This window comes from Drosophila takahashii, chromosome 3R (genome assembly GCF_030179915.1).
Source record: "Drosophila takahashii strain IR98-3 E-12201 chromosome 3R, DtakHiC1v2, whole genome shotgun sequence".
NCBI classification, from domain to species: Eukaryota; Metazoa; Arthropoda; class Insecta; order Diptera; family Drosophilidae; genus Drosophila; species Drosophila takahashii.
In genome coordinates this window covers 10719811-11004559 of record NC_091681.1, presented here as the reverse complement: position 1 = coordinate 11004559, position 284749 = coordinate 10719811, and the positions used below count along the sequence as shown (strand labels likewise).

At 39.8% G+C, this 284749-nt stretch overlaps 25 protein-coding genes and 2 long non-coding RNA genes across 41 annotated transcripts; 16 read left to right on the top strand and 11 right to left on the bottom strand.

Moving 5' to 3' along the window:
* Positions 1–6130: 6130 nt before the first annotated feature.
* On the bottom strand, positions 6131–19882 carry Dfd (homeotic protein deformed). The gene is made up of 5 exons (XM_017150358.3): positions 18560–19882; positions 17407–17507; positions 17163–17340; positions 8847–9223; positions 6131–6943 (listed from the first exon to the last, which is right to left on the bottom strand). Exons 1-5 carry the CDS (start codon positions 19353–19355, stop codon positions 6638–6640), a joined length of 1758 nt encoding a protein of 585 aa, XP_017005847.2. The 5' UTR covers positions 19356–19882; the 3' UTR covers positions 6131–6637.
* A 43468-nt stretch (positions 19883–63350) lies between these two features.
* Positions 63351–73296, bottom strand: LOC138913534 (uncharacterized). Of its 2 annotated transcripts, XR_011419305.1 has the most exons (5): positions 73085–73296; positions 66019–66128; positions 63853–64167; positions 63558–63779; positions 63351–63491 (listed from the first exon to the last, which is right to left on the bottom strand). It is a non-coding gene; the product is annotated as an uncharacterized lncRNA (long non-coding RNA). The 2 variants fall into 2 exon arrangements; XR_011419304.1 differs by having other exon boundaries at positions 63558–64167.
* An 8362-nt stretch (positions 73297–81658) lies between these two features.
* Positions 81659–83456, bottom strand: Ama (Amalgam). Its single transcript, XM_017137786.2, has 2 exons — positions 83347–83456; positions 81659–82956 (listed from the first exon to the last, which is right to left on the bottom strand). The coding sequence occupies exon 2, from the start codon at positions 82947–82949 to the stop codon at positions 81942–81944; it is 1008 nt and encodes a 335-aa protein (XP_016993275.2). The 5' UTR covers positions 82950–82956; positions 83347–83456; the 3' UTR covers positions 81659–81941.
* A 3923-nt stretch (positions 83457–87379) lies between these two features.
* bcd (bicoid) lies at positions 87380–91492 on the top strand. Of its 4 annotated transcripts, none has more exons than XM_017137791.3 (4): positions 87380–87716; positions 88370–88445; positions 88501–89438; positions 90403–91492. In XM_017137791.3, exons 1-4 carry the CDS (start codon positions 87564–87566, stop codon positions 90688–90690), a joined length of 1455 nt encoding a protein of 484 aa, XP_016993280.2. In that variant the 5' UTR covers positions 87380–87563; the 3' UTR covers positions 90691–91492. The 4 variants fall into 4 exon arrangements, with proteins under 4 accessions (XP_016993280.2, XP_016993279.2, XP_070073579.1 ...); XM_017137790.3 differs by having other exon boundaries at positions 87381–87716; positions 88486–89438; XM_070217478.1 differs by having other exon boundaries at positions 87592–87716; positions 88348–88445.
* A 1860-nt stretch (positions 91493–93352) lies between these two features.
* On the top strand, positions 93353–94480 carry zen (zerknullt). The gene is made up of 2 exons (XM_017137788.2): positions 93353–93439; positions 93503–94480. Exons 1-2 carry the CDS (start codon positions 93353–93355, stop codon positions 94478–94480), a joined length of 1065 nt encoding a protein of 354 aa, XP_016993277.2.
* A 5617-nt stretch (positions 94481–100097) lies between these two features.
* LOC108054726 (tetratricopeptide repeat protein 12) lies at positions 100098–101061 on the top strand. The gene is made up of 4 exons (XM_017137789.3): positions 100098–100285; positions 100338–100610; positions 100664–100786; positions 100854–101061. Exons 1-4 carry the CDS (start codon positions 100182–100184, stop codon positions 101059–101061), a joined length of 708 nt encoding a protein of 235 aa, XP_016993278.2. The 5' UTR covers positions 100098–100181.
* Positions 101062–105173: 4112 nt separating this feature from the next.
* zen2 (zerknullt-related) lies at positions 105174–105991 on the top strand. Its single transcript, XM_017137787.3, has 2 exons — positions 105174–105242; positions 105305–105991. The coding sequence occupies exons 1-2, from the start codon at positions 105183–105185 to the stop codon at positions 105989–105991; spliced, it is 747 nt and encodes a 248-aa protein (XP_016993276.2). The 5' UTR covers positions 105174–105182.
* A 6224-nt stretch (positions 105992–112215) lies between these two features.
* pb (homeobox proposcipedia) lies at positions 112216–147827 on the top strand. 2 transcript variants are annotated; one of them, XM_044396265.2, is made up of 9 exons: positions 112216–112762; positions 124986–125000; positions 142347–142489; positions 142655–142769; positions 143579–143710; positions 143770–143942; positions 145125–145511; positions 145851–146203; positions 146724–147827. In XM_044396265.2, exons 1-9 carry the CDS (start codon positions 112222–112224, stop codon positions 147178–147180), a joined length of 2316 nt encoding a protein of 771 aa, XP_044252200.1. In that variant the 5' UTR covers positions 112216–112221; the 3' UTR covers positions 147181–147827. The 2 variants fall into 2 exon arrangements, with proteins under 2 accessions (XP_044252200.1, XP_044252199.1); XM_044396264.2 differs by having other exon boundaries at positions 142332–142489.
* Positions 147828–169028: 21201 nt separating this feature from the next.
* Positions 169029–169860, bottom strand: LOC108057690 (larval cuticle protein A3A-like). Its single transcript, XM_017142082.3, has 2 exons — positions 169794–169860; positions 169029–169730 (listed from the first exon to the last, which is right to left on the bottom strand). The coding sequence occupies exons 1-2, from the start codon at positions 169803–169805 to the stop codon at positions 169071–169073; spliced, it is 672 nt and encodes a 223-aa protein (XP_016997571.1). The 5' UTR covers positions 169806–169860; the 3' UTR covers positions 169029–169070.
* Positions 169861–170645: 785 nt separating this feature from the next.
* Positions 170646–172223, top strand: Ccp84Ab. Its single transcript, XM_017142080.3, has 2 exons — positions 170646–171360; positions 171443–172223. Exons 1-2 carry the CDS (start codon positions 171349–171351, stop codon positions 172118–172120), a joined length of 690 nt encoding a protein of 229 aa, XP_016997569.2. The 5' UTR covers positions 170646–171348; the 3' UTR covers positions 172121–172223.
* A 2000-nt stretch (positions 172224–174223) lies between these two features.
* Positions 174224–223571, top strand: lab (labial). 3 transcript variants are annotated; one of them, XM_070217079.1, is made up of 3 exons: positions 174230–174533; positions 221465–221889; positions 222643–223571. In XM_070217079.1, exons 1-3 carry the CDS (start codon positions 174365–174367, stop codon positions 222895–222897), a joined length of 849 nt encoding a protein of 282 aa, XP_070073180.1. In that variant the 5' UTR covers positions 174230–174364; the 3' UTR covers positions 222898–223571. The 3 variants fall into 3 exon arrangements, 2 of the variants coding, with proteins under 2 accessions (XP_070073180.1, XP_016997566.2); XM_017142077.3 differs by lacking the exon at positions 174230–174533 and adding an exon at positions 205799–207245; XR_011419138.1 differs by lacking the exons at positions 221465–221889; positions 222643–223571 and adding an exon at positions 174633–175661 and having other exon boundaries at positions 174224–174533.
* On the top strand, positions 178246–179239 carry Ccp84Ac. Its single transcript, XM_070217290.1, has 2 exons — positions 178246–178384; positions 178453–179239. The coding sequence occupies exons 1-2, from the start codon at positions 178265–178267 to the stop codon at positions 179110–179112; spliced, it is 780 nt and encodes a 259-aa protein (XP_070073391.1). The 5' UTR covers positions 178246–178264; the 3' UTR covers positions 179113–179239.
* On the bottom strand, positions 182986–183792 carry Ccp84Ad. Its single transcript, XM_017142083.3, has 2 exons — positions 183730–183792; positions 182986–183664 (listed from the first exon to the last, which is right to left on the bottom strand). Exons 1-2 carry the CDS (start codon positions 183739–183741, stop codon positions 183029–183031), a joined length of 648 nt encoding a protein of 215 aa, XP_016997572.3. The 5' UTR covers positions 183742–183792; the 3' UTR covers positions 182986–183028.
* Ccp84Ae lies at positions 184556–185690 on the top strand. The gene is made up of 2 exons (XM_070217080.1): positions 184556–184867; positions 185006–185690. Exons 1-2 carry the CDS (start codon positions 184856–184858, stop codon positions 185612–185614), a joined length of 621 nt encoding a protein of 206 aa, XP_070073181.1. The 5' UTR covers positions 184556–184855; the 3' UTR covers positions 185615–185690.
* Ccp84Af lies at positions 186789–187434 on the top strand. The gene is made up of 2 exons (XM_017141975.2): positions 186789–186855; positions 186923–187434. The coding sequence occupies exons 1-2, from the start codon at positions 186844–186846 to the stop codon at positions 187370–187372; spliced, it is 462 nt and encodes a 153-aa protein (XP_016997464.1). The 5' UTR covers positions 186789–186843; the 3' UTR covers positions 187373–187434.
* Positions 190069–190857, bottom strand: Ccp84Ag. Its single transcript, XM_070216948.1, has 2 exons — positions 190831–190857; positions 190069–190690 (listed from the first exon to the last, which is right to left on the bottom strand). The coding sequence occupies exons 1-2, from the start codon at positions 190840–190842 to the stop codon at positions 190130–190132; spliced, it is 573 nt and encodes a 190-aa protein (XP_070073049.1). The 5' UTR covers positions 190843–190857; the 3' UTR covers positions 190069–190129.
* Edg84A (Ecdysone-dependent gene 84A) lies at positions 191956–192625 on the bottom strand. Its single transcript, XM_017141968.3, has 2 exons — positions 192580–192625; positions 191956–192515 (listed from the first exon to the last, which is right to left on the bottom strand). The coding sequence occupies exons 1-2, from the start codon at positions 192589–192591 to the stop codon at positions 191976–191978; spliced, it is 552 nt and encodes a 183-aa protein (XP_016997457.1). The 5' UTR covers positions 192592–192625; the 3' UTR covers positions 191956–191975.
* Positions 223572–225682: 2111 nt separating the features above from the next.
* Positions 225683–226377, top strand: agt (O-6-alkylguanine-DNA alkyltransferase). The gene has a single exon (XM_017142100.3). It carries the CDS (start codon positions 225759–225761, stop codon positions 226344–226346), a length of 588 nt encoding a protein of 195 aa, XP_016997589.2. The 5' UTR covers positions 225683–225758; the 3' UTR covers positions 226347–226377.
* On the bottom strand, positions 226343–228485 carry twr (signal peptidase complex catalytic subunit SEC11 homolog C twr). Its single transcript, XM_017142101.3, has 4 exons — positions 228305–228485; positions 227975–228234; positions 226608–226785; positions 226343–226543 (listed from the first exon to the last, which is right to left on the bottom strand). The coding sequence occupies exons 1-4, from the start codon at positions 228371–228373 to the stop codon at positions 226493–226495; spliced, it is 558 nt and encodes a 185-aa protein (XP_016997590.1). The 5' UTR covers positions 228374–228485; the 3' UTR covers positions 226343–226492.
* Positions 227299–228436, top strand: LOC138913416 (uncharacterized). The gene is made up of 3 exons (XR_011419155.1): positions 227299–227715; positions 227775–227876; positions 227934–228436. It is a non-coding gene; the product is annotated as an uncharacterized lncRNA (long non-coding RNA).
* Positions 228486–229387: 902 nt separating the features above from the next.
* On the top strand, positions 229388–232244 carry LOC108057637 (probable peptidyl-tRNA hydrolase 2). Its single transcript, XM_017141969.3, has 2 exons — positions 229388–229673; positions 231615–232244. Exons 1-2 carry the CDS (start codon positions 229482–229484, stop codon positions 231984–231986), a joined length of 564 nt encoding a protein of 187 aa, XP_016997458.1. The 5' UTR covers positions 229388–229481; the 3' UTR covers positions 231987–232244.
* Positions 232245–232335: 91 nt separating this feature from the next.
* Taf1 (TATA-box binding protein associated factor 1) lies at positions 232336–242252 on the bottom strand. 7 transcript variants are annotated; one of them, XM_017142027.3, is made up of 16 exons: positions 241977–242252; positions 241525–241832; positions 240846–241004; positions 240575–240786; positions 239883–240514; positions 239445–239825; positions 238671–239388; positions 238341–238613; positions 238062–238283; positions 236100–237987; positions 235886–236028; positions 235498–235828; positions 234514–234612; positions 233970–234164; positions 233522–233617; positions 232336–233383 (listed from the first exon to the last, which is right to left on the bottom strand). In XM_017142027.3, the coding sequence occupies exons 1-16, from the start codon at positions 242162–242164 to the stop codon at positions 232767–232769; spliced, it is 6462 nt and encodes a 2153-aa protein (XP_016997516.2). In that variant the 5' UTR covers positions 242165–242252; the 3' UTR covers positions 232336–232766. The 7 variants fall into 7 exon arrangements, with proteins under 7 accessions (XP_016997516.2, XP_016997517.2, XP_016997518.2 ...); XM_017142028.3 differs by having other exon boundaries at positions 240846–240980; XM_017142029.3 differs by lacking the exon at positions 233522–233617.
* A 1834-nt stretch (positions 242253–244086) lies between these two features.
* Ass (argininosuccinate synthase) lies at positions 244087–246256 on the top strand. Its single transcript, XM_017141966.3, has 3 exons — positions 244087–244276; positions 244405–244650; positions 245312–246256. Exons 1-3 carry the CDS (start codon positions 244106–244108, stop codon positions 246155–246157), a joined length of 1263 nt encoding a protein of 420 aa, XP_016997455.2. The 5' UTR covers positions 244087–244105; the 3' UTR covers positions 246158–246256.
* Positions 246257–246692: 436 nt separating this feature from the next.
* LOC108057648 (Golgi-associated plant pathogenesis-related protein 1) lies at positions 246693–247798 on the bottom strand. Its single transcript, XM_017141982.3, has 5 exons — positions 247644–247798; positions 247450–247587; positions 247175–247395; positions 246946–247080; positions 246693–246879 (listed from the first exon to the last, which is right to left on the bottom strand). The coding sequence occupies exons 1-5, from the start codon at positions 247689–247691 to the stop codon at positions 246801–246803; spliced, it is 621 nt and encodes a 206-aa protein (XP_016997471.2). The 5' UTR covers positions 247692–247798; the 3' UTR covers positions 246693–246800.
* Positions 247799–259575: 11777 nt separating this feature from the next.
* On the bottom strand, positions 259576–261458 carry sunz (sungrazer). 2 transcript variants are annotated; one of them, XM_017141976.3, is made up of 3 exons: positions 260983–261457; positions 259850–259957; positions 259576–259799 (listed from the first exon to the last, which is right to left on the bottom strand). In XM_017141976.3, the coding sequence occupies exons 1-3, from the start codon at positions 261334–261336 to the stop codon at positions 259599–259601; spliced, it is 663 nt and encodes a 220-aa protein (XP_016997465.2). In that variant the 5' UTR covers positions 261337–261457; the 3' UTR covers positions 259576–259598. The 2 variants fall into 2 exon arrangements, with proteins under 2 accessions (XP_016997465.2, XP_016997466.1); XM_017141977.3 differs by lacking the exons at positions 259576–259799; positions 259850–259957 and adding an exon at positions 260867–260891 and having other exon boundaries at positions 260960–261458.
* Positions 261459–262262: 804 nt separating this feature from the next.
* On the top strand, positions 262263–263246 carry LOC108057646 (calaxin). The gene is made up of 3 exons (XM_070217363.1): positions 262263–262776; positions 262836–262946; positions 263004–263246. Exons 1-3 carry the CDS (start codon positions 262417–262419, stop codon positions 263205–263207), a joined length of 675 nt encoding a protein of 224 aa, XP_070073464.1. The 5' UTR covers positions 262263–262416; the 3' UTR covers positions 263208–263246.
* A 1398-nt stretch (positions 263247–264644) lies between these two features.
* On the top strand, positions 264645–266177 carry sowi (solwind). The gene is made up of 3 exons (XM_044394758.2): positions 264645–265117; positions 265181–265288; positions 265910–266177. The coding sequence occupies exons 1-3, from the start codon at positions 264758–264760 to the stop codon at positions 266093–266095; spliced, it is 654 nt and encodes a 217-aa protein (XP_044250693.1). The 5' UTR covers positions 264645–264757; the 3' UTR covers positions 266096–266177.
* The last annotated feature ends 18572 nt before the right edge of the window (positions 266178–284749 follow it).

The following is a 284749-nucleotide window of genomic DNA, read 5'->3' as shown; positions in this document are numbered from 1 at the left end:
TATGACTATTTTTAAATATTTCCGAATTTCGATTTTAGTTTTAAAAAGAATTAACTACTATATTATAAAGCTGCCATAAAAACGATCGAAGAATTAATGTGAAATAATAGTAAATTTAACATTTTCGTGATTTGTAAATTAACTGAATGATATGCAAGGGTATATAAGCTTCGGCTTGCCAAAGCTAGCTCCCTTTCTGGTTTTTCTTACTATTAACAAAATTTAAAAATTATAAATGATGATATAATTTTTCTTGAATTCGATTCCCTTTGTTATTAAATTCCACTCAACCAGAATAAATTTACCTACAGTGCAATAGCACAATCATTTTAAAAGTTATGAGTACCTAAACTATCTAAAAAGGCTTTGTCGTCGTTGGTGTGTTGCGCACCAATAGTAATTGTGTCTAAAAATTCGTCTGCAGAGCCACTTTTTTAAATTGAAAAAACCGGGCTTTCATCGCCAAACAAGGCAAAATAATGTTGCAAATGTGAGGGTGTATCTATTTTTTCCCGGATTCTGAGACAGAGGCACGTCAACGAAATAATCAACAAAAGGACATAAAAAAGGCAAGAACTAAACGAGCGGCAGAAATGACATTGACGGCTATGTGAACGGAATAAAATTTCATCAAAAATGCCACTGTCACAGACACACTCACTGCGCAGCGAGGGAAAGAATTGCAAATGGTTGGAACTGCTACTTTCATCTGGGTCCTTTTTGGATTCTGTTCATGGGGAACTTTCACTCTGTCGCCGGGTTGGTATAGAGTCAGAGGGAGAGGGTGAGGTTGAGGGTGGCTGACGTGCAAGTGAGTGAGGATGTGAGAAATGAGGGTGGGAGCACACATCATATATGAGGATTTGCGGACCCTTCAGGTCTTCTCCAGCTGCCATGGCCTTGTCAAGGGGGCTGTCAGTAGCAAAAACAAAGCCTTCAGATGGCAGCCATGATACATATCAACACAGTAAAAACGTCTTTAAAATAAGGATATATTTAAGAAATGTAACTTAGCTCAAAAATCATCAATAAACCTGTTTACTTTGTTGGGATAAATCTTAAAATGTAAATAAATTATAAAATTGTTTAATTTTGCTTTTGCTATCTTTTATAATCTACCACTTGTATAGTACCCTTTTCCCAGTGTACGAAATGGGGATTCCTCCGCAAGGAGGGGGTTTAATTTTCTACACTCTTGGTTTTATAAAATCGTGTTGACGTCTATTCCGCTGGCTAAACATTATCTTTCTTTAAGCGCAAATACAAATTTCTAAACCAAACGAATGGAATCGGACTGAAATGAATCGAAACAAGAGAGAACGCTATAGTCGGGTTGGTGTCCCGACTATCTTATACCCGTCACTCAGCTAAAGGGAGTGCGAACGCTGTGTCGGGTTGGTGTCCCGACTAATAATCGTAACTCAGCTAAAGGGAGTGCGAGGGAGATAGATATATGTTAACAATTTATAAAGCGTATAACTTTTTAATGAATGGTCCGATTTAAAATATGTCTTTTACATTTCGATAGGTATAAATATACACAACAAAATTGCATTTATACTTCTCGGAAATCTTTAAAGATGTGGGCGCAGGACCCATTTTAAAATCGTTAGTGGGCGATTGTGGGCGTTAGAGGGGGCGTGGCACTCGGCTAAAATAAACTTCCGCTGCGTAGGAAGCCAAAGAATATGTGTGGGAAATCTCAACCTTCTAGCTTTTGTAGTTTCTGAGATCTCAGCGTTCATACAGACGGACAGACGGACATGGCTAGATCGACTCGGCTAGTGACCCTGATCAAGAATATATATACTTTATGGGGTCGGAAACGCTTCCTTCTAGCTGTTACATACTTTTGCACGAATCTAGTATACCCTTTTACTCTACGAGTAACGGGTATAAAAAGCATGCTGCAGCATTGTGCAGTTTGATTAATGATCGAATGTCAATTACCGCAGATACTTTTGCTGCTCGGCATCAAAAAAGAACTCGCAAAATGAAATGGAATGAGTTTTGGACACATTATATTTAAAAACAAGAAAGGAAGCTACCTTCGGCCAGCCGAAGCTTATATACCCTTGTAGATAAAAGAATACTCACTCGGTGCAGTTCCAGGGATTCCAGATTCAGCGTTTCGATTTATTTCAATTTTGTTTTTAAGTAGTCAAGAATCAAAACGCCTACTTCCTACAAAGTTACAATGAATTTTCTTATATTTGTTTGGGAGCCTTAAGATATAGTGGTCCGATCCGGCTCGCTACGACATATGTACTACCTGCAATAGAAAGAAGACCTTCGGGAAAGTTTCATCGCGATAGCTTTAAAACTGAGAGACTAGTTCGCATAGAAACGGACAGACGGACAGACGGACATGGCTAGATAGACTCGGCTATTGGTGCTGATCAAGAATATATATACTTTATGTGGTCGGAAACGTCTCCTTCACTGCGTTGCAAACATCTGTCTGAAATTATAATACCCTCTACAAGGGTATAATAACAGAAAGTGAGATAAAAATGGTTTAAGTTATTGAATGAGTCCTAAAATGTGCAATTTTACAATACCGTAGAAACCGTTTTGTTTTTTCAATACTTTGAGTTAGTTTTCGAACCGTTCAATTCCTCTAACTTTTGACTTTTCGCAGCGGCATTCAAGGCATCTTTTTCTTCCGGCTAATCCAGTCTCATCCTCTTTCATCCCGGATTATCCCAACAGAAGTCAAGGGACACGGCTCGGCCCACTGTCTCAACCCTTTGATTATAGCCACATTTTTCGTGAGACCCTGGCAGGCAGAAAGGGTCAAAACAAAGCGGAACAATTAACTGCGTCTACTGTTGCTAATTTCGTTGGACGGACAAACCTTTTTGCATACGGACAAAGCGACACGCCCCCCGAAAACGCCCACGCGCCGTCGGGCGGCACAAGTGAAGGGATTAGAACGGTAAAGGATTCGCAGCTCTCGTGCTGGGAAATGGGATATGGGACTCGGCGACTCCAGTGTGACTTCTGTCCATAGACTGTTTGATGAATGCCGCAGGACATTTCTGGCTCTTGCTGGCTACCGTTTTTGCCTCGGGGCTAGTCGACTATTCCAAGAAATGTCAACTAATTGTTTTCACCTTGCCAATTAGTAGGCCATTTAATGCCAAAACAACCCGAAGCCAAAACAAACAACGAGCGGCTTCAAAAAGCTGAGGAGGCATCAATTCTCATTAAGTTTGAATTGGAAACAAATTCCATGGGACAAAGGAGAGCGGCCGCATAAATAAATCAATGTGCAGCCAAGGCCAGAGCCACAATTATGTGCAACAATGCACCTCAAGTGTGGCCCTCGGCAGGAATCAATCAAGTCTCATCACTCAAGTCGCAACTCCAGTCCTCCCTCCCTTTTTCTTGTGTGTTCCCTCTCCTTTCCGATTTAATTAATGCTCGGCCATTTATTAAATTGGCAGCTTAGTCTTGTTCCACATACACCACGGGTCAGTATTATAGCAATAGAAGTTGCTCTTACAAATAGCTAATAAATACTCAGAACTAAGAGTATACATTTAAGCCATATTTATAGATATATAAGCAACTAATGAAACCTTGGTCTGCCTCTGTTTAATTGATTTGCAAATATTTACATACGTATGTATTTAATTTAATTTTCAATCTTTACTTCGGTTTTTTATCTTTTAATATTTTTTGAAAATAAAATATATCTTAGTAGCACTACTTTTTCAACCCAAGTTGTGTTCCCACTACTCCTGCAAGGATGCCTGCGGTTGGTCCAGCTTGTCACTCCCCTCCACTTGCGTGTTGGCTGCCTGCAACCGATCCAGCCTAATTTGTAACCATTAACCCATGTATTATGTTAGGCATGCGAGTGGCCAGGCGATGGATTGGCTCTTTGAAGCCGGACTGGGATATAAATGGCCACACGAATGGCTGCGCTGAGTTTTGTCTATTAAAAATCATTTAGAACAAATGGTTTCAGGATTGGTGGTCTCCTCCAATTGTTGCCAGAAGGTGTGAGACTGTTTCGTGGGGGTTAATGGATTAACGAAATATACCAGAATCCTATAAATCTCGTTTGATTTTACTTGAATATATTTGAGGGGAATATATTTATATATATCATTGTTCTTAAGTCCCATATATCTTAGGCCTATATAAAAATACATTAATATCAGTCAAATATATGTTAAATTATTTAACGAACACTTTTAAAAAGTATTACTTGAATGCAACACATCATGCTCTACAGAGAGAAAATTATTTCGTAAAATTCGTTCTTTTAGTTAGTTTTCAAATAATAATTAAAATAAAATTGGTATGAAGCATTTTACTTTTAAAAAGTTCCACTCCTTTTTTTGCACCTAAAACGGCAGCTAAAAAATCGTAGTTTCTCTGTGTTGTCGAGTGCTCTGACAGTGATATACCCTGCACAAGAAAATATTATTTAAATAATGCTTTAAAAAGTGTACTGTAAATAAAAATGTATCAAGAAAACTAGCGGATACAAACAAATTTTTTGTTACATATTTTTTGAATGTCACATTTCCTTGTATTTTATACCTTCCATATCCCCCCGTGGATCCGGGCAATGGCTCAGATATTCGCGCCTTGGGCTAAATTTGGTCTAACTAGTTGTTCTGATTTCGATCAAAAATATAGCCTAAGAGGCGCTACCCTAGCTTAGTAACTGCTAACCATGTCAGAATACGACTAATTCCACTCAATTATTATCTGAGGATCTATAATATTCAATAAGGAGTGCAATGCATAATTGTGATTAAACTCTTAAACATTGTTCATTTTGTAGAATTCGATATTTAAACAACTTTATATTTTAAAACCAAGTTGGTTTTAATAATTTCAGCAATAAAACCTGTTTTTATAAATCCAGCTTTCATAAGACAGTTCGCGGCGGGTCCTTTGCCATGGGCAAGTGACAAGTGAAGCTACCGTTGGTCATAATTACGAGATATTTTTTCAGTCCTTTTCTCCCTCTTCGAAGGACCCTGAAGTCGCTGTCAAAGTGTTAAATTATTTCCCTAACACGTGCTCATGCTCTCGTAATCACTTAGAGCTGCTAATTTCGACTTCGTTCCCGTCCTCGACGTAATCTCTCAGTTTTTTAGCCAGCTCCCTGGACGAGTTCTTGAGTCGTTCCGGTCTATAAGTAGGTCTTAATCCTTTTATCGCTGGGGACGAGTGCGCGCAATTTCCAGTTTCGGGGGCCCAGTCCCAAGAAGCACTGCTGATCATTTCGCAATGATAAATTAAGCGCTAAGAGTGTTTCCATGTACCCGCCCGACAATCCACTGTCAGGGATCGGGGGTAGATTGATTATGTCCCCGTGTCGGTGGACACTCTCCCGGCGACTCGGGCCTCGGGTCATTGTCAACGGAGGCCGCGCCTGACTAACCATCCTCATCCACATCCACAATTCGCAATAGGAACTCGACTCGAGCCGATTCGAGCCGATTCGGGGGAAGTGGCCTAAGACCAGTTTATCGCACACACTCCATCTGCGGAGGATCCGATCCCCACTCTCGGAGAGGATTTCTTGTTCAACATATTTCCAGAAGCCAACAGGTGCCAATGGGCTGTGATCAATCATTGGCGAATCGATTTTTAATTAAGAACTCTTGTTAGCATTTGGCGACCCCAGCTCCTCTCCTGTGGCCAAGTTGATTGCCAACAAAGGCCTGTTGAATTCTTTAGCGCGAAAGCCCCAACAAAAGGAGCTCAGCTCCAATCGACTCCGAATTCGGCTACCCAGCCGCGCTTGGGCCATGATGTTTAAATTTGTCCTAATTAGTTGACAATGAGCGATGATGAATCAGCGGATTATAGGCGAGCACACAAGTGTGCACGTCTTCTACAGGGACTCGTGTAGGCGGGTTGAGAAACTTATCTTCGGGGCTATCAATCAAAGGGGTTGTTTAACTCATTCAGGAATCCCAATTCGCGAAGGTTTTTTTAAACATTTCAAAAGATAAAAGTTTTGGACTTTTAGCAGCTAAGTGCAGCAATCCTTATACAAATTAATTTTAAATGTAAAATCTTTTCAATGTTTTCCGCAACATTTTTAATATCAATCTCTTTACCAATCCCATATAAACAAATTTTTTATAATAAAATATTTATACTTATTTTCCTTTTCATATACAATATATTCTCTTTATTTTGATATACTTTTCGTTTTTCGGTTTTAATTGTATCAATAAAATAAGTACGAACTTACATACATCTAGATACGCACAACAGATGCCAACTACACTCGTTAATTATATTTATAGTTACCATAATTGTACAAATAAGCATTTCTAGTGCTAAGTGTTTGCCACTTAATAGCTATGACGAATCGTTCTAGGCTTTATACAAACTCTTAAACCTCAATCCTAGGGTGCTTAACTAAAACTCATATACAACATTTGTGGGGAATCGGAATTACAACTTTATAAAATGAGGGTCGTCTACCTAATGGTCTGTCCTTAACTAACTACGTTCACTGTATACTCCGATTTGTCTTTAACCTTGCTTCGAGTTCAAGGTTATTGATTCGAAATGGAAAACAAAATTCTGCAAAGAATGATAGGGATAGCTAATTTACAATGCTGAAGTCATCTTGAAGATCTCCCTGCTAATTCTACAGGGCCGTCAGATCGTAGTCCTGCTTGATGTGCAGCTGAAGATTGGTCATGAGATCGGATTGCTGCTGTTGATGGTGTCCATGCAGGTTCGTGTGGCCCATTTGATTGTTATTGTTATTGAGGTTGCTGTTGTTGTTGTTATTGTTATTGCCGCTGCCATTGTTGTTGTTGTTGTTATTGCCGTGGTGCTGCTGAGATCCCGCATACGAATTGGCCGTCTCAGGTGCCGCTGGTATATAAGGCGGATTGCCCAGGGACGAGCTGACGTCACCGATGCTTTCCAAACTATCCGAGCGAATGCACTGAAAGGAGATAAAAAGAAGAAATTGATCAGCATTGTTATCAGTTGGAATGTTAACAATTTGCTATAAACTCAGAGAGGCTTTTATATTAAAAAAATTTAAGTAAATTACGGTCCACAAAGATCACTATTTTCATTAAATTGAAGCCTAAATTCCTTCACCTTAGGGTTGTTAAAAAATCGATAGTGGACACCATCGATGTTTTTGGCTATCGATGGTGGTCACTATCGATACTATCGATACTATCAACAATTAAAGAAAATAAAAAACAAATTGTTAAAATAAAGGAAAATTATGAAAAACAAATTATGGAAAATGTGTGATTGACTTATATAAATAAGGGGGAAATAAACGGTCTAACTTATACAGCGATTAAAGTGAAACAAAATTCGATGTTGAGCCTTAAAAAATAAAATACCGTCGTGTTCTTAAGTATATACTTTAAAATACTTTTTATACCCGTTACTCGTAGAGTAAAAGGGTATATTGTATTCGTGCAAAAGTATGTAACAGGTAGAAGGAAGCGTTTCCGACCCCATAAAGTATATATATTCTTGATCAGGATCACTAGCCGAGTCGATCTAGCCATGTCCGTCTGTCCGTCTGTCCGTCTGTCCGTCTGTCTGTCTGTCTGTCTGTCTGTCCGTCTGTCCGTATGAACGCTGAGATCTCGGAAACTATAAAAGCTAGAAGATTGGCATTTTGCATGCAGATTCTGGGAGTTCCTACGCAGCGCAAGTTTATTTCAAAAAGGTGCCACGCCCCCTCTAACGCCCACTAGCCCTCTCTATCGCCCACAGTTTTGAAGCTATTATGAAAATAGTAACTGATATGTATTTGTTTCGTCAATACATATCGATTGGCCAAGTAAAAGTTTGCCACGCCCACTCTAACGCCCGCAAAACCCATTTAACGCTTAAACCTGTCTAGCGCCTACATTTCCGCCTTTCATGGCCAGTAGTACCAATATCTTGGGGTAGATGGCTCAATTCAATATACAATAGCGCCATCTATTCAGATGGTTAATTTGAACTTTTTGTCCTTTTTTTCTGTGGTCACACTAATTCACAATATGTTATTGCAAATTTTAAATTATTTGAAAAGGGCGCGCATTTTGTCTCTTTTTGCTCGTATTCGTTTTTCACAAGTGCATTCACCTGCGCTAGAGAGAGACGGAAGATGTGCTAGGCAGAATTGAAAGTTTTAGAAGGCCTCCACGTGGAGTTCCCTGGGTAAAAAACGGGAGCTAATTCCAGCTTCGAAAAACAAAAAAGGAGGCATATTTCTATTAAGTTGTTTAGCTGAGTAACGGGTATCTAATAGTCGAGGCACTCGATTATAGCGTTCTCTCTTGTTTTTTCTTAAAATATACCAAAAGTTGCATGTAAAATTCAATTATTTTTTTGGAGCGATAGTATCGATTGTGGGTTCAAACCATCGATGTTTCCTAAATATTAAAACCATCGATAGTATCGATAGTGCTATTGATCTTTTTAACAACCCTACTTACCCTAATGTTTAATTTTCTAAAAATAATTACAATCACATATTCTTCTAAGACTTGGTTTTTGGATACCAATTTTCATAAAAACTAATATTTTGAGTACCTATCCAACTGTAAAACTGTTTAAAAGCAAAATTCGGAAAATACATGTATAACATGTATAACGTTCTAGGACCTCCAAAATAAGCTTATCTTGGTTAGTATTTCAGTACTTAGCTTTAAAGATACTAATTAGTTTTGTATTCATAAATAATTTAATCTTGTTCTAAACCATATCGAGTTAAATTTGCTTTAATCAACTACTATTTTTCTTATAAATGAACACACCAGAATGCCAATTGAGTGGAGTGGATGGCTCTAAGTGCCTGTTCCTGTTGACTTTCAACACGCCCTACTCACCTCATTCATCACCGGAGTCTGCTGCGTCTGCTGTTGCTGCGACTGCTGCTGTTGCGATTGTTGCTGCTTCTTGGAGGCGGCCCGCTTGGTGGGCTTCTTGGCTACCGGTGTTGGGTTGCCGTTGGCGTCCACCGTCTTCTTGCGCACGTTCTTGGTGTTGGGCAGCTTGTTGTCCTTCTTCCACTTCATGCGCCGGTTCTGGAACCAGATCTTGATCTGCCGCTCCGACAGGACCAGGGTATGGGCGATCTCGATGCGTCGCCGACGCGTCAGGTAGCGGTTGTAGTGGAACTCCTTCTCCAGCTCCAGGATCTGGTGGCGTGTGTAGGCGGTGCGTTGGCGTTTCGGCTCCATTCCCGGCTGATACGACCCATTTGCTGCACGGAGAAAGAATGAAAAAATGTTTTTGTAAAGGATGTTGGAATATTTAGCAAAAAATATATTTTACGTCTGCTATCGTTTCGATTAAAATGTTTGTAAAATGTAATAGACTTCAATTTTTATTTTACATTTTCTTTAAAAAACTCCATAGTTTATATTGAATATATTAAAAATTAATAACTGCCGAATAATGGTTTTCGTGGTTTTAATAGTTTAACCCAATTTAACCAACCTTATTGGTAAATTAAAACTAAAATACTGTAATGTCTTTAAAGAATTTCCTGTTCTCTCTGTGTAAGATGCAAGGAGAGGACGCAGGATTTCAATAATTAATGATCCAAGAGTATAAACAATATAGAGGGGTGGGGGTGGGGCACCACAATTAATACACTTCAAATTGCGTTTCATAACAGGCCAAGTTCTCAATAAATCTCCCAGATAAGTTGACAACCCTTAAAAAGACCCGCCAAAGTTTTTCTCGCTTTCACCTTGGAACTGGACAGGCCGAGGGGGAGGGGATTTGCCTCAAGGGGAGGGGGCGGGTCAGAGGGTTAGCTTGCGGGCACAAGAAAGAGCTTGTCAGTTGGGCCCAGCATAATTAATCAAAATCAAATGGCGCGCAACTGCCAGGATGTCAGGGCTTGTCCTTGGGCCTCCCGAAAAATTACGCGGCCGCAGTTAGTTTTTCCGGCTGGAAAATTAAACACGTCTGAGGGTTGCATCCTTCCGCCTTCCCCCTCCACTTTCTTACTCCGTTTTCTTTTATTTTTATCGCCGCCAGATAAATGCCTCGCACCTGCCGCCCGTCGGAGATGGACATCCAAATTTAAACACGCTCCATCAATTTCAATTTGCTGCCATCTCCGCTGATGTTTCCATCAGAGCCACAGTCTACAGTCCCTCGCACTTCCCGTCCGGGAGTTGTGCATTTATAAAAATTTCATTGCTCTGTGACAGACAGCTTTCGATTTGATAGAAATATTTCAATCCCAGCTCGGCCGGCCCGAAACTTAGATTAATGATATATGTCCAGCCAACCGTTGACAGGCCCCCAAATAGGGGAGGGGCGTCCATTGGGCTGGGTGGTCCATCACAAAAAATGGACTAACATGGGTCGGGTCACTGCAGAACTACAGAACTACAGAAGGGATCGGAACAGATGCGCTTAAGAGCTGCCGACAAGTTTTTATTTTTATTTTCTTATGTCGAGGTGACAGGTCAGACAGTGTTAAAAGTTTCTTTTTTAGAAGGTCAAGAAAAGAACACAAGGAGTTTTTGGAAAACGCACAGAGATGGTCATCTTTATTTTACTAAGCTGTGAGATCTAAAGAGTTTTTCGCACAAGATTTCTTTTACAAAGGAATGAGCATAACCAACTTTGATCATTGCTTGGTTTATGTTAAAAATTCATAATATTGATGGTTATCAAGACTTTTACTTTTAAGTGTCATCAAATATTTTTCCAAATCTCTGTTTTATTTACCTTCAACACTTTATATTTAATCAATGAAATTCCGCTTAAGACTAACATGTTAAGCTAATCCATCAATTATGGATTTGGATTACAAGCAAAAACCCAAAACAAACCATGATTCGAAAATTAAAAGAGAACCGAAGAGGGACGGCAGTGAAACCGAGGCGAGCCCAACTGCAATATCAATTACAAAACCCCAAAGGAGCAGGGAAATATAACAGATAACGAAACAACACACCGATTTCAATGTCAGCTGCTCGAAAAACGCGGCGCTGGCGTTGGCGGCATGCTGCGTTAATTCGTTTTTAATAAGTGCGTATCATTTCATTTCAACATTTCAACGAAACTGCCGGGGCCCGCGAAGCGGAAGAACTTCAGTCCAGGCAGACCAAAGGAAATCGCAGTGTCATGGCTTAAGGCGAAAAACGAAAACGAGAAAGAGTGCCAATTGCATTTAAAACTGGCAAGAATGGCAGCCAATTTACGAAAATGCCAAATCATACAAGGCCAAGGAAATCAAGATTGCACAAGCCCTGGGGGAGACGTTCCTCAGAGGGAATGTTAGGTGGAAAAGTGCTAAAGAGCTGTGAAGAAGAATTGGCGCCCGCGGGTGGACCCAGTGCGTAGGCAGCAGCAGCTGTCCCTTTCGATCCCACACTTTCGTTCTGGGCCCTGAGTCAGGCTGTCGGCATGTTTGTCCCATCCAAAATTTCATATGATTTATCATGCGTTTGTGACTCTACAATTTCATCCAGCCAGAGCAAGGGAGAGGGAGAGCGGATGAAAACTATGTCAGACATTATTTCATAATCTGTTGTTGTCTGGCGGCCTCATTTGTGGGCTTAAACCAACCCGATTTTGAGGTGCGGTGGCAACCAGCCAACTTCCGGGCTTCGATTCCTTTACTTTATTCACTTTGCATTCGATTCGAGAAGATGGCTGAATATAAATGATTAATTGCCAACCCGATAAGCAGAGAGTGTGTAAATGTCTGTGATTAATCCGAAAAAGAAATTTGACTCGTGCCAACCCGAAAACAACAAACATCAAAAATCAAAAATTGTAATGTAAAAACGTTAAAGAAATCAACCGAAAATATTTAACGGCTGTCATAATTCATTTATATAAACATTCATCAAAAGCATTTATAGCCAGCGTGGAATAAACGACAAAACCTGTTCACCTATTAGAGGAAATCGCATTTCGAATGCAGCTAACAAATGGCAAGAAATTAATTTTCGGTCTGCACTAATGAATGCCCGAACGGAGATTGCGCATACGCCGCGTTATCCAGCTGGGTTCTAAGTTTAAAACTTTACTCGCAGCTCGGTGTTTTTTGTTCGATTTTTCTTTATATTAAAGTGTGTGAGCTCATGGCAACAACAACAACGAGAAGAAGAAAAAAGGCAAGTCAACATTTCAACAACAGCGGGAGCTGCATCAGCAGCTTGTCAAGTGACTTGCAATTTGTGGCAGGCAAATAATAAAAATAAACATGAGCTCATGCTACTTACACATGTACGGGCAGAACACCCAAACCCTCATATATATATATATATATACCATACCATATACATATATGTTTACATATGTGTAGATTCGTTTACCCAAAGTAAAGTACCCGCAGCACTTGAACTGGTTGCCGCGCTGTGGGAGAATCGTTCTCCAACTCGAATTTTGTTAATTTAAACGCAAATACTTTGGGCGCTTTTCAATGGCTTTAAGCCAAGTGCACAACTAAATGGAAAAATATGTTAATTTAAGTAGAGTTGGAAAAGTTGCAGAAAAAAAGATTATTCGGATATACTAAGCGAAACTAATTACAAAAGAGGAGACGAGTTTTCCCAGTTCCTGCTTTTTATTTAGCCTGTTAGTAGAGCGTTAAAAATTAATTTAAAATTCAAAATACTGTTCAACGTTCATAACTCGATACTCCATTAGCCAAGTTAAAAATTCGAGATACAAAAAAATATTTTAATATTTTAATATGTATTTACATTAAAAACAACGCCCTTTTGCTGAGCTTTGCCAAATTTGAAAACCTACCATTAATAATAATTACTTGAATTGTCCGACTCTCAAAATCTCCCAATTACTACTATAAATATCGAATCATTTTAATAAACCAAACAACTTTTAGCCATTCATAAAAATTTAAATAAACCTATACCGTTTTGGCGCTTAAATAAAGTTGTTTGCTAAAAATATTCGACAACAAGTTGATATAATTTATAGAGAAATTCGAAACTCTTCGGCCAGAGATTTTATTTTGGGTTTTTAAGATATTAAAGATAATTATTTTAAATATTTTAATATATTTTTGTATAATTAGTCAAAAAATAAAATTAATTAAAATTATTACAAACTAACACTCATTAAAACCAGAGAAGAAAAACCACTATTTTTATTTTTCATCTATGTAAAATGTACAAACCTTACTCAAACCCGAACTAATTAACTGTAGTCAATCGTTTTCCCATTTTTAAAAAGTATTCGTTTCACTTTCGATTCTGGCACTTAACAATAAAAGAAGCCAATCGAATGACCATCAACAATGTTATTCAACTAAGCTGAAAAATTCAGCACTTGTCCCAAGTCGGAGTCGTTTTTTTTTGTTGTGCTAACGAAATGGAAATAGAATGGATTCGTAAAATGAAGCGAAACCGAAACTGAAAAGACACCAAAGTGCAGAGTACCAGAAGAAAGACAAGCCGAACTAAGAAGCTCACGACTCAAACGCAAAGACCGGCGAACAATGGAGAACGCGTAAGACGACCTTGGAGAATCGTTGCTTTCGAGACAAGAACCCACAAAAACCCCACCAAGTTTATATATATTTGATACATTTTATACTTATATCCAGCTGGACAATGGGCAGAGTGTGGCAGCAGCAATAAAAGCTCCGCTAATTAAAGCCAATTTCAATAATTTGCACAGCTCCAGAGAACTTTATTGGCGTAAATTGCCGAACCAAAACAGAGACGGCAATAAAGTGATTGAAAGAGAGGAGGAGAAAGAGGGAGAGCTAGAGCCACAGGGATCGCTAATTATGCTTTGTGAAGAATCCAGCTGAGACTCAGCTGTTCGTGCCCCATCTGTCATAAAGGCGAACTTCTTAATTTTTACTGCGTCATTTTCATCATTGTCATGGGCCGCCGGTGATTACTCCCCTGATTCCTCGCTTCATACCACCCCCTTGCCCGTCGATTTGCACTTTTGCAAAAGGCGCAATTCCAGCTGAGTTTTTACAGCATCTGCGTCTGGGCCTCGTGTATCTGAGTCCGAATCTGTATCTGTATCCGCGGCTTGCACTTTTTTTGCCCGCCTCAGAGGCTTTTCCGCAAGTCATCGGGTAACTGTGACTCTGAGGCAAACTCTGCCTCATGGTGGAAACTTAATCGTGGACTTGCCATTGAAATTCAGTTACAAGGCTGTTCACGTTCCACTGTTCATTGAAAGCGGCTACACCGTATCTATAGCTGTGTGTATCCCCCTGTATAAACACGAAACTTGTACGGGTTTTTAGCCGCTTCATCTTGAACCGACTTCGTGCATGAAATCAATATTGTTCAGTCAAATCTTCTCACAGAATTTATATAGTTTGTGGAATTTATCAGCTATTATTATCTTAAAGTAATGTATACAATTTAAGTAATTTTATAAATTTCTGTATCTATTAAATACATTTTATTCCAAGTAATAAGTCGCTTCCAAAGCTAATTTTCCTTTTTTTTAACGAATAAAAAATAAGATATAATATTTATTGGCATGTTGAGTCCTATTTCAGTACAAAAGTTTCCTTCTTGAAATAAACAATTTAAAAAAATATATTAAATATAATCAGTTTTAAATCAAATCTAAACCATTGAATCTTATTTAAACTTTCTATTAAAATTTGTATTCTGATTCTATCGCATTTAACTTCGTAACTTGAAGATTAAATGAAGCCAGACTCCATTAACTTTTCATTACCTTTCAACACTTTTAATGACAACTATTAAATAATCCACAAATTGCTCTCCAAATTCGTTTCACACCTAGCCTCGCTCTTTTATCCGACCGGAGGCACAAGTTTTGAACAAGTTTTGGGCTCGCCTTAGGGCAAAAAACAAAATAAATTGAGCAAGAGACCACACGCCACTTCGGAGGCACACATAGTTCGGGCCTTAGTTTCGGGCAAGTGCTAAGCGAGTGTAAGTCATTTGTAAAGGGAACAACATGACACCGAAGGGGACTCGGGGTCACAGGTTTTGGGGCATAACGAGACGGATGCCAAGACGCTGGCTGAGATGATGCACTAGCGATAATCAAGTTTCGTCTTGTTCTCGTGGTCGTGCGCTCATGATAAATGTCACAACATTAACATCAAATGACACGGACCATCCGTCACTCAGTCGGAGTTTTACCTCGGCGGTGTGGAGGGGGGTGTGGAATCGGAATCTGAATCTGAGTCCGAATTCGAAACGGAGTCGGTATAGTATACCTTGCGACTTTGTCAAAAATGCCCCTGAGCGATCGTTTGCCTGTCTGTCCCAGTGTCCGCCGCACTACTTCGATTTTTCGTTTTGATGTTTGATTTTTGACACTCGGAAAAAATCTTTGCCCAAAATAAAAGAATAACATATTATCATCATACTAAATATTTAGCAGCATGTTGGAATAAAAATTTGGTTTCCCGAAAAGAAAATATATTTGTTTTATTCAAATAAAAATGTAACTGAACAAAAATTGATTTATAAAATTCAAAGATCAAAAGTAAATAATAATTACTTTTGTTAACATACACTCAAAAAAAAATTTTAGAAAATCGCCTATGGATTTGCTTTACTGGCGATTTTTTTCTATATTTCTGGAATATTTCTTGAATTTAATGAATTTTGATTAATTGGAAGAAAATTTTCTTTACCAGTAGAAAATTTTTTTATTTTAAAGAAAAAAATCGCCAGTGAAGCAAATCCATAGGCGATTTTCTAAAATTCAGGGCGATTCATTTTCTGAGTGTAGAGCCTATCTTAATATTCAGATTGCTTTCTTAAAAATTAACATAGTTTTGTTTGGGTCAAATTCTTTATTTTTTTTTACAGTGAATCGAAAAATCCCCAATGGGACTAAAATCTGGAATGGGTACTGGGAAACGATGAACCGATGAGGCATTTGACAATTAACCAGTCAGAGTGGCGTTAAGCGAAACGATATAATTACCCATTTGGGTCAAGGCTATGGTCGAACTGGAGTACTGCGACGCTGTGCTAATTAAAAAGCAATCTATCAGTTTTTTGTACCACCTACCGATCCTCTAGTAAATGCATTCGTCACCTACTTGCTGCCCCGAGGCATCCCCATTTCGGCATTATTAAAACAATAAGCGGCGACAATCGCCAGTTGGCCAGTGGATATTGTTGGTAACACACTCGACACATGGCTGAATGAATTCCCCGTTTTGGGCGCTACAATTAAGGGTAATTATCTCTGCCAGGCCAACACTGTCAACTCAACTCAACGGAACCCATTCAGTCGGTCTCTGGATCTGGTGAATGGAAATGGAACCAAGTGGAAACCTGTTCTCCACGTCCGAGTTTACTCGATGGTGCATTCTGTTTTTGTGCTAAGAATAATGCGGCACCGTATTCATAAAAGCTCTGACTGTTGGGCTTAAGGAATGAATGTGAGTGAGTCAGATTGCTTGGGAATTGTGTTGTTAGGGTTAAGCAAGAAATGAAAATGTTATAAATATGTTCGAAAAGATATTTAAAATTGGACTTTTTGTTTAAAAAAAGAATACTTAAAAAATACTTGCAAAGGATAATTTTTCCACAAAATAAGTTATCATGATAATATATTAAGGAAACCTTAATAGTGGATTTAAGATTATTTCCGTGGAAAAACAAGGAACTAAACGGCCATTTTTCATCCCAGTTCCATTTAATTCAATATAGTTTTATATATGAGGCTCAAGGCGTTTTCCAGGTTTCTCTATAGGATGTATCAATTGACACCGTACCATTCAGCAGTCAAAGCTGACTCTAAGTCGGCTCAAGTGCTGAAAGAACTACTGAAGAGGCCTTATTACCAGGAGCTGCTTGAAGTGCTGGTTGCAAGCGAATGGAACACACTTAACGATATGTGCATTATGTTATATAGGAGCAGTATGTACAGGAACTTGTCATTTGGTGAACACGGTTCGCCCCTCGACAGAAGGCGTGGCACTCTTGATTTTGATTAATGAGCTTCAAGTCGCAGTTTTCTTTTTTCTGCTACCCGGTTGGCTGGTGTCTTTGGCTTTTATTTTGTTTATTTTCATTTTTTTTTCGCCAAAGAACGAACATTACAGGGGCCTGTCAGTGGATCAAGTGGGTGTTGGCAGCTAAGTAATTTAATTAGCATACCCCGAAAAATGGGCCACAACATGGGGGCGCAACACAGAGAAGATGGAGGGAGGAAAAAAGAAACTTTCAACTTACCCACTCCCGCCACATGGATCTTCTTCATCCAGGGGTAGATGATCCGTTCGCCATCGGTCGTCTCCGCCATCAGATCATCATCGCTGTCTGAGTCCCCGAGATCATCGTCGTTGTCGTTGGAGAGCAATTCGTCTGGCGAACGATCCAGCATGAGCCGATCCTCCTCTGACATGTCGTCCTAAACAAGTCAATCAAAACTTTAATTATGCTTTCTCTTTTGAAATATCTCTCCCAGGGTATTTACATTTTCCGATCCCATATCATCACAGCGCAATCGCATCCCCAGCTCTTGCAGTTGTTGTCCAGCAGGTACAGCTTCTTCAATGCGTTTCTCTAGTTTTAAACCTGCAGGAAACGGACATCGATTTATTTTCGTAAAGAAGGGATATAATATATATTCAAGAATTCGAATTGGTTGGTGTATACTTTTTATACCCTTGTAGAGGGTATTATAATTTCAGTCAGATGTTTGCAACGCAGTGAAGGAGACGTTTCCGACCACATAAAGTATATATATTCTTGATCAGCACCAATAGCCCAGTATAGACTAGCCATGTCCGTCTGTCCGTCTGTCCGTTTCTATGCGAACTAGTCTCTCAGTTTTAAAGCTATCGCGATGAAACTTTCCCGAAAGTCTTCTTTCTATTGCAGGTAGTACATATGTCGGAGCGAGCCGGATCGGACCACTATATCTTAAGGCTCCCATAGGAAAATTCAAACAAATATAAGAAAATTCATTGTAACTTTGTAGGAAGTAGGCGTTTTGATTCTTGACTACTTAAAAACAAAATTGGAATTCCTGGAACTGCACCGAGTAAGCATTACTTTATCTACAAGGGTATAAAAGCTTCGGCTGGCCGAAGGTAGCTTCCTTTCTTGTTTAATATCAAATTTCTTTGTACTTTTCACCCGATTGGATACCGTGCATCCGCGCATGGGTTTGCTATTAGCTTCGATTAAGTTTACCTAAAGACGTACGTTTTAATACCAAAGTTGGTTACTGAAACTAATAAACACCTCTATCATATTCTCAATGGAAAAATGAATGTGATGAAACATAAATCAATAACCAATAACATAAATCAATAAACACGTTTTGAGATGAAATTATAATATTAGTTCGATACATGTCCAAGATAAACCCCAGTAACATTTTTTATTTATTTTAAATTTTTGTACCTTTCAGAGAAAGTTGACTGGTAAGATCAATGGGGATTGTTTTAAAAAAAAGATAAGAACATTTCTACTAAGAATTCTACGTTTAATGGATTCTAAGAAAATGACGCCGTGAGTATCCGGCTCGTAGGACCATTCATTCGTTTATTAGAGTCAACGAGCGAACAAAAAGGCGGTTTCCAAAGAACAAAAGATGGATCTCTGATTATAAATAGACTCACCTAACTCCTGCAGTCCCAGCGCCGTATTAGTCGGTGGTTCCGTGGAGCTGCACTGCAGAGGCAGATCCATCATTTGTGAGTGCGGTGAATGTCCTTGGGAGTGGGTGCTGCCTACGCTACCGTTCGCCGCCCCATAGCCCCCGCCGTATCCGCCGTAGTATCCATTTGCCGATCCGCCCACTGCTCCACCTCCGACCACTCCTCCGCTTCCTCCACCACCGCTCCCGTTGCTCGAATTTGGGACATTTACCGCCGGACCGTACCCGTTCGTGGGATCGGAATGCACCGCTCCCGCGGATATGAACTCGGGGGCGTGGTGCACGTAGTAGCCGAGGCTCTGGTGCGGATGTGCGTGCGGATGCGAGTGCGGATGTGAGGGCGGAGTGGCGGTGGTGTAATTGGAACTATAGCCGCCGGCGGATGGCTGGTGGTGTCCGGATAACGCACTATTGCTGTGGTGGTGCGGCAGTGAGTGGGTGTGCGAATGGGAGTGGCTGTGCGGATTGTGGTGGTGCGCCATATAGTCGCTGACCATGTCCGCCGGATGCATGGCATGCGGATGCCCCGACATCCCACCTGCTCCACCGCCACCCACTGACCCACCCACACCTGTCACTGCACCGCCGCCGACGGCACCGCTCATGTGACCCGTGGAAGCGGTCATCGAGTAGTGTCCGTTGTAGTGGTGATAGTCATCGGCCACCGGCGGGAACTTTGGGTCCAAGCCATTGCCCATGGACATGGGGCTCTGGACATGATGTGGAGCATGCGGATAGCCCATGAGAAAAGAGCTCATGTCGCAAAATCTGTGGTGTCGAGGTTTTCCAGATGGAATTCGCTAGGGTTTTTTTATTTTTATACGTTTTATTGGTCACTTTCACTCGGTTTGCACATATTCTGTAGCTTTTGCTTTTTGTATTGTAATTATTGGTTAGATCCACCACTTTTTATCTGTAGTGGTTTCTTGTAAGATTATATTGGTGCTAAGAAATGAAAACTTGTTTCCCAAAATTTCATTTGTTCTAAGATTTTAACCACATTTGGAGGAATTATTTCTGGTGATGTACAACCAATATCACTGTTTTTTCACTTTTATTGTTTTCAAAACTTCTTAACTTGATTTGGAATTACTTTTTGGCACTTTGAAAGCCCCTATACCTTCTGATTCTTAGAAGCTTGATTATGGCGCTGTTTTCCGGTTATAAAAAAAGTTTTTTTTTTAAATTTAAAACACACACTGGGAGAAAACTCGGACGCTTCGGTTTTACGAGTGCGCTGCGAACACGAACCGTTCCATTCGAGCCGATTTTTTGTTATGCTCGCTGGCGATAACTCTCCGCGCGAGCGAACCTGTTTCGCCACTCTTCGCTCGTTCGTTCGCTCTCTCGCTCGCTCTCTCCCACCGCCATTGCCATCAAAACGGGTTTTCACTGCAGCAACAAAACAATCGAAGGACGGCCCACACACACACACGCAGCGTGATGAAAGGAGAGCCATGCATAAACCGCAGCCATGCTGCTCGCTCTTTTCTCACCCTCCTCCTCGGGCGCCATTTTCCACCACCGAACGGCGATTTCTCTCTCGTGTGCGACAGAGAGGAAACACAGGGGCCAGAGCGAGATGGCGGGATCTTTGGTCACACCCATTCGCAGTCGCTGGTACAGTGAGGGCATAAAATATTGGTGAGGGCATAATATAGTTAAAATATAGAAAAATAATTTAGCGGGGAGTTGTTTTAAAATTAAATATATACTCATCTTATTTCTAAAAGTCTTAAAAAAGTATTTTTATCCCCTGAGTTTAATATTAATCAACATATTAAATGTTACCTAAAAATAATTGTACGGTAATTTTAATTAATGAGAAAGTAAAAGCTAGGCTTGGAATTTGTTTTGCAAACAAATTTTATAAAAATAAAAATAATTAAATATTTCTTCAAAAGTGACTGTAAATTTATACAAAAGTTCACTATTCACGCAGTGCGGATATCCTCATTGGTATTCGATTTTCGATACCTACAGAACATGATTTAGCACAAAAATAAACTCGTGACCTTCACTGTAGCTCATTGGTGTGCCTATTTAGCCAGTCTTGACTGTACGACCCCACACAAATATAACATTTTGGTTGTCTTTTTTGCTGTGAGTGTGTTGGTACCCCGGCAGTCATGGCGCACACTCCAAAACTGAAGTCGTCAAAAAAGTCGTCTGGGTCCAAGAAGCACCGCCCATTTTCAGAGGCTTTCATCGATCCCGGACAAGACACAAGTGTGGATATGGACCAGACCATTTATTTTCCACTTTCAGAAATGGGTTCCTATAGGAACGAGCTGAGATGCAGCGAAGTCTTGGATAACAAAAGTATTGATCTTGAAGAGGGGAAAGAAACTATTGGATGCTGATTTCTCCGACTGAAATCAGCTACCGAGTTGGAGAGTCTGGGCTGACTTGCAATAATTTCAATTGAACAACCAACGAATATCACTTTGGCATAATGTTCTTCTATGTGATTATTGTTGTGGTCTCGCTCGTGTTAGGGCTGTTATTGTTGTTATCATTACTACCGTGATTTTTTCTCCGATGCTTTTGTTATTGCGATGACGGGCATATATTCAAATAAAGCAAGCAAAACATGGAAAATCGATAGAATGATTGTTGTATAATGCACGCCGAGAAGGTCGGACATTTAACGCTTTAATATTGTTTTTAGTAAATATTTAGACTGACTCATAAGAAGCCTCAAGAAATAGTCGAGTTGTGGTGTTATACCTTTTTTGATTTTCTTAAGACCAGTGGCGGATCTAGGATTTTGTTGTGGGGGGTGATATCAGAACAAATTTTTTGTTGCATACTTTTTGAATACCAAAATTTCTTTAATTTTTCAGCCGAGTGGGGTGATATATCACCACCCATATAACCCCCCGTGGATCCGGGCATGCTTAAGACTCATATCGTCCGAAGTTATTTGGATTCTCCGCTTTATTATATGATGTTCTTTAAATTATTTTTTATTCAATTAAGAATATATATATTCAAGAGTTTAATTCTAAGGGGGTGCTATAACACTTTCTATATAAAAGAAAAAGGAACATAAATACGTGTCACACTTTTGGAGTGCTTTTCTTAATGTGACTCTGGCTAATTGCCGAATAATTAAACCGCCCATCAGCCCACCAAAAATATCTTAACCCCCTTACAATTGGGTCCACGTGCCACCTCCGCCGTCAATTCCATATGTTAACGGGAGGAAGGTGATATAGAAGGTAGGGCCACTAATTAATCGACTTCCAACTGATTCGATTTTGATGGTCACCATCAAAACGTCATTAGGCCAGTTAAGTGTATAAAACTTAAATTTAGTCTGCGGTTCGTCAGCCAAGCTCATAGGTGTAAATGTTGGTTAGGTCTTTATTCCACATTAAAGTGTTCGAATTAATTGACTAGCGAATGTTAGCTAATGGGAGTTGTATGTTAACTTATATTATTGCGTGGTTCATTACGGTTCGCTTTGTTTACAAATAGTTCCCATCCCGCTCAAATATCATTAAATATGTACTTTCGGTTTCTATAAATTTTAAAAATTTTTAACTACTAATTGTTTGGAGCGCACTTAAATTGAATTACTTGTTTTAGTGGACTTTCAAATACAAAAGTTATTTCAATACAAGCGGTATTGGTGTTAGGTATATATATTTTAACTGCAAATTTGTATAGTTTGTTAAAATAATTTACACTACACTAATAACATCTAAAAACTCCTAAGTGCCTTTATTTGTATGGGCAAGAAAAACGAAAAAGATTAAAACCATTTATAATATAAAAAACATTTTCTTTAAAAAATATTATCTTTTGCAATAAATGAAATTAAACATTTTTAAGAAAATACATTTAATGTGATAGGGGTTTTATTTAAAGATCATGCGCGGATCCACGGGGGGTGATATGGGTGATACTCGTGTGAAAAATTTAAGGAATTTTGGCATTCAAAAAGTATGTCAAAAAAAAATTATGAAAACCTGTTCTTAAAGTAAGACACAAATTGTTCTTGATTTAAGAAAAATGTGTTTAATGTTAAGACACATTCCTATGAACAAACGTTTTTAACTTAAGAACATTTTTCACAACTTTAGACTGATTTGTTTCTCTGTGTACATTTTATAGAGTCGGAAAGTCCACTGCTTCAGGACGAGAACCTTTGTAATGCGATTGAATTCGCGGCTCTTATTAATTAACAACGGCAGAATCAGACGTTTTCATTGGTCCAAACAAAACATGAAATAATAAGATAAAAAAGGTTATAAATTAAAAAAATTAAATGTAAAAATTATTGTTCTATTGAACTATTGTTCCTGGAGAAGCTACATATATGCGCGAATCCACAAGAGGTTATATATCATCCTCCACTCGGGTAAAAATTAAGGGAATTTTGGTATTCAAAAAGTATGCAAGAAAATAGTTGTTTTAATATCACCCTCCACAACAAAATCCTAGATCAGCTACTGTTTAATATATATTTTTAGACTTACTTCCAACTAAAGAATTTTCTTTAATACTTCGCCTTGCATCCTTAGCGTGTTATATTCCTCCTTGGACGTTGCTCAAGAAACTTTTATACTCACTCGCATTAGTGGCTGCTACATTGAATTTTCTCAGCTCTGACACAGCTCCTTAGGTGGATGGAATCTCGAGGTGGGTGGTTAGGTTGCCCTTCCCGGAATCAGTAGGATGAGGGCTCGCTGAGAGCTTTACGTCAGCAGGGGGATGGGATGTGGTACAAAAAGGATGCCTCCGATGGGGGGATGTGTGTTGGTTGCTATTGCTTGCTCTTTGTCCGGGGCATTTGAGTCCGAAATCCCAATTCAGATCCAGCAATCAGTTGCGACTGTCAGGCGGCGGCAGAAGGAAGTTCACTTGCTGCACGAGGCAACACACTGAAACGTGATTAATGATGTCGCATCCACATCCACAGAGGCACATTACGACCACCAATGCGAATGTAGAGAACACCATGCCTTGAGCATGGGATTTTCTTTGTTTTCAGCTCGCTTCTTTAAGCCAGCCATCAAAACTTTGTGATATAAAATTAAGAAGCCCGAGAGTGTGCGATCGAATAATATTATGCAAAATTGGTGGTATCCACAGCCACTGATTAGTTGACTAATATTGGGAATTAGAAATATGCTAATCATGGGAATGGACAGGCAAAATGTTTTTGTGATTTTCCAGATTTTTAATATTAAGGTAATTTTAAGAGAACTTTAATACCCGGAAAATATCTATTAATTGTTTAGGTTTTATATTGCTACTAAATCATAAACTAATAAATTTTCCTTAAGTAAAATTCTTAAGTCTAGAATCTAGAAATTCGATAGTGAGTACATTTTTAAGTTGTGATCCACAAATCCATATTTATCAACTTATTATTTCGAATAAACCATTAAATGTTAAACTTGAATTCACAACTTCAGTCCACTCTACCCAAGACCGACCCTACAAAAATATTGGGAGCAGGCCTTTTTGATTTCGTATAACAACTTTTGTAATTAGTAATTTATTTTATGGTTTTGCGTGTAAAGTAGGTTTATTTGGAGGAGAAACTTTCCTGAGTTTCAGGCAATATCAAAATAACTTGTGAATATTTTTCTGTTGATTTACATAAATGTGTGCTATTTTTTAAGCCAACCCTTATATTTGGCCTGACCGCCATTATAAACACATAAGCTCGAACAATATTTACTTTAAAATGATTTTTATATTGAGAAAATTAATTTTGCGCTTCTTCTCATCCCACTTTCACCCACCCTCTTTCACCACGTAGACAGCCTTCAGTTGGAGACTGGAATTCCAATCAATCTGGTATGGAAATTGTGTTAACGACATGTTGACAAGTCAACGTAGATTCCGCCTAACCAGGGGAACTCTGGGGATAAGGAACGGGAATGGGGGAATCAGGGATGTTGATTAGCTGGAGACCCCAGCGAAAAGATGGAGGTTCTTCCAGCGAAAACAACAGGACAATGAAGGCTGCCAGGAATCGTTTGCCAAATGATTGATTGAGTGATTAATGACTGACTGACTAGCTTTCCGAACGCCTCTCGAGTGTGTGGCTCTCAGAATTAAAGCCAGTCTTGACTTTTATAGTCATTAAAGTCATATTTACAATACCAATCGAAAGTTTGCACATACCTTCTCACTTCCCCCGAGACCTGAAACAATTAAATGTGGTTCAAAATACCACTGGCCATTTATCACCGGCCTCAACTGTTTACCTGTCATATTATGCCCAAATCGGGCCTAGATGAACCCCAAGTCCCGAGCGGAGATGAATGTTTAACGAAATTTACACTGCGGCTGTTTAAAATAATTACACGAATCACTTAAATGAGTCGAAGCCGATCGCTTTGGGGCCTTTGGGCCATTCGAAAGAGCGGAGACTGGAGCTGGACAGGCACCCATTACCATGACAGATTATCTCTGATTGATTTAATTTTGCTGCACAACTCACATAATGAAGCCTCCGACGGGGACTCGGATATCTGCAGCATGTGGACCAGACTAGAGCTTCGGGCCAAAAGCAGACCATCGATCGCTTTTTGCCGCCAATTGGTTGGAAAAAATGAAACCTTAATTGCCTCGCATTAGCTCCGAAAACTTAAGAAATCTCATCCAAATTATGCTTAATGATGCTAGCTGTTTACGATTTTTTTTATACTGTGTCTCATAGTTCTGGCAAGAAAGTGAAAAGATCGCTGGGTTTTGGGAAGCTGCCTGATCGAACCCATCATCAAAATATTCACATATCACTATAAATTTGTCATTCCCAATGTCGTAATTAAGACATCAAATTAGCAACAATAAAAGGATAATTGTTTTTAAGAACCCCATCTTTCATAAGCTCTTGGCAATTATCCATAATTTTGTAAATGACTGTAATAAAATTTCAACAAAACCAAAATGAAAATCATCTAATGATAGAATTGATTGAGGAAATTGAATTGAATTGATTGAAGCATTCTATAGGTTGAATGCAATATTAATCACTAAGTTTTTTTAATAAATGGTAATTAACTGATGAATATTACAATTAAAATTCTGAACTTTTTTTTAAGTTTTTAAATTTTATTTATGCCCTTAAAAACATGTATGCTGACAATATTCTATTATTTCCTAAAAGTTATTGAAAGTCTAGTACTATAAACGTCATGTGCATAAAACCCCTCTGTTGTTTTTAGAGCTTCCTAATACCACAAATTTCCATTGATTGACCCAAATACCATGGTCCAGGAAGCTACTAAACTTTCTTTAAATCTTTTTCACACCAATCTTGAGATATCCCCCCAAAACTTGCGCTTATCCATCAAAGAAAGTTTTTCTTTTCGGCTACACACAAAAAAAAGACTTGGTAAAATCAACTGTAATAATTGTCAAACAGGCCCCAACCAGCAAAATTGTCAATTCTACTAAGTAAATTGTCATTTCACAACAACAAAATACACACAATTAGCAAAGACGCAAACCCAAAGCAAAAACAAAATACACGTAACTATTTTAATAGTTACGTACAAAGCATGCAAATAACTGTTAACCGTTTTTTTCCTTACGCTCTACTCCCGAGAACAACCGAAAAATAGCATGCCCCTCGTTCTCTCTCTGCGCAGCACACTTCGTTTCCTTTCGTTTTGGTTTTCGGTTGAGCCTTTTACGTTGAGCTGTTCGTGAGACGCTCTGTTACGAACCTCGTTCAATGAGAGATACGAATGTCGCTCGCACAGGGAGACTTATTAAAAGACCGATTGACTGAAAAAGTCATCGCAAAAAGTCTTTTCACTAATACAACTATACAATGTATTCCCTTTGAAAGTACGTGCGAGTGAAAGGGAGAGCAATATCGCCCAAGCACGTTAGCGTTAACACATGCGCAAAAGACTTTTTGAAACGTCGTTCAGGAGCAATCGGTCTGTAATCGAGCCGAGCAAAAGAAAGCCGAAAAAACTGCTCGTCGGCTGAGTGCGAGCAAAATTTCTGTACGAACAATTCAATCGGTTGCTCTCTGATTGTTTGCTCGAAGTCTCAGAGAAAAACAGTTATTTGGGGACCGCACGAATCGGTCAACAGTTATTTGCGAGCTATGGTTACGTAACTATCTTTGTTGGTCAATTTTACCAAGCAAATTTTTTTGTGTGTAGTTTAAGCCAAAAACCTTTAATTTAGTGAAACTTTTTGAAGACTGCCGAAGTCGATGCCGAAATGCCAGAAGTGGATGAGATGAAAGCGGTAGGGCCGAAGAGCTTTGCTCAAATTTCCAATTACGTCTGTGTCAATCATAATTAGTAACAACGGCGATTTTTCATTAAAGGGCCAGGGAAATATCGAACGGCAGCTCCGGAGCAGAAACCGGAGAATTCAGTTTCTCACACGTATCTCCCCGTGGATCGGAGAATCTAGTAAAATCTGAGGGAAAAAGGGGAGGAGCATAAACATGGCTAAAAGCGAGGCTCGGTTTGTTGTAACATGTAATTTGGTACGGCTCGCTGGCTGGCGGTCTGTTATGAATGTGACTAATTAAATTTAAAGATATCCCAGAGATTATCAATCTTTGAAGCGCATCGAAGATGGCCAGCGAAAGGGAGGAGCTGCAGGAGGGGATTGTGGATGCGGGACTGGCAGAACAGCAACAAAATTTCACAAGATACAACACAACGGGAACAACAACAAGCATCAGCACCAAGCGAGCACATTTGTTTCATGATTGAAATAATGATTAATGAACGCGCCGCCAAAATTCAATTCGAATTTACTATGTATATGGCCCGGGAGGGACTGGAACCTGGGACTCGCCGAAAAAAACGAGCCCACACTCGAAGAACAAGATCGAAGTAAAAGTCCTTTTTCGATTCATCCATTTTTCTTCTATTTACGAATACTCATAGATATAGAGCAAACAATATTAATATTTTTGGTTGAACTTTGAATTGAAAACCAATCGTTTGATTAAATATTTTATTATTCTAACGCGTAATAATAACTATTTCTTAATCTACTTAAAGATTAATTTTCTAAAACTTTTCCATTTTTATAAGTTTGTGCTTTCAGTTAACTAAATTACTTATTTTAGTTTGTTATTTATGTCTACCAATATGAGTAATGCTAGATTTACAAATAGAGTACACACTTGACTTTTTTTGAGTGTAAAGCAACCCAGACGGGACGCCGACCGAGTTCCATGCGTGAAATTCAGCCAGGAGTGGGACGGCGATACGCCCAGAAAGAGAGACGGCGACTGCAAATGCATGTGGGCTCCATGCTGGTCGAAAGCAACAACTGCACTCGCCGTCCTGGCCAAGACCATCAATTACCGCTTTTTTCCGGACCCACAGACACAGAGACACTCTCGGTCGCTGTTGCTGACCCCTCGATCCCCCGAATGTCCCGAACTGCCGGCCCGACTCACGAACACCTTTTGAGAACGATTTCATTTTCTGAAATAGCCAAATGGCTTTGTTAACAGCTTTTGTGCAGTGGCTCGGTTAATAAATGTTTATTTAATTGACTGCATATGTTCACGACGCGACTCTCGCAGCGCTCCTCTCTAAAAATCCGATCAAGTTCAGGCTCGGTTCAAGCACTCGTAATTATCATCGCGCCTCGCAATTGAGCAATTCATTTGGCCCGTCATAGCGATAAGTACTTGTCTGTAATGTGCAGATTAGAAGCCGCAACAGCACTTGCCATTGCGATTCGGAGCTCGCCGCCTTAATTAATGAACAAAGCCTAATTGTCGGATGCTCAGGTTGCACTTTTTTGATTCGCTTTTCCAAGTCACGCAGCTCAAATGTTTTCCACGGTTTCCACTCCCCGATTGAAAGTGCAATCTGTGGAGTGCCAAAACATCAAGAAACAGTTTATCAGAACTGCGAAATTGTTGCATAATCATTTTAAACTTTTAAGCTATTGTTTAATTTCATAACTTATCAAAGATTACCTAAATTATAGCAGCTTTTTGTTAAGTAAAGAATATATGTACACACAAAAAAATTTGCTTGGTAAAATTAACCAACAAAGATAGTTACGTAACTATTAAAATAGCTACGTGTATTTTGTTTTTGCTTTGGGTTTGTGTCTTTGCTAATTGTGTGTATTTTGTTGTTGTGAAATGACAATTTACTTAGTAGAATTGACAATTTTGCTGGTTGGGGCCTGTTTGACAATTATTACAGTTGATTTTACCAAGTTTTTTTTTTGTGTGTATATATATATTTTTATACCCGTTACTCGTAGAGTAAAAGGGTATATTGTATTCGTGCAAAAGTATGTAACAGGTAGAAGGAAGCGTTTCCGACCCCATAAAGTATATATATTCTTGATCAGGATCACTAGCCGAGTCGATCTAGCCATGTCCGTCTGTCCGTCTGTCCGTCTGTCTGTCTGTCTGTCTGTCTGTCCGTCTGTCCGTATGAACGCTGAGATCTCGGAAACTATAAAAGCTAGAAGATTGGCATTTTGCATGCAGATTCTGGGAGTTCCTACGCAGCGCAAGTTTATTTCAAAAAGGTGCCACGCCCCCTCTAACGCCCACTAGCCCTCTCTATCGCCCACAGTTTTGAAGCTATTATGAAAATAGTAACTGATATGTATTTGTTTCGTCAATACATATCGATTGGCCAAGTAAAAGTTTGCCACGCCCACTCTAACGCCCGCAAAACCCATTTAACGCTTAAACCTGTCTAGCGCCTACATTTCCGCCTTTCATGGCCAGTAGTACCAATATCTTGGGGTAGATGGCTCAATTCAATATACAATAGCGCCATCTATTCAGATGGTTAATTTGAACTTTTTGTCCTTTTTTTCTGTGGTCACACTAATTCACAATATGTTATTGCAAATTTTAAATTATTTGAAAAGGGCGCGCATTTTGTCTCTTTTTGCTCGTATTCGTTTTTCACAAGTGCATTCACCTGCGCTAGAGAGAGACGGAAGATGTGCTAGGCAGAATTGAAAGTTTTAGAAGGCCTCCACGTGGAGTTCCCTGGGTAAAAAACGGGAGCTAATTCCAGCTTCGAAAAACAAAAAAGGAGGCATATTTCTATTAAGTTGTTTAGCTGAGTAACGGGTATCTAATAGTCGAGGCACTCGATTATAGCGTTCTCTCTTGTTTTTGGTAGGTTTTAATTATTTTGCATAAATGGCCTACTAATACTAATACATGAGTATTTTCGCATAAACTAAAACCTTTTACTTTATTGATTTAGATTTATTTACATAGTATTTTTTTGTGTGAACGTACCTTATAAAATTCTTGAAGGAATCCCTAAAAAAAAGGGAACCCGGCTTAAAATAATGCACTGACATTATAAGAGATCAATAACTACTAGTATAATATTACTTTAATATTATATTCCAACATTTACATGTTCATTGTTTTAATTTTCAACAGACATAAGTCTACAAATAATGAGCTTAACAAGTACTGGCTGCTGGGGCCTTACTTACTCTACTTAGTTTTTTATTTTAGGTGATTTGGTTGTCTTGGTAAACTAAAAGTAGGTCTTACGTACTGAATGTCTTATAGAAATGCCATTAAAAACAGCTCAATTTACGAAAAACTCTCAGCAGAGCCCTAATAAAGTCCTAGCACCAAATCCAATTGATCTCCCTCGGCTAAATGCACTCTGTATTTTCCATCTCGGGAGGAGTAACTTTTGTAAGTGCTTGTCCAAAGGTCCAGGCATGTGTCGCCAGGGAAACAAATGATCTCGACTGGTAAGAGGAACCCAAGCGGGTGAAATTCTTTTATTTTTGTTGGGCAGAAATCCACAGGAAGAGCGGCCGAAGAGCGAACAACGAAGAACTTTTCAATACCAAAAAATGTCAGATAAATCGGCTCAGCGGCAAACACAGGCCCAGGGGCATAATTAATGATGTGCTCCATATTCACGCATTGGTGTAGGTCCCATGTCTCCCTCCCCGAAACTTGGACCGCCTGCATGTCCATCGTCTGTTTGATTTTGGAATTCACCATCTTTCTTTTTTCCAGCTCCTGGCGAACTGTCACTTTTCTGTATCCGTATCTCTTCTCCGGCGACAAACGTGACGTGCGTACGTCAGAGACACGTGAGAGAAAGACTTTTCCCGCACCCCGAAGATCAAGGTTCCGATTCCGTTTCTATTTTCATTTCCCAGATGCATCTGCTGGCGACTGCATCCGAGCAGATGCCTGGCATATCTTTTATCTGTCTGGAAAGCGGAGAAGCCCGCTCCCCAAACCATCACTCATCCGCCCCACCGAAGCCAAAAACTCCCCCATTTCCCCACCCGAAATTTAAGACACAAGGTTGACAGACAGGTGAAGCTTAGTTTGGAGGTTTCCGTTTCACTTTCTGTACACTTTTTATGGTTATCTTGGTTTCGTGAGAGATTACGGTTACACTCATAAAAATAATTTTCTACATTTTAGAAAATCGCCCTAAAAAATTTTTCGCCTTTGAACTGAGAAAAATTTTCTATTTTCACGACAAATTTGCCATAAATTTAAGGCAGGTGACCATAAAAAAATATTTTTAGGGTTAATTTTTCTATTTTTCTAATATTTAGGGCGATTTTTTTCGATTTGCTTCGTTTTGACCTTTTCTAAATCCAACGGCGAATTGCCCTAATTTTTTTTCTAAAATTTTTCTAAATACAAGGGCGATTTGCCTTAAAAATCACTCCAACAGTGTGAAATTCGGTAGCCCAGCGGTCTAATCACTTGCGCTTTCAACTTTGCTATATGAGGACTAAGGTCGTGGGGTTGTGGGTTCGAACCCTGTGTGATTCAACTTGATTTTTATGTTTTTTTTTTTTTTTGTAAACATTATAATACTGAGGACATTTTTTCGTCCGAATTTTAAATTAAAGTAGTCTTTAAACCTTAAAAACGTATGGGAGTTCTGAGTTAAAAGCATACTTTGTGTTTGCGGGCAAGAAAACGGGACTAATTGTCACAGTCGTCAGGAAAAAAATATACGGTTTAGTTGCCTTTAGTCATATTATAACGTAGACCTCAAGAAAATAAGATGTGTGCAGAGTTTGTTCGTCGTCTTGCGCGATGGGTCTGTGGTGCAGCGGTAGGACGTTAGATTCTAAACCGAGATGTCGTGGGTTCGATTCTCGCCATGGCCAAAAAAAGTAAGTTGTTTTTTCTCCTCATATTTATTTCCCTAATTCATTTACAAACATGATTTTTCAGTTCTAACGGCTGTGCTGTATAGATCGGGCCCCCCTCTTAACCCGGCTCCCATATAAACTACACACCAATACAATAATATGAAACGGCGTCCTCCGCCGGTGTTGTTTAATTAAAGCAGTCCCAGTTCCCAGAATATAGACGATTAAAAAAAAACATGCTTCCCAAATTCAGTTAAGCATGCTCAAACACGATTTTTTTTAATTTGTCTAATTTTTTAGGGCATTTGCCTATAAAAACAGAAAATTCGCCCTTAATTTTAGAAAAATACACCTTAAAATTAGGGCAAATCACCCTAAAAACAGGAAAATATTTCTTATTTCAAGAAAAATCACCCTAAATTAAACCAAATTTCCATCGGGATTTTTTAGAAAATTTTTCTAAATACACGGGCGAATCGCCAGCGGATACGATTTATGGGCGATTTTCTAAATCCACGGGCGAAAAGTCAGTTTTTTAGGGCGATTTAGGGTAAAAATTTCTATGAGTGTAGTTAAAGATGCTCGAGGAACAGAATGCATTTTTACAAACTTCTAGAGTTGGAATGGGAACTTTATAAAGAAAAATCGTGGTTTTATTTTTACATTTAATCTTTTATCTAAGTTCGATTATAATACGTTTATGCTTACAATCCCGACGGATCTACAGCAAACCTTTTTATTTGTAAAAGTTTTTATGAAATATTTTGATTTATTATACATAATAATAAATTGTCAGATATCCAATACATGTAACTATACACCAAAATTTTACACAAAAAATGTAGTTTATTAATATTAGTTATAAGCCAATATTGTTTAATCCTACACACAAAAAAAAAACTTGGTAAAATCAACTGTAATAATTGTCAAACAGGCCCCAACCAGCAAAATTGTCAATTCTACTAAGTAAATTGTCATTTCACAACAACAAAATACGAAGACACAAACCCAAAGCAAAAACAAAATACACGTAACTATTTTAATAGTTACTTAACTATCTTTGTTGGTCAATTTTACCAAGCAAATTTTTTGTGTGTAATTTACTCGGGCGGAGGTAGGAGTTAGGTTTATATTGACAGATATTTGCTAATTTTTTTGGAAATAAAAAATAATAATAAATAAAATGTTCAATGCACAGTAAACTGTGAATTAATAATAAGTATTTGCTTGTAGCTCTTGGAGAAAATATTATATTAATATAAAATATTTATAATTCATATTTCCTTTGTAGGGGCTTTAAATTTCGTTCTCTTCAATTAAATATTCGTCCCTTTTCCTTTTATCACTTTAATTTCATTTCTTATCGCTAGATTGTGGCGTGGTCTAAAAGGCTTTGGGTGGCATATTTAGGGGGACCTTGCCACCCGCACTCAGCTAATCAACGCGACCTCAAAATGTAAATAAGCCTGAAACCATCGTCGAGGGCTCGGTTCTGGGCAAACAGTGTCGCCATTTTCTTGATACTTTCTTTTTTTTCGGGTTTCCCTCTTACCCAACCCTGATCCCTTATATCCTGTTCATCCACTTGGACCTCGCTGCCTGCGTAGCTGTCAGTCAAAGCCATGCAAAAAGATACTTTTCTTTTCTTTCTCCCTCTGGCTCGCTCTCATTTCGCTTTCTCTGCCGCCTTTCGTTTCCCCCACTTTTTTTGTAATTTTATTTCTTTCTCTCACTCGTTGTTTTTTCTTTTTTTTTGACACATAAAAGGACACGCACCGCGTCACATCATGAAAGGATTGATTAATGGTTCGTTGATTTTCGCCCTTATTCTCTTTAGTTACACTTGGGCACATAATCCGCCTCGTCTTCATCGCTTCCATTCTATTTTTGCGGCAGCCAGCAGGAGTTTTCATGGTTCGGGGGTGAGGACCAGGCTGCTAGTCCACTTTTGCGTAAAGTGAGTTTTTAAGAGGAAATAATGCATTACCAAATTTTACATGTGTGATTTTTGAGAGAAAGAAATCTAAATCCACGATTATAGTTAATATACATTAATTAACAATTTCTATCCACAATAAAAAATTATATTATAATTATACCCGTTACTCGTAGAGTAAAAGGGTATATTAGATTCGTGCAAAAGTATGTAACAGCTAGAAGGAAGCGTTTTCGACCCTATAAACTATATATATTCTTGATCAGGATCACCAGCCGAGTCGATCTAGCCATGTCCGTCTGTCCGTCTGTCCGTCTGTCCGTCTGTCTGTCTGTATGAACGCTGAGATCTCAGCAACTACAAAAGCTAGAAGGTTGAGATTTCCCACACATATTCTTTGGCTTCCTACGCAGCGCAAGTTTATTTTAGCCGAGCGCCACGCCCCCTCTAACGCCCACAATCGCCCACTAACGATTTTAAAATGGGTCCTGCGGTCACATCTTTAAAGATTTCCGAAAAGTAAAAATGCAATTTTGTTGTGTATATTTATACCTACACCCAAAAAAAAATCCGAAAGTTTACAGTTAATACGCGTTGTATTAAAAGTATACTACAGCTAGTATCAAACTGTCAGTATTAATTTAAAACTAAATAATGTAAGGAGCAGACTCAATAGTGTTAAGTTAAGACTAAATAGTGTTAAGTTTATGTCCTGAGTTTAATTTCTATACCGAAGTTTTCGGTTTTCGTTCCTGGTGTGAAGCCAGGATGCTCTGGTTTGGAACCTGGACATTTCGAACAGAAAAAGTGTTACCGCTTTTTAATGCTATTCGGACGCGTTAGTATTTTAAGGGTTTTACATTAGTGTATTTTGTAAACGACGCTGCGGTCTGTTTAAGGTTTGTTTGTGAAAATTACTTGTGAAAATTTTAATATTTGCTTATTTTGGGCTTATTTGAAATGTAAGTACATTTAAATTGTGTCTTAGTGCATAACTAATGAGTAAATTCTTTTCTTTTTACGGACACCACCTTGAGTTGCGCTCCAGATGCCGGGAAACTAAGGATCTTGCAATTGGCTTGCATTTTTTCTGACCGCGGCCAGCGCAATGTTAACTTCAATATCAGCGTCCTCGACCAAGATTTGTTATTCATCTGGACGGCGTTCACTCTGGAGATGATCAGCGACATAAGCGGTAAAACGGCATTTGCCCAAATATGCATACATACGTACATATTTTGTACATGTATTGTATTTATATTTGTTAAATTAAAAATTACCTTCAGTAATTTATAAAAATGTAAAAAATATGTTTTATAATATATGAAAAGTACAAAACAACATTTTTTAAATTTTGTCTCTTTAATACGGGGGGTATAATATTTATACTGGCATTAACTAAATAGTATACAAAATAAACTAGCAGCCTGAATTTCAGTACACTGAGTCAGTATAAACTGTATACTCGTTAGTTTAAACTTGACAACTTCGAAAGTTTCATTTTTATACTTTCGAAGTCCATTAGTTTAATACTCAGAGTATCGAGAAATTTTTGACACTCAATAGTTTACTTTTAATGTAGAAATAGTTTACTTTCTATGATCATTTTTTTTTGGGTGTATCGAAATGTAGAAGACATTTTTCAAATCGGACCATTCATTAAAAAGTTATACGCAATCAAAATATCTATACATATCTGTCTCCCTCGCACTCCCTTTAGCTGAGCTACGATTATAGTAGGGACACCAACCCGAGTACAGCGTTCGCACTCCCTTTAGCTGAGTAACGGGTATTAGATAGTCGGGACACCAACCCGACTATAGCGTTCTCTCTTGTTTTTAAATAAAGAACACATTTTTAAACTTGAATTAGGGAGACTAAGAACAAATGCATTTGGGCAAATAAATAGTTAAAGATGGCTTTTTATCAACGATCCTTAATTATATTTTTAAAGAGAATAAAACCCTTCTTAACATTCAAAAGTTAACATACAAAAGAAAATGCAAAAGGAAATTATTTAAGATTTGGGTTGTTTTCGAATTTTAGATTCTATAAGTTATTTTTTCCTTTATTTCCGCGCACATTAGTAAACCAAATTTAGGTTACTCAGCTGCTTAGCTTTGCGACTTCTTAAAGAATAGACCATTAAACGAAAACAAATTTCAGCTAAGTGCTGCTCATGAATAAAACAAGAGAAGGAAAGTAATTATCATCGGCCTTTTCACACGTGTAAGCCACCCACCCTACCTACATTGAATCCTAACGTTCAGTATAGTGACAATTAAAAAAGGGAAGATGGAATTGGTCTGCAGGGAGGGGTGGGCTAATGGCCACCCTATTCGAAAGGCCGCCCACCCACGGACACCTTAATGAATAAGACACTTTGACAAAGTGTTGATATTCCAAGTAATTAAAAGGGACTTGGGGAAAAGGACACCCAATTTCTGGCCACTGTCCATTCGTTATTAGCAGCTTAGACAGCTGTTGAGAGCTTTTCTAGGAGGATTCTATATGAGCAAGGATTAGGGATGGTTTCCGACGTGACACATGTCCTCTATGGCCGGGGAGAATCGGTCAAGTAAATCAGATTGGCATTCCACAAATTCAGCAGACTTTGGACAGCGGCCATTGCTTTGGAAATGACCCAAACTCACATGCACACTGTAAGGGAAAACAAAGATAAACTATTTTAATTTCAAAAAATATAAAAAGTTTTGACTTTTTTTAAAGAATGTATTTCATATCAAATATCAATGCCTAGTAAAGAAGTAATGAGATTCAAATATGGTTCTGTGACACTTTAAATCAGTTATACAAATACGAATTTTTAGATGTTGTTTCTACGTTATTTTTGGTTCTGGAAAATTAGAAAGACACTTTGGTTTATTTTATTTTTTTCAGTGCGTGTCCTTTTTTGGCCAGCCATTTCCCTATTTTCAGGGGCGGAACTTGGTGTTTAAAGTGTCGAGTTTAGCGTCTTAAAACTAGAAAAATGACTCGACTCTGTGGTCCCTTTCTCTACCTATCGGCAATTTTAAAACTCTCTTTTTTGGGTCCGTGAAGCGCAGGAGGATGGCCCAAAACGGCGGACAGCGTGGGCACCAGCATAACGAAATAAGTCCAGAAGGGGAAGAACAGAAACATTTAAAAGGCGAGCTGCGTAGAAACCTTTATCAAATTTGACTGACAGGTTTTCAAGATGTTCGCACTACCCAACCAAATGGTTCCACTGCCATCCTGTTTAGGGATGCATAAGGAAGGCATAAAATGGCCTATGAAAGAAAGTTGTCTTTATTTCCTAAAAGTCCATAATTATTTATGAGTTAATACTTTATATTTACAGCAATATTTTATTTAATTAGGCTAAAATCCCTTGTTATTATTAAAAATTGAGGAAATTAAATTAATTTCATATGTAAAATAAAAGAGGAATGAAGTATCCCTTTTTTCACCTTAATATATATATAAGTAAACAAATATTATCCTTGAAATTAGGTCCTTTACATGACTTCTCCTGTAGTATAAGCACCGATCCGATGGCCATCATTACCTACAGTTCCAAGTCGTAGTTTCGGGAAAAACATGTTTAAAATGCGTTGTGTCAGCCAAAGCGACCTGAAGAATAAAGCTTTATACAATTTTTTGATCGATCGAATTTAAACTAAATTAAATAAATCATTAAAAACGTTGATTCATTATTTTTGAAAAGTGATAAAAATACATTTTTTAGTTCTTAGTCTATAATAAAAAGCACCATCTGCTGGAAAAAATCTAAGTTGTTCGAATTTGCTCAGCGTTTTTTACTTCCCTAATTTTCATATTCTCTTATAAAATGTAAAATGTGAAGTCTCAAATGTTACCAACTTTACACGCGGTAACATGGCTGCCATAGATGGCGTGTTAGTGAAATGGTATGTAACAGAAATGTTAGGATAGAACATTTTGTAGAATTTTAATGAATCAGAGTACGGTCCTATGCAAATGTTAGAAATCGAGCAGGGTGGCATTCCTGGCAAATTCGCTTCTTTCTTAGGCTTTTGGGAAATCAGCTGTCATTCGATTACGTTTTGATTGCACTTCACGTTTTGATAGCACTTCACGTTGTTTCGTTACGCTTTGATTGCAAGCGGGAAAAGTGTTGAAAACTGGAAAAATTCCATTTGTATTTTTGGATATTTTAGTGATTTTTCCAAACATTTGGTAATACAATTTCAGCTGTCATTCTATCGAGACGAAAACGCATAACAGGGACTCCGAGTCCCTGTCAAAGATAGCCATTGGTGCTCGAGAAAGCCAAAATGCCTTAGCAGGGACTTTATCTGTTCGAGAAATGTTAGCCGGCACTCGAGAAACCGGCCCTTAAGGGGTTTAATCATTAGAGGATGAACTAACATCAATGCTCCAACAAACACTTCCATCATTTCAAGCCCGCCAACACCAGAATACGCAGCAGAATCCAACCTATTTAGTTTTTTACAAACCAAACAATCTCAAAAAATTCAAAGCGGCCGCGTGGATTCCATTTTGTCTTTGCGGCATTACTTAAATACGGATAATTTGGAGCCTGCCCAAAACCCGTTGGACTACTGGAAGTTAAAAAAATAACAATTATCTAAGCTTATTAAACTTATAAATCCAATTTCTTCTTTCCACAGATTTCAAATGATGCGGCATTTAAAACGCGTTCTTAAATATTTCTGCGTACCGGCTACCTCAATGGAAAGTGAAAGAATGTTCAGCAAAGCCGGACCATGGTTGAAATAATAAGGTGCTCTCGACGAGAGCATATTGGAAATTTGGTCATCGTCAAGGGTATTATGGTTCGTTCTCAGTATAAGACCATATTTGAACATAATTTGAAGGCACCTGTGGACAAATAATGCCTCGGGACCATCTCGATCCACCAACAGGATAATGATCCTAAGCATACGGCGCATATCCTTAAGAATTGGCTGCTGTTTTATGCTTTCCGGCAGTTGTTTTCACCACCATAAGGCCTGGGCAAATTACAAATTATAGAGCAGGTTTGGGTAATTTTGCAGCGAAAATTTTGAAAGTTCTATGTAAAAAATCGTCCGTAGACTTTTGTCAATGCCATTTTTAAGTTTTTCGTCTGTAACTTTTAAAGTTTTTTATGAATTTTAAAAAATTGTTGGTTTTTATATATTAATAACATTAAGAACAAAACTGCATCATTACTTTTCCCGTAAAAGCAATAGGAGTGGGTGAACTCCCAAAAAAGGGGGTCGTCCGTTGACTTTTGTCCGCCACTGTATTTATTTTGTGCGTGTGTGTACATAGCAGAGCAAATCATTGTTTTTTTTTGTTTTTTACAAATCCAAAGTTTGTCGATAACTCAACCTTTGAAAACTAATAAAAAGTTTGCTGATCGGGCTTTTGCATTTTAAAAAACAAAAGCAATTTTAAGGAAAATTTCGACTAAAATTCAGCTTAATGGGATTTCTGTAAGGTCTACCGATATTTTAAAATGTAACGTTTACTTAAGAAAAAGGCGCAAAGAAAAGATTTGCGATATAATCGATTTATTAACCACGCATTTTAAATGTGGTATTTTCATTTGCCCCTTGCGCGTTCACACTTAAAGTGCGACAGCAGGCAACATACAAAACATACATACATACAAAACATATATACATAATATTGGGGACTTGGTTAACGATGCTGAATCTCCAAAAAATTTAAATGCAGTTATTTGCGGGTATGCCTTAAGATTATGAACATCAACTTTTTTAACCATTGTCAAAAGAAAGTATTAAAAAAAAAAAAAAACGGATTTTAGGGCACTTTGCGGTTGTTTTTTGATTTACAAAGTACCTCTTATGCGCCTCCTAATTATTTCAGTAATTAATGTTATTTTTTTTTAGATTTGTTTGTCAATACGTTAAAGACAAATATTGATTTAGATGAGAAAGTGGGCTACAATTTAAATCGCCCGAGATCAAGAAAATTCAAGATATTCGATTGGAGCATATCGGAAAACTTTATTGTCGCTGGAATTGTTGTTATCGTCAGCAGGTTCTGGCTGCGCTACTGGTAGATGACGCACCTCCTTTGGCTTGAAAATCTTCAGCGAATGAGTATTTTTTTTAAATAAGCTTGCTATCAGGTGTATTAGTGTGGATGTAACGTGTTGCTAAATATTATGCTACCTTTAAGTGTTCTTCTTTAGAACTGAACATAAATTCGGTTTGAACAACATTTTTTTTTGCCCATTTAAACAAAGATCCGACACTCAAATGGTCTTACTGCCTGTAGACTTGCCCGAGCCGCTTGCCTTTTTAAACTACCTCCAATGCCATCACATGCACCTTTTCCATGAGCAGTCCCAAACAAGTTCCATTCAGCTTGAATTTCAAAGTCTTCATCATGTTAGCATGCTATGTGCTAGCTGTGCTAAGTGTGCGTTAGCAGAGCACACTGATCATTGGTCCAATGAAAAGATTGCACTGCATTTTGCATTTTCACATTGTAAGATTAACTCTTCCTCTTCAAGAGTTCGTTTTGAATGTTGAAAGTACTCGCCTTGCTATTTCGCTGTAAACGCATGAGTTTTGAGCTTGATAATTTTTTCGCAAAAATCATCAGTGAACTCTTCACTCGGCAGTACATTGACTTTCATCTTAGCTGTGTCCATTTCTGTCCAACTATAAAATTCTATCCGATCAATTTCATGAACATCAAATACTTCCTGAATTTGATTGGAAAGCGCTTTGGTTCCAGGACAATTTTGGCCCGAGAAACCAAATTTATCTCTTAACTGTGCAAGCATTTCTCAGCCGGCTTTTCGTAAAATCGGGTATCTTCCTCCACTTTGATCCGTTTTGCAGATGACATTTCATAAAATTCTTCACCTTCACTGTGGCTATATATATCCAGGTCAGGCCTTATCCACTTCAACTCTTCATCAGGTAATTTGCATATTATCTTCCTACACGAATCGCACATTTTCGTTCCTGCCAATGCAGAAACCTTTGCGCTTAGTGCATTGGAAATAATGCGAGTACTACCCCTCTTATGGTTTTATTTTGTTGGACGGATTGATGCAGCGATTTTAAAATATTTTCATTTTTTTCAGTTTTTGCAAATTACATCCGATTGTTCCTATGAGAGCTATAGGATATAGACGTCCGATCGGGTCGATTTTCAACTTGATCTGCGTACACATGTTTTAGGATGACTGTGAAAGTTTTAAGTCGCTAGCTTTTAAACTGCAGTTTAAAGCTCATGAGCTTAGATACTTTCCAACGAATACCCCCCAATTTTCCGAAATCAAAATACAACCTTTGATTGATATTTTATTTAGTTATATATATGTATATTATTATTTGAGGAGCAGCCTGTCCCAGTCGAGACTCGAAATAGTCCTGGTTTTAAGGAGGAGACTGTCCTAGGCGAAATTCAAAATCGTCCTGGTTTTCCTCGTCCAAGGTGCCATCCTGGGCCAGGTTGACGGCGCCAACGTCCACGATGTCTCGGGCAGTTGCCCCCTGGCTGCTTTGGTGGGCTAGCCTATTATTTAAGACCGTACGGGTCACATTTTCGCCGAACGACGCCGCGCGTTGCCCAAGACGTTCCAACGCTCGCTCATATTGTTGGCGAGTCCGGTTAAGCTGCTCCCGGAGCACGTCGTTCTCGGAAATCCTCTTTTGCTCCTCCATAGAGTAATAATGTATAGAGACGCCATTGCCACCTTGGTGAAAAACGAAAATTTCCCTAATTTTTAATGTGTTCGATTCAAACGTGCATTTTGGGATTTATGGGATTTTATATATCTGCACCGCTCGCACTCAGTGCTTTGTTTTTGTATGTGGACTCTCACCACTATTGCTGTTGCTTCGCACATGTCGGATGCGGTGAGAAATCGATGTTTGCTTTGAACTTATCTTGAATTGCCTCTCAGCAGAGCTGGAGCAGAGGTTAGGGCAGAGAAAATGGTGAACCTACATACAGTGAGTCCCATTAATATTCTGTTTTTTTTTGCAACTTCAAACGTGAATAAAAGGTATGAAACTAATGAAATCAAAAAATTTAATAATGCAGGATTAAAGCTTCTTTTATTACTTTTTCATAAATATATATATGTTATTACTTTTTTAAAATTTAACTGAGAAACATGCACAAACGAAAAAAAAGCCGAAAATTAGGGTAACATTAATATTTGGTTTTTCCATTTTGTACTAAAATTCGCAAAATTGATTAAGGAAATAAACTTAATTTGACATTTTAAATGCTATCCATTATGGTCTATCGTGTCCTTGAAATATTTTGGCATACTTCGAATTTTTTTTTTGCATATTCTGACCCAGTTTTACTTACTTAAAAAAAGGATGGGCAGGATAAAGTCAAAAAAGTTTGCAAGGGTACACCAAATTCTCGATTTTTTTTGTAGAATGGACGGCTAAACCCTTAGCCTGCCACTAGAAATCCGTTTCAGCACAATCCTATCATCCTGCCAACAAAAATGGATGGGTAGAAAAACAAATATATTGATCTTTATTACACCCGTCTGCTAAGTGCTTGACTAGGCCATCCCTAGGGGTGGCCCGGCCGTCCCCGCACTGGTTATATATTTTGGCTCTCTGATAATAGGCCTGTTTCATAATTATCTTGAACGGCGTTTAATGCAGCTTCTTCAACCTCATAACCATCAAAACATTTTGATGTTAGTGGTCGCTGCCATAGGCCAAAAATAAAAAAATTGATTTTGTGATATTCCAGCGAAAACCGGTTCTACGATCAGCTAATTGTCCAAGCTTTATGATACAATAGTTTTTTTTTGGAATTTCTAACGGGATTTTCCAACACTGAAATGCAAAGTGCGAGAACGTGCTTACTTACTTTCAATTTGTCAACAGTGCAGTGCAACGAAGTGAATTTTAAAAATTCTAATAAATTATAAAGCACGGTTTAACCCCATTCAAATAAAATGGACATTGTTAATAACAGTATATACTTTGTTTATACATTTACATGTATAAATAACTTGCGAGGTGTTTTCTGTAAAAAAGTGGTAAAACGTGCGTCTTATTTAGTTCGTAAATGTTGTGCATTACAATGTTTTAGGAAAAGTTTTAAGTGCTTTTCCCCGATTTTCCTCCAATGATGTTTATATCCTGTTTTTTTATTAATATTTCAAGATTATAAAAATGTTTTGTCCAGCTGCCGAATGGTGCCGATGCCCTTGTGGCATTAAAAAATGCAACCTAACCTCATTTATTTTAGAACCTTTTTCTAGGAGGAAGATCTTTTTTGTTATGTGTGTGCTGTTGTTGTAGCTTGTTTTTGCTGTTTCTTTTGTAGCTTTTTGGTTGGTTTTTGATTGGAAAGCTTTTTAAAGAAGCCGCTGAATCAAAAATTAAGGATATTTAATAATTCGACTGCAAATATAGATTTATTTAAAAGATTGCTTTTAAGTTCTGATCCATTTATTAATTGACAAAAAAAACTTAGGGATAAACTTCCGTTTAGCTCCTACCCCCAATTTTTTTCAAACTTTCCATATTGACGTGTTTTTGGGTCCCGATTACGGGAAAAATAGCCAAAGCTGGCGCAAATAACGAGATCTTGAAAAATAACGGTAAAAATCGTAAAATTTTCGGTTTCTTGCAGTTTTTTCGGAAAATATACGGAAAATCAAAAAATGTTTTAGACAAAAACAGAAGATATTTATAAAACGGATCTTTTGTGTATTAATCATTTTCTTCGTAAACATAAAGGTTTTCGAGGAAAAACTAAAATAAGTATTTTAAATTGGGTGTGAACATTTCAAAATACTGCAATATCCCGCCATAAAAATGGCGACAGATGTATCGTGTTCATGTTCTTCGAAAAAGGAAATGGAACGGATAATAGAAGTATTTATGGCCGCGGCTCCATACAAGCCCGACCACTGTGCCTTGCAGAGGGTATTATGATTTTAGTCAGAAGTTGGCAACGCAGTGAAGGGACTTTTCCGACCCGATAATGTATTTTTACTCTTGATCAGCATCACTAGACAAGTCGATCTGGCCATGCCCGTCTGTCGGTCTGTCCGTCAGGTTAAAAAAAAATCTAGCTTCGATGTTTTTTAAAATATTACCTTCAACTCTTGGGGATGTTATTTTTTAAAAATTTCTGAATTTCGTATTAAATATTTAAAAAATCGGACGACTATATCATATAGCTGCCATAGGAACAATCGGAAAATTAATGGAAAAGTAATAGGAAATAAATTCTAGCTTCTTTGCTTTTTATTGTATTCTCTTCTACTCTAGGATATGACTCTTTTTAAATATTTCTGAATTTCAATTTTAATTTAATTAAAATCAGACGAATATATCATAAAGCTGCCTTAGGAACCATGGTATATGCATATACTGTTCTGCATCGAATTGCATTTCGGATCGAGATCTAGTACAGGCTCTACAGTACTTAAGAGCATTAAATAACGGCACGTAGCCTAACGCGCTATTGAGACCTAAATTGTCGCCTACTCAAGCCCAATACAAAATGGACCATGCGTTGTGTACGTCCAGTATTTACAATTATACCTTTTTGTAATTCGTTCAGCATTTCTATGAAATAAAAAGAGGACTTTTCATAGCCAAGATGTTTTAAATCTTTTGTCTGAATGAAAGCAGCGGAAAACATTTATTCTAATTTCGAAAGTAAATACTGTGGCATAGTTGGAAAACTAATATAAACACCACATATGGAAGTTTTGTGGCTTCCTAGTGGATTGTTGATTTGAAAATCATCTAAATATAAGATAAACGGAATAATCAATTCCGACCTGAGCTCTTGAACTTTTTTTTAAACAACTCTCCACTGGCAAAGTTATTAATGGTTCTGCTTTTCAAGTACATTTCGGTTTTTTCAAAGTTGTGTTTAAAATTTCTGGAATTTCTAATATTGATTTAAGCATAAACTTAAGTGGCATTATGCAAATGGTGGCCGATTTTGAAGATAAAGTAGGATTACCCTTATGAACTTTTTCAGCAATTGTGGTAGAAATAATCTTGTCGATTGGTTCCTCGTAAAAATTGAGTTCTTTTAACGCTTTAAACAGCTTATATTCCGTTTTAATTTCAATAAAAGGGTTTTTGCAAAAATTAAGAACACTATTTAAGTCTTCATTCATTTGATTTTTCTTTAATGTGTTTTCGATTGCAGTAGATGCTGATAAAAATAAAGTTGTAATCATATTCTGAATTTTAATAATCTGCTGCCTTGGCAGAGAACTATCTTCATATAAGCTTAGAGATAAATGTAACGCTTGTTTTTTTTAAAGTTAGATAGTACTAGAAATATTTGTATTTGTTAATTCAAAATTTGTCAAGGTTTTTGGATCTAATTGATCTAAGCTATCTTGCTCTAACAAATATGTTTGAAAGGAAGAAATTGGGGTTTCATTGGGGTTTTGCATCGGTGCATTTTCTCAAGGTGCACTCTGAAGTTTCTTAAATTCGTAATGTTTTGTTTACATTTTTCTTTCTCACACTCTAACTTAAAAAAACTTGTGGGTAAAACGTGGTCACATTTCAAGTGCCGTATTAATAAAGTGGGAGATGCAAAATCTTTAGGACACTTAAAACAAAAATACATTTTGATGACTACACACAAAAAAAAAACTTGGTAAAATCAACTGTAATAATTTCATAACAACAAAATACACACAATTAGCAAAGACACAAACCCAAAGCCAAATACACGTAATTCTTTTAATAGTTACGTAACTATCTTTGTTGGTCAATTTCACCAAGCATATTTTTTGTGTGTATATCTGAATGTCGTTCAAAGCTTCCCACCGGGAAAATTCCTCTGGAAAATAACATATTTTCAAGAGGTTTCTCCATAGAAGCGGAAGGAACAAAACCTCATTCACCCCTTACATTTCTTCCATCTCTGGTTTCAAAATACACGGGGGTGACACAAAAAGTAAGGGGGAAATGAGGTTTCTATCTGGATCTCTGGCAGAAGAATGCAGGACAAAATCCACTGGTTTTTCGACTTCCCGCATTATAGATTTTCCACACGTACCCAGTTATGGTTTTCCTCCACTTGCAATGTCTGCTTTTCCGCACCCTCTCAGTTTTTGTTTTTCCAGACCCTCGCAGTATTGGTTTTGCACTGCTTTGCAGTATCTGATTTTCCACAATAAAAATCATGTTTTTTGTAATATTTGTTTGTGTATTTATTAATAATATTTACAATCGAAGCATTGGAATTAAAAATGTTTAATGCCTGAAGCATTCCCGGGTTTTGCTTGGCCGAATGCAGTTCTTAGGTATCCATGTCTTGTCTGTCTTCTGAAAATATCAAAAATAATTAAGATGTGAATGTAAGACCAGGAATAATAATAAGAGTAATTACCATTATTACGTCTCCGCACAAAATTAAAGGATCTGGTTTGCCAAGACCGATCATTTACCCTCTGTTCAGCTGTTTTATGTCGGGTATCTATATCAAAAACTATGAGAAGAAAAAATAAAATATGACAAACGCAGGCGCAACACTTCTGGTCCCAAGAAGTCTCAGTCGGCCTGGCTGAAATAAATGAAATATTTTGATTAAGTTAAACAACTAAGTTAGTACTGAAGTACTATTTATACAACCATTTAATGAACACCTCACACCGTTTACCACTGGTAAAGATTAAAAACATTTCAAGAGTCACTGAAATGCAGAATTTGTGTTGAAGATAGCATCCGGAGGCGTATATTTATTAATGGCGAAAATATCTGTGATACTAACCTTTGTAACGCTGAAATAAAGTTTATAAATAGACAAAATTTATTTTATCACTCACCTTTTTATTGTTTTTTAGATTAAAATCAACTATTTTCACTTTTTTTCACTTTTTTCAACAAATTTAAAAATGATGTGACCCTGCATTATATTCTTGATAATACCAAAAGAAATACCAGATACATTTGGTGTAAATTTCGTTGTAAAGTTCGGTCACACTTTGGCGCCGAATTAGTATTTCGTTTAAACAATACTTTTCAGGGACCGTAATCATTAAAGGTTACGTATATTATAGGTATATTAGGCATTTTTCGTGTTATTAATACTACCAACACGAATTCTTATTTTTTAACAACACTTAAAAATGGCTTAGGCCACGATCTGACGATCAAATTATTTTATTTCACAGAAAATATTTAAAAATGTATAAAACAATAATAGTTTTCTTTTTTTTTTAATCCCACATTCATTCTTATTTTTATTTGTAAAAATTTTGAGTAAAATAAATTAAAATCATCAATAAATATTATGATTATAGACATTTTGATTATAATTATTTAAATTAATTTATTTGATTAAAAATTAATAATATTTTTTCTACGAATTTTAAAATTACTAAAAATTTAAGATAAATGTGAGAACAAGATTTTTGGTTTTGGTGTAAATCATAGGGTTTTTTAATATTATAAGTTGGTGATTTTTTTTGTTAAAAGAATTATAATCGTAGTGCCATAGAATTCACACAGCGCATAAGTGGCCTGATAGCGATGCTACTCAGAAACCCACCCCCATTTAACGCTCAGAAATTATCTATCCCCACACCGCCGCCTGCAAAAAGGAACAGGATTTCAAGAACACAAAAACCAACTTCTTACTTTCCCGCTGGGATTTAATTAGGCTGATTACATTGGCTGATGTTTTGTCATGTTTAGTGGTAATTTCATAAAAAAAGGTTTAAAAAAACAACCAGACATTGTAACAAGCCTGTGGATATTGTAGCTCTAAGACCTGAAAGATTTTAAAACATACGTCTAGACTTTCTATAAAAGACCCACATTTTAGCAAGACTTTGTTGAAGCTGATTTAAAATCCCCGTATTTCACCCGGAGATAATCCTTCCACGATGATGAATACTTTGACCAGCGTTGTAATATTTGTTGATCACTGCATCCATTTGCCTCTGGTAGTCATTTAGTGTTGGCAAACATAAAACCAGACTCTCGTCGGCGTCGAGAATGGTAGCTTTCTTATTCTTTTTTCCCGAATCGGATGGAAATCGTGTCGTCGAAGGCAAAATGGCGATCAGCAGAATGGCGTAAATATAGTCCTGAGCATCTGTAACATTAATCTGAAATACACCTAAACCAAATAGAATTATGTATTTTGACCTACCAATATTTTCAGTTGACGAGCCACGAAGGAAAAGATTTTTACAGTGGGCATTGATAATGTTTTTAAAGTGAGTTTCGATGTGTTTTTTGAAAAATAACCACTTTGCGAATAGTAGTGAAGGGTAGAGAATATCAAAATCAATTTTTATGTGAATTTATAATAATAAAATAATAAAAATAAAAAGCATATCAAAACGTAATGTAAAAATATATTACCAGTTCTTCTGCTTTTGAATAGGAACATTTTCGCCACTCTTTTAAAAATTCCAAACTCCCCAGTAACTTTAAGTCCTTCTGATGAGCGTGATAAGTCTTTCGCCACTTATCAGTCACTTCAGCCCAATCGCCTCCGTCTCGATTAAGAGCGGCCTTGTAAGCAGCAGTAATGATTGGATCTACCTCAACAAGTAAATCCAAATCAACAACGCAGGGCGTTGCAGATCTGGATGGAGACGCTGCAGCCTGAAGCTTACGTTTCTTGTAGCACTTGCTTTTGTACCGGGAAAACAACTTTTCAGCAGCGTTGTTTTTGCTCTTCCTTGGAATGTAATAAAAATCCTGAGAAATAAACCGTACACTCAAAAAAAAACGGCGTGCTAAATTCAAATTTTTTATTCTTGATTTTAATTTATTCCGAGATCAAAAATTTCAATCCCGTTTTGGATAAAAAAGGCTTAATTTTGTATGTTTGGGATTACTTTAAGCCCGAGAAATTTATGTTAAAAAGCTACGATAGACGGGTTATTTCTATCGAAAATCGATTGTTCGCTCGGCACATTGTTTGTGTTTCTGGTGAGTGTTAAAGTTTGCAAAGAAAGTGCTAAAATGGAAAACAAACTGGATATTAACGTTTTTACGTGCGAGTATGATGGTAAGTATTAAATGGAAGATCATTTTACATTAATCCAAGTAAAATATAGTGTGATTTATCAAGGGAACGAGGAAGCTTGCAGTGAAATAACCGGCGACGACGCTCAGCTGTTAACGTTTTTGAAGAAGCATCAGATTATGCAAGTGTATTTTAAATTGTAACAGTTCGGGGATCAAGAAGAACCCATATTGGAAAAAGTACAAAATTTGTCCTTCACAACAAAATTTAGAAACCTTCCCAAGTCAAAAGTTCTTAGTAAGGTAAATTACAACAACTTTTTACCGAATATCAAATTCATTTTAAGTTTTTTTAGGACTTAGTCTTATTATTAGAAGAAACGGCAAAAGCAGAGCTTGCAAGGTTCGGTCAACCTTTTCAAAGTGTTAGGAAAAAACCTGTCACAAAAAACCCTATGACAACTGGGTGTGAGCTAACCCCTTAAAAGGGTTTTTGCTTAACAGATGTTACGCTCAGAGCAAAACCCTTTTTTTCAGAGTTATTTCGGTTTCGGTTTCTACTGACTACTTTGCTCGGTCTGTTAAGGAAAACGGTCTTTTGTGAATGTATGAGTGTGTATGTGTGACCTGTTCAGTGATGCTTCAGTCGTAACATTGCTTTTTGATTATTAAAATTCAAAAGGGTAAGGGAAAATACGTAATGTGTATTTTCTAAAGCTTAATCTGTAAGATTAGCCCATTTACCATTAAATTCCAATATTCTACATATTTTAAATAATTTACGATTCCAAAACTCCACTTTTGGCATATCTTTCTTATGTAGTAATTAATAACCAAATCCACGTAATAAGAAGCGAATCTTTTAAGCTGCAAGAAAAATTAGAGCTTTTTAACAGGTTAAACCTTCTTTAGCAGTTTCAAATTTCGTTTATGTAGCTTTAAATCAATTCCTAACTATTTAAGAATATCTTCACAACATTATTCAGTTTTATTCAAAATATTTCGAAAGATTTGAAGGAACGCGCGATCCATTTTGTAGGAATAGACTTAGTTGGAATACTTTGAGCCAGTTTTTATCTTAAGACTTATGGTAGTTCTCATTTATTCTTATGGTATAGCTCATTTGAAAGGTAATTCGTTTCTTTATGGCATTTCTTATCAAAGATAGTTCCTTATATAGTCAATTAATATATTGAAGCAAACAAAAAAATAGCAGCTAACCTATATTCAGAATACAATTTTATATACATTTATATGTACAATGCAATTTTAGAATTATCTTGATTTCCTATGTAAAATTTATTCACATATCACAGCAGGCCTATACTTTTTCCTTTCTAGAGAAAACCCATTTTTTTGACTTTTATTTAACAGTAGTCTTTCAGAAACCCTTTTAGGTGACTTTTAACTTAAAAGGGTCTCACCGAGTGGTTATTGAAAGACCGATTGCTTTGTTCGGTTGAGCCGAACGGTCGGACCGAAACCGACAAGCAAAACTAAAAAAGGGTTCCGCTCAGAGAGAGAGTTTGTGAGCAACATTTTTTTCGGTTTTGTCGAGATTAAACTGCCTCAGGAAAATCGGTTGACAGTTATTTGCAAGCTCTGGGCAAAAGGAAATTCGATTATTGACCATTATAATAAAAATAAGAAATTAACTGATTTCCAAAGACATGCCTTGACTGACATTATTAAAGAAGATGTCTTATTCTCTCAGACAGTTCTTAAAGATTTGCAATTTATCCAAATTTTCCGAGAAATTTGTGAGTCATTTCTATCCGAAGATCAACTAAAGGTAATTCTAAACGTTATATTTATAACTTACGTATATTAACTAGCTCTATAACTATCGTATATTAAAAAATGTACACTGAAAAAAAATTCAAGTCAAACGGGATGGCAGCCGGGTCAAAAAATAGCTGAATCAGATATTTAAAAGCTAGAAAATTATAAAAATGAATTTAATTTTTAAAAATTCCTTTAAAAAAATATAAATTATATAAAATTAACGCAAGCAATTTTATATCTTTTAAAGAATTTTTAAAAATTAAATTCATTTTTATAATTTTCTAGCTTTTAAATATCTGATTTAGCTATTTTTTGACCCGGCTGCCATCACCACTCATTTTTGTTTACGTGTCGCCGCCTAGTATAAAACTAAAATTTGAACTTTGCCAACCGAAAAAAGTTGAAAAATCCGAACTTTAAAAATCCACCATAAATCCAAATAAATCCGGTGGGATGTAAACTTTAAGTTTGTACCCATTATAATTTTTCAACGGATTTATTTCGAGTTTTTACGATACATACAGCCGACCTACAGGGGACCAAAAAACACATTTTTCATCTTTGTCGAGCTGCTGCGCTGCCATTACTTATCCAATCATATTGATCTGTATGGCAAAGTTAAGCTCTGATCTATTGACTTTATAATGAAACAAAAACTGGCCCAATTGGGTGGATATTTGCCAAGATATAGGAAGAAATTCGAAAAAAGTCCGATTTTTAACATTTTGAACTTTAAAAAATCTTAAAAAAAAAACTGTGCCATCGAAAAAAAAATTAGTGGTATTTTCGTGATTTGGGGGTCGAACACTAACAGAATTTGCCATCAATTGCTTTGGAGCTCTCCAAGAATATTATTTTGTAAACTAGTGTTATTTTTCATTCCATTATTTTTTCACAAGAGTGAGGCGCAATTTATCCCTTAGGACCTTAACTTGGATTTGCACATGTTAGTCAGCATTTTCAAAATTAAATCTTGACAATCTATTTATAAACGAAAATAAAAAATTAGAGTCAAAAAATGGTTTTAATTTTACAAAACAACGCCTTTACATGTTAAACAGCTTTGCCCATGAAAATGTGTATACTTTACCTCACAAACACTGTAATGCTTCTTCTGCCAATAAAGCTATTAATGTTGTATCGTCTTCGTTTTCCAGTTCATCAAAACTTAGCTTGGCCTCACTATTACCGGATCACTTTCCACACAGTGAACTGACTCTCGGACACACTGAATTCAAATAGAACTGATTTATTAAACGTTTTGAATTATTGACGTATAAGTCAAAGCAGTCTACACGAGAAGTTACCAGTTTGGTTCGATTAGTGTTGGTATGAGTTGGGGGTCTTTAATTATCGGAAAATTAAAGTTTTGACTAAGGTTTTCCAATTTACACATTTTCACATTTAGATGGAGCTACCTTATTAGTTAGTTTTTATACCCGTTACTCGTAGAGTTCGAGTTCGTGCAAAAGTATGTAACAGCTAGAAGGAAGCGTTTCCGACCCCATAAAGTACCCTGCAGGAAAAATGCGAACTAGTCTGAAAAACAACTAGTTATACAACAAATATAAAGCAACCGGAATTTGTCTGAATGCATTTGGACTACACGGGGTCTAGAAAATTTGTGCTAGTCGAAAAAATGATTAATACAAAACTAGTAAAAAAGAAACTAGTCTCGGACTAGTACCTTTCTGACAAAAAAAACCTTAAAAATATTTAACTGGTAGAACAAATACATGTTAGGGTCTAGTTAAAAGGCAACTGGAATTTAACTAGTTGCAAATGAAACACATATGATCCAAAAATATAGCCTAGGGTGTAAATGTCTTGGGAAATTTAACACTAAACAAATCAAACACTTGAGGTCCTCGGTTCAATCCCCGGTCTCTCTACATTTTTTGTTGCTTTTTGTTTGGTAGGTGATGCTTAAGTTTTATTTTAAACTTTGTTTAATCTGTCCGAGGCAATATATTTGTGAAAAATCACTGTTTTTGAATTATGTTACACTAAAATTCATAAACCTTGTTAGGGCATTACAAAATGTGATGCGTGTATGGCTCAATCAGTTAGTGTGTCTACAAATCCAAAGGTCCCGGGTTCAAGTCCTAGAGAGGGCGACTTGCCTCAAAAAAAGTAAGTTTGTTTTAATTCCATTTAATTATCATTTACTGTATTTGATTACATAATAATTATCAGAAATTCTCTAAGGACCGCGCCTATTAGTTGGATACTAAATTAGGAGAGCGTCAAGTTAGGCATCGTCAAGTACTAGTGAAATCCAATCACTTGATGGTTTAGAGATTAATTTTTAGTTTTTTCGTGAAAATATTTTTTTTAGTGTAGTTTAACAGCTGTAATCGTAAATTGGTTAACAGTCACTAGTGCAAAACTAGTAGCAAATGGACTAGTTGTTTCCGACGACAAGCATATGAAAAATGGACCACTTCGTTACAAGGAAATGGACATAACTTGAACTAGTTAACCTTCTTGACCCAACTAGTATTTTAATAGTCCAAAACTGATTCCGTTTCCTGCAGGGTATATATATTCTTGAACAGGGGCACTAGCCGAGTCGATCTAGCCATGTCCGTCTGTCCGTCTGTCCGTCAGTATGAACGCTGAGATCTCAGAAACTACAAAAGCTAGAAGGTTGAGATTTTCCAAACATATTCTTTGGCTTCCTACGCAGCGCAAGTTTATTTTAACCGAGCGCCACGCCCCCTCTAACGCCCACAATCGCCCAATAACGATTTTAAAATGGGTCTTGCGCCCACATCTTTAAAGATTTCCGAGAAGTATAAATGCAATTTTGTTGTGTATATTTATACCTATCGAAATGTAGAAGACATTTTTCAAATCAGACCATTCATTCAACATTAAACGTGGTAGTAGTGTTTTGTAAATCATTTGGTTTATAAAAAAAAACAGGTTCCACTTTTATGAACAGAAGGTTTTGTTTTTACGACTGGCGTTCTAGATTTGAGAACAAACGTTCAAAATGTGAGAACAAAAAAGGAGAACGGATTGTTTGCAAATCATGAAAAATGTTCTTGATTTTTTCGTTCTTTTTTTTCTGGGTGTAATTACAATTTTGGAACAAATGAGATGGCGACAGCAAGCTATGCGTTTTCTCAAAAACTGAAGACTTTTCGTAAATTAGTACAATAGTACACTGAGGGAAAAAACCCAGTCTAAATTTAAGAACAAAGTTCTTAATTTAAGAAATTTTGGTTCTTAAATTTTGTTCTTACAATAAAAACAATTCTTCTTAAAATAAAAGCAAACATTCCTAAAAAAAAGACAATTTTATTCTTAAATTAAGAAAATGTTGTTCTAAAACTACAAAATATATATTGTATTTATGAACTACAAAAAATTTCAATTTTTGTCCAATAATCTACGAGAAAAAATAATACAAAAAAAACCAATTTAATATAATAAAAATTATTAAACACGTAACATTTATTTAGACAAAAAATCATTGTTTATAATAATCTATTATATTATATAATTGTATACAATTATAATTAATAAAATATTTCAAGGAGAAGATAAATTACAACAATAAACTTTAAAAAACGAAGGGCGGTTTTATGGCTCTGTTTTCTTTTGTTTTCTTCTCCCTTAATAAAAACGTCAAAATCAAACCAAGAATCTGTTGGCCTGTAATACCCCCGAAAAGTTCAAAATTTAGAGAATTTTTAAACTATCTCAAAAATTTGGCGTGGGGGAACATTTTGGAGAGCTCAGTTTAATTTGGTAATTCGTAACGAGTTCAAATTAGCGCATCCAGCGAGGTAAATTTAAAAAGCAAAAATTTTGTAACATAGATTAATTGATGAATATCAGACATAAATCAGAAAATGTAAATGCTATTCATAAATTCTATCACTGTGAACGACAATACACGTAGTGACGAATCGCACCGGGAGAGTGCGCTAAGAGACCACTAAGGCTTTTCAGAAGTCTATTGGTTCAGGAGAAATTTGAGCTAGGGAAACTGGAGAAGCAAAACGTACCCACCTTTTACTTTTTGTATATTCTTTACCAAAATACGCGTCTTTTGGTACCCATAACATTGCAATACGATTATCCGTTTAGTGCTATTTAGGTGAATTTAAAGACATTGAGTACATTTTAGATATTTTATATATTTAATCGAATGTTAAACTTTTGTATGTTGAAGTTGAATCGTTTTTTTATACCCGTTACTCGTAGAGTAAAAGGGTATATTGTATTCGTGCAAAAGTATGTAACAGGTAGAAGGAAGCGTTTCCGACCCCATAAAGTATATATATTCTTGATCAGGATCACTAGCCGAGTCGATCTAGCCATGTCCGTCTGTCCGTCTGTCCGTCTGTCCGTCTGTCTGTCTGTCTGTCTGTCTGTCCGTCTGTCCGTATGAACGCTGAGATCTCGGAAACTATAAAAGCTAGAAGATTGGCATTTTGCATGCAGATTCTGGGAGTTCCTACGCAGCGCAAGTTTATTTCAAAAAGGTGCCACGCCCCCTCTAACGCCCACTAGCCCTCTCTATCGCCCACAGTTTTGAAGCTATTATGAAAATAGTAACTGATATGTATTTGTTTCGTCAATACATATCGATTGGCCAAGTAAAAGTTTGCCACGCCCACTCTAACGCCCGCAAAACCCATTTAACGCTTAAACCTGTCTAGCGCCTACATTTCCGCCTTTCATGGCCAGTAGTACCAATATCTTGGGGTAGATGGCTCAATTCAATATACAATAGCGCCATCTATTCAGATGGTTAATTTGAACTTTTTGTCCTTTTTTTCTGTGGTCACACTAATTCACAATATGTTATTGCAAATTTTAAATTATTTGAAAAGGGCGCGCATTTTGTCTCTTTTTGCTCGTATTCGTTTTTCACAAGTGCATTCACCTGCGCTAGAGAGAGACGGAAGATGTGCTAGGCAGAATTGAAAGTTTTAGAAGGCCTCCACGTGGAGTTCCCTGGGTAAAAAACGGGAGCTAATTCCAGCTTCGAAAAACAAAAAAGGAGGCATATTTCTATTAAGTTGTTTAGCTGAGTAACGGGTATCTAATAGTCGAGGCACTCGATTATAGCGTTCTCTCTTGTTTTTTTGTTTGATTTATGATAAACTGTGATTTAATGTTATAGCACAATTTCCAAGTTCACTAGGTCTGACCCAAACAATGATCTTGACCAGATGCGTCCGAACTGGAAACTGAAGGCGATTCTGAAGTCATAAATCCAGGCATTTAGTTTATGTTAATCCAATATATATTTTCAACTCCGCCCATGCTGCTGCGGGTAATCAATTTTATTTGCAAAACAATTTGTATTTATTTGACTGGCTATCGTCCTGGATGGTGGTCCTGCTCAGTCGCAGATCCCTTTCCCTTATGTTGTTGCTGTGGCTGGTCCATCCTGGGACAAATTTAAAAGCTCAATTTGTCCATTTATGTCAACTTGTCACGCGAAGCAAAATAAAACGAATTAATAAAAGAGACAGCTCCGAAGCAGAGGAAGAAGGAAAGGACAACCTTAAGGAGGGGTACTACACACATAAAAATTTGCTTGGTAAAATTGACCAACAAAGATAGTTACGTAACTATTAAAATAGTTACGTGTATTTTTTTTTTTGCTTTGGGTGTGTGTCTTTGCTAATTGTGTGTATTTTGTTGTTGTGAAATGACTATTTACTTAGTAGAATTGACAATTTTGCTGGTTGGGGCCTATTTGACAATTATTACAGTTGATTTTACTAAGTTTATTTTTTGTGTGTAGGGATGCACCTAGAAAAATATGAAGTTTGATAAGACAAAAAAAAATTTTTGTGTTGCTGTGAATGTTTATACCCGTCCCACCGGGAAAGTGAGAAGTAGTTCTTTGTGTGCTGAAAATCGTGTTCCTTTTAGCAGAAAGTGTTGGAAATCCTGTATCTTTCAGCGGGCGACGTAAATTCCCTAGAAAAACCACATATTTTCCAGAGGAATGTTCCCGCTGGGGTTACTCGTAGAGTAGGAGGGTATATTGTATTCGTGCAAAAGTATGTAACAGGGAGAAAGAAGCGTTTCCGACCCTATAAAGTATATATATTCTTGATCAGGGCCATGTCTGTCTGTCTGTCTGTCTGTCTGTCTGTCTGTCTGTCTGTCTGTCTGTCTGTCTGTCTGTCTGTCTGTCTGTCTGTCTGTCTGTCTGTCTGTCTGTCTGTCTGTCTGTCTGTCTGTCTGTCTGTCTGTCTGTCTGTCTGTCTGTCTGTCTGTCTGTCTGTCTGTCTGTCTGTCTGTCTGTCTGTCTGTCTGTCTGTCTGTCTGTCTGTCTGTCTGTCTGTCTGTCTGTCTGTCTGTCTGTCTGTCTGTCTGTCTGTCTGTCTGTCTGTCTGTCTGTCTGTCTGTCTGTCTGTCTGTCTGTCTGTCTGTCTGTCTGTCTGTCTGTCTGTCTGTCTGTCTGTCTGTCTGTCTGTCTGTCTGTCTGTCTGTCTGTCTGTCTGTCTGTCTGTCTGTCTGTCTGTCTGTCTGTCTGTCTGTCTGTCTGTCTGTCTGTCTGTCTGTCTGTCTGTCTGTCTGTCTGTCTGTCTGTCTGTCTGTCTGTCTGTCTGTCTGTCTGTCTGTCTGTCTGTCTGTCTGTCTGTCTGTCTGTCTGTCTGTCTGTCTGTCTGTCTGTCTGTCTGTCTGTCTGTCTGTCTGTCTGTCTGTCTGTCTGTCTGTCTGTCTGTCTGTCTGTCTGTCTGTCTGTCTGTCTGTCTGTCTGTCTGTCTGTCTGTCTGTCTGTCTGTCTGTCTGTCTGTCTGTCTGTCTGTCTGTCTGTCTGTCTGTCTGTCTGTCTGTCTGTCTGTCTGTCTGTCTGTCTGTCTGTCTGTCTGTCTGTCTGTCTGTCTGTCTGTCTGTCTGTCTGTCTGTCTGTCTGTCTGTCTGTCTGTCTGTCTGTCTGTCTGTCTGTCTGTCTGTCTGTCTGTCTGTCTGTCTGTCTGTCTGTCTGTCTGTCTGTCTGTCTGTCTGTCTGTCTGTCTGTCTGTCTGTCTGTCTGTCTGTCTGTCTGTCTGTCTGTCTGTCTGTCTGTCTGTCTGTCTGTCTGTCTGTCTGTCTGTCTGTCTGTCTGTCTGTCTGTCTGTCTGTCTGTCTGTCTGTCTGTCTGTCTGTCTGTCTGTCTGTCTGTCTGTCTGTCTGTCTGTCTGTCTGTCTGTCTGTCTGTCTGTCTGTCTGTCTGTCTGTCTGTCTGTCTGTCTGTCTGTCTGTCTGTCTGTCTGTCTGTCTGTCTGTCTGTCTGTCTGTCTGTCTGTCTGTCTGTCTGTCTGTCTGTCTGTCTGTCTGTCTGTCTGTCTGTCTGTCTGTCTGTCTGTCTGTCTGTCTGTCTGTCTGTCTGTCTGTCTGTCTGTCTGTCTGTCTGTCTGTCTGTCTGTCTGTCTGTCTGTCTGTCTGTCTGTCTGTCTGTCTGTCTGTCTGTCTGTCTGTCTGTCTGTCTGTCTGTCTGTCTGTCTGTCTGTCTGTCTGTCTGTCTGTCTGTCTGTCTGTCTGTCTGTCTGTCTGTCTGTCTGTCTGTCTGTCTGTCTGTCTGTCTGTCTGTCTGTCTGTCTGTCTGTCTGTCTGTCTGTCTGTCTGTCTGTCTGTCTGTCTGTCTGTCTGTCTGTCTGTCTGTCTGTCTGTCTGTCTGTCTGTCTGTCTGTCTGTCTGTCTGTCTGTCTGTCTGTCTGTCTGTCTGTCTGTCTGTCTGTCTGTCTGTCTGTCTGTCTGTCTGTCTGTCTGTCTGTCTGTCTGTCTGTCTGTCTGTCTGTCTGTCTGTCTGTCTGTCTGTCTGTCTGTCTGTCTGTCTGTCTGTCTGTCTGTCTGTCTGTCTGTCTGTCTGTCTGTCTGTCTGTCTGTCTGTCTGTCTGTCTGTCTGTCTGTCTGTCTGTCTGTCTGTCTGTCTGTCTGTCTGTCTGTCTGTCTGTCTGTCTGTCTGTCTGTCTGTCTGTCTGTCTGTCTGTCTGTCTGTCTGTCTGTCTGTCTGTCTGTCTGTCTGTCTGTCTGTCTGTCTGTCTGTCTGTCTGTCTGTCTGTCTGTCTGTCTGTCTGTCTGTCTGTCTGTCTGTCTGTCTGTCTGTCTGTCTGTCTGTCTGTCTGTCTGTCTGTCTGTCTGTCTGTCTGTCTGTCTGTCTGTCTGTCTGTCTGTCTGTCTGTCTGTCTGTCTGTCTGTCTGTCTGTCTGTCTGTCTGTCTGTCTGTCTGTCTGTCTGTCTGTCTGTCTGTCTGTCTGTCTGTCTGTCTGTCTGTCTGTCTGTCTGTCTGTCTGTCTGTCTGTCTGTCTGTCTGTCTGTCTGTCTGTCTGTCTGTCTGTCTGTCTGTCTGTCTGTCTGTCTGTCTGTCTGTCTGTCTGTCTGTCTGTCTGTCTGTCTGTCTGTCTGTCTGTCTGTCTGTCTGTCTGTCTGTCTGTCTGTCTGTCTGTCTGTCTGTCTGTCTGTCTGTCTGTCTGTCTGTCTGTCTGTCTGTCTGTCTGTCTGTCTGTCTGTCTGTCTGTCTGTCTGTCTGTCTGTCTGTCTGTCTGTCTGTCTGTCTGTCTGTCTGTCTGTCTGTCTGTCTGTCTGTCTGTCTGTCTGTCTGTCTGTCTGTCTGTCTGTCTGTCTGTCTGTCTGTCTGTCTGTCTGTCTGTCTGTCTGTCTGTCTGTCTGTCTGTCTGTCTGTCTGTCTGTCTGTCTGTCTGTCTGTCTGTCTGTCTGTCTGTCTGTCTGTCTGTCTGTCTGTCTGTCTGTCTGTCTGTCTGTTAGCTGAAAAACTACTCAAGGAATAAATGTTTTATATGAATAATTTATTGAGCTACTCACAATAACCTTGCCAATTTTTGGTAGTAAAGCCGTTTTCTCAAGTGACTTAAAAAGGTATGAGAATTCGGAGTTTAAAGACAACTCTAAATTTAACATTCGAACGAGAAAACGTTATTGAGTAAAATTTTTCCCTAAGGTTTTTTTTTCTGTGCATGGAAAGCTGGGAAGGAAACTAAACGCGTAAAATATATTCAGCAATTGTTTGTCACAAAGATACAAAGATACTTCAGCGAAAAGATACGGATACACCATCATTCATCGCTTATGTTCACTGGCCCGCCCCTTTAAGTCCCCGTCCCCATTGCTTTCCCTCGTTTTACCATCTGAATTTTCCTGCCTCCCCCTGCTTTTGCCCTTCGCCTCCTGGCATTGCAAACAAATGGCAAAAACTGTCGCTCATTCGCATAAATCCTGACGAATGATTTCAACGCGCTGGTAAAATGGCTGTGGGTGTTCTGCGGGGCAGGGGCAGGGAATAGGGAATATGGCAACGTGAGGAGTGCCACAACAAAAGCAATTATATGTGCGAATCACTTTACGAGGATCCCACTTTCACCACCCACTTTTCCCCTTTTCCCCCAACGACAATGTGCTGAGAGCTGCAGCGGAAAACTCAACAAACACGAAAAAACAAAGGACATCGCAAAGCGGGTAAAACAACGAATGACAACAAGCGTACAACAACAGTTGAAATGACAAAGAAATAGCCAACTCAATAAAAGCAACAAGAGCTGGGGGACAGAAAAAACAGAAACCATCCGCATTTTCCAACCCATCCACACCCCAGATCGTAAAAGGGAAAAACGCAGCGAAAATCAAACGATTGTCAATGCGAAAATAAATCGCATTCTTTCATTTTCGTTATTTTGCCAGCACTCGAGCACTGGCATCCCTCCCCAAGGACAACAGCTGCCATAAAACCAACTTTCATCCCTGGCATCCTTGATGAAACGTGAGGCAGTTTTATATCGCTTTGTCTTTGGCGTTTGGCCAAGTTGATTCGATTTAAGTTCAAGCTTTAAGTCCACCCGAACGGAAGCCATCAATAAAGCGAAATTCGAATTTATAAAGCCACTGTTCATATAAAAACATTAAATCAAGTACTTAATTTTCTGGTATTATCTGATTATATAACACATATTCGTGACATTTAAAATTTAGTCTCCAAAATGACGAAAGTCAATTCATGATTTTGCCCATCTTTGCAAAATTTTTAAAATAAATAAACCCAGCTTATTTGTCTGAGCCGGTTAGCCATTTAAAAGGTTTTATTTTCCAAATCAATATTTGTCTTTAAAAAATAAGTTTTGTTTATCAAGCTATTGCTTTAATATTTGGTTTTTATACATTTTTAAAGCTCCTAAGATGACCTTCCAAGTTTCAAATGATTTAAAGCACTATTTGATATAGCTGCCATATAACCGATCTGGCCGACATGCAAATAAGATCCATTAAACAATTTTATTTTTTATTTTCTTTATATTTAATGAAAAACAAGAAAGGAAGCTACCTTCGGCCAGCCGAAGCTTATATACCCTTGTAGATAAAGTAATCCTCACTCGATGCAGTTCCAGGGATTCCAGATTCAGCGTTTCTATTTTAATTTTGTTTATACATAAGTAGTCAAGAATCAAAACGCCTACTTCCTACAAAGTTACAATGAATTTTCTTATATTTGTTTGAATATTCCTATGGGAGCCTTAAGATATAGTGGTCCGATCCGGCTCGCTCCGACATATGTACTACCTGCAATAGAAAGAAGACTTTCGGGAAAGTTTCATCGCGATGGCTTTAAAACTGAGGGACTAGTTCGCATAGAAACGGACAGAGGGACAGAGGGACAGAGGGACAGACGGACAGACGGACAGACGGACAGACGGACATGGCTAGATAGACTCGGCTATTGGTGCTGATCAAGAATATATATACTTTATTGGGTCGGAAACGTCTCCTTCACTGCGTTGCAAACTTCTGACTGAAATCATAATACCCTCTGCAAGGGTATAACAAGAGAGAACGCTATAGTCGGGTTGGTGTCCCGACTATCTAATACCCGTCACTCAGCTAAAGGGCTTCCGAACGCTGTACTCGGGTTGGTGTCCCGACTAATAATCGTAACTCAGCTAAAGGGAGTGCGAGGGAGATAGATATATTTTTTTGATTGCGTATAACTTTTTAATGAATGGTCCGATTTGAAAAATGTCTTCTACATTTCGATAGGTATAAATATACACAACAAAATTGCATGTATACTTCTCGGAAATCTTTAAAGTTGTGGGCGCAGGACCCATTTTAAAATCGTTAGTGGGCGATTGTGGGCGTTAGAGGGGGCGTGGCGCTTGGCTGAAATAAACTTGCACTGCGTAGGAATCCAAAGAATATGTGTGGGAAATCTCAATTTTCTAGCTTTTGTAGTTTCTGAGATCTCAGCGTTCATACAGACGGACAGACGGACATGGCTAGATCGACTCGGCTAGTGACCCTGATTAAGAATATATATACTTTATGGGGTCGGAAACGCTTCCTTCTAGCTGTTACTCTACGAGTAACGGGTATAAAAATTGACTTTATGCCAAAAAAAAAACGCGAAAAAACCATAGCGCATTGGTTTAAACATTTTTTTCTTTCTTTCAATATGGCGAAACAGCAGCTTTTTTTAACTATCGTTTAATATTAGTAACACTAGGCCTCAATTAATTTCAGTTAAAATTGTCATTCTAGGCATGGCACAGTAAAAAAACAAACAGTCACCAAATCTGCTTGAAAATTTTAAACTTTCCAGCTTTCATAGTTTCTGAGATATAGTTTTACGGAAATGGCTAGATCGACTCTGCCTGATATCCGCATCAAGAATATGTATACTTCAAAGGGTCGGGTGCATAGTTTCCAACGAATACAAAAGAGGAAAAGTTTAAAACAAGAAAGGAAGCTAGCTTAGGCCAGCCGAAGCTTATATACCCTTGCAGATAATTGATTCCAGAAATATTATTTCCTATTTAAAATGTTGTTTTTAAGTTGTCAAAAATCAAAACGCCTACTTCCTACAAAGTCACAATCGGCCCTGTTCTAGTTTTCACTTCCGAAAGATTCACACGGAATCGAATTTTTTAGACCTATTACAGGACTCACTTCCGAAAGAATTGCAAGGCTTTAAATATCCCTCGTTGTTACTCTGTTCACTTCCGAAAACTTCACATAGAAACTTTCCGCCAAGCATTTGACAGGAGGACTTAAATCCGCTAGCATGAAATGAAATTCACTTCCGAGTGAAAACTGGAACAGGCCGGAATATTTATACCCGTTACTCGTAGAGTAAAAGGGTATACCAGATTCGTGCAAAAGTATGTAACAGCTAGAAGGAAGCGTTTCCGACCCCATAAAGTATATATATTCTTGATCAGGGTCACTAGCCGAGTCGATCTAGCCATGTCCGTCTGTCCGTCTGTCCGTCTGTCCGTCTGTATGAACGCTGAGATCTCAGAAGCTACAAAAGCTAGAAAGTTGAGATTTCCCACACATATTCTTTGGCTTCCTACGCGGCGCAAGTTTATTTTAGCCGAGCGCCACGCCCCCTCTAACGCCCACAATCGCCTACTAACGATTTTAAAATGGGTCCTGCGCCCACATCTTTAAAGATTTCCGAGAAGTATAAATGCAATTTTGTTGTGTATATTTATACCTATCGAAATGTAAAAGACATTTTTCAAATCGGACCATTCATTAAAAAGTTATACGCAATCAAAAATTATATATCTATCTCCCTCGCACTCCCTTTAGCTGAGTTACGATTATTAGTCGGGACACCAACCCGACACAGCGTTCGCACTCCCTTTAGCTGAGTGACGGGTATTGGATAGTCGGGACAACAACCCGACTATAGCGTTCTCTCTTGTTTTTCTTTTATTTGTTTGATTATTCCTATGGGAGCCTTAAGGTAAAGTGGTCCGATCCGGCAATAGAAAGAAGACTTTTGGGAAAGTTTCATCGCGATAGCTTTAAAACTGACGGACATGATTAGATGGACTCGGCTATTGGTGCTAATCAAAGTGAGCTTACTGGAATTATAATACCCTCTTCAAAGGTATAATTAGGGATAAAGTTATTTTAAGGAACATTTTATTTGGTTGCCATCGCAGAAGCCAATTTATTTGAGATATGGATTTGGATCTGAACCAACGTGCCGACATTAACAGCGACAAGTAAAACTCATCGGCGTGCTTTGAAGTCCTTTTTGGCCAAGAAAGCGATGACAAATGATATCAAATCTGTGTGGCAGAAGTGGAAATGTGGAGGACCACGAAGGCGGCAATAAAAACCTGATGAGATGGAAGAAAAGCCAGGAAAGCAATAAGCTTTCAGCCAACTTGTCGCAGGTGACTTACCAACTACTTAGCACACAAAACATCAACTCAACTATGACTGGGGAAACGGCGAGGATGGGAGAGCACCTGCAAATACCTTCGCAAACCGGAGGGGAAAGTGCTACTGGTGTCTGAGGGCTGGCTCAGCAATTGGCGTTGCCTTTTAACGTTTATTAATAATTCAGGCCCACGTAAAAGTTGCGCTTCACTTAGCCAAACTCCCCCGTGAAGTGCGAAGAAGTGCTGGAAAGTCGTGGAAAATCAGAGGCAAAAATCACAACACGACGCGCAGAGGAAGTGGAAAACACACACATACACACTGGCCATTGTCTGCAGATGCTGGCAGGAAAAGAGAGAAAATTCCAAAAGGAGCTGGCCCAGCTCACCACGTTTTCCTACATAAATAATGATTTCGATGGGCCTGACGTTGGACTTTTTTCCCCATTTCCGTGTCCCCGTTGTTGGCTGGGTTATGATGACGTTTATAGGTGGGTCCTGGCCGTGGTCCTGCTCCTGCTGCTGATATTAAGTATACGCCGCATGGTGTTTGCCTTGTTTATGTCTGGTATTTGCTTTGGGGCTTGATGTGTTTTCCTTTGCCATTCTTTCCATTCTCTTCGGATCTTTATTTCTGCGGCGTAAAAAGAAAAAACAGAGATGCTGAAAGGCTAATGTTGAGCGTCTGCCAAAAATGGGGACAACTTTTCTCTGGGGTACAAAAAATCTATAAAGTGTTAATGGGAGGTTTAATAGAAAAGAAATGAATACTAAAATGTTTCTCTTCTGTTTAGATTTAAAATTTGCTACCAGAACTTAAAAATGTGCCACCAGATCTTTAAGCCTTAAAAAATTGCTCTTGCTTAAGATAAATATTTTAAATCAATAAAGCTTTCAAAAAAAAGGCTTGAAAAGCCAAGTCTCGACAAGCGATTAAATTCTTTAAAGCGTTTAGGAAAATTCTTAAGCATACAAATTATGTTTATCTTTTATAAACATAAATATATTTATATTTAACCTTTTCTTTTTATACCCTTGCAGAGGGTATTATGATTTCAGTCAGAAGTTTGCAACGCAGTGAAGAAGACGTCTCCGACCCCATAAAGTATATATATTCTTGATCAGCATCACAAGACGAGTCGATCTAGCCATGTCCGTCTGTCCGTCTGTCCGTCCGTCTGTCCGTCTGTCTGTCTGTCCGTCTGTCCGTCTGTCCGTCTGTCCGTCTGTCTGTTTCTACGCAAACTAGTCTCTCAGTTTTTGAGCTATCGGGACGAAACTTTCGCAAAAGTCTTCTTTCTATTGCAGGTAGTATATATGTCGGAGCCGACCGGATCGGACAACTATATCTTATAGCTCCCATAGGAAGGATCGGAAGAAAAAAACTTTAAAAAATTCTAGCTTTGGTGTTTTTTGAAATATTACCTTCTACTTTTGGGGATGTTATTTTTTAAATATTTCTGAATTTCGAATTAATTATTTCAAAAATCGGACTACTATATCATATAGCTGCCATAGGAACGATCGGAAAATTAATGGAAAAGTAATAGGAAATAAATTCTAGCTTCCTTGGTTTTTATTGTATTATCTTCTACTCTAGGATATAACTCTTTTTAAATATTTCCGAATTTCAATTTTAATTTGATCAAAATCGGACGACTATATCATATAGCTGCCATAGGAACGATCGGAAAATTAATGAGAAATATTAGAAAATTGAACATTTTTGCGATTTGTTAATTGATAGGAATGATCTGCAAGGGTATATAAGCTTCGGCTGGCCGAAGCTAGCTTCCTTTCTTGTTTCTTATAATTCCATTTTAAATTTGTATTGGCTTTCTTTAAGATTAAGATTGTGGCTTTCTACCTGTGAGCTTATTATTTGCTTTATTTTACTTTATAAATTAAATAAGAAATGCTACAAGACGGCACTTTGATTTATTTTTACACTTTTAACTTCAGTTCACACTAATGTTGTTTCTTTCTACCCTGTGAGATACCTGTAGAGACGAGCTTCTGATAATCGAGGCAGCAGTCCGACAATGCATCGAACGCCATTTAAACAAAAGCCCGGAACTACAGGGTAGGTCACGGGAGCGTTACAATTGGAGATCCCATCCGGCGGGCGAGATAGCCGGAAGCAGCCATTCCCCAAAAACGTGGAAAATAAGAAGAACTGCCATAAATATGGTGGAGAGGAAAACTTTTGGCAGCATATCTGCCTTCGGGGCGTTGAGAAATTTGCAGAAAAAGTAAAATAACAATTTGGAAAAACACGACAAACTTCGCGCCCAGAACGGGGGAAGGCAACCAAATGGTAGACAGCCAAGTGTACTTGAGGCAAAAGTTGCTCGTTGGCCGTTTTAGTTACTTCTGTGCAGTCTCCTGGACGTGGACAGTCGAGCAGATGTCCTGTCGCCCTGGAAGGACACAAAACAAACCCACTCCCGAGCAGCAAGCAGCCAGTTCCACCCCAAATACTTACCTTTGTCCACTGGTCGCCTCGCATTTAATATTTAAATTTGTTTGCATTCTTAACCCGAGCCAGGAAACCCTGGGTTAGAAAATGCGTGGGTTCGGGTGCCACTGTGCGTCCTGAAACGAGTTAAGGTTTACATAAACTTTATAAGCAGATATCATAATTTCGAGTTCGTATCTGCGTTGCCCCGGCAATTTACGATTTCGTGTGCGCAAATGTGCAATTAAATGAAAATGAACTTGTTATTTATGTCTTCAGATCCAGGGCCAGGCTCCCAAACATCCGCCTGCCACGTCCTGCCCCATTTTAGCTAGCATTTTAATCTGTAATTTACAGCAAAATTGCGTTTATTTATGACGCTGGGCGAAATGTGCATAATGCGCTTCGGCCGCAAACACAGCAATAACAATAACAGAAGTGCGAGTATATGTATTCCACTATCTGATGCATATTCCTCATAAAAACATATGTATTTGCGTTAATTATGTCCCTTTTTGCCGCTGTATTAAAAGCAGGCAGCAAAAAGCGGCTTGCTCACATGTGTCCGTCGCAACGCCATAAATTAATGGACGAACAATGGAATGTCCTGGCAAAACTGTTTTCAGATTCGTAATTACAACATACACGATAGTTAGTTTCATTAATTGCGACCTCAGAGCATAAATCACGGCCAGCTGAAAGGCATAAAGTTTATGATACCCCCTGTGAGATTGCATTTTCCGGCTTGAGTGCAGTTCGAATTTCCTCAAAACATTTTAATCAACATTCTTTTCGGAATTGTTTGCAAAAAGTTTACCCATAGTGTTAAAAGAAGATTCAGATCATAGGATCTTCTTGCTAATTTTAATTAAATCAACATATTTTATTCAAAATTCCTTTCCTAGGACAAAAAATAAAAATATTTCCAATAAAAAATATTTAAATGACTTTTTTCCTTGCCCTTCTGTAGAGAAAATTCCCTTTTTATCTTTGCTATTTGCCATATTATTAGTCCTTCTCCAAGGAAGCACCTGCATAAAATGTGTATTTTCCTTAATTGAATCCTTTTATCGGGCAATGTATCTACCACTGCAGTGTGCAGTGGCATATGCATTTGCAGCCAAGAAGTCAGGGACTTGGCCCAGAGTTGCCGTAAACTTTAATTAAATTAGTTCCACGATTTATCATGGCCTGGCAATCGCTTAAAATTCCCAACGAGCTCGGAATCCTTAACGGACGCAGGACCCAGCCCACTTTTCCTCTACCCTCATATTTCTTTCCGTCGCTTCTCTGGTTTTTTCGGTGGTGTTGCAGCCTTGTACAGGAATTAAAAGGTCTGCCAGCTACCATTCCTTATAGACATTCCTTTCCGTCCCCGCTCCCCATTTCTGTTTTTCTGGCTTTTTTCGACTGCACCAGAAGGTCATTCGATGTGAGTTATGGGCCAAGCGGTTCGGGCCACGTACTTCTCTAATGGGCGCATTTCGACTTAACCAAAAAAGGCCACAAAATGAACAAGGTCTACAACAGTCTACAAAAAAGTATGCCCTCGGGTTAATGCAAACTATGTTACATTTTTAAACGTTTCTGGAAAAAAATTTATAATTTATAAACAGATTTCGAAAAGGGTTAATACCTTAATTGAATAAAATGTGTTTTAAAATATATTTTGTTCTTCAAGTTTAGGACTAATATTTATAATTAAGATTCATCTTAAAGTTCGTAAAAGTTACCAATTGTTGTAGTCATAAGTACCAACTATTGAATGTTCAAAAGCTTAAAGTTTTTCCAAACTACTTTTAAAGTTATTCCCCACAAACCGATGGTACTAACATATTTAGTTCAAATTTAGCTCTTGAATACTTTCCGTTTAACTTTCTATAAAAAGCACAGAGTGGAAACGTGCCAAAAAAGTACTTAATGAAAAGCCGGCCAAGAAAACTCGTTTAAATTCGTACAAGGAATGTGGAGAGGCATAAAAAGTGCACAAAAACGAGGAAAATAATTCTGTGCAGGGCCTGTGCCATTTGTTTTCAATTTGTGCGCTGCACTGAACACTCGCATTTGATGTTTGCTTTTCCAGCATCCCGCTGTGCTTCCGCCAGCTCACATTTTCACTTAGCCAAGACTCCCAGCCCGTCCTGCTCTTACTCGGAGTGGAACTTTCCGGGCCGAGAGGAAAACGGCTTCATCGGAAGGCGACTGTAAAAAATTCGCCATGAAACTCACGCTTTTGAGGTTTGCAAACGGACCTTGCGGGGCATTTCGCACCGAAAATGCACCGGATGCAAAAGTAATTTCAGTAGCAGCGTGAGCTCTAGAGTTCTCCGGCAAATCTCCCCCAGAAAACCCCTCGAAAGCTCCCATCTCAGGCTTTTATGCGAGTGAAATGTTTAAGGTCGCGCTGCATGTTGCAGGGGCAAAAGTTTCCATGGCTGCTGCAAACTTGCAATGAGAATTCGCGCATAAATTTGGTTAAAATTAAACAAGCATAATTGCATGCCCGATTTGATGGTGCCACTTGGCGATGCACATTGTAAGTGGACATTTCGCGTGGCACTCGCGCAGATAAAGATACATTCCGCAGATAGGCAGATACAGTTATGTGCTGGCGCAGGGTCCACATTTGCCAGATGCGCCGGCTACATACTCAAATATGAATTAGCATAAATTCAAAAGGTAATTAAAATCTCCAACTCGCCTTTCCCGACACCCCCGAGCCCTTAACCCCTGCCTGCCCCTTTGGCCGAAAGCGACCCCCATTAGCCATTATCCTGTGCGTATGTGTGCGGAATTTATGCAAACGGCCATTTTGGAAAACGCACTGCAAAAGTCCAAAACGAATGGATCCAATGGAGTGGAACATGAGCCGGAGTGCATTAAACAATTAATTAGTCGGGGGAATTGGGGATTGTAATTGCTGCATGTAAAAGATACTTCAATTAAACGGTTTGCGGACTGATAAGATTGGCCTGGCAAGGATTTAAAAGGTATCGTACTTTCAGCTTGAAATGGAAAATAAAAACAATTAAGTTTAACTGCTACATCAGTGTAGAAATCTAATAAATAAAAACATATACAAAAAAAAAATAAAAGTCCCATGAAAAACTGAAACTTTAAATACTTCGCATCATTAAAATTCAAGTAAATAAAATCTAGATCCCAGTATTAAAATAGTAAAGCGAAATACGTAAATTAAAATAAACACTAGAAAGCCCAAGTATACCGTAGTTTAGTAAAGTACTTATTTACAAATCGTTTAATTTAATGATTGAAAACAGGGACCGTAAATAATCATTATTTGAGATTTTTATTTTAAAAAGACTACTGTGATATTTTGTTTTAAACGTCAAAAATAACGTTCTTTTTACTCTTGTCCACAAAGTATATGCATTTCAACAAATCTGGAAAGCAAATTAACTGTTATTTGTTTATGTCTATAAAGAGCAAAAAAAACAGTTAAATTGTTGATTAAAAGATGTAAAAACCTCAGTAGGCCTTTTAAAATAAAAATCTCAAATAATGATTATTTACGGTCCCTGATTGAAAATGCAATAAATAAGCATTTCCATTACATGAATTTATTCTGGAATTCAGATCATGCTGTCTTCTCCCAAGGAAACTGCTTTATTGGGTGTACGATATACAGGTCCCCACCATTACCATTTATCAGCAAATATTTACAATGTTCGGGGGCCACGCCCCCATTCCGTTCCGCATGGATTTCCAAAACAAGCTGAGCACATAAAATAGAAATGCGCCAACAGCAAATAAAATAGAAACAACCAAAAGGATATAAAAAATTTCGGAAATTATATGCAAATTATATGCGACTAGCCTCGGGTTAGACCAAAGTCAGACTAAAACAGGGGAAAGAAGAAACTGCATAGGGGGAGAAAGTGGCGCAGGAAAGCATCAAAAGTGGAAAGTCCAGACACACCTCTCCCCTGCCATCGAATGTTGATACATAAATACGCAGATACAAAGGCAAGAAAAAAGTGTGGGCGGGAAGTAAGAAATGGCAGGAGAATAAAGTTCAATTCAGCGGTAGAGCAAAGACAGAAAATCCGATGTGGAAATTTCAGATCTGGACTCTCCGTTTCACTTTCTATCCTTTCTTATGCTTACAACTTTTCACCTATTGTAGCACCAATATTTTGTAGTTTCTTTGGAATCTGTTTACAGCTGATGATTTTAGAAGTATACATTTTAATTGGCTCTTAAAAAATGAATAAATGAAATAGTAAAAAAAAGATGTCAATTATCTTATCACAATTAATTTATTTTATCGAAATGTACAAATCAATGAATCTTAATAACTGCTTTGTGTAAATAAATATTATAGAAACCAATGAATTCGTTGCTTATCTAAGGAAATTATTTTGTAGAGTCCAATTAGAAAACATACCAACATAATAAATAAACTAATAAATTTGGCAGGCGACTTAAAATACTTTTTTAATGAAAAGCCATTCAGAAAGTAAATACGGCTATGTACCAAGCAATTAATATTTATAAAACTATATTTATCCAGCCGTAGATAAGACACATACTTTTCCGTAGAAAAGCCAATAAAAGGGGATGCAGTTCTGTAAAAGCCGTGAGTATGAATATTTAGTGGCAGTAAGGAAAGCAAATAGTTTACAGCCTGGACTAATTTCCGGTGCACAGAGATACATAACCTGAAGCAGATGCCAATTCGTGTTTCAGAAACAGGCTGAATAGGGTTCTAAGGACCCAGGTCCTGGCAGGGAATCCTGCAGAGTAAAAGTTATGGGTGGCATCAACTGCAGAGCTAGAAGGAGCGGCTGGGCCCAATTCAGGCACTAAATTCCGACCACTCCGCCCCAGCTCGCAAATACGCAATTGCAGATGCGACGATGATGCTGGCGATTGCGGCAGTTTATTTATACCCCCTGCTAAAAGTCAGGGGCGTCCAAGTGGGGAGAGCGAGTTCCAGGGGAGGGCCATCAGCAGGAGATGCTGATGCTTGTCGGCGGAGTCGCTTGCCTGGATGGCAACATTTTAATGTAGCCCATGATGTTCGCCTTTGCCAACCCAAACCATGATTCTCATCTCCGGGTGGGCGTGGCTGCTGGTATAGGGGGCGTTGGGCGGGGTGGAAAGTGGGGTGTGTCCTTGCCGCAGTGTGTGTTTTTTGCTGATAGATATAGATACGCGGGTTCCAGCAGCTCGATGTTGCCAAGCGATAGCGATAAAGACGAGCGCGGCGTGCGATGCATGTTATAATGAAAACCCCTTAAACCAAATAATGTGCGCCCAGTCGCCCACTTGGTGGGTCCATCCTCCCCCTTTCCCCCTTCCTCCCTTGATATACGGAAAAGTCTGGGAAAATCCTCAGGATGAGGCGGGGGAGCAACCTATCTGGGACATTCATTACACAGCAGATTCTCCCAGATTCCGCGCAGATAAATTGCTCATCATTTCGCATCGGATTTTGGCTTTCTGGCAACAAACAACAGACAGATTCCACCATCAAAAATGCTAAGAAATCTCTCTCAAGCTTTGCGTTAGAATTTGTAAGGGAGCACATAGTTGGCGGAAGATATAAATGAATATGAATGGCATTCCATTTAAGTCAAACATGAATTTATAATGAACGTTATTGGCGAATTAGGGTCGTAAATGCTTTTATTAAAATGATTTTATTATGATTGGGGAATAATCAACGATATTAGAAAAAGAAAATGTGTTGCAAAAGAAAACAGAGGTTAAATAAATTTTAAAAATAATTGTTAAGTTACATAATATAATTAATTTCTTAAAGAAATTATCATTTTGTAGGGTTTTTGATCGAACAGTTAAAGGGAGTTTTAGGACTAAAAATTTGACTTTATTTCTTTAAAAAGAAAAATTACATATAAGTTATAACTTTAAAATGAAAGTCAGTGTATTTATTTGAAAGCAATGATAAAATGAAATAAAAATTGTACGAGCAATAAGAATTAAAAAATTATAATTAAAAGAAAAAGGTTGAATTCAAATGGTATAAAAGAATTATTATTTTATACGCCGCATTCTGTAAGAGAAATCTATTCGTGTTCCGATAAATATACAAATATTTTTTAAAAAGAATTTCTTTGCTTTCGAGTTTGCTGACCCACAATAAATTAGGTTGGCCTTCGACCTCGGAGATTTAATGCCCAATCAAAGAGCCCTTACTCTTCTCTAGCTCTCTTTGTCATCGAGCACTTAAGTAAGCTGCAGCGAAAACATAAATTAAATGTCAAAAACATAAATATTTTCGCAGGCACACACACAGAAAACCGAAAACCGTCTGTAGAGCTTCCCCTTCCTGGCCAAAAGCCCCATCCTGTTGGCCCGTTCGGAATTTCAGCCCAGCCCGAAATGGCGGTGGCCCAGAACTTCCGCCAGAAAGTGCCAAAAGAAAAGGAACCGCCAAACCACGGAACACATCAGCAGTATCGCTGGGTGGCGAATAAAATGCCAGCAGTGCGAAAACTTTTAACATGCAAATGCGTTGCTGCCTCCCCTCTTTGTTTTTTCTTGTCCTTTTCCCGACTGTCCCTTTTTATTTTTAATTTTATTTCGTTTTTAATTTTCAACAAAGGAGGGGCGACCAGAAGCGAACGTGATATCGAAGTTGGCTGAGATAAGTGCAGACAGTCATCTGCCGCACGACCACGCCCCCCTCCCCATCCCCGCCCCAACCACGCCCATTGCGGCCGTCAAGGAAAAGTTTTAATTTCAGTTTTGGGCACAGAAATTTTTAACGGCCAGACGCGCCCCGTTTGCATCTGCATCCGTGAGTTTCGCCCGTATCTGTATCTGCATTTTGCATTTTAATTGCAAATGGAAACAGTTATCTAAATTGGTCGAAATATTAAAACGACGCATCGGGCGGGATTCCTTTTTTTGCGGGCGTGGCCCCAAAACGTATCCGCCAGATGCGACCCAACGTGGGACACAAAAAACATTCCGGCGAATTCAAATGCGAGCTTCGAAATGCGTTACACATTTTTGGCGCAAGGCCAACATGCACATTCGTAAAAAAGGGGATCCATTTAAGCCCCTCTGCAGTGGAGCGCCATTCTGTTCCCCAAATCCTCACCTCAAACCACTGGAAACGGCCTCAAAATCGTTGGATGCCACACGTAATTTGGTTAAGAGAGAGGTACAGCTGGTCATAACTCTTTAAGAGGACAAATTAAACAATTGCACAGCCTGAATAAACAGTTGATAATTTAAAATATGACGATTAGAGATATAGAATTATTTAAATTAAAAACATAAGTACAATTTTCTATACATATTTACACGGTAATTTAGTTAAAGCTGGTTATTGGTTATTTGAAAAAATATGCTATATTTCCATTTTTTCAAACCGATTTGTTATTTAAATCATTTTTATGTATGTATATAGTTTAATGTGTATGGAAATAAGTAACTATCAAGTGAGGCATCTTTGGATAGAAAGAAAATTAGTGCATATTTCTTATTAAATATATAAATATCATATCAATTATGGCATGTATTCTAGCCAAATTCCGATTAAATTCAAAACTCGAGTCCCAATGAATCATTTAGAGTGGACTCCGTAATCCCCCAAGCTAAGCCGTTCGAAGAGCTCGACCAATCCATTTCCAACTCCCGCCTGACTTTGACACTGACCACGCCCCCTCCTCGAAAGTTTCCGATCCAAGTTTTCCCAGCAACGGAGATTAAAGGCTGCCAAAGTCGGATAGAGATGCAGAATCCTTGGCAATGCAAATCGTAATTCCAGCTCGCTCCTTTTGTGCACTTGGCTTGGTTTGTTTGGCCAATCGCTCGGGCAATTAGTTAAATTTATTATTTGAGCACGCACCGCAACCGCAGCAGCAGGACCCCAGGGGGCGTGACCGGGAGCCGGGGGCGGCAACAAAGCAGTTTGCATTTGTCTCCGCATGAAAGGATTAATGACAGGCACCAAACAAGCAAACCGAAATCCCCACCACCAGGGCCCCTTCCTTTCCACATCGACCGATGCATGCAAGCAATCTTGTCACTCACATTCGCTACACTGCAGAAAATATTGCGAAAATTGGGTCATTTTGAAAGATTTCTATCATGACATAGGCCTTACGGTTTTGAGTCATTATATTAATGTTTCAGACGAGAAATACTTATTTATAATGTAACATTAATTCCAAAAAGTAAAAGATTAGAGAAAAATAGGCAGAGGGATAAAAACGTTTTATAAGATCTATTTAAAATATAAAGTAATTTTAATTTGTCAGATTTAACAGATACCCGTTAGTCAGCTAAAGGGAGTGCGAGTGAGATGGAGATATGCAGTTATCAAAGCTACTGGCGTCATCTAGCGGCTGTTGAAATTTTTGATGGCTCTATCTTATGACTATTTAAATTTGTGCTTATAACTTGTTAATGGATTCTCCGATTTTACATTTTTTTGAGAAAAGTTTTTATAAACACAACAAAAATAGCATTTACACTTTTGAAAAATCTGTAAAGATGTGGGTGCTAGACTTTCTTAAAAATCCTTTAATGCGACTTTCTAGCTTTCGTATACGAAAGCTACTATACTATAGTATCCGAGACCTCAGTGTTCATTAAGACAGACAGATGGACATGGCTAGATCGACTCGGCTAGTGATCCTGATCAAGAATATATATACTTTATAGGGTTGGAAACGCGTATCTTTACCTGTTATATACTTTTTCACGAATACAATATATCCTTTTACTAAACGAGTAACGGGTAGTTACTAGTAAATAACTTGATTGATAGTAATTACTCAGATAATTTTATCTGTCTTGAAAACAATAAAATCGAACTGCATTGATTTTAATAAATAAAATCTAATTACATTGATTTTAATTAATAAAATCTAATTGCATTGATTTTAATTAATTATGACAATGGTTAACAAATACATAATTGAAAATAGTTGACATACTAGATATTACCTATAACAGTAGTTCTGAAACTGGCACAAAAATAAAACTTCTATTGCAACGCAAATTATTTATTCTCTGCGTGTGAGTAGGCACCCCCACTCAGTCGCCATTGTAAATATTTGGCTTTAAAGCAACGCGAGGCTAATTCGTTTTTATGCCCGGACCATGAAATATTTAAATTATTATTTATGGCAGAGTTTTTCCCATTTGCATTTGCCATTTTCCATTTTTCCACTCGTGCATCTCTGTCGCTCGCCGCATGTTAACGGATATTGGGGAAAATGGTTATGCATTCGTCCATAAATTGCGCAGGACTCATAAATCAAGCGCGCGAGACTTCAATTAATGCCCCACTATTGCGAGCGATAATTCATTTACTAATTTATCTTTTGCAAACAGAGAGCGGCGTGCCAGCATTAATTACAATGCAATTACTTATGGGCGCGTACGGCGAACATGCTCATAATTATCTGATTGGGGGCGTGGCACTCATTCATTTGCATCTGCACCACCCGCATCCCCACCTCCATTTGGCGCCACCAATTGAATATGGATAATTATCCAGTAATTATCTAAGACGTCAATAAATTGGATCAAATTTGAATATGATGTCTAAGGAGATTGTCTGAAGATCTTTCGATCGGTGACAGTGTACATTGTAGAATGCATACTTATGAGATAAAACAAGATAGAACGCTATAGTACCCCGACTATTAGATAACCGTTACTCAGCTAGAGGGAGAGCGAGGGAGATAGAGATATAAAACTTTGATCTGGCATAACTTTTTAACAAATGGTCCGATTTGAAAAATCCGGGATCTCAGCGTTCATACAGACGGACAGACAGTCAGTCAGATGGACATACGGACATTGCTATATTGACTTGCCTGATCAAGAATATGTATACTTTATAGGGTCGGAAATAGAGTTCTGCATGAGTCCACTTGAATTGACAAACAAGTCATTTTTAATTTCAGTAAACTTGGATCATTTTTATACCCTTGCAGAGGGTATTATGATTTCAGTCAGAAGTTTGCAACGCAGTGAAGAAGACGTCTCCGACCCCATAAAGTATATATATTCTTGATCAGCATCACAAGACGAGTCGATCTAGCCATGTCCGTCTGTCCGTCTGTCCGTCCGTCTGTCCGTCTGTCTGTCTGTCCGTCTGTCCGTCTGTCCGTCTGTCCGTCTGTCTGTTTCTACGCAAACTAGTCTCTCAGTTTTTGAGCTATCGGGACGAAACTTTCGCAAAAGTCTTCTTTCTATTGCAGGTAGTATATATGTCGGAGCCGACCGGATCGGACAACTATATCTTATAGCTCCCATAGGAAGGATCGGAAGAAAAAAACTTTAAAAAATTCTAGCTTTGGTGTTTTTTGAAATATTACCTTCTACTTTTGGGGATGTTATTTTTTAAATATTTCTGAATTTCGAATTAATTATTTCAAAAATCGGACTACTATATCATATAGCTGCCATAGGAACGATCGGAAAATTAATGGAAAAGTAATAGGAAATAAATTCTAGCTTCCTTGGTTTTTATTGTATTATCTTCTACTCTAGGATATAACTCTTTTTAAATATTTCCGAATTTCAATTTTAATTTGATCAAAATCGGACGACTATATCATATAGCTGCCATAGGAACGATCGGAAAATTAATGAGAAATATTAGAAAATTGAACATTTTTGCGATTTGTTAATTGATAGGAATGATCTGCAAGGGTATATAAGCTTCGGCTGGCCGAAGCTAGCTTCCTTTCTTGTTTTTACTTGATTTTTTCATAAGGGAAAACCACTGATATAATTTAAAATAAAACAAGAGAGAACGCTATAGTCGGGTGCCCCGACTATCAGATACCCGTTACTCAGCTAAAGGAAGTGCGAAGGAGATGGAGATAAATCCGCCGTAACTTTTTAACGAATGGTCCGATTTGAAAAATTTCTTCTACATTTCGATAGGTATTGATAAACACCCTAAAACTGCATTTTTCCTTTTCGGAAATATTGAAATTTTTAAAATCGTAAATCGCTAGATTGTGGGCGTTAGAGGGGGCGTGGCACCCTTTTGAAACAAACTTGCGCTGCGTAGGAACTCCTAGAATCTGCATGCAAAATGTCAATCTTCTAGCTTTTATAGTTTCCGAGATCTCAGCGTTCATACAGACAGACAGACGGACAGACGGACAGACAGACGGACAGACGGACAGACGGACATGGCTAGATCTGATGATGGCTGATCAAGAATATATATAGTTTATAGAGAGAACGAGGGTCGGAAACGCGCTGCGTAGGAACTCCTAAAATCTGCATGCAAAATGCCAATCTTCTAGCTTTTATAGTTTCTGAGATCTCAGCGTTCATACAGACAGACAGACAGACAGACAGACAGACAGACAGACGGACAGAAGGACATGGCTAGATCGACTCGGCTAGTGATCCTGATCAAGAATATATATACTTTATGGGGTCGGAAACCCTTCCTTCTCCCTGTTACATACTTTTGCACGAATACAATATACCCTTTTACTCTACGAGTAACGGGTATAAAAATTTACTTGTCAATTCAAGTGGACTCATGCAGTACTCTAGTCGGAAACGCTTCCTTCTCCCTCTTAGATACTTTTGCACGAATACAATATACCCTTTTACTCAATATGCAATATACCCTTTTAACGGGTATAAACATGTTTTTGTTTTCTTTTATTTTGATTTTAACTATTTGGTTAAACGGAAACTAGGCTAAACTAATATATTTTATTTAAACCAAATGAATTTTTAAGACGAAAATTGTAAAAATATATAGATATTTTTATGTTTTGATTAAAATAATTTCCTACAATCTTTGGTTTCCATATATACACAGAGAAAAAAAATACCAAAAATAATCATCCATCGGGTATTTTTATACCCGTTACTCGTAGAGTAAAAGGGTATATTGTATTCGTGCAAAAGTATGTAACAGGGAGAAAGAAGCCTTTCCGACCCTATAAAGTATATATATTCTTGATCAGGGTCACTAGCCGAGTCGATATAGCCATGTCCGTCTGTCCGTCTGTCTGTCTGTCTGTCTGTCTGCCTGTTCGTCTGTATGAACGCTGAGATCTCGGAAACTACAAAAGCTAGAAGGTTGAGATTTCCCACACATATTCTTGGGCTTCTTACGCAGCGCAAGTTTATTTTAGCCGAGTGCCACGCCCCCTCGAACGCCCACAATCGCCCATTAACGATTTTAAAATGTGTCTGGCGCCCATACTTTTAACGATTTCCGAGAGGTATAAATGCAATTTTGTTGTGTATATTTATACCTATCAAAGTGCAGAAGGCCTTTTTTCAAATCGGATCATTAATTAAAAAGTTATGCGCAATCAAAAAAAGGTTATATATCCATCTCCCTCGCAGTACCTTTAGCCGAGTGACGGGTATTAGATAGTCGGGACACGAACCCGACTTTAGCGATCTTTCATGTTTTTGTTAGAATTGGACCCTAAGTCACAAAAAGGGTCAACAAATTGGTTTTTCGATGAACTTTTTATAAAGATTTTTTAGGACTTCAGATTTTAGGCGATATTAGTTTTAAATTACACAAATAATGTCACCCTTAAAAAAATTTAGATATTTTTTTTAATTTTTACGAATTTAAAAAAAGGTTTACAGTCAAAAATGGTTAAACATTTTAGATTTTTAAAGGTTGTCTTCTGAAAATATACTCAATGTTTCTTATTTATTTATTTAGCAAAGCTAAACAGCGATATTATTGCTGTCATATAAAAAATGTTCTTGAATTCTTTTTTGTGATCTTTACCAGAAACTGCAATCAACTAAATCCATAATGTCAGTGTCACCCCTTTTTAGGGATAAACATTCATGAAACCATTGAACATGTTTCAAAGAATCCAAATATTTTAAATAAATAATTATATTTGGTTAACTTACTCCTTGCATTTTAAATTGATCACATAATTTGTTCTTGGCAAACTACCAAATAAATTTTGGGTTTATTTTTCTGGCCACAAGCCAAAAGCTCAGTTGCCAAAAAACCTTTACTTTACATAAAGTCAATATTCACTCAGGAAAAACTTCTTCATAATTAAATTTATTGAGAAAAAAAACGGCACATTTTTTTGAAAGGACATAACACTTTTTTTATAAGTCGTAGGGTTTAAATTTTACAAAAATATTTATTAAAAAGTATTAATAATTTAATCACGTACCCGAAGAAGAAGGTTTATTTATAAAAATTTTGGATGTAAGTGGTGAAATAAGGCAGGATCTCCCGATCAACTTAAATTATAGCACTAACACTCACGGCATAAGAAAACTCATAAAATCGCCAAATTCTTATTTCACTTCGTCACACAATTTTGGGGCTTTTGTTAAATCTTCAACGAGATACTCACCCAATCGAATTTCACGTGCCGCTGCCCGCGTTTTATTGTGATGACAGCTCCTTGGCAGTGCATATAGAGTCGCAGGACTGAGCATCATCATCAGCCATCATCAACTCGTAAAACCAACACCACGGCCTTTGTTTACAACCGCGTTCGTCGCTCGTAGTTGAGGATGTGGAAATAGTGGGAATATGGATGCTGGAGCCGCGGAATCTGGGCCACTGCATCCTGGGCAAAAGATCCCAGTCGAATGAGCGTCCGCCTGTGGAGGCGGCTCGTTTTGGAAGCCAGAGATTGTCGGTGGATTCGGTTTCCAGGTTCCAACAACAGCATCCAATAAAAGTGCAAGTCGGAAGCAGTGCTGATATATTCAGAGGCCAAATTGTTCAGCTATAAATAATAAAAATGATAGAGAATTAGATGTTCAACTGAATATAAATAATCAATTAATATGTAAGCCTATTGATAGTAAATTTTCGCTTTATATAATCATTTTTAAAAGCATTTTTTCATTATTTTGCCTAAATTTGAAAGTTAAGAAAGGTATATAATTATTAAGCCTTTTAGATCAAATAAGTTTTTAATAATAAATAATAAACTTTGATCCATTAAATACAAATAAAAGTGAATTACAAATTTTAAAGACCTTTTTTCATTTACTCACATCCTAGCGCTACAGGACTTCTGGCCATTATATTTACGAGATATTTTTCCATTTTTATAAATTGTCTAGAACGTCATCACTAGTCCCAAGGTAACCATTAAAAGCCACTGCGCAGGCGCCAACTTCAACTTCATCCTCCTCCAACCTCGTGGAAATTGCAAGCGGAGGAGGAACCGAATGTCTACTCTCCTTGAAGAGTTTGGCCGGGCTCCTTAGCCAGGCCTTACTGTTGCCATTTTCTGCGGCAGGGTGTCGTCGGAAAAGGGAAAACCCTGTTTGAGCTGCGCGATTTCCACCCCTAAACTCACCGGGCCGCAGAATCTCACAGCTTGCGTTCCAATCGACTTTTGTCGACTCTCTCTCAGGGGAGGTTTCGTTTCGGTCCGAAAATCAATAAAAGTCACGTCGGCGTCCATGTTGGGCCACGCTACTCCTGCCGCCGCAGCCTCAACCTCCGACTCGGGCAGACAATGAAATGATGTTCTAGCCAAAGGACGACGGGATGGGCGGTCGGGCTCGAGGCTGGGAGTTTCAGACGAGGACGCACGTGTTGTCCCTGGACTTCTGGCTCGAATGCGAATGCGAATGCGAATGCGTGCGAGCAGCAGCAACAATACCAATTACAATAAAGACAGACATTTAGCCAGGATTCATTTGGTGCGGGATGCGGGGAGCTGGGCCAGCAGGACATGTGCAAAAAAAGTAAAGCACTAAGAGCGAGGATGAAAAATTTGCCAAATGTATTCCAGCAACGGGTTTCTAATGGAAACAATTAAGTCATTAGCAAGTGTTGATTTTAGTGAGCGATGAGCCGGGTTGGGGATTTAGTTAAACTAATGTGCTCGGGCCATAATGGAGTCCTTCGGGGACTTCGACTGGGTCGCCCCGGCACTCCCCTGAATAGTTGTTGTGCCAGTGGCAGACCCAACTCGTTGGGCCGCCTTACAAATGCCTCGCATTTTTCTCAATTACAATGAACAACTTACTTTCGGGCTCGGGTTCCTCGGCACAGCCACACAAACCCCCCATTTTGGCCACACAGCCATGTGAGTGTTTACGTCAAGAGGTGAACTGACTGCCATTTTTTAGCCATGATTGAAGAGTTAAATGTTGTGGCACTTTGAGCGGGCTCAGTTAACTTTTTGGCAAATGACTTTCGGCAGTACGACCTGTATACCGTATCCCCGCTCTGAATGGAGGGTACATGCTTTTTCTCGGTGTCAAGGTGGGACCTTGGGGACTCGGATGGGAGATTTAAAGCCGTTTAAGGCGGCTTATCTTGGGAGATCTTTCGTTTACTTCCTAAAGTGAAATCATCAGATTATTGAGTCCTTCGATCATTAATCAGAAATAGCCGAATCTATATGTATTTAAATTTATCCTTTGTAGCATTAAATGGATTTGTTTTGATCCAATAGATAAAATGTGCTAGGGTATTTAAAATGGAAAATTTGTCAGTATAATTTATTTAGATCTTGGAAAGATGATCCTTTAATGTATAAAAGGGCTCTCCTCTTTTCTGTATGTAATTAGGTTTACCATCTGCATTGCTATGTGACTTAATCACTAAGACGAGCCACTGGTTAGCTCTCATGATATTACTCGTACTCTTTTATTGGTTTACTTATCCAACATCCTCACCCAACCCCACCACATAGGAAAAGACCGATTAAACTTTATCAGAGAACGTTATTTACTTAAGCAATAAATGTGTTTTACGTAGAACGACGGATGCAGAGCAAAATTCATAAGGCACAGGCGGTCGCTCGATCTCGAGTGTGTCCGAAAATAATGAAGTCTGAATGGGAGCTAATTGAATGAATCATTAATAATATAAACACAGGCCGCATCCGGACTGGCGAATTGCCGAAAAAGCGAGACGAGTTGGGGTTCCAGTCTTTTAAGCGTGGGAATGGAAACTGCGGTATGGCGAAATTGCGGGGCAGGGGTCACTACGACCAGGAGGGCACCGGGATGACGGTTTGGAAGAGATGCAGCCGGGCATCGGCGTGGCCCAGCTTGTTGGTGGCATTGCAGTAGTAGTCCCCGAAGTCCTCCTCCGCCACGCTCTCAATCCGCAGCACAGAGGTTGTGGTGCCCGAGGAGGAGGCCGTGTTGGCCACCTCGTGGTGGCGACTGGACTGCACGGGTCCTCCGTTGCGGGTCCAGACCACAGTTGGCGCCGGGTAGCCCTGCACGGAGCACTCCAGCTCCGCGGAGTGGGACACCATCTGGGCGACCTTGGGCCTCTGGACGGCGATCTGCGGCCGGAACTCCACCTCCACCCGGATCAGCCTCCTGTCCGGCTGACCTTCTCCGTTCTGGGCGATACAGTAGTAGCCACCGCGGTCCATTCTGTGCACTGTGCGAATGCGCAGAGTGGGCTCGGCCAGGGAATGACCTCCGGCTGGCATAACCGCGTTATGTTCGCGGGTCCAGGAGATGGTGGGCTTGGGGAATCCGTTGGCATGACAGGTCAGCTCCAAATTCTGGCCCTCCGTCACCACGGTGCTCTTCAGCGTGTTCTCCGCGATCACCGGCGGCGTCTTGATCTGCAGGCTCAGCTTCTTGGTCACCTTCTCAGTGGCCGAGACGAGCACCTGGCACTCGTACGGACCCATGTCGCTGACCTCGATCTTTTGGATGCGGAAGGTGTAGGTGGCACTGCCGGCCTTGGGGCCCTCGGTCACCGTCACATTGTAGCGCTGGTCGGGCAAGCTGAGGATGTTGCGCATGGAGAGCACCACCGAGTTGGTGTCCGATTCGCTGGGTCGCTTGGCCCAACTGACCGACAGCTGGCCCACCTCCTCCACGGTGCAGTTGAACTCCACGGTGTCGTTCACACTGGCCACCACGTCCTTGCTGATGTGGCTGATCACTGGGGCTCCGAGGACAAGAGCCCACTCCAAGGAGATCGCCAGGCCCAGGAAAAGGCCGATGTAAAGCCGTAGACTCGCCATGGCTGATCTGCAATTTTAAAATTGGAGTAAATATTATCACAGTTAATGTTAATTATGAATGAAGTTTGCAATATCAATCAAATTAAAATGTTCATTTAAATCCAATAAGCTTTAACTGTTTGCTAAAGTGCACTATTAAGGGCAAAAATTAAATAGATGTTATACCAAAAAATGTTTTAAGACCACAAGTTTCACAAGTTAACTTAATTTAAAAAGTATATATTAACATTGCTCGATTACACATGCAAGATTAGATGAGCTTGGGTCTTTTATAGTATTTTAAATAATATTAATTTGATGTATTTTTTGAAATTATTCACTTTTTAAATTTATGTATAGTAGTTTTTTACACTCTTAGGTATTTGGTTATAAGTTTCTTTATTTTTCGTTTAATTACAGGATGTTGCTGTTGATTTTTGTTCTTCCTCCGTTCGATTATCTCGCTTCTTGTGGGTTCAATGCGCTTCTCTTCGCGTTCGGGGCTCGACTGAATCGGCAGAGGCTACTGAGCTCGGCTCAGAAGACCGTATCTCTGCTGACGTTCTGCTTATCTCTACCTCTGAATTGGGTTCTTCGTATTGTTCCTGACGCGCCGACGTCGAGCGCTCGTTATCTCCTCAAACCCAAGAAGAGTCCCGAAAATTGTACACCGCGAGAATGAGGCAGATAGACATCGTTATGATCGATTGCCTTGTCTAGACTGGGTTGCGTCTTAATGGGTACACTCGAATAAATATTTCCTCATGTTAATACTCAACTAAAAATGGCGTCGAAAGTTCACATCTGTGTATATTAACAGTTAATCATAACTAAATGAAAATCAAATTAAATTAAATTAAATTAATTAAAGAATATAGTATTAAAGAATATAGTTGAAGTTGATTAATTATTTCTTTACAAATAATTTTATTTACTTGTTTTATTTATTCCGAAATACTTTACAGCTATTTTCTCTCAATGCATTTGCCGAAGAAGAAGTCATCGACGTTTTGGATCTTATCGCCCCTCGGTTATTTACTTTGTCGCCTTGACTTTATCTGTATCTGTATCTGTGTTTGCTCCTGCATCTGTATGGGTGCTTTGTATCTGTGTTTGCATTTCAGCTCGTATTTAAATTGTTTACTTGTGCGTGCGTTTGACTTCGGGCTGAGTTATCAATGCACTCTCCTCCTCGCCTTTAATTGATTTGTTTTGCTGGTCGTTGCTGCAGTGCCCCCTTCCTTTCAGCCCCCCCTCCCCAAGATAAGCGGTCCGTTGCAAAGCAAAGCGCCAGCGAAAGCGGCCGCGGGCGAACTGAAAGGCGGCGTGCGAAATTCTAATTCAAATTCAAATTTGTGCCGCCATTTAGGGATTCGTGGAAGGAGGAGAAGGGAAAGGGCGGCGGGGTGGTAAAGGTGGAATGCGAGCCATTTGTGATTTATGGCATGGCGCGCTACTTTCCGCTGCCGGCGAACAAAAGCAACAGCCATGGCGAGCGGTCTCTGGAATATCCTGCCCGCTCTGGAAATGCCAGCGATCCCGGCGTCTTCTGTCTCTTTCTATGTCGGAGCAGGGCCGCATGCGCGAGAAGTAAAAAGCAAAAGGGGGTGGAACGCGAGGCGTTGGGTGGTATTTACCACTCAGCCATGCTGGGAAATTCTGCGGTAAATTTAAAGAGAATTTAAGGATGCTGTGGGTAGAAGTGTGTAAAATTAACGAAAGACTAGTATCTTCAACTTTGTGATAGTGATTATTTTAAATAGTTTTAAAAGAGAAGTGCTAAATATAATGTTCAAAGGTTTATAAGAAACCGTGACTGTTAAATTAAATCTTACTTTACTTGATTCATAATAGCTTTTATATTACATCATGTATTTTCCATCCAGAACATTTGCGAATTTAGATATGTTACCTCCATTTCTAACATTTTTTCTTGGAACTTAAAATTATTTTTTATAAAATTTATGTATTTTGTTTATATTTATTATTAGGAATGTTACTTATTTTGCGAATAAGGGTCTTAAATAATAATATCCTTTATCCAATAGCATAAAGCTATGATGGTGCAAACCTAAAATACTTTTACTTAAACCCTTCACCTTTTGTTTAAACACTGCTTTAATTGGATAGCCTCGCTTGTCGCAGAAGCTGCCTGCACAATCGCATTTAATTTCCACATTTCCCGGCCCGACCTCTGATCAGCCGCTGGCCAAGTTTCCCCTAAAACCCGTCGAGGTTAACCCGGCTTAACTATGTGAAATGATTGATGACGACGCTGTCTGTCTGGCGAAGAAATTCCCCTTAAGAGCGACGAAAACTATAGCCACAGTTTCTGGAAAATTAAATCACATCTTAAATCGTTTCGGTGACTTCTGCTGAAATGAGGCCGTTCCCATGGGAGGGCAGCTGCATCTGTCGCCCGAACTCGGACTCGTACTCCCCATCGCCAGGACTCGCTGCCTCCGAGTGCACATTCGAATCAGATAATTGTAAATTGTGTAAAATAATAAATTTCCAGTTAACTATCTGTGGACCGCATAGGGCGCTTCTATTCCGTCTCTTTTCCCCTCCCGGCTGTGGGTTATCCTTGGCTTCAGTTTCAGTTGCATTCCGGCAGCGTCATTATGACCATTGCGTCGATGCCTTTTTGGATCCAGGTCCAGGTCCAGGTCCTGGCAGGTCCTGGCTGCTGCATGCAACGGTCGACTTGGCTCGACCAAACTGGACACACAGCGAAACCGAACGAAAGAGACGGCTGTATGGCGTGCGAAAGAGAGGGCTGCCGCTCGCATTCAGGCGCAAGCGGATCCAAAACAGAAAATGTCAAATTTTGTAATTTATTACCCGAATCCTGTTTCTGTCAGTGGCTCTTTGGGTGTTTCGCTTCGGCAGCGGCACACACGGAGGGCATTCAGCAGCCGGGCTGCCGAGCGGGGAAGGGAGAGGGAACAGTCCTTGTCCTTTGTCACACACTGCGTGTGAATTTGTGGCCCAATTCCGCACAGTGGGTCCTCGCACGTCCTTTTCTGGCGTTTAAAAGAGTAATCATAGAGCTTTCTTGAATATTTTCTAATATGGTCTTACGGTAGTTTCATTACTATTCGGTAAATTTAGAAGACTTTTGCTTCCGTGCTCCCAGCAAATCCGTACAAATATAACATGCAACTCTAATAGCTTATGAAAATAATATGATATTTTAATTATGTTTATTTATTTTACATCTTGTTTGTAAATCTATCATAGTTAAGGCTTTCATTTTGATATCTTCGAATTGAATTTCTAAGCAACCACTGTACTTCAGTGTGTATCCTTTGGCTTTGACTATGTGCGCGTATTTTGTTTGCCTTTTGGCTGCACTCCGACTCCGCCGTCGACTGGAGTGTCTGTGAATTGACTTTTGTTGCCAGTTTGGCAACAAGCTCATGCCAGATCCCAAAAGCAAACACGACAATTATTCGCTAAATGTCATTAAAAATATTTCACTTAAGGCTTCTGACACCCGCTTAAAGATCAACTGACTGTTGAATTTATTCTAAAAATGTTAAAGTCAAATAAGCCGTATGGAAAATCTTGGGTTATTAATTATTGTTATTTACAAAATTTAACATAATCTTAAACCGTAATATATATTCAGCATTTTAAAAAATACAAATATTCAAATCTAAATTATTGTCATTTTATATAAGCGAATGCAGACAAAAATCTGATGGAAATCTACATGTAGAAACGGTACAGTCGAGGGCCTGAATAAAAATATATATTGACAGTCAAAGTAGGTTGTTTAACTTGTGGCTTTAACAGCCGCTGATAGCCGCAGCCTACAACCAGGACAAAGTTAGTCCAGCCGATTTTGAAACCGCCTGATTTCACTTCAGATGGCCAGAAACTAACAATACCTCCCGACTGCCCCATGTAGCAGTCTGTATTCTTTCCCAACGACGAGCCGAGGACTTGTGAGGACGCCGGAATGCCGGAGCGCTACTGTACCTGCGCGCTCATTGCTTCCCAGGTGATAAAGCGAATCAACAAGTACTTGGTCAGCAGGAATCTCATTGGCATATGCTTGGAGCTAACTTTGAATTACAGCCACTGTGATTTTATTGTTTTAAGCATAAGCGAAACTTTTAAATTTTGTATTTATATATTTTTATGAATATATTTTTTATAAAAAAAAATATTTATTTGACAGAATTTTTAAAATGCTTTAGAATTTTATTGGATTACAAATACTAATTAACTGAACTGCTGCAATACTAATTTTAAATAAGCCGCCATAGGTCTATGGTATTCTGCTTTTGTAAGTGAGCAATAGCTGTTCACCGAATTCCAGAAGGGGCGCTTTTCTGTGTAGTGTTGGCGCCCTCTGCTGAAAACTCTGTGCACTCACACTTTTCGGCGTTGCCACACGGATCGAGGTTTCTCTCCCTCCCTTCGCACCATCACTAAATAACGGTAGTTTGCAAATGCGAAGCAAGTGGAGCAAGTAAAACGCAAAATGTTGGCGAAATAAGTTCGCGAACGTCTCGAACGTAACCGGTTACATATAATATACGATATTTCCCACATTTTACTTGCGAATTTTCCGCGCGGCGCGAGAAAATCCCTGAAAATAGCGCGGCGGAGTGTTTGGGGAAAATGGCGCAACCGCCGCCAGATCAAAACTTTTATCACCATCCGCTGCCCCACACGCACACACATCCGCACTCGCATCCGCATCCACATTCGCACCCACATCATCAGCATCCGCAGCTCCAGTTGCCGCCACAATTCCGGAATCCCTTCGATCTGGTGAGTGGAATGGCTATCCTCTAGGAAAAGAGAAGTGCTCGCTAATAAAGTTTGAATACAGTGTGGTCTCCGTAAAGTGAACTACTAAAAACAAATTATGATCACTGATCACTTTAAGAATTTGTTTCGTCTCATAAATATATATATATATTTATGCCATTGCTGAAGAACTCCTTATCTTTTCTAGGCGATCTAATAAATATTATTATTGTATTTTTTTTTGTATTATATTGAAATTTTATTTTTCGATTTTGGTGCATTAATTACTTAAATATTCTTGTTATTATCAACCGTTCTAGTAAATAATTTAAATACAATATTAATCTCTATTTCTCAAATTTGTACTCAATTTCGGAGAATGATCTTAAAAAGATCACTCATATTGATGTGTATCTTTTGTAATAGGAAATATTTTGGAATACAAGTGAAAAAAACTTGTATGTTTTTGACTATATAACAATAAATTAGTACATAAAGGCCATTTTACTGTTTTCCCCACATAATTTTTGTCAAAAACTGAAAATGACTTAAAGATGTTTGGGCCTCATAACTAAAAGTTGATTAAAATATCTGATCTTAAGGCTTCGGCTTTCGGAGCGAGCCATCCTTTCACGTTTTTATATAAAGATAGTGTACCCATTGATTCTTTGAAGCTTTTCGATGAGCGAACGGGTGCGATAAACTACAACTACATACGTCCGTATCTGCCGAACCAGATGCCCAAGCCAGGTGAGTGTGAAGCGAGCATTGTCCACCACCGTCTTATCAGAAATGTATCCCCCAGAGGAGCTGCCCGACTCCCTGGTGATGCGGCGACCCCGTCGCACCCGCACCACCTTCACCAGCTCCCAGATCGCCGAGTTGGAGCAGCACTTTCTGCAGGGGCGCTACCTCACGGCCCCCCGATTGGCGGATCTGTCGGCCAAGCTGGCTCTGGGCACTGCCCAGGTGAAGATCTGGTTCAAGAATCGCCGGCGTCGTCACAAAATCCAGTCGGATCAGCACAAAGATCAGTCGTACGAGGGCATGCCCCTGTCGCCGGGCATGAAGCAGAGCGAAGGCGATCCGCCCAGTCTGCAGACCCTGAGCTTGGGCGGAGGAGCCACGCCCAACGCCTTGACCCCATCGCCCACTCCCTCGACTCCCACAGCCCACATGGCTGAGCACTACGGCGAGTCCTTCAACGCCTACTACAACTACAATGGAGGCCACAACCACGGCCTGACCAATCGCCACCCGCACGGGCAGTACCCATCCGGAGGAGGAGCACCAGGATCAGCTACTGGTGGCCAGTTCTTCCAGCAGCAGCAGGGACACGTCCATCACCACCAGCAGCAGCTGCACTCCCAGAGCAACCACGTGCCGCTCCAGATGCAACAGCCGCAAACGGCTCAGCAGCAGCAGCAGTACCATCACTTTGACTTCCAGCAAAAGCCAGCTAGCGCCTGCCGCGTCCTGGTCAAGGACGAACCGGAGGCGGACTACAACTTCAACAGCTCGTACTACATGCGATCGGCCATGTCTGGCGCCACTGCCTCCGCATCGGCTTCGGCACGCGGCGCTGCCTCGCCGGGCTCCGAGGTCTACGAGCCATTAACACCCAAGAATGACGAGAGTCCCAGTCTGTGCGGCATCGGCATTGGCGGACCCTGCGCCACCGCCGTTGGCGAGACGGAGGCCGACGAAATGGACGACGGAACGAGGAAGAAGACGACGCTACAGGTCAGCCAAGAGTCCACCTCTCCACCTTGCCTTTTGACACAGATTTTTCATTTCATTTTATCCTGATTCTGCTAGGACTCAATTTCAAATCTATTTATATAAACTAACTATAAACTATCTAATGAAAGCTAATTCAATTTTGTTTATACATTTGTTTTATGCGTGTTAAAGTAGCTTTCATAACAACCAAAAAGGAATTTTTAAAACATTTTTAAGTACAAAAAAAATTAATTTTGTTTTTTGCCCATTAGACTCTTGGGGAAGTAATAGAAACGTTCGCAAATTATTCGAATATTTTGGTGTTTATCTAAAAATTTACCAATTTGACTGACCAACAAGTTCCCAATTTTTTTGTTTCATAGTTTCATAAAGATCGGTCTACAAGGCCCTAACTGAGCTATTACATATAATTTTTTGTATACTTAAAATGTTAAATCAAAAAATCAAAAACGTTAAATCATTTGGTTTCTTGTTATTAAAGCAACTTCAATACTCTTAAAACAAATTATAACCAAAATTAAATTTTAGGAAAAAATCCCCTACCAGATCGTCTTTATTATTTCTTCCGCCAGTGTACTTATATATTACGTTTTATTTATTTTTACAAATTGGATTGTAGAAAATTGATTTATTTATAGTTTATGGCAAGGCAGGAATTATTATTTAATGGCCGAAGCTTATTGAATTTTACTTAACTTTTAATTCGTGTGCAGAGCAGATAACAATTTAATAAAGAACCCGAAAATAATACAAAACAGAAACGAAAAAGTATAATTGAAACTTAATCATTTCATAGAACGAACACGTCAAACTTTCATAAAAAAAAATAATAATTAAACAAATTTAATTTACAACAGTAAAAATGTATACAGTTGGCTTGAGCCTTGCATATAACCCTTTTGCTACAATTTACCAAACCAAAAATGTGTACTCATTTATTCTGTCATATCGTTTCTTTTAATAGATCTTGGAGCCTTTGAAGGGTCTGGACAAGAGCTGCGACGATGGCAGCAGCGACGACATGAGCACCGGTCTAAGAGCTTTGGCAGGATCCGGAAATCGCGGCACAGCCTTTGCCAAGTTTGGCAAACATTCGTCCCCACAGGGATCTCAGCCGCCCCTCGGAATGGGATTGGGCGTGGCCATGTCCGAATCGAACCAATATCAATGCACGATGGATACGATAATGCAAGCGTATAATCCGCATCGTAACGCCGCAGGCAACTCGCAGTTCGCCTACTGCTTCAATTAGCCTGGACAAGCGGCGTCCCAGAGAGTTTAAGTAGCTTTAGGTTAACCACTGTTGTTCCTGATTGTACAAATACCAAGTGATTGTAGATATCTACGCGTAGTAAGTTAGGCCTAGTCTTAAGATCCGTGTAAATTGTTCTTGGCGTCAGGTTAATGTACTAGCCTAGTCAGTGGCGACATGGAGTTCAGTGTCTCTTGTAGTGATACTATATTTTTAGTCCAAACTTCCCCCGCAATACGCTCGTTGCTTCGATTGCGCTGGTTTGCTGTTCCACTAAAGCCCAGGAACATCCAACCAGACCCATTCGAGGCTTTTGGGCTTGAGCCTATTCCAGGGAAAGTTCACACCCACACCTCAATTCCCCGCCAGCAAATAAATATTTTCTGGAGCAATTTGACATAGCTAAAAACTGTACTAATCGAAATGAAAAATGTTTCTCTTGGGGGTAATCAAGATCCACGATTACCCCTTAAAGATTGAACATTTAAACAATAATATTCGATATGATATTTTCAATTTCTATGCTATGCCAAAGTGTCTGACATAATCGAACATTTGCACATTCTTTCACCAAGAATCGTTAGCAAATTGTTTCATCAACAAATGCAGACCACTTGTTCTAGTCACACTGATTTATTTGCTGCCTACGGAATAATTTACCTATCCATTTATTTTATTTTATCACTACAATTGCAATGAAATCTGTTAAGCCTCATATTATTTTTAGAACGGTGCACCTTTGATGTTGTCTCTTTAAGTTTTATCTATATCGTTATGAGAAAATATAAGAACTACTCTACTAGAGTAAGCTGTGACTAAGTACATAAATTTAGAAATTTCGAAGGGCACGTAGAACCTATCTCCGTCTCTTTCCAGGATGAACGAAAACAGTATCTGGTTTTCCCGAAAATCTTATGAATTTAAAAATGCACTTTATGGCACATACTCACACATGCCTGCCATAAAATGTGATTCGCGATTTTTCCGCGAACACCCGCGGATCATAAAACTTTAGCACCAGCTGCCTGTGTTTATATAGCTACCTGAGCGGCGACCTTCCCGATCCTCACCCGGTCGCCCCATTTAGGTAGGCACTGTACAGGCGCCTTCAGGCAACTTGTTGCCTCTATTTTCTTTGATATAAATTTTGGAAAATCCAGAAATCCAAAACTCGACCAGCATGAACGAATGTTGATCGGGTTTCTCCCAGTTTTGTAATTTTTATTGATCTTGCTCAAATGGGCGCGTTTTAAGAGGTGGATTATGGATATGCAGGAAAAACCAAGTCAGTAACTCATTCTTACTTTTCTGACCATGTTTGCTTATGTTTACTTTTTTCTGATCAACTTAAGTTGAATAAACAAATATAATTGTATATTTATTAGTTCTTAGTTTTGTAAATAATTACTTATTAATATAATGACATATCAAATTTAAATTTATAAACTAAATTAAAACCGTTCCCCCAAAAGTTGCAAGGTATCAACAATAGAGTTTGTCTTCATAAATAATTTATACACATTTCAAAATGCGCAATTAAAATCAGGTTTCTGATGTTGATAACAAAAAAAAAACAAATTTATTTTTCCAAAATATTAACATTTATCATTTTATTAGCATCCCAAAACACTTATTACTAAATGCATTTTATTATTAATTTCGAGTATTAAGTAGTATTAATTACGATATCAAGCTTAGTTCAGATTATAAAAGAAACATCAATTTAATTGTTCTCAAACGTTGCATTTGTAATTTCTTTTGTTAATTAGATTCAAGAAGGATATTTATAAATTTAGCACATCTGCGTTTATTTGAAGTTGAAAACCCCTCAACTGTACTTCAGGCGCTGGCACATTTCCACACGTCTATCCTGCCATGACTTCTCCTTTGTTCCAGCGTATTTTTAGCGAATTCCCAGAAGGAGCAAATCCGATAGCGCCAGTAATAAAATTTGCGAACCATTGCCGAGTCCGAGGTCTGAGGATGGGAAGCCTGAGGGACGGGAGGACCGCGACGGATTCGCATTCGCCGCGACGGAGACTTCAGTTTCTCGGGCATATTCTCCTGGCAACAAACGAAGCCATAAACTGTCTAAATCGAGCATAAAACCCCGAGGAGCATCCTTTCTCGCAGCGTCGCTTTCATTGCATTATGAGGATAATTGCGGACGGCGAGCGACCAAAAGCCGCGACAACAGCCTCGATTTCACTTTCAGCGCCGCCACCGGAGGCTCTTTCAACAGGTGCTACAAGTTGGACAACAATCACCTCGCATCTCGGATTTCGGATCTCGAATCTCGGATAGCCGATCATCATCAGCCCGTCTACCTGGCGAGACTCCGGCTCTCCGAGGGACCCCTGGAACTGTGTCTCACGCAACGCCAAATCCTGCCAGGATTTCGATCAAAACAAGCCTCTAGATTGCCCATTGCCCATGGCCGGGAGTCGTCGGACTTGGCTAGTCTCCGAGGTGCCAGTCGTCGGCCCAGCGACGAAGGGATTTACGACTCGCGGGCTTAGGCAAATTTTTTCGCAACGCTGCGTCGGCGGAATTGACCTGCTTATGTCCTCCTACCTAAAGGGAGCCGTATATAAGGCTGGTGTTTGCTTAGGACGGCAGATCATTCCACTTTTGACAGCGCAGTCGGCAGTATCAGCAGAATATGTCATCCGTCATGCATTACTATCCAGTGCACCAGGCCAAGGTGGGCCCCTACACAGCTGGTCCTTCGGAGGTGAAATACAGTGATGTGAGTATTGCGAAATTAATCCAAATTAAAATTCAAACTAATTAGGTCCTTCACTATTTTTAGTTGCTCTACGGCCATCATCACGCTGTGAACCCTCTCGGCCTGCCTCCCAACTACAACCAGATGAACTCCAACCCCACCACCCTCAACGACCACTGCTCCCCGCAGCAGCTCCACCAGCAGCAGGTGTCCTCGGACGAGAACCTGCCATCCCAGCCCAGCCAGGACTCACAGAGGGTGAAGCTGAAGCGATCCCGAACTGCCTTCACCAGCGTCCAGCTGGTGGAGCTGGAGAACGAGTTCAAGAGCAACATGTATCTGTACAGGACGCGCAGGATTGAGATCGCCCAGCGGCTGTCCTTGTGCGAGCGCCAGGTGAAGATCTGGTTCCAGAACCGCCGCATGAAGTTCAAGAAGGACATCCAGGGACACCGCGAGTCCAAGGCCAGTGCCAAGTTGGCTCAGCCCCAGGCGGAGCAGAGTGCCCATCGCGGCATTGTGCAGCGCCTGATGTCCTACTCCCAGGATCCCAGGGAGGCCTCCGCGGCAGCAGAGAAGCGTCCTGTGGTGGCGGTAGCTCCGGTGACCGCCCAGCCGGACTTTGGCCAAGTGAAGGTCAAGACCGAAGTCACTGCCAACAGTACGATCAACAACAGCATGTGCTCCAGCTCCGATCTCAGCGAGATCTTGGAGCACCTGGCTCAAACGACGGCTGCTCCAGCCACCAGCATTGCCACTCCAGGAGCCTCGGCCAACTCGGGTTCAAGCTCCTCGTCGGGGCACTACTCCTACAATGTGGATTTGGTTCTTCAGAGCATCAAGCAGGATCTGGAGGCGGCTGCCCAGGCCTGGTCCAAGTCCAAGTCGGCACCGCTCCTGGCCTCTCAGTCCTGGCATCCGGCCTCCCACAATCAGATCCCCACCAGCGTGCACTCGGCTCCTTCCATGAATCTCTCGTGGGGCGAGCCTGCTGCCAAGTCCAGAAAGCTGAGCATTACCCACATAAACCCCTGCGTCACCAGCTTCAATTATCCCAATTAATTTTGAGTCTATCCTTTTATTTAGGTTTAATTTCTTTTAGAGTTAAGCAATCGTCTCTGGCACTTGGACGCAAAATTCTAATCCAACTCAGTGACTAAAGCCAATTACTTCAGTTATCAACTTAGGCTAAGATTTTTTTTCATAAATATAATGAAATATTATAAGATCTACATATGATAAATAAAAAATTTAAAACAAACAATACATTTCCTCTTAAATTTTATACACTTTTTAATATTTGAAACCTGGAAAAAGTTAGAAAGTTACCTGTGAGACACTTTCACAAAACTTTTTTAGTTACAGTTTTTCCTCATCAATCCTTTAAATATCCTTTAACCCACCCCAATCCTAAGAGGGCACTTGGCTGCTGGAAAGAAAAAACAAAAGGGAGGAGGGAAAAGGGAGGGGTAATTTTTAGCATTTAGCCGGTGTCCCAGTTGTCTTCGGTTTCACTTTTGCATTTAATGTCCCTTTGCGGGCGACTTGAGGTCAAGTCGAGGAATTTCCATTGCATCGCCCATCTATTAGAACCCAGAAAAGTGTCAACCGCATTAACTCGGACAGGTCCAGCCCCGTTCTCCTTCTGGATCCCATCCCCATCCCCAATCCGCATCCGGATCCAGGCTCAGTTTCGGTTACAGTCCGCCGGAGCGGGTTCCGTTGGTCATCTTGAGCGGCGGACGTGGAGTGTTAGGATTTGATTTATGGACATTTAACCGCACACATTACTTGCTACTGGCTGCGGTGGCTGGCCAGCGTCTTGCAGCGCGGAAATGCGGCACTCAGCCTCAGCTCCAAGGAATTTCCACCAGTCCTTCCAACCGAGCCCATCCATCCCTTTGGTCCCTGAGCCCTTGGCTGAGGTATGGTGTGGCACGGAGAGCTGTGTGTGTGGCAAATTGCTTCCCCTGGGAGGAAATTGTCGCTCGCACTTGCCACGGCCAAAGGACTCGCAGGTCGTGCACTCCGAAAAATTATAATCGATTTGGAAGCATTCTGGAAACATCGTCTGAACTTGGGAAATATTTATTGTAAAATATAAAAGTTTTTATATGCAAAAATATTATACTAAATGATGCTGAGAGCCAGTTATTCGATTAAAAGTTTGCAGGCTTTCTGTAAAAATAATAAAGTTCTGAATAAATTTCGTTTTTAAACTCTATTAATCGTCCAAAGTCGCAAGTCGTGCTCTATGATAATTTATTATCAATTTGGAAGCATTCAATTATAATTATAATATTAGTGAAAACATTGTTTGAATTAAGAAAATATTTCTTGTAAAAATTTCAGATTTACTAGTCGATTTCTTTGTGTGTACGGGGAAGTCACGGGCCAAAGGGGAGGACCTTGCGCAGGGGGTGGATCCTTGGAATTTTCATGCGCATTGTTGACATTTCCTGACATGTGGTCCGGTTCGCCTCGGTTCTGGTTTTGGCTGGGTTTGCTTCGCCGGGAGCATGTCCTGCACATGTTTCGGGGCTGCCATAATGAATATAGATGCCGGATTCGAGGAGCGTGGGCGTGGCTAATCGCCCGGCAATCAGAGGCAGCTAATCAAAGTCGCATAAAAAGCAAACAGCAGGAACAAGTAAACAACTCTCCGCGGGCCAGCTTCAATTACGCGAAATGCCAATGTAATAAACATGTCCAACAGCGCACAGATTGTTCGCATTGTTCCAGTTAGCCAGTTAGCGATTCCCAAGCTCAATCATTCGCCCAGTGGCAACATTGCGGTTTTATTAGCCGGAATAGAGCCAGGAGTTGGAGGCAGGAGCCTTGATGACAATGACAACGCCGCAGTCTTGGCCTGGTCATAACAATAAATTCCGCAGCCGCAGCGGAGGCTGGGCGAAGACATTTCAAATTGTTTCTTGTTAATTAAATTAAATATTCACTTGGGAGTCGCACGCCCACTCCACAATGCCCAACCGCAGCGTTTTGTAATTAGATTGAATCTATAATTTTTATGGCTAATCGCCTTTTGGAAGCTTTTGGTTTCAAACCGAAGCTCGCCCCACTCCTTTGGCAATGAATTTTGAATTCGCGGCCAGGACTCGGAAGCCAAGTGCTTGGTATCCCTGCGACAGCCGAGCAAAATGTATTTTGTGTGCAAATGAAATGGCTTCGCTGAGAAATCTGTTTAGTTTTTGGCGGGAATCTGTGAAAGTTAATTAAGCGGGATATTTGGGAAACGGTGAAAGAAAAAAGTGGATACTTGCTCTTAAATAAAGGATAGTTTTTGAATATTTTAAAATTGTTGAGCAACAAAATCATTATTACAAAGTTTTTGTATATCGCAATAATGTCTTATAGGTACAAAAGATATAGAAATATGCAAATGAGTTGAAATTGTATACTTATGTTTTTGAATTTCGTTTTTAAGCTCGGTTGACCCTTTTCTGCCCTTTTGGTTAGCTGGTGTAAGTTCACCACCATTTAAAAATGGAAAACTCTCTTCCAAAAAAGCCTTTTTGACTGTATTTCACTCATCCTTTCTTTTTAAGCATTTTTCCGCCCAACTGTTTTGGGCTCAATTTGGATATTTTTGGCACGTTTAAACGTTATGACATTTCACAGACGTGTTAGTCCCTCAACGCCACCGATATGGCCAACACCTGTCGTATAAACAAATCGTGCTGGGCCAGAAAAACTTTCCGTCCATTCCACATATGCTGGGGCTGTACTGTTTTGGCCCACAAAAAATATGCATATATAGTGAACAGCAGGCACAGGAAACTCTTCTTATTTCGTATTCCACAAAGAATGTGAATGCGTGAAAAAAATCACTTCAAAATTTGAAAGCCAATTGCTAAGGGATGGGTCGAGGGTAGTGGAGCATCCGGGTCCCAAAGTGGAATTCTCGGGCTTTCAATTGAAATTTTATTGTGCCAGCCCGGACTAGAGTCACTTGGGTCGTGAGCCGTGATGTTGTTGCAAGCATCTGTTGCGGAATTTATTTTAACCTTATAGAGGATTCTATGTTTAATTTTGCATGGACATTTAATACCCAGTTGAGACACCTGATCAAGTATTTGTCCAACTATCCACTTAGCCATGAGAACTTGGATCATTATTTGCTGATCTTAAAACCATTAATCCTTTAATGTAATGTAAACAAGGAAGGAAGTTAACTTCGGCCAGCCGAAGTTTATATACCCTTGCAAGTTTGCCTACTTAAAATGTTGTTTTTACATTGTCAAAAATCAAAACGCCTACATTCTACTAAGTTACAATAGTTTTTCTATTATTTTTTTGATTATTCCTATGGGAGCCTTAAGATATAGTGATCCGATCCGGCTCGTTCCGACATATGTACTACCTGCAATAGAAAGAAGACTTTTGGAAATGTTTCATCGCGATAGCTTTAAAACTGAGGGACTAGTTCGCATAGAAACGGACAGACGGACAGACTGACAGACGGACAGACTGACAGACGGACAGACAGACATGGCTAGATGGACTCGGCTATTGATGCTGATCAAGAATATATATATACTTTATGTGGACGGAAACGTCTCCTTCACTGCGTTGCAAACATCTGACTGAAATTTTAATACCCTCTGCAAGGGTATAAAAACCCTTAAATTACATCTATATGTATGTGTCATCTCTCTTAAGTTATAAAATGTCAAATAATACTTACGAATTGTTAATGAGTAATTAATCTTAGTATTGGCGCATGTCGCTAGGTTATAAATTGGACATTTACACGCAACATTTTCAAGGGATTTAATAAATTAAATTAAGTTAAATAAAGTCGATTGGCTAGTGTGACAGATGGGTTTCTAAACAATCAGACGTCTTCGATTGCAATACCCATCTCAACCATTCGTATTTCAGGTGGATTTCAAAATTCCCATTCCCCTTGAACTGTAATCATTTCATGGATAATTCGGGCATTTCCTCAACCCTCTCCAACAGCTGATACGCATACGCAGCATATGACCTCCCATCTGTAGGGTTGGGCCATATTTATGGCCCGTTGGCCGGTATATTTTTCATCGGTCTAAAACCCATAATTAAATTACGTGAAATTCATTTATAACAATTACGTCGAAATGGCAATCTATGCTGATGATGCCGCCAGGCGGCGAGTGGTTGCCGCAAGGAGCGTTACCAACTTTTGCTAACCAACAACGAAATTCGTGCGGAATAAAAAATGCGGTGCGTCATGTGAGCAATTTGGTGTCGTTGTCGTTTGTCCATTTGCCGGTTTGCTGGTTTGCTGGCAGCAGCGAAATGGTGCTACAACCAGTTCAGGCTCCTTTGCCGCACTGCAATTATTTATCCCCGTGCATTGTGTTTCCGCCCCTTTCCCTGCTAACGTGGCCAAGAGAGAGCCCGGCGCTTAAGCATGTCCATGTCCGGTTGCGAGTGAATGTGCAATGTAGAAGTGTGTGTGAGCCGGCTCCTAAATGCCTGGCCCACACGACACAGACACATATCCGCCACCCAGCTCTCACTCGCCAGGATCCTTTTTCCACCCCGCCCCTCAATGCACCATTGCAGGTAATGTGCCAGCGACATGCACTTCCCTGTGATCCGAAGGAGCGAGTGAGAGAGCAGGGATGCACTCACAAAAATTATTCAAAATGGCAAAATTCACGTGTAATTATTATTAATAATTACATTGTTAGTATTAAATAAAAATGTAGGTATATAATTAAAACTGTAGAAATATTATTTCTCATTGTTTTAATTTCAGCAAGAATAAATTAGAATTACTGTTTGTCATTGCTTAACAACCGTAATTAATTCATTTTCTCAATAGTAAATAATATTTCAATAAATCAACTAAGCAACTTAAAGCCATCTAGTAGAAACAAATATCTATAATTTTACTTCATAACACGATCTATAAAAAATGTGTGGATTGTATTAATTTATTTAGTTTTTAAAATTGTTAAAAAACTCAGTTAAAAGTTAACTATAGTTATTTTTAATAATTAAAAAATTTATTAACTTTATGTAAATTTTGCTGAGTGTTGAACTTTTTGTGCAGCGGGGGGAGGATTGAGGGGCTAGGTTCAGTTGTGTTGAGATTGCGGCTCTACTATTATTAGATGCCATTATGTTTTATAGTCTATAATTGATCCTTTGAGCCAAGCTGAGCTGAACATGCATTTGTGCATTTCTTTATCTTACAAATTGTATGAGATTAAATGAAAAGTAATGTGAGCGTGAGTATGAATATGACTATCAGCCAGAGTGCTAGTAACAGGGTATGCCGGTATGTGTTTCACTACGTGTAATCATGTAAACGATTCAACGCAAATGACTGGCAAAATCATGAAAAATCAAACTCGTTTAGCACAGAAATAAATATTAAATTAAAAAAACACGGATTGTGCAGAAAATTGTGGCATTATATATGGAATCAAATTAACTCAATTAAGGTCCAAAAATAAATTTAATTTTTTTTATTTATCCACTTATATAATAATACATTTACAATATATCCTAGAATTAAAAACCAGTTCGAACCCGATCTTATCGATAGTCCTTCCAAGGCCTGTAAACACTTTTTGGCAGTATTGCTAGGCAACCAGTTGGTTATGGGCAATAAATAATCCAACCCCATGTTGCCACGCGATTCGTTTGCCCAGCTGGTAAACATTCAGAATAAACAAAACTCCACAACGGTCAAATCAAAAACAAATATTTATTTGAATCCGTCGGTCATTATTTAATATTTGGGAACATGTATTCCTTGCAACACCCGCAAATCGATGAGCGCTTTTTAGATTCCGAATCAACAGTTGAAGAAGTGGTCAGGTTGCTTGAAAGCCTTCAAGTGCCGAATGAGTAAGAAGCAAAACATATCCCAATAAAATTATTCATAATTATCTGTTTCTAGGGACGAGGAAGAGGGACACGATAAAGTTCAGAACGATACTAAGACGACTATTGTAACAGAGGACAATTTTATAATCATTGGCCGGAAAAATGTTCCTCCGGATATTTCTGCACCTAAAGATACTGCATTCAAAGAAAAATCAAAGCCTAGAACTTTCAACCGTCTGGATCGGACTAAGGATCGATTTCCCTTTATGCGACAGGTCGAGATGGATCTTGATCAACGGTCTAAAGCTCGATTAGAAAGAGAACGAGTGGCCCAAAACTTTCGAAAGTAAGTGCTTTCATGCATTGTAAGTTCCTTTATCTACGTAATTTCATTCTAAGATTAGGAAACGCTGAGTATCGAAAGGGTAACTATGAGACTGCTATGCATATGTACACCGAAGCCATTGAAAATATCCGGGACAGTCACATTCTCTACATAAATCGCGCTCTCTGCTTTATCAAGTAAGCAAATGGGATAGAGAATTCTTTGGATATTTCATAACTGATGGATCCTCTTCTGTCTCCGCAGATCGGGTAAATTCAAACGAGGCATTGTCGATTGTGACTTCGTTCTGAACAAGTTGGATGAGAAGAATCTGAGGGCGTGGATGTATCGCGCCATGGCCTACAAAGGACTCAACGATGAGTCCAATTTTGAGAACTGTGTAAAATATGCCCGCAAATTCAATTCGAAGCAGATGGAGTTCATTGATGATTTCCTGGAAAAGTTAAAATAAAATTTGGAGATCGATGATTAATATTTCGGGGTTTTGGGAATGATTTCAAACCAGTTTGGATTAAAAAAGCATTGCGCTTCATCTACTTTAGCTTAGGTTCATATATTTTTTAAAGTCCACGCTTGATCCAACATTTTTATGCCAACCTGATTATACAGCTTATGTTAAGCTTTAATCAAGAGCACCCTCGTCTGCGTTTTAAAACGCAACCCTATCCCCGCAAAGACTTCAAGTGTTGTTTACATATGACAGCAGGAGTATCGTGTTTGGTAGCTCAACTCTTTCGATTCCATTCCGATGCCATTCAATCGAAGTCAGGCACACAGGGCACATCCTCTGCTTCCCCATCCGCCGCTGCAACCACCCTGGATAAAGGCAAACAATTCGATGGCGGTAATCAATCTTCCTTCACTCTCTGCCAGCTGACAGCTCCGTGGTGTAGAGTCAAATTGCGATCTTTGTTTGTGCCGGGTCCGGGTTTTGGGCCAGGACAGCCGTCCGGAGACCGTACTGCGAGGAGCTGACACTCAGCATTGGCATGTCTAAACACTCAACAAAAAATTATTTTAAGAGATTGTTTTTTAAAATAAAAGTATATTTATAAGATAAGTTAAATTTCACCTTCAGATACATCAAAAATATAAATTGATAAATATATTTAGAATTTAATACAACATTTTATAACTTTTTTCCCCATTATTCAGAATCTTACATTTAAAAGTTTTTTAAGTAATAAAATATTATTGATTACCAAGCAGTGGAATTATTTTGTTTAGTGCTTTTAGGGAACTAGTGATAATTTAGGCATTTTAGACTTACATTATAAGTAAACACTGTAATAAAATATCAAGGTTAAGGTTATTTAAATATTAAATAAATAAATTGAGGATTATATTAATATATATAATCTTTCCAGTTTAATTAATGAATTTTTGACATAGGTACTTGTAAGGTTTTGTAAATAACTATGGATGAAATATAATATAAAGTATTCCGTACTAGTCAGGTATGCTAAATAACTAATGATGGAAAATAATAGAAAATGTTAAAATCAATTTTTATTTCTTTGCAATGCCTAACAAGTACTTATTCTATAATAAACACTCAAAAAATTAATTACAAACAGAAAAGAAATAAAGATTTTTTAAGTTAAATAAAACCTTTTCAGTGCATGTCCGGAAGCAGGGGGATATCAGGGGTGGAGCATGAACCGGGGGTTGACTGTTCCATTTATGCGTGTCAAAGGTTGCGTGGCACAGGCGGAGGGCGACAGATTGAAGCCGAGGCAGGCGACACAAATGTTGTACTTGTCACGGTTGTTGCGGTAGTTGCATCTTGTTCTTGGGTGTATGTGGGTGGTTGAAGGGCAGAGTGGGAAGAAGGGGAGCTCCAAATGAATCGCCCCACTGAGTAGGCACAAAATTCTTATCACTCATTAATCCTTTCCATTTAACGCAATTATCTGACAGTAATGTCTCCGTTTTATTGCATCTGAACTACGGAAAGTACTAAATATACCTAAATACATAGCGCATCAATCAATTGTTTTCCGCAATTCACGGAATGTTTTTACAGCCCCTTATCTTCGATTTATGTCAACCAACAGAGTGAAAATATTTCAATTAGAAATACATTAAGCGAGAGTTGATCGGGATAAGATCGAAATAATTGTCTATTATGGCCAAGGCAACGCATACGAAAATATATATATTTATTTGTGTATAATAATTATTAAAGGCCGTGCTTATATATTCATTGAACGTCTACAACTTTATTCATTTGTTACCCAATTTGTTTATGCAATTTATCCACATACTCCTGCGGTAGCAAAACTTTATCGATAATGAAATTCTACAAGTTTCTATTATTGGCATAATCAAATAACTAATAAAAAGACACGACTCTGTGACAGCTGACGATGAAATATTGTTCACAAAACATGGCAAATCTAATATGATCCCAGTGTCCTCATCTCCTTTCCATGTGACACAACACGCTGGCCGAGATGGAAAAGCTGCAGAAAATTTCAATATGCTGGAAATCACTTTATGATGTGATGACACCAATTTATCTGAGCTCACTAAGGAGAATGAGGCGCCTGCCGTTGTGACCACAAAATTGTTCGGCCAAATGGCTTGGATGCTTTCTTCATATTTTAACCATGCATAAAAATGGTTTAAATTAAAAGGAAAAGGGCTCATTTTATTATATTTCATTGCTTTAAAACAGGGATCGCACGTAAGAATTACTTTTTTAAAAAAATTGACAAATAAGTCTTATTTTTCAATTTTTATTATAAAAGTTGACAAATAACTCTTATGCTTCAATTTTGTTGATTTTTATAATAAAAATTGAAGCATAAGAGTTATTTGTCAACTTTTATAATAAAATAAAGATTGAATTGAAATAACTCTTGAACTGTGGGGTACATTGGTTTAAAATTTATATATGTATAATCTACGCTTTAATACCTTTCTGTTGATATGCAATATGTCCCCAACATATTTTTTATAATAATAATATTTTTTACATCATCAAAAATATTTTGGGGACATATGGCATATCAACAGAAAGGTATTAAAGCGTAGATTATACATATATAAATTTTAAACCAATGTACCCCACAGTTCAAGAGTTATTTCAATTCAATTTTTATTATAAAAGTTGACAAATATTTGTTGATTTTTATAATAAAAATTGAAGCATAAGAGTTATTTGTCAACTTTTATAATAAAAATTGAAAAATAAGACTTATTTGTCAATTTTTTTAAAAAAGTAATTCTTACTTGCGATCCCTGCTTTAAAATGCATTCCTTAATGTTTTTATCACCGTCTTTTCAACATATTTATTTCAAAATTATAACAAAGCTGTAATAAATTAATTAGATTGGATAATAAATTATCAGTGCTTTGCAGTGCGTTCAAGACATGTCGCATTTACTTATTATTTAGTTGGTTTTGCAAAAATATTGTGTTACTATCAGTGGCGGATCCAGGATTTTTTTGTGGGGGGTGATATCAGAGTAATTTTATTCTTGCATACTTTTTGAATACCAAAATTTCTTTCACCCCCGTGGATCCGCGCATGGTTACATCTACAATTTTACAAAATTTAAGTAAATTAAATCTAACAAAACCTTTTCTTTGGATAATCGTAATCTTACTCCGAGGCCGCAATTTCGTCTAAGAGATTTGGTTTTAGCTGAACCTATGCTTTGCCCTCCCAAAGAAAATCTGGTTTTGTTTAAATAAGCCTGTCCGATTGTAAATCTGTGCTATATAGCACGTAGCACGGGGGATGTAGCGGATTTTATAGCGGGTGATTGGATTAGCTTGAAGTGACACTCTATTTATGATCGAGGATCAGGCTCGGATCGGATCGGTTCGCTCTTCCTTCGGTAAGCAGGTAGCTCAACCCTTAGATATTCATAACTGATGTGGAAAACCCGGGGGAAAACCAAAATCTTTCCCGTTCATGGCCGATAACTACCTGGTCGGGGATTGGGGTCTACGCTGCCCTTAAATATAGGTATGGTTACAGACCTGAAATGTAATTCCTGATTAAATTTTACTGATTTTAAATGAAAGTTTTTATGTTCAACTGGGGATAGTCAATAAAATGAATAGACTCACAATAAGGATTTAATTTCTTAAATGTAAAATTATAACAGAATTTAAATACTATGGAAAAAAGAGATTCAGGACATTTCTTAACACTTTGAATAGAGAAAAATGAATACTTTTCAACGGATTTTTTTTAATTTGCTTTTTGCAGTAGTTTTAAGGATCCCTGCAATATTTACCTCTAGACTACATTTTATATAAGGCTGAAGGAACGGCACTCACGCCGCAGTGCGACGCCACTCAGAAAAGTGTCTCGTTCTCTGGAGCCTGGATTTTACCTTGATTCGGAGTCAGGCTTAAAAAGACGCGACATCTAGCAGACCAGACCAGCCGTCTGCCAACCGAGAACTGTTGCAGGCGGGACAGGTAGGAACCAATCCGATCGGTTACCTAAGGTTTCTGTGGTATATAAGCAAATGAGCCTTCTTCTTGAGCATCTAGTTAAAAAACGCAGCTCAAAGCGAACAGAAGCAAACGATAAATCGCTATCCAGAAAAATGTTTGTAATTGAAACCGAAAACTATTTTGTGGACAACGGTTCAGTCAGCGACTTCGAGGTGGGTTAAAAAATATTACAATGTATTCTAAGTGAAAATAACTAATTTCCTGAATTTTTCAGATGTACCCTTGTCTCGACTTAAACGTGGACCCGGCTCCCTCAGCTGGAACAAAGTCGTTGGAGAAGTCGAAGAGATCCCGCACTGCATTTACCAGTCATCAGCTTATTGAACTTGAAAGAGAGTTTCACCTAAATAAATATTTAGCCCGGACGAGGCGTATTGAGATTTCTCAACGTTTGGGCCTCAGTGAAAGACAGGTTAAGATCTGGTTTCAAAATCGTCGCATGAAGCTCAAAAAGTTGGTCAATAAGAAGGCCGTTCAGGAACCTCTGGCCACGTCTAATTCTGACACTTTTCAATCAAAAGAGGATCTCTTAAAGGACGATGAGATCGTTAAGCGCCTTCTTCAATATACCAACACAAATGTGGAAACAATTCCAATGCAGCAGAACACTGCATTCATCTTGGAAGAGGGTCAAATCACGCCACCCTATCAGGCCTACGATTACCTCCATGAGTTCTGCCCTGCTCCAATGGATCTTCCCCAACTACCTTTCAATGAACTCGATTCCAACTGGGCGAGTAATTGGTTGGGTCTTGAAGCAACCATTCCACCCACAGGAAACGTTATAGACCCAAATTCAAATAGTTACTGGGACTCGAATAGTTCTGCTGCAGGATCCACATCATCGGAAGATATTCTGGATGTGGACTTCGACTTTATACAGAATTTATTAGACTTTTGAAAACACCATTGAAAATTCCTTAATGATACTGTACATAAACCAATAGTAATATTATTGAATTGTATTATACTATTACATCGAAGTCACTATACCCTTACACTATTTAATAAACACTTTTTATGGGAAAATAAAATACATTTAGTAAAAAATTGAGGAGTTTACTTATGTTCTTCCAATTGTTTCATGGCGTCTTTCTATAAAAACAATTTAAAATGCTAGGCCTACCCATAAAACATTTTACCTTGCATACCTATAACTTAATTGCTTATAGCACGTCAATTATAACTTGGGCAACCATTTCACTAAATTAATGTTATATCTTGGGTAGGGGAGTGTAGGGTAATTTGACGAGTAGGGTAATGTGACGAACTCGTCGAATCTCATATATGACGGCACGACAAAAATTCCAAATAAATGTAGTCGTCTCCCCTTATCGTGTCGACAATGTATTTACAGTAATATTAATAAGAAGTCCCGTAATTTGTTCGTGAGGTAATTTTCGCTAAAAATGTGGTGCGCAAACTAGCAAACCCATTCAATTTACTTGTGTTTCAGCAGTGCCAGAGCAAAGATGAGTGGAAAATAAAATCAGGCAAATATATGCACGTATACATGAGATCTTTATCAACAGTTTTTGGTACCTCGCGTTTTTTTCTTTTGCGCCGTTTGAGAGTGACACCGTTTTTGCTCCAAGTCTACCTTGTAGGGTATCGTGACGAACTTTTTGTAGGGTATTTTGACGAACTTTTTTTATTCAAGAATTTTAACTGTTATCGTTGATTGTTTGTAAAAAAAAGATAATAATACCAGATAACATTTACTGCTGCAGTTTTATTGTTGTTTTTAATAGTGACGTCAGTTTAATTTAATTTAAAAAAAAATTTGCACTTTGACCATTTTTTTTTTTGTAAGTTTGGGTATTATCTTATTACTTTTTTCTTTTCCGTATCGAAAATAACCTTTCCGTAAATAATATATAAAACAAGAAAGGAAGCTAGCTTCGGCCAGCCGAAGCTTGTATACCCTTGCAGATCATTCCTATTAATTAACAAATCGCAAAAATGTTCAATTTTCTAATATTTATCATTAATTTTCCGATGGTTCCTATGACAGCTATATGATATAGTCGTCCGATTTTGATCAAATTAAAATTGAAATTCGGAATTATTTAAAAAGAGTCATATCCTAGAGTAGAAGATAATACAATAAAAACCAAAGAAGCTAGAATTTATTTCCTATTACTTTTCCATTAATTTTCCGATCGTTCCTATGGCAGCTATATGATATAGTCGTCCGATTTTGATTAAATTAAAATTGAAATTCGGAAATATTTAAAAAGAGTCATATCCTAGAGTAGAAGATAATACAATAAAAACCAAAGAAGCTAGAATTTATTTCCTATTACTTTTCCATTAATTTTCCGATCGTTCCTATGGCAGCTATATGATATAGTCGTCCGATTTTGATTAAATTAAAATTGAAATTCGGAAATATTTAAAAAGAGTCATATCCTAGAGTAGAAGATAATACAATAAAAACCAAAGAAGCTAGAATTTATTTCCTATTACTTTTCCATTAATTTTCCGATCGTTCCTATGGCAGCTATATGATATAGTCGTCCGATTTTGATTAAATTAAAATTGAAATTCGGAAATATTTAAAAAGAGTCATATCCTAGAGTAGAAGATAATACAATAAAAACCAAAGAAGCTAGAATTTATTTCCTATTACTTTTCCATTAATTTTCCGATCGTTCCTATGGCAGCTATATGATATAGTCGTCCGATTTTGATTAAATTAAAATTGAAATTCGGAAATATTTAAAAAGAGTCATATCCTAGAGTAGAAGATAATACAATAAAAACCAAAGAAGCTAGAATTTATTTCCTATTACTTTTCCATTAATTTTCCGATCGTTCCTATGGCAGCTATATGATATAGTCGTCCGATTTTGATTAAATTAAAATTGAAATTCGAAAATATTTAAAAAGAGTCATATTCTAGAGTAGAAGATAATACAACAAAAACCAAAGAAGCTAGAATTTATTTCCTATTACTTTTCCATTAATTTTCCGATCGTTCCTATGGCAGCTATATGATATAGTAGTCCGATTTTTTAAATAATTAATTCGAAATTCAGAAATATTAAAAAAATAACATCCCCAAAAGTAGAAGGTAATATTTCAAAAAACACCGAAGTTAGAATTTTTTAAAGTTTTTTTTTCCGATTGTTCCTATGGGAGCTATAAGATATAGTTGTCCGATCCGGTCGGCTCCGACATATATACTACCTGCAATAGAAAGAAGACTTTTGGGAAAGTTTCATCCCGATAGCTCAAAAACTGAGAGACTAGTTTGCGTAGAAACAGACAGACGGACAGACGGACAGACGGTCAGACGGACAGACGGACATGGCTAGATCGACTCGTCTAGTGATGCTGATCAAGAATATATATACTTTATGGGGTCGGAAACGTCTCCTTCACTGCGTTGCAAACTTCTGACTGAAATCATAATACCCTCTGCAAGGGTATAAAAATGTATTTTTTTGTTTGTAAAAAGGATGGTTTACACCAAACGCTGTGGGATTTGGCTACGTTGAAATTTCGAATCCAAATTTTATTAGAAATATGCTCAGTAAATGTAAGCAACTTTCTGCTTTTACACTTTTAAAAAATATTGATTTTTGGAGAAGTTACATTAAAGAACAAATCGTTCGTCTTATTACCCTACAACTTTTAAAAGTGCAAAAAAAGTAAGGTTCACGCCAAACGCTGTAGGATTTAGCTGCATTGGAATTTCGAATTTCGAATTTTACAGGGATATGCTCAGTAGATGTAAGCAACTTTCTGCGTTTACACTTTTGAAAAATATTGATTTTTACAAAAGTTACATTCAAAAAACGAATCGTTCGTCACCTTACCCTACACTCCCCTATTAATAACTGTTATTGTACATTTTTCCTACAAAAAAAATCGTGCACGTAGAAGAGTCCTAAATTTTTTTTAAATACACCACTATTTTTGTTAGCAGTTGTAGTTTACAAATCCGTAATGATTTTTTTTTTGATTTTTATAATAAAACTAAAAAAAATAACTGTTATTTGTAGATTTTTATGAATAACACTTATTTCCTTGACATTAAAAAAAAATTAAATAATTTAAAAAAATGTAGAAAATGTTGCAATATTTTTACACCTGTAGTGACACTCGTGTGCATTAAAATCCGCACATAATTACGAACCTTTGCCGCCGACTGCACGGAATCGGAGAATGGGGCAAAAAGAGAGCGAAAAAGTGGCCGAAAGGCAAAAAGCAATGCCACCAAGATTAGATTGACAACGTGATGGTTAGACAAGAGAAGAGGCGCCCAAAACAAAAAGAGCGATGAGCAAAGCGAAATGTCAAAAATACCCGAAAGCCAAAAAAAGTCAGAGAGCGAGAAGAAACTCGCTTTTTTCCTTCCTTTTTTCCGCTGCTGCGGAATGTGTAAGTAACAAAAAGCAAATAAATTCCGTCACAAGCAACACGTTCGCGCTGGAAGTGGAAAAAAGCGAGTGAGGCAAGAAAACGCTGCGGAAATGACGGGCCAAGATGCAGGGGCAGCCGGGCTACACGACCGCAAAGATACAAACTGAAGTGAGGCAACGGCCAATCAGAGGGCCGGAGACTTGTGCGCCGGTGTGCGTGAACTCCACCCCCTGGGCACTGCGGGTAATGGCTATAGTAACCAGTTTCCAGATGGCACCGCGCATGTGCCGACCAGGAAAAAGCGTGATGGATGCGGTGGCTGTCGCTTAGGCCACTCCTTGATGGTGCTCCCAAAATCCCAGTTCAGTGCGTTCGGTGCTATTGGATGGAATGGTTGTTGGCTGCTCTCCAGCTCTCGGGAACCGCACGAAGCTCCCCTGAAGCCCTCTGTCTCGCTCTCGCTCTGAATCGGTCCGGTAGCTAAATAATAATATTATTTAATAAATAAAACATTTAAAAATATACAAAAAACCCCAAAATAATATTCAAAAGAGCTGAAATAGCAACTCTAACAATAAATTTGTGCATTCCGATAAGAACCACTTTAGGAACCCCTGAAAAACCGGTTCTGCGCACCTCTTGAAAGCCAGAAAGGGACAGCTAGTGCCCACATGTGTATGAGTGCGAAGTGGAGAAAACTATCTCAGACGAATTGCAATTACTGAGCGTGTATGTGATTGTGTGAGGCCATTGCAACGATCGCAGCGACTCTATAAACTCTACAAAGTCTACACATTACGCATACGCACCGCAGTACAGCGCGTACTTGCATTATCGTCGCTATCGCCGTAGTTTCGTCGGTTGTGTTGGCCTTTTCGCGTCGCCATGGCTGCCAAAAGGTGTGTGTCGACCTGAAAAGCGAAAAACAAACCCCAAACAGCACTTGACGGTTGAGCAAACACAACGGTGGCCATATTTATATTCGGATCTGGGTTCCCTCGTAGTCGTCGCGGTTGTCGCCTCTTTTTGTGGCCCACAGATAAGCCCTGACACACTAAAGTTCTACGCAAAAACCCGCATCGCGAAAGTTGTGCCGGTAAAAAATAAAACAAAACATAAAAAAGAGCTGAGCCACTACAGCTACTGTGAACAAGTGCAGACAATAGTGAAAACTGTGCCCCAAGTGACATTGGAGAAATTTCGACAAAGAACGCATATGCCAACACAATACTCAAAGAGTAATATGGAATACAGTGATCAGTAGATGATCTATTTAATATGGTACGATATTTTTTCAATAAAAGAATTTACAAATTTAAAGACTAATAAATGTGTACTGTGCGTTAAAGAATCAAAAGCCTATTTTGACTTCTTGAAACCTTTATTTAATATAAAAGTACTTTTAAGAACACTTGTAAAATAAATGCTAGTTTCGGTGAGAAGTTTAAAATTAGGCGAAGATAAGTAAACAAAACTTTTTCCCCTTAAAAGTGAAGGTATTATACTTTTGAATAGGAGTAAAAAAACTTAAGGAATAACCATGGTCATTAACTTAGTTGTGATATCGACTTTTTAAAATTCTTTGACGCATATCCTAAAAACATAAAAAGCTGAAAATAAGAGTTCTATATCAGTTCTAGGTTTTAGGGTAAATAAACGCCTACCAACTACAATATAGCACAGAATACAAGTTTTAGTAACACAATAGATGTTATTAGTTGAAATAAATGATGGTTATTTAATAAAAACGACGCTTAAAGAGCAAAAAGTTGAAAAGAAAGTGATGTTTCAGGCTAAAAACGCGGTTAAATAGAAATATAATGTTAAAGAAAGGGTATAGCCACAACGGTGTATATGGAAAATATTGCAATTCGAAAATGGGCAAGTTTCAAAATAAAAACAGAAAATAAGAATTGGAAAAAATTGATTAAATGAGGCATTTTGAATAATATTTGGGTAAATATAATAAATAACTCTAAAGAAATGGCTAATTTTATAAAAAATGTGTTATTTTATTTCTTGGAAGTACTGTGTATACACAGGGAAAACTAGCAAAAGTTATAGGCGCAAATGCCGGGGTGAAACGTTTTAAAAAGTAAAGCGCGGTACATGATTTTACTTCACCTACACACAAAACAATTTGATTGGTAAAATCGACCTAAACAGATAGTTACGTAACTATACAAAATTGTTACGTGTCTTTTGTTTTTGTTTAGGTGTGTGCCGTAGCTAATTGTTTGTATTTGTTGTTGTGAAAGTAAATATTTAGTTGGTAGAACTGACAATTCTTGTGGTTGGGGACTGTTTTACACTTATATTAGTTAACTTTACTAAACTAAAATTTTTTTCTGTGTATGTTTAACTCTAATTTTCAGACAAATAAAATACATTTCAAAGACTAAAATTTGTCAATTATTTATATATATCCATTTAAGGTTTTTTTTAACCTTGTTTTGAGTTTTTAAACACATTTGGTTAACAATTTTATAGCCTCTCTTAAATTATTTCAATAAAATGTAACTGAAATTTTATAAACAACGTATTAAATTAATATTATAAATGAATAGCATAAGCCTAACATCTTCTAGATTAATGTATTACATTTCTTGGCTTTATAATTTTAAAAAATATATTTCATTCAAAACTTTTTATGAATACCAAAAATATTTTTTGTTTGCAGGTCCCCAAGCTGAGAATTTTTTAAGGAACTCAGGAATTGGAAGTGAGAGTAAATAAAACCACAAAAGATAAACCCAAGCCATGCAAGAGGTCTGCAGCACCCTGGACTCGACCCCGATGGGCACGCAAATAAAATCGGAATCGCCTCTGAATCCGCTGCAGGTGCAAACTGGCCAGACGTCCCTGCCAGTGGGTGGTTGCGGTGGTGCTGGCGTCGTGGGTGGTGTGGGAGTGGGAGTCGGTCAGCCCGGTATCGGCCAGCAGGGGGCGCCACCGGTGCCGGCGGTACTGATGGTCAACAAGATGACCCCGAACTGTGATAAACGGACCGCGGACACGGCCTACTGGATGGCAGCCTCCGAGGGCGGATTCATCAATTCGCAGCCTTCGATGGCCGAGTTCCTCAACCACCTGAGTCCGGAGAGTCCCAAAATCGGAACACCTGTTGGATCCGGCGCCATCGGAGGAGTGGGCGTCAACGTTAATGTCAATGTAGGGGTCGGAGTCGGATATCCGGTTGGCGTTGTCCCACAAACGCCGGATGGAATGGACTCGGTGCCGGAGTATCCCTGGATGAAGGAGAAGAAGACATCCCGCAAGAGCACCAACAACAACAATCAGGGTGAGTCCATCTACACGAAAATACCAGGTTACTAATTCGAAGATCGTTGCGAAATAAATGTAGTTCTCAAAATAATATTTCATTTCAAACGTTATTGAAGTTCTGGTATTACAAATGTTCATAGCCAACCAAAATCTTAGGAATTACCATGATCTTTTTAAAAAACTATCTTGTTTGTCACTATTAAGTGGGAAAAACTAATATTATTTTTTCAATTAGAATTAAATTACATTTTGTATATACTTTGGAGATTTTATACAATGGGCTTACTCGCAAAAATTCATCCGTTTTTCTCGCCGTGCAGGCAGTGAAATGCGAAACTGTCATTAATCAAGAAATCAATGCAATTTACCTTGCATCAAATGAGGCGCAGCATGGCGGCGCCTTCGCCACTTCCCGTCCAGAAAGCCAGAGCCCAGAACTCTAGGTCCGTACCGCCCGAGCCCAAGTTCCAATCCCGATCCCTTACCTCTGGCACTCGATCACGCACCGAGAGGGTTCGGCTCCTTTGATGGACAGCTCGCTCTGTGCCGGCAAAGATCTGTTATTTGCGATCATTTGTAACAATTTTCGAGAGCAGAGCGACCACGCTGGAAATGTTTCATTTATTTCCCTTCGCTTCGACTCGAGTCGAATGTGTCGATTTCATTTGCGCAAGAAATACGAAAAGGCGACGAGGAGAGTAAAAAATACAAAAAGTAAAGAAAACTACAGCTGGGCCAGGGATCGAGGCAGCCGCATTTAAAATAAATGAGGTATCAAGGTTGTCCGACCATACGTTTTCCTGTCCGACTTGCCCAAAACCCGAGCCCCTTTCCTCAGAGCGATTGCAACCTGTTATTTGGGTTCATTTGTCAAAATATTTTTTCCTGTCCCCCTTTTTTTGCCTTCGATCGAAGGGGCAGCGGTTGCCGAGGCAATGCCGTGTTGCACGTTGCAATTGCAACCCTTTGGGCCTCTGGCGATGTTGCAGCACAGAAAATACGAATTTCGTGCCTGCTGCTGCACCATTTTAAACCACTGCCTCCCATTCGCCATTGCCCCATTCCCTTGCCGGGGGACACATAAAACTCAGTGGATCGGAGGAAAGAAAATACTGCAATGTGGAAAAAGAGAGTTTCAATTTATCATTTAAATCGGAAACAAGTCGAGCAATGGCCAAAACAAGTTTATAAAGCTTCAATTCTATAGGGAAAAATTAAAGTTGTTGAGTGAGTTTATTCATAAATTCTTAATATTTACAAATTTGAATAAATATAATATGAAAATAATAAGATACATGTGTCTGTCTTTATTTATTTATTGTAATAAATTGTAAATATTATAATAAAACATGTAAAATCCTTGACCTCGGGTTAGCTAAATACATCTCACAAAACCTCTCGCTCTAGATGCTGTTACTCTTAGGGCCGGTTTCTCGAGTGCCGGCTAACATTTCTCGAACAGATAGAGTCCCTGCTAAGGCATTTTGGCTTTCTCGAGCACCAATGTGAGAGCTAACTTTGACAGGGACTCGGAGTCCCTGTTAAGCGTTTTCGGCTCGATAGAATGACAGCTGATTTCCCAAAGCCAACTATGAAGAAGAAACGAAATCACAGCTGACTTTTCCTTTGAATTATACCCAAACAGCTGGTGAAATAATCGAAGCACGCCATTTTTTACGCTTCACAGCACAATTCTGTGCGTTAACAGCACTCTGTAATTGCTTCTCTTCAGATAAATTAAAGTAGTCGAGAAAGCGGATTTGCTTTTACGAACAGTTTATCTGGTATTTAAGTTTTTCGAACAGATAGCAATCAGGGACTTTGACAGGGACTCGAGAAACCGGCCCTAAGTTTTACATTTCCCTAATAGTGGTATCGGTTTTGTGAAAGACCACTGGAATATAACCCATTAATATGTTGACTTTAGAAATTATAGAGTTTTCGAGTTCCATTGAAACCAAATTCAAAGCCATGTTTCTGTAATATAAAATCTTCGTAAATAATTGGTGCAATAGAAAAGTTAAAAGTTAACTTTCTTCATTTTTTAATCCAAATTGATGAATTAAGATATCCCGCAAATGTTGGTGGAAGGGTGTGCACCGACTTAAACTAATACATTGCCAATTAATATTGACCACACTCAGCAACCACACATCCTGTTGACAAATGAGCAGCACTAATCCCCCGGAAAGCGTGGGTAAGAGTGTGTTTAACCGCCAAATCCCAACACGTGGCCGGTGCAGAGTGGCAAATGGAACCGTCAAAGGAATTCCCCAGAGGGGAGAAATCTCTCTCCGGGTCCGGGTCTCTGGTTGCCTCTGGTTTCCCGGAGTGAAAGTGAGCCAATAAATAGCGTGAAGCATTCCGAAGCGCCGTTGAAGGGTCAATACATCTTTCACCCACTCCCAAGCACACTGCATATATATGTACATACTCCGGGTCGAAAAACGAAGGGACGACATGCTGAGCGATATGGATTACAAATGATGTTGTAAATGTCCGTCCGTCGACCATTTGTTTATCTCAGTGTGCGAACAGGGCTAGTGTGTTTGTGTTGGTTTAACAGTTTAATTTGTTAACGTTGTCAAATTAATTCCTTGTCAAGTGGTAACCGATCTAAATGATTCTCAGGTCGGCGGATCTGTGAATGGGGATGAGTAATAGCTTAGCTAAAGATCGTATATGGGATTTTTAAACGTTTAAGATCTTAAAAGTCTTTAAATTTACTTAATTATTTTTATGTTTAAATATTGATTCTTCTTTTATATCAGGTAAATATATATATTTTGTTAGTCATGACTTGAAAATTCTTTAAAAATGTAATCAATGGTATTTTAATTTGAATTTAAAAAAAATAAAAGTTCTTTTGCTAACAAATTGAATATCCCCAATTAAATAAGGTCTGTTAAGCCAACCCGTTTAATGCCACATTTTGAAATCCCTTTTCCTGGCTGAAATAACACTTTGCTTCATTGTACCTCCCTCTTTTCACTCGACAACATCCAATTGTTTGCCGCAAATTGTTTGCAACGCATCCTGAATTTTAATGTGTGGCGCGTATTTCGGCTGAAGTCCTTAGCAGGATGGGTTGCATGGTAAAAGATGGGGATTCTCCTCAGAAATTGTTTTGTTAGCCTGTTTACATTCACACAAAGTGGGAGCAATAAAATTTCCGCTTCAGCATCAAGTGTTAATTAGGCGTAATGAACTGCAAGAAAAGTTTGTAATTGTCGAGCAACATGTTCGCGTCTCTCCAAGTATCTGCGAGATATGCGAACGGATTTCACCAGGAGAATGAGGTGTTTTCGCTGAAAGGAGCAGCTTTGGGGTAGACCAATAAAAAACAATTTGACTTCCTTGGCCCCGGCTATTGAAAGGCGGCAATCCATTCGAAGCGCCATCTGCATCATCCACCCCGCGACCATATGTTGCTCCATTGAGAACTGAAGCAGTTCATCCTGCTCCTGGACGATTCCGTGGGCGGAGGGCGGAAGAGCATAAAAAATGCGTGCGGCACGACTCGAAACTTACCCCCCGAGGATTACGATTATAACAAACCATTTATCATAATATTTATGTTGATGCGTTGTACTTTTTCTCAATGAAGGTCTCAAAGTCTGCCAGGGTCAGAAAAAAGCGGAGGACAGGGCCAGGTTCGCGGTGCCTTTTATTAATTTTATTTATGATGAGTCATTTGCACATTTATAATTTTAACCTTTACAGTTGAATTCATTCAAAACGAATTCGGCTCGAGTGCGAAAAAATGAGGGGAGAAAATAATATTCCTAGTAGTGTTCGAGGTATGTTATAGGAAAATCGAAAGTATTTCAAGGCTCATCCAATGTTGAGTTTTAAGGTGGAGGATGGGTTTCCCAAAGATTTATTTTGTTATTGATACCCCTTGATTATGTGGTTGACATTAATAGACTTGTGGAGTCAACGAGGAAATATAATATTATAATACTCTATGATTGACAAGAGGATAATTCTTATTTTCAATATATGGTAGATGATTTGTAATAATATCGTATTTTTGCTTACTAAAAAAGATGCATCAGTTATTCCTAAAATCATTAATTTGTTAACAATAAGAAGAACTATAAAAAGTATAAATAGAAGTATAATAAGAAGTATCTCAAAATAATATGAAAAAAACATTAAAGATAAAGCTTATAAACATGAAACTTTCTTAATTTTTCTTCTGACCCCGCCTTACACAGAATTAAAGTCCATTTAACCAGAAAACTCCCCGTGGATAAGTGCCTCTAAAAAGGTAAACTTGAAATCATGTCGCCGAGCATTAAATTAATTGGCGCTCGTCAAATAATTTTTAAGCACTAATTACGCGTCAAACGATGAAAAATTTTCAGGGCTAACGAAAAAGGCTCCTTGGAAGGACTGAAATCTTTTGGGTAAGGTGGCCCGTTTTCGGGTCGCTCAATTAATTGTTACGACTTTATTATGGAGATAAGTGCACGGCGTCTTGGCCAAGACAAACAAAGGGTTCTAATTGGCCAGCCGCAGCCAGGATAATGCCAGGCAGACGTTTACGCCCCAGAGGGTTTTTCCATATTTTTCCTTCGCTTTTTCTGGCCTTTCCCTTTCCAACGTGACTGTGAAAAAATCTGTTACAATTAGTTAAGCTTGAGCCGGCGGCTGGCCGAAGTAAATTTTAAGATTATTATTTTTCTACCACATTTTTGGGCGGCTTTTTCGGCGGTTTTATCTGCAAACTGATTTGTCATTATTTTTAAAGGGAAAAGGTCCCGCAAATTTATCAGAGAATTTCAAGACTTAATGTTCAAGGTTTTCTTCAGACATCTGTGTAAGGTAAAAGGGAAATTATGGAGTTAATTTTTCGTTAATGCCAGAAATCTAGGTACATTCGCATTATTATTCAAATTAAAAAGCTAATATTACAGTTATGAAATAAAAAAAATTTGCATCACTTCCAAGCTTTGTAATTTAATACTGGATTAGGAACCAAATATTCATTTAAGCAAATCAATTCTCTGCATTAGGACGGTCTTCAACTCACTGCCGGTTTTCTTTAATTTACCCCCCAAATTGGTCATTTGAGGTTTCCCCTAAAAACTTTGACGTTAACCAATATCGATTTAATTTTATTTCCACTCATTTAGCTAAAAGCGTTTCTGTAAGAATGAAAATATTTGCCCGCGATTAAATTAAAAAAAGCTGGAAAAGGAAAAAAAGTGGGAAATGGGGAAAAGTGGAAGAGAGAAAAGCATTTTATGAAATGAATGCACTGACACTCTGGCCTCGCCTCGGAAAAATTTGAATACATTACAGAGGGTTTTGGGTAGAGGACTAGGACTCCCTGCAAATAAACCGCCGTAGCCGCCCCCTTTCCAGACCCCCGGCACCCCGCCCCTTTTTGGCCAGGACGACGGCATGACAATGACACAAAAGCCGCGCACTTAATCGCCGCGGATCACATTCCGTAAAAACCGCGACGATAAAAATTTTTTACGCTCCATTCTTGTGTACTTAGTGGAATGGAAGGGACACCACTCCACCACCACCACCCGTGGTGGTTGACCCGCCTGTCCGCAATTTCACTGGAGACATCTCTGTCCGGTTTCCCGCTTAGCAGAAGAAAATCAGATCCGAAATTATTTTCAATTTGTACGCGATTTATTTTTATGTCTTTTTTTAGAGAGCCCTCCTTCTCATCAGCCGAGATCCCAGTTTAAACGATTTGTAAACATTTGAATTGGATTTTCGGCCATAAAAATAGCTTGTTTGCGACCTTATCTCAAAGACTGGGCTAAGTTGTGGGCATTAGTGCTATCATAAGTAGGCGAAGTACACCTATTTATTTCCGTAACTCAACTCGGAGTTAATCGCCATGCATTCCGCTTCACTGAAGTCGCTGGGGGGTCGATTGGCTGCCGAGGCGGGGACTGCACCCCAACAACTATAATAAATTAATAAATTACCAAGTTTTTGCATAAAACACAGTTTTACTTATCAATGAGCCAGGCCAACTGCAGTAATTACTAGCCAGGCTCAGTCGAGGGTGTTGCCAAAGACAAATGACTGTAAAAATGTAAAACTAAGCCCAGACAGTGAAATGTCATAAATTATCATCACGCACTGACCGATTGCCGGCTACTGATTCAGACTTCTGAGTTGCGCTCCGGTGAGTTGCATAAACAATGCAGGCCCAGTATTTTTTCAGTTTTTATATTTTCTAAGAGCCCAAAGCACACGTATTAAGTGCACCATTAGATCTTTATGCGCAATTCAAAGCTGGCAATTTTCCTAACCGCTATCTACACTTACGCATTTATTAAGAAAATAAAAATAATAGTAACCTTCAAATGTACTCAATAAATAATAATTCAATACCTAAAAATGGTATCTGGTATTAACAAAAAATTATCCTTAAACGTGCTGACAACTAAAAAACTTGATTTTACGTACCAAAATAATTTCCTGTTGCTTTTATTTATCTAATTTGCTAACGGTAAAATCATTGCTGTCAACACTCAAAAATAATACCAAAAATAATAATTTATTTAAAAAAAACACCTACACGTTTAAATTGTTTGATTAATGTTACCGGAGCTCGACGAGGCTTTCACATTTGACGCAGAGAGCATCACATCCACACATGACTCCTGGTTAACCCCTGTAACCCCTCGATGTGCGTGTGTGATTTAAATAAAACTAATGTTTGTGTGAAAATGGATTTTCTGTTTGTCATCGGCTGTTGACTTCCCTTGTGTTTTATATTCAAACGGCGAACCGCAGGGCCAAAGGATATTTTCCGTTCCTTTTCCTGTTCGTGGCGATATTCAAATTCGGCTTCAGCGGCAAACAGATTTAAATTCGCATACGCTTAGCACGTGAATGGGAATCCTTGAGGACGACTGGCAGGAACAGCGACAACGACACCGCTTTCCGTCGAGTCATGCATCATATCTACAGCTGCGGAAGCCCCTGAGTTTGGGAGGGTTCGTCCTCGGGATAGGACTCGATTGGGTTGGGCGAGGTGAGATCGGAGTTGGGGGTTGGATGAAGCCGAAGCCGAAACTGAAACTGAAACCGAGAACGCGCGTGGTTGACACGTGATTCCGGTGCTCGTAAATTTTCAAGAACTTCCCATCCCTTTTAGTGCTCCTTGTAGTTTTTAATTTGTGGCTTGTTGGGCACTGTTAACAGTTATTATTTATGCGATGAGCGCAGAGATAGGCAAAGTTATGGGATATTTTTAAAGCGGATATTAAGTTAGCTACCTGTGATAAGGATTGGAAGTATCGAAGAACCACGCTTTATTTGCAACCCCAAAAAGCAACGCAGCTATTTTTGAATAGGGCGGAGAGAGCGAAAGATGTCACTTGGGGATGCTTCTCTATATATGTATTTGGGTTTGGGAAGCTGCGAGAGTGAGTGAGTGTCACAGCATCATCCATCATTTTGGACTTGACCTTTTTTGGGCTAAGCTTCCGTTTAACGCAGACTAAAGGCGAATCTTTAATATTGTGTTTGCTATCTATCGCAGAGTGAGATACAGTCGAGGTGCACATGTTACATCCGAAGGACGCAAAGATTGTCCGACGAGAGGGCGGCAACAGTCAAATGTCAGACAGACCGACCACATGAGCGACTCTCTGGGTAAAATGCCTTGCAATGTCCCATTGTGAGCTTTGTATATAAAAACATATTTTCCCAGTTGGTTTTCACTTCTGTGTCGTGTTAAAAATGAATTTGTCATCTGTAAACGGTCTGACATGTTTGCCAAAAAAATAAATCTCATTCACTCTCCACCTTTTTGATCATCTCATGTCTGGTGAGGTCCGTTGGGCAATACATCAATTGTTGTTCGGTGGTTAACTTAACTCCTGAACGCAGTTAAGCCCAAGTCTGCAAGTCCCTGATTGATTTGCATTGAAAATTGTGATTTTAATTGACATGCGATGAGCGCAGCATACAACAGACCAATAATTATGTCAATCTGCTCAGCTCGTGATCGATGGATTCTACCTAAATTGGATTAAGATTGTTTTTTCAAGCGAGTTTTAAAGAGGTTGGGGGACTACACTATATTAAACAAACAATAATACTATTGATTTCTTAAAAAGTTCAAGGTGGGTCTTGCTTTCCATCTAAAACCTTAATTGTTTATAAGCTTCCTATAGCTAGTAATGCTATTTTGAAATAATATTCAATCTGTATACAAAATGAAAAAATTGTACACATTGTAATTTCCAAAATATATATTTCTCTTTTTTGCGGCCAATTCGACGTGCAGAATAAACTGGAATTATTGAGCACTCGAAACATAAATGTAAACAAATGCACATTATTTTTGGTGGTTACAACTCTTTTGGAGTTATTAATTGAAATTCGTACACAGGTCACATAAATGGAACAGAACGGGCCGAACGTGCTAGATGTAATATGCCATAAAAATAGCAATAAGTGGGACAATTATGAACCAATAGAGGCGAACACATAAAGGTGGAGGCAGATGGAAATCGTGGGGAGAGGGAGTCGGACAACATGGTTCCCTGGGCTTTATAATGGCCCCGAATCGTTTAGCTTTAATTCAAAATGGGTGGCTGAAGGTGGGCCAAAAAAGGGGGAGTTCGCGTCAGGTGAGCGGTGGGTGGTGATTATTATAAACGCATCGTTCAGATCATTGGCCAAATGGCTTTGCGAACAATTTGTTGCTTCGCTGCTGATTGAATGGCGGCCATATAGCCCTATAGTGTGGAATGGTGTGCCATGGAGCTAAAGAGCGTGAAATTTATATGCAATTAAAATAATATTTTTCCAGCCGAGTAAAAACATTCATGATTATTACCGAGCACACATATAAAATAATTATTGATATCTCTATATCACGTATAGATTTTTATAGCCAACAGCTGTCAGCAAAATGTGCGCGAAATAATAATTTCCTTTGGTTCGAACAAATTTGGGAAAATATATGTATACCTCCCATTAAAGCCGAGTTCAAGGACTTTGCCGCCAGATCTATTTTCTTCGGTTATTTTTTAAATTCTTAGAAAGTGCAAAGGGGATAGCAGGCAGAGTGACTGCTGCGGTTAATGGCTTTTGAATGCAAATTCAATTTTATCGCACTCTGTTCACTTTTTAATAAGATTTCCACCCAGCCCCACTCCCTCCCCTCGACTGCTGGCGAAAGGTGCACTCTGTTGGAAATGAAAATTAGTTGCAAGAGCCGAAAAACAAAAAGAAAGGCTGGGAGAGAAATGAAATGAAAGCCCAGAGACACGCGACTTGCGACCTGCGAGAAATGCTTTTTGGCGCCACAAGCAAACCTGTCTCTTTTTTTCCCATTAAAAAGTGGTGGTATTTTTACACTCAAAAAATATAATTGTTATTTAGTTAAGAAAATGCTATCTGACTTGATAATTGTCCAATAAATTTATTTTACTAATTATAATTATTTAGAAACTGTTATAGGGCAGTGACAAAAATGATTTTTCCCGTGTTTGTTTTAAAAACGTTCTTCATCCCTTCGTAAACGTTGCGTCTACATTTTGGGTATTGTAATTTACCTGTTACATTCTTTGAGTTTAAGGAACATTTTTTTATGAAAAACTTAAAGAATTTTTGATTTTTTCTAAGTGCTTTTCTGCTCGAGAGGCACTGCCCACAATCCAACAAATTGCGTTTCGTGTGCGAGAGTGGGTGGGAAAACTGTCAGAATGAATGAGTAGCCCGGTCACACCTACTCGCTGTCAGTCAGGCCCGAATTCGCCCCTGAGCAGCCCCCAGTTGGAAATGGCAATGGCAATGCCAAGTGCCTCAAGCAGTTGCCTTGAATCGGACCTGGGATCGGGAATCGGACAAAAAAGAAACTTTAGACTGCAAAATATTCAGGGACAGAAACAATACCCGCTGATGGATAGATAGCTCACTACATTCTTTTCAATTAGGTAAATGGTCTTTGAGTATGATTAGAAAGTGTCTACTGGGTACTTTAAGGTGGAACTAAGGGGAAAGTCTCTTGTGGGAACAAGAAACAGTCCGAAAGAAAAATGATGCCCATTTAATAAATTAAGACATTTAAGTTGTACTATTATGTCTAAAGATTTTTTTTTAACCGAAAGTAATTTTTGTACATTGTAAAATAGATATTTACCAAAGAAAGACACCTATATTTCGTTCATAAATCAAACAGAAAAGCTCCGTGAGCTTGAACCGGACGTAACTGCAGCTCCACCCATTAAAGCCAGTTCCATCTTTAACTGAAATACCCGAAATGGCCGCACAAAGTGCGCAGTCATATTCATGAGCTTCTCATCAGCTGCATATAGAAATGGGAATGTTCGCTGATTATCAAACGAAAATATTTGCTAATCACGCAGCTGCTGCCGCTGCACGAAAAATATCAAATATTGCTTATGAAACTGCATAAACTTGGCAGCAGTTCGATGGGGAAAGGGAAAAGGGGAAGGCCCGAGGGGGACAGACTGGATCTCGAACCCAACCCTATAGGAATTAAGTTCCAGGCTAGACGCTATTATTTCCGACAGCATGATTTTATTTGCCTTTGCCCATCATCATCATCATCGAGATCCAACCCCTTGCTTGGGATCTCCTCCCTCCTTCGAATAATAGACTCCTGAGAGAAGTTCTGCGTTTCCTTGAGACTTTCCTAGCTGGGATTTCCTGCTTATTTTTTGCCATCGAAACTTCTCAATTACAAAGTTGGGTTCCCGGAACGAGCTGGGCAAAAGTGGGGATAGGAAGTACTGCCACTTGACCGCTCGTTACGTGCTGCATGTGTTGACCATGTCAAACCGGCTGGGAAACTTCCGCTTAGCGAACTTTGAGGTTAATTATTTTCCACTCTTGATAGAAGCCAACTTCGGGAAAGAATGTTTCTTAGCCAATATGATGTAGTTATATATAGTCTGCAGCTCGAAACAACTTTGTCACCAAAAAAGATAAACAAATACGATGTGCCAATATTTTAAGCTGCTCTCCTCCACTTTGAAGTAGTCAAGTATGTTACTTTGCAGGTGAATGGAGCCTTAAAATATTTACACACCTCAATAAGCATTCAACGATTTTTTCCTGCATTTGCATGTGAGCCATTTATGCCGATGTTTTCGCGTAAGCCTCCATTAAATTCCAGAGTAAACATAAGCCCAAAAAGTTGCAATAACTGGCAGAATTTTAACGGTACCTTAATTTTACCATTAACAAGAAAGGAAGCTAGCTTCGGCCAGCCGAAGCTTATATACCCTTGCAGATCATTCCTATTAATTTACTAATCGCAAAAATGTTCAATTTTGTAATATTTCTCATTAACTTTCCGATCGTTCCTATGGCAGCTATATGATATAGTCGTCCGATTTTGATCAAATTAAAATTGAAATTCGAAAATATTTAAAAAGAGTCATATCCTAGAGTAGGGGATAATACAATAAAAACCAAAGAAGCTAGAATTTATTTCCTATTACTTTTCCATTAATTTTCCGATCGTTCCTATGGCAGCTATATGATATAGTCGTCCGATTTTGATTAAATTAAAATTGAAAAGAGTCATATCCTAGATTAGAAGATAATACAATAAAATCCAAAGAAGCTAAAATTTATTTCCTATTACTTTTCCATTAATTTTCCGATCGTTCCTATGGCAGCTATATGATATAGTAGTCCGATTTTTTAACTAATTAATTCGAAATTCAGATATATTTAAAAAATAACATCCCCAAAAGTAGAAGGTAATATTTCAAAAAACACCGAAGCTAGAATTTTTTAAAGTTTTTTTTTTCCGATTGTTCCTATGGGAGCCATAAGATATAGTTGTCCGATCCGGTCGGCTCCGACATATATACTACCTGCAATAGAAAGAAGACTTTTGGGAAAGTTTCATCCCGATAGCTCAAAAACTGAGAGACTAGTTTGCGTAGAAACAGACAGACGGACAGACGGACAGACGGACAGACGGACAGACGGACGGACAGACGGACAGACGGACATGGCTAGATCGACTCGTCTTGTGATGCTGATCAAGAATATATATACTTTATGGGGTCGGAAACGTCTCCTTCACTGCGTTGCAAACTTCTGACTGAAATCATAATACCCTCTGCAAGGGTATAAAAATAAATATGTGTAGAGCCTTATAATTTAAATCAATTTTTTGAACATAATACTTACTAATTTATTGTATAATACTTTCTTTTCAAATCCCTTGCTAATTTAAACTCTTTCTCTTCTCGTTTCAGGTGATAACTCTATAAGTAAGTACCTACCCTCTAAACAAACAATTTCTCACCCATTGCGCAATACCTTAAACCACAAACCATTAGATTCTCCAATTGGCCTAAAACTATAAGAAAAATCAAAAACATTTTGCATTCGTTGTGGGAGATTCTTCAAGGCGAAACCGTAATTTGAGGGCCCAAACCGCAGAAGTCTGATTAAATCTTATTATACCAATTTCGGTCCAGCCTACAGGGATGTGTGCAAAAAACCGCAAAGCGAAAAATGTGAATTTCAATAATTACACTGTGCAGCATTTTTAGTGCTTTTTAAATTTACCTCGATGGATGCTATATTTTTGTATTCGTTACGAATTCCCAAGTTAAACTGCTTTTTCCAAAAAGTTCCCCGACGCAAGGATTCTTAGCAAAAGGACCTCATAGTTAGAAAAATGCAGAAATTGTCCAACTTTCCGGAGCTCTCAGAGGCAAACGGATTCATGGATTGATTCGATGTTAACGTTTTTTAAAAGATACACTCTTTATCTTTCAAGCCCCATACTTAGAATAATATTAGGATTTTTTTTAAGACAGAAATAAATTCCAGAAAACATAGTCAAAAAACTTAAAAACATACAGGTGCGGTCAAAATAGAAGTAGTGTTACCGCCCTGTGTTTTTAAAAGTTTGTTGTTGTAATTCATCTTCTTCTGGTAATATTGTATTGATTATAATTGTACTATTAGACTCATTGGATAAAAAAAAGTCAAAACAACAAACTTTTAAAAACACAGGACGGCAACACTACTACTATTTTGACCGAAGCTGTATGCTTTTATGTTTTTTGACTATGTTTTCTAAAACTTGTTTCTCCCTTAATAAAAATCCTATAATTATTCAAAGTATGGGCTTTGAAAGATAAAGAGTATATCTTTTAAAAAACTTTAACACCAAATTAAACAATGTATCCGTTTGCCTCTGAGAGCTCCGGAAAGTTGGCCAATTTCAGCATTTTTCGAACTTTGAGGTCCTTTTGCTAAGAATCCTTGCGTCGGGGAACTTTTTGGAAAACGCAGTTTAACTTTGGAATTCGTAACGAATCCAAAAATATAGCATCCATCGAGGTAAATTTTTGATGCTGCATAGTGTTATTGTATAGCCATTTCCCTTGAAAATTTGCTTAGCCAAATAATTATATCGTTTCGGTGGAAAAGATCTGGCAAGTTGTGGCGACCATTTTGTGTATCAAAATCATCTAGAGTAAGCCACAAATCAACCATAAAACCGAGAAAAAACTGAGCCAATCAAGCGGCGACCATTTTGGAGACGGTTCAACGGAAACGTCGCTTTTTCATGTTCGTGACCAAAGTTTAGGTTTATTTTTTTTTGGAGGAAGGGAAGACAACAACGCAAACACGGCTGAAAATAAAAAACGCAGACAGAGAAAAATACATATTTTACCTGAATTAAATTGAGTAACAAAACACGAAAGTTTTTTATTCGTATATGTGTGTGTGTGGTGGTGCCTATATATAATTTAAGAAATATATGTAGACCAATCTTATTCGTGTTTTTTGTTGTTTGCTGAAAAGGGAGAGAACCACAAACACGCTACCAGTTTAAGCTTGGCCCACACCGCACACACCACACACACCACCACACTCCGAAAGTCTCTCTCACTCTCTTTTTCTGGCTTTGTTGCGGAGGAAATAATTACATGATTGAGGTACTCCACACACACTTGCTCGAATACCCACAATGACAAACACTGGCCCTTCCCCTTTCCAAGTCCCCCGATTTGCCCACCTCGATGTATTATTTTTTGCCTTTTGGTGGTGGTCGTTGTCTGATCGAAAAGAACATGTCAGGTTTCCCGACCTGGCCATTGCACGCCTTGGGTTCTCCGTTTCTGTTCTCTGTTCGAGTATGAATGAATGACCGCGCCATGGCGGCTTTTTATAGCGAGTGGTAGTGGTTCTTGCCGGTCTGCTTTTTTTCATCGTTCACATTTTTAGGTTCATGCACATGAAGAAATATTTATAATAATGCTTTGCTTGAAACATGGATAAAATGTATACTTTTTGAAAGAAACTTTCAATGTCCTGTTGATATATTAAAAGAGTTAAGGTAATCGGAATCAATAATTAAGTCATTTTCTTATATACATTGGCTGTTTCGAAATTTTGAAACAAACTTTGCATCTCAAAAATTTTTGTTTGTTTGATAGGTTGGATGCTAAATATGTTTAAAAATATCATTTTATAAGGGATATTAAGTTATTCGATGTTATACCTGGTGGAAAGAAACTTAAGTAATAAATGAGTGTGATTTTTTTTATGTTTGGATTAAAGTGTTACTTAAAAATTCCATTAGTTCTTTGGAAGTTTTTCCAAGCCCTAGGCTGATTTGAAGTATTTATTGAAGTGTATTTAATTTACGCTAAGCCGCAACAATGTCGACTGACGACTGCCGACGGTCGAAGGCCCTGGCCCAGGGCAATTATTGTATCGCTGGCTCTACCCACTCTACTACCCCGTCGCCCTACCACCGACTTACCCCTTGAAACTCCTGCTGGGCCACAAAACGGTAACCACTCTGCGATGTTGTTCGTGTGTGCGCCAGGAGCAGAGTTGAGGTCAGAGCCTTGTCGTGCTGTAATTGGCTGGCTGTGGGTTGGTTATTTCACAGGACATAACCAACACCCACACTGGAAGGGCGCCATGTGTCACATAGGGCCCATATATATCACCGAAATCGGTTTCTAAGTATACGTAGGTACTCAAGAGGGTTTGTTGTTTATATCTTATGTCAATAATCCAATGTTTTTATAATTTAGTTGTTTTTTTTTTTTTATCTAAATATATATGTTCTCCATACGACATAGCATTTACTTAACAGAATATATATCAGTTATAAGAATCTGTGGAAGATCAAAAATATTTAACAACCCGAAGAAACTGAAATTTAACCTCATTTTAAGACTCTTGCTCTATAGATTGCAGGTTAATTTTTCCTTGATACTTACACTTATCAATCGGCCATTTCCTTTAACTAATAAAATGGTCCTTCTTGCAATATAATTTGGGACTTCGTCGAATGCTGTTCTTACTACAGTGCCTCTTTCGATAGATCATGATATGTGTATAAGCTATTACTCCGACTTGTCAGTCATGAGGATTTCCCATTAATTTTGCCTGACCTCTAAAGTTCCGCCCCCAAAAGAAGCAGACGAAAAAAAGACTCTCCCCACGCTCAGACCTTCGAGCTCGCAGCTCGGATCTTCCCACACCATCCCCCTTGGAAGTATTTCCATCTGTGGTGCAGTGGCAGGATTAATTTCTAATTTCGCCTAATGTCCAAGAGCTGCCCAGTTCGATGTTTACATTTCGGGTGTCTCGACTTCTAATTTACCTTGATAAAACGTTACCATTCCCGTTCCCATGCCCTGCCCTGTCCCCGGGCTGTTTTTGTCTCTGCCCCCTGAACGCATTCGGGCCGTAGAGGTAGCCGGACTCGCAGCCGGATTGGGAATCGTAGTCGCAGAGTCGGAGACGGGCCCACATGTTTGCATCATTAATCATGACGTTTCAGCTCTGACACATTTGGCCGATCGGCGGCAGCGGCTGCAGCAGAAGCAACGGCAAGCGGATTGTAATGAACACGTTTTGTAAGGCAGACAGCGAGAAAAACGCGGAGACACAGATACACTTACAGATACAGATACTCGTGCAGAAGTAAACCCACAGAGTCAGATACAAACGCAGACGCAGACTGAAAGATATGGCCAGAAAGCGGATGGAAGACGAGTATGAAGACGACGAGCTTGAGACAAACGCACGTCAGCTATGGACGTCGACCACTGCGGATGCGTGTGCACTTAAAGATATTTCTAATAGACACTAACATTTACTAAATATTTTAAAAACGCTCGAGAGCCAAGAAAATTAGTGCTGAAAACCTTAGTTCTTAATGTTCCCAAGAAAAGCCTACAATGTTTGGTTAATTCCGAAAATTTTTTTATTACTTTTACTGTTGATAAGCAATTTAAGGAAATCCCTCCTAAAGCAAGAACTTTTTTTAAAATTTATTTTCTGGACTCTTCTTCTCATAAAGTTGAAAGCTCATATATATATTACTGATAAATTGTAAACATTTTATTAGATTTTCAAAAAACGATTTTAAGTCAAGTAAATATTTTTAAGTGTACCCGCGGAGTGGCGAGAAAAGGGCGAGCGGGCAGAGACAATGGGCTATTTGAAGACAAATATTTTCACAATGCCAGCAAAAGACAAAGGGAACAAAACCAACAGGCAGCCGAGGCAGAAGGCAACTCATGTAAATATTGGCCAAAACTATTTACGAAACTATTAGCTGCTCTTATGGGCAAGACTAATTGTGACGCTCCGGGGAGGGTGCGTTTATAAGGCGGTATAAGAAGGAGATAAAGGGACGTTAATAGGGGAAGAGTTTCGTAAGGATTGCATAAGGACTACGCACAATAATGAGGTTTAAACGATGAAATGGTTAAAGCGTGAAGAATGATGTCTGATGTCTGTAAGCTGAAAACATACCTTCAAAATTCAAATATTAAAAATTCAATATTTCATTCCCTTTAAACAGACTTTAAAAAATTCACCTTCCTTTGACCGGCAACGTCAATTTGCACACATTTTGCACCGTTACCTTGTGTCCCCCAACCAACAACCTTTCTACAACTTTAAGTAATGCAGTCTTTAAAGCACTTTTACCCCGGCTTTCGGCAAGTTTCTGACTGAAAGGCCATTTGTCCTTGGTATCAGCAGAGCTGCTACTAAACCAAATCTAGGTTGACTTATATACTTCCGTTTCCGGCAGCGAACATACGCTCCAACTCAGGTCGGATCCCCAGCCAAACCGCCGCTCGTGTTCAGGGGATTTTTTATGGCCGACTCTCGGGGCGGGGAGGATGTGAAGCGGAGTGTGTACTTGGCGCAGAAACAGAATTTTATGCAAATATCCTAATCAAATTCACATTTTGAAGTTCAACTGTTTTATCCAAAAGTTTTACCTTCCGAAAAAGCCGAGAGCGTCGTTGTCGTCGTGTGGCAGACGCGCTCGAGACTCGAAGCCCCGACGATGCCACCCATTTTTAATTTATTTCCACTTTTCCACTTAAAACAAGAGAGAACGCTATAGTCGGGTGCCCCGACTATCAGATACCCGTTACTCAGCTAAAGGGAGTGCGAAGGAGATGGAGAAAAACTTTGATCCGCCGTAACTTTTTAACGAATGGTCCGATTTAAAAAATTTCTTCTACATTTCGATAGGTATTGATAAACACAATAAAACTGCATTTTTACTTTTCCAAAATATTGAAATTTTTAAAATCGTATACAAGCGATTGTGGGCGTTAGAGGGGGCGTGGCACCCTTTTGAAACAAACTTGCGCTGCGTAGGAACTCCTATAATCTGCATGCAAAATGTCAATCTTCTAGCTTTTATAGTTTCCGAGATCTCAGCGTTCATACAGACAGACAGACAGACAGACAGACAGACGGACGGACAGACAGACGGACAGACGGACATGGCTAGATGGACTCGGCTAGTGATCCTGATCAAGAATATATATACTTTATGGGGTCGGAAACGCTTCCTTCTAGCTGTTACATACTTTTGCACGAATCTAATATACCCTTTTACTCTACGAGTAACGGGTATAAAAAGGGAGCCACTCCACCCACCGAGCTCCGTACCCGCCCACACCTTCATCCGCATCCCGTATCCGGTGCGTGCGTCCGGCGGAGTTTGCCGTGGTTTGGGGTTGGTGTTATCGGCCGCCCGTTTACTGTCTTCTGTGCACTAAAAATAAAATATTTGGTATTAAATAAAATTTTAATAAATAAAAACTTATATGTTTAAAAAATTAAATTTTCTCAGGTTTCTAAAAAATAAATTTTCAATAATAATAAAGATAATGTTTTTGTTTAATTGTTTAATGTAAAAAAATGTAAAAAATTATTTAAACTAAAATCATTTCAAACACTTTAATCAAAGGAAGTAAGGCCGTTTTTTTGTCCGCATGTTAAATTAAAACCTTGAAAAGTATCAATTTAACATGCGGACGCATAAAAAATATTGTGTCGAAAATTTTTTTGTGAGTGTGGCCATATCCTCATCCGCCCCGACATCGCAGCGGTGGTTGTCGCCCATATTTTCACTTATCAAAGCGCCACCCCATTCGCCACCCAACGCAAACTTAAATCTGCATATCGAAAGCGATTAAACAGTAACCGCAACTTCTACTCCAGTGGCTTCTTAATTCGCTGCAAATTAAAACAAAGAATCAGCTCCGGACGGACAAAAAAGGATAAAAATTAGTCACTGCGGTGACAGTAATTCAGGCGAAGGCCCCACACCTCCACCTCCCTTTCCCTTCAAAGGGGCTTATCCCCCGCCCCACCCCCGCGGGGATTCGCTGCGCCACTCGGCAACAACTGTGCAACATTCGTGCCATCCTCGCCGCCGGGTGATTAATTGCAATTTAAACGGTTTCAATTAAGGCAATGCGCATCCTTCGCATCCACTGCACTGAGCAGGGCTAACATTTTTGGATCCGTTTTTTTTCCACCTTTTGTTTCATATCTCTTGCCTGTGGATGGAATCGATGGCATTGACAGACACATGTTCCAGCTGAGCGGATTTTCCCTTCGCTTGAAATGATTTCGGAAATTTTATTGGGAGCCATTTGAAATGGAAAAATTATAAAGAATGAGCTTGAACATTCATTACTTAAAAAATATTTTAAACTCGATTTGAGAATTTTACTTATGTACCTACTCACAATTGCTCTTAAACTATTAATTATCATTTCAACAAATGAATTCCAATTTTAAAGGTAGATGTATAGGGTGGACTTAAGAGATAAATTTTTAAAGTCTTAATCTCAATGACTTGTTATTCTATAACTACTTTATTGGAAGTCCTAATGAGAAGTGATACAATCTGTCCACTTGCATTGTCCTCCCTGTGGAAAACCAGATAATCGTTTCCAATCGTGCCGTAATCGTTTCATCAATTCGCAGCAATTGCATGAAATATGGCCCAGCTCAATTGACTTACACCCCGCCGAATGATATATGTTTGGGTGTCCAGGCTATGCATAAATAAGCTAAATAAATGTGTCCGTATATCATGCATACGTAAGTACATACGTTTATGGGTGGCCCGAGGAACTATGTGACATTTAGCATATGTCGCCACCTGTGTGTAATGCCCCAGCCGAGCTACACATGCATCTGACACGACCCACGTGAGACCTGGAATCGGGGGTCGGAAGACCCCCGAAACGAAAACGGAGGGGGGCGCAAAACTTTGACGGGTGGCAAGACAAAATGCAAAACTTTGGCAAAAACCGAGTTGCTTAGGCAAATTCGTATGTGAAACATTTGGCAGCAGGCGATTTATTTAATGTCTTTGCCATAGAACAAGGACCTCGGGCGGCTCAAGGAGGCAAGTGGAAGGCAGTTGCATGTTCTAGTGATTTAAATGATTTATGTCTCAAGACTTTGACTCGAGGGTTAATATCGGCCGGGGAAACAGCAGAGAGCAAGCCAACAGAACAGCAGCAGCAACATCCACAAGAACAACCTGAACAACATCCACAGGGAAAACAGATTTTAGGGGACAAATTCACCTAGTACACTTGACAAAAGATTAGTCGAAAATAAATAAATATCTTTAAAGATAATTTCCATCCTTTGACATTTCAAATAAAAAACTTTAAAAAATATTTCAAAATATTTTGTTATCCAAATTTATCCAAAAATTCAGGGAAAGAAGATTATTTTTTCAGTAAAATCTTTCCATTCTAAGCCATAATTTAATATTGGAAAAATAAAATATACAAAAGAATGCATTTTGTATAAGTTGTGCAATTTTGTTGTAATTTATAGGAACTGGATCAGGCTTAAAGCAGTGTTTTTTTTATTTTACTACTACTTTTATTTCAAGTGTCCTAGTGGAAAAAATGTGCGTATTTTAACTGGCACCGAGATCCAACTTGCTCACTGGCCATAACTCATTTCGAAAAGGCGGCGCTTGTGGCAAATTGAAGGCTACACCACCAGCAGCTCCACCAGAAACTCCGGCTCCAATCCCACAGCTGCATCTCGACGAGTTGAAGTTGAACGCATGCGAACACCGTTGAAATTCAATTATCAGCAGTGGCATCACGCATACGCCATGTTGTCGGAGAACGACATGGTGCGGACCGGCAATTAAAGCCACTGCCGTCGGAGCCGTTAATTAATTTGCATTTGTGACAGGCCAGAAAGCCTGTGCGTTCAGTGGCAGCAGCTAAACTAAACAGAAACTTAAACTTGTTGATTGGCCAACACGACAGGTTGAAACTTAAGAAAGAATGCCTAACTAAAAGGTTATGGAGCTGAATAACATTTTCTAAAATATTTATTTTATTTGATAATTCTTAGGGACTATACATGAACTTAAAATATTTCTCTTCATATAGTCTTAATAATGCTCAATAGACCATTTCCGAAAATGTCTCATTTCTTCATGAACCAATTCAAGTTATATTACGAGAAAAGGCTATAAAGCCGTAAGGGTATAAATATATCGGCCATTGCCAATTAGCCAATTTGTGTTAGCCGGCAACAAAGTTGCTCGTCCATTTTATCGACCAAAGATTTATAGCATTTTTAAATAGTTTTCTGTTGTTGTTGCTTATATACATTAAGTGGTTTGCGTTGAAAGCTTTGAAAGTTGCAAAATGTAAATACGCAAAGTTAATTTGTGAGAAGTCATTAAAATGGGAATGGGAGTAAGAAATGAAAAGTGAGGAAGTATTTAGGTAATCTTTGATGGGAGTGTTATTAGATTCAATTATATCAAGATCGTCTAGACGTTTTTTATAGGAAAAAATCACTGGGGCTTTTTAAACAGCTTTATTTTATTTATTTTCTGAATCAAACTTTTTAATCTAATTTATAAAAAATAAAGAAGTAAACAAGAATATATCGAAATGGCTGTATAAGCTATCAGATTTTGTTAGCTTATGTTCTTCGAATAAGGTTCCTAAAACGTGAAATCATATCGCGTTTTTTCCTATTTTCAATCTAATTGGATGAAGGAAATTCCTCAAGTTGTGGCCACCAGCTATTACCCCCAACTCCGGTATGAGGTTGTCCATCTTATTCTTGGTCTCCATTCCTCTTTTCTACTACACTCGCAGACTTTTCGCGTTTTTCTTTTGGCATGCCGGAAGTGACTTTTGCTTTTTCTCTTTTTCCAATTTTTTTTCACAATGAATATAATTTTTTGCCGCCGGTTGTTGTTGTTATTTTAAGAGCTGTTGTTGCTGTTCGTGTTTAAAATAAGCAAAACTTGCGAAGCGATAAAAATGCCGCTTCAAGAAGTGGAAAAAGAAAACGACGATGATGAAGGAGAGAACCAAGAACAGGAAAAATCGCAAAGGAAAAAAAGCGAGTTGAGCTTGGCGTGTAAACGGTTTTTATTTTATTTTTTTCAGTAATGTTTTTCCCTGCAGCTCCCCAGTACATTGTACCCTGTGATGTGGCCAGCCGACTGGGTGGCCAGAAGCCCACAGATCTCGGAACCCCCATCCCTCCAGATGTAATCCCCCTGCCCACGAAGAAGTGACGCGGCCACTCTGAAGTTGGCTAAGGGCGATTCACTTGCGAGACAAATGGAAATGAAGCGTTTATTCAGCTTTATTGCGGCGATAAGAAAAAATGAGGCATTATTTCGTTGTTTCAAGCGGAGTTTCATCTCGAGCTCTTGCGCTTTTTCCAGTCACTCGCACTCCCCTCAATCCGTATTTATATTATTTATTTGAATCCGCAAGTTTTCCATTTGCGCCCCGAGGCGCTGAGGCGGCCTGACCACAGGTCGGGTTTTCCTGCCGGGGACGCGGCAATTTCCTCGAACGTCTCCGGTCCTGGTGGCTGACCAGCCGTGAGTTGGCGGTTTCCTTATCCGCCCGTTTGGGAATCCGATTCAGGGAGGGGGTGGTGCCCAGGAGCCGGAATTACTTGCATTTAAATGTAACTCAAATCGAGCGGAAAAGAAATCAGAGAATACTTCTCTTGGTTGTAAAGATTAAAATGTTTACGACGAATGAAAATATTTATTTATGTTGTGTTTTTTGTTTTCAACTCAAAGTTATTACTATAATTCAATATTTTGGTAAATTCCTGCAAATAGACCTCGATTCACGTTTCAGTATCTTGTACATTAGCTATTTTTAATTCACTGACTTTCATGTTATCCCCTCCCTTCCAAGATCATCACCCCGAGTAAAGCCAATTATTATCCGACTACTGTGAATTTTGTTTTGGTTTCGATTTTCAATAACTCATCAACAATAAACCGTGAAAATGAACAGTAGCCAGATCAATCAAAGGCCAGAACTCCGTTCGCTTGAGCCGAGATCGCGATCGAACACACGTACACACTATATTCCTACATAATCCGGTGGGCAGAGTGGCGTGAAGCCAATGCGATCGAACAATGGAACTCCATTGGCAGCGCCAAATTCAAAAGCGCCCAAAGCCGCGCATCATTAATTATGCTCAGGCATTGCTCAACAACAAATATAGCAACAAAAGTGGAGGAAGATCGTACACAAAAGCTGTCAGCACACGTTGATCTGTCAAACGCGGCAACCGAAAAGAAATGCCAGCGACATCGTCAGTCAGTCTTTCAGTCTCTCAGCCATTCAGCCATGCAGCCCCCGTCTTAGCCGTCGGTATTGCCACTTGGCTCTCGGCAACGCGACGCTTTTGTTGCAACTCAAACAAAAATATTGATTAATCATAAGGAAACCAGGGAATATTTCGTTAAGAAGTCGGCCATTGCTAAAGGGGCTGCTGCTACCTTTTGCTCTGCAATTGTCGTTAGAGGTGATAGCGTGAGGGGAATATTCCAAAATAATTAAATTAGAACTCTATAGGGTAATGTAAGTATTTTCAAACTCAAAAAAAAATGTTGCATCAAACCTTTAAACATTAATTAGCCTCTAAAATTGTTTAAAAGTTGGGAAAAGTTATTATAGCTTTCGAATTTTATATTTCGAAAAAAATACAAATTTCTCTTAATTTTGATGAATTTATAAAAATACTTTCCAAGCTTGTATATATGTATATGTTCCAACAACAAAATTCTCATTGTAGTCCGTAGAAAAGTTTTTAAATTATTAATCATATAAACTGGGCAAAACATTTGAAGACTCGAAGACCAATGTTATTTTTGATAGCCATACTTTAAAGAAAAATATTTAAAGCCGTTCCCATAAAATACTATGTACATGAAACGCCATTTGTTGTGCATTTTGAGCTCCATTCATGAGCCGTGAGCCCCTCAAAAGCCCTCAGAAACTGTATAATCACTCACCCATCTCTAACGTCATTCATGGTGAGGTGAATCTGGGTTGGCGGTTGGCTCCAGGAGGTGTCAGACTTCAAACGATCGTAAGCTGATTTTTGGCCTTCAGCTCTGGTATTTGTCTTTGTCTGGTCTGCAGGCGAGTGTGCGGAGGGGTCTTACAATTTACTCGTTAAATAATTTTTCATGCAACTGAGACTGGGGGACTAATCATTCTGGTTTCTACGGCTCGCAGGCGGCACGCTTTCTTGTCCATTGTTTGCGAATACCGGGGAGCTTTCCAGGGGCCATTGTGCGGACTTCTGTTCGGGGATCCCACAGCGGATCGGCTGGAACTAAGTATTGTCAGCACCTGAAGAGGTGCTTTTCAGTGTAATCGCATTGGAGTCGAGCCTTGGTTTAGTTTTGGTATTTACGAAAATCAATTTCCGACGGGCGAGCACTTGGCTCTTAAATCGACATTAATTTTCCATTGACTGCGATGAGGCTTTAAGCAGTTTTTTTCCGCTCCCATTTTTAATTCGCTTTCAATCTGGCAGACATGCAAAAACATAATCCACCCCACCCGCAGCACCCTCCACCCCACGGAAATGTAAATTTTCCCCATGAGCGAGAGAGAAAGAGAGCTGGAAAAAAGTTTCCCTCGCTGATTTTGATTGACAGCTCTTAGCATCCCTGATGGATTTCATATTTAGAGCCCGCAGGACGATGTGACAGAAGGAGCAGGAGCAGAGCAACGCACCAGGCCAAAATGACAGCCAGCGGGAGTGGTAACCTGGCTTAAGCGTTGGGCAAACTTTTTACCAAACAGCTTTCATTTTTCCATGGCAACCGAGAAATATCTTTTCATTTTTTCAGCTCCAGCTCACCCTCCCAGCCAACACATGGGCTTTTGTATTCAAAGGCCACAATATATAATACAAATATCGTAAATATTTACAAAACTGCTGGGCCATGTTGAAAGTTTTTCAATTTGAACCGCTTTAAAGTATTTAGCCTAACTCCCTTTTCCCAGGGTGCCATCTTTCATCTATGTCATTGAATTTTGAAAATATATAAATGGCGCGAAAATCTGGATAAATCATGGAGGGAAAATAGAAACACAAACATGAAACATTTTTAATAAAAAGACTGCACATTTCATCATTGTTTTAGCTTTACATTTTCTTTTACTTTTCTTTTCTTTCATAGCTTAATGACTTTTTGATAATAGTATTAAAGAGAAGAGAAAAAATATACACATAAGCGCTGGCAAAATGTAAATAAAATGTTTGTTACATACAGATATATAAAATTGAGAATTTCACATTTTATTTTATTTTTTTTTAATATTCTTTAGTCCTCAGAATAATTTTATAACGAAAACTAACGTGACAACTCAAAAAAGTGGGAAGCAAGACTTATTCCGCAATCTTTTCTAAAAAAAACATAATTATAATATGGAATTGAAAAATAAAATTTCATATATTGGAAATGTTTAAAATTGTCTAAAATACCAAAATATAAAGTACCTACTAACATCCAATAAGATGACAAATCTCTTATTTAAGCAACCAAGTGATATTTAAATAGTTTTTGTATCCAAAAGCAAGAGACAATTTGGGATTGTTTGAACTCTGACCTATCCTGCCTCATATTTGGTATAAATATTTTCCCAAATATTTAGACATTAATCAAAAATTTTCACACCTCCAGCAGAGCAAAACACCGTCTCTTCCCATTCACCTCCTGCCCGGATCAACAATCCTGAGGGTTTAGTTTTGTTGAATTTGTTTTCCGTGTTTGGGTAAATGTTTCGTATTGTTGACATTTGCTGGTCATGAAAAGTCATTAAATATATTTCTCTAATTTATCTTTCGACTGTGGCAGCTTCGTTCGGTGGTGGTAATGGCATTAAAGTAAAGTTGGGCAAAGTGAAAAGAAAGCGGAAATGTTTGTCTGGCCACCAATGCTCGGTTTGGCTTGGTCTTGGGACCTCTGAGGTCTGATCTCCGACCACCAGCCCTTCAACCCTTTCCTGCCCACTAATTAAAACTAATCCCGAGGAAAGGACCCAGCCATAAAGGGTGTTGTTATACTTTTCGCATAACTGTCAATCAGTCCCACAATTAAATGATTGAAGACACTCAACTCGGGCTTAGTTTTTGTGAATGTATCCCTTATAAGTTCAAGCTGAATCTTGAGCAATGAGATTTATACAACTATGTGGAGCTGGCTTTTTGTTGGCCGGAGCTGAGCTGGTTTAGTTTGAATGCATATCAAGTGGATGCAGATACAAAATGTTTTCATGAGAAATTGACTTTTTCCATTGCTCCAAAGACGACGTCGTCGTCAGATGTCTGTTGGCTGTTGTCTTCCTTTGGCCGGAATGATTAATGGTTCTGCTCCTTGCGCATTCGTCGGCCCACACCAGCGGCAACAGAAAGACATCCCCATCCACATCCAGCATTTGTTGCTCCGACTGTATCTGTATCTTTTTGTGCCGCTGAACGAGAATTTCTACTGCATCGCAGCGCGCATCAGCATTTGGCGTTTTTGGCTACTGAGCCGCCTTGCCATTGTCTCCCAGTTTTTATTGTGGCTCCCCCCATTTTCGATTGAATTCGCCTCGGTACTTGCAGATACTTGAGCTTATCGCCTGGCCTTTAAAGTTTCAGCCAACTCGTTGTCGCTCAACCGCAGAGCGCTCACATAATTTAAGGCCAAGTCAAGGCAAAAGTTCCCCATACCCGGCTAGACCGACCGAAACCAAACCTGCAAGATAAATTGAGGTCATTTTTTGCCAGTGGCCAGTGGCCACCTTTGGTCAGTCCGGTGTCCGGGTTCCAGTTGGGGTTACGTTGGGGTTTGGGGCTCGGACTTGGGTTGTCCACCTTGTTGACCGGCCACAAATGTCCTTAATGTGCATCCTTATGGACTGCGGTCATGTGCAAGTGGTCGAGATGGTCGAGCCCAAAAAATGCTGCCCCTCCCCAACTACTTACGTAAGTATTCACGAGTAGTTAGCGTTAGGCAAACAGCCACGAGTGTACAATTCATTCTGAAAACTCCCTGGCATGTGAGTGGGGATCGGGTGATTTAGATGGTGAGGTGGGTACAAGTACACTGGAAAGAACGATCAACCATAGTAAAATCTGATTATATTTAAATAAATAAATTTGTTTTATTAAATAGTTTTCAAAGATAATTAATTAAAGTTTAGTTTTCGGATATTATGCAACCAGATCTTATTACTTTTAAAGACCTTATAGGTTTCTTTCTTTTTCAAAGCTTAATATATCCGTACCAAGAAGAAAATATTAAATTCACAATATTTTTAAATCTGTTTGGGGTAGTTATATCATATATTTATAATTATTTTCTACTTTGCAATTGATTTATGCATTTTTTGTCAAATTAAATTTTCATGATTTTACCGGATGAATGAATTAGATAAATCGAAGGACTCATTTCTCCGTGTGTAATGATTTTAATAAGAGTTTTTAGCAAAAAAAGAGAACATACCGTCCACCTTTGACCATTTGTGCAATTGTTGCAAAATTTACGCTCATTTTAATTTCAGCCCAAAAGAGCGGCAAATGCGTTAAATGTTCCGCTTTTGACCAAACTCTTTCCTGCCCCGGCTACTTGACTGTTTTTTGCAGGGCAAGTTCAGCCCGAAATATAAACATAAATCCTGTCCTCCAGCAGGAGAGGTGGTCGAAAGAAAGGTCCTGTTGGTGGACAACGAGTGCGTTTAAGTGTTAACATGTAAATGATGCTGTTGAAGCAGTTAATAAGTGTATGCCAAGGGCTGTAAATCATCAGGAGCATTTCCTTTCCTTTCCTATCCGTCTGACCATTGAAATTAATTTTATTTGCAGACCGAAACGGAGATTTACGAGCAAATAATAACCAAGTGATGATTGCGAGTATTAAACTTAAGGATTTCTCTGCCTCTAACCTAATCCAAGAGCAGCTGCAAAGTATCCTTCGCTCGTAGTTTGCTGATAAGTTTCCATTCTGACTTTTCCGGCATTTCATCCATGCTGATGACATTTCCAATGTCTCCCCAGTCTCCCCTCAGGCCGTGACAAAACAAAATTCATTTTGTAATTTCCAAGCCACCTCGAAAGGGCCAAAACCAGCCAGCTGTCATTTGGGGGGAGTTGGGCTGGCTGGTTGGTTGGCTGGTTGGATTCCATTTTGACCAGGCTGCAGAAATTGCACTCAACTTGGCTGCCTAGCATCTTTCCCACTCCCGCCTTCCGCCCACTGCCACGCCCCCGCCCTCCGATTCGGGTTTAGAAAATTATCTTTTTGCTCGTCGTCGCCAAAAAGGAAATCATATTTTCTGCTTTTGTGCACTTTACTTTTCAGTTTTCGTTGGCTGCCGTTGGCTGCTCGTAAACAGTTTTCGGGTGCAACTTTTGTGCGAAATTTATGCTTTCATTCCGTATCTGTATCTGGGCACTTTTCGCACAAGTACATGCGACTTGGGTCTGGGAAAATGGAAGTGGGGAATGGGAAATGGCCCTCCTCCAGGAATTTTCTCTCTGTGTGCTGTGTGTGTCCCACCAGGTGGTGTTTATGGCATCCGCTCTGCGAGTATTGATGAAGGAACTCGGGCTCGCATCTGTAATTCAATCAGTGTCTATGTCTGGCTCCTCGTCCTGCCTCCTCGTCCTGCTGCTGCCAGGATCCTTTTCCTTTCGCCATTTGCCGCTATTGAGACCCTGTTTACGCAGCTCGTTCAGCTGGAAATTCCGTGCTTGTTGCCAAAAGGCAAAGTGGCGAAAAAGTACAAAAATATTTTGCAATCGCATCAATGCAAATAAGGTGGCAGAAGTTCGACAACGGGAAAAAGGTAACGAAATGTTCAGCTTCCTAAAATGATATGCGCATTTCTTTACTACTCGATGCGAGTTTTATTTTGGGGAAATTTATTTTCGGTGAGTTTATGTCCCAGGCCGTTGGAGCAGAAACAACTTTCCAGATCCCTATCATTAGAACTTGTTCACGTTTTGGCTAAAGCAGCTAGGTAGCTTTTTGGTAGTTTTGATTTATAAAATTAATCTTTTTGGTAGGGTATAAAAATGGTAGGTGCGGGTCGATTTTAAAATTCTCCTTCTTTAAAAAAAAAAAATATATATAAATGTTTTAAGAAGGAAATTTTTATTAACCGGTTCCACTTTTCATAACCAAAAAAAAAATTGTTACGAAATGGCAACAAATGTATAAAACTAACACTATCTGGTTAATTTAAGAATTATAATCTCATTAAAGTATTCGATCCAGTTAAACTTTTTAATAAATCCTATTTAAATTATAAAATATAAGTAAGACCAAAATAAACATTTGTACCATTTCATAGACCCGCCAAGCAAAATTAAATAGAAAACCCACTTCCTATTTAATTAACAGCTTTTTGTTTGTCAAAAATAATTAAAAAAATTTCGTGTTTGTTATTCAAATTAAGTTTTCCCTCGCTCCCCCTGGAAGCTATTTTCCATCGAAGCTGCTGGCTGAGGCTTCTGTTTGGTAGCCAAACTACTTGAGAGCCCTGCTGTGGGCATGTCTTTCGCTCACTGATTGATTGATTAGATTTTTGTTAATTACTTAACGCTCGAGATGCGAGTGTCGCGACTCGGCGGCGAAGGAAAACCGCTCGAGCCGGCATCAGCTGCACTTTTTGGCAGATACGCTGTAGAATCCTGAAAGTTTTCTTATCTAGTTGGGCGAGTTTCGCTGAATTAGTTATGCTCTCTGACGAGCTGATAGATTGATTACGGGCGGAGGTAGGGTGGTGGAATCCTTGAATCCCAAGTATCACAGCGAATGCAATCTGTTGACGAATGTACCATGGCCACGCCCACACGGGGACATGTTGGAGGAATAAACTCCTCCGAGAAATAAACAAAGAAAAATCGAAAAATTTCACATTCACTCTGCAAGTCTCTCAAACGAACAAAATGCAATTTCTCAATTGCAGCTGAATTCGTTCCAGAAAACGGCCTGCCCCGACGACTCCGCACCGCGTACACCAATACCCAGCTGCTGGAGCTGGAGAAGGAATTCCATTTCAATAAATATTTATGCCGCCCAAGGAGGATCGAGATAGCAGCCAGCCTGGACCTAACGGAGCGACAGGTGAGTGCTCGGCATCGGCAATGCAATTTATTCCGCTGCACTCGGACGGAGAATTCCATTACTCCGCTGACAAATTGCTCACTGGCTGCAGTTCTTCCCTCGGTTTTCCCACATTTAATTGCACACACCTTGACGGAAGTCTAACTAATCCCATCTCGGTTGCAGGTAAAAGTTTGGTTCCAAAACCGCCGCATGAAGCACAAGAGGCAAACGCTCTCGAAAACGGACGACGAGGACAACAAGGACAGCCTCAAAGGTGACGATGATCAGTCCGATAGTAGTAAGTAAAAAATCATAATTTTCAATACTGTATAATTAGCTTAGAATGTGGATTAAAAATTTCCATTATTAGATAAAATATTAGACAAAGTAAATCATCAAAATGCAATCGTTTGAATTTCACTGAATTATTTTTACTAAACCTAGAAAGTCGTTAAGTTTTGAAAATGTTGAGGTTGAGAAAATGAAATACAAAAGTTGGTTAAATAATATATTTCTGTTAGTAATGTGTAAGTCTGATTTTCAAGTATATGATCATTAGTCCGTTATTATGCTCCTAAATGTGTATACCAAACAAGCAATTTTCTTTACTTTTCTGCCAAAATAAACTTCTTACCAAAAATTCGAATGTCTACTTAAGACTCAATTCTAATTAAAAAGTCCTATTAAAAATAAGTTTTGTGTTTCTAAAAAGGATAATAAGGAGTAGACTTAGTGTGTGTCCTAAAAGGATTAAGGTTCTTAGGAAAACTGTACCAAAAATGGAACTCGCTCTTCGAGTTCACCAACAAGTTGTTCCACTTTTACTTTTTCGGTTTTGCATGGTTTCGTTTTTGAGGCTTTTACGCAGAAGTAAGAGATGGTGTAGCTTATCAATCATTGTCAGAGGCTGGGATGGGACGGAACGACTTTTGGCAGGGCGGCCCTCGACGTGCTAACCCCTTTCGCGTGAGAGTTCCGTCTTTGGTTCTCGACGCTCGGTCCCCTGCCCCCCTCCCCCTCGGTCCACCACTTAGGAAAACAAACCATCAATATTCGTGGCCATATACCTACTGATTTGCTTTTATCTTACCTTCCCGGCAAATGCAGACTCCAATTCGAAGAAATCGTGTCAAGGCTGCGAACTGCCCTCCGACGATATACCCGATTCCACGTCCAATTCTCGGGGACACAACAACAATACGCCGAGCGCCACCAACAACAACCCGAGTGCTGGAAGCCGTAAGTTGGGATATAGAAAATATTATTAAAATATTTGGTAACCCTTTCCAAATCTTTAGTAACACCCAACTCGTCCTTGGAAACGGGCATCTCCTCGAACCTGATGGGCAGCACCACCGTATCCGCATCGAATGTGATCAGCGCCGACTCCAGTGTGGCATCCAGTGTCAGCCTGGACGAGGACATCGAGGAGAGCAGTCCCATCAAGGTGAAGAAGAAAGACGATGGACAGGTGAGTAAAACATGAAGGGTTTTGCTGGAAAATGTCCTTGTTGCATCGATCCTAAACAGAAACTATGGATTCAATGCATCGACCAGGGTGTACATTTTTATAACGGTTTTCCCTTCTATACAAATTTTATACTATTAATGTTTAAATTTATACCTAAAGTCTTGAAAACCTGAAAACTGATAAGCAGCTTTGGGATTATTCCCTACATAAGAAAATTATTCTATTTAAATGTTAAAATATACTATTTAATTGTTAAAACTGCCTCAACCTATTGTTGCAACAAATTGTATTTCAAGAAGTTGTAGGTGCATTAATTTGCACGCGGAAAAGAGAACAAATTATTGGAAATTTCGTAAATAGTTTTTATACCCGTTACTCGTAGAGTAAAAGGGTATACTAGATTCGTGCAAAAGTATGTAACAGCTAGAAGGAAGCGTTTCCGACCCCATAAAGTATATATATTCTTGATCAGGGTCACTAGCCGAGTCGATCTAGCCATGTCCGTCTGTCCGTCTGTCCGTCTGTCCGTCTGTCCGTCTGTCCGTCTGTCCGTCTGTCCGTCTGTCTGTCTGTCTGTCTGTCCGTCTGTATGAACGCTGAGATCTCAGAAACTACAAAAGCTAGAAGGTTGAGATTTCCCACACATATTCTTTGGCTTCCTACGCAGCGCAAGTTTATTTTAGCCGAGCGCCACGCCCCCTCTAACGCCCACAATCGCCCACTAACGATTTTAAAATGGGTCCTGCGCCCACATCTTTAAAGATTTCCGAGAAGTAAAAATGCAATTTTGTTGTGTATATTTATACCTATCGAATTGTAGAACATTTTTCAAATCGGACCATTCATTAAAAAGTTATACGCAATCAAAATGTATATATCTATCTCCGTCGCACTCCCTTTAGCTGAGTTACGATTATTAGTCGGGACACCAACCCGAGTACAGCGTTCGCACTCCCTTTAGCTGAGTGACGGGTATTAGATAGTCGGGACACCAAACCGGTCTATGGCGTTCTCTCTTGTTTGTTTTCAAGTGATTGATTTCACGTAATTTTTTTGTGTGTGTGCTAAAAGCACTCGGAAACGCAATTAGTATATAGGACACCCTTAACATATATGTAGAGAGAAGACGTCCGTTGATTTTCATAGCAAAGTTTTATATTCTCTTATTGTTCTGTATTGCAGGTCATCAAAAAGGAGGCGGTGTCCACCTCGTCGAAGGCCTCGCCCTTTGGCTACGAGAACTCCACGCCCAGTCTGGTCAGCTTTCGACGGGACTCGGATGCCGCCGCCGTGGGAAATGCACCCGCCGGCAAGGCGGGAAAGAAGCGCTTTCAGAGTGCCGCCAATGCCATTGCCACGCCCACGCCTCTGACGGACAGCAACAGTGGACACGGAAATGGAAATGGAAATGGGGGTGGTGGTGGCGGCCCAGCTGGCGGCTACTTTCCAGGCTACTATCCTAGTCCCAAGCAGCAGCAGCAAATGCAGCAGCAGCAGATGCACCCGCAACAGCAGCAGCAGTCGCAGGACTATTACGGCAAATACGACATCGAGTTTGCCGATGGACAGGTGAGTTTTGTTGAAGTTTTTGCTGCAAAATGTCCTGGCTGCAAAAAAATTTATTCGACCTGGAGCAGAATTATTTATGACTTATTCATCCCTTTAATATTTAATTTTAAATTGCCTACAAATATAAAATATTAATTTTTTCAAAGTGCCTTGTAATTTGTGAATTATTTTTGTTTCACTTTGTCGATTTTTAATGGATGTGCAATTCACGGTGTGAATCAAGACAAAAACCCGTTATTCCACCACCTTACACATTTTTTTAAACATTTTTGTGGAGGACGTTTAACAGCTGTTAAAAACAAGAGAGAGTTAACATTAACTTAACATTAACATTAACAGCGAAAGCAGCAGGAGTATCTGAGTCCCAAACCAAATGCGGCCAACTTCCACCAAAACAGTCATCAGCAGCAGCAGGGCGATCAGTTCTACTACAACTACAACAACGACACCAACGGCGGCGCGTACCTGAGCCACCAGCAGCAGCACCACCATCAACAGCACCACCAGCAGCAGCAGCAACACCACCAAAGCCACAGCCATGTAGCCGATTTTGAACCGCCCGTCAACGGACCCGGCAACTTCAACAACGGCGCCTACTACGACAACATGAGTTTTCAACAACAGGCGCAGCAGCAGCACCAGTCGGTGGTGTTTCATCAGCAGCCCCATCAGCAAGCAGCGATCAATCACCAGTGAGTAGCCACAAACTTACATATTGGGTAAAACTACAAATTGCCAATAATTCATTTATTATTTTGATACGGACTGTACCTGGTTTCTGTCCTAGCTGTCACCAGTTTAAGCACTTTCCAGCACTGTTGTGGGTGTTGTCTTCGATAAACTCTAGCCAAAGTCCGAACCAAATGTGTTAATGTATTCGCTGGCCACATAGGTGGCGCCAGGATACATCCTCTTTAGTGCGCCTAATCGACAACGGAGGCCGCTGGTTAATTCCACTTTTCCGCTGGCCGATAAATCTGAAAATCGATAAAAAACGGTTATTATTTAAACCCACTTATTCGGCGCGCTAAATTTAAGAAAATGTATTAATTTTTTAAAAGTTGATATCACAACTTCTGTATGTGGAATGTGCGTTCGTCACTATTTTTTTAACTCGTCGAGAGGTGTTTTTGTTTGGTACAAATAATAATGTGTTGGGATATGCACATATTTATGATTAAATACGAGTTCTCATCCTGGCTCTTTTCACAGGCACATGCATCACCTGGGCCCCGGGGAGACATATAGTGCTCTAGGCCTGCAGATGGAGAACTGCGAGGGCTACAACAACTTCGGGGGCGCCGGCAGCGGGGGTGGCTACTACGAGGCGGGCCAACAGCCCCCCGGACCCGCCGCCCATGGCCACCACCCCCATCACCACGTGCAGGTGCCGGCGCAGGCGCACGCCCACATCCATGCCCACCACAATGCTGCGTCGATTCCCGGAGGAGTGGGGGTGGGGGTGGGAGTCGGACCTCCGCCATCGCACATCCACGGATTCGCCCTCAACGGGGGCCCCACTGGTCAGGGCCAGGGATTCGTGAATAATGGCAGCACTGCGGCCGGGGCGGCTGCGATCGGTGGACTGGAGAACTCGAATAGCTCCGACTTCAACTTCCTGAGCAACCTGGCCAACGACTTTGCGCCGGAGTACTACCAACTCAGTTAGTTCGTGTAGGCGGAGAGCCAGAAGAATGTGTAAATACGTCTTAGCCTAATTCGCCGCGTGGACGTCAGTCTTGTAATTCTATACAGTGTCGTAGCCTCCTAAGCACTTTGTCCGTAGCACATATCTGTAAATAATAAGTTAAAGATCGAAATCTAAACAGGAGTTCTATTCCACATTTTTAGGCTAAACAAATCGAAAAGGTCTTGCTTTCCTTTTGGCTCCAAGTCAAAAAGAAGGTCTATCTTGAAAATTCCATTTACTATAGAAATTAAAAAGAAGCCGAAATTGTAAATAGTTAGATAATTTCAAAAGCTTACACAACTGCTAATCAATGATGAATTAACTTTGATGAACTGTGTTTTGTAAATATCCAGAATAGCTTGAATCAAAACGTAAAAAGAAACTGTCATTAAATCTAATAACTAGAGGTAACTATTTGGGATCGCTACCGATTCAAGATTCAAATTTTGGTTTATGTAGAATCTTAAAGCACTCTCAATTATTTCAATGTTTGTCATGTTTGTATGTTGCTCTAAATTTTTCCATATTAGTAAACAAATATATATTATAAATATGAATATAAATATTGGCATAGATATCGTTGTAAGGAGAAAGAATAAAAATAATTAAGATACAAAACTTTCAGAATAAAAATATCTTTAAAAATATTCTCGATAGAAAGGAAAGTTATTTAGATTTTTAAGTACAGTTAAAGCCCTTTGGCAGAGCTTAAGATTTTAGAAGTGAAAATAACTGCGGCATTATGGTTCAATTTGATACGTTAAAAGGACATTTTTTTAACCAGATTCGGCGTGTTTTTAAAAAGGAATGCAATTTTATGGCAATTAATCTGGGTATTTCCTAAACTGTTGAATTGCTAAATTGTTGAAAATTCATCAGAAAATTTCAGAAATTCAGGGAACGACCAAAAAGGGTTTTCGTTGAATTTTCAAAACAGCTGATATTTGTTGAAAAATTCACGGAACTTATTACATGAAAAATTCCATTTTTTTTTTGTTTCTGTCTAAAACTCTTACCAAGGCAAGATAAACGAGAAAAAAAAAGACTTTCTAATTTGATTTTAGAACAACGGTCGGCAGCGCCCTATTAAGTGAGCATAGGGGTTTGTTCTGCCGGCGCGCTGCTTGCACCTGTATAACGTAAAACAGCGGTCTGCACACACACATCGATAAGCTGCCCAGTGCAAATTACTCACACAAATATAAAACAAAATGTCAACGTATGTGTGTGCCGACCGCTGTTTTAGAACAAGAGAGAACGCTATATTTGTGTGCCCCGACTATCAGATACCCGTTACTCAGCTAAAGGGAGTGCGAGGGAGATAGAGATATAAAACTTTGAGTTTCTTCTTCATTTCGTTAAGTATTGATAAACACAATAAAACTGAATTTTTAATTTTCCGAAATATTTAAAGGTGTGGACGCCAGACACCATTTAAAATCGCTCAAGGCAATTGTGGGCGTTAGAGGGGGCTTGGTCCTCGGCTGAAACAAACTTGCGCTGAGTAGGAAGCCCAATAATATGTGTGGGTAGTCCCAACTTTCTAGCTTTTGTAGTTTCCGAGATCTCAGCGTTCATAAAGACGGACAGACAGTGACCCTGATCAAGAAAATATATTCTTTATAGTGTCGGCTATGCTTCCTTATAGCTCTTACATACTTTTGAATACTTGGAATAATGCGAACTGATTAAAATGTTGCAGAGTTGCCACCATTTTTAGTAAAATAAGATGACAACTCTGGTTTTCAACGATTCGACAATATTTTCAACACGTATTTCCTAGACTGTTGAATTGAACTCTGAATATAAAATGATACACTGATTAAAAGTACTGAAAATACGGTAGCGACATTCCCCGTTCCTTTCTAGCACATGTATTTACTATGGAGAAAAAGTGGCTGAGGCGGAATTTGGTCGCTTAAGCAGAAACCTCCTCTGTGTGAACACGCTATTAGGCCACACACAAAAAAATTGTATTTTGTTGTTGTGATATGACTATTAACTTAGTAGAATTGACAATTTTGCTGGTTGGGGCCTGTTTGACAATTATTACAGTTGATTTTACCAAGTTTTTTTTTGTGTGTAGTAACAGCGAACAGAGCGATAGCGAAGGCGGGATGGAATCGGATTAATGCCTGTATTATTTAAATCATCGATTTTCATTTAAAATTATGTTTTTCACTAATAAATTCTAAGTTATACATATAAACTTTTTTTATTTAATAAATATAAGCAATACAAGGTTTTTCCAATTTTTAGCATATTATTTTTGGCGCATATTCACTATAAAGTCCATCAATTCTTAGTATTCTTAATATACATAGTCTGAAGAATACATAAACGAGTCGGGTAAAATATTAACGCTATAAATGAAAAATTACCAATTTTTTGGTAAAAATTCCCGAAGTTACGGAAAATTTTCCAAAGAAAAATAATTTAAAAAAAAAATACTCTACGGAAAGTCCAAACGTTATTTGTTTTTACTTTTCTTGATAAAATACAAAATACAAAATTATAACATGTTCAAATTTTTTGTGTGCGACGCTGTTGGCCAGATGACGATAACCGGTCTAGTATGGTGTAGTATTTTCCGCTCGAAATTTGGTAATTTTTGTCAAACTTTTGTATTTTCGTACGTAAAAATGGAAAAAGAAAAAAAAAATTAAGGGCACCGCGGCTCGAGGCTAAACGCCCCAGATTTGCTTATGGGACCGAGACGAAGTCTCAGAAGCAAAAAGTCCAGGAGCAGATGAAGGAGGTGGAGGCGAAAATACAGCTGAACTCCATCAAGCAGGCTTTTATGGATGGCTTAAAAGCAAAATTGAGACACAGGACCATAGCAGCGCCAGCTCCATCAGCCATCAGCGGAACTTCCGGCTTTGAAAATGCTCGAAAAGCCGTTGACAGACGTGCTGGCGATGGTGGAAAACAACACCAACAACACCACCTACACCTGCGTGGCAAAGTGCGGTGAGAAGACCCTTTTTTGTGAGGTCTCTGTCCATGTGCCGGGCGCGGCTGAAGAGGCCCAGGACTGGAAGTCGCCTTCGACAGCCACAGCAGATCCAGAACAGAAGAACCTACCCGTTTTTCGTTTTGAAATCAAAACTAGATGCCAAAATACCATCATCACTTGCAGATGCCATTGTTCTCCTGCGACAACATGTCGAAAAAGAAATTCAGCCCGAAAAGTGCGAACCACTTGTGTATTGGAAGGTAAATGTATAAACTAAGACTATTTTTTCTTTAAATATAACAAGAATCTTATTTCAGATGTCAACGGATGAAGCATTTAAAAAGTTGTCAAAGAAGTTTTTCTGCGTTCCCGCTTCTTCGTGTGAGTCCGAACGCGTTTTTAGCAAGGCTGGGCAGTTAATATCCGATCGTCGCACTAGACTTTCTTCTTCGGTAGTTTCGGTAGTAGACAAACTGTTGTTTCTGAACAAAAATCGTCATTTAAACGAAACATAGTAGAGCTGGAAATAACATCGGCGATGTATCGATACATCGATGGTTTTCCAAAACATCGAAACATCGAGGTTAACAAACATCGATGATTCCTCTTCATCCATCACTACTTTGCATGGAAGAATCTTGGTAAGCTGAACGCATTTTTGATCAATTAAGAGAATAAAAGTAAAATATACGATACAATTATTGTAGATTTTGATTGTTTTTTGTGTGTTTTTTTTTGGGCAAAACTCGATTGCTTTTTACCTCTGCTTAAATTTAGTTTAAGTTTAAATATTCAGAAAATAAAAAGAATTGATTTCAAATATAGCGTAACTTTTTATAATGGAGTAAAAACATTTTGTCAAATTATACCAAAAAAATTCGATGTATCGATACATCGATGTTTATTTCTGAAACATCGACATCAACATAAAGTAAGAAACTATTAAGAGGCACCATTTGCTCTGCCGCTCTCTTCGGCAAATTCGCCATGCAGCCTAGGCGAAAAATGAAAAATTCCCTAATTTTTCATATGTTCGATTCAAACATGCATTTTGGGCCCATGGTGAGTTTTATGGGATTTTATATATCTGCACCGCTCTCACTCACTGTTTTGTTTTTTATGTAGTCTCTTACTCAGGGACCGTAACTGTTATGAGTTTTATTTTAAAAATCACATTTTAACAGTTATTTTCTGATTTGTAAAGTAAAACTCAAAGAATAACTGTTATTTTTTTGAGTTTTATAATAAAAGTTGACAAATAACAGTTATTCGTCAGATCAAAATTAAAACTCAAACTTGATTTATGGCGATTTTGTGGGTAAAATAAATTTTTAAAAAATATAGTTATACAATATGCGCGGTTGGCTTTTTTTTAAGATTTTTAGTAAGTTTATAAAACACGGTTAGCATGTTTTTTTTTAAGTTATTTTATTTTTTCAGAAATAACTGTTATTCATAAAAATCAACAAATAACTGTTATTTTTTGAGTTTTATTATAAAAATCAAATAAATAAAAATCATTACGGATTTGTAAACTACAATGGCTAACAAAAATAGTGGTGTATTTAAAAAAATTTTAGGACTCTTCTAAGTGCATGATTTTTTTGGTATGAAAAATTTACAATAACAGTTATTTTCGGTCCCTGCTCTCACTAATGGTGCTGTTGCTTCGCACATGTTGGATGCGGTAGAAATCAATGTTCGCTTCGAACTTGGCCTTCAATTGGCTCTCAGCAGAGCTTGGGCAGAGGTTCTCTGGATTTCACTCCATTTCTTGCGCACTGTTAACCCCCATACTACACACAAAAAAATTTGCTTGGTAAAATTGACCAACAAAGATAGTTACGTAACTATTAAAATAGTTACGTGTATTTTGTTTTTGCTTTGGGTTTGTGTCTTTGCTAATTGTGTGTATTTTGTTGTTGTGAAATGACAATTTACTTAGTAGAATTGACAATTTTGCTGGTTGGGGCCTGTTTGACAATTATTACAGTTGATTTTACCAAGTTTTTTTTTTTGTGTGTAAAACCTCAAACCGAATTCGGGCGCTGCAATGGTGCCTCTATATATATAGAGAGAGATTATAGTTTCTTATGCCGTCAGTCTTTTGATCGCGGACCAAAATATATCTCTATGTCTTCTCTTACTACTTTGGAAAACTCTTTCCATTTTCTTAAGCTCTTACGCTCGCTCTGCCTCTCTCGCTCAGACCTAGCGTTTTGATTGCACTTCACGTTGTTTTCGATTGACTTGTCTATTCTTCCAAATAAAAAAATATTGTAACCAGTTTATTAATTAATTAAATTAAATAAAGTTTTTTTTATATTAAACTTATGGTGGATGGAGCTCTGTCGGAAGCCAAACCGACAGGAAAAACACAAAGTAGACTTTCATAATGTCAAAAGCTCTGCCAACTCTAAACTAAACTCAACAAAGATTCACACACCGTTACATATTAAATGGTTTACTTTCTGTTACAATACCTTGTATTTTACAGCTTATGTTTATTAATTCAATTCTTTCATTTTGGTTAGGTAGGTATCTCGTCCATGTTGTTTTATTATCAAGACTTTTGACTTTAAAATAAAATCCACTCTTTAAAGATGGTATCCTATTATTTAAGGCAAAATTAATATTTTCGTCAAACAAATGACAGCAGATATGTCTGGATATAGGCTTATAATCTCATATTGTTTTGATTTGGGTTGCACTCGATTTCATATGTGGGACTTCGATTTATCAGTCCACAATTTAAACACTGCCCTTTCATCGCAGGTAAATAAAAGATGGTTTCTTGATCTGGCACAATTTGTGTTTGAACTGATAGAGTAATTATGTATTATAAGCGTGCATCGGGTCCGCCGTGTAGCCACGATTGCAGCACTTTAGCTTGTGCTCACTGGAGCTTAGCACAGTTCCCGAAAAGGAACAGTCTGGACACGGCTACGGTTTTCAAGGAGGCATTTGTGCTACCTCGCCTTCGCCCTGTCGGTGCACCGTGTCCAGCATAAGCTGCACTGGTACGGAATCGTGGTCCACTCCTGCCCAGTGGCATCGTAGTGGGTCACGGGTTCCGGACTGGGGACCTCCCGAATAAAGCCACTACTTCGGGTGGACAAGGGCCCCGCACCAGTGCTAATTGTGGTCGCGCTTGTGGGCGTGCTGGCTGTTGCTCCGGCTGTTGCACCCCCGCTGGCGGTGGCGGGAGCAGCCAACCATATCCCTGCGCTGATGACCGGACTGCAGGATTTCCAAAAGAAATTTGACACGGTTTTGGAGATTTTGATTGTTTTGCTTGACTGCACCAGTTTAACATGTGAAAAATAATAGGGACACTGGCCCACAAAATACAATAGTTTGTACAATTTAGTGTTTCTAAGAAATTTTTTGATACAAAAGTAATCACAGTAAGTTATTTTAACAACTTAAAATCTTAAAACTTGCATTCAAATTTTTCTTTTATTTTAAATTAAAATAAAGCTGATTGGCAATGTTTAATTAAAAATGTACTTAAAAAAATTGAAAAAAAAATCGTCTTTCTTTTGGTAAAGTGATGCAAAAATACAGGAATTTTATCCAAAAGTAATAAAACGTTGTAAAAAGTTCACTTCAGGAGGCACCACATTCTAAAAAAAAAATCTTAATTGTCCAACAACTTTATAGCGCAATAATAAAAAACAAGAGAGAACGCCATAGTCGGGTGCCTCGACTATCAGATACCCGTTAATCTAAACCTTTTAACAAATGGTGCGATTTAAAAAATTTCTTCTACATTTCGATAGGTATTGATAAACACAATAAAACTGAATTTTTACTTTTCCGAAATATTGAAATTTTTAAAATCGTATATAAGCGATTGTGGGCATTAGGGGGGGCGTGGCACCCTTTTGAAACAAACTTGCGCTGCGTAGGAACTCCTAGAATCTGCATGCAAAATGTCAATCTTCTGGCTTTTATAGTTTCCGAGATCTCAGCGTTCATACGGACGGACAGACAGACGGACATGGCTATATCGACTCGGCTAGTGACCCTGATGAAGAATATATATACTTTATAGGGTCGGAAATGCTTCCTTCTAGCTGTTACATACTTTTGCACGAATACAATATACCCTTTTACTCTACGAGTAACGGGTATAAAAATAAAGACAAGACGCGTTTGTATTTCCTAGTCCTCAAAAGTCGAGTTTTTTTAATTGAAAACTTATTTAAAATGTCTTAAGAACTTGCAGCAACAAATTTAAGGCCAAGCCAACCATATATAGCAGATATTTTAGACGATACAGAACCTGTCAAAAATGAGGACATGCGCTCAGAATCATATGGCACGGCCTGTGATGAAATGGCTCAATGGCCAACGGTCCGAAGGCTCTAAACTTTATATGTTTGGCCTTTCTTGCTTAAGTTCTCATTAAAGAAGACCGATAGTCACCGCCATAATGTTAAAGCTCACCGTTAAAACCATTTTCAACCAAGTATGATCAGCAATGGTATGGGGCTTAATCTCCTATCGTATGGAAGAAACGAATGACAGGAGTCTTAATAAAAACGATCATTGAAGTGGTTTTGGTCCAGATAAAAGGCAATATGCCCCTTATATTGGTGTTTCAGTAGGTAAACAATACGGAGCACACATTGAATTTTTTTTTAGATTTTTAAAAAAATTTTTTTAGTGTACAACACGTTAAGAATTTTGTGTTAAAATTTCATGTCAATCGGATGAAAATTACAAAAAATATGACCATTTGAACGAGGGGCGGTCCCACACCAAAAAAAAAATGATCATAGAAACTAAACTATTTGTGCATTAAAAGTAAACTATTGAGTATCAAAAATTTCTCGATACTCTGAGTATTAACCTAATGACTTCGAAAGTGTTAAAATGATACTTTTGGAAGTTGTCAAGATTAAACTAACGAGTATACACTTTATACTCACTCAGTGTACTGAAAATTTGGCTGGTAGTTTATTTTGTATACTATTTAGTGTAAACGCTACGCTATGTGGTCTCAGTTTTATACTATTTTGTGTACATATTATACTAATTTCGTGTGCTGTAGTATACTTATTAAACTATTTATCAAGGTTGTTAGTATACATTTGAAACTAAAATCCCAATAAAATTGCTTTAAAATATAATTTTATTTTTACACATACACATTTTTTATTTTTTTATTTTGTCATATTAAAGCTAGTATACAATACTAAAATTAATTTTAAAGAAAATGGCACTGGAAACTGAAGTCCTTCGGCCAGGTTATTAGAGTTTAATTATTATGTCTATATTCGGAGATGGGTTTTATTAACAAATTCCTTAATTCTTTTAATATTTGATTTGGAGGAGGATTTGAGTAGGGAAGATGGGAGGGTGACGGATCCAAAAATGGAGGTGCGTATGGGCTTTAAGGCCTGGCAGCTGTCGAGAAGATGGTCGGTTGAAAAAGTCCTGTCTCCGCAGAAGCGGCAGGGAGGGCAAGCAGATCCTTGAAGAAGGTGTTCGTGCGTTTCCTGTGTATGTCCAATGCGAAGGCGGGTGTAAATCCTGCGATCGAGTTTGTTGAGGTCTTTTGAAAATATAGTTTTTTCGCAGGCTGTGTTTAGCGCTTTATATCTGTGGGTAAAACCTTCCCAATCAGCGATTATCTTTTGTTTGTTGGTGGTTTTAATTAGCTTGGAGATGTCTCTGGCGTTGATGGGTGTGAATTGAACGGTTGGGGCTGTGCTCATAAATCGAGCAGCCGCGTCCGCTTGTTCGTTCCCATGAATACCCTGGTGGCTGGGGGCCCAAACGATGGTTATTTTGGATTTGCTCAGGGTAACGATGTTCCGTATTTGGCTTATTGTTGGATCTGTTTGCCAGGGATTTTCCAACGCTGAGATGGTGGAAAGGCTGTCGGTGCAGATGGCGAATTTCCCTTTACCTTTGTTGGCGTATACGCAGGCCTGAAGTACTGCGAAAGCCTCAATGGTAAATATCGAGTTGATGTTGGGAAGGGATCCTCCCGCGATGATGTCGTTATCCTTGTCGACAACTGCGAAGGTAGATGAAGATTCGGTTTTAGAACCATCCGAGTAAAGCCAATTCCTTGGGCCCAGTTGGTTTTTGAGAAGACTAAATTGGGCTTTGAAAATTGAGCTTGGTGTGTCGTTTTTAGTATAGAAGTGAAGATCCTTTTTGATGTTTTCCGATACGTCTTTCCAGGGTGGAAGAGACGTAGTTACTTTTCTCTGCTTAGGGACTGATAGCCCAATGAAAGCTGCATGCTTGGCGCATCTATGAAGGGTTGAGGGAACCCTGGGAGTCCGAGTTTTCCTGAAGGAAGCCTTGAAATCCTTTACCAATGATTGATTTGGGCTTGTGAAAAGCCTGGGTATTAGATTGCTGGTGGTTTCGGTTAGTCTGTCGAAAATGCTTGGTAGCCCAGCTTCGGCCAGAATGCACCGTACTGGCGATGTTGGAAATGCATTAATTGATCTGCGAACTGAGGTGTTGTAGGGTGCTTGAATTTTCTTCAGGTGTGTTGCTGCACACCAACCATATATTGGGAGTCCGTATTCGATTTTGGACAGAATTAGGGAACGGGTTATGTTTGTTAGGATGTTGGGATGGATATGCGAAAATTTTGAACTTAAAAATTTAATTATGTTAGCTCGGACTTCAAGTTGTTTTCTTAAAGTAATACAATGTTCTTTAAAGCTAAACCTAGAGTCAAACGTGATTCCAAGTATTTTTAAATGCATGACTGGTTCGATGGTCTTATTTCTAAGCTCCAAAGTTGGAAAGCAACAGTGGATTTTGCGACAAATGTGAAGTGTGTGGCATTTTTCTATGGCAAGAGAAGCGCCAGAAGACAATCCCCAGGTTTCTAAGTCCTGGAGAATTTTGAGGAAAGTATTTTTTACAGTGGTAAGGTTTTTTTTTTTGGTGTAAATTATAGCGTCATCTGCGTATAAAGATATGTTTATTCCCTTGTGTTTAGTTATTACAAGGTTTACGTGATCAAAGGCTATGATGAAAAGGACTACCGATAGGGGTGAGCCTTGTGGGATTCCGTTTAACAGGTTCGCTGAACCAGAGGGCTTGTCGTTGACTCTGACTTTAAAGGTCCTCTTCGTCATAAAGGCTTTAACCAGGTTGTAAAGTCTTGGACCAATGCCCCAAAGCTGGAGTCTTGAGAGAACTGCATGTAGTCCCACGCGATCGAAGGCCTTTTCGAAATCCGTCGCCAGGATGGAGACGTGATTTCTGGTCGAAATGGCATTCGACACGAAATGTTGAATTTTGAGTAGAGCGTCCATAGTGCTGTGGTTCCTTTTGAATGCAACTTGGTTTCCGCTGATCAGTTTGTGGCGGTTAATAAACCACATGAGTCGGAGGGCAATCATTTTTTCAATTATTTTACTTAGGCAGGATATTAGGGAAATTGGCCGATAGCCATTAATTTCTGACGATTTTTTATTGGGCTTTGGGATGGGAATAACGATGGAAGATCGCCAGGTATGGGGGTAATTGCCAGTGGATAACATGCAGTTATATATGTTAAGTAGTCTTTGCTTAAGGCATGGAGGAATCTGTTTTAAGATGGGATAGGAAATTCTATCAGCGCCAGGACATTTGCCCTTAGCTGTTTGGAGAGCGGCCTCGATTTCATGCAGTCTAAATGGAGTGTCCAGACTTAGTGCTGTAGGAGATATTTGGGTAGGGTTGTATGTGGAGGACAGATATGATTCTTTGAGACCTATGTAGACGTTGCTAAAGTTTTCATCAGCTCCGTATTTGGCCCAGACTTCCCTGAATTCTTCTGATATGCAACTGGAGTCAGTTAACAAAGCGTTTGTGGTTTTAATGCATTTTATGGGTATTTTTGGAGAGCCGGCCAGACGATTAATGTCTGACCAAATCTTTTTGGTGGTGGAAAGGGGAGAAATACGTGAGGTAAAGTTTTCGAGGGATTTTCGTTTTTCAGAAAGAACAGTCTTTTTGAAAATGGCATTGGCTCTTTTATAATTTATGAGGTTGGTGGAAGACATTTGGGACTTAAATGTGTGGAAAAGCTTTTGCTTTTTATCCCTGAGCTGTTGAAGCTCCGGGCTCCACCATGGAATTTTCTTTTTATGGGGAATACGTTTGGTTTGGGGGATGGAGGAGTTTGCTGCTGCTCTAATGAATTTCGAGAGTAGAGCGACCTGATGGTTTAGGCATCCGGCGGACCACTTGGTCTCGAGTTCAGTGCAGATTTTGCCGAAAGTGTTCCAGTCAGCGAGATCGGTTTTATATTTTGGTATGGGTAGGGTTATGTCTGGGGAGAATGGAAAAGCTAAGGAAATAAATATGGGGAAATGATCGCTACCATGTAATTGATCACAAATGGACCAACTGCTTCGGTGAGCGAGTCTTGGTGAGATTAGTGAAATATCTATGTTGGTTATGGTGTTGTGTGTTGAGAGGTGGGTTCCAGATCCGTCGTTTAGGACAACTAGGTTAAATGATGATATAACTCGCTCAACTTTTTTTCCGCGGGAATTAGCGTGAGCCGAACCCCACATAGGGCTCCAGGAGTTAAGGTCTCCTATTAATAGTATAGGACCGGATATTTGATTTAGAGCATGAGAAATGTCGTAGCTAGAAAAGCCTTGACATGGGGGGATGTACATATTTACGATAAAAACGGGATTAGTGAGTTCAAGTTGAATAGCAGTGCAGAGAAGGTTACAATTTATCAATATTTGGGAGTGTGGGATTTGCTGTTTTATGAGTATAGCTACGCCTTGTTTTGCAGAAGTATTATGGGGAAAATTTCAAAAATACCCTTTAAAACCCGGCGGGCATCTAAAGTTTTTAAAGTTATGTGGTAAGTGGGTCTCCTGAAGGCATAATACGTCAGGAGAGCGTTCGGCTATAAGTAATTTTAATTCGTGATAATTATTGAAAATTCCTTTTATGTTCCATTGTAAAATGTTAATGACCATGGTTAAAGAGAATCAGGGGAAGCTGACGCGGGTTCAACTTCCATAGATGTATCTGAGTCAGATGAGTTTTTACTGGAGTTACTGTTTGATTTCATTTCGTTTAAGAGTTTATCTGCTTCTGATCTAAGAGAGCGGCTGTGTTTAAAGCGCTCTTTGAAATCAGAGTACATCAAAGGGACTGATAGCTGTGAGTATTCACTATTTATGCTGTTAGTGGGTGAAAGAGAATTGCTTGTGCGATTGTGATTTACGAGGTCGTCAGTTGTTTTTGTAGTGGGGCTTGTTAGTACGATTTTGTTGGATGTTGAGGGTTTTGGAGAGGTAATCTCCGAACGGGTATTAGATTTACTTGTGGAAGGCGAAATTAAAAGAGATTGGTATTGAGGGTCTGGGTTTGCAGACTCTTTAGAATGATTGTTGTTGCTTTCATTAATAGTAATCTCTTTTTGAGTATTACTGTTTGTAATGGGTGTAAAGTTTGAGTTTGACACAGCATGTGCATAATTAGGTGAGTGATTGGTTGTTATGGGAGATTGTTGTTTGAGAAACAGTCTAGCTTCTCTTATACTGCATTTTCGTGTAGTTTTAATTCTGATGAGTTCTTTTTGTTGTATATATCTTGGGCAAGAGGGGGAGGAGGAAGGGTGGTCGCCTAAGCAATTTGCGCACTGAGTTCGTGTGCAAGGTTCAGGGCTGTGAGGGGGGAGATTACACCTTTCGCACGTGGCGGAATTTTTGCAAAATTTGGTTGGATGACCAATAAATTGGCACCCCTTGCACCTCATAGGATTGGGAATGTACTCCCTTACCTTGACTGTGTGCCAGGAAACATCAAGTTTGCTTGGTAGGTTGTATTGGTCGAAGGTTACGAGTATAACACCAGAAGGTTTTAGTTTGCCGTCTATTTTCCTAGAGAATTTATATATGGAATGCACATTTTGGTCAGCCAGTTCTTTCACAATTTCGTCATCGGGAACGTTTATAAGAAAGGGAGCATATATAGTGCCCTTCACAAAGTTAAGGGACTGATGAAGTTTGCAATCAATTTCGCATATACCTGCGAGACTTTTAGATTTCAGGAATTTTTCTGCAACGTTTTTGGTTTTCACCAGCATTAGGAGGTTTCCATCGCGAAGGGTAGAAATAGACAATATTTCTTTGCTTATAATATTCAACGCACGATAAACTGCGAAGCAGGAATATTCCGAAATGGGTTTCTTGGGGTCTTTTGATGAAATAATGACGAATTTAGGGTTTTCTTTTGTTGTTTCCGGAAGTTCTGGAAACTCTTCTTGAAATTTAGTAAAGGGTCTTTTCTTTTTTTTCTTGGGGCTTTCGCTGAGCGCTGCAAAGCGATTGTCCCCTAATCTGGGTGGGCCTGGGCCCATGGTTACAAGAGCTTGGACCTTTGGTTAATAGTCAGCGGAACTTGCACGTGAAAAAAAATTAATAACTGTTTATAAGCGAAGTACGGGTGTGTATAAAAACCACGAAAAAAAATAGAGATAAGGCACGGGATTAGGCACGGACGTCTGCGCTCGATGAGGGTTAGTCGGTGACTGACACATACACATATACGTTACATATATACAGTTTTAGTTTTTAATTTTTAAACTCGGAACGCAATGCAGTTTCTTCACGATTAGGAAAAATAGTATGTAGGTATTCGTTTTGTAGTTTTTCGAGTCTAAAAAATATTTTATAAATTCTTAATTATAAAAGTTACGATTTATATTATGAATAACTTACCTATTAAGTTTATAAGACAACATGGGTCCAAGGAACTTTGTCAAGTGGTCCATTTTCTGAATATCTGAAATGGTTTTTTCACAAGTGCAAACAAAATTTGCCAATAAGGACAATGAAAAATTGAACCTTTTAATTTTAAAATAAATATTTTACTTACATCTTGACTCGGCACGAATTTCACAGGAATGCAGGACCAAACTCACACAGATGAATCATCATAATAATCACAAACGCGTCAAAAAACGCAAAATCTGGTATCACTTTTTGTGTTCCTATACTCGCTTTTGTCTTGGTTTTAAACCAAGGTATATGTACAAATAATCGCTATCATCCTAGTTTCACACCATAAAAAATAATTTGTCGGTCAGTATAAAATGTATGCTACAGATTGTCACTCTTATAATAATTAGTGTAACCTTGAAACTATAAAGTGTAGGCATGAAACTATTTTGTAGTACTTTGAAACTACATTTTCTTTATACTACAAAAAGTTTTTTTGAAACTACAAGTGTAAATAATAAACTAAGTAGTCGAATATAATTAGTTTACAAATTACATTAAAGGTTTACGCCTTATACTCTTTGGTGTAGCACTTACACTACAAAGTTTACAGTTTAAACTAATTAGTGTTAATTTAATACTTACACTTTCATACTACCATGGGTATACTTTTAATACAACGCTCATTAAATGTAAACTTTTGGTTTTTTTTTTGGGTGCAGCAGTCCCCTATACCTATTCAAAACTTTAAATCAGGGACCGTAATCATTATAAGTGATATAATAAAAATCAAAATTTTATGATTATTTATTGATTTTTATACATTTTACTCCATTTTAATAATTATTTGTTGAGTTTTTTTCAATCGCTCAAAGAATAATTATTATTATTGTGAGCGAAAAAAATATCGATCAAAAAATAATGATTATTTTTTGAGCGTTATTTTTTCGCTCAAAATATCGCTCAAAGTGCGATATCTTCTTTCTCAGAGGTTTCCTTGGAAAAAATTTCTCGCAGCATTATACAGTTAGCCTCGACGAACCCAAAAAAAATATTTTTAGATATTAAAAAAAAAGTTTAAAAAATAAATTTTATAAATACATTTTATATATGCATTTTTTTTAAACATTTTCTTTTTCGCCCAAAATGTTGCTTATATAGTTTTCTTTCGAAAAAAGTGAATGCTCAACGTTATAAACCATCGCTAGGGATCGGTATTTTTTGGTATTTTGGGGTGTAAAAATGTGTACATTATCGAGAATGTAGAAATATGTGCAATTGGAATGTGCAGGTGGCTGCACCACTGTTTATACGTCAATTATGGTCAGTCTGTGGTTTGTAGTCATTGCCTTAGTATGGGTCGTAAGCGGAGTTTTGTTTCTCGGAGCTTTTTTCATTTCCACGTGGAAAAGAACGAGTCAAAATGTAAAATCTGTGGAAAAACGTATTCGGGACTATACAACTGTAACCTTGAACGTCACCTTAAGTCCCAGCACAATGAAATTTATAAGTCTGAGATGGCCCAGCAAGAAGAAGATCCAATTCCGGAAAGGAAAAAAAAGTTTTCTTCGACTATGACCCAAAGTGCAGTCAAGGACGCATGTGTTGATCTGGTTACGGTCGAAAAAATGTCATTTACTGTTCTGGACTCCCAAGCAATTAAGACGTTGACTGAGCAAATTTTTCCGGTCTGAATATGCCTGCTGTAACTTCCAGAAATGTTATGGATGTGGTTGCAGAGAAATATGAAAATATTAAGGAAAAACTCACAAGTACAATGAAAAACAAAATTATTTCCTTAAAAATGGATACAGCCACTCGATGCAATCGTGGCATTCTTGGAGTAATTGCTCAATTTTATAATGGAGGTGAATTTTTTGTATGCACTTTGGGACTCATAGAGCTCAATAACAAGCATACTAGCCAAAATTTGTGTGCAGAGGTAACTTCTATTTTGAATAGCTTCGGTCTAACTAAAAACCAAATATACGCCGTAACAACAGACAACGGGCGTAATATGACAAAAGCAGTTGATCTCCTGAGCCAGTCGGTCGATGGTGATGAAGACGACGACCTTGATCGCTTTTTTGATGATTATGAAAGTGATGAAGATGAATCTGAGCAACGGTTGGATGATGAAAACCTTAAAACCTTATTCAATCAGTTAAGTGTGCTGCTCACACATTACAGCTCGCTATTTAGGACTTTTTTCAAAAGCTGGAGTCACTTGATGTTATAAACAAGGCCCGAAAAATTGCTAAGACTTTGCGAACGTCTGCATACAAGCCTTTAATTAAGGAAAAGTCCTTGCCACATCCTCAGCTTGATGTTCCTAAGCGCTAGAACTCATCTTATTTGATGCTCAAGAAGTTGTTAAGTTTTGAACAGTTTTGTGAAGATCACTTTGACCCCAATATAAACCTAACATGTAGCGAATGGGAGGAACTGAAAATATTGGTTGATATTCTGGAGCCAGCTTTCATTGCCACGCAAAAACTGCAAAGCACCCAACTATATATGGGTGACTTTTACAAGCTCTGGTTAGAGCTTAAACTGACAATTGGCGCAGTAAGCCATATAAATAGCAACATTTTGAAGTCGTGCATTGAAACTCGTGAAGAAGCTCTGTTAGGGAACAACGCTGTCGTCTGCAGTGTTTATTTGGACCCCTGAATAAGAGGGGTTTTGCTAAAAAATCCAATAAGTTTGATGCTGACTAAAGCTCAACTTAAACTTTTAATAGTTCAAATTCTCAACATAGAACAAAAAAGTTTTCCTACCCATATTTATTCATGCTGGCAAAAGTTGTTCACGCCGTGGCAGCAACTCAAGTCAGCGTGGAAAGATCGTTTTCAGCCCTTAAATTGGTTCTAACTGATTTAAGATGCAATCTTTCTGCAGATTCGTTGCAAAAGCTGCTTTTTGTTTTTCTATAACTAGTTCTTTGAAATCGTCGAGGCTTACCTTATAACATACTTCTGGGAAGAGAATATTGCACTATAAGCAATATTTTGGGCGAAAAAAAATGTTTAAAAAAAATGTATATATAAAATTAATAATTTTAAATCTAAAAATATTTTTTTGGGTTCGTCGAGTCTTACTGTATAATGCTGCGAGAAATTTTTTCCAAGAAAACCTCTGAGAAAGAAGATATCGCACTTTGAGCGAAAAAATAACGCTCAAAAAATAATCATTAAAGTTTAAATCGTTCTCCTGAAAAGTATGTTTTTTTAAGTCGGTGAACATCGTTCTGAAATTTTGCACATATTGATACCTAAATCCGCAGGTAATCGGGTCGAGCTTTTTTTTTTATTTTATATTAACTAATATATCCAATTTTTTTGGCTAAAATCACGTTTTTGACTTCAAAGTGTTATTAAAAATCAAAAAAAAAAAAAACTCGACCTGATTACCTTAAGAAACATCTTAACTAATGGACATTTTTTTTTTTTTATATTTTTCTGATGATCCAGTAATGAGTTATGCTGTTCACCGCAAAACCTCTTTTCTTGGAGGCGCCAACGGAGATTGGCCGCAGACGGCTTTTTTTTTATTTTTTTTCAATGAAAATTATAGAAAATATAGTTTAAGTATTGTACTTTGATATAATAATAAAATAATTTATCTAACATTAACCGTATGGTGTGAAAAAATTCATGAAAATAGACCTTTTTTTGGCCGAATTAACCATACACCCCCCCCCCCAAGTAGTACATCAACCAACTAAAAAAAATTTAGATACCAGCAGAATTACTTAAAATAGTAACTTTAGAGAGATTTTTCTCAGACGTTACAAGGTGTCCCTATTATTTCTCACATGACTGTATATTTTCGTTCGACATCTGCAGGCACATGGTGAGTTTTATAAATTTTATAAAATTAGGAGAACGCAATTTTACGTCAGTTTTCCCGAGTTGAAGTCCCCCTTCGTTAATGTTGAGCTGAGCAACTGCTGTTTTGGGCGCTGATTTATATGAAGAGAAGGTGGCAAAATTAAGAGGCATATTCTTACGGATTCTGTTTCGATCACAACAGACGGATGGTACTCAGCCGCCAATAAATACTATGTAACCATAACATGTCAGATTCTTTGCAACTCAAAGCGGCAGTTTTATCGACATCCAAATTGGAAAACGCATTCAACCATAACGCAATAAATATTGCCGAGACGGTTCAAAATATTTTAGAGGGATGGAATCTCTTTGATAAGGTTGTAACAGATAACGCAGCCAATATTGTACTTGCATGCAAATATTTAAACAAAACGCATATCCCATGCTTTGCACATTCGCTCAACTTGGTTGTTCAGGGTGCTTTAACAATAGAAAAAATTAAAGAGCCTTTCCAGAAGTGCAAAAGAATTGTTCAATTCTTCAAAAGCAGCACAATTGCGTTCGCAAAGCTTAAGAAATTGCAGAGCCTAGAAAAGGCCCGTAATCTCATTCAACAAACTGGAACAGCAGCTTTCATATTACGACGAGAACGAGAAGAACATGTTGCTAAAGTCTGGCCTAGGCTTGCAAAAAAATACCTTGGTCATGCGGTTATTAGGTCATGCATTCATTAGAGGCTTAGAAAGGGACAAATATATATACATGTACTGGGATTTGTTTGGATAAGATGGCATTATCACTTGGAATTCAGACGTTAAATTTGATCTTTAAAATTCAAATAACTTTAACTGGTTAAATCAATAAGGTTGAATACTGTAAAATTAATAGTGTATTGCCATGAAATCAGATATTTTTACCACATTTTTAAAATGTTTTTGGCTGTTCAAAGTACATATGTAATTGTTTTTAATTTTATCTTATCAGGAATTAATTTTTAGAAAGGCAATTTTATATAAATGCAGACGCAGTTATGTCTTCATTTAGAAATATGAGCGGTATTTTTAGTAGGCAACGGAGTAATTAGGCTTCTAAAATAATATTTGTATTGTTCTTATTTGTTTATAACACATAATTAGTCGCCAAACATATTTATCTTTCAAGTATTCATATTAATATTTTACGGATTCATGTCAACATTTGTAATTGCTATGATTTTGTATCGGATTGGTATGAATTCGTTTTATTTTCATATGGAAAAATTGATATGTACGAATTGAGGAGACAATATCACTCAGGTATTGTTCCGTTTTTTTCTCTGTGGAGGTTTAAGAATCGAAAATTTTACTCTTTGACCACGATATTTAATGATGCTGTATTAAAGCTTGTTTTATTACTTTTTATACCCTTGCAGAGGGTATTATAATTTTGGTCAGAAGTTTGTAACGCAGTGAAGGAGACGTTTCCGACCCCATAAAGTATATATATTCTTGATCAGGATCAATAGGGGAGTCGATATAGCCATGTCCGTCTGTCCGTCTGTCCGTCTGTCCGTCTGTATGTCTGTTTCAATACCGTTTGCGAGCTCAGTTTAAAAGCTAGCGCCTTGAAACTTTCACAGTCGTCCTAAAACATGTGTACGCAGATCAAGTTTGAAAGCCGACCCGATCGGACGTCTATATCCTATAGCTCCCATAGGAACAATCGGATATAGCTTTCACAAAAATGAAGATATTTCGCTCAGTGTAAGAGCTATTGGAATGAATCTTTCCAAATCGTATTTTTTTGTGCGTACCTTGATCAGGGTAAAAGCGCGTGCCGATCGGACGTCTATATCTTATAGCTCCCATAGGAACAATAGGGTGAAATCGGTCAAAATTTTACGTTTTTCAGGATATTTCGCGCAAAATATTAGCTATTCCCATGAAACTTTCCAAATCGTATTTTTTTGTGCGTACCTTCATTAGGGTAAACGCGCGTGCCGATCGGGCGTCTATATCCTATAGCTCCCATAGGAACAATAGGGTGAAAAATTTTAAAATTTTATTTTTTCAATTATAAAATATTTTGTTGCTTATTAATGCATGTTGCTAGTCTAGTCAAGTTTTAATTCGTAAAATCTGCAAGGGTATTAAAACTTCGGCTTGCCGAAGTTAGCTTCCGTCCTCGTTTATAAATATATATAGGGGGATTCCCTAAACTGTTGAATTGCTGAATTGTTGAAAATTCAACAAAAAATTTCAGCAATTAAGGGAACGACCCAAAATGGTTCCTGTTGAATTTTCAAACAGCTGTTAATTGTTGAAAATTTTCACGAAACTTAAAGCACGTAAAATTTGATTTATTATTGCTAGTTACTGTCTAAAAGTGTTACCGAGGTAAAAAGAACCACAAATATGCTTTCTAATTTGATTTTAAAATAAATAATGCGTACTGGTGATACTAAAATGTCACAGAGTTGCCACGACTTTAAAAAAAAAGGTGACAACTCTGGCTTTTCAGCAATTCAACAAAATTTTCATCAGCCCCGAGGCTGTTGAATTGCTGAAATTTCTGAAAGTTGACTTTGTATGGAACAGCTGATTAACAGCTGACCAAAATTCAACAATTCAGCAATTCAACAGTTTAGGGAATCCCCCTTATATGTTATTACTTTTTTTTTAAATTTAACTGAGAAACATGCACAAACGAAAAACAAGAGAGAACGCTATAGTCGGGTTCGTGTCCCGACTATCTAATACCCGTCACTCGGCTAAAGAAGTGCGAGGGAGATGGATATATAACCTTTTTTTGATTGCGCATAACTTTTTAATTAATGATCCGAATTGAAAAATGTCTTCTACACTTTGATAGGTATAAATATACACAACAAAATTGCATGTATACTTCTCGGAAATTTTTAAAGGTATGGGCGCCACACATTTTAAAATCGTTAGGGGGCGATTGTGGGCGTTAGAGGGGGCGTGGCGCTCGGCTAAAATAAACTTGGGCTGCGTAAGAAGCCCAAGAATATGTGTGGGATCTCAGCGTTCATACAGACGGACAGACAGACAGACAGACGGACATGGCTATATCGACTCGGCTAGTGACCCTGATCAAGAATATATATACTTTATAGGGTCGGAAACGCTTCTTTCTCCCTGTTACATACTTTTGAACGAATACAATATACCCTTTTACTCTACGAGTAACGGGTATAAAAAGCCGAAAATTAAGGCAACATTAATATTCGGTTTTTCCGTTTTGTACTAGAAATCGCAAAATTTATTAAGGAAGTAAACTTAATTTGACATTTTAAATGCTAGCCATTATTGCCTATCGTGTATTTTGGCATACTTTGAAATTTTTTTTTTGCATATTCTGATCCAGTTTTAGCTACTTAAAAAGGGATGGGTAGGATAAAGTCAAAAAAGTTAGCAAGGGTACAAAAAATTCTAGATTTTTTTTTAGAATGGTCGGCTAAACCCTTAGACTACCACTAGAAATCAGTTCAACACAATCCTATCATCCTGCCAATAAAAATGGATGGGTAGAAAAACAAAGTTTTTCCGAATATTAATGGGACTCACTGTACATATCATACTCTCCCGGTTGGTGAGTCTGAGAAAGAAACAAGTTTATAATGCCCTATATTCTTCTGCATCATGATTAAAAATGACAATCTCCACAATTCAAATGAGAAACGCCGGCCGGAGGTCCGTTTTGCACAAACCGAGAGTTACCGAAACACCAACCGGAAGCCAAATGGCCACGTGCTGAAACGCGGAGTCCCATATTGCCATATTTATATCCGTGTCATATTTACTTATATAAGCACATAAACACTCAGAGAAAAAACAAGCCAAAATCATTGGATAAGTACGAAATAACTCAATTTTTCATTTAAAAAACGTTTCGGTCTTAGTCAAACATTTCGGAACAGTTTAGTGAAAAATCAATTACCTAATGCGTTTTTTTCTGAGTGTACCTTACACCTATCCGATTATGATTTATTATTCGCTGATAGGATTGGTCAATTTTTAGAGCTGAATCGAATCGTAGCGGGTGTAGCAAATGGATCTCCGAATGGAATGGAGCTATTGAAAGAAAAAATCCAATTTAACTTTAAAACTTGAGCATTGGAATTTCAATGTCGCAGCCCAATTCAATTAATTGGCCTCACCGCCATTCGAACTGAGCCCTAATGAAGCAAAAATAATTAAATTGTGTTTGGATCTTAAATTGATTTTAGCCTTAAGGCTCGCATATCCTTTAAGCCGGATACAGTGAGGAGAGAAACGAACTATTTAAATGACAAATATTTATTTAGAGGTCGTTCGTAAAACTATAACAATAAAAGGTTGGGGAATGTGGAATGGCAGTTCTTTAGTGGTGGTAGGCAACAGCGGGGGCGGCGTAGGAGGTGTAGGTAGCGGGGGCGGCATAGTGAGCCACTGGAGCCACGGTCTTGACCACAGCGGGAGCAGCATAGTGAGCAACTGGAGCCACGGTCTTGACGACAGCAGGGGCAGCATAGTGAGCCACTGGGGCCACGGTCTTCACAACGGCAGGGGCGGCGTAGTGGGCCACAGAGGGGGCGGCGTAGGAGGCGTAGGCAGCGGGGGCAGCGTAGTGGGCGACGGGAGCGGCCACGGTCTTCACAACGGGAGCCACGGCGACGGCCTTGACCAGGGGCTCACGGTTCACCACGGCGTTGAATCCGTTGATGGGGTCGGCGGTGTACTGGACGGTCCTCTTGTAGCCATCAGCGTCGATCAGGGAGTACTCTCCGCGCACCACATCGCCATCGCGCTCCTCCACCTGTCCCTTGTTGTCGCCGGTCAGCTTGTCGTCCACTCCGTAGGAGAAGCGGTACTGGGGGTGGGGGTCGTACTCCTCGGCGGCCTTGACCACGACCTTCTGGGCCACGGCCACGGGGGCATGGGCGTAGGTGGCCACCGCGGGGGCAGCATGGTACACCTGGGGGGCGGCGATGGGGGCGTAACCGGCGCTGGCCACGGCGACGAAGGCGAGGGCAAAGACGAACTGTAAGGTATAATCGTTAGATTAACACTGTGGTAGGATATCCTGTGGATATGCAGGACTTACCTTGAATGCCATTTTAGAGGTTTTTTTTGTTGATTTGAGGGCTTGTTCTTTGCAGAAACGGTGCTGAGGGCTGAATGATGTGGCTTCTGGCACGGCCAGTGGTTTTATAGCCCTCGCTTGCACTTTCTGCTCAGGTGAGGCAAGGTGCTTACGCTTGGCCTTCTGAATATCATGCTCCAAATTAGCGCGAAGTCACCGCTCTGCGAAGTCAACTTCGAAGCCGGCAGAGCCGTCGGCAGAGGGCCAAGAGAGCAGATTGGCGAATGCGGAGTGCAGTCCAATTATTTAGAAAGGATTCGGGGGATTTGCGCGGGATTTCCCTTCGGCCAGGTGCCCACGTACAAATTGGGCGTTGTGAAATGATTGCATCTGCTAATAGCGTTCCGATTAAACGCAGATCTCTAAAGGATGGGTTTGGGTATGCGTCTTAATGCTGGGTGGCCTTGATTCTCGCAGATTACGTAAAGTGCGAAAAGCATATGATGAAATTGGAATGGGCCTGTGAGTTCTATGTAATTAAATTTAAATATTTTATTGAGGTCGCCTCCTTCAGGGATAATGTATAACATAACTTATTTTATAAATGTAGAAACTATAATGCTGGGTTGGGTTTTACAACTAAACAAATATATTACTATAACCCCTTCGAAATCTTAAGTATTCTGTGTAACGTTAATTGAAAAATATTTAGTACTATTAAATAATTATCAATTAAAATCTACAAAAATTAATTTCTGTCCATATTTATACAAATATGAACATTTTTATAGAATCCATTCCTGTATAACTTGTAGCTAAAGAAATTATCTAAAAAGTTATGGAATATTTGATTCTCATGTCAAACAAAAGAAAACATTTATGAAATATTAGCTTAATAATAATTTGTAAACTGCAAAATAAAAAGTGCCAGCCAAAGGTCAATCAACCTTCTCCCCGAATAACCGGCTCCTTTTAAAAGTTACATAACTTCTATGAGATTACGAAACCGTTTGAACAATATTGATATTATCTTGAGATTGTTATGAATTTTTTAAGAAGCTTACGAAGAGATCCCAAGCTTAGAGTATGGATACGATGAAAAAGAACAAAAATCTGAATGAAATACTTACTTACACTTCTGCAATAACAAAACTCAAGAACCCAGAACAACTCAATATTACCATTTTATGCCGAAAAGCTTCGTAAATTTATTAGCCACACATTAAACCGGGCCAAGCCCTTTCGGTTTGAAGCCAACCTTTCCCCGGAGATCTTTCACTCTCTCGGTGCTCACGGCTTTAGAATCTGTGGCCAAAAGCATTTGCACACCCACAGAGCTTAGCGCCACGAACAGGAAGTACAAGTTATTGCCCGACAACAATCGCAGCCGAGAAACATTAAAAATATTTCGCTGTCACCGCGAAAATACCGCTCGCTGCCACGCGGATTGGGCCAAAACAGAGCAGAGCGCTGGCAGCTTGATTTACTATAAAAGTTGTCGATCGGTCCCAGAAAAGTATCATTCGCAGCTCCAGTTCACTTCTGCAAAGAACAACCAATCAGCACTCCCAGCAAAATGGCCTTCAAGGTGAGTCATCTCGACGGGGATCCGGGATAACAGTATCCCCCCCAGGAGTTCCGGATGGAGAACTAACGATTATGCCTTCCAGTTCGTCTTCGCCCTCGCCTTTGTCGCCGTGGCCAGCGCCGGTTACGCCCCCATCGCCGCCCCCCAGGTGTACCATGCTGCCCCCGCGGTGGCCACCTACGCCCATGCCCCCGTGGCCGTGGCCCAGAAGGTCGTGGTCAAGGCCGCCGAGGAGTACGACCCCCACCCCCAGTACCGCTTCTCCTACGGAGTGGACGACAAGCTGACCGGCGACAACAAGGGACAGGTGGAGGAGCGCGATGGCGATGTGGTGCGCGGAGAGTACTCCCTGATCGACGCTGATGGCTACAAGAGGACCGTCCAGTACACCGCCGACCCCATCAACGGATTCAACGCCGTGGTGAACCGTGAGCCCCTGGTCAAGGCCGTCGCCGTGGCCCCCGTTGTGAAGACCGTGGCCGCTCCCGTTGCCCACTACGCCGCCCCCGCTGCCTATGCCTCCTACGCCGCCCCTGCCGTTGTGAAGACTGTGGCCCCAGTGGCTCACTATGCTGCCCCTGCTGTCGTCAAGACCGTGGCTCCAGTGGCTCACTATGCTGCTCCTGCTGTGGCCGCTCCCGTCGCCCACTATGCTGCCCCCGCCCACTACGCCGCCACCTACGCCGCTCCCGCCCACTACGCCGCCCCAGCTGCCGCCTACACCTCGTACTCGGCTCCCGCCGTCGCCTACCACCACTAAGAATCCTGGCTCAAATCGACATTGTACATAGAATTGTTGGCTTTATTATTACTGTACATTTATTTATTGACAGCACCAATAAAAAAATGCATACAAGTATGTAGACATATATCACGAAAACAAAGACAAGAGTGTTTTGGGTTGCTGGGCTTGTTCAGAAGTAGATTCCTGGCCAGGGACCCTCAGAGGTCGTTCACATCGTCCTGTTCGGGTTTGCATTATTTATGTGCTTGTTTTTCACAACGAGTTATGCCTTTTTTTGTGTGCGAAAAAGTTCACAGACATCATAGCAACATATCCTTGCTGAAGGACTGCTGCAGTCTTAGAGCAATGCAATTCACGCGGTGCTTTTGGTGGTGCAGTCTGGTTTTTTGTTCGGCGATCCTTTAAGGAGGCTGCCAGGGCAACGAACTGTGTTGGCCTGCTTGATGATTCCGATACCCGAGCGGATCCTGATCGCGGTCCTGATCCCTCTGTCTGTCTGAAGGGGCAGACGAATTCCTGGGCTTTGTGTCGGTCATTTCCATTTCCATTTGAATGGAAGGACTCGTCCTCGTCTACCGCAACGCAAAGAGAATCCCTTTGTTGTTGATCTGTGTAATATAAAACGGAAATTATGGGGTCATGACTTTACTTGCCGGGTGATAAATGGTCTTACAACTCATCGGGGGAGCTGGGCACTAAAGAGCAGTTTGTTTATAGTTCGATGCTGGATTTTCCCACAGCTTTCATAGGAAATTTAGGGGGAGCTAGGCATCGCACACCTGTTGTTTTTTCTAAAGAACAGTTCTCGACTCTGAACTCAGCGTTCTGGAGGGGCTCTCCAAGGTCAGAAGCTGCAATCTCAACTAGCCAACTGCTTCCCTCGACATCACCCTTTCTCGAAGCCAAAGTCCGACTAATCAAGTGGAAGATTTCTGATTTCGGGTGCTCTGCGTCGTCGATACGCAGCCAAAACCCTTCTCAACTTCACCATCGTCATTATCATCATCCAGAGAGCAGCGAACAACAATGCAAACTGACAATGCAACCGGACAAAAACAGAAAGCACAAGACCAAGGAAAACAAAGGGAGTAGGGAAAAAATCCAGAAACAAGGCCGATGAAGTGAGTTGAAGGATCGTCGAACCTCAGCAGGGGTAAACAGGCTTTCGATCTCCGGCTTTCGTATAAATAGAGACCGGGGCTCCTGGCTGGCTCATTCAGTGTTTTGTGTTGAGTCCGAGAGGTTCAGGACCAGGAGCAGCTTGCGATCGCGCCTTGGGGTCAATCAGACCAAGGAAACCATTATAAACTCACCTTTGGATAACTTTCTTCAGGATTCATCCTGCTTGCAGACCACCAAATGGTAGATATGTAGAGGTAACTATGAAGAATATTTTGAATTATCAAGGTTTTAAATAAAAATTTAAAAATTATAACTTACATTTTTTTAAATAACACAACAAATTCCACGATTTCAATAACTACATTTTTAATATTAAACCTTCTTAGTTATTATATGTGCAAGTTTAATTAATTACTTATTCATTTTTTCAGATCTTTCTCTTCTGTATCGGCCTTGCAGCTGCTCTCAAAAATAAGCCAACGAAAATGATCAGGATTTAGCTTCAAACCCACAAATCAACATCTAGTTGTTAACGATGACAGCCCGGATCCGTCCAAGAACCCACAACTAGGGCTCAATCAGGGCTCGCACCTGGCCAGAACACCTATTGGCGCTCATCACGGAACATTGAATCGTTGGAAGGCCGCACAACACCGCACTTCAGCCATCCACCACCCATCCATCCATCACCCACCAAACGTCGTCTCGGCCCTTTGGACAAAATTTACATTTGAGTTTAAGTTTAGGTGTAAACAATAAACAAAAAACAACAATAGGCTACCAAAAAAAGCGAAAAAAAATCCAATCAAGTGTTTTTATTTTGAGGGCTTATATCTTCTGGCTGATATCGGCTTATCCGTAATTGATCCGATTGTGTAGGCGATGAACAAGAACATTTCCAGAAGATTGGATAAGTTCCAAAAGTTTATTGAACTGTAGGTTTTTAACTTTTTGAAAGCTTCTGGAAATAGTAATATTACGAAAATGTGTCGATACTCGACACACCCCTAGTTTCTAATTCGATCGTCACCCCCCTTGACTTTTACTTTGCACTGTGATCTTAAAAATAGTCCAACGAATGTACACAAATATTTCATTATTATCTTACAAGAAAGGCCGCAGTGCAGACAATAATTTATGTGTATCAAGGTCAGGCCCGGCAGCAAAGCCTATAAACTATATGTGAGCCGATTGCCACCAGATATCCAGCAAACAGTCAGCAGATTTCAAAGGTGGACGCACAGGTGCTGCTGCTTATGGCTGATGGCGAGGTGGCTACTGCCAAAAATGAGACATGAAGAAAATGGTAAGTGAACTGGTTTCTGTGCAAGTTTAATTGGCATTATTCGAGTCGCCGGCTGGACAGCGTTTACTTCGCTCTGTAATTCCCATAAACTATTTCCAGCTTAACCCTTGGTAAATTGCGCTCGCCGATGATTAAGCCAAATAAATGTCGGGGCTCGAGTGCTCGAGTGTTTCCCTCGGAAATTAAGCAAACTAAATCGTAATTAACAGACGTTTTTTCAACAGTTGTCCAATAGAGACAATGTCTTCGAGTTAACCGGCCGCTGACGGTCAGCGGGCTACTGAAGTGATTACTTTTATTATTTTCAATACAAATTCGTTCCGTTGGAATTTTTTAATTCAACGCAGCATTGACCTCACAGTTGCAGTCGTGCCTGGTCAGGGGTGTTTTGCCAGGTGGAGTGGTGGTCTGCTAATTAAATTAATCCAACTTGACGGCTACTCCCCCTTCGCTCGGTCTAGCCCGTCCTTCGGGGGATTCGGATCCTGCTGCGGGCAGACATTTTGCAACATTATTTGGGTTTTAGTCGGCACTCGGCACTCGACATCGACACCCGGACACGGACACCCAAACAACTCAACCAATTTCCAGCAAACACTCGGCCCGGTGATCAATCTTAAATTTTCACCGCTTCTGTCAGAAATGTGCGTAGTCGACGACATGGGACGACATTGGCATCATGTGGCTTAGTTGTCCTGGTCCAGCACCTCTCTTCCAAATACCTTAAAACGTTGACAGGCAAAACCCAAAAGGCTGGTTGACGAATGAGGCCGAGGCGAGTGAGTTTTCTCTGGGGAAAGCTATGAAAATGCCGTCAGCTTGCACCCGAAAAACTCTGTAAATGAACCATGAATGGCGGCACTTTTCCTAATAAAATAAAATATGTTCTCGCATGGCATTTAAATAATTTAAAGATGCTGGCTGCTTTCAGGAGTTTTCTTTTTTGTTGTGTTATTGTTTTTTCTATAAAAATGTGACGAAACCTAAAAGGCCTGGAAGGAACTATATAAAGAGCGATTTGTATATTCGTGTACTGTAATATAATATCCGAGTAATTATATAATGCTTAATTAAATAGTACTTATTAAATATTTAATTTAATTTGACATTACATTACATTAACTTCAAATGATTATGCGATGTCCGAAAATATTGTAAGCAAACGTGCTTCGGTTGTCGCTATCCCAAGTTCATTCGTTTCACTTTTCAAAAGCCCACATTAGGTACCTAATCTTGTTTTTTATACCCTTGCAAAGGGTATTATAATTTTTGTCAGAAGTTTGTAAGGCAATGAAGGAGACGTTTCCGACCCCATAGAGTATATATTCTTGATCAGGATCAATAGGGGAGTCCGTCTGTTTCAATACCGTTTTCACAGTCGTCTATATCCTATAGCTCTCATAGGAACAATCGGACATAACTTTCTAAAATTGAAGAGATTTTGCGCATTGTAAGATCTATTGACATAAATCTTTCCAAATCTTATTCTTTTATGCATACCTTATACGTCTCAATCCATAAGGGTGAAAAATTTAAAAATTTGTTTTTTTTCATTATAAAATATTTCCCTGTTTATTAATTCATGTCAATTCTAGTCAAATTTTTATTCGTGAAATCTTCATGGGTATTAAAACTTCGGCTTGCCGAAATAAGCTTCCGTCCTTGTTTAAACTTAAATTTGTTCCGACATTAAGAAAATTTTGTTTTAAATTACTAAAAAAATGTATTTTTTTAAGGTTAATAAATATGAAAGGGCACTTTTAAAGGTATACTTTATTTTATTCCAATTCGATGTCATAAAAAAATAATAAAATATTATAGCTTTTAGATGTTTGTTAAAATGTTTATCAGAACTTCGGATATTGGTTAATAAACCGAACTTCTAAATAACCTCGATATATTCTTACTCGAGGACCATTAAAAAATTCCTGGAACTGAGATCTAAGGAGAATAGGAGAGGTATAAAAGTATAGAATGTTGTGTAATAACACTTCCACAAATCGTAGATCAAAAATATTACACATCTATGGCAAATTAAGCACTAAAAAGTAACAAATTTTGTGGACTCATTTGAAGCATTTTGTTACGAGTAGTTACTTTGCACGTACACACAAAAAAATTTGCTTGGTAAAATTGACCAACAAAGATAGTTACGTAACTATTAAAATAGTTACGTGTATTTTGTTTTTGCTTTGGGTTTGTGTCTTTGCTAATTGTGTGTATTTTGTTGTTGTGAAATGACAATTTACTTAGTAGAATTGACAATTTTGCTGGTTGGGGCCTGTTTGACAATTATTACAGTTGATTTTACCAAGTTTTTTTTTTGTGTGTAGGCAACTGGCTTCCGGTTGGTGTTTCTGATTGTTTCTAACGGATCTAACTTGCCTGCTTTTCCCTTCCAATTTTAGCACCTATTTCGATTCGTATTCCTACGATGACTGGGTGGAATAGAAGTGAACAGGAACTGGTTTGACTCGCGGCCAGACGCACGTCAGACGAGATTGGAATCGTTCTTTTAAATCTCTAGTCTCATTGTTTGATTGTCGGGTAATGAGCTCGGACCTTTTGCACAACAATGGCGAGTAACAAATTTGTTAATTAAAACGTTTTTATCGAAAGTGAAATGAAAATAAACTAAAATTAATTAATGTGAATTGAAATCGAAAATGGGTGGCGCATTGAATTGGCCTTACGCGGTCATTGATTCCTGGAGTTGGTTTTAATACATTAGTAGATTCTCCGAAGTAATTAAAATGTATGTTCTCAATTAGATATTAAATGTCGAGATACAGGCCAGTATTTCGATGGTAATACATTTATTTTTCTTAAACTTTTTTCTCATTTTTATTGGATTTTTTATTATTAGGTATCCATGATATAGATATACTGAATTTAATTAGCTTGAACAATTAGTATTGATTTCCGATTAGTTATATTAATTTTATTATATATTTATTTGTTATACACCCCTTTTTAAGTATTTGTTTAGATCATTTCGCTGCCTTTATCACTTAAACGACGACCTTCAAATGAAATTCTTTCGTTGCCAGCCCCCGCACAATATTTTATTACATCATTTGGCCGCCGGTTGAGTCACTTTCCTGCCCATTTTGACTGCGACCATGATTGAGCACTTACCAATGCCACAATTATAGCTGTAAAGCTGAGAGCAAAAGCTTCAACCTGAAAGCTCAAACGTTAGTTGTCCATTTATCCATGTGAGGTGATCAGGCATCTTTTTTGGGTCATTTACCACGGGGAAAGAGGATAGAGGAGGAGGAGGTGTGTCTCCAGCTGTATTTATCTATTTTTTCATTTTATTTGACTGTGTGCGAGCTTGTGTCAAGTGCAATGCTGTTCATCGATCAAGCGATTTATTGGGTTACTTACATGACTTGAGTGAGCCCCAAAACCACGAACCCACAGTCCCCTGATCCTCAAAGCGCTGATCCGCGGCGAGTTGCTCGCTTAAGTCTTTTGTTTGTAACGACTTTGGTTGCTTTGTCCGCTTATTCGCCGTCCGTCTCCCATTCATAACAATAGCGAAATGGGTGTGACTCGTGGGTGCAAATCTTTTTGGGTAAATCTACCGATCGGCGGAGCGGGGGGCATGCAAATGAATTACGATCGAAGTGATTTCTGTAAGCCAAGTGAAAAAGTGAAAGAAAGGCCGGCGGAGAGACAATGGCCCAGAGATGTGGGGCTAACGAAAATTTCGTCTATAAATACAAATGCAGCGGCGGTTCAATTATTATTCAAACCACGCACTCCACAGAAGGAGGACAAAGTCTCGCTTCTTTCGCTCTGCAATTTGCCCACCAACCTCAAACACTCGCCAAATGGCTTTCAAGGTAAACCCAGGCTGATGTAACTGGCGCCTTGGCAACAGGCTAATAATATTCAACCGTTACCTTTCCAGCTGATTGCTTTGGTCTCCTGCTGCCTGGCAGCCGCCTCCGCGGGCCTCATCCCTGTGGAGCAGCACGAACAGCAACCCCAGCTGTACCAGGCCCACCAGCCGCAGCATGTGATCTACCAGAAGCAGCACGAGATCCATCCCCACGGCCATGAGGTTTACCCCGACGACCCGCATCCCAAGTACAATTTTGCCTACGATGTGCAGGATGCCCTGTCCGGAGACTCGAAGAGCCAGGTGGAGTCCCGGGATGGCGATGTGGTGCAGGGCGAGTACTCGCTGGATGATGCCGACGGTTTCCGCCGCACTGTGAAGTACACCGCTGACTCCGTCAACGGATTCAACGCCGTGGTGCACCGCGAACCTCTGGCCCACGTGCACCACAAGGTGGTGGCTGCTGCTCCAGTTCAGTATCACCACGCCCCTGCCCCTGCCCCCGCTGCCGTGATCAAGAGCTACGCCGCCCCTGCCCCCGCCTATGTGGCCCCCACCTACGCTGCCCCTGCCTACACAGCCCCTGCTTACACCGCCCCTGCCTACACCACCCACCAGGCCGAGCAGCCACAGGAGCAGGATCACCAGCAGCACCACTACGCCAGCTACGAGTCCCCCGCCCACTCGCAGGCCGCCCACGAAGGTCACGAGTACTACCACCACCAGTAAGGGTTTGGCCACCACAGATCACCTGACTAGCGAAAGTATTATCCCGCATACATCCCATTATGAGAACTCATTTAGCTCGTTAGCCTAGTTCCGTTGTTTAGTTGTAACCCCAATGTAAATATGTTCAATAAAATATCTAAAATTTCTATGTAAAATACCTATGTAGGCAAAGAATTTGTATGACCTTACGGGGGATATAAAAAATTGAATTCGTATTTTCAGAAAAGTTCTTTTTTGAAATTGATAATAATAATAAGGTAATTCCTTAAATTAAATTAATCTTTAATTTGAAAAAGTTAAATACAATTCGTTTTCTGGCATCAAATGTTAAACCCATTCAATTAGCTTTTCCTTAGCGTTACAATACAATTTACCAAAAACCCTCGGGTCTTAGCCAGCGGAATGTCAAGGTCAAAGCAGTGCCAAACTATCAAAACAGGCGCACATACTCGAATTAATGATTCGCATTATTCCATATCAAAAGCCCCTAAGCTATCCTGATTAGGAATGTATTCGAATCGACTCGTGTTCTCTTGAGATTACACTCTCCAATAACCATCTTAAGCCAGCTTATGGATCGATGCTATTTCCCCAACCCTATCTGAATAAAAAGTGCGTATTGTACAGAACAATTGGCTTTAATTTTATGAAGTGTAAGATTTACATTTTAAGCACTTGGCTAGTGTTTCCCGATTGGTCATGATTAGCGTAAGCAATTTAACGCGAATATTTGCCCGTGCTCGATTTTCGCACTTCAATGGAGAGTGGAGAGGGGTAAATCGAGACCGGTTTTCGGGCTTGCCAAAATATCCGGTAGCAACAATCGCACTTTTTGCAATTTTAATGTCGCACACAAATTGAATCTCAAATTACTTGGGACATATCTGCTGCTATCAAGTCCGGCAACTATGTATGTATTATACAGGCTCTGACGCTGACTCGGGCCCGAAATATGTGTGTCCAATTGCCGGGCAAGAAATAATTTGCTCCACATTCCCACACAAAGGTCTATCGCAACCACATTAGCCAGACCTCTTGGCCTTTCGCTCCTCTTTGTTAGCCAGCTGGTTGGGGCTTGGCTTTGGCAACGGTTGAGGTTGAGTGCCGGCACTGGGGGGATAATAACACTAGTTTACAATTTTTGATTTTTTTTCTATATAAACGCTGGGACCCTTTTTTTTCGTTTACTATTAGGTCACTGAACACGATGAAGAAAAAAAAAATTTTTTCCAAAGAATAGTTTTGGAGATATTTGAAAAAGCTAGATTTTTGACCACTTGTTTTATTAAATGTAACAGTTCTCAAAAACCGATGGTCCAAAAAATTTTTACCTGGCACCTTTCGAAAGGAAATAGATGCACCTTTCCGAAAAGGTATGGCGCTTTGTGATCGGACCAAAATTGATGGACATATAGCGTCTGAAAGTTTCAAAAAAGTTTCTTTTTTGGCTTTTTTTTTTCATAGCTAGTTTTCAAAAATTTTTTAATAATATTAATAAATATTTCTAAATTATTTTGAGTATGCAGATCTGAAGGGCCGTTAGTCCATCAATTCGGCCTCAACTTTTTGGGACTAACGGCCCTTCAGATCTGCATACTCAAAATAATTTAGCAATATTTATTAATATTATTAAAAAATTTTTGAAAACTAGCTATGAAAAAAAAAAGCCAAAAAAGAAACTTTTTTGAAACTTTCAGACGCTATATGTCCATCAATTTTGGTCCGATCACAAAGCGCCATACCTTTTCGGAAAGGTGCATCTATTTCCTTTCGAAAGGTGCCAGGTAAAAATTTTTTGGACCATCGGTTTTTGAGAACTGTTACATTTAATAAAACAAGTGGTCAAAAATCTAGCTTTTTCAAATATCTCCAAAACTATTCTTTGGAAAAAATTTTTTTTTTCTTCATCGTGTTCAGTGACCTAATAGTAAACGAAAAAAAAGGGTCCCAGCGTTTATATATTTTGGCTGTAAACTAGTGTAATCGACAGCCTCGGCACTGGCCAATGCCCACCTTGGATCACATTGAATTCAACAAATTTAATTTCTTTTTCAAAATGCCCTAGAATAAAGATATTAGTTTTCTGAGCTTCAAAATTAATTATCTACATTCAGTGAAAAAATATTATCAAAGGTATGTAATTTATGACGATGTCATGTGAATATCAGGATCAAACCTTTCAGAAAATCATTATTGGGACATTTTAAAAAGATGCTCATGTAATTACTTCCAGTGATCTACAAAGGATCTGCAGTCATTAATACAACTTAGTTTAATAGAAAAATAATTTTCATTGTAACAATCATCCTAATCAAAAAATGTACTCTAACGCCGCCTGTAAAAGCCTCAAGAAACGAAAGACTTAAGCGAGCAACTTGTTTTAGTTAATTACCCATAACCTGACATATGTACCTTTGATTTATCTCTTTTGTTTTTGCCATTTATCTAATGAAGTTATCTGAAACATAATAGCTAATTTCATTTGCCAGTGGATCATTTCCCTTTTTTTAGCCTTACAGGCATTTTTATGGCACAGATAAGGGCTCAGTCACGGCCAAAAAACGAAATAGGAAGTAAACTGATTGAACTCTTTTAGAAATTATGTATTACAACATTCAACGGATTTTGCAATTTTATTTGTGGGGTTCAATTTGTAAATATGTGCATTTCCAAAAAACATGATTTCCTTGAAAATATTATATTTTTTAAAATCTCCTTCTTAAAAGAAGGAAATTAGAATTATATTAAATGCTTTTGGGCAATAAAAAAAAACGTGAACATAAAATTGAGCTCACAATAGAAGACAGATAAATAAACAATGGTGAGGTATTTGACACACTTACAAATAAGAAATCAAGTTGTACAGGTCCGTTTTATAAAGACTAAATCGGATTTCCATAAATCTAAATCTGAATAGTTTTTAAAACTTAACAGTCAACATTTAATTAACTGCATAAAGCCACTGCATCCCTTTTGGATAACACTATGCAGCATCAAAAATTTACCTCGATGGATGCTATATTTTTGGATTCGTTACGAATTCCCAATATAAACTGCGCTTTCCAAAAAGTTCCCCGACGCAAGGATTCTTAGCAAAAGAACCTCAAAGTTCGAAAAATGGTGAAATTGGCAAACTTTGCGGAGCTCTGAGAGGCAAATGGATGCATGGTTTGATTCGATGTTAAAGTTTTTTAAAAGATACACTCTTTATCTTTCAAACCCCATACTTAGAATAATTTTAGGTTTTTTTTTAAAGGAGAAACAAATTTTAGAAAACTTAGTCAAAACACATAAATGCATACAGCTGCGGTCAAAATAGTAGTAGTATTGCCGCCCTGTGTTTTTAAGGGTTTGATGTTGTCACTTTTTTTATCCAATTAGTCTAATAGTAAAATTATAATCAATACAATATTACCGGGAAAAGAACAATTACAACAACAAACTTTTAAATAAACAGGCGGCAACACTACTACTATTTTGACCGCAGCTGTATGTTTTTAAGTTTTTTGACTATGTTTTCTGTAATTTATTTATGCCTTAAAAAAAATCCTAAAATTATTCTAAGTATGGGGTTTGAAAGATAAAGAGTGTATCTTTTAAAAAACTTTAACATCGAATCAAACCATGCATCCATTTGCCTCTGAGAACTCCGCAAAGTTGGCCAATTTCAGCATTTTTCAAACTTTGAGGTCCTTTTGCTAAGAATCCTTGCGTCGGGGAACTTTTTGGAAAACGCAGTTTAACTTGGGAATTCGTAACGAATCCAAAAATATAGCATCCATCGAGGTAAATTTAAAAAGCACGAAAAATGCTGCACAGTGTAATTAAATGCAAATTCTTTTTTTATAAAAAATATATGTGTATTTGTAGGAGGCGTTCGTAAAACTATAACAAAAATGCGTTGTGTGTTCAGTTCTTAGTGGTGGTAGGCAACAGCGGGGGCGGCGTAGGAGGTGTAGGTAGCAGGGGCGGCATAGTGAGCCACTGGAGCCACGGTCTTGACCACAGCGGGAGCAGCATAGTGAGCAACTGGAGCCACGGTCTTGACGACAGCAGGGGCAGCATAGTGAGCCACTGGGGCCACGGTCTTCACAACGGCAGGGGCGGCGTAGGAGGCATAGGCAGCGGGGGCGGCGTAGTGGGCGACGGGAGCGGCCACGGTCTTCACAACGGGGGCAACGGCGACGGCCTTGACCAGGGGCTCACGGTTCACCACGGCGTTGAATCCGTTGATGGGGTCGGCGGTGTACTGGACGGTCCTCTTGAAGCCATCGGCGTCGATCAGGGAGTACTCTCCGCGCACCACATCGCCATCGCGCTCCTCCACCTGGCTCTTGGAGTCTCCGGAGAGGGAGTCCTGGACATCGTAGGCGTACTTGTACTGGGGATGGGGGTCGTACTCCTCGGCGGCCTTGGCCAGGACGGGGTGGGCGTGGGCCACGGCAACCGGGGCATGGGCGTAGGTGGCCACGGCGGGGGCGGCGTGGTACACCTGCTGGACGGGAAGAACTCCGGCGCTGGCGGCGGCGATCAGGGCGAAGAGGGCGACGAACTGTAAGGGGAAGTACACTGATTAGGATCTGTGTTCTGGGGCTGGGCTAAATCCTCGGGGCCAACCTTGAATGCCATGTTTAGAGGTTTGGTTTGGTGGCTGCTGCTGCTGCTGTTGGTTGCTGGAAGGTGAAGTCAACTGTGAGGGCTACTGGGCCAACACTCCGCTTATATACAAAGATGAAGCCATTTCTTGAGCTGCTGCTGCTGCCGTGGAATTGCCGAAGTTGCTTAGGCCAGCTGGCCACGCTCTTGGCGTAATTAGTGCAATTCATTTATGCTAAACGTGTGTGGAGAGGGGAAAAGTGTAGCATTGAAGCCGTGCTCAATCTTTGTATCTTTGTGTTTTGTCATCAAAATAAATTCAATTTATCCAAGAGATACGAAAAGCGTGCTCTGCGCCACTACCATTGGCCGAAACCAGTTGTTTCACGAAACAGTTAATGATTTAATAAATAAGTCATTTAAAAAGGAATTAACTTAGAGTGGCATAGAAACCCGTGCTTACATTGAAATGTAGTAATAGGATTTTCTGCAGTTTAGAAACTTAAGATATGGTATTCTTAAACTTATAACTAGTAGCTTTATTTTAGAATATAAAGAAAAGTGGAATTTACTTTGAACTATGTTTGGTTAGCTCTCCTCATTACAGACGAATTTACACTATGTTATTACAGGTAAAAACAATAAAGTTTATTTAATTGGTTTAAGAGTTAATACGTGATATTAAGATATATTTCTTAACAACATTACTATTTGATCAATATCTTTCCTAAAACCTATAACCTTATTAATTATACAGTATTCGTAATAGGAATTTATTTTGTAATTTTTTTTTATTCCTAATAGCATCTGAAATTTTTTTTTTTTGCAGTAAGTGAAGGGAAATATGTTCCCCAAATATCTTAAACGTCTTGGAAAATGATAATTAAAATTAACTTGGCGTAGTTAATTAAGTGCAGCTGGGTATTTCAATCGAACACTTTTAAATTGGCAGAACTGAAGAAGGTGCGTGACAATTTTTACAAGCCACCAGCTACGTTCGAGGTGATGCGCCAAAAATGAATTCCAATTAGGTGTCATCAATGTCACCAAGTGGCGTATAAAATCCAATGGCCCACACTGGGTCAGACATTCAGTGTTTTGCTTTAGCCCAAGACAGCAGCAGTAAATCAAAATCATCCAACCAACAATGGCAGCTAAGGTTTGTATTCCTAATCGGAGGATCAGCGTTCCACAGGATTACCAGTGCATATCAACAAATAAATGAAAACGGGAATTCTGTTTAATAATAATATTATCTTGGAATAAATCACTGAAACGAGTATTATTTATCCTACAGATTGTTATCGCTTTGGCTCTCTTCGCCGTGGCCCATGGCGCCGTCCTGAGGACCGCTGCTCCTGTGGCAGTGGCTGCTGCTCCCGTACCCGTTTTGGCCAAGACCGTCGAGCTGGAGGAGGTGGACCCGCATCCCCAGTACTCGTACAGCTACGACGTGCAGGACACTCTTTCGGGCGACAACAAGGGCCACGTGGAGGAGCGTGACGGCGACATCGTCCGCGGAGAGTACTCCCTGATCGACGCCGATGGCTTCAAGCGCACCGTCACCTACACCGCCGATTCCGTCAACGGATTCAACGCCGTCGTCCGCCGTGAACCACTCGCCGCCGTTGTGGCCGCCGAGCCCGTGGTGAAAGTAGCTGCTCCTCTGGTCAAGGCCGTCGCTCCAGTGGCCCCCGTTGCCCTGGCTGCCCCAGCCCCCATTGTCCGCTCTGCTCCTCTGGCTGTTACTGCTCCCCTGATCAAGTCCGCTCCCCTGGCCGTTGCCACGCCCTTCGTCCGCTCTGCCCCTCTGGCGGTGGCTGCTCCTGCCCCTGTCCTGCGTACCGCTGCCTACACCACGCCCCTGCGGTACGCCGCCCCCACTTACACCATCGCCAACTTGTAAATACCCATGGTGCGACCGTGTTAATCCAATCTGTTGTTTTGGTTTTATGATAATAAAATGTGATTTGTTATGTTAATTTTTATTGTGTTTTAATTATATTTAATATCTTTAAAAGATATTAAATAAATAAGAATTCATATTACACATTTTGTAAATAAGAATATGAACTTACTTTTCTTAGAAAAGTATTCTATCGTTAATAGTGGCGCTGAAAATAGGGAAAAAACAAATGCTGTCAGGATTTTTAAATACTCTAAATAAATAAATAAGCTTATAATACTTATATTATACGGGATAGATACCCTTTACAATAATATATTTATGACTAACTAGTCAACTTGACTCTAAACTTCTTTCTTGTCTCATCTTTGTTAGGATACCTTACCTATGTATATCTGGTTTGGAAACTTATAGCTATTATTTCGTGATATTTGCTCAAACTCTTCATAGGTGTTACGAAGTTGTAAATGTTTTATCATGTTTTATCGTTTGGTACCATATCTTTCAAGCATTAAAATGCGAATTACTTGATAGGTCATACTAATAACCAAATCTTTTAGGATTAATTTTAATATATCGTTTTGTTTGTGGAGGTTCCTAGTTCTTTGGATTCTTTAAACTTCTAGTTCCATTGAAAAATTAGTTATTATAAATATTAAAATATTCTCTTGTATCCTTGTCTTGTATTTGTTTTTGGTAGCCGTTACTGTTTCTAACAAGTCATCCGTGTAGGTCAGTTCCACACTTTCTGTTATCTTAAGCTCTCTGGAATCTTAGCCAAAAGATCGCGTTTGTAACATGATATACCACTCAAGGCAGAATAGTGAAAGCGACTGATTCGCGAATAGCCCGCGGAGGGACAGACAAAATCCGAGGGTCTCTCCCATGACACTAAGCCGCACCACATTTGCATGTCCATACGGATTGCATAAATGTATCTCTTGCCCACGGCGTGGGCAGTTGTAATTGCCCCTTTTCCAGTCGATAAATTAATAAGGTAAATAGCATAGCAATAATAAAAAAGCTCAATGTGAAAAAATGAAAAGTGACAAAAATGATTTGCCCAGCAGCGAATTAATCAATTTCAAATTGTTATTCGCATTTTGCCTTTTGCGCTTTTTCACTGGGTATAAAAAGCAGTGCTCGTGCTCCAGTAAATCATTCCACATCTTCTCTGTCTTCGCAGCAGTTAACGGATAACCAACAAGCCCACTTCCAAACCCAGAGCCATGGCCTTCAAGGTGAGCGATCCTGAGAGGACTACCTGATCCCTTCCCTTCCAGAACTGACTCCTTTTTCTCCTCGCAGTTCTTCGCTGTTCTCGCCCTCGTTTCGGCCGTCAGTGCCGGAGTTCTTCCCGTCCAGCAGGTGTACCACGCCGCCCCCGCCGTGGCCACCTACGCCCATGCCCCGGTTGCCGTGGCCCACGCCCAGCCCGTCTTGGCCAAGGCCGCCGAGGAGTACGACCCCCATCCCCAGTACAAGTTCGCCTACGATGTCCAGGACGCCCTCTCCGGTGACTCCAAGAGCCAGGTGGAGGAGCGCGATGGCGACGTGGTGCATGGCGAGTACTCCCTGATCGATGCCGATGGCTTCAAGCGCATCGTGCAGTACACCTCCGACCCGGTCAACGGATTCAACGCCGTCGTCAACCGCGTGCCCCTGGAACATGTAAAGACCGTCGTGAAGACCGTGGCTCCTGTGGCTCTGCCCGTTGCTGCTGCCCCGATTCCAGTGGCCTACCACCAGCACCACTAAGAATCTGGCCAACTGATTTGTGGAATCTGTTGTAGATCAATAAATTGTTGAATATTTGTAAGCTCAAGGAAATCATAATGCATTTTTATTAGGGTTTTACAATAAGGTGTTGCAGCTTGCGGGTTAATCTGTAAATATAAAAAATATTCATATTTGTGTTTCATTTTTGAAAGCCACGTCATAAAATCATATACCATGGAAAACTAAATGTCGTAAATGGTAGAAATTTTTAAAAGTCAATAAATTGATAAAGTTTAAATGGTCTTGATTATCAAATGAACGGTACAGATCTTAATCATTCTTGCCTTTAAAATACAACTCAGAAAGCGCAAAATATACGGTTTTAATAAGAAGCAGAGGGGGTTTCCCTAATCCCACCCTATAAACGTCAATGGAAGTGCTCATTTTACGTTACCTTGGCTCTTCCTAAAGCCCTCTCAACCATATGCACTTTGTAATCAATTTTCTGGCAGTAATAAGTCATTAAGGGACCCAAATTGATCAGGCGTTCGCGTCCGACCCATTTTACACCAATCAACGAAAATTGGGGTAGACATCCGATCGGAAAGAAAACGCATCGATCGGAACATTTCAATAAAACCATCTGCGTCGAAGGCTTATTGAATTTAATGCATGTAATGCGGTCCGCTCTTGGAAACCAGTTAAGGTCACTTAAGTTGCAGCTTTGGCGTGGCCAGAAACCTTTCGCCAAGTCTTTCGTTTTTTTTCGGGTCTGCTTGAGAATGATTTACGCGACATTATTGGGTTCGAATCGTTTTCCTTATCTGACCATCCGCCTTTCCAGCGCGGACAAGTGCAAATATGCCAAGGTACTTTAAAGGGGACTGTGAACAACGGACGGCGGACAACGGACAAAAGCGAGGGTTAAGGTCAAAGTCAGTTGGCATTGTTAATTACCGTTGGAGCGAACGGACTTGGCTGCCCATTTCCATTCCCATGTTTAGCATGTAAGTACACCGGCTAAAAGATCCACGCCAGCAGTTCAGATTTTAATGCCAATGCGCATGCGCAACTCGCGGCGGGGCCCATAAAGTTAACAAGGCGAATTACAACAATGCTCGTGTCGCATTGAAAACCAGACCAGACCTAAGGCCCAGTTTACACCGGCTCCATGAATGAGTAAACTGCTTTTGGGGCTTCCCTCTTTAAATTTATATTCGCTGGAACTATTTTATGGGCCTTACATTGGCTTCTGGCATTGCCTCCGCTGTTTTGTCGCGCATTTTGTGCGTTCTTGGACGTGTTGGATTGCGGTCTCGCTGTCCAATTATGCGACATTACTTCATTGTTGCCTCTTTGTGACAGTAAGTGCTATTTTGTCAGTAGCAGTCGCCTTAACATGCGTTCTTTCTTCGACGGCGGCCTTGAAAACGGTCGTGGGAGAGTGAAAGTAACCGGCACTTTCGGTTTTAACTAACCAGAAAAGAAGTAAAGCCTAAAATAAATGACCAGTGGATCTTTAATGCTTCCTGCACTGTCATCGTAAATATAAACTTGAGAACGCCGTAGGAACTTAAAAAATACCCTGCCTTTTGTACATTTTAATTCACAAAAGCTAAATTTATAAATTGAATGTTAGAGTTATTTGACAAATATTTACCTATGAAATAATTTTAATTCGCAATTTCAACGTAGTTGTCGAAGTATATCATACAATTTAAAAAATCAAATTTAAAAAAAAAAACACGCCGGTATCAAATCGATATGCGCATGGTAAATTTCTTGTATCGTTTTTACCTTACAATCCTGGTAAAATTTACATCAAAATATAGCTTTTTTGCCGAATTCTCTCTCTCGGAGATTCTCTGACTTCGAAAGAAGCAATTCGAAATATAGCGAGCTAGAGCTTAATGTTACATGAGTGGGAGGGAAAAAGACACATTCGAAACACTAAAATCTTGTTGCTTACATTTCGAGCGTGTCGAATGTAGATGCCGCATATCAAGACGAAATTAATACCACATAACAGTTTAAAAACAAGAGAGAACGCTGTACTCGGGTTGGTGTCCCGACTAATAATCGTAACTCAGCTGAAGGGAGTGCGAGGGAGATAAATATATTTTTTTTGATTGCGTATAACTTTTTAATGAATGGTCCGATTTGAAAAATGTCTTCTACATTTCGATTGGTATAAATATACACAATAAAATTGCATTTATACTTCTCGAAAATCTTTAAAGATGTAGGCGCAGGACACATTTTAAAATCGTTAGTGGGCGATTGTGGGGGCGTTAGAGGGGGCGTGGCGCTCGGTTGAAATAAACTTGCGCTGCGTAGGAGGCCCAAGAATATGTGTGGAAAATCTCAACCTTCTAGCTTTTGTAGTTTCCGAGATCTCAGCGTTCATACAGACAGACAGACGGACAGACGGACATGGCTATATCGACTCGGCTAGTGACCCTAATCAATAATATATATACTTTATGGGGTCGGAAACGCTTCCTTCTAGCTGTTACATACTTTTGCACGAATCTAATATACCCTTTTACTCTACGAGTAACGGGTATAATGATATTTGTATAATACAAATTCTATTGAATGAATTTTTGAAATTTCGAATATGATTTATGTAACTCATAGATATTAGTCCATTATAGTCCAAAGAATTAAGACGATTAGAACTCCCAACTACCAACAGTGAAAAGCAACTTAAATTCCATTCAATTAGATCACATCCTTTTATTCAATAACAACTAACGGCAATTATCGGGTCGTGGTCGCCTATTCATCAGCTTTTCAATAGGCGTACGAGATAAGAGGCGAAGCGAACTGGGTCTTGACGATGGCGGGTCCAGCGGCGACCAGAGGAGCGGCCTTGACGACGGGGGCAGGGGCGGCGTAGGCGAGGGGAGCGGGAGCGGCGTAGGCGAGGGGGGCGGGGGCAGCGGCATAGGTGGCGGTCAGAGGGGCGGCGCGGACCACGGGGGCGGCGACGGCGGCACGGACAACTGGAGCGGGGGCGGCCACAACGGGAGCGGCGACGGCGGCAACCAGGGGCTCACGACGCACCACTGCGTTGAATCCGTTGATGGGATCGGCGGTGTAGTCCACAATGCGACGGTAGCCATCGGCGTCGTTCAGCGAGTACTGGCCCTGGACAATGTCGCCCTCGCGGGTCTCCACCTGGGTCTTCGAGTCCCCGGAGATGGCGTCCTTCACGTCATAGCCGTAGGTGTACTGGGGATGGGGGTCGTACTCCTCCACCTGGAGTGGGGCGGCCACGGCGGCCAGGGGAGCAGCGGCGGGAATGATGCCAGCGCTGGCCACGGCGATGCAGGCGGCGAAGAGAATGGTGAACTGCAATGGTTCAGAAGAGTTTGTAAGTTTAGAGCCGACATCTTAGATTTACATAGCACTTTTTAATAAAAGGGAAACTGCTGAACTTATTATCACTCATATATCACTTTCTTAAACTGCGTTTAGAACTTCATCCTTACTTTGAATGCCATTTTTGGTTGCTTGGGTTGGGTTGGGTTGCTCTAGATACCGAAATTGGTGTTGAACTGATTTGAACAGCGGCCAACTGGGGCTTTTATACCGCCTCGATGGCACTCTGCCCGGCTTCGATGTCAGCGGCGTGCACTTGCGTCACAAGACAACGTCGACCATATCAAAATGCGAGACGCTCAAGACTAGAAGCGCTTGTTGCTGGAGCGCTTGGGGTGGGGTTGGGGTAGCGACTTGAGGTAGGACGGCGGTGGGCGGCACGCTGCCAAGGCTGAGCGGTGACAAAGCCTCGGCGAGCATAATGCCTTCTTGATTGAATTGGACTTGAGCGGGCAGCCCAGCCGAATTAATATTGGCCTCAGAAGTCGCATACCCGAATATGTACGTGCACTAGAAACCCACACCCCCACCCCCAGCCCCAAATCGATCCAGTAATAATGACGATCGGCTGGCATTTGTTTGCGCTTTCGAAAAATACTCGCTCACTAATAGCAGCAATATCGTATGCAGCGCATGCGCAAATGCATAACAACGGTTTTTCAAATCGACTGTGCACTTGCAAGCTCACCCATACCGATTTCCGATTCCCATTCCATTCCAATCTTTGAGTCTGGCCAGTAAGCAACCCCACCCCCACCGACGACCTTAAACGTTTATTTTAGGTGGCTGTCGCTCCAGTTGAACGCTAATTGGATTTCAGGCTTAACTTTAGTGCGACACCTCACTTCCGAATGCCCACCCAAAGAAACGAGCGGTGATTGCGGATGTTTTGGCGGTATTCTTGCTGAAAATCGAATTTGGAATGAGCATGACGCGACTTATTATGTTCTTGTGTGCATGTTTTTCTGGGATTTGTTGTGTATTATCAGGAGATAAGATTAATATGTGGTTCATTGGGAAATAAACAAGTTGTTGATTAGATTGATTGAATAAAATGCAAGCTTAAGAAGCAGCATCTCTAGTTTCACATTATAAAGAAGAAATAATTTAATTCTGTTTGTGCTACCGAATATGATTATACATTTAAGAAATTTGACAGATTTAGAGCCTAACGTTATTGAATAAATAAAAGATACCGCATTCATTTAAAAGTATTTTATTCAGTCATAGTGTAATCATAATGGTAGAACCGATTCTAGAACACATAGGAAATGGCATGGGGATGATGAGCGTGATGCAAGGAGGTCTTCAGCAGGGGGACGTGGGAAACGTATGAATGGGCAGGAGCTGCATGGTGGACCACATGGGTCACCGGAGCATGGTGGATGACCGGGGCAAAGGATCGATGCACCAAGGCCGAGGCCTCGGAAAGAGGCAACTTCTTCAGAGGCTGGTACTGAACCTTGGGGGCCACAACTGCGGCTTTTGGCTTCACAACCAACGCGCCACTCGAAAGTGGTTCACGGCGCACCACCGCATTGAAACCTCGGACATCATCGGCTGTGTACTCCACAGTTCTTCTGTAACCATCGGCATCATTTACGGAGTAGTGACCATGGACCACGTCCCCATCGCGAGATTCCGACTGGGACTTTACATCCCCTGTCTCTGGATCCTGAACGTCGTAGTTGAAGGAGTAGTGCGGATGGGAATCAAAGGTGTCGTCGCTTCCGGATGATTTTGCGGGCAGTAAACCAGCTTGAGCCAGGCTTACAAGAGCCACTAATAACACAATCTGCGGGTGGTCAAAAGATATACGATCAGATTTATCTCGATATGTAAAGCACATCAAGGCTTACTTGATAAAACATGATGATTGAATTTTCAGTAGAGGGTTGCGGTTTGCTCCTGTCGGTAGCTGATTTTACACAAGTTTACTTCGGCCGGGCCATCGGCTTTTATAGGCGACTCACTGCTCGTTGACCCAATGCCACAGTGCCCTGCATCTGGATCTTGACAAGGTCATCGCGGGGATCCCAGTCCAGTCTCTTTCTAGACCGCCTAATTGGCGCTGAGATGCCTCAACAAGTTTATCAGGCAATCGACAGGTTTTCTGACCGTTTTTCACTTCCATTCGGGATATAAACTCTTTCGAACATTTCGCGCAATTATTCCGAACTGAAAATCGTTTTGATATATTTTCGATTTACCTGCCAATAATTTTTGTAATTTGCTTACCAATTTAAGGTCAGCAATATTTTGGAATAAGAGTATTCCAAATATATATTGAGAGCAACACTAAACATTTCATATTGTAACCAGGCAAAACAAAATTATATTAAGAACCTTAATCCTTAAGACCCTTTTCACTTTTAAAAGTTGAGTGGTGGATACAGGGTTAGGTTGTGGGGAGATTGCAAAACAAACATTTTGTTGCATACGGGGAGGGGATTTATCCCCCTATATCCCCCCGTGGATCACGATATGTCCCGCATATATCCTCATGCGGACGTTAGATCAAAGGTGTATAATAATAATAAATTATGCATAACATTTTCTGGCGTTCTCGCGGAAAAATCAGATCCGCTAAAAAGTATGCAATAATAATTTATTGTTCGAACTTCAACAACAGATGGTGCTTAATTCGGATAAAAACATATAGTGATAATAATCGGGGTCTTAGGCAGGAGGGTGCATTTTGGTTGAAACCCATCACACACACATACCACTCACCCCTCTTGATGTCCTATGCTTTTCAGAACAATGCTAAATTTCAACTAAAACCCCCCTAATATTTGCAGCGCTAGTCATAAATTAGTAAGATTAGTAATTAAAGCTTTGACATTTCTAAAGGGAAATTCACTGGTTATCCACCATATCTAATCATGCACAAATATTTGGATTTTTTTAATGTTTCGAATTTTTGTAGACTATTTAACTCTCACCAAGAGACACAAACTGCGAATATGCCTTTTCCCCGAAGCCTGCCAATCAACAATAAAAACCGATGCCCAACCATTAATTCCATTTTTCTGTTTAGCTGTTTTGTACAAATATGTACACATTTTCCAAACGAAAACGAGGGTAGAATATTGTTTTGGATAGAATATTTGTGTAGCGGGGGCTGTTCCATAGAACCTTCCTCCGATTGGTTCACTTCAGCTGGGAAGCGGATAAAGAGAGTGTGCAGACGGTTGTCTCGCTTTAACTTTATCCGCTTCAAAAATAAAAGACTCTTGAGCCATAGGATTTTCTTTAATGCCGGTGGCTTTATTATCTTAGCCGAGGCCTTTTTGCATAATTTTGCATCTTAAACAGTCAAGGTCATTCAAGAGATTAAATTTAAGTGAATGTAATTGTCAGGACAGATACACTCGAAAAAGTATTTGCTCTGAATTTGTGAAGTTGACGTCAATAGCGACTTAATGATAATAAACTTAGGATAAAATTCAAATTTTAAGAGCAACTATATAATGTACGGTTCAACTTTTCGAAAAATATATTAGAATGACTTAACTGTTTATATTTTGTCTTTTCTTCTAAAATTTTCATGTTAATATTATATAATTTTCGGCTTTAATTTTTAATAATAGTTATTTGAATTTACATTACACTGCACTATGGGGCATTTGGCCTTTTTTTTTGGAATAAATGAATAACTAGTAAACTAAGCAAGATATTTAAAAAAAAAATGTATAGTTCTCGAAGCTTTATTTATATTTATCAACAATAAGTTCCCCTGTTTTATGAAAAAATTGTTCAAATCTTTTGAAATTTATTGGTAGTTAACACGATAAACTGATGAGGATTGTCCTCATATTAAAAATTATTTTGATGTCGACGCGTGTAATTTTTTAAAACACTGAGAGCCGGTTTCTCGAGTGCCGGCTAACATTTGTCGAACAGATAAAGTCCCTGCTAAAGCCTAGTAGGGGAGAGTGGGGGAATTTCGTCAGCATTTTTTCAAAGGTATTTTTTGTCCATCTTGAGACACGTTATCATATTTCTATTTTTATTGTTGAATGCGGTTAGCACCAAGCTTTAAAATGTGACATTCCCCTATTTTTTTAATTAGCTTGGTGATTTATAAAAAAATAAAATGTAAAACCAATATACTGGGGCAATCTCACCACACAGAGGGGTAAAATCACCACACAACTGGGGAAATTTCGTCACCTGAAAAATGTAGGGAGTTTAACGCCTGAAAATATGCTACACTGATCAAGCGTACCATTTTTGTTGACGTCCTATATTTGTTGCTGCTGCTGGTAGTCTGTTCGTTAGCCAGCTCGTCAAATATAAAAATATGTATTTAAAATAGGTGCGAATTTACCCTTAGCGTAGGGTGGCGAAATTTCCCCAGACCGTACTTTTTTAGAAATAATTATTTTTCTTGCGAAATTAGGCGCGAAGTTAAAAATCACTGACGCAGAAATGCACATTATAGCACTGTGTATTATATAAAAAATCGTGTATCTTATTCCTTTTGAATTGTGGCATACAGAAAAAATTTCGTCGAGAACTAAATGTAGCTTTTGAACTGTTAAAACACATTTAATATTATAGCTTAATTATCTTGGCCTTCTGTTCAAAACAAATGCATTGGTTGTGTCTGGCCGTCTTGAAGGACTAAAACAAAAAAATTATATATTTTTACGACTTATGGATTCCGAGATATTGCAGGTGACGAAATTGCCCCTGTGACGAAATTCCCCCACTCTCCCCTACTCAGTACGACGAAAACTGCTAGCTAAGCATAGGAGTAAGCGAGAGGCAAATAGGTAGCCAACGGCTTTAGCCGGGGACTTTTTCCCACCTCGGTACTCAGTTGAGCTAAGGAAATAGTAAGAAAATACCACAAAAATATTAGATTTAGCGGATGAACTCCGATGAACGCCTTTAGCCGCGGCCCAAAAGCCTACTACTCAGTTCGGCTAAGAGTTTTACTACACACAAAAAAATATGCTTGGTAAAGTTGACCAACAAAGATAGTTACGTAACTATTTAAATAGTTACGTGCATTTTGTTTTTACTTTGGGTTTGTGTCTTTGCTAATTGTGTGTATTTTGTTGTTGTGAAATGACTATTTACTTAGTAGAATTGACAATTTTGATGGTTGGGGCCTGTTTGACACTTATTACAGTTGATTTTACTAAGTTTTTTTTTGTGTAGTCGAAAAACATTAATCTTTTAGTGTGACCGAAGTTTTCGGAGTTCATTCGCAATGCATGTAGCATGGTCTTACTCTCAACAAACAAATCAACTGGCGCCAATTTTAAAATATTACAAAACGTTGAGCCGACCTGGGTCGCAAGCTTTAAATTCCCTGTTGGAATGGCGATATGTATTGCAGCAACTTCTACAGGCGGCTTTCCATTGGTTTTTGTGGTTTTCCTTCCATTTATACATTGTTATTGGCAAACCGCTTCTGCACAAACACAGCCAAAGATTAAATTTTTTATTCTTTGGGCCGCGGCTAAAGGCGTTCATCGGAATTCATCCGCTAAATCTAGTATTTTTTTGGTATTTCCTTACTGTTTCCTTAGCTCAACTGAGTACCGAGGTGGAAAAAAGTCCCCGGCTATAGGCGTTAGCTACCTATTTGCCTCTCGCTTACTCCTATGCTTAGCTAGCAATTTTCGTCGTACTGAGAACTATGCCAAATAATACAAAATTGAATCTTTGGCTGCGTTTGTGCAGAAGCGGTGTGCCAATAATATATTATAAATGGAATGAAAACCACAAAAACCAATGGAAAATGTAGGAGTTGCGGCAAACATATCCTCCTGCCAACAACAAATTTAAAGCTTGCGACCCAGGTTGGCTCAACATTTTGTAATACTTCAAAATTGGCGCCAGTTAATTTGCTTGCTGTTTGTGAACCAAGCTGGTTTACAATAAGACCATGCTACAAGCAAAGCGGGTGAACTCTGAAGACTTCGGTCACACTACAAAAGAGTAATATTTTTCGACTAGTGAAACTCTTAGCCGAACTGAGTACTAGGCTTAAGGCATTTTGGCTTTCTCTCAATGTGAGCGCTAACTTTGACAGGGACTCGGAGTCCCTGTTAAGCGTTTTCGGCTCGATAGAGTGACAGCTGATTTCCCAGAGCCAACTAAGAAGAAGAAACGAAATCACAGCTGACTTTTCCTTTGAATTATACCCAAACAGCTGATGAAATAATCGAAGCACGCCATTTTTGCGCTTTACAGCACAATTCTGTGCGTTAACAGCACTCTGTAATTGTTTCTCGTTCAGATAAATTAAAGCAGTCGAGAAAGCGGATTTGATTTTACGAACAGTTTATCTGGGCTTTAAGTTTTTCGAACTTAAGTTTTTCAGGGACTTTGACAGGGAAAAACTTAAACTGTTCGTAAGGGCAAATCGGTTTTATCGACACCTTTTGTTTATCTAACCGAAAAACAATTACAGAGTGCTGTTAGCGCACAGAACTGAGCTGTAAAGCGCAAAAAATGGCGTGCTTTGATTATTTTATCAGCTGTTTGGGTATAAGTCAAGGGCGAAGTCAGCTGTGATTTCGTTACTTCTTCTTATTTGGCTTTGGGAAATCAGCTGTCATTCTATCGAGTCTAAAACGCTTTAGAGGGAGTCCGAGTCCCTGTCAAAGTTAGCTCTCACATTGATGATCGAGTAAACCAAAATGTCTTTCTGAGGAATGTTAGCCGGCAGAAACCGGCTCTTAGCTATGAAAGGCTCGGCGCAGTATTTCCCACATTGGTGCTCCCGAATCCGCCTTGCTTTGGCTTTCAAAAATTAAAATGTTATTCTCTGGATTCGTAATTCTCCACTTTTTTACGATGTTTTTGTATCCAGTATGAAGTACGAACTCAAAAAATCTAATCCACCAATGGCGTGGACTTACCCCATTTTTAAATTGTCGTAAACTACAATGGCTAAGAATGATCTTGTGTATTTAAGCATTTTTAGGACTGTTTTTTCTTACAACAATTTACAATAAGTTAGTTTCTATCCCTGGTTAAATAAATAAATAAAATGCCTTAATTCGGATTCAAAAAGGGCCTGAATTTCTTCAGCGATTTGTAAAAGCACAGATTGATTTTCTTGCTATGGTATAGTCTAGAAGATTTTGAAGGGCAACTTTCGCTACGGTATCTGAAATCGTAATATTGGCGGGTCGGAAAAGCTTATTTTTTCCAGCTACAGACTTGTAGTGTTTATAAACGTTTGCCTCCCTGGACTTTGTGTCCTCTCAAACTGCGCTTTCACAATACTGAGCTTTCGTAAAGCCTTGATCTAGAACTAAGGCCAGAGCCTCCTCAGCGGTAGAACACACAGGAGGTATTATGGGATTGCCTAACAATTTCCTATCGTTCTTTCTTTCTCTGGGCTTAAGGCAAGTAATTTTAGTATGGCATCGCAATCGATGAGATCCCGTTTATGCATTGCACGGGGTTTTGGGGTAAAAGCTGAAATTTTAACAGCGGGCTGTTAAGTTAACATTTTATAATCAATTTTAATAGGCGATTTGTCTACTTGAGCTCTTGCAAAACCATGCGTATGTCTCGCTCACGGGGAGCTCGAGGGTTTTAGGCAATATCACCTTGAAAGTACCGTTTACAGCTGATTGTGAAGAGTGACCCACACTTTATCAATATTAAAGTTGGAACCTCCTTTTTAAGCTCAGCGTAGATCCCTCCTTTCTTACCGATCACTTGCGTTGAGCGCTCGAATGCCTATTAGGTTTTTGATGAAAGTTTTAGGTGCATCAATTCCGCACGCCTGAAGCAGTTCCACTTTCAATGGAAATTAACCTAAGGACAAGAAAACAGGCTTACATTTCGAATTTCCAATATCATTCCGCAAATCCTCTCGGAAACGAGCTGATAAAACTTTTTATCATCATCTTCATCTTTTGGCTTAGGTTGAAAATTAATTTTGTTAGGTTGAGCAAAAGATAAGGCGGTTTGCTCAAGTTCCTTGATAATCATGTGAGCACGATCTTGACAAATTTTTGAATTTATGCTGCATTTGCACGATTTAGCCACGATTCCCGAATCTTTGGTTTATAATTTTCCTTACGCATCTTAAAAGTGGACGGAAACAAAGACAGCTACCAAAGTTGTGTGACCATACTACAAGTACCAAAAAATACACCAATACCTACATAAAACAAGAAAGAACGTTATAGTCAGGTGTCCCGACTATCAGATACCCGTTTCTCAGCTATAGGAAGCGCGAGGGAGATGGAGATATAAACTTTGATGAGCCATAACTTTTTAACGAATGGTCCGATTGGCACCATTTGAAACAAACTTGCGCTGCGTAGGAACTCCTACAATCTGCATGCAAAATGCCAATGTTCTAGCTTTTGTAGTTTCCGAGATCTCAGCGTTCATCCAGACAGACAGACAGACGGACAGACGGACAGACGGACATGGCTAGATCGACTCGGCTAGTGATCCTGATCAAGAATATATATACTTTATAGGGTCGGAAACGCTTCCTTCTAGCTGTTACATACACACAAAAAAAAACTTGGTAAAATCAACTGTAATAATTGTCAAACAGGCCCCAACCAGCAAAATTGTCAATTCTACTAAGTAAATAGTCATTTCACAACAACAAAATACACACAATTAGCAAAGACACAAACCCAAAGCAAAAACAAAATACACGTAACCATTTTAATAGTTACGTAACTATCTTTGTTGGTCAATTTTACCAAGTTTTTTTTTTTGTGTGTACTTTTGCACGAGTACAATGTACCCTTTTACTCTACGAGTAACGGGTATAAATATCGAACAATACACACAAAAAAAAAACTTGGTAAAATCAACTGTAATAATTGTCAAACAGGCCCCAACCAGCAAAATTCAACTCTACTAAGTAAATAGTTATTCCACAACAACAAAATACACACAATTGGCAAAGACACACACCCAAAGCAAAACCAAAATACACGTAACTATTGTAATAATTACGTAACTATCTTTGTTGGTTAATTTTACCAGGCAAATTTTTTTGTGTGTACTCAAAGGTTTATTTCAAGTGGCGGGACTATTTTATTGATCCGGGTTTGAAAAAATAATACATTCCGTTTTAGATGCAAGAAAAGGACTGGGGATGTTTTGATTTTTTTTGCGGATGAGGCAATTTAAAAAATGACCGATTTGTCCAGAAAAAGGACAAAATGGAAACACTGATGGTTAATATTTTTAAGCTTTGGTCTGCTTAATTTCCCTAGTCGAACAAAAATTCTTTGCAGAATAAGAGTTCAGCCGCATTAAATTCTATTTAAATATTTGCCGATGTCCTAAAACTTGCCGACATTTGGAGAAACGTTTTGAAAGATAAAACATTTCCTTGATATAGAATAAAACGAAACTATCCATAACTTTTCAAAAGCAACTTCATTTCACCGACTCGAAGCTAAAGACTTATGTAGATTGAGGAATTTCCATAAAAACTCTAAAAAATGAGGCGTCGCCAATTACAGGTATCAATCAAGAAAATACCGGACAAGATCCCCGCGAAGAGGTTTTGGAACTAGCCGAAAAATGGACATGTGATGAATTCAGCAACTAATTGGGGTAGGAAGCTTAAAATCCTATTCATAAACGTAATGAGCTTGTCGGGTCAGAATTTATATTCAATTAAGGAGGCGACGTAGCAGTTAGCACAACTCTTGGCCAACATGCAACAGGCATCCGTCGCCGTCTTAGCAGAGCCTGATAAGTACATTCGATTAATTAATCATTACAGAAGCGAACAAAACGCCAGAGTCAAAAGCTGCACAAAACCGAAAGCCCGTAAAAAAAACAAGACACAAAAAATGGCACAAATATCGATTTACCCAAAAATTACAAAGGAAACCCGAAAAGTACCGCCAAGTTTTGTTCTTGGAGCGGTGACAGTCGGCGCCGGGCAATCCATCAATTTGGTTGCACTGCCAATTACGCCAGTTACTCGTCACGTCACGTCTCGAACACCGGCGGACAACGGACAGTGGCCACTGGACAATATACTACGGACACCGAAAACCGGACAGATACGGGCTGCCGTGCACTCATAGAAATTTTTACCCTAAATCGCCCTAAAAAACTGACTTTTCGCCCGTGGATTTAGAAAATCGCCGATAAATCGTATCCGCTGGCGATTCGCCCGTGTATTTAGAAAAATTTTCTAAAAAATCCCGATGGAAATTTGGTTTAAATTAGGGTGATTTTTCTTGAAATAAGAAATATTTTCCTGTTTTTAGGGTGATTTGCCCTAATTTTAAGGCGTATTTTTCTAAAATTAAGGGCGAATTTTCTGATTTTATAGGCAAATGCCCTAAAAAATTAGACAAATTAAAAAAAATCGTGTTTGAGCATGCTTAACTGAATTTGGGAAGCATGTTTTTTTTCTAATCGTCTATATTCTGGGACTGCTGCTTTAATTAAACAACACCGGCGGAGGACACCGTTTCATATTATTGTATTGGTGTGTAGCTTATATGGGAGCTGCGTTAAGAGGGGGGCCCGATCTATACAACACAGCCGTTAGAACTGAAAAATCATGTTTGTAAACGAATTAGGGAAATAAATATGAGGAGAAAAAACAACTTACTTTTTTTGGTCGTTGCGAGAATCGAACCCACGACCTCTCGGTTTAGAGTCTAGCGTCCTACCGCTGCACCACAGACCCATCGCGCAAGACAACGAACAAACTCTGCAGACATCTTATTTTCTTGAGGTCTACGTTATATTTTGACTAAAGGCAACTAAACCGTATATTTTTTCCTGACGATTGTGACAATTAGTCCCGTTTTCTTGCCAGCAAACACAAAGATGCTTTTAACTCAGAACTCCCATACGTTTTTAAGGTTTAAAGACTACTTTAATTTAAAATTCGGACGAAAAAATGTCCTTTGTATTATAACGTTTACAAAAAAAAAAAAATAAATAAAAATCAAGTTGAATCACACAGGGTTCGAACCCACAACCCCACGACCTTAGTCCTCATATAGCAAAGTTGAAAGCGCAAGTGATTAGACCGCTGGGCTACCGAATTTCACACTTTTGGAGTGATTTTTAAGGCGAATCGCCCTTGTATTTAGACAAATTTTAGAAAAAAAATTAGGGCAATTCGCCGTTGGATTTAGAAAAGGTCAAATCGAAGCAAATCGAAAAAATCGCCCTAATTATTAGAAAAATAGAAAAATTAACCCTAAAAATATTTTTTTATGGTCACCTGCCTTGAATTTATGGCAAAATTGTCGTGAAAATAGAAAATTTTTCTCAGTTCAAGGGCGAAAATTTTTTTAGGGCAATTTTCTAAAATGTAGAAAATTATTTTTATGAGTGTGGGGAGACACCAAAGCTGTGTAACAAAAATCGAATCGAATCAACGTAAATCGAACGACGGCAGTTCAAGTTTTTGGAGTTTTGGAGCTATAGCAGCGGCGCCCCCATCAACTTGGCGTCAGCTCTTGGTCAGTTTTGGGTTTGACGCCTCTCGGGGTCGGGGACGTCAGCTAGCCCATATATCTTACTTCCGACGCTTTTCGTGGCGCTAAACAGACGTTAATGGCGCGACTTACAAATCCCCCGAAAGTCATAAGGTGCATCAAGCACTCGACTAGACATTCGTATGCACTTACAAGTGGGGTGTGGAAATGGCCATTATTGTTAATCGATTGTGATATGATGATCTTTATAGATATGCCGAAAAGCTATTATTGGGGTTAGGGGGAATATGTAAGGTACACCTCTTTTACTTTATGATCACGAATAATAACAACTTCAGTGACTAATCAAGAAAGGCAAAAATAAATGTATTATTTAAGGACTGAAACTTTGACCTTCCTTGGAATACCAAATTTAAGCTCCTCGCGGATTTTCAAAATGTAAAAGTGACTAAAATAGTAAAGGTACATCATTTAAAATATTTAATATCGAAATATAAGTAAAAAACCTCAATCGGGAGTGTCACAGAAATCTCTTCCAACCAAATTTCCCCCTAAAAGCAAATCTCGGTGTCACAGAAACCGTTTGAAAATCAAATACACGATTTTAAACCAACCGAATAGTAGGCTTAAAATCTAATTTTCTTAAAATCCGACGAAATTTACTCTGAAACTCCTAGAAAACTCTGCAGATCCTGTGACACGTACGGTTTTGGTTGGTTGGTTTCTAAACCATCCGTCCCCAAATTCGTCGCCGGTGCTGTATTTTATCATTTGATTCATTCGTCAATTTTAACCCTGATCGGGTATCCATATGAAAGTACAATTGATAAAGTTACAAGGCAATAGCTTTCCATTTACATACATTCATGCATACATAAGTGCAAATTGCAAACCTTGCGGACATGAAAAAAAAATCCAAATGAATTCTAATAGACGAGACTTCTGTGTCATCCCCGTAGGCAACACTTATTTGATACTCATATATTTTGTATCATTAAATAATAATTATTTATTTACTTTTATTATGAAAAAGAAGTTTTTGTGACTTATAATTACCCAAAAAAAAAACAATTTATTAAATAAAAGTTAGGAGTTTTTGATAATAATTTCCAAAATGGTAATAACTCTTATTTCATTGCACAAATGAATAGACCGCAGCAAATTGATTTTATTCTTTTCTCTAAATTTTAGTCTTATCTTAAGTGTAATAAAAAATAATTTAAAAAATTATATTTTTTCGGTCCGTGGATTTTTTAATTGAATAAATTGGATTTCGTCGAAACGGCTTAGTTTGCTCTAGCATTTTTAGCCAAAAATAACTTCGTTCCTGCATTACCAATTGTTGGACAACTTCATTATGGACACAAACATTTGCAAAAAGAGGAAATATCGCTTAACTTCCCGGGAAGTGTCATGAAACATCCCAATCCCAACACAATGCTGAAACAAGGATACCTTGGCCATTACATATATTTCGCTTTAGCCATGTGGGACAGTTTCAGTTTGGGATCGGGATTGGGCCGAGCTATGTTAGTTGTGTACAATGTACATATGTGTGTATATTGAAAGACACTCGCACACATCCTGTTACTATTAATTGCTGCTGTCCGAAAAATATAACAAATCACCTTGGAGCGTTGGGCAGGACCGCCCGAAAGGACGAAACGAATGGCCACTCCAGACCTCCTTTCCCTCGCCCTCAAAATTCCCCGTGCGAGTGTAGAGACAAAAACTTGTGAAAATGTCAATCAAGTTGTACAAAAAACGAAAAATTCCCAATCCGAAAGAGAGGAAGGAGCGAACAACGAAGTTTTCCAGACAGCCAAAGATGATGCATTGTGCGTGAAAGGTGCATGAAGATATCTGACGGTTGTATCTCTATCCCTGCCAAGTGACAGACCCATACACCGGATAACTCTAAGGGGGCGCCTACGAATTGCATCCCACTGAGTCAGAGTCAGGGCCAGAGATAATGTCAGGAATCGGAATCCATCGTGGTCGGGGGAAGTCGTTCGACGGCGATTTAAATTCCACAGCGCTGCCATAGATGAGCTGTCATATGTGCAAATGACGATTGACAGCTGCCACAGTCAGCATCCGTTTGCAGCTCCTCCTGCCTCCTGGTCGCAATCCCAGTCCCGAAGCCCATTCCTATTTCCCAGTTCCCAGTTTCAGTCCCCTGACAAGCTCCTCTTCCTTACCTGCCCGTCAACTCATTTGGGAATTTCGTGCGGAGGTGCTAAAACGTGCCAAAACCACAAAACAAATACACAACATTGGGTTTCCAGTTAAAACAAGACGTGGTCAGGGGCGTAACTTTTAATACTATCAGCGGGCGGCAGGTCCGGATTAACTTGGAAGCGAGTTGGGCCCAAGCCAGATAATACGGAACCTGTGAATAAAAGGCACTTATTGTGGGCGAAGAGTTGTTTACTATTTTATTTTAATGAATAAACAAGAGAGTTCCCAACTTAAATGCAATCTGGTAATATGAACGCATGTTGGTTAGCTATTGTTTAAGTTATGATTTGTTTTGGTTTTCTTTATCACTTTTAGCCGATTCTTTTTAGACAAAACTTTGCTTTGCCCGTTCTCCTTTTGTTAATAAACGAGATGAAACGATTTAGTCGAATTTTCCTAAATCAAGAAACATTTGCGTCTTAACATTTTTCCTGGTTTTAGACTAACTTTGAGTCATAAAAACAATTAAAGATACAAGATTTTATTGTTTTTGATTATGTTTTCCTTTTTTTAACTTATTCAATCTTGGCGAGCTAGCCATCTAATATGCGACGGGCAAAAGCGGGCATATAATGTTCAATAGAGACATTGAAAAAATAAAAATATTTACACGATGTCTTTTGGTCGATTTTAAGAACGTTTCAGTTACAGTTTTAATAATTTCCGAGATGCCAGCGTTCATACGGACGGACAGACAGACGGACAGACGGACGGACACGCTTTATATCGCAAACGCTTCCATCTCCCTGTTGCATAATTTTCCCCCAATACAATTAACCCTTTTAATTTACGAGTAACGGGCATAAATATCAAACTCTAAACAGGAACAGTACCATATGAAATATAAAGGTTTAAAAAGGCCGGGTTAAATTAGTAAATATTACAATAGTCCATAATAAATCTAGAGGAGTGTAATGCAATGAAAGGTGGTGTCATTCTTATATTTAAGTTATTTATCCGAGTGCCTTAAGGAATAGGAATGATGTGGTATTCAATAAATAGTGCATTTGAGTATCATTCATTACGTTCATAACATTCACAGCCATATCACCACCAGCATAATTAGATCTTTCATCTTGAGTTGCCGGCTAAGAATCCGCTCCTGCCATGGCGGCTAGCAAAAAACACGGGCAAACGGAGAACGAGAAAATCTAAATGGAAACGGCAACTGCCAAAAACCGGTAGTGAATATACGCTACATATATGACTAACCCCCGAACCACTGATAAGGCCGGTCATGCGAGGAACCCGAGAGAGCGAGCAAGACGACAGTCGGAACACATGTGCAGCACCCGCAAGAGGAGGCGAGACAACAGGCGTCCGCAGGGGGGCGTGGCCTGAATCGAGCGGTTGGATGGTCTGAAAGAAATCGGGTTCGGGCCAGTAATCAGTCACGACTTGGTAAGCGCGCAGGCAGCACGTCGTCGTCGTCATCGGGAGTCGTGTTTGCAGTTCGATAAAGATAAAACCCCAAAAACCCAACCGAAAGCACTCGACCGTCGCGTAATATTCTTGAGAACCAAACATTCAAAACCTAGATTTCAAGAACTGTGCGTCAAAGTGAAGTGAACTAAGAGATATACCGGCTATATCAAAGTTACGGAAAGTGCGGTTCCGGCTGGACAATATGATGGACGTAAGCAGCATGTACGGCAACCACCCGCACCACCATCACCCACATGCCAATGCCTACGACGGCTACAGCACCACCACCGGGGCGACGGCCAATGCCAGCAGCTACTTTGCCCCGCAGCAACACCAGCACCACCTGCAGCAGCAGCAGCAACATCAGCAGTTGCAGCAGCAACACCAGCAGCACCTCACCTACAACGGCTACGAGAGCAGCTCCCCCGGCAACTACTATCCGCAGCAGCAGGCCCAGCTGACACCACCTCCCACGGGCAACCACCAGGTGGTGCAGCAGCAACAGCAACAGCAACAGCAGCAGCAACAGCTCTATCCGCACTCGCATCTCTTCAGCCCAAGTGCGGCGGAGTATGGCATCACCACTAGCACGGCCACGGGAAATCCGGGCACTCCCCTCCACCCCAGCAGCCACTCGCCGGCGGATTCCTACTACGAAAGCGACTCCGTGCACTCGTACTACGCCACCGCCGCCGTGGCCACAGTTGCACCACCCAGCAACAGTTCCCCTGTGACCGCAGCCAATGCCAGTGCCACCAGCAACACGCAACAGCAGCAGCAGCAACAGGCGGCGATCATCAGCTCGGAGAACGGAATGATGTACACCAACCTGGACTGCATGTATCCGACGGCCCAGGCCCAGGCTCCGGTCCACGGATATGCCGGGCAGATCGAGGAGAAGTACGCCGCCGTGCTGCATGCCAGCTATGCACCCGGATTGGTGCTGGAGGAGCAGCACGACCCCATGTTGCAGCAGGCCACGCAGTCGCAGATGTGGCACCACCAGCAACACCTGGCCGGGGGCTATGCCCTGGACGCCATGGACTCGCTGGGGATGCACGCGCACATGCACCACGGCCTGGCCCACGGACACCTGGCCAACTTGGCCAGCAACTCGCACCAGCAACACCCTCAACTGCAGCAGCAACAGCAGCAGCAGGCACACCAGCAACAGCAACACCCGCAGAACCAATCGCCAGCGGCGCAGCAGCAGCAGCAACATCAGAGCTCCGTGTCGCCCAATGGCGGGATGAGCCGCCAGCAACGCGGAGGAGTGATCTCCCCGGGCAGCTCCACTTCCTCCTCCACCGCCTCCGCCTCGAATGGCGCACATCCTGCGAGCACACAATCAAAATCGCCCAATCATTCCAGCAGCATCCCCACCTACAAGTGGATGCAGCTCAAGAGGAATGTTCCCAAGCCGCAAGGTAAGTCTAGAGCTTGGAATTTAATTCGAAAGAAGTTTTTCTTTCTAACATTTTTCGAAAGTCAGACTTTGGAGTTGATCAAATTGTCATCAAAGGGATCCAATAGGTTTTGGGTTTCTTATTTCGAAACGTTTTAAAAATCGACCAAACAATGGGTTTTTGGAGGTCCTTAATTCCTTTATCTATAATGAAATAAAATTCTGTGACTATGTTCCAAGCATGTTTTTAAAAAGTTTTTCTATTTTAAAAAGAAACTAAATTATTTTAAAAATCAAGATTTTTTGTTATCGCTTATAGAATCTTTTAAGATTCTTATAACTTGACCATTTTTATTTTGGGTATTTGGTTATTTTGGTTAAATATTCTAACTTGCCAACATGTCTACACATTCCCACCTATTTGTAGTAATACCCGCTTACTACAAGTAACTAATCAAATGACAGGGGCTCATTAGGCACCGCCTCTGGCTATTAAAGAACCACATATTTCTCTAATTGCCACATCTCAGCTTTTCACCTAACTGACTATAAAAATAGTGTCAACTCAAGTGGTTCGCTCAATAGATCACATATTAGCTTACGGAATAAATTAAACTAATCAGACAGTAATTATGCAAACACACTCTCGTATACATACAAAAGATTGTTTATTAAAAGAATGAGCGTATAAAGAAAAGCAAAGTAAAATTTAAAAAATCATAAAACGATGACTTTCAGAACTGATTGACAGGCCAAGATACAAGAATCAGTCAACCAGTGAAACCAGAAGAAGATGAATAAGAATGAGAATGATATGACGTCGGAGAAGCAGATTGAACAGAAACAAAAGTACCACAAATTTATATTTATTAAGAATGTGAATGGTTTATGAAGCAATAACACATCAACAATAGTGGGATATGAACAATTAGCGCTGCAGCAATATTAGCAAACATAATGTTGATGCGTCAGACAAAATGTCAAGAAAGACGTCCAACCGAGGGCATGTCACCTAAAAATAAGAATGTCTCTTCAAATGCCAAAGATTTCGCCCACCTCACCCCTCCGTTCTACAGCCCCCGGCTACAGAATCTCGATTCTCCCCGATCATCACCCCGCCCCACTCCACCTCTCACAATTTTCGCCGTTCTCTTGGACTCTCCTTTTGGCATATTTCTTGCATATTTCAGATAATTTTGTCAATGCCTGTGCAGTCAGTCAGGTTGTCACTTGTCACATTGCCGAGTGGAGTTTTGTATCTCGGAATTAGCCAGCTAAGAAAATGTATTTGCTTTGATAAAAAAAAGATTCGAACAACGTATAATGTATGCGATAAATAAAATGTTGATTATCCAAAAGAAGCAGCTGCCACTGAAAAAACGAGTATTTTTATTGATACTTCGTGAATTGCACAAAATTCGAGCGTAAGCTTTTAATTGCTTTTCTAAGAGTTTGAGGTCAGTCAAATAAATAAATAACAACTTACTGAATGAGTGTTTATGGCTCACCCTGAATTTAAAATAATTGTTGGGAAAGGTTGTAGAACAAATTTAAGGCCAAATTTTATACAGATTTCTTATGAATTGAAGTATTAAATTAAAAAGTTTTAAAATTGTAGTTAAATTTGTGGAATGTAAAAATATAACTGTAGGGATTAACTTTACAATTGGTCCACAAAGTTCTGTTACCCATATTCCATCCAACCATCCTTCCAAACATGCTGACCGATTTGAGTTTGTTTGTGGGCCCGTTGGTAATGCACTTAACCTGTTCATGAATCGGGTTGCACAACTGACGCTGATCGCTGATATCGAAGCATCGAGCGTCGGACCACTTACAGTTCAAACGTTAATCCCTGGGCTACACCAATAATCATACAAATATTTGCTTATTAATGCTGAAAAGTGTCATTTACATGCATCGTTTTCAATTAAACGACGCCACAGAGGCCCAAGTCGAACGCAGCCGATCTGAGATCCCAGATCGCCGATCCGAGATCCCCACGCGCCGCACCCAAAACCGAACCGCCTCGAGACCCAAATACGAGCCCAAAAGCCCCTCGAATGACGCGTGCAAGTGGAACCAGGCGCTAAGACGAGGGAGCAGGGTGGGGCAGGGAGTTGTGGATTGCACGGAAAGAAAATTAATTAATTTGTAATGATTAATTGGTAGTTTTGTGTTGTTTAAAAAATCTTGTTATCTATCTCAGGAATGGGTTCGGTAAAGTTTAATTGCAGTACCTTGCCTTATGAACTTTTTAACACTCTTGATGATTCTGCCTACACCTATTTCACTCAATTACTGCCAAATAATAAAAATGGGTTTTAAAAGTGAAACATTTTAGAAATTTCAAAAAGGTTGATAGGAGTAGGATCGAAAAAATAATTAATATTAAAAAAACAACTGAAAAGAATTCAATTTTGGATTTTCAATACTCTGGAATCCAAAACATCGATTACCTACTTTCTTCGAGAAATACGCTTTTTTCTCGATGTGTTGCAGGGGCGACCACAAGTCAAACAAACAATTAAAGCGTGCAGCCAGCGGTCGGGAGATGCAGCTCGAATCCAGAATGAAACTTGCAGCCAGGGACAGAGGCACAATTTGGGGGACAGGGGCTGCTCCTCGGCATGCCGAACTGGAACTGGAAGTCAAGTTGGCTGTCAGAAAAAATGATTATTTAAATAAGAGTCTCTCGTTTGAGCCTCACTGCAACCGAACTGTCACTGAGCAATGATCTGCTGCCTCGTGGCTCCCCTGGAATCCCTGGGACGTTGGGTGCTGGATATTGGATGTTGGATACTGGATGCTGGGAGATGCTGCAAGATGCTGCTCGCTGTGAGCACATGCTTGGGTCCATCTGTCATGTCATCCATTTTCAGGCAGGGAAACAGCATAATCAGCAATCATGGTTATAAATGGTAGCATTCGACATATTGGCATTCACGCACATACCGACTGGATGTGCGCTGACCAGTCTTCGATTCAAAGAGTTCTCTAATGTGTTAATCAGCATTTTTCAGTAACCAGACCACGATCGCCAGTTGGAGTAGGAAGGAAAAAGGAGCTCGCCATGAAGATTAATGGTCATTTTTACAGGGATTTGTCACTGACTAGGGATTGGTTTAAGATACGCAAATACACCCAAGGAACTTTCTACTTTTCCAGTAACCAATATCAATCAATGTGCGAAATCTCGAAAATACTTTTGACAAGATTATGAAGACACCTAGATAAAACTAAAATTAGCCAAAGTTGAACAAAATAAGCCAAGCAAGGAAACGAAAAACTTATCCATCATTCAAATGTCAGGGCTAAAGTATTTAGAACTCATAGGAACTCAACGTTTGCGTACGAATTATGCGAGATTTGAGTGGAACAAACTGACGCTTAAAATAATACCTGTGAGCAAATCTGCAGATTTGGAAATTGTATACCCCTTTTACTAATTAATATTTCTCCTTCCTCCTCCATTGATTTTTTACTTCTTATCTTCCGAATATCTATCCCTTATTAGCACCTAACTAAAGTTTTTACGACCTGATATAGTGATAATTTTGTTTACTTTTATTAGCCTTTTGATGGGGCCCAAACGTAATTGAAAAGTTCCCATCGAGGCGGGTCAGCCTTGTTGTGGTTGAACAGTTTAATTAATGCCTGGCAACTGCAAGTTCGCCGCTGTTTCTGTTTCTGTTCGTGTTTTATTGTTTTTTAAACGATCTACCACTTTGTCCGAGAATTTCGCCCACTCCCCTGAGGGCGGGTGGGAATTTCCACACGCAAAGCCACAGCTCAGAAAATATGAAATATGAAAATAGCTGACAAAAGTGAAGGAAACTCGAATTAACATAAATGTTGGTGGAAAAACGAAACACTAGAAAACTTTTGGCCAAAAGGCTGCAAAAGGTGTTAGTTCTCTGGGCCACTGGAAGTTCAGGGGTCAGGGGAGCGGCAGTCGAGGGGCTTTTGCTCGGGGTATTCAACATTTATTTGATGTGATGTTTTGATATTTCTTGACACCAACACGCGACGAGGCCCGAAGAGCGACGAATGTGCCACAATGAAAACGAAATGAATTAATTACGTGCATTTCAAAACAGAAATTGGTAAGATATATAAACCAGCGAGCGGTGACCGAGAACCCCGAAACAAAGACCCATGGACGAAAAATGAGGCAGACTATTTAAATGAAATGATATTGTGGATAGAAAAGTGACCACCAGGAATGCGAGATAACATCAAACGCTTGCCCAAACCCAGCCGCACCGAACTGAGCTGAGCCTAACCGAACAGAACCGAGAGCTCAACCGGGAGCCCCGCCCGCCTGTCTGTCACCGACATCGTCATCGTCAGTAACTGGGTTCTGAACTCTTGGGTCCGTCACAGAGGCTAGTTGGTTAGAGATCGCAGCGTGAGCGGTTAGAAATGAGATCTAAACTATCGTTAACAAGAAAAATGATGATCTTGGACCTATGATAAATACTCAAATAAATAGACTCCTTAACCTTCTAACTAATATAAATTATATATCATTAAAATATCAAAAATCCATCACATAAAAAGTTTGACTGTTTTTTAGTTACTTTGAAAATTTGTTATTAGTGACTTCTACTTACGATATTAAATCTAATAAGTACTTTAAAAAAGGTGTAGCACTTTTAATACTCACTTTAAAGATCTCATTAATTTTGAATAAAATCCCAGTAATTACTCGAGACCCTCTCACGCTTTCATCTCTATCTTAGGTTTTCGTATACCTCCTCCAATCTCAACCAAAAACAAAAAAGGGCCAAACCGGAGCCAAAAAAATGTATGGCATGTGTCGTGACAAATTTTGTTGGCTGGCGCGCGCTGAGTTAACATTTTTGAAAGCGTATTATTAAATTTCATTCCCCTCTGTGTCTTTCCCTTTCTCCACACACCTCCACCAGGGTGAGGGGTCCAAGTCTAAGGAAAATCGGAGAACCCAAAGGAGCCTAGCCTTGGCCTTTGACTTTTATTCGGCCGATCAACGAATCGATTTGTTAGGTGATAAGCCCCGGTCAGTACTTACAATAATTACCACTTAAGTGGGAATGGAAAGGGTCAGTCTTGATTCCGAATCCCTATCGCACTCCAAATTACCTCTACTGCCAACCGAACTCCGTCTGCACTGCCTCAGTGACATTTACACACCTAAAATGTCAGTTTTCATAAAGTCTGACTCGATTCCAGGCGAGTTTCTGGAGACAACATGAGAAGCACATTAGTCCAGTCCGCGTGACAGTCCGAGGGGTCTTGGAAAGGGAGAAACTGGCTGAGCTGCTCCCAAAAATATAAGGACAGAACGCTATTGAAAATATATGAACTACTAGTTACCCGGTACTTATCAGAATAATAGGTTTTTTTTCTGAAAAATTACTGCTTTTCATATTTATCAGATTTTAAAATCACAAAACAATCTAAAAAAAAACCTTTAAGGGTTTTATTAAAGTCTTCTATATATCTGAACAAAGAAAAGTATGTGGAACAAAGCAAAATTCCCATTTCAAAAATGTGTGGCAGCCCGAGCACGCTGCATTAAAGGATATTCCCTCAAGGGTGCGCTTTCCCGATGTCCTTCCTTGCTATGTGTTATGTAATATTAAGCACAAATATACACACTGTGATGTGGGTATCTGCGCGGAGTTGTTTGCCCTGAACGGACATTTGGTGCAAACAGTGCGCCAAAAGCGGAGGATACGGATATCTTATCTGCTGTTTGCATTCGGTTGGCGTTGGCCCAAGGTTCTCCTTCTCTCCATATCCATGGCGCCCCGTATTCCGTTTCCTTCGCCGTCGCTGGCCGCCTTAATACTTTTCAAGTGTATAATTTAGTAAATTATATAAGTATCGCGTTACGTGGCCTGACACAAGCCCAAACACACTCAGCCCCCTCCACGTCGATATCGACGATAAATACGGCTCAATATCGTTGGGCTTTGCCTTTTGTTTTCCCTCCTTTCCGTTTGCAAAATTGCACAATGTCATCATAGTCTTTCGATTTTCCAGAGAACTTTCGTTCCGATAGGGTTATCAATACGCAGCTAATTGATTGTGATTTATTTGTGGCGGGGACTTTCGTGGTTCAGGTCTGTCCTTCCAAAACTAAACGTTATTTTTAAGTTGATTTTACTAAAAATAAATTTCACTTCGAGTGGTTCGTCTGGGGGTGCAACTGAAGTGGATTATCGATTGTGAAATAAGCTCATAGATTTATCAATAAATATGGCTTAGATTTATATTATAGCAATGGTCCCAACCAAAAATATGAATTTATTAATAGAATGCGGAAACTCCGCTCAAGTTCAAGTACCCAATTTTTTGGGAGGAAAACCCCATTCCACTCAAATGGAGTTTCGTTGTAAGCGGCAGCAGTAAACAAAATACTTTGCGACCTAATGAATCATTTGACGAGACAAACAGTAGTCGGCCAACAATTTAAGCTGTTCCCAAACTGATTCGCGGCCAAAAAAAATCGGCCAAAACAATGAGACAAATGGCTTGGGCAATGAAAACTTTTGCTCTGCGGTGCGCTTTGAATAGTTGGTCAAAAAGCTCGAGCATTTAGCAATTGATCTGCGAATCAAAGGGACCGCTCTGAGCCCCAGAGCTCTACAATTGTCTCGATTTCTCAGTGCGCCGGTGTGCGAAGGTGATTTCATTCCAAAAATTCTCTCCGTACCCCCGAACAGTAGATAAAATGGTAAACGAAAGCTGTCAATTTGAAGTCCCATTGTTGATTTCGATTATTGTTACCAATTTTACTGCTCTCGCTTCGGATTCCGTTCGACGATATCGGGGCACATTAGGGAAGGTGTCCACCACTCCCAACTCCCGTTCCACCCGATCCCCCGATCTGCCCCTTCAACCCGCAGATAACGACAATGGGCAGCGGGCGGCTTTAAAGTGGACATTCTAGTGACCAGCAAGGTATTAGCCATGAACGCCTGAACTTCAACTTGGCTGACGATTTGATTTATTTAATTTTCATTTCGGCCGCGAACGAGGCCAACTGATGGATGTATCCTATCTATCTTTAGGCCCGACTACTAGGACAGAAGGGTGGTATCAGGGTATTAACTGTACGACCCCATACGGGCTTAGTTTAGATTGAAAAGATTTGATTCGATGATGGTTGAAAATTGATGGGAAGTATTGAGAATTTAAGCGTTGTGAGAAATTTTTAGGCGGGGCTTTTGTCGTTAATTATTTTCATATGCCTGGAAAACTTCCTAATTAAATGGCTTAAAACAACATATTCATCATAACATAGGTCTGCACCAACAATTGCCTTTTATTTTGCGAGGAAAAATTAATTATTTAAAAATCCTTTTTTCTTTAAAGGTACCTTAAAAAAGGTTTCATTCTGAAAATAATTTGTTTAATTAATAAACCGAAGAGTCGGTGCAGTTACGTTCGATTAAATAGAGGACTTTGAACCACATGATTCACGATTTCGTGCCCGAGTAATTCCTAAGCCCCGCAACAGTTCCAATCCAAGGACAACAAAAAAATCACCAAAATAAACAAGCAAATTAAAATTTCAATTTTGTAAGAACAGCTAAGCAAAAAATACACCGAGAAAGAGAAAAATGATTTATTATATAGAAATTATCTCATGTAAACAAGTCAAGTCGGTTGCCAGTTTGGCTAATGCCACTTGTCTCAGCGGAGGCCCCATAAACCGGCATATACCATATACCACCGCCCACCCCTTCGCACCAGTCGGTAAAATTTGTTAATTTGTCTAATGAAAATTTCATATACTTTTTGTGGGGGCTCGGGAAAATCCAAAAGTAAACCCGAGGCCTACGAGCCAAGTCGCCGCTATACGGGCAATATTGAAGGCGACAGTCTGAAGTCTGAGGCTCGGCGTCTTGTCTGCACGAATTTCCACGGCAGGCACGAAGATTGATGATGACATTAGCATCATTGTCGAAAAATATTTCTTTTAAAGCCAGCTAAAGGACCAAAAGCAGCAACCTTTTTCCTTGCCATCCACTTGAGAGGCAAAATGTTTTGAAATTTGTTTTGTTGACATTTTAATTTGCAAATACTTGGTGTGCTGTGTGTTGTGTGTTGCGAATATAGACATGGTCGTGTGTGCGAACGAATGAAGCATTAATTGAATTAAATCATCAAAAAGTGGAGGACGGGATGGGGGGAAGTAGGAGGGGGTTCTTCGATGGGGAAGGGCCGTGTCAAGTGGAGCCACTCAAAGTGTTGACTGTCAGCCACACGCACACCCAACTGAAGTATATATATATATATATATATATATATCTGTACTTCTATGTGTGCCAACCCACATTTCCTCTTTTTTGGCATTTGGCAGCCATTTTTATTTGAGAATTTTTTCCATCCTTCTTTTTCTTAGACCATATTAAACACCCTTATTTTTTTCCTTATTTCAACAGCTCTTCAGCAAATGTCCGTATATACGATGTACTTATGTACGAATACAAAAAGGGAAACTATGAACATCCACACATCTGCACATGTGTTCGTGCATTTTCGTTTGGTGATCCGTCATCTTGTCAGAATGTATTATTCGAATTAAGATTTTACTTTTTTTGCTGCTGCCATTGAATTGAATTAACACAAGTCCGAAAGAGCAGCTGTAACTCACACAAATGAAAAACCAACCCCCTTCCAACTTCACCTACCCCCTGGAATCAGTTATTTCACTTACTCACTTCTATTTATACGTGCAAATCAAAGCACGTTAGCCCAAGTTTAAAAATAAATATCCACCAACAAATTATTAGCTCTAAAAAATAGCTTTTAGTCGGAAATGGGGAGTTGTCAATGCTATCGGCTGGCGAATAAGAAAGCCACTCGAGCCAATTATCGCCAAAACGGTGAAAGATAATCTACCACATTGTTGTCAAACTCAACTAAATTTCTTCAAAATAACTTGATCGAACTATCGATGCAAACTGAAAGATTATTCTGAAAGACGCAAAAGTTCTATTGTTTTTACTATAGAATAAAAATATTAATATTTTGATAATGGGATGAATATTAATATAAAGGAGTGAGAAAAATACTGTAAGTAAAAATCTATAACAATATAATGAAGAAAAATTAAACCTTTACCAGCTTGCATCCAACTTCTTATTTAATTTATACTTCAAATGTCTCCCAATCCCCATTAAAAATATTCATAGCCATATCACAATCACTTCTATACAACATGCCTACACTCAGAAAATGAATCGCCCTGAATTTTAGAAAATCGCCTATGGATTTGCTTCACTGGCGATTTTTTTCTTTAAAATAAAAAAATTTTCTACTGGTAAAGAAAATTTTCTTCCAATTAATCAAAATTCATTAAATTCAAGAAATATTCCAGAAATATAGAAAAAAATCGCCAGTAAAGCAAATCCATAGGCGATTTTCTAAAATTTTTTTTTGAGTGTAATTTAATTTTCTCCCCCAAACACACTTCGTGTCGCTATGTTGGGCAATTTCTTATCGGCAAAAAATATGTAGTACAAATAATGTCGACAATTTTGATTTTCGGGTCTATCAGATGGCTACCGGAATTCAGCGTAATCTATAGAATAGAAAATAAAAGTGGAATAAACAGAAAACAGTAGCCAAAACGTTGCTATTAAGATAACACAAATATGTGCATTCGAGTATCTGTGTAAATATTTAAATCGAGTTTAGTGTGGTGTTGTGTGTGACGGCGACATAATTTTCCGAAAGGCAAACAAACCGATTGAGATGTTTGATAAGGAATTGAAAACTTCTTCCGGGGAGACAGAAGAGACAGTTAACAAGATTAAGAATTGGTTGCTCGGGCGCCAGGTGGGACATTTTCCAATGCCCCGAAAGAAGGTTAATATCTGACTCAGACAGGCTGCCAGTTTGGTTTCTTTTTTTGGGATTTCTTTCAAAAACTTCGAGCCCTTTGTCGAACAATTTCCATGTGTGTTAGACATCGTGACTAATAAGCCGCGGGACGTCTGCTATGCCCATACAAAACTTTCAATTAAGCTGGAAAACTTCACCTCACCTTTGTGGCAGGGAGTTGGATATTTTTTGGGGAACGATGATCTGTAGATACAACTATGGGAATTCGGTTTTTGTGCATTTCACGATTCGTGTTTGAAATGTAGATACCGAGATACGACTGCATCATCGCATGACATGTGGAAAAAGTCACGGGTTGACAGGCGGCCAATAAAACTGACAGAATGAATGGACATGGCTCGTGGATTTTCGACGGGATTATGGCAGTTTAGTCAAGTCAGAGCTCGAGTCCGATTCCGAGGGTCCATACTTCGGACTCCGAAATGCCAAAGAGTGTTGACTGTGCCTAATTAGCTGGGTCCAACCCTCCCCCGAAAAAGGGTTTTCGGCAGAGATTGAGACTGCCAACTGCCAACTCAATTAGTGCCGACTGACCTCTGGCCAGTGGAGTTGAACATCTGTCCCGTCCGAGGCAAATAATCCAGCCTCTGTTGATTGCAAAATATTATGGTCTATATTAGCTCTTTCGCCCCTTTCCGATTGGGGGCCATAAATTACCCGCAGGTGATCAATCACTTCGTCACCAAAGCCACCGATCGTCAGCATATTTTGGTCAGCTTTTCGTGCACTTTTATGGCCCCCCGATTAGGGGCAGGCGCAACAGAATCGGTTCTCGAAAGTTTCGCCACATGACGTTGATGTTGATGTTCTGTTTAATCAACAATTAAAACAATTTACTTTTAATTGAAATATAATTTTCTATTTGCACTCGAATTAAATATTATTATCAATTGAGCCGCCGGCCAGACGGCGTTCCACGCACTCCGGTCTCGGTTCTCGGGTCTCCAGTCTTCGCTCTACAGTCTACGGGTCTCTAGCCTCAGGCCCACTTAATCGCCCCAAAACGGACCCCATGTAATGCCACCCGGGCACACAGATTGCCAGCGAGTGTGTGATTGTGGGCGAGTGGGGATCTCCGTAAAGTGGCAGTGGCGCCTGCATAATAGAAATGATAATATCATTATATCATATCAAAATGGCCGTTCTCCAGCGGATGATTCACGGCCTCCGGGAACTGTACTTGAAGCGTGGAATTCAAGGACAATGACTAGACCCATGCGAGTCAAATTAAATGGGCAGTAGATAAGAGGTAAATCGAAGACTACAAGTTAATCCTTGACCCTTTGGAAAGGAAAACAATGGTTTTTTTAAATTTATTATGATGTATTGATCATATACATATCACGAAATCTTTACAATTTACCATACAATTGCTTTAAAGTATTTATAAAATAAAGCTTTATTCGTTCCTTTAAGTTCTCTCCTTATTATCTGGTAAGAAAATCCAAGTTAATTGTGAATCTTTCATGGACTTTTCCCAATCAAGATATGCAAAAGTCAACAAACAGTTGACTGGGTTAAACCTGCAATTGTAATTACCGCTAGTTGAGATGTTATCAAATTACATTGACTCTGTGTGGCGCCCCAAGCTGTTGCACTTAGTCCCCTTTTCCCCTGCCGGCTCATCCGACCCTTGGTAAATTCTGCAGCAGCGACTCTGGTTGTTTACATTGATTGTCAACAGTGTCACCTAAGCGCCACGGTGCCAGCCCACCGTCCCACCCACCCCCTCCTGGGATGGCCTTCAGCAGGGAGGGGTGGTGGCTCTGGCTCTCTGGCTCCGTTAGCCGCGGAGTTTCCCTACTTTCCGCCGCTCCGCCCACCTCTCACCTCATCGAACCCGGCATTCGGAGCACTGAAGTGGAAGCGATCCCTCGATAATGCTCTCTAAAACTAATATTACAAAGTAGATATCGTTTGGCGCCGGACAAAAGCGACAGTGCCGCCAACTGGCCGCGACATGTTTGACAACCCGAGCGACACCAGCAGCGACCGAGGCAGCCGTGCCACTAACAGAGGCCGCACCGTGCCACAGTGAAACCAGGGATGTGAGCAGGACAAGGTTTCAAGCTTTGTGCCAAGGAAATATTACTTATTTTCATTATTTAAAAGTGTTAAAAAGTGTAATAGGTATATCATGTTTATACATTTTTCAAATTTGACGTTTTTTGGTTTAGGTGGTCAGGTGGCTCAAAAGGAACTTTTTGGTTTCGTTTTAAATCTAAAAAATTAATTGAAATATTTTTACGAATATAATATATCTATTAAAGAAAACTACAAACTTTCAACCCTTAAAAGAAAGTAAAATAATTATAATGGTTGCAGATGGATAGAAAACCGGTGTTCTCTTTAGGTGAATCTATTTAGTTCAGAAGCCAAAAAATCAAGTAGGGACACATTATTGTAACCTGATATATAATCCTAATTATCAAAGAGTAGTGTATTACTTTAACTTCGTAAAAATAAATCTTTTTGTTTTTTATTAAAATTAGGTAGTGATTTATTTTAAAAGATTGTAGTGAAGTGTAACACAAATAAACAATGCACAGACCACTGTTCAACGATTGGCGGCGGCGTATTGATAGCCCAACCGGAATGCAGTAACTCCCAACTGTCACTGTCTTGGCTGCTGTTACTGCTACCGTGAATGGGAACGCGAAGGTGATTATGATTGCGACTGTGACTGGTGGTGCAACTGCCGTCGCGTTTGCTGAGTTTTGTTTGCCTGTTTGCGGGAAAATTCAAATGCAGCCAGGCCACTCGGCACGGTAATCCTGGGGCTTGTTTTCTTAGACATTCCTGTGTGCATTACGATAGCAGAGCTGAGCTGCCAGCCCGACTTGGCACTTATCGATCGATCCGCGCAAACAATTCCCAAATCCCCGAAAGGTGCGCGCCAGCTACTGTGCGGATATTTCGGCTGGATGCCAATTTGGGTATCAGTAGCACTTAGAGCAGCAGTCATAAATTCATCACTCATTCGGCTCTGTAAAACTTATTTATTGCCCGTGGCTTCTGGTTTGATTTATTGCACTAGCAGTGGCCAATTGCCTAAAAACTGTTAAACCAACTCAATAACTAAACGTGAGTTTCAGTTTATATTAATATTGCCACCGATCGGCACCTTTCAACTCGATCGCCGTCATCATCGAGTCATATGAAAATGCTTATTAATTGATTTGTGCTGTAGAAATGTTCCTTAAGATTTATGATTGTGTTAAAAGGTTTTTTATGAGCTTCCAGGGCCAGCGATTTATACACCCAACTACTGGTGGCTCCATAAATTAAACAACTAAGAAAACTAAAATTTTCAAGATCGTATTTCTAGTTATTTTATGAATATCAGTTATAAGTAGAGCAGTCTGTACGTTTTCAATTATTTCATAAGATTCTTAACTCTGAACTCTTAAAACACCTGTAAATTGGTAACCCAAAGAAAAATTGCAATTATCCGCTTTCCCAACACACTCTCATTATATCTTCAAGAAAATTTCCGGACTAACAACCAATCCTAAGCCCAGACAAACCCACAGATATAATAATTCTTGAACCTCCCACAAAACAAAGTGAGAGTTAAAATTGGAATCAGAGAATCAGAGTTGAGGAACCGAATGCCCGCTGCCAGGATAATCCCAATATTTCCAAACAAACCTATTGAGCGCATTAAATCCTTCTATGGAAAGGCAAACGGCCAAAAGGAATTATTTTCATCATCGTCGGCTTTAGCCACGGGGCGCATGTCAAATTATGAATAAAATGCAAAATCACGCAAACAAGCCAAAAGTCAAACGGGAAAGAGAGAGTTTGGGGAAGAGGGTAGGATGAGCCGGCGAGGTCGAAACTCTCACAATGATTAGCTGCGACAGCTAAAGATCAACGTTAAGGGATCGTCCGGCTCACCTGAACCTCACTCCCTTTGCCTCAAACCACAACAAAGACAAACACAAAACTCAATATTACACTGAAGAAATCATGTGAAAACTTTGCAGTTATTTAAAATTTAATTCTGTAATCATTTTGATGAGTTGCTATAAAGCCTAGTCCCTTACTTTAATATAGCTTTAAAATGTTAACTTTTTGGAACATGCTTTAAGTAATTTTGATCAAAGGAATTAGATTTATCATATTAGTTTTTTAGTCACCAAAAAACTTATTCTGCATATATTTTGGTAAGGACCTTCATCAATGACTGGCCGCCAATAGGCTAACGTTAAAAGACAAACATTTTTCTAATGATTAGGAGGAATGTGAGATGAGGAGTTTTATATACTAAAATAAAATACTTTATTTTTTTTGTACAGTGTGTCTCACAACCCTCCTTTTTCCTTTCCTTTCCAGCACCGAAACTACCTGCCAGCGGGATTGCCAGCATACACGACTACCAGATGAATGGACAGCTGGACATGTGCCGGGGAGGAGGAGGCGGGGGCAGCGGCGTCGTGAGCGGTCCTGTGGGCGTTGGGGGCAACGGATCCTCTGGGATCGGGGGCGTCCTGGCCGTGCAGAACTCCCTGTTGATGGCCAACAATGCGACGGCGGGTAGTGTCCATCCCAACGGAATGGGTGTGGGCGTAGGTCTGGGCAACGGATCCGGATCCGGACTGAGCAGCTGCAGCCTCTCCAGCAACACCAACAACTCCGGCCGGACGAACTTCACCAACAAGCAGCTGACCGAGCTGGAAAAGGAGTTTCACTTCAATCGCTACTTGACGAGGGCGCGACGCATCGAAATCGCCAATACGCTTCAGCTAAACGAAACTCAGGTAAGAAAACGTGTGTTGATAATAATTTCAATTGGAAACAATGTAATGGAAGTTAAAATATGATTATTAAGAAGCCTAATTTGTGAATATAACTACAGTATATTAATTGAACAATTACTGAAACAGAAAAGTTTGTTTCGGATTTGTCTTTCAGCAGTCAGCTAATGAATTTCAATTTAGGGTAGTGCGGGCATTAAGGTCAAAAAAATTCGTCTAAACATAACGAAAGAATATTTGTAAATGTTTTAAAGTTAATATTAATTTGTTTCTAATTTTTATTATAATACACAGAAAATTTTTAAAAAGTTTTAGGTGCAAAATAAGGGGTGAAACATTTTAAAAAGTAAAACGCTTCATACAAATTTGTTTTACTTTGCATTTTTAAAACGTTTTCATTTTTATTTTTAAAACGTTTTTATATGAAAATGGCACCTAAAACGTTGTATAATTTTCTCTGTGTAAGTATATTAACGAAACAAAAGTATAAATGAAACCCATTTCTTCAGAAGATTACCTATTTATATATTATATTAAACTTAAATTTTATTGAACAGGAAAGAAAAGTTAGATCTTGTTATAACAACTTCAGCGATCCAATTTAAAAAATTTAAGAACACTTAAGAAAGAATACATTTTTTGCAATAAAGCAAAATAGTTACAAAATATTGACACCTTTTAAAAAAACGAAGTACAATTCTTACACAGATTATGAAAAAAACTTTTGACTTATGAATTTTCCCCTTTTTCTTGCAGGTCAAGATCTGGTTCCAGAACCGCCGCATGAAGCAGAAGAAGCGGGTGAAGGAGGGTCTCATTCCGGCGGACATTCTGACGCAGCATTCCACGCCCGTGATCAGCGAGAAGCCACCGCAGCAGCAACAACAGCCGCCGGAGCTGCAGATGAAGCCGCAGGGCAGCGATCTGGGCGGAAATGACCTGACCACAGGAGCAACTTCGGCAACTTCAACCACTTTAACACTAACAGCTCCTGCGACCAAACAAAGTTGAACGGCTTTCTTCGCTGTTAGTTGTTATTGTTATGCTATTGTTGTTGTTGCCGCCAAAATATTGACGCATTTTGTTGTGATAAATTAATAGAAAATGCACAGAAGATCATAAAGAAATAAACTAAATAAGGGAATACAATAATTAAATAAATATTATGTCACACACGTAGCAAATTGAGAGTGTAAATCCAAACAAAATCTGTAATCAAACGCTAGGAACTTGTGGAATCGAGGTGCCATATTCATCTAGGGGCTGTAAATACTTAAACTAACATTTCGCATTGCCGCAGCTAAAGTTTATTGGACTAGCATAAACTAAACTCAGGGTTATTTAAAAAATCAAACTTACTTAAATGCACGCAGAGCAATTGACAAAATACGAATACAAACTGAATCAAAAGGAAAATCCAAAACTAAAATATTAAAAACTTTACAAGAACTATACCAAGTAGAACCCCTAGCGTAAACCCCTCCACACCACCACCATCACCACTCGTCTGTAGTATTATTAGCTAAGTTTTAGGATGCCCCCGAGTTATTCGTTTTGTGCTAGAAAGTAATCGGTAAAACAATCTTGATGTACGTCTGTATATTTAATCTAGTCCTAATTGTAATATAATTATAACTGTACAACACATGTATGAATAAACAATAAACGAAACCCGATTGCAAATTGTTAATAAACAATGTGGACAACTTATTGCGAGTGTGGGCATTACAAATAAACCTATCTTTGACGAATTGTGGACGCTTTCATTTTGGTAATCGCCGATTTCCAAGTACACAGATAAGGCAGTAACATTCGACTGGGGATTTCTACTGGAAAGGGCAGCCGCCAAAAACAGCCTTCAAATAGGGTCTAGGATATCATGATTAATTGGAAACAGAGACCCATGTTCGAAACAACATATGCAAATCTATCATTTCACGGCAAGACTTGGCTTCGGGATTACACTTTTTTTATATTTATCACATGTTTGTGGAAATTTGAATTTCAATGGGATTTATTGATTTTCAATTCTTTTTATTTTGATAACTTGAGTTATTTTACCGTCAAGAAAATGAACCAGGAAATTCATCAAACGCTTTTTACCAAAGCAGTTTTGCATATAGTTGATAAATTGGATTTTAAGACCACATTATAGATTGCAGAATTCCATACTTTTGTTTTCGTAGGCAATGATTCACTACATGAACAAAGCAATTACATTGTTATAAAGCTCAATTTGAAATGAAGTTAATACTCTAGTTTACCATCCTCAATCGTAGCTCAGCTAAAGGGAGTGCGAGGGAGATAGATCTTGCGCTGGGTAGGAGAATACGTGTGGAAAATCTCAACCTTCTAGCTTTTGTAGTTTCCGAGATCTCAGCGTTCATACGGACGGACAGACGGACATGGCTAGATCGACTCGGCTAGTGACTCTGATCAAGAACATATATACTTTATGGGGTCGGAAACGCTTCCTTCTAGCTGTTACATACTTTTGCACGAATACAATATACCCTTTTACTCTACGAGTAACGGGTTTAACTAGAGTATTACCGAAATGAGTAAAACTCCAAATATATGAACCTCACCGCCGAAATATTATCTTTCTTACTAACACTATTTTATATGGGAATTCTTTGCGGCTAATTGATTTCAGCTGAGTTTAAATTATTTTCAGTTTGTGCTCTGCGCCAACAGTTTCGCAGAGATGCAGATGGTAGAATTTACCTCGAACGAATTGTATAAAAATACCTTCCCACAGAAATCCTTCGCCATCCGGAACTTTGACGGACTTTTTAAAGCAATAGTTAGGCGATAGGTTTTTGGGGGAACTCTAAATTCACCACGAAAAAACAAGAGAGAACTCTATAGTCGGGTTCGTGTCCCGACTATCTAATACCCCTCACTCGGCTAAAGGCAGTGCGAGGGAAATGGATATATATTTTTTTGATTGCGTATAACTTTTTAATGAATGGTCTGATTTGAAAAGTGTCTCCTACATTTCGATAGGTATAAATATACACAACAAAATAGCATTTATACTTCTCGAAAATCTTTAAAGGTGTGGGCGCCAGACACATTATAAAATCGTTAGTGGGCGATTGGGGGCGTTAGAGGGGGCGTAGCACTCGGCTGAAATTTTTACTTTTACGAAATAAAAAAATTTTTAAAATCGTATATAAGCGATTTTGGCGTTAAAGGGGGCGTGGCACCTTTTTGAAACGAACTTGCGCTGCGTAGGAACTCCTAGAATCTGCATGCAAAATGTCAATCTTCTAGCTTTTATAGTGTCCGAGATCTCAGCGTTCATACGGACAGACAGACAGACGGACACGGCTATATCGACTCGGCTAGTGACCCTGATGAAGAATATATATACTTTATAGGGTCGGAAACGCTTCCTTCTAGCTGTTACATACTTTTGCACGAATACAATATACCCTTCTTGACATTTAATAGCACTTGTTCCAAAAACCTGGCGATTTTCTAATATCTCCAAAACTGTTCTGTGGAAATCGTTTTTAATTAGATCTGGTAAATAGTAAATTAAAAATGTTTTTTTATAAATAACGAAAACAGCTGACTATTAACAGACTTGAACGTTAATGTTGGATATGGAACGGGCTTTTTTATGCGATATTTAGGCGATGTTCAAATGTTTCTGAACTGCTGAAATTTCTAAATTTTAAAATTTAAATGTAATTGAAAAGCTTAGGGAATACCCTTTCTATTTGACTTCACTGTTTGTCAATCAATCTGGCAACATTAGTTTCGAGCTCTGAAAGTGGGGTTTTTTCGCGCTCTATCTGTGGTCACCTTGCACATATTCATTCACAAAATTCTTAAAACTTAACTTGGAAATTGGGCGCGAAATGATGATGTGGTTCGCTCGGAACGCCCGGATCCAATTGATTCCAATGGAGAGTCCGCCGAAGACCATCAGTTATAGCTGCCTAACCACCAAATTCGGCCAGATGATGATGGGCACTACCACTGTGCCATTCACCGTGGACTCGAAAGACCAAGTCGCAATTTGTGTGCTTTATTTTATCGATGAAAACGTTGCAAAAACATATGATGAAGTGCGGAAGCGATGGCCAAAGTCGGATCTCTGTAAGGACGACGCCAGGATCCAGTTGGTGGCAGATAAACTCTTTGGGCCCGACAAGGAGAACTCTGAGGCGATTCCAGTTGCCATCCTGGGCTCCGAATTTCAGCTCTCCGTTTGGCGAGCTCTTGTGGATCTGAAGAGTGGCGAGACCTGCACCTATTCCCAACTGGCCGAGCGAATGGGTCGTCCAACAGCGATCAGAGCGGTGGCCAATGCCGTGGCCAAAAACGAGGTATCCATCCTCATTCCTTGCCACCGGATTGTGTCCCAAAACGGAGCATCTAAGTACCACTGGGGCGCAGCCCTCAAGCAACAGCTCCTCAAGTTTGAAAAATCAGATAGCTATTAAAAATTGTTACTTGTATCTTTATTGAAACTCAGCTCCGCACAAAGGTCTTTCTGTTCGGGGTGGTAAGGAATTGGAAAATGCAGACAGGCTCGAGATTGTGCACTTCCTACTTATAAATTGTACCTACAAATTAAGAGCGAACCCCGTTATTCCCGATGCAGCAGCACGAAAATGGCCAGTATGGAGAGGATGGCCCACTGAAAAATGAAAGGAAATTCAGGAATTATTAAGAAGAAAGTAAGACAGTGTCGATCGGCTTACCTTCACTTTGGGATACTCGTTCATGAAGATCGTGATGATGCCCACATAAGGCAGGAAGCCCCTGGCCCGGCCCACAATGTCCTTTTTGGTCAACCACAGTTGGTTAGGCGCATACAGACCCCGATCATCCACGTTGTTGTTGTCGCCCTTGGTCAGGAACTTGACGGAGCCATCCTCCCTGTCGAAGGAAATGAAGATTATTGACCAATTCAGTATCTAAAAAATTTGTAGTAGTAGGCGGGAGTTCCATTAGGTTCTTAAAACAAATAGATTTATAGTGCGGCATGTAGTTCCTTTAAAATATTACAATCACGGATATAACAGAAATCTCTTCTAACCAAATTTCCTAATAAAAGCAAGTCTCGGAGTCACAGAAACCGTTCCAAAACCAAATATACGATTTGAAATCCAAATAGTAGGCTTTAAATTAAATGCTCTCAATAAATTTACTTTGAAACTTTTACTAAAAAACTGTATCGTCATCTGTGACACCCACGGTTTTGGTTGGATGGTTTCTACACCTACCTTTTTACTTTGTCAAGGTCAAGCGTCAGTTATGTGTATATAAATTCTAGCTTGTTAGGGCTAGTACTCAACCCAACAAAAAGTCGTCCAAAACAAAAAACTTCATATGAAAATAACGTCAAAAAATTTTGTTTCATATGAAGTTTTTTGTTTTGGACGACTTTTTGTTGGGTTGAGTACTAGCCCTTACTATAAAATGGTCCAAAAACTAAAAATAAAACGAACCAAAATTTAAATTGTTTTCTATACATAGAGAAATACTCACACTCGGTAAAAAGGACTACCGGTTGTACAACTTGCTCATATTTATCTAAATTAAAACCATTCATCGAGGAATCCTTTGAATTACTAGATCTTAAGCATCTATATCAGTACTATGAAGTTACCTTCGGCACTAGAGGTGTAGAAAACATCGCTTTTCTGATGTTTTAACAATCAAGCATTTATGTATCATCAAAATATACATCTATTCATCTATCTAGCCTCCAGTTCGCGTAAAAACAGAAAGACGGACATGACTGTTGGTGGGGATTAGAAATATAGTTGAATTGCACACTTCTGACTTCTATAATAACCTCTGCGGGTATGTGGAATGATCGTTTTGGCAACAAAGTCATTCGAAAATTTAGTTAAATGTTCCAGGAATATTTGTTAAACCAAAACGTGACTTTCGGAACAATCCTGTCAATAATACAAAGCCCTCAGCGGTACCACCTGCACAGGGATAAATCATCCATTACCTAGGTATTTATCCTTAAGGGCTTTTTGGCGCATAATGGAATTTAACTATCAGTCTTGAAGACCCTACTGGGATTCTCAACCCGCATCCTTGGGACACTCACTTCTCGTGCAGCTTGATGACGCGGTGAACTATGGGTATGTCCCTGCCCTCCACCTTGAAGACGACGATCTCGCCGACGCGCACCGGCTCCTCCTTGTAGTTGGTGAGGAAGAGGAGGTCGCCGCGGTGGAAAGCCGGCTCCATGCTGCCACTGAGCACCACCACAATCGGGGACTCGCTGCCGGTGACCACCATCAGGCCCTTCCAGATCATCAGCGCCGAGGAGACGATCATGGCGAAGCTCAGCACCTGGTACAGCGACTGCGGGAGGAGATAATCCGGGTCAGGATGCTATATATGTGCATATGGCCGGAAAAGCGGCGCCGCTCACCTGACGCTTGTTCATTCTGTTGAAGTCGCCCAGCATCTCGTCGATCTGCAACATACTGGCTACGCCCATGGCTGCGGCTGTGTGTTAGGGGTCCTTGAAGAGGATATTAACCTATCTAAATGCAATTAAACGGCGCTTTAACAAAACTCCTCGGCTTCGTCCACGAAGACAGAAAATTACATACACGTATGTGGCATAGTGATTAGAGCTGGGGCAACCATGCGATAGTATCGATACATCGAATATGGTTTTAATTTTTTCCGATAGTAAGTAGAAAATACGTGTGAATTTGTCATTATTTATTTATTTTAGGGGGATTCCCTAAACTGTTGAATTGCTGAATTGTTGAAAATTCAACAAAAAATTTCAGCAATTAAGGGAACGACCCAAAATGGTTCCTGTTGAATTTTCAAACAGCTGTTATTTCTTGAAAAGTTTCACGGAACTTAAGGCATGTAAAATTTGATTTATTATTGCTAGTTACTGTCTAAAAGTGTTACCAAGGTAAAAAGAACCACAAATATGCTTTCTAAGTTGATTTTAAAATAAATAATGCGTACTGGTGATACTAAAATGTTACAGAGTTGCCACGACTTTTAAAAAAGGTGGCAACTCTGGCTTTTCAGCAATTCAACAAAATTTTCAGCAGCCCCGAGGCTGATGAATTGCTGAAATTTCTGAAAGTTGACTTTGTATGGAACAGCTGATTAACAGCTGACCAAAATTCAACAATTCAGCAATTCAACAGTTTAGGGAATCCCCCTTTTGATGCCCCTTAACCAAGATCTGAAACGGACTTGAAATGACAGATTGGATGTGGAATATCTACCGATATTTGATTGAAAATCAATTATTTTTAAACCTCCATTATTTTAAAACCTAAGATTTCTTAAAGAAAAACGTAGTTGATTAAATAAAAAACAACCAAAATATATTTTAAAAAAATTTATAAATAAACGATACTATCGGCTCCATCGAATATATGAGGGAAATACAACTACAGAATGCCCCCTCTGTAGCCAGCACTGCCAGACATCACAATTAATAACTACGAATGCCATCTCCATTAGTAAGACCGTAGCTAAATCCACACTTGGTGTGACCGCATCCGGAAACGTGAAGTGAGCGCCATCGGTTGCGTTTTCTCGCGAAATATTTAGGAAATAAATTGTTCGACATGGGCGACAAACTGCTGGACTCGACCCAGATCATAAATGGCCTGGCTGTGATGCTGTCCTTCTTCGTGGGCTACCGGTACGCCCTGAAGCGGGGCGACGCCAAGGATTCCTCAGCCGACGAGGGAGCGGCGGCCTCATCATTGGCCGGATCTTCCGTGTCCAGTGCTTCCGAGGCTCCTGTATCGGATAAGGTGAGAAGGAAACCTTTCAAGAGCTCCTGGGTGGTTTTCCAGAGGATTTACCCACGGACACACCTGGTACTGGGTACTTTTCACAGGTACCACAAATGAAACAGAACACACCTACACTGACGGTCACATGAATAGCAGTGCGATTCAAAACTTTTGGAATTGGTATTTCAAAAAGTCTCTGAAATTTATGTATTTAGGTTTTCCAAAGGAAGTGCCATGCAGTTTAAAGATATGGGCACTTCCAAAAAAAAGTCCACCAAGCCAAAAACCTTGAAACTTGAATAAAACATATTTCCACATGATTTTGCCCCGATATTAGTTTCTAATTAGTTGGATACTGAGCTTAACTACAAATTTGGAGTATAGTTTGATTATTTTTATAAAAAAACCCCACCAATATACGCAAAAATAAGTTTTTGGCTATTTTTTTGTTATTATTTGGACCTGTCTTCTGTTGTAAATTTATCCTATACTAATGCTAATATGGGACATTTTTCTGTACTGAATGCTTCATTCACATGCTAAACTATTAAGTTAAAAGCAAAACATCCTGCACTTGAGAGATAGAAGGGGGATTCCCTAAACTGTTGAATTGCTGAATTGTTGAATTTTGGTCAGCTGTTAATCAGCTGTTCCATACAAAGCCAACTTTCAGAAATTTCAGCAATTCATCAGCCTCGGGGCTGTTGAAAATTTTGTTGAATTGCTGAAAAGCCAGAGTTGTCACCTTTTTTTAAAAGTCGTGGCAACTCTGTAACATTTTAGTATCACCAGTACGCATTATTTATTTTAAAATAAACTTTGAAAGCATATTTGTGGTTCTTTTTACCTTGGTAACACTTTTAGAGAGTAACTAGCAATAATAAATCAAATTTTACATGCTTTAAGTTCCGTGAAATTTTTCAACAAATAACAGCTGTTTGAAAATTCAACAGGAACCGTTTTGGGTCGTTCCCTTAATTGCTGAAATTTTTTGTTGAATTTTCAACAATTCAGCAATTCAACAGTTTAGGGAATCCCCCTAGAGGTAAAGAAATCCGCTTTACAAAACAGTCGGAAAAAATGTCCCGAGCGAATGTGGTTGAAACTGCATAAAAAAAAAAACGGCAAAGAATTTTTGACTAAAACCAAAAGTATTTCACAGCGACATGTTTGAACAACATTCTAAAAAAAATCGCATTCACATATTCCATCAGAATTTGCTAATTTCTGGTGTTGTATGAACTTCCTCGAAATCCACTTCTATTTTTGTCCCGAGCGAATACGGCAGTTTTTTACCGATATCTTAAAAACTGAAAGTGGTACAAAATTAAGATTTTTACCAAAAATATAGCTTGGGAAGAGTGAAAAGAAAAACCCATAATTAAAATTAAAATCCATTGTTTTACAATTTTTTTTCAACTTTAAAGGTGTGCAAATGTCCCGAGCGACATTTTGGAAGTGCCCATATACAAACATGGAAATAGCGGGTCACACAAAATTTCTTACACGAAAATTAAAACGTTTTATATTAGTTCAAAATTTCCTTTTCCAATATTAAATTAATGTTTCAATATTTTCTTTAATTTTTTATGTCACATTAGATTTTAAAAAATCTCCCAAATCCTTATTTAGCTAATGACATGAAATATATATTCCGGTTGGTTATTTATTTTATCATTTCTCCAAATTTATTAGAATCAAGAATAATGATCATTCTTTTAGATATGGAAAATTTTTGTACATGTTAGTACTCTTGAGCAATCCCTGAGAAACCTGTTTTTAAACTTAAATCTTTTTGGTTCTATTTTTTAAAGTTCCTTTAGAATGAAAACCTCCATATGTTTATTAAATGGTTCTAAATAATATTTAGATGGCACATAAATAAAAATAATTTCTTTTACAGCCTTTACCAAGAAGGATAGTTTTACTGATTTATCTATAACTTTTCAATTCTATTAGGGCTACGGTGGCTTCAACGACAACTTCAAGATGGTCCTGGTGGTGCGCAACGACCTCAAGATGGGCAAGGGCAAGATTGCCGCCCAGTGTGGCCACGGAGCGGTGGGCGCCTACCAGCGGGCGGTGGTCAGGACACCCCGATTGCTGCGGGCGTGGGAGAACTGCGGATGCGCCAAAATCGCCGTGCGCGTCGAGAGCGAGGCGGAGCTGATGGCCATCAAAAAGGCAGCCGAGCGCCAGCAGCTGAACACCTGCCTCATCCGCGATGCGGGTCGCACCCAGATCGAGGCGAACTCCAAGACTGTGCTGGCCGTGGGTCCAGCGGCTGCCGTGGACATCGACCGGGTCACCGGCCACCTGAAGCTGCTGTAAGATCCGCACCACGGGAACTCTCGAAGGCCATGTGGCATCACTAACGCGCTCGAGTGCAACCCGACAATTCTGAAAGCAATAGGGCGCATTGGTTGAGCGGTGGACGAGGCTAGGGATGGGCGCCATGCCACCGAGGAGGACTACAACTGTGACACGCAAGTTAAGCTAAGATTTACGTTATCACGTTAACTGTGAACAGAGCTATTAAAAATAAAACGATTGGCAGTCCGGCCTGGAACTGCAAAGCTCCTTAACAAATGCTTTTTCTGGGGGTTCTTAGAATGTATAGCATTTCTGTCTGTATATACAGTTTATGAGTAAAGTTAAACTGAAAGTAAAGCAGAGATAATTTGTTTTGAGCCTCCAAAGGAAATATTTATTTATTTTCTATTTAGAGAAGTGAAATGAGCAGTTATAAATCCACATAATATTTGGATGTTTGGATCCTACAACTAATATTAAACTTATACATTAAAAAGTCAAATAATATAAGTATTCAAATGAAAAACAATTCTTGAATTAAGTGGACTTTCACTATTCTGACTATCAAAACCACGATAATGAATTGACACAATTTTATAGTGTTAGGGTATAAGTAACTTCATTATGACAGTTTTAATGACATTTCAAGCCAATGACATTTCAAGCCAAGTATAATGAAAAAGTACAAACATAATGGTAAACCTTCAAGCGCAAGTATAAAGTATTTCGACAGAGTGGCTCACACAAAAGAAATGTTAAATTTGTTTGGTTCTTACAACTAACAATGGTACTTAATCACTAAAATGTCCAGGCATAATCATTGTCTCCTTGCGGCGTCTGTTGCTGCTGCAGTTGTTCCGGTTGCAGTGGGGGCATTTGCTGCTGCATCACTTGGTGCTGCAACTGCTCCATGCCCTGCACTTGCTGAAAGTCCAGCTGCGGTGGCTGCTGGTAGTCTAGGTTTGTGGGCTCGTTGGACGAATCCACCAGGTAGATCTGCGACTGCGATTGCTGCCCCATCTGCTGGTGGTGCTGCAAGGCGTAGTCTCCCTCATCGAAGACCTCTTTTTTGATGCGCACTCGGGAACCATCGTCCTCCTCATCGCTCTCCGAAATATCCAGATCATCGTCGATGCCCATGCCGTTGTTTATCGTATTGGAAGGCATTTCGGGCGGCATTTGCATGGCCATGGAATCATCCTCCTGAGACGGAAGACTCATACCCATAGCCGAAGCGGCAGCGGCACTTGTGCTGGCTTCGGCGGCATTATACGGTCCATTGTCATCCTGAACATGGGAGAGGAAATTGGTGAAGGCGCCCTGCAAGCTGCTGGGCTCGCCGAGATTCTGGCGAGGCTTGTGCATGGCCAGGAAGTCGGAGGGATCGTAGTTGGGGTCCACATCCATGGACTCGTCTGAAACATTTTGAAAACTCTGATCAGTAAGAGTGTTTTTAATGATTTAATTTAATGGGACGAAAAGGTAGGGTAGAAGGGTAAGGGAACATGGACATCAAGGGCACAACACAAACACTTAGTAAGGATAATAAAGACCTTGCTGCTGTTGAGCATAGTAGCCAGCGCCCACGCCACTCAATTGCACCATTGCTTCGGCCACCTGCTGGCTGTCATCTTCGCCGATCGGCTCCTCTGCTCAGGCGATTTGAGTAAAATCAGAAACAGAAACAAAATCCAAACAAAGTCAGCGATCGAAAGTGGTTTTTAGATTAGTATTAAACTTCGAGCATTTGAATTATGTTTCACTCGAAAAGTTTGTTATGAATTTTGACTTTATAAAAGTAATAATCAGAATTATATATGTCTAAAAATTATACCAATTCCAAAAATTAAATACTTTTAAATAATTTAAAAAAAGCAAATAAAAGAGATCAAACCGAATTGCTCTCCTTGACTTACAAATTTTATAAGGTAGTTAACCCTTTTAAACGGTTTTTCTCAGAAAAAGATCCGAAAAAATAGGCCCTTGGCCGGAAACACCCACCTGCCATTTGCTGGGCCTCGATGTCGATCTCCGTCTTAATATTTTTGGGATCGAACATTCCATCCATGCCTTCGGCGGGCGCGTGGATGCGTTCGCCCTGATCCAAAATGCTGGCCGCATTGTTCTCGTCCTCGGAGACCTCTTGGAAGTCCTCCTCCTCGTCATCATCCTCATCATCCGTGGAACATTGCAGATCTAATGGAAAGCAAATAAATTATATTAAAAGGTTCAAGTATTTGTCGACTAATTGTGCATTACCAACAACTGAAATAAAATGCAAGTTACATTTAAAAATTTCGAAAGGTAAAATAAAATTATAATCTAAGTCATGCAAAAAGTTAACTACTTAGTTTAGTTTTTAGGGTTAGCGCTACAGTTAGTCATCTGAACTCGTAAATCCAAACCGAAAATGAGGTGCGTGTGAAAAAGCAGTGGAGGTGTCAATCAATTTTGGGTTTCATGTGTATTAAAAAATTAATGCAAGTGAGTATTTGTGTGGTGGACCGATGGCTAAGATCCGATTAGTCGGCGATTAGAGGCTTACCTTCATCCAGGAAGTAAGCTTGCGTCTGACTCATGTTTGAGGCAAGGCTGTCCTTCCTCGGACGCCCCCGACCACGCTTAACCGGATTCTGGGATTTGACTAGAAAAAGGTAAAAGTTTTTGCAGTTCGTAGGTGGCAACAGTATCAAGGATTTCGGTCTTTTTCATTTGTTCGTGTATATGCCTGTACTTTAATGAGATCGCCGCTAAGGGAAGTTCGCTTGGTCAGAAACAAAATATGTGTTCTTCTGGCTTAAAATCCGGATATACCAAAAATTTCCACAACTGTACGTTTAAAATTCATAAAATGCTAAATATTTTATGTTTTATATTGAAACAGAGTACTTATTTTTGGACAATAAACATATTTTGATCAGCAGTTCTTTCCCTAACATTTAATTTGTTATTATAAAATATACACCAGATTTCATTTGGATATATTTACAGTTAAAATGGAATACGATTGGTTATTCCAAAAATATGTAATCTACTTGGAATATATCTTTCAGAAAACTTGAAATCTAAAAAGATCTACAGTTAATAATAAATCTGCTCTTAAATTTTCTTTAAAATAAATACTTCTATAGCTAAATACGAAAACTTTATATAAAATACTTAATTTAATTGCTAAATTTCCAATAACAGAGAAATTTCTCATATCTTGGGTTTACTATATGTACACGATGATTCAGTTTTATTACGCTTAAATCGAAATAATTGTCTGGGATTAGTACAAGCAATATGATCCGTTCGGACCCGTGTCAACCATAACCAGAGAGTTTGCCATATGCAAATTTTGTTTATATTTTATATAGTTTACTGATTTCAAAATGTAGGAGGAAGCGTGATTAATACCAATAGTTCTTAAGAAATCCAGGAGAGAGAGAGAGTAAATGGAGAAATGTATATGTATGCAATTGTAGAGATAGTGCCCCAGTTCCTTGAGGCGTACTTAGAGTAAGGTAAAAGACCCAAGCCCACTTACCCTCCTCCACGGGATCGCGCTGCTTGCGGGGTCTTCCCCTTCCGCGCTTTACCTCACCAGGGCCTGGAGGTGGAGGCTTCCGCGAGGACGACGCGGTGTGGGACCCACCCATCTCAGCTCCCATGCTGCGATGGATGGAGTTCGATGAAGTCGCATGCCCCACATTGCCCTCCACATCGATGTAATCATCTCCCGGTGAGCTAGCCCGACTGCCGCGGTCAAAGTTGTAGTCATCATTGCCCCAGGCTTCATCGAACTCTGGTGCATTCTCCCTAGCACGCTCCTGCGTCTTGGATATGTTATTCTCTAACTGGGCGCAGTGGTCCGAGAACTAGTTTGAAGTAATAGGTATTAGAAGAGTTGGCATGTAAAGGCTATAACAACTTACCCCTTCTAGCTGTGTTTGCGCGTATTCCAGTATCTTCTTGGCGAACTTGGTGTAGCGGGTATCGCTGCCGTTGTATTGTTCGCAATTGGTGGCTATCAACTCGATATCAGCCAGATATTCGGCTCGGCTGTGATAGCGATGAGCTGGATTAAAAGTTGGGATCAGTTTAGTATTATTTACAATTAATAAATGAAAGATAGCCCTATCGACGTACTTTCAATGTTTTTGCCAATAGTTTCGAGGTCCATGGGTCGCTTGATGACCGTGTAGTAGTCCTTGACCTGTTTCTTGTTGACCGGCTTAAGGAACGGCCAGCTTTCGGTCAGCTGCTTAATCTGCGTGTGCAGCTTGTCGAAGATGAAGGAGAGAGCCACCTGATCGTCGTCGTCCAGGAGCGGGTTTATGGCCTTTTCGAGGCGCATCAGCTTATCCTCTCGCTCGGCGAGCAGCTCGAAGCAGCTGGTGAACATGCGTTGGGCGGCCACAGTGTAGGCACTTTGCGCTCCATTGTAGATGAGCGAGTTGTCCACAATCTGCTTAAGATCCTCTAGGAACATCTCGCGACTTGTGTAGCGCCTCTGCCGAATATACTCCCTCATCGTCTGCAGATCCATGGGCTTGGTGACCACGCGGTAGTAGTCGGGCACCTTTTTGGCACTCACCGGGAACAGGAATGGCGATACATCCGGCATGGAACGCAGTTCGTTGTGGATGATCTCAAGGATGGAGGACAGCACCACCACAGGATCTGTGCGCCTTCGGTTGGCTGTCTTGTTGTGTCGCTGAAGGTAGTCACAATGGAGATCGCCACCCACTCTGCGTTTCTTCTTGCCCATCGCATCGCGGGGCACCTTCAAGGTGAGACCAGAGCTGGAGCCACTGCGCCGCTTGCCGTCATCGCCACCATGCCGTTTGAGCACCTTGCTGCTCAGCGTCACCTTGGTTCCGTCGACATTCACCAGATCGTCGTCATCCATGGCCATCTCCTTCTCGCTCTGCTCGTCCAAATCGTCAGCCAGGGAAGGATTAGACTGGGACAGACTGCTCTGCATGCCGGTGTACAGGGGACAGGCCTTGTTTGTTCGCATGTGACCCACCTGCCCACAGGCGCCGCACTTGAGCTTCAGGTCCGGCTTTAGCTTGAACTTCTTGCGCGACGGACTGACCTCCTTGTAGCCGCTGTCCCGTTCCTTGTGCGAGTGACCGCCCGAGCTCTTGGGATCGCCCAAGGACGTGGGCATGCCACCTGGCTGCAGCTTCTGGTTTTGCGCGAGCTGCGCTAGGCGTTCGCGCTCCTGGTTGCGCTTGATGCGACGCAGCTGCTCCTGGATGCGCCTCTTCTCGCGCTTCATCTCCTCCTTTTGCTGCTCGTCCAGCGTGGCGAACTGCTTGATGAACTGCTCGTCCTTCGTGGTGCGAATCTTAATGTAGGCATCGATCACCGGCTGCCGGCGCACAGTCTCCACGCGGGTGTACTCCTTGCCATCGTTTCCTCTGAAGGTACGTGTGATGCGAAGAATGCGGCCTTGATTACTGCTGGCCAGCAACTGCTGCCCGGCCTCCTCCTTGCCTTTAGCTCCCTTGGCGCCTCCACTGCCAACTGGCCCGCCGTGCTCTTCGTCCAGCTGTCGCAGCAACTCCTGGCGCTCCAATTCCTCACGTTCCCTTGACAGCTGCGTGGACGTCTTCTTGTTTGACAGCATGTTCTCCAGGTTCTTGCCCAGTTCTTCGAGGTCAGATTCCTCGGAGGCCGAGGACTCCGCCTCGTCGGTGGACAGCACCTCGGAGCTGGCGAGTACTCGGTTCTGCAGATCGAAAATGCGCTGGCATTCTTCCTTATATCGCTCCTGGTGCTCAGCGATGGAGAAGCGATTGCCACGGGAGAACTTATCCATTCCCTCCTCGCCGGCCTTCGCTTTCTCCGTGGACAGGGTGCGCACCACGTCAATGACCTCCCATCGGGAGAGCTTCTTGATCTCCTCCTCGGGCACCTTGAACTGTCGCAGAAGCTCCTTGGCTCGCTGGAGTGGCAGCCTACGCAGATCGGCATCCGTTCCGGTAACTGACCGCTTTGGCTGCGATTCCTGTTCCTCCTTGGTTTGCTGTTTATTTATATTTTTATAAAGAATTATAAATTGTTCAATAGTTTTCTATTCAGTTTTAGAATTATTCTTACCGTTGGCTTGTTTGGCACTCGAACGTAGGAGAATCCTTCACCACATCCCGTGGGATCAGCGGGACCACTCAGCTGGAGCAGGCACTTTCCACGCATGGCCTGGATATATGCGCGAGTTGTGTTCCACGGAGCCACTTTTACTTCGTCGTCGAGTTTCAGTTGCGCCTCCTCGTCGTCATCTTCCTGCGGGGCGAACAAAAACTTCTCTCCATAGCCAGCATCCTACAAAAATAGAAAGTAATGTATAAAGTACCATGCAAATTAATCAAAAACACTCACCTTTAGGCGCTGTTCTGCCGCAATCATGCTAAAGTAGGCGCAGCACTGCTCGGGTGAGACCATGGCTCGGATCTCTTCCTCGGAGGGAAGGCGAAACTCGGGCTTGATAACCCACCAATTGGAGTCCATGCCCGTGCGCTTAAAATCGGCGCACTGCTTCAGCCGCTTGCGGATGCTGCTCTCTGAATGGGCGGGGAAAGCCTGTTTTATATCGTCCATTCGGATGCGGCGCGGATTGTCACGACTCTTCCAGAACAGGCGGTAAATAAAGACCTGGAAACACAAAAAAAATATTAACAAATGAAAGATTGCTTAGTTATCAGCACCTACCTGCAGGAAGTCGCGAGTGAAGTTGTTGGCGCGCTTGGAGTTCGGACCCGGAACCTCGTACAGCGGACACTCCTGTCCCACTGTGAAGATGGAGTTCACCGATCGGATCCAGTAGCTGTTCCGGGTGCGAATAACGAGGAAATCGTTGTGGGCCATCTTGTGCGGATAAATGGGCGCTCTGTACATATTGTTCTCAATCGCTTGGATGCACTGGCCGGGATGCAGGATGCCCAGGAAGGGACTGGTGTGCGCAAAGGCGACTTCTCCGTAGACATAATCCTGCGGCCCACTGTCCTTCTCCGCTTTGCGCTTGTAGTAGTTCTTGATCTTGGAGCACATGCCCACCTGGTTCATCAGCGGCGGGTGCTCCTCACAGAACTCGGCCAGCACGATGTCTCCATCCCTGCCGCTCAGATCCTCCGGGTTGCGCATAAAGAAGACGTCTCCGCCACCGGAGGCGATGCGCTCCACCTCGCGCTGCTTGGCCTTCTTCGCAATGGTCTTAAGCAGTGGGAAGACGGGGTGGGGCGAAACTTGGGCCATCGGTCCGTGCGAGTACTTCTTGAGTGGCGGGCGATGGAAGGAGCGAAGCTTCATCGGGCCCATGTGCGTAGGTACGAACGGAGCTCGCAGCTCTACCACCGGAGTCGAGTGCTGGATGAGATTTCCGCCACCCACCTTCAGGCGCAGTGTCGGTTCTGTCTTGGGTGTATAATACCTACAGGGGGGTCAAATATTACCTTCTGATTCTGTTAAATCTACTCGGGGACTTACGTGTCATTGGAAATGTTGAAGGGGTCACGATCGGGACTTTTGGGTGGTGGCGGCGGAGTGTCCTCCGCCAACACATTGATTACGCCCGCCTTGCCCAACAGGATCTTGGACTTCTTCACGTGGGGATGCGGTATCTTGATCTTTGGCGGGGGACCCGTGCTCTTGTTGATCTTGGAGGGATCGATGTCGTCGGGAATGCCCAGGATGATGTTCTCGTCATTGGGATCCAATGTGAGTACCTTCGGCTTGGGCACCTTGCTCATTTGCTGTGCATCCCAGATCACCTCGTCCTCCCACTTGTGGTATATTAGCTCCTCGTTCTCCACCGGGAACAGACTGTACCAGGTGTCATCGGGGGCCTCTGCTGGCTTTGCTTGAGCACTAAAATGGATGGAAATTTAGGACAAATACAGGTAAATTGTAAAGACAATAACCTACTTTTGCTGGGCCTTTTTGCTAGATGCTGCCGAGCCCTGCTTGGAACTGCCACTGCTGTTTCCCACCGGCAGGGACGTTTTTCCAGGCTGGCTGAAGGCGCCGGCAGTTCTTGATCCGCTGGAGGGCAACCATCCAGCTGCATTTGTCTTTGAGTTCAGCTTCTGCAGCACCTTCGCCTTGATGTCGTTGCCATCCCAGACCACGTCGTCCTCCCAGTGCAGCTGTGAGACCATTAGAAAGGCGTCATCCGCAATGCTTGGCTCCTCGCCGTCTGCCTCTGGACTGTTTACACGCCGCTCATCCTTGATCTGCGGCTGAGACGAGGAGGCTGCCGTCTTTGTCTTAAAGCCGTAGTTGAATCCCTCGCCGGAATCGGGCACTTCCAACATGTCGTACCAAATCTGTGCCGGCCCGTAACGCCAGTCGGCCACCTTGGGCTTCTGGTCGCAGTTCTCTCCGTTTTCCGGTCCCTCAGGACGCACGTCCTCGCTGTTGAAGTCGCCCAGCAGCTTGTCCTCGTCGTCGGACATGCACTCCGCCGGCGTTGGCTCCGATGCATAGTGCAGGCTGAAGCCACGCTTGCGAGGCTCCTCTGTGTCGCTTGGGGAGTCGGAGCCACCGGTGTTGGTTAGCTGCAGGGCAGAATATATTTACAAATTACTGTAAACCTATTTTAAAACTAAAGTTCCTACCTTCTGATCCCTGGACTGATTGCGCTTGCGGCGGCGTTTGCGCACGTGGCGCCAGATCTGGGGCAGACTAGTGGGTTTACCCGGTCCGAAGAGGCGCGAGAAGCGCAGCACCTTTTGGGGTCGAAAGTCGGGAAAGAGCTCGCGCACATCCACGTTCTGGTACTTGGAGGGCAGAATGTCTGCCAGCGGTGTGTCCAGTTTGCGGTCCGCATCTAAAAAGCATCAGTTACGTTTAATATCATTGTTAATTGCTTCTCAAAGTCCAGTTTACCTTTGGCATCGGCGGACTTGGAGTCGCCGCCGGGACTGGAGGCGTCACTTGGTTTGGCCGGCTCATCAGTGCCGCTGCCAGAACCCGATCGCATGGGAGCACTGGGTGGAGGCATCAGTTCCTTGTCGTCTTTGGCTGCAAAATAATGTTGCTTGATATCTAAAAAATTGTTTTTTTTTTCGGTAAATTAAGAGTTGTTCTTTGCCAGGTATACTAAATCAGAACTAAAAAATTCGTTCAATGAGAAATGCTTTGTCACTTTTAAGTGTCACTTTGATAGGAAACACATAGGGCCATTGATATCATCGGTTTCAGGAATACCTAAATAGTTCCTAGGCGTATTTTTAATTAAAATTTTTTTTTAAAATAATCATTAAAAAAATGTTACATAAAAATGGTAAAGTTGCCATTAGATTAATTAATTAATTAAAAATTAATTTTTACTTATTTCTAAGAGAAACTCAAGGTTATCCTGGGAGTTCACAGCCCAGGCTTCACTTACTCAGTAAATAGTTCCTATGCATACATATTTGTAACTATAATATTCCTAAACGTAATCATTTAAAAAAAATATTATATAAATGGCATTTTTAAAAAGTTTCAAATTAGTAGAGTTGTACGTCGTACTCAACTCTTTATTTCTAAAAGAAACCTAAGGTTATCATGGGAGTTCACTTACTCAGCTTGGCCTCCACCTTGGAAGCGGGAATGGCGTCCTCTAAGTCATCGTATGACGTTGAGTCTTCCGGCGGTGTGCGGGGACAATCCTCGGATAACTCGGTAATATCCGAGTAGTCTATAGCATCCTCCTGGGCTCTTACGGCACCATCCTCCTTCTCGTCACTTTTTACGCCTGCCTTGAGAGCATCGAAGGCACTCAGACCTCCGCTGGCGCTGGCCTCCGACTTCTCCTCGTCTTCGTCCTCCGACAAGGGCTCGGCCTCCTTGCGGTCAATTACCTCGAGAAGCATTGAATCCAGACCCAGTCTGAAAGAAGGTATATTAATTACTTTAGGAAGATTCATAGGTGCGGTTTATAAGGCATAGGGAACACCAACTTATTGCATTACTAGATAATGGGGATGTACTTCTGAATACCGATATGCACATTTACCAAATAACGTTACTTACTTGGAAAGGGATCCAATGTTCTCCCGGAGCTCCGCATCGAATCCGCCGCCCCCGCGTCCCTCGCCCTCGTCGTCTTCCAGCAATCTGCCCTCGGAGTCGATGTTGCCGAAAAGAATGCCGGTCAAGTCCAATCCATTGCCAATCGATCCCTCGTCGTCACTGTTGTCGGATTCCATCTCCATTTCCATCGGATTCCAATGTTTACGCGGCTAAAATCTTGTTTTTGCCGGAGCGTAATTGCATTTTTCCACGAAACACGGTTAAGTATGACCGTTGATGGACATCCCGAAAATACAGCGCGACTTTCGCAAGTGCATCAAAAAATCCACCATAGCGAAAGGTTCGGATCTCGGGTACGTTGGTTTTGCTGTGCACGTACAACTGCGGTCAAAAAAATAGGTAGCGCGTTTGTAATGGTGTTGCTTTGGTTCAATTCGAGCTATACTTTATTTTGTGTATGACCTCTGTAAACTTAAAAACAAAAGATCTTTTATTTATTATTTGGCGGCTATAAAATTAATAATATTAGTAATTATATTAGCACTGTTCAAAACTAAATTTAAAAAAATAAATATTTATTTGTTTATTAAAATAAATTACGTTTTGTTTTAAAATTTGTTTAAACTTTTTCGTTTTTTTGTATATAATATTTTACGTAATAACAACATTTCTTTCGGAATACCCTGTTCCTAAAAGTAATAATTTTCCCGGATTAATGATCCGTGTGAAATGGTTGGGACTTCTGACAAATGGGAAACTCGTGTTCCCACAGAGCACATCCACCATCCACCATCCAATAACAGCTGATTTGAAGAGCAGTTGCTCAACTCAACATTAACGAAGGGGAATTTCAACTCGGAAAAACTGACGTAAAATTGCGTTCTTTTAATCCTTTTGTAGAATAATACAATAAATAGCATAAGATAATAGTTAAAAAACATATCTGAACTTCTATAACGGATCCTAAATCGAGTATGCATACATTTTGCTGACTGGGGGAGAGCCTAACCTCCCGTGCCCCAAATCCGATTTGATTTGTTCTCGTAGTCAACGTTCCATTTTTCACAGTCCAGAGGAAGAATTCAAAGTATCACCGAGAAAACATCGCCTAACTATCGCATAAAAGGGCACGTTTAAAGATTTCTGAGAAGTATAAATGCAACTTTGTTGTGTATATTTACACATACCTTTCCAAATGTAGAAGATATTTTTCAAATTGGCCCATTCATTAAAAAGTTATACGCAATCAAAAAATTGTATATATCCACCTCCCTCGCACTCCCCTTAAACCGAGTGACATTTATAAGATAGTCGGGACACCAACCCGACTATAGCGTTCTCTCTTATTTTTAAATGTGTCTGTTAAAGCGTGGCGTAAGATAAATATTATGTACTTTAAAATTTTAAAAAATTTGAGTTAAAATATAGATTGATATAAAAAACGATCTAAAAAAAACTAAGATTATGGCTGTCCTAATTTTGTAAAACCAAGTACACTTTTTAATAGGTAACTTAAAGTCGTTGCGAATACGGAAATTTTGTTGCGGATTGGGTATAAAAAGAGCCAATCCTCAGATCAGACTTTAGTAACAAAAAATTTGTGCAAAGATGCAAATCAACACGACATTAATGGTGAGTTTAAAAAAGTGATAACATAAAGACAATGTGTACTAAGCATAGACTTTCAACCCATAGATTTTTCTATTTGCTTTGATGGTCGCAGTTTTGGCCCGGCCTCTTGATTGTGGAGATGATATTGTAGGATGCACCTGGGGACGATGCAGTTCATGGTAAAAGTAAATAAATCATAAATGAAGTTCTTGTATTCAAGAAGAAACAAATTTAAATATTAATCGAAATAAACCGACATTATAGTTTCTTTAAATTTAAAGTCTTATTAAACAACAGGCTCTAAACATTTAATCTATGTCCAATAAAACCCACCAGAAAGCTAGCACTCGTGCTGTCTGCGGCAGCACCATCACCTTATCGTTAGAGTTAGTTGTAGAGAGAATCACACGTGGGGACCGATAAGCTTTTTTGATTAGACAGAGATTGCTATGGGCTGGAATATCTCCCTTATTCAGTATTTTTGCACAAGCAGATCGAACGGACGTGAGCAGGGAAATATGGCTGGCGAAACTGTTATTTTGGCATATTCTGGTGGCCTAGACACTAGCTGCATCTTAAAGTGGTTGTTGGACCAGCAGTATGAGGTCATATGCGTCCTAGCGGATGTTGGTCAGAAGGAAGACTTTGCCGCCGCCGAGAAGAAGGCCTTAAAAATTGGGGCAAAGAAGGTTAGTTGAGAAAACTCTCCATTATAAGGAAATATTTTCTTTTAAAGTGCTCTGACCATATTAGAAAATTGCGATTAAAAGTGCCTTGACCGTCTGTAAAGTAACTTTCTTGTGTATTTGACTCCTAGGTGATCGTGGCCGATGTGAAGCAGTCCTTCGTAGAAGACTATATCTGGCCGTCCATTCAGATGGGCCTTGTCTACGAGGAGCGCTATCTGCTGGGCACTTCTCTGGCCCGTCCATGTATCAGTGTTGCTCTGATGGAGGTGGCCCGCCAGTGCGGGGCTAAGTACCTTGCCCATGGAGCCACCGGAAAGGGAAACGACCAGGTGCGCTTTGAGCTGTGCGCCTATGCCCTCAAACCGGATCTTAAGGTGCGTCTAAACATCCCAACGGTATCAGGCCGACTGATAAGCGTTTTCAGGGGCAGCTTTTCGGGCTTATCAATTGCTTATCGCACAGAAAGTGCAACAATATAGTGGTACTTCACCAAGTCGACATTATCTAATTTAATATTTCTTTAACTCTAATCTTCTTCGACGGTTTGGAAACCAACCAACTAAAATTTGGATGGGTTTAAAATTTAAACTTTAAATAGTCCACTTAATTTTTAACGGTTTTTATCACACTAAGATTTTTTTTGGGGAAATTTTGGTATAAAGAAATTTTTGTGACATCTTTAATATGGATATATTCACGCTTGCCAGATTTGGCTCTTTGTAGCCAACAACGAAAAAACGAATACATTTTTTTATTTCTGCATTTTTTTTGCAATTTTAAAAGTGATTAATGTCTGAAACCCAAAAGTGCCAGATCGAAACTAAATTGTTCCGCTTTTTTGGCTCATAAAAAATTTTTGAAGTGGCAACCGTCGATATATTACCTTAAAATCCATAGATATTTTTAATTTTAAGTACAGGCTCTCTTGGTATACCTTATATGTTTGTATAGTTTTTCGCTAAATTTTTAGTTAAAAATATTTTATACAAGTATTTTAAAGTAAATATCTCTGATATTCTCTTTTGTGTTTTTTAGATCATTGCTCCGTGGAGGGATGTGGAGTTCTGCCGCCAGTTCCAGGGTCGTCAGGATCTCATTGCCTATGCCCAACAGCACGGAATTGAGGTGAGCGCCAAGCCGGCCACTCCTTGGAGCACCGATGCCAACATCCTGCACATCAGCTACGAGTCCGGAATCCTCGAAGATCCCAACACAGTGGCTCCGGACAATCTCTACGAAATGACCGTCGATCCCCTGACTAAGGCGCCTCGGAATCCCGTTCGCCTGGTTATTCAGTTCAATCGGGGACTGCCCACCGGTGTGGAGGATTTGGCCAGCAGTCGAGTTTATACCAAACCACTGGAGATGCTGGAATTCCTCAACCGGCTGGGCGGATCTTACGGCATCGGTCGGATTGACATTGTTGAAAATCGTTATGTGGGACTAAAATCGCGCGGGGTATACGAGACGCCAGGAGGCACCATCCTGTACGCTGCTCACCAGGACCTCGAGGTCTTCGCCTTGGACCGCGAGGTACTCCGCACCAAGCAAGTACTGCGGGATCGCATGGCCGACTACGTGTACAATGGTTTCTGGTTCAGTCCGGAGGCGATTTATGCGCGCAAATGCATCGAGTTAGCCGAGCAGCGGGTCTCCGGAAAGGTAACCGTGGAATTGGCACCTGGATATTGCCGCGTCGTCGCCCGAAAGGCGGCGAAGGATGTCGGAGCTCTTTACAACGAACAGCTCGTATCCATGGACGTCCATGGTGGCTATGTGCCGCAGGATGCGGGCGGCTTTATTGCCATCAACGCTGTCAGGATAAGAGAACATGTCCGAGCATTCGGAGCCTACGAAGTGCCAGAGCAGGACAAACGATAAAGAATTGGAGTTGGTTGTTACTGATGAGCTGTTTTATTACGTTTATATAAAAAGCATGTTAAATAATTAAAATAAACGCAGACTATCAAATACCCGTTACTCATCTAAACTAAGTGCGAGGGAGATGGAGATAGGCAAACTACAAAACGACAATGGAGCAAAGCGGCACCTAGCGGCCAAAGCTGTTGTTGTTCATAACTTTTAAATGGCTGATGATTGATGACTGTATTGGTATTCATAATTAAAATGGGTAATTTACAACATTTTTTAAAATTAGTGCCGTAGGTAGATTTTAGCGTTATAGGCTTTTGTGATCGTTAGAGTGGGCGTGGATCATATGGAATCTGAATGTGAAATCCCAACTCTAAGTCTCTGATAGTTTCCAAAATCACAGCCCTATACTTTATAGGGCTTACCCGTTACATATTTTTACCCTCTAGCTCTACAAGGAACGGGTATAAACATGCTCTTATATTTAATTAAATAAAAAGAATTCCTGAAAATAGTTTTTGATAAAAAAGACGAGGCAATAATATAAAAGAAACTGGGCTAAGAACCAGATGACTGGAATTTATTTTACACTAAGTATTTATTTTATCTCGATGGGGTTCTAGTGTGGAAATAGTAAAATAGGGAAAAAGCTTCACTCCCAAATAGTGGATAGAAAGAAAAGACTCGACATCAAAATGACATATCGATTATCTAGGCAACTGGCACCATCTCTGAAATTCAATATTAGGTAAAATATATAAAATATTAAAAAATCTGTGTGATAATGTAAACTTTACTCATCATGCTTATGCTTGTGCTTCTTCTTATGCTTATGCTTCTTTTTTTCCTTTTTAGGAGGCACATTGTCCGTGTATAGTCCTGGGACATTTCCGGGTGGAGTATATCTGACCACAAAAACACCTTGTAAAGCACTGCAAATAAAAAAGTTTAGATTACAAAACAGATAATTTTTAACGCTATTAACAGTGGTTGTGCCTTCTCATACTTGTGGAGTTAGTGACTTACTTTATGTTAGCGTCTCCATAGCCCATAAATTGGGAAGACCTCCAAATCAGTGCAGTAAACTCCTTAGCTCTCGGGTCTAACTTATCAAATTTTCTTCCATGATACCAATTATGGACGCATCTTGATAGAGCTCCCGCTCTAATTTCATATTTGCAGATGTTTTCTGTGTATTTTTTATTAGTGGGGTCCGAGTATGTCATATTATTCGACTTCGCCAGTTGCTGTGAAATAAAACGTCTTAGGCAAGCAGTAAGAAGAGTTGATTTTAATCATACCGTAGCATATGTTTGGCATCCTTCGCTAAGAGCCATGTCCAAAGCCAAATGTGGCACTCCATGTCGATCCCTCCTTTTGTTTGATTCTCTAAGAACTATCCGGGCATTGTCCATGTTCATGGCATACAGACGGTCGACCTAAAATGAATTTTTAGCTCATCGTCTCACTCAGATACTTTACTCTTATCAAATACCTCAAAGGCCGCCAAGAGCATAAACATTAATATTTTTAAAAACATCATTATTCAATTTTGGGACTTTTACGAAAAATTTAGATATCTAGTAACATAACATTTTTGATTACTTTTGAAAGGTTTTTCAAAGCTCAATGGTACAATTAATCTCAAAGTAAAACCCAAATTTTAAAGAGACAATAATTCCACCGAAATCAAAGCTTCTGCAATAAAATTTGAGTAAAGTGCATTCCTGCTGAATCCAATGTTTCGCCCACATGCACTTCCGAATGGCAGTTAGATGTGTAATTTCCATTGCAATCAATTCGAGTGTTTGTTTAATAAATCTGCCGCTCGAGTGTGACGGCGGGGACACTTGTAAGGGCAGTCGAATACACAATTAATGAAATACTAGCATATAAATAAATATACATATATCATTCCCAATATTTGGCAGAGCTGGGACAAAAGTAAACAGAAGAGCCAACACAACTGCTCCATGTTGGATTTCCCAATTGCATTAATCTTATTTCCGGAGTGGCTCAGGTCCGGCGAAAGATGAGCAAAACAAAAGATGCTTCTTGTGTGTACACATTCGCACATAAATGCAAAAACTAATATTATTACAACAAATAAATAGAGACCCTCGGCAAGTGCGACAGCAGCAGAAACATCGGCTGGGATTGTATTTCAGACTTGTTGGATATTTATATGTCCGTCTGCATCTGTGCCTTCGTGTGTAGGCAAACATTGTCTATCTATCGACATGAATTGATGATGGAGGCGAGTGTCGGATGCCATTGAAGACATTTCCAAGCTCAGGGAATCAAGGCTAGGGACAGAAATCCAAGTGATGAAAACTTTGCACAGAACTAGCATCTCCCAAAGGACATTGTGCTTCAATGGTTTAGTTTTCAAGACCTAGCTGTACGTTTCTTGTCGTTGGGTGCCCTTACCCTTATAATGATTTCAGTCAGAAGTTTGCAACGCTGTGAATGAGATTATTCTGAGCCCATTAAATATGTATATTATTGAACAGAATCACTGGATAAGTAGATCAAGCCATGTCCGTCTGTCTGTCCTATAGCTCCAATTGGAGCTCGTTGTTTTTACACTTACATACATATTATTTTCTATCTATGGGAATATAATTTGTTTAATATTTATAAGCTTTAAATTTAATTTTAAAAAACTCGGACGATCTCTTCTACTCTGGGAAAAAATATTTTTTTAATATTTTAGAGTTACGAATTAAATTGTACACAAATTATATAGTCTTCATATACTCATGGTGTTTTTTATAGACATTCTTTTGTAAGTTGATACAACATTTTTTTTTATTAATCGAAAAAATTAAAATTCAAATTTAATATTTCTACATTATGTTTTTGCGAAATCACTGGCCAAAATTAAAAGTCATTGAATCTTTTTTTTTTCTTTAAATTTCATTTTTCGATGTTTAATTAACTAAGACGGATGGCCTAGTGGTTACAACTTTTGTTGAACCGCTTGCGATTTTTTCTGTGCAAAAGACCTATTGCTGTTTGGTTTTGATAATCAACTCGGAATTTAGCGGAGCTCCGCCTTGTTGGTCAAGCGTATCGCTGGTACATAGGAACACAAACGAGGGCCTCGCAACCGCGGCAGTGGACCAACTTAACTGAACTCGGGCCTTATGCAGCCCATCTATCCATCCATCCATTGGTGCATCCAGGAATCTATCCATCCATCAGCGGCAGGGACAATGTTGCTTTTGTTGGTTGCGTCGGTTGCTGGTGGCATACGATCAGAATCAGACAGCGTTGACGTTTCAACTTTGTGCTAAACTAGGCGAATGGCAAAAAGGGCTTTAGCCCAAATATGGGCGAACGCAGCCCACCATAAATGCTGAAAAAGTTAAGCTCTCGGTTTTTGCGGGATTATTTGCGAGCGTTCAAAGGATGTCGTTAGTCCTTTGCGATTCGCAGGCGCAACTTTTGCGAAGGCCCCGCTCTCTCTCTTTCTGGTTTCTGTGGCCCCTGTGTGTGTGTCGCATTTTTTGTTGTTCTGTTTATTGAAGTTGATAAATTGAATCAAAGGTTAACTTTGCGAAAAGTGTGAAGTATGATTAACAGGAACGCGGGAAAAGCGGCTTAAAGCGCGCATTTAAATGGCTGCTAATTCGGTCGAGTTACCCGATGATATCCTTGCTGGGCAAATTGATTTAGTCGAACAGTAAACAAAACTCGAAAGAGCAGCCCCGAATTCCCCAGATACATTGCACAGGATGATAAAATAGAAGTCCTTGTAATTGCAAAGAAAAACACGCTCCGGCTCTTCCTCTGCAGCTGTCTGAAAGCTGTCGGAGCTGGCAACAACAACCAGAAATTTATGGCCCAACTGGAACTGGAACCAGGAGCTGGGAGCTGGGATCCTGGCACGCCCAATACACTTCAGCAAACATAAATTTATTTATGAGCATGTGTCCGCTTCCCCCTCTCCGCCCCCTTACCGCCCACAGGAAAGTAGAAGAGTCCTTTCGCCCAAGCTCACAAATTGTTTGAGGGTGAATTTTAATTATTCCTCATTGTTTTGATAGCAACGCATGCAGCTCCCTTCTCAGCCATCCAATCCATCCAGGAATCGTGCAGCTATAGGGAACAGAAAACTCCTTAACTACGTCAACGGTATTCGGATCTTGGCTATAACACCTATCTTAGTTCGTTTCTGTAAAATTTGTATAGGAGGGAGGACAATTCGTGAGCTGTTTTGTGTTAAACTATTATTATGTTTTTTTTAATTAAATTTAAAAATAAATATTTTACTTAAAAATTTCTGGAATGAGAAATGATATTAAAAATGTATTATGATTCGAAAGAAATCAATATTTTACAGCTTTTTAAATTCAATTTCCAATGTAAAAAACATACTTTATAGTAATTTTATTAGGCTACATTATAAAAATTAAACATTATTACATTTTATATTTCGCTTCAGCAAAGAGTGAAAAAATGTTACAAAGTGTAAAATACTAAAATACACTATTAAGTGTATATAATATAGGTAAAATATTCTTTATATGTAATAACCAGAGGCCCTTTTTATGTGGATAATATGCCGCGGTAACCTGTTCTGCCGTATTGTATTCAAGAATTCGACTCGATGTCCCCTTCGCAATCCTTGCGAAAGTCTTGACCTCTTTCGAGAGCTTTGATTTTAATTATCACGCAGTTGCATTCGCCAGCTGTGCTGTCTCCATGACTCCTGGCTTCTGACTCCCGACATCCGACTTCCGATTTCCGACACCCAGCTCCGGACTTTTCGTCCTGCTCCTTCGCGGCGCCAAAACTATGAGGCGAAAGGAATTTTAATATTGAAATTTGTTTGCGCGGACTTTGTTGTAGCTGTAGTTGCTGGCCCTGGCGTTGGATGCATTCTCGTTTTGTAATTAAGTGCAGACAGAAGTGGAAATCAGGTCGCTCATACGCCCCATTGGCCGACGGTGTGACGCGGCGTTGTCCGTGAGAAAACTTAATTTTTCAAATGAATTTTTCCGTTTGCAGCAGCGGCGCAATGGCTTTTCAAATTATTATACTTGGCAGCGAGAACAGAAGACCTTTTTTTTTGTCTTTCACGTTTCCAAGTCGTCGGGCAGCAGCTGTAGGTAATGTTGAAGGGCCAAGATCTGGGGACAAGCGAAACTAATTAATTTGTGAACATCCCAGGTGGACCTAGGAATTCATATATTTTTTCTGCTGCAGGCGGATGATATTGTTTTTCAGCTCCCTTTTACGTAAATATGCAAATCGCAGCGCGAAACTTTTTCCGTGCAATTGAAATTGAGTTTTAAAGTTTCGAAATCCATTTTAATGCATTTCGCTCCACTCTTTTCCGCGCATGCAGTTCGCAAAAGCGGGTAAAAGCCGGCGAGCACAAGGTAACTACAAAATTCCAGATACAATTTTCCAACAGAATGTTGCCCTGCCAACGCGGCACGTGGAACGTGGCCAGATTATGCTGTATTATCACCTGTAAATCCTTATTGGCAATCAAAACTTTGCCAACAGCGCTGGCCCCTGTCCACCTCCACCTCCACCCCAGTGCCACCCCCCTTTACCCCAGGCAGCTTTTCCTATTTTCGTTAGTATTTGTATTTGCTACTTTCAATGGATTCTGTGAAATCTGCAAAATCTGTGCATGCAGGCAAACTTTTAATTTTATTGGAAAACTTGTTGAGTTTTTTCGGCTCGGCATATTTTTATATCCTCTGCGAAAAAGTGTGAGGGTGCGCAATCTTGAAAATCATAAATAATTATTTTTGAAAATAATCGACTTATTTGTAAAGGGCATCAAAACACATTTACTTGTTGTTGAAACTACATTTCTTGGTCTTTGTATTATCTTTGTTTTACCACTTAATTAATTCAGAAAAAATTAGACATTTCTCTTCTCTTACAGTCAGAGTCAGATTTTAGGCCCAACCAGGAATTAATATATTTTTTAGCGAAACCGTTTTTGTGCCAGACAGCCTCTGAAAGCTTCAAAAGTTCGAATCCGCCCGGCTGTTCTGCAGTTGATGTCCCAAAGCAATTACCCGCGCATTATGCCGCTGACAGTGTGGATTTGAGAGGCGGTTAAATGCCGCTTCGAATTATTTTGGCAAGGCCTTAGTCGAACATCGCGTAACTGTTTTGAAGGCTGCAAAGCCCCCAGTTCGATGTGTGCAAAATTGCACCTTGGCCCTCACCTGCCAGCTAATCACGCAGGTTACGGAAGGGATGGTGGTGGTTGGGGGACAAGGACGAGGACGAGGATGACAGGATGGCAACCGCATCACACGGCACCGCAGCATATTTCCGTCACCGATTGCCTGCCGATTGCAACGATGGGTTGCCAGTTGCCTGGTTGCATTGCCATTAAACTGCAAATCCGCAGTCGAGCAATTCTCGCATGTAATGCTGATGTCGACATTTTACTGCTGTTGCTGCCGTGCTGTTGCTGTTGCTGCTGCAACTGGCATTGCTGCTGCTGCTGATGCGGGCTCGTGTTTTGCCACAACAGCGCGCCAGTGCCAGTGCCAGTGCAGCGACACCTTCTGTGGCAACAAGGAAGCCGGAGCAGACATTTCACCCCGCGCCAGTCCATTGGCACCCGGCATCCCCATTTAGTCCCCCCATCCTCGTTCCCGGAAAACTGCAGCACTTAAGCATTGCTGTTGCTCCTGCTGCTGCTGCGATCGGCAGCTGCTGCTGTTGTGGATTTTTGCATCGCCCTGCCAAGGGGCCAGCAGCAGGAAGAACAGGACTAAGGACACAGGACGCAGGACGACGGGCGCAGGGCAACTGCAGCAGCAGCAACAGCCATAAAATCCTTTGCAATCAGTTGCATGCAACAAACACTTTGGTTCATGTTCCCACAGCGCCTCCTTCGGCTTTTGTGCAGTGAACGAAATTATTCAGGCTTCAGTTAATTAACAAGTCATTAATTTCAGTAATTCAAAAGTAAGAATATTAGGTTATTTTGGTTCAGTTTTATGAATTATCTTTCAACAAACATTTAAATATGTATAATAAGTCATTGATAAGACATTTATAAGTCATTATTATTAACCTTTAAATTAATTAAATCAAGCGTCTCTTGGGGAAGGACGGTGTCTTAAAGTTTAAGGAAAAACTTATTACAATTCTTTTTTGTTACCTTTACGATTTTTTTCCAGTGCATCTGGGCCAAAGCTTACTGGAGTTTCTTGAATGCGAGGGAATCGAACCCGGACTCAACACACACTTGGACCCCGTAGAAGAGGCCACATTTACGTTTGTCTATTTCGGATTTCTTATCGTGTGTCGAGGACACAAACACACACAGAAGTACAAAACAATTTCCTAATGCCGACAATTGGCTTTTGTGCAATTTATAGTTCTCGGGTACTTAAAAATAATTTGAAATCTGAAGTGTTGCTGCATTTCCGATAACTCCGAAATGCGAAATGAATGGCCACACATAAGGAGATGGGATACTAAAAGATATTACCATGTTGAAATGGTACAACAAAATTGTGTTTGTTGCTAAAATCAATGGCATTCTGTAGAAACTTGGGACTTTAGCCACCTAAACGACACTTACTCTCATGACTTACCATTAGGAGTTAATCTCTGAGGTGAAGTTTCAATCACAGGGATTTTCTTCCTATAAAATGAATAAACTTGTGGATAGAATAAGTAGTGAAGATTAATCAAATGGGCTGTCCAGCTCGATTAATTTGTAAAAACTTCAAAAAGTAAAGTAACCAAGAACTAGCGCTTTGTCCTATTGATTAATCTATATATCAAAATCAAATACTCAAAATGTATTAGGAAAATTAAATTCCTTTTCTAATAAGTTACAAAAAATGACTGGAATAAATTAAAACTGCTTTTAGTACTGGCTATTTAAATTCGAGATTTTATCCTGACCCACGGCTACCATTGAAAGTTGAGCTGAGCTGCCATTGAAGAGATTAAATTCACATACCATTTCATTCGCATCGTGGACTTGCCTGCGTAACGCAATCGAAAACTAAACTCGGGGCTAACAACTGTCGGGTGTCCCGTTGTCCTGGTGTCCTGGCGACGTGTGTAGCTGTCGCACGGAACTATCGAACGGAAAACAGAAAGCCATCAGCCTGATTTGTACCCCCAAAAAGAACGGTGTGTACGACAAACATTCGGATATGGTATAAAAATCCGCTCGACAACAAAAAAACGAGTGAGACACCAAAGCGGGCAAACTTTTTGAATATTTAGCAAAAATGTCAGCGCACAAAAGCGATGTAGAACAACTGACCGAATCCGAATCCGAGTGCGGATCACAAAAAATGAATGCCATGCAATGTGGAGCACTGAAAGTGCCGCAGGGACAGGGCTTGGACTTTATCCCTGCTGGGGTCTGCGGGAAAATGTGGAAATATTTTTGGCACTGTCACAACATCCGGCATGCCACATGCACTTCACCATCGCCTGCCAACTGAAGTCGGTCGGTGGCTTAAGCCTCGGAGAGCCGCAGTGCAAGGTATGGGGGCTCTCAGAAAATCCTCAAAGGATCTACTTTAAAACACCGCAATTAACCGCTGGTGATATGAATTGTTTGCGGGCAATTATTATTTGACAAGCGTTTTAATGATTCCAGCCACTTAGGGGCGTAATTAGAGCATCTTTGGCAGCAGGCAACGAGGAACCACGAAGGAGCGCCTCGAATCATTTGCAGTGGCAATTACACTCATAGAAATTTTTACCCTAAATCGCCCTAAAAAACTGACTTTTCGCCCGTGGATTTAGAAAATCGCCCATAAATCGTATCCGCTGGCGATTCGCCCGTGTATTTAGAAAAATTTTCTAAAAAATCCCTATGGAAATTTGGTTTAATTTAGGGTGATTTTTCTTGTATTGAGAAATATTTTCCTATTTTTAGGGTGATTTGCCCTAAGTTTAAGGCGTATTTTTCTAAAAGTAAGGGCGAACTTTCTGTTTTTAAAGGCAAATGCCCTAAAAAATTATGCAAATTAAAAAAAATCGTGTTTGAGCATGCTTAACTGAATTTGGGAAGCATGTATTTTAGTCGTGTATATTCTGGGAACTGGGACTGCTTTAATTAAACAACACCGACGGAGGAGACCGTTGCATATTATTGTATTGGTGTGTAGCTTATATGGGAGCTGCGTTAGGAGGGGGGCCCGATCTATACAACACAGCCGTTAGAACTGAAAAATCATGTTTGTAAACGAATTAGGGAAATAAATATGAGGAGAAAAAACAACTTACTTTTTTTGGTCATTGCGAGAATCGAACCCACGACCTCTCGGTTTAGAGTCTAACGTTCTACCGCTGCACCACAGACCCATCGCGCAAGACAACGAACAAACTCTGCAGACATCTTATTTTCCTGAGGTCTACGTTATAATTTGACTAAAGGCAACTAAACCGAATATTTTTTTCCTGACGACTGTGACAATTAGTCCCGTTTTCTTGCCAGCAAACACAAAGTATGCTTTTAACTCAGAACTCCCATACGTTTTTAAGGTTTAAAGACTACTTTAATTTAAAATTCGGACGAAAAAATGTCCTTAGTATTATAACGTTTACAAAAAAAAAAAACATAAAAATCAAGTTGAATCACACAGGGTTCGAACCCACAACCCCACGACCTTAGTCCTCATATAGCAAAGTTGAAAGCGCAAGTGATTAGACCGCTGGGCTACCGAATTTCACACTTTTGGAGTGATTTTTAAGGCGAATCGCCCTTGTATTTAGACAAATTTTAGAAAAAAAATTAGGGCAATTCGCCGTTGGATTTAGAAAAGGTCAAAACGAAGCAAATCGAAAAAAATCGCCCTAAATATTAGAAAAGTAGAAAAATTAACCCTAAAAATATTTTTTTATGGTCTCCTGCCTTGAATGCATGGCAAATTTGTCGTGAAAATAGAAAATTTTTCTCAGTTCAAGGGCGAAAATTTTTTTAGGGCGATTTTCTAAAATGTAGAAAATTATTTTTATGAGTGTATAATTTCAATTTTACGATTTTTCAAGTACGAGTTTTCCGCAGCCAAAGTCGGTCTGCAGCTTTTCCTGCTTCCGGCAACCCCTGCACTTTCCCTCTTAGCCCACTCTCTAGCATTCCCAATTGTCTGACTTTTGTTTATGCCAGTTGTGTGCTCCGAAGTGCTTAGTTTTAATTCCGTTCCGAAGACAAAGAAAACGAAACAGTGTTCGGACACCTATGGTCAACTAAATAGCAATACTCCAGCTCCAAAGGAAAAAAGAGAGCTTTTCAAATAAGTCGGGTGAGAAAAATAGAGAGACTCGAAAAAAATTAGTTACACTTCATAAAATGTATAACAAATCTACACTTTGGTTAATCAAAAGTAGTTATTATTTTGACAACCACTGTACATATGCAGTCCCAGGACGAGTTCAGTGCAGCACAGTCATTTGTGGAAGTTGGTCATACTTAATTGGAGCTTGTGTTGCGCCAAATGAGTTTTTCCTCTTCAGTGCCACGTGAGAGATTATGGAGAATATTTGTACAATACACAATTCAGCACAACAATGGAGCGGCACTTGCTTAAAGACTCACCGCTCTATCATTAGCACAAAGACCAGGATAATCAAACGACTTCACGTGCCTGAAATGGATTCCGTTTCCGATTTCCTTTCTCGCCCAAAAACCGATTTGATTTGATTTCTCCTTGCCGCCGTGTCAAACGTGTTGGGATCCCTTCCCCAGCACATTGGAAAACATTTACATTTGCTCCGATTCGTGCTCGTTAACAAAAGATACATATGTATCTCGTAGGTATTTGGCTTTTGTGCTCCGTGCGCGCAATGTGCTCGGAGTTTTTCTTATTCCCTGCTGCTTGGTTGGATTTAAATGCCGAATTTTCAATGCAGCACACATCATCCCGAGGACCCAAGGACATGTGCTCACCTGTATATCTGTATCTATACCTGTGTATCGCGAGTGCGAGGGTGTAATCACTTGTACTTAATATGCAGATGATGACAATGTGACAATCAAACCGATTCCAGGTCGCCTGGCACTTCTGCCTCGGCTTTCCGGTCTCTCACCCCTGTACCGCCTTATGTTATGCGAATCGGATTATTATTATCATTGTTATCGTTATCGTAAAAAGCAAAGGCAGAATGCGCATTTTCCTCTTCCTTTGAAGGCGCAGATTCCCCCGGGGCATAAACGCATTAGACTTCGCCTCTGTCGGCACTTTGAATCCTAAAAAGGCAATTTGTTTGCATTATGATTTTTATCTTTCTGCTCGAATTGTTTGTTTTCATTTCGAATTGCTAATGTAGAACAAAATATATGGCTAATTTAAACATTTTCGCGAGGAGCGTACGTATTTACTATGTTCTATTCTGGTATTATATTGTTGTTAAAACCGGACCATTCAATAAAAAGTTATGAGGAAATAAAGAAATGCAAGCAATGGAAGCAGTCGATTTACTGCTTTAATAACTTCATTTCACATACCCCTTAGCTTGGTAACGGGTATCTGATAGTCGTGGTGCTCTACTATGGCGTTCTCTCCAGCTTTAAAATAAATTCTATGCAATGTCATATATAAGATAAGATAACTTCCCCTTATTGTTCTGAAAATTAAATCATGAATTGATGCCTTAATAGCGGTGGTTAATCATATTTGTATCCGCCGGGGCAAAAAGTTTCTCATTTTTTGGAGCCTCTACCTCCGCACACACTCATGGCGGTCATTTCATTTGGAAAATGCACATTTTCATCTGGCATGTGTTAATGCACTGGCCGGCGAACGGAATGCAGCTGAGTTTGTGGTATAACTTCATAAAAATGCCAACCGGTTGCACTGCAAGATTTACTGCAGGCAGTGAAAAAAAAAAACAAAAATGCGAAAAGGAAACCAAACCGTTGCCAGTCAAAAGTTTGGCTGCGATAAATGGACTGACGAACGCGAAAGGATAACAGCAGGATACATCGTTCTGGAATACAAATGTGGGGAGCATGTTTGTTTTTACCCAATTTGTTGCTGCCCTTTTGCGTTTTTGCTCTACGGCATTGTTTTTCGGTGAGAACACACTCGAGGCACAAAGGCGGAGGGGAGAAGGCAGGGCAGGGCCCTCGACATTTTAACTGAAATGCAACAGGAGGCCGCGTGTTAATGCTGAAAAAAGGACAACCAACCAAGGACCCTTTTGCAGCAAAGTGGCAAAGTCGTGACGAACTCTGAACTCCAGCCAACAGAAACAGCAACAGAAAAAAGCTGAAAAGGGAGTGGGGCAGCTGCCAGCTGGATGTCGCGGTCACTTTTCATGCTTTCTGCTGAGCCTTTTCAGATCCCTTTTTCATTATCCCGGACCGGGCCTGTGCTGAATTTTCTGGGGCGGGCCAGCAACAAATGTCTGGGGTGAAAGTCACGCGCTGAATTTAATGCCCAGCCAATGCCCCCGAAAACGAGGCGTGTCAATGACTCTGGGTCACCAAATTGTCGTCCCAGGCAATCCGATTTCTGGCATCTCGCTGATTGCCCCACACAAGTTGATGGCCAACTTTCAGTTCTCCGCTTTCGATTTCGATGTTACCCATACGCCCCGTTGCACGCACACCAATTGATGGATGGATAGAAATCTGTGGCTGGCTCAATGCCAGAATAAGGCAACCACAGAGTAAAACTTTCCTAGCGTCTCGCGGTGGAAATGTTCTTAAACATCTCACGCAACTGTCGGAGAACTGCCACAAAATTCCAGTTGACAAGAGCCGTTTCTGCGGAGAATATCACATCCCAAATATTTCGTTTTCCTACTTTATTATTAACTAATCACTATGCTTTTAATCAGTGTATTCTGTAATGTAAGAAATAGTTACTTGAATAGTTTGGTATCGTCTTAGACGCTACATTAGTCAATTCTATCGAATTCGCAGATAACAGTGCCACTTTGCAGTGCATTTCCTAGAAATGGAAACATTTTCTCGCGAAAAACTATTATTTAACCAACCAACGTTTGAAATCGGTTCCCTTTCATCTGAAACCCCATACACATAATTTTTGGGGGAACTTAATTAGAATTTTGCTGGGTCTGTGGGCTTCCCATGTTTTGCCTCCGGAGCCCGCATATGTTGCGCAAATTTAATTGCTCTACAAAGCCGCAAAATAGACAAACAAAACAAAAGTTCCCGCACCGCCTACACACCATCGGAAACCATTCGGAAGGAGTTGAACATGAACACAAGACTCAGATTTCGGCACAAAAAACAAAACAGAAGTGCCCGCAGTGGCATTCGCAGTCTGCGGAGGCAATTTCAACTTTTCCCAGTGTGTACTTAATGGAAAATGACTTTATTGTAAGCCGGCCAGCAAGCCTCTAAGCGCCAATTCTCAACACTTGCGCTATTTTATGGAATCTCTTCTAAGCAGGTTAAAAATGTATAAAGTTGGGCAAAATACAACGAATTTTTGTCCACAAAGAAAAGCGTTTTATTTTAAAATTCATCTTCTGGCGGAAACATTGACTCAATGTTGTGGCAGTATGCAACCAATGATCTGTCCTTGTCGTCTGGAAATATTTTCCCCAAAAACTCGAGCAGTCCTGGCTGATTTTGGACTATTTCGGAATACTCTTCAAAGGATATGATTCCATCTTTGTCCGTGTCGAATTTGGAGAATATGAATTCACACATGTCCTGCTCAGAAAAAGAGCCTTAGTCCGAGCCTGTTCTTTTATACTACTCACCGCTCGGAGTTCATTGATCTCATCATCGTCATCGCCATAGAAGAATTTTTCAATGGCCAAGCCGACCACCTCACGATTCAGAACCACTGTACCAGCGCTCGTGAAAACCTATGGTTGATAATAGAGTTTAATAAATGGTTCGTAAACAGAAAGTTGAATTAAACAACCGAGTACTCCTATTAAAATACAAATTACAAAAATGTTTAATTTAGATTTACATGTGTCTATGTTTCATTTAACAAAACGATATCTGTTTGAATTATTATACCCGTTACTCGTAGAGTAAAAGGGTATATTAGATTCGTGCAAAAGTATGTAACAGGTAGAAGGAAGCGTTTCCGACCCTATAAACTATATATATTCTTGATCAGGATCACTAGCCGAGTCGATCTAGCCATGTCCGTCTGTCTGTCCGTCTGTCTGTCTGTCTGTCTGTCTGTCTGTCTGTCTGTCTGTCTGTCTGAACGCTGAGATCTCGGAAACTATAAAAGCTAGAAGATTGACATTTTGCATGCAGATTCTAGGAGTACCTACGCAGCGCAAGTTTGTTTCAAAAGGGTGCCACGCCCCCTCTAACGCCCACTTTCACCTCCCTCTCTCCCAATCCAATTGATTTTCTTGAGGTCTTGGTATGCAATCCTTTAAGTTTTTGCAATACCTTTCGATTGGTGTATTACTCATTACGATCGGACTATCACAGCAGATTTTCAATTTTGCGGCTATATAATAGTAGTCGCCTTCGCACACTCTCCTGGTGCGCTTCGTCACTACATGGACTGCCGTCCATAGTGATAGTAGTGCTTATTTTGTTAAATTTATTTTGAAATTCTGAAATACTAAAAAATATTATATCCAAGAGTAGAAGATAATACAATAAATATTAACGAAGTTATAATTTTTGTCCTCTTAAGGACTGACGGACATGTCTAGATCGACTCGTCTAATAATGCTGATCAAGAATATCTTTTGCAATCTTTTAACTGAAATCAATAACCCTCTGCCAGGAGATATTCAAGGTGTATACAAAAATAATTATCGAAGCCTAGAAAGTAAACTTATTAATCTATATCAAAATTATAAAATATTGGAATCTGAAGACAGAAACACAACCAATTATCCTGGAAAATAGCCACCTCAAATGCAAATTTCATTCGCTCCTGCAGATTTCCGGTGAAGAAGACGCAAAACAGTCGCATCCAGGCTTCTGGAGAGACGGAGCGACCGTCCAGCGTGATATTCATCAGAATTCGGTCGATGATCGTTGTATCGAAGATCCCAAAGCTGACGAGGAATAGGTTGTAGAGCTGGTTGGTGGACATCAAGCGGGATCCGTTGTTGAGGGCATATTTGTAGAACACGATCAGCAAGCTGACCACATCGTTGGAAGAGAATTCCGTAGAGGCGGTGAAGCTCTTGATCAGACTATTGTATATCGTGAGGAACTTGTTGTTGGCCATGTCGTCCAGGGTGAGGTCGATGCGATTCATTGTGGTTTTAGTTGATTTTTCTTAATTAATAAAAACTTTGTTTTTTTGTACTTTTTTATATTTTTACTGAGTGTTGTTTAATGGGCAGTGTGTTTTGGGTGTGTGATGAAAATGATTAACGTGTGGGGCCCAGGCCTACTTAAAAGTGTGTGGGTTATGCAAGACAAATTGCAAATAGATTGGGTAAGTCGCAGCAGCGGCCCCAAGAATCCCAGGGAATGTAACGAGCGCAATTTAAAAGCAATAAAACAACGCCGCGACATAAAAAATACATCAGCTACGCTACATGGACTACATCTGTCCCCCATTTCGAATAAATATTTGAAAGAAACCCGGCCGAAACACACAAAGGCTGAGCCAAAAGCTGAAAGCTGTGCGCATGAGAAACGCGAATATAATAATCCAAACAAAAGCGCTGAGATGGGTGTAAAGCCTTCCATGTGGAAATTCGGCGGAAATGGCTGTGTAGCCATTTTGTTTGGGGTAACAAATGTTCGGAGTCTCCCTCCCTTTGTTGTGTAATTGTATGCCCCCCTCCACCCGGTACATACACTCACACATGCCACGCCCTGGAAAATACCAAAGAAATGAGGAGGCGGCTGAACCGCCCGACACGGCATAATAACAATAAAATAAGAGGGAAGAGCCTTGAGAAAAAAGGGGAAAGGGCGGCAAGGATTCACGCTCCTTAATGTCTCCAAAGTTGACATCGCCAAGTGTTGGCGGATTTACAGACGAGTTGGGCTGGATTTTGGTATAGAGTTTTGATTGATATATTCTTCGTGCGGCGTTTAAGAGAGACTTACGGCATAAATTTGTTAGGGAAGACAAATTGTGCGGAAACAAAATTGGAAACATTTTAATTTGCATAAAAACGTTTAGACGGGGGCTCTAAATATTTTCAACTTTAGTAAAGCAGGCCAAGAAATCATATGCCATTAAACTCCAATTGATAAATCCACAAAATCATTAGAACACGTTGAGTAACTACCATCACATATAAACCAAAGATAATCAGAAAGCCAACAATAATTCTACCTAAATACTATACTTAAACGACCTCCAGAGAGTAACTGCATCATGGAAAATCTGGACTCTACAATCAATAGCACCGAGAACAGCCGTTTTTCCGCACTTTATGGCGGATTGATCAAGGAGATAGCTGCTAATTCGAAAATGTCGACACTGGACATTACCTGTTTACTCTGCGTCTACTACAAGTTCGTCAAGTTCAACGGTCCGGGGGCCAAGCAGATGAAAAAGAATCAGTTCTACCAGATCTACCTGGTCCTTTTCAACGTGGCCAATGTCCAGGTGATCGAACGCAGCCTTCTGGCCATCACGAAGGATACGAAGTATGTTAGTCCCCAGGCCTGGGTTGAGCTCTTCGAGCTTTATACAACAGAAGATCTGGAAAGGCGCATGCGATTCGCCTTTGAAGTGGGTGTAATATTATGAAACACACCTAACACAACCTAAAGAATTTTTCTTTAATTTAGGTGTATGACACTAAGAACACCGGTGTTATTGATCGCGAACAGGTAGGCGTGGCATGCGAGAAATTCTTTATTGAAGGCGACGACGAGGATGAACTCATTGAACTGCGGGCGGTGAGCTGATTGGTTGTTAATTTGAAATTTCTAAATTATTCGAATCTTTTCTTTCAGGATATGACTGAGTTTATCATGAAGAAATTTGATGTGGACAAGGATGGGGTCATTTCCTTCGAGGACTACTCTTCAGTTGTCTCCCAACAGCCTGTTTTGGTTGAGTTCTTGGGCTGGCTGTTTCCGTCCAACGAAGAGAAGGATGTCATGGCCCATGCTATCAACATTGACTCCATGCTTAGTTATTGTAACCCTGAGTTATAATAGAGTGGCTTTTCTTGCAAAAACATCCAGTTTTTATAATATCGTTTTAATGGTTTTTAATTAATGAGGTAGAGGTCTGCTGGTTGTGACACCTTTTGTGTTTTCCATTTGGTCATTTACTTTTTAAATAAATAATGTTATATAACAACAAAAAGATTACCATTTTGGTTTTAAATTAAAAACATTCTTTTTCGTATGTAAACAAACATTTTGAAATCCGAACCTACTTATAAAACTACTTTTGTTTGTTCCTGTCAAGGATCTTTGCTAGGGCCTTTATTGTTTTCCATCTATGTTAATGATTTACCCAATATTCTGTCCCCTTGGGATGTCCATCTATACGCTGATGATGTGCAGTTTTATGTTAGTAAGCCTCTATGTCAAGTCAATGATTGTATTAGTATGTGTAATACCCTGCTTTTCAAAATTAATACCTGGGCCACAGAAAACGGACTATGTCTAAACCCAAAAAAAAGCAAATGCGTAATTATCTACAAAAAACCCTTCGATACATCGCAACTCCCGAATTTAATAATTGGAAATAGCCCTATCAAATACGAAGAATCGGCAGGCAACCTGGGTATTACCTTTAACAACACGTTAACATGGAGCAAACATATCTCCAGAGCAACTGGGCAAACATATGGGTTTCTGAGACAGATTTCTACTTCTCAGTCGTTCTTGCCAACCCAACTTCGAATGCTAGTGGCCAAAACAATCTTGGTTCCCACCCTGTTTTACGGTGTTCAGATTTTTGGGCACTGCGACACTCAAGATACTCAAAAATTAACTGTTGCTTGTAATTCGATCGTCCGTTACGTGTTTAATCTTCGTCGCACTGACCACACTTCCCACCTAGTCAATAATGTTCTTGACCTTAGCCTTAGTCAGTGGATTGACCTCAAAACATTAACTTTTATTCATAAGATTGTGTGCACCCGTGAACCGTCTTACTTGTTTCAGAAACTTCTTCCAGCTCAATCGCAAAGAACACATAATTTTATTATCCCTCGATATAAAACCTTATGCTCGAAGAGACAATTCTTTATCAATGCAATTCGCCTATGGAACTATCTCCCATATGCTATCAAAACCATTAGAAGCGCGTCTCAATTTAAATCGAAAATCAAAGAATTGATGCTAGATCAAAATTAGTTGCAAACTTATAATCAAATTATCAACCCTACTTTGTTAGATTTTAAGTATTACTTTTAAGTTAAATTATTCTTGTTACTCAATCCGATGTGACTAGCGCAATAAATATAAGTTTTATACTTGTAGCGTTAGGATATAAACAAATAAAAAAAAAAAAATAAATAAGAATAATCCCGATTCCCTTTTATGGTATGATTTTGAAGATATTGTTAAAAATATAATGTTATAAAGGGAAGGCTTTGAGAAAATTGTTTTCGCTTAGAATCAAGATATGTTTGTATAAGTGTCAAAACCACAAAAAAACTGAAAAACAAAAAAAAAACAGGAAAAAGATCAAAAATAGATTAAACAAATCCAAAATAAAAATACCATTAAGATAAATTAAGGATTTAGTCATGGAAAATCTAGACGCCACTATAGATAACATGGAAAACAGTCGATTTGCAGCCCTTTATGGGAGTTTGATTAAGGAGTTGGCCGCAACTTCTGAGATGTCCCAGACGGACATCACTTGTTTGCTCGTCGTTTATTACAAGTTCTCCAAGGCCAACGGACCTCAGTGTAAGAAGATGACCAAGAAGCAGTTCTACCAGATCTTCTTGGTGCTATTTAATGTGGCAAATGTCCAGGTAATTGAACGCACTCTGCTGGCCATTACCAAGGACACGAAATATGTAAGTCCCCAGGCTTGGATTCAGCTCTTTACTCTCTACACAACCAAGGACATCCATGTACGAATGAAATTTGCTTTCGAGGTCAGTATGAGTGTCTTCAACTATGTTTTCATAGGAACCACCCAAATGACTTTTTTTATACAGGTGTATGACACCAAAGGAACTGGCGTTATTGATCGAGAGCAAGTCGGTGTTGCTTGCGAAAAATTCTTTTACGGTGAAGACGAAGATGAGATTAACGAACTTAAAGCGGTCAGTAAAACTTTGCATTACATTTACATTTAATTTTCGTTAAATTTGCCATATTTTTACCCGTTACTCGTAGAGTAAAAGGGTATATTGTATTCGTGCAAAAGTATGTAACAGGGAGAAGGAAGCGTTGCCGTATATATATTCTTGATCAGGGTCACTAGCCGAGTCGATACAGCCATGTCTGTCTGTTTGCCTGTCCGTCCGTATGAACGCTGAGATCAAAAGCTAGAAGGTTGAAAAATCCTACACATATTATTGGGCTTCCTATGCAGCGCAAGTTTATTTTGGCCGGGCGCCACGCCCCCTCTAACGCCCACTATAGCCCACTAACGATTTTAAAATGTGTCTGGCGCCCACACCTTTAAAGATTTCCGAGAAGTATAAAAGCAATTTTGTTGTGTATATTTATACCCATCGAAATGTAGAAGAAGATTTTTTAAATCGGACCATACATTAAAAAGCTATGCGCAATCAAAATTTTATATAGCCATTTCCCCCGCACTCCTTTTAGCTGAGTGACGGGTATTAGATAGTAGGAACACCCACCCGACAATAGCATTCTTGTTTAATTTTGAGTGACTGCAACCATAAGACTGCATTTTTAAAATATTTTCTTTTTAGGACATGACTGAGTTTCTTATGAAGAAGTTTGATCTAGACAAGGACGGTGTTATTTCCTATGAGGACTATTCTACTGTCGTCGAGCAGCAGCCAATTTTAGTCGAGTTCTTGGGCTGGTTATTTCCGTCGAAGGAAGATAAGGATCTTATGGCCCATTGCATTAACCTACAATTGAATCAAAATTAAACATTAAATTTAAAATAGTACCTCTTATTATTATTTTTTGAAATGGTATCGAAATATTATTACCGAATATTTTATTATTGAATTTGAAGATTAATCTAACTTATTGGTCTGTTCAAGACACTTAATTGACACTAAAATGATTTCTATGTGTTAAACACCGTAAAATGCGTACGTGTTGTCGTATTGCCTAAGTTGCTCGAGCTAATTGACTGGATGAATCCATTGTCACGCCCTGAAGTCCCTGATATCGATTGCATTGTCAGAAGACCAGAAATCGAATTAGGAACTATTCAACTAACAAGCAGGGTTTTTGACCGGCAGCAAATGACTTTACAGCAGAATAAAGGCGGTAATACCTTCCCTGCGTAATTGCGGCCTAAGCCCACCTTCGCTGCGGGCATTTGTGGTCGACTAGGGTCCTCGACCTAATTCAATGCATCCCATAATTATATGATTCACCGCAACAGCACATTCCGCTGTGGATGGGATTCAGTGCCAGGTCGGAAGTGGGAAGTCGGTTAAGTAGCTCATTAACTTCAATACGTTTGATTACATTACGTACGGTTTTGTGCGGTGTTCAAGCCAAACAATTTGAGAATTGTGTGCGGCGGCCCTCTCTTTTCCCCATTGCCCTCCGCAACTGATAATTTGCCTGATTCAATTGGCATTTGCAAGTATTTGGGACATGGCTAAGCCACTGAATGCTCACGTATTTGCCATGATTTGGCATTTATGCAGTGGCATTATGTGATGCGAATTGATTTACATTAATTGCTCCCAGCGGGCGGCTTACTTCCCACTATTTAGTTTCCAGAACCACCAGAACCGAAAAACCTGCGCTCGACATCAAAGTTAAGTTACAGCAAGTTTTAGTTTCATTCAAGCCACGAAGCCGGGTTAACTCGATCGACTCGACTGGCTGCAGTTGACAACTTGCAGACTCGAGACCCCATATCAACGGTCTAAGCCAGCATGTGGCCCAAGGACTTCAGTTGGCCAGAACTCCCTGGCCGAGTTGGCCTTTTGTTGAACCGTCGCCCGTCGGCTGTCGGGCAACATGTTTGAGTCTCGCTGGCATCAACATTAATTATCCCTGATAGTAATCATGCAATTTGTACGTGAGCCTGAGCCGAGCTAGCGCTCCTCGGGCCATCGGCATCCATGCTGCGGTCTTTATTGTGGCATTAACAGCAGCATCCGCATGGCCTGCAGCCCCGGCAGCATCATTATGCTCATTATTGTCGTCAAAGGCGTGCAGGGCGTTCTGCCGGGGGCCCGGAGAACCGGGGAACCAGAGAGCCGTAGCACCGGAGACCCACCCGGAGAAAAGGGAATCGAGGCACGGGCACGGCGGCCTGGAGATCCGGGGACAATGCGCGTTTGATGAATTGCATTAGGACATGTATGTAATTATAATCAATTAACCCAGGCGGGCATGTGGTGCCCAGCAATTTGCTCTGCAATTTAAAGGACAAATGAGCAACGTGGAGGTTTTCAGTCTGCATACCTTTGCTATTGAAGATCTTAGCAATAATCTCCTTTAAATGATTTTTATACCCGTTACTCGTAGAGTAAAAGGGTATACTAGATTCGTGCAAAAGTATGTAACAGCTAGAAGAAAGCGTTTCCGACCCCATAAAGTATATATATTCTTGATCAGGGTCACTAGCCGAGTCGATCTAGCCATGTCCGTCTGTCCGTCTGTCCGTCTGTCCGTCTGTCCGTCTGTCCGTCTGTCTGTCTGTATGAACGCTGAGATCTCAGAAACTACAAAAGCTAGAAGGTTGAGATTTTCCACACATATTCTTTGGCTTCCTACGCAGCGCAAGTTTATTTTAGCCGAGCGCCACGCCCCCTCTAACGCCCACAATCGCCCACTAACGATTTCAAAATGGGTCCTGCGCCCACATCTTTAAAGATTTCCGAGAAGTATAAATGCAATTTTGTTGTGTATATTTATACCTATCGAAATGTAGAAGACATTTTTCAAATCGGACCATTCATTAAAAAGCTATACGCAATCAAAAATTATATATCTATCTCCCTCGCACTCCTTTTAGCTGAGTGACGATTATTAGTCGGGACACCAACCCGACACAGCGTTCGCACTCCCTTTAGCTGAGTGACGGGTATTAGATAGTCGGGACAACAACCCGACTATAGCGTTCTCTCTTGTTTTTTTAATGTTTCTTGAATGAATATCTTTAAATTTGTATCCATTTATGGCAAGTTTTTAATAAGGACATTTTTAAATTCTATTGATTAGTGAAACCAAAATTAATAAACTAAGAAAAAAGTAATAAACAAAAATCTAAAATTAAAAAAAAAAAATGTATTATTGTGTTATTAATAAATAAAGAACAAAATATATATATATATCAATCACTTTACTTTAAATACAATTACCAGCTTTAAGGTCCACCCACAAGGACTCCGAGTCCCCAATTGTATGTCCTACGCAATCTAACCGCAGTCAATTGACAATCTTCGGTGATGGCGACAAGTGACTTTTGGGCTATCAATGGCCAAGCCGAGTTGGCAAAGCAAACAGACCATTTAGCTCAGTGGACAATGCAAACTTTGAAGCCAAACGGGGCGGAAAAGTCGACCCGCTGCAATTTTCGATTAAAATTCCAGTTTGCAATTCAATTAAACACTAATTAAAAGACATTTTTCCGCCAAGCGTTCCCTTTGACAACTTGCCTCACTCACTCGCCACTGCCACCGCCACTCTCTCTCGGAGAAATTCTCGTTTTTGTCTCGGGATTCTCGGGGCTCTCGGGGCTTTCCCCGGGGATCTCGGGGCTGTCAAAGCGGCAGCGGATGTTAGGCCACCCACTCGGGATAAGGCGAGTCGACAAATGCGCACAAACTGTGATAAATGAAGGCGAATCGAGGGGCCACTAGGTGCAGGACGGAGAATAAAGGCGGGTCCTGGCATAATGAATGCCATAGAGGAGCCGGCAAGATAAAACACAAGAAAAACGAACCAAAGCAAAGCAAAGCAAAGGGACAGGGACAGAGACAGGAGGCCAAGGAATCAAAGCCAAGTATTTTTTGCTGCATTTCTGCACCGGCTTTTGGCTTTGACTTTCTGTGGGACAGTGTAGGCGAGTGAGTTAATTTCTGGCCAACTCAAAAGCTTCACGGAATTTGAGTTCGTTAAAGTAAATTTCATCTCCGCCTCTTTTTCGCCCTGTGTCCTCATCCTCTTCCGGGTGGCAACTACTTTGTGGCAAATTGAGAAGGGAAACACAAACAAACCCGGTTAAAAGGCTAAAACGTTTGTCAATTGTATCCCAAGCAGGGGGAACCAAATGTGTGTCTTTGCACTCAGGTTTTTTTGAAAACTTCATTAAGTTGGGAGCATCTCAATTATAAAGGTGAACTAAAGAAAGTTTAAGTAGTTTTCGTATATTTTATTTTTTTAGTTTATATAATAGGTACTAAATAATAATGTATATAATGTTTTTTAGAATTATTTTAAATTTATTTGTTTATAAATTTAAAGATATTTTTACGAAAAAAATTTACACTCTGTTTTATTATTAATATCTCATTCTAAAAATATCTGATTATTTAATTTAATAATATTATACACACAAAAAAAAGCACGTCGCCGTAAAATCGATAAGTCCAGGTAATTTTCTGGTTATTCCTACTCATATCGTTTTTACCTGAAATATTCATAAAATTTACATTAAATAATATCATTTTGCCAAATTCTCTCTCTCGGAGATTCTCTAACTTCGAAAAAGAGCGCAAGAATCAATATGGCGAGCAAAATGACATGAGTGTAAGCGAGAAAGACGTATTCGAAATTCGAACTGACGTACTTTAAAAGCATGTTTTCTCGCTCGCACAAGTATAAGTTTTGTTCGACCATATCACATTTACCTGGCCCCATATCAAGTTAAAAATGATCTTAAAAAAGGTCAAATTGACCTACGATTCATATCGATTCTTTTTTGGGTGTAGGTATTTATTAAATAAATAAAAAATCCAGAATAAAAATCGAAATAGTAACCTGTATTATATGAACCTTAAATTTATCGGGTTCAATGTATTTAAACTATAACCTTTTAAGCTAATCGCTAATAAATCAAACCAGTTGTTTCTCCGCCTTTTTCCTTGTTGTTGCTAGCTTAAATCACTGTATTCAATCTCCTAATTATCAATTTCATTGACTAACCAGCACAACTTTGCCGAATCAATTACCAGAGCTCAGAACTTTGGCTAATTACCCGCCATTTTGTGGCGAATTTTGCAATGCGATACAAAAATGTCGGAGCAACTTAGAGCGGCTAAGTAGATCCAACATCTGAGTGCAGCTCAAAGTCAGGAGCCGTCAAAGGCGGGGGACTTTTGAGCGCTTTCCATTATCCGCTTGGCTGTGCTCGTCAAAGCTCGGAGCGGATGAACTGGCGGATGCATCCTGGCAGGAATGGCGATGGGGAAAGCGGTGGGACTTAAGGGGGCCGTCTTGTCCTGGCCAGAAATATTGGATGGCAATTTGTCGGAAACTGCTTAATTGCATCGCAGCTCAATTTTGCAACCCTTTGCTCCTTTACTCATTCTTGTGGACCCCAACTTTTGTGCACTTGACATCGAACCGGGCTAAATGCCCGTGTGTATCTTCGTTGCCGGCTTAGTTGCATATCATTATGATAAAAGTTCAAATTATTGGCGGTTTTTTCCTTCACAGCATGACCAGCACATTTTTATGGTCCTGCCTCGACCTTCAGGCCCCCGAAAGTTTTATTTTCTTTTGTTGCTCTTGCAATTGCTGTTTTTTTACGCGATGGCTCTCAGCGCACTGAGCCCGGCTAATGCCATAATCCGATTTGGGATTGAAAATTCATAGAATTTTCATAAAAAAGGGAGCAAACAAAGGAAGAATGAAAACAAAAAGAAACCCATACACACCAATAAAAATTGCCAGGACGTGGTCGGCAACGCGAACATAAAAAATAAAGCTTCGTATACGGACGTGATCCTCGACGGGAAAAATGCGGAAGTGGGTCCGCATAAATTTTGAACTAATTACAATTTCAGTGTCCGGCACATTCCCTTGCACACACCCACAGTTGAACAATCAATGCGAAAACTATAACAATTACAAATACAAAAGCAAATACAAAGATGAAAAGCGAGGAAAAAGAACACATGCACCGAAAAAAAATGTGAGGGCAAACAATAGGGTAAGTTAAAATGTTTTAAACGGAAGATCGCTCTTCCCTACACTCAAAGAGTATTTCGAGGACAAACCTAATTTGCGTTTGAAAAATAAGTGAAACATTTTGAATAAGATTCAACATTAATATGTTATAATACCCATATTCTACTGCAATAATTGGAATATGTGAGTAAAACGAAAAATATTTTTCTCAAGTGTTCAATTAAACTTAAATCTTTGTCTGTTTTTGGTAATAATAAATTAATAATATCTTCTACTTATGTTAATAAAAAAGAAATGATTTGAAGGTCTTAGTCAGAAAGCATTACTTTTCTGTCCCATTTTGTAAGAAATAATTATTATTTTTCGTTCCATGATGGCCAATCTGATAACCCCTTTGCCTAGTGTATATCAAACATAGGGCAACACGGAACAGATTACAGTTTTTGGTGAGTGCGCTTAATGGCCGGGACTTGGTCCATGAACCCACATTTTGTTGGGGGAAGGAAGTACCAGAGCTTCTGTGTGTGCGTTTGGGCTTTTGGCTTTCTGCTGTTAAACCCATTTGGTGGGCCGAATGCCGTCTGCTCGACCACAGTGAAAACTCATTAATTTATTCTTCGTTTCGTTTGTTGAACTTAAAATAACAGCGTTAATCCGCTTAGCGCTGCCATTCAACTAAAAACAACGCCGAGAACAACAGCTGGAGAAGGCTTCTCGTCTGGCTCATCACATTGTGCACTGGAAAAAAATTTGTAAAATGTGTACCGATAAAATGAAACATAAAACAATATATAATTCCATACAAAATTATTATAACATTGTTGAAAAAAGTATTTTAAAGGGAAGTATTTTAAAATACGGGAAGCTCAACCCATTTGTGTTTTCCATTTTCTTATTTTTTTGTTCTTGACCTTTTAAGGATTGTTTATTTTTAGCATTTTAGCTTTGAAGCCTTTGATTTTTTAAAGTGCCATGTTCTCTGTCTGTATTGCTATCTCTATCGCTGACAGTGTTCCCGTCTCTGTCGCTGCTTGTGTCTTTGCACTCGGTGGACTGCGGTTTTCACTGACAATGACGATGAGGATGACGATGACAGTGACAATGTCGCGCCGCCTACAAACAAAATGAATTAAGGAAACCGCAATTACATAGTTACAGTGGCAAACACTCGCACACACACCGACCGAGGACTTATCCATAAATGTGTGTGTGTGTGTGTGTGTGAGCCTGGTTTCAAGTTTTAAGCTGACTTCAAGTTGTTGCCAAACTCCGGGACAAGAAGTCAAGTAATGACCCAAAAGCCAATGGAGGAAGTACTTCGCTGTGGATTCAACTTGCAAATGCAAGTGAAACTTAAATCCTCCGAAAATAAATTTCCGGAAATTCGTTACCTTCCTTAATATTGATCTGGTGTGTGCCCAGAACCACAAACTATTGAGCTCGGGGACCCATGTTCGGGGTTTGTTTTTATGCAAAGCTATAAACAAATCTGCCAGCAAACACACAAGCGACTCTATTTCTATATATATGGCTATACACCCAGGCATCATCTTTGTTTTGGGTCTGGCCAACAACTCAATGCGCATAATTTCATTTTTTCTCTCTTTTTATTCGGGGTCTTTAGGCCCAAACTCTTGGGTCCCCTAAGACAATCGAAATTCGATAATATTCGGCTCGCAAAAACAAAAAAAAGGAAGCGATGGGGCTGTAACCAAAGACAGTGCCGCAGGACACACAAATGGGTCAGCAAAAGGAGCAAGCCGGGTGCCAGAGCGAAAACCCATCAAAATAAACTACAGCTTAGCTTTGAAATTTGATGACAGAAGGGGAAAAAAGCAGAGCCTGGAGGACAGGAAATAAAGAGTATAAAAAACAATGAAAATGCCCCGAATGCATGCTAAATAGAGAATTTACGTAAATGGATTTCTAGGCATTTTCGCATTTTAGCCTGGGAATTGAATATAAACTTTGTCTGTCTGCGGCAGTGTCCTTTTTCTGTCTATCGCAGACTTAACCGACATGTGTGTGTGTGAGAGCGGGTGCGTATGTGTGCGTGTGGTGTACCAACATTAATAGGCCAAGTTTAGGCAAAGATTTCGTTTTATTATGTGCAAATTTATGAAAGCCTCTGGGCCAGGACCCTAGCATTTTAATCGTTGCTCCTTGCTGAAGGCCCGGGCATTTATGTACTTATGTACGTACGCTCCCTGCCCTGACCCACAGTCCTCTTCTCGCCGCTGCAGCCACTTTGCCAGCCAGTGGGCTGTGGTGAAGGAATAATTGGATATCCTTGTTACTTATTTACAGTCCTTCTGCTCTGCACTGCAACTTTCGCCCCACCCTGACAGCTCCGACTCGGACTTGGATTCTTGGATTTGGTCCCGGACTTGCAGCTCCGAGGGCTGCGACTGACGTTGACGTTTGTTAGCTTTTCAAAATGCTTTAAGTAAGTTTAATGGCTTCCCTAAGCTGTCCCGAAAGTGCTGCAAAGTATCCATGGCAATGGAGCAAGCTGGGCCTTCAGAGAGGGAAAAATCGTAAATGTTTCACTAAATGGGTGTTTTATATTTCGACCAACGCAACCATTATATACGCTATATTTTACTTTCTACTCGAGGCGAATTATTTGGTGGTTGATTGTTAGTTAATGTATACTTTAAGAGTAAGTTATAAATTTAGGAATCATATTCTTATGGTAGAAAATCCTTTTTATAAAACAGTAATATTTTCATCTGATCCTTTAGTTCTTAGAATTAAATCTGCACATATTGCCAATTATATAATTATTTGCATCTTTTAAAGAGGTTCCTAGTAAAATATGAGTTTCTATAAACATGCAATAATGAATTGGTGTCTTATACACTTTTCGGTCTTTTTCATATATCCTTACTATTCACCTCGTCACCTTTCCCTGTGGCAAACATCTGTTGACTTTATTTATTATCCTGTGCCATGCTCTGGGTCAATGATACGTGCCTCGGGTAGTGTGTCTTCCAATGCACTGTAAAATTCAGTTGATTGCTCCCCATGTTTGTATCCGCCATCCCTCACTCCTTCCACACCCGCTGGAGAAATCCTGGAGGTCGACAAACAAAGATGGCAATTCCAGCTATTTTTTCACCAACTCACTTTGCTTCCGTGTTTAGCTGTTCTCAGCTTCCGCTGTTGTTTCACTTGGCTCTTGGGGACGGAATGGTCCCCACACTTTTCCTATGCGCTTTTCCAGCCCGCAGGATGGGGGACGGGGCGAAGACGAGGTCGTTGAGCAGGGGCGACAATCTCAAATGGGAATTAGCGCGGTCTGTAATAAGGATCGCCGACGCAATCGCCGGGCGCACAATCATTGGCCTGTGTAAACCTGCACTTAGCGTGGTCATCGTTCCGCCTGCACTGGGAGTCCATCGAGTCCTGCGAGTCCTGCATCCTGCGGATACGCGACTGTGCATCCCAGCTGGGCGCAAATGGTGGCACGCTTTGTGCGGCTTCCGCCTCGCCGGCTAATACCCAAATGGATGTTTAGTGTAAGTCGACCCGTCCCGCCCTCCTATCTTACAGGGTAATAGTCCCACTAATGGGTATGCTAGGGCAAGGTCCAAGGTAGTGTTACAAACTATAAAATATGTTCAATAGAATATTGAAAAACTAATTTTACTCATTTTACTAATTTGACAACATTTAGGGGTAGATAATAAAATCAAAAAATCAGTTTTATTAATATAAGAAATCCAATAAAATATCCTCATGAAAATGCTTTAAACCGAAACTAAGGCGTACAATAAACAATGGATTCAATGAATAATTAAAATTAGTTCCATTAAGAATTAATTCTCAGAATTTTTTTTCATCAGAGAAATCTTGAACATTTTGATATTTTCAACTTTGGCGTTGAATTCCAAAGACATGGGCAATAGTTCACAATGGGTTCTTTTTTAGGGAATGCCGTGATGTATTGAGACTAGATTTCAGCGAAAATAATTAAGATAAGTCCAATTATATAGGCCACATAATTCGAGATGTCGGCAAACATCGCTTTTTTTATTCTTAGCTATACCGCGGAACATGTAGGTGATGGGACATAAGTTTGTATGGGACTTTTACTCAGGAGAACCCAATTATCATGGAAGACTAGAAATGGATCGTGGAAATATAACAAAGTTCTTTTTTGTGTTCCTGTGTTATTTATTTATTTTGCTTGTCTATCACTAAAAAACTAAATTAACAGGTACCTCACGGTCGAACCACTTCGTTTTAACCTTCTTGGGTGTCCCTTTTTGGGCGTCCTTGTCGCCATTCGCCATTGTTCGAGGCTTTGGCCGGATCCTCTTTGTGTTTTGCTTAATTTCTCTTTCGCTCTCTGTCGCTTGCTTTTGTTTTTGTGGCGGCTTTAGGTCCAGTCTTGGATCCAGCGTAATTACGTTGCTTGTTATTGTTGACAAAGTCGCCATCGCCATCACCATCGCCATTGCCATCGAGTCCTTGCCTCACGGAGTTCGAGTCCCAACTCGAGTCGCACATTGTTGCTTATTTCTGCTTAAAACTTAATGACACTTTTAGTTAATTATCGCGGTGGATTTGCAAAATTAAGCGATTTGGGCATAATTACAAGGGATTATGTGGCCAGATTTTTTCCAGTCCTCCTTTTAAGCCCTCGACCGCTGTGGTTGGAGGACCCCCACAGCAGATTCCCTTTTTGATGGCGCATAAATTAATTCTGCCTTTTTGGTTAAACACAATTCGCAATTCATTTGAAAGGTTTGTTTTTTAAGGTGGCTTGGCTCTAAATATTTTAGCACACCTTGGGCCTTTAACATTTTCTTTTCTTCGCCACTTCCCCTGGCCAAAAGTGCAGGAAGGCCAAGTTGGGCAAATAATTTGTGCGTTAAGCTTAACGCAAACCCAAAAAAAACATGAAACCGCAGGAGAAACTTTTTAGACAACAATTTCGCAAACTTTTCACAAGTGCTGCAAGTTGTAGCAAAAGGCAGTGAAAAAGGATGTTGGGGAAAAATTCCGAATGTCGATGTGGATGTGGATGTGGCTGCAGATGCGGATGAGAATGCGGCAACTTGTATTTGCCCACTTAGACAACGAACGAGTTAAAATTTATAGGTATTTCGGCTAAAATCTCGCCGGGTATAAACCACTTAGGCTGGGGCCCCCGAAAAGGGGGCGTGGCAAGCCACTTTTGCGAGCATTCTCGTACCTTGAAGCAGGCAGCACTTTTGGCTGCCGCTGCACTCGCAGCGCATAAATCAGCCATGAAGAGCAGCCAAGTGCCTGGACCCGGCTCATGCGTATGTGGTTATGTGAGTGTCCAAGTCCGTGTTACCAAAAGGCAGGTGGAACGGTTGCAATGGTTCTTAAGACTGCCGAGATATTCTGAAATGCATAGGGGAACAGTTTCGACGTTTTCATATCCTGTTTTTCGTGTGCGGCTGTGGTCATTCAAATACAAACAAGAGAGAACGCTATAGTCGGGTTGTTGTCCCGACTATCTAATACCCGTCACTCAGCTAAAGGGAGTGCGAACGCTGTGTCGGGTTGGTGTCCCGACTAATAATCGTAACTCAGCTAAAGGGAGTGCGAGGGAGATAGATATATAATTTTTGATTGCGTATAACTTTTTAATGAATGGTCCGATTTGAAAAATGTCTTCTACATTTCGATAGGTATAAATATACACAACAAAATTGCATTTATACTTCTCGGAAATCTTTAAAGATGTGGGCGCAGGACCCATTTTAAAATCGTTAGTGGGCGATTGTGGGCGTTAGAGGGGGCGTGGCGCTCGGCTAAAATAAACTTGCGCTGCGTAGGAAGCCAAAGAATATGTGTGGGAAATCTCAACCTTCTAGCTTTTGTAGTTTCTGAGATCTCAGCGTTCATACAGACGGACAGACGGACAGACGGACAGACGGACAGACGGACAGACGGACATGGCTAGATCGACTCGGCTAGTGATCCTGATCAAGAATATATATACTTTATGGGGTCGGAAACGCTTCCATCTAGCTGTTACATACTTTTGCACGAATCTAGTATACCCTTTTACTCTACACTCAAAAAATTTTGTTTCCTAAATTTTAGAAAATCGCCATAAAATGAAATTTTTTCTTAATTTTAGAAAATTTTCTGAATTTTAGAAATTGTTTTCTTGAATCTAGGAAAAAAGACCATAAAAACAGAATTTTATGAAAAACCTTTCTAAAATTTAGAAAAATGATTTTTTTTCTTTAATCAATGGTTTTTTTTCCTAGTTTGCTCTCCAAAAGTTTTCTTAAATTAATGGCGATTTCGCCATTAAATTAAGAAAAAATGTACTTCAGCCCTTCCTATAATCTAGAAAGTCGCCATAAAAAATACGGTAAATTTTTCTAAATTTTAAGAATTTTTCTAAATTAAAAAAAATGTTTTCTTGAAAACAAAAAAGTAGAATTAGAAAATCACCATAGATTTAAGAAAAACTTTTTGTATTTATTTTATGCTTCTCACTCTTTCTTCGAAACGAAAAAGAAGAAGACAAGGGGTTAGACCGCGGCGCGTTGCGACGACAGTTTTTGGCGTATGTATGTATATGTTTATGTGTGTTTGTGCGTATGATCGAGAATTTTCTTGTGCGTAGCTGTAACTTTATTGCGTTGTTGTTTTGGAAATGCAGTCTCTCGCGAGAGAGTTGCTTGTGTTGCGCTGCATTTTGAACCCTTGTGCTCAGTTTTGGATGAGCATTCAAAGTAATAAGTTTGTGTTGAGCCTATTTAAGAAAGTTAAAGTGCGATCCCTTTAAGAGGCAATTAATAGGTAAGCAATTTAAATAAATTTAAATATAAATTTGGTAAGTGTGTGAAAATTTATGGTAAGCAAAGGGCATACTATTGCAGGCCGCAAATACCATCCTTCTCTAATATTAATTTTTATTTTCGATTGCAGGAATAATTTCAATTTCAGGTATTGTTGATAATCTGGCAGTAAGTAAGTAAATTTTAATAATAGGTAATATATTAAATACCTACTTAATATTAATATTAATAATTTTTTATCTTTTTTGTTTTCTTTTCTCTTTTTTGTTTAGGAAATATTTATAATGTAATTTTTACCTTTTTTTGTTTTCTTTTCTCTTTTTTCTTTAGGAAATATTTATTATCTTATTTTTATCTTTTTTGTTTTGTTTTCCTTTTTTGTTTAGGAAATATTAATAATTTTCTTTTCATCCTTTTTATTTTCTTTTCTCTTTCTTGTTTAGGAAATAAAATAGTAAAATAAATATGTATACATTTTATTAAAATAAATAAAATTTTCTGAAAATAAAAAAAGTCCTTTCTTATTTTAAGAAAAAAATTCTATTTTCAAGAAAAGTACTGTCTGGATTTAAGGAAATTTTTCGCAATTTTATGGCAATTTTTCTTGATTTTAGAAAAGTATTTCTGCTTTTCAGAAATTTTTTTCTAAATTTTAGAAAATTCCTTTCTTAAAAATACGGTAAATCGCCATCGACTGAAATTCATGGCGAATTTCTTGATTTAATGGCGATTTCGGGCTGTTTTTTTTTTGAGTGTACGAGTAACGGGTATAAAAATTATATTTCGTCTTTTATCAATATTTAACACTTAATTCATCGTGACTAAAAAAATACTCAGTAAAATGTTATTGAAAAATGTTATTCTATATTATTTCTGTTACACTCATAAAAATATTCTTCTGTCACTTTTGGAAATGTACAAAATTTTTTTTTGTTAACAAAAAAAAAAACTCTTTTAAATATAGAAAATTTCTAGATTTAAAGGCAAATATGTATTATAACTTCTTATACAGAAGTGAAATTAAATCTGTAAAACATTTTGTTATAAAACAACAAAGCTAGAGGAATACCCAGCTACCCTTCATGGAACGCTTACCCCTATTAAAGCAGTTTCCTATTCCACCACTTTTTAAGCCGTCGTAAACTTTTTGTTTTGAGGCAAACTTTGCTTATATTTCATTGTATTTTTCGCACCACATTGCCTTTTAAGCGGAATATTGAAGGGAAACTATAAATAAAGCAAATAACAATAAATTGTGGAAATCAGCAAATAAACAACAGCAACATACAAAGTCCCGGGGCCAGAAGAGCACTTACCCGTAGGCTTCCGGCAAAACATAAAGAAGATTTCATTTAATTTCTGTGGTCATCCAGCTGGAGTGGTCTGGCTCGCCTTTTCGAGTACTCGAGTGGCGGGAAAAAATCAGCATAGAACTGCATCGAAGGGGTGGCCAAAATGGGGGAACAGGTGGTGCAGTGGTGCAGGGGCACTTGTAAGTGGATCCAGATCCAACATGAGTTGCATTTGCATACAAAGAGCTTTTACTGTTCTTCTGCTGTTGTCATTTCTTTATTGCACTCCTGCCCCACTAAAAGGATACCACACACACACATCCCCATATTCGCTCATGTCCAGCCGCTTATGCATACAACTATGTCATGTAGTATGTGTGGGATGACAGGCTATTTAATAGTTACCTGTTCACTCGGCCAGACTTCTTCTTCTTCTTCGTCCTGGCCCTTGTCTTTAGCAATAAAGTTTACATAACTTTCAAAGAATAGCTTCGAAATGTGCTTGGAAAGAATTTCTGAATGTGGTTTCTGTGCCTCTGTGTGGGTGAGTTGTATTACGCAAACAAAGCATCAACCACTTTTAGTTGATAACATCGACGAATGTTGCATTTTCGTAGCATACTTTTTAGGGTGTGTGGATTACAAATAAAACAAAATCTGCAATAAACATGTACGAATATTTCTAAAGGTAAATTCTTATGTTTTAAGAAAACTTATTCGTAAATATATAGTAAAAAGTTGATTCCATATATTTTCAATATATGCATATATGTACATTTTAAAGCCACAATTAATTTAAGATTTAAACAATATAAACTTAAAGAATTAATGTTTGTTATTTTTAAAAGGTTTTTTTTATTTAATCAATAATGAACAAATACTAATAAATTCTTGTCGATTAAAAAATAAGTTGATATATGAGAAATTTAAATAAATTAAAAGAGTTCCCAATTTGTGGTTGAAATTCTGTAACAGTGTGCAGGTGCAAACTGTAGACGCTATAATCCCTGGGAAATGGCTAGTGGGATAAGTGTGTGTCCCATCTGTGTTTTCTCAGCGACCTCCCAACTGGGGGATATGGAATATATTGCCGCACGAACGAACGTACATACCTTCTGTGGCATATTTGCTCGACATATCTGACCCCATACCTGAATTTACGTTGAAATGCATTAAACGCCCGAACAATCTGTTGCCGCCGAAAAGTCGTTGCGGTTGCTCCTTTTTCTGTCCTCGAAGTGTTTGCCCATTTTTCGTATTTATTATTGCCAGTCTATGGCATATGAATTATTTAAGTGCTTCAGATGGCATCGGTTATGGAAATTAACCCCTGAACTGGTATACCGGTATACTACTTGATATGCTACTTTTTAATTGTGAGATTTGAGCGTGGAAAATAATATTAGGCTTTGTAGTATAAGTAGTAGTAACAGTAGTAGAAGTAGTAGTATTAGTAGTAGTGGACAATTATTGGATAATAACGTACACATTGATCTACTATTTGTTTAAAAATTGGACAACGAGTTATATGAGAAATATGATTCCTCTTTAAAAAGTTATGGTTTCGTTTATATGGTTTAAAAACATCGATAGGAGCACCATCCATATTTTGGCTATCGATAGTGGTCACAAAGTATCGATTCGGAAATAAAATAAGTTAAAAACAATTTATAAAAATTAAGGAGAATTATAAAAAACATTTTGTTGAAAATAGCATCCGATTTCAATCTACATTTGTTCTTGAAAGTGTAAAAAAGTTCATCGATAGTGCTATCGATCTTTTTACCAACCCCATTATGTAAAAATGTCTTCACCAGGACTTTAGCGCGATCATTTAGGTAAGTTTCCCATCTACTTAAGCTATTCGACGCACAAAGGCCCCGCATCCGGAACCTTAGCCGATTTTTCGATTTCTATCTAAAGCCGGAAATTAAGCTTGGCTTGATAATTTCCCAGGTTCCACTTTTCCAGCGATTATCCTTGCGAGTTGGCCACTTGAGAGGCTATCCCGGTGGACAAGTTCGTTAACAGCTGCGACAGATTCCTTTGAGCCTTCTGCTTTTTTACTCAATGGACATCCGGTGATGTTTTAATAATTTAATTTTTTCCCACCCCATCCACTTTTTCATCTTTTTTCGGTGCACGCAACTCAGGCAAGACTTCATCGGCGTCCATTGGGAGCAGCGGGCAGAAAGGAGGAACTGAAGGCTATATACTATATATAATATAGGCGGGCTGCTGCTGCTTTTGGAGCTGATTCTGACTGTTCCTGGCTCTGACCAAAAGCATTGAAGTTCAGCGAAGCAGAAACTTGGCAAACAAAACCGGATGCGTGGGCTGAGGATCTGGGGGACGTCTTCAAGTTTAAGTTGCCCGGAAATTGTCTGTTGTAGCGATATCCTGCAGCGTTTTTATATTCGCGTTATGAACTTGTGTCTGTCCTGGTATCTTTGTGCGTGTGTTTGAGTGTGGATGGATTAATAGCAGCAACGTCTGCCGCACGCGCTGACCCCAATGGAAAGCTCCTGTATTCTCCCCACAGTGCCCCCCGCCCCGACCACTTCCTCACCTTTGGCTTCATCATGGTCATCATAATTTTCTCCAGTTTTTTCCCCAACTCTGCTGGTGTCTTTTAGCTTTGTCTGTTTGTTTGTTTGTTTCGTTTTTCCCTCTTTTTTACCGTGTGCGTGTCTTGCCAAAGTTTTAATTAATTTTCATATTTTGCGCAGAGGAAGTGTCCGAGTGAGGAGCTGCGGCAAAATGCCCTGGGGCGTTTTCCGAAAGCGAAATTTCCCTTTTGGCCAGCAGAGCTGGACAGGTTCATCTGAGCTTTGAGCTATTTCGGTTTGTTAGTTTTGCCATAAATTCCATAAAAGGAATGGTGAAGACCAAGCACTTACATCTTATTCTACAGACATTTAGGAATTTAGAAGAAATTGTCATCCAGTGATACAAATTTGTATACCTATCATTGCACATAAATGTTTATGTAAAGCTAAAAAATTTTGTAAAACTAAAGTCATTTGGAAACAAATCTAATTTTTCCATTTTAGTAATAAAACTAACCTAATTCTTGAATGCCATTAATATCTAAAAAAGCCGACTAAGTCCCATTTATTGTAAATGTTAAAAGTAGATTACTGACAACGATTTGATTTTTAATTTATGTTGTAAAATAAAAAAAAAACGGCAAAAGAACAAATTGTATTTCTAAGTGTCATTCCTGCTTACATGTGGTTACCTATTTTTATGCATCTGTGACTCTGTTCGGAATTTGGTTAGCAGCTTCCCTGGAACGTGCTCATCCTCTCAAGAGCTGCTGAAATAGCAGCCAACAATGGTAAACTCTAGCAGAGCAAAACGGATGTTCATTTGGCATTTGGAACACTCTCCCACACACAGTCTCCGGATGCCAACGGCCAAGGAATGTTTCCGGAATTATTTATCGAAGCGAATGCAGCGGAGGTGCACATTAAATGGCGAAATTTATAAGGGCAACGCACTGACTCCCAAATCTCGTTGCGTTCGGCTGCCGTTGCTGTGTGGCTGTTGTCGTCGAGGTGCACTTTATGATGTCTCCTTAGCCGCATTTTGGGATGTGGCGACGTCGTAGAAGAACCCATCTAGGTTAGCCATTCGGTTGGGTGGACAGCTTTATCTGCGGCGAAAGTGGCTGATATTTTACGGTGGGGAGCGACGAAGCAGTACACACACATTTCCAGCTTCCGTCCCAAAGCTGCACAGTGGGCTAAAATTGGTACAATGGTGGTAGCCTAACAGCTTTAAGAAATGCAACCTTTTAAAAGACTTATAATAACTACACTAATTTACAAAATCATTTTTTGACAATACATTAAGATGACAATGATAGTTCCTTGTAAAGTTGGACCCCTAACAATTTTCATCAACCTGTAGCTTAAAATTTACTCAATGAATTCATGAATTCAATTAGGTATAAATATACACAACAAAATTGCATTTATACTTCTCGGAAATCTTTAAAGATGTGGGCGCAGGACACATTTTATAATCGTTAGTGGGGGTTTGTGGGCGCTAGAGAATGTGTGTGGAAAATCTCAACCTTCTAGCTTTTGTAGTTTCCGAGATCTCAGCGTTCTTACGGACGGACAGACGGACCTGGCTATATCGACTCGGCTAGTGACCCTGATCAAGAATATATATACTTTATAGGGTCGGAAACGCTTCTTTCTCTCTGTTACATACTTTTGCACGAATACAATATGCCCTTTTACTCTACGAGTAACGGGTATAACAAGAGAGAACGCTATAGTCGGGTACTGCTTGCACTGCTTGAATTTCATTATTTGCTCATGACTTTTTCCGTCTGTCCGTTTCTGTCCGTTTCTATGCGAACTAGTCCCTCAGTTTTAAAGCTATCGCGATGAAACTTTCCCAAAAATCTTCTTTCTATTGCAGGTAGTACATATGTCGGAACGAGCCGGATCGGACCACTATATCTTATGGCTCCCATAGGAAATATCATAAAGAAAAATAGAAAAAACATTGTAACTTTGTAGAAAGTAGGCGTTTTGATTTTTGACAATGTAAAAGCAACATTTTAAGTAGGCATATCTGCAAGGGTATATAAACTTCGGCTGGCCGAAGTTAACTTCCTTTCTTGTTTTAATGGTAATTTTTTCTTAACGGTAGCTATTTTTATACCCACTCTTTTATTATTAATCTATTGCGATAATTTTTCGGACCACCATCCTTCGATTACATCTGATTTTGAACTTGGTGTGAGTTTTTGTGGCTACCAGTCGTTTTCAGCCAAGACCACAGGGCCATTTCCATTTTTCATTCCTCACAGTTGTCTTGCGGCGATGATCGCAGCGCTTTTGTCGTCATCAGACGGCCATCCCTATCCCTTTCCCCATCCAAGCTCCCGTCGTCCTGGCCATTGTCGTTCATCCTGCGTCCTGCGTCCTTATCGTTGAGACGCTTGCAAGCCGCCGCTGACTCTAAATAATCCTTTCCATGCGACACAAAAAAATAAAGGAACACACAGAGAAAAGTGGCAGCCGCCGCAGATGAAACGAGTTCGTTGGCGAAGAGGGCATTGCCAGAAGGGGGCTGTAAAATCCAAGTTAGTGCGCATAAATCAAGCCTTTAAAACGTGCCTCGCAACCGAAATGTCCGCCAAGGATGCATGCGCCCCACTGCCACCCACTCGGCCGGCCCACTTGGCCACCCACTCGACCCACCACCACCCACTCCGCAGCTGCTGCTCGACTCTTCCGCAGCCACAACGTCGTCGCAGCCATCGACGTTGGCCCAGAAGTTGTGGTGGTTCAGTTTTCCGTATGCAATTTTATGCAACTGTGGCACATCCGCCTCTTTTTCCATGGAAAATCCATCCCTCCAT

Coding starts and splice junctions, on each gene's coding strand:
- Dfd (XM_017150358.3), bottom strand. CDS start 19,355: ATGAGCTCTTTTCTCATGGGCTATCCGCATGCTCCACATCATGTCCAG. Junction 17,341..17,406: donor ATGATATGGGATCGGAAAAT/GTAAATACCCTG, acceptor TGACTTGTTTAG/GACGACATGTCAGAGGAGGA. Junction 9,224..17,162: donor GATCCATGTGGCGGGAGTGG/GTAAGTTGAAAG, acceptor TTCTCCGTGCAG/CAAATGGGTCGTATCAGCCG.
- Ama (XM_017137786.2), bottom strand. CDS start 82,949: ATGGCGAGTCTACGGCTTTACATCGGCCTTTTCCTGGGCCTGGCGATC.
- bcd (XM_017137790.3), top strand. CDS start 87,564: ATGGCGCAACCGCCGCCAGATCAAAACTTTTATCACCATCCGCTGCCC. Junction 87,717..88,369: donor TCCGGAATCCCTTCGATCTG/GTGAGTGGAATG, acceptor GATTCTTTGAAG/CTTTTCGATGAGCGAACGGG. Junction 88,446..88,485: donor GAACCAGATGCCCAAGCCAG/GTGAGTGTGAAG, acceptor CCGTCTTATCAG/AAATGTATCCCCCAGAGGAG.
- zen (XM_017137788.2), top strand. CDS start 93,353: ATGTCATCCGTCATGCATTACTATCCAGTGCACCAGGCCAAGGTGGGC. Junction 93,440..93,502: donor CGGAGGTGAAATACAGTGAT/GTGAGTATTGCG, acceptor CACTATTTTTAG/TTGCTCTACGGCCATCATCA.
- LOC108054726 (XM_017137789.3), top strand. CDS start 100,182: ATGTATTCCTTGCAACACCCGCAAATCGATGAGCGCTTTTTAGATTCC. Junction 100,611..100,663: donor GTGGCCCAAAACTTTCGAAA/GTAAGTGCTTTC, acceptor TTTCATTCTAAG/ATTAGGAAACGCTGAGTATC. Junction 100,787..100,853: donor CGCGCTCTCTGCTTTATCAA/GTAAGCAAATGG, acceptor CTGTCTCCGCAG/ATCGGGTAAATTCAAACGAG.
- zen2 (XM_017137787.3), top strand. CDS start 105,183: ATGTTTGTAATTGAAACCGAAAACTATTTTGTGGACAACGGTTCAGTC. Junction 105,243..105,304: donor GTTCAGTCAGCGACTTCGAG/GTGGGTTAAAAA, acceptor TGAATTTTTCAG/ATGTACCCTTGTCTCGACTT.
- pb (XM_044396264.2), top strand. CDS start 112,222: ATGCAAGAGGTCTGCAGCACCCTGGACTCGACCCCGATGGGCACGCAA. Junction 142,490..142,654: donor TGGACCTAACGGAGCGACAG/GTGAGTGCTCGG, acceptor TCTCGGTTGCAG/GTAAAAGTTTGGTTCCAAAA. Junction 143,943..145,124: donor AGAAGAAAGACGATGGACAG/GTGAGTAAAACA, acceptor TCTGTATTGCAG/GTCATCAAAAAGGAGGCGGT.
- Ccp84Ac (XM_070217290.1), top strand. CDS start 178,265: ATGCAGCGGCGGTTCAATTATTATTCAAACCACGCACTCCACAGAAGG. Junction 178,385..178,452: donor CTCGCCAAATGGCTTTCAAG/GTAAACCCAGGC, acceptor TTACCTTTCCAG/CTGATTGCTTTGGTCTCCTG.
- lab (XM_017142077.3), top strand. CDS start 206,021: ATGATGGACGTAAGCAGCATGTACGGCAACCACCCGCACCACCATCAC. Junction 207,246..221,464: donor GAATGTTCCCAAGCCGCAAG/GTAAGTCTAGAG, acceptor TTTCCTTTCCAG/CACCGAAACTACCTGCCAGC. Junction 221,890..222,642: donor TTCAGCTAAACGAAACTCAG/GTAAGAAAACGT, acceptor TTTTTCTTGCAG/GTCAAGATCTGGTTCCAGAA.
- agt (XM_017142100.3), top strand. CDS start 225,759: ATGATGATGTGGTTCGCTCGGAACGCCCGGATCCAATTGATTCCAATG.
- twr (XM_017142101.3), bottom strand. CDS start 228,373: ATGGGCGTAGCCAGTATGTTGCAGATCGACGAGATGCTGGGCGACTTC. Junction 226,786..227,974: donor GTCATCAAGCTGCACGAGAA/GTGAGTGTCCCA, acceptor TTCCTTCGACAG/GGAGGATGGCTCCGTCAAGT. Junction 226,544..226,607: donor ACGAGTATCCCAAAGTGAAG/GTAAGCCGATCG, acceptor TTCATTTTTCAG/TGGGCCATCCTCTCCATACT.
- LOC108057637 (XM_017141969.3), top strand. CDS start 229,482: ATGGGCGACAAACTGCTGGACTCGACCCAGATCATAAATGGCCTGGCT. Junction 229,674..231,614: donor AGGCTCCTGTATCGGATAAG/GTGAGAAGGAAA, acceptor CAATTCTATTAG/GGCTACGGTGGCTTCAACGA.
- Taf1 (XM_017142027.3), bottom strand. CDS start 242,164: ATGGAAATGGAGATGGAATCCGACAACAGTGACGACGAGGGATCGATT. Junction 239,826..239,882: donor AGCAAAAAGGCCCAGCAAAA/GTAGGTTATTGT, acceptor CATCCATTTTAG/TGCTCAAGCAAAGCCAGCAG. Junction 233,618..233,969: donor CGAGGCCCAGCAAATGGCAG/GTGGGTGTTTCC, acceptor TCGCCTGAGCAG/AGGAGCCGATCGGCGAAGAT.
- Ass (XM_017141966.3), top strand. CDS start 244,106: ATGGCTGGCGAAACTGTTATTTTGGCATATTCTGGTGGCCTAGACACT. Junction 244,277..244,404: donor TAAAAATTGGGGCAAAGAAG/GTTAGTTGAGAA, acceptor TTTGACTCCTAG/GTGATCGTGGCCGATGTGAA. Junction 244,651..245,311: donor CCCTCAAACCGGATCTTAAG/GTGCGTCTAAAC, acceptor TGTGTTTTTTAG/ATCATTGCTCCGTGGAGGGA.
- LOC108057648 (XM_017141982.3), bottom strand. CDS start 247,691: ATGATGTTTTTAAAAATATTAATGTTTATGCTCTTGGCGGCCTTTGAG. Junction 247,396..247,449: donor GATGCCAAACATATGCTACG/GTATGATTAAAA, acceptor TTTATTTCACAG/CAACTGGCGAAGTCGAATAA. Junction 247,081..247,174: donor TATGGAGACGCTAACATAAA/GTAAGTCACTAA, acceptor TTTTATTTGCAG/TGCTTTACAAGGTGTTTTTG.
- sunz (XM_017141976.3), bottom strand. CDS start 261,336: ATGAATCGCATCGACCTCACCCTGGACGACATGGCCAACAACAAGTTC. Junction 259,958..260,982: donor GAATGAAATTTGCATTTGAG/GTGGCTATTTTC, acceptor TATCAACCATAG/GTTTTCACGAGCGCTGGTAC. Junction 259,800..259,849: donor AGATCAATGAACTCCGAGCG/GTGAGTAGTATA, acceptor TTTTCTGAGCAG/GACATGTGTGAATTCATATT.
- LOC108057646 (XM_070217363.1), top strand. CDS start 262,417: ATGGAAAATCTGGACTCTACAATCAATAGCACCGAGAACAGCCGTTTT. Junction 262,777..262,835: donor GCATGCGATTCGCCTTTGAA/GTGGGTGTAATA, acceptor TCTTTAATTTAG/GTGTATGACACTAAGAACAC. Junction 262,947..263,003: donor AACTCATTGAACTGCGGGCG/GTGAGCTGATTG, acceptor CTTTTCTTTCAG/GATATGACTGAGTTTATCAT.
- sowi (XM_044394758.2), top strand. CDS start 264,758: ATGGAAAATCTAGACGCCACTATAGATAACATGGAAAACAGTCGATTT. Junction 265,118..265,180: donor GAATGAAATTTGCTTTCGAG/GTCAGTATGAGT, acceptor TTTTTTATACAG/GTGTATGACACCAAAGGAAC. Junction 265,289..265,909: donor AGATTAACGAACTTAAAGCG/GTCAGTAAAACT, acceptor TTTTCTTTTTAG/GACATGACTGAGTTTCTTAT.